Source organism: Oncorhynchus nerka, linkage group LG22 (assembly GCF_034236695.1).
Source record: "Oncorhynchus nerka isolate Pitt River linkage group LG22, Oner_Uvic_2.0, whole genome shotgun sequence".
Classification (NCBI taxonomy): Eukaryota; Metazoa; Chordata; class Actinopteri; order Salmoniformes; family Salmonidae; genus Oncorhynchus; species Oncorhynchus nerka.
The window spans coordinates 90589531-90819537 of NC_088417.1; the positions used below are offsets into that span (position 1 = coordinate 90589531).

At 45.3% G+C, this 230007-nt stretch overlaps 1 protein-coding gene across 7 annotated transcripts; it reads right to left on the bottom strand.

The window, feature by feature from the left end:
- Positions 1-14120: 14120 nt before the first annotated feature.
- On the bottom strand, positions 14121-200440 carry LOC115120192 (spermatid perinuclear RNA-binding protein-like). Of its 7 annotated transcripts, none has more exons than XM_065007564.1 (18): positions 200282-200440; positions 145501-145578; positions 82582-82829; positions 63546-63910; positions 63145-63310; positions 56304-56466; positions 50825-50919; positions 49100-49195; positions 47212-47323; positions 44691-44788; positions 42405-42591; positions 39938-40146; positions 34675-34818; positions 32941-33075; positions 28510-28656; positions 26912-27050; positions 26728-26775; positions 14121-14870 (listed from the first exon to the last, which is right to left on the bottom strand). In XM_065007564.1, exons 3-18 carry the CDS (start codon positions 82582-82584, stop codon positions 14776-14778), a joined length of 2202 nt encoding a protein of 733 aa, XP_064863636.1. In that variant the 5' UTR covers positions 82585-82829; positions 145501-145578; positions 200282-200440; the 3' UTR covers positions 14121-14775. The 7 variants fall into 7 exon arrangements, with proteins under 7 accessions (XP_064863636.1, XP_064863639.1, XP_064863635.1 ...); XM_065007567.1 differs by lacking the exon at positions 200282-200440 and adding an exon at positions 199317-199469 and having other exon boundaries at positions 56322-56466; XM_065007563.1 differs by lacking the exon at positions 200282-200440 and adding an exon at positions 199317-199468.
- Between the last annotated feature and the right edge of the window lie 29567 nt (positions 200441-230007).

Sequence of the window (230007 nt, forward strand, 5' to 3'; positions counted from 1 at the left end):
CCCTACTATCTCCAGCTCAGACCCTTTATCACCTCTGCTTAACACATGTGGCAGTCTCCAGAGTCTAAAATAGGAGAATCCTGGGCCTGGTCACGGAGCTGTTCGCACTCTGTGTGTGTGTGTGTGTGTGTATACCAAAACCCGTCCGCTGTTCCTGATTACTTTCCCAGATGGACGGTGTCTCTGATAAACAGCTCTGGCCTCCTATATCCACACTGCTGAACAAGGAGGGGGAGATATTTACCCAGAGCAGCAGCTAAATCAGCCTCTATTAGCGGCTCCTTACAGTGCAAATCAAGTTCTCTACACCTGTTCCTTCCTCATCAGTGTTCTATCTGTCAGTGTAGATGTTGGGTGGTCCTATACTTTTCCTTTTTCAATGCGTCTTTCCTTGATTCCTCATGTGCTCTCTCCTCACCTCCTTCTCAAAATTAATTGGATGAGAGGAGGGAGGCGACAGAGAAGACGAGATTAATCACAAATTGAGAATAGGCTTCAGTCCATCCAGCTAATCTGGCACTGTCCGTTAGCCTAAATTTGTTCAGAGTTGGAAGGATCTGGCCCTGTCCTTGAGCATAAGTTAGGTCAGAGTTGGAGAGATCTGGCCTTGTCTGGAGTGTTGGGTCAGAGTTGGAGGGATCTGGCCTTGTCAGGAGTGTTGGGTCAGAGTTGGAGGAATCTGCCCTTGTCAGGAGTGTTGGGTCAGAGTCAGAAGGCCTGTGAGGTGTAATCTAATCTACACTGAGTGTACACAACACCTGCTCTTTCCATGACATAGACTGACCAGGTCAATCAAGGTGAAAACTATGATCTCTTATTGATGTCACTTATTAAATCCACCAATCAATGTAGATGAAGGGGACGAGCCAGGTTAAAGAAGGATGTTTTAGCCTTGAGACAATTGAGACATGGATTGTGAATGTGTACCATTCAGAGGGTGAATGGGCAAGACAAAATGTTTACGTTCCTGTGAACGGCGTATAGTAGTAGGTGCCAGGTGCACCGGTTTGTGTCAAGAACTGCAATGCTGCTGGGTTTTTCATGCTCAACAGTTTCCCATGTGTATCAAGAATGGTCCTCCACCCAAAGGAAATCCAGCCAAATTGACACAACTGTGGGAAGCATTGGATTCAACATGGGCCAGTATGTATCCCTGTGAAACACTTTAGACACCTTGTATAGTACATGCCTTGTATAGTACCTGCCTTGTAGAGTACATACCCTGTAGAGTACATACCGATGAATTGAGGCTATTCTGAGGGCTAAAGGGGGTTCAACTCAATATTAGGAAGGTGTTCCTAATGATTTGTACACTCAGTGTATCTGCAGAATCTTGGAGGATCAGGTTGTGTCAGTTTGTTTATAATGCAACAAGCCTCAGATTACTGTGCTGATGGACTGGTGTCGTCTTACCAAACAGAAACTAATTTCAGCATGGACAGCAGACCTGGGTTCAAATACCTTTTCAAATCATGTTAAATGCTTTAGCTGGGCTTGATTGAGTTTAACAGGTGCAAGGAAACAAATAGGAGAGTTGCAATAGTATTTGAACCCGGTTCCGATGGACAAACAGGGCCTCACACACAGGGGCGAGTATCAGGAATATGTGACCGTTACTTATACAACTAATATCTTGTTAAGTAACCGCCTGATTTGTAACACAGTGCTCAAAAAAGGACAGGAGTTTTATTGGAGATGTGATAAGAGGGAGAAGAGAAAGGATAACAGACTGAGTGATCCTCAGAATACGTTTTAATTGAAGTGTATACTAACAGTCATTTGAGGTTCTAGCCATGTGTGTGTGTGCTGGAGGGTGTATGTAATGACTCAAGATGATCGTTTACAGACCCCCCTAGCGTTGAATATTGGAGATGTCATTAGAGATGTCATGTAATACGTTGACTCACTCAGAAGCTATGCAGCAATGCGTGTGATTGACAGCCGTTTTGCACAACTACCCCCTAGTTCATTACTCAGCCTTCAAATCGGTCCCCACTATCACAGCCATGGTATGACTTAAGATGTAAATTGTTTTCCTCAACTACCCCAGGCCTAATAGACCCTTTAGCCTCCTCATCCGCCCCAATTATCATCAAACTAACTGTAAAACAAGATTCAATCATTACTTCTGAGAAAAAATACCTACAATCCCTGGTATGTTGTTCAACCTTTGCCTTGGACACTATCATCGTGACTTGCATCGAACTATACTGAACTAAAAATATAAATGCAACACGCAACAATTTCATTTGAGGAAATCAGTCAATTTAAATGAATAAATTAGGCTCTAATCTAAGGATTTCACGACTGGGCAGGGGCGCCCACCCACTGGGGAGCCAGGCCCACCCACTGTGGAACCAGGCCCACCCACTGGGGAGCCAGGCCCACCCACTGTGGAACCAGGCCCAGCCAACCAGAATGAGTTTTTCCCAACAAAGGGGCTTTATTACAGACAGAAATACTCCTCAGTTTCATCAGCTGTCTGAGTGGCTGGTCTCAGACGATCCCGCAGATGAAGAAGCCAGATGTGGAGGTCCTGGGCTGCTGTGGTTACACATGGTCTGCGGTTGTGAGGCCGGTTGGACGTACTATCAAATTCTTTAAAATGACGTAGGAGGCAGCTTATGGTAGAGAAATGAACGTTCAATTCTCTGGCAACAGTTCTGGTGGACATTCCTGCCATCAGCATACCAATTGCCCGCTCCTTCAAAACTTAAGACATCTGTGGTGTTGTGTTGTGTGACAAAACTACACAAGGTGCACCTGTGTAATGATCATGCGGTTTAATCAACTTGTTGATATGCCACACCTGTCAGGTGGATGGATTATCTCGGCAAAGGAGAAATCCTCACTAACAGGGAGGTAAACAAATTCACGCACAACATTTGAGAGAAATATGTTTTTTGTGTCTATGGAACATTTCTGAGATCTTTTATTTCAGCTCATGATATATGGAACCAAGACTTTACATGTTGTGTTTATATTTTAGTTCAGTATTAGATGTAAGATCTAGCAGCCCTAGTATATTCTTCTACTCTTTTATACGGCAGGTAGCCTAGTGGTTGGAGCGTTGGGCCAGTAACCAAAAGGTTGCTGGAGCTGACAAGGTAAAAATCTGTCGTTCTGTCCCTGAACAAGGCAGTTAACTTACTGTTCCCCGGTAGACTGTCGTAGTAAATAAGAATTTGTTCTTAACTTACTTGCCTAGTTAAATGTAAAAATAAATACATTTATATACAGCCTTATATACTTAGCCTTCTATACTCGGCCTACTCAGCATATGGTCTGATATACCACGGCTGTCAGCCAATCAGCATTCATGGCTCGAACGACCCAGTTTGTAAAGTATTTTTACACACAATACCCCATAATGACAAAGCAAAAACAGGTTTTTAGATATTTTTGTAAATTATGGGGTATTGGGTGTAGATTGATTTAATTAATTTTAGAATAAGGCTGTAACGCAACAAAATGTGGAACAAGTCAAGGGGTCTGAATACTTTCTGAATGCACTGTATATAATCAGACTTTAATATACAGCCTTTTACATATACAGCCTTATATACAGCCTTTTACATACTCAGCCTTATATACAGCCTTTTATATACTCAGCCTTATATACAGCCTTTTACATACTCAGCCTTATATACAGCCTTTTACATACTCAGCCTTTTACATATACAGCCTTTTATATACTCAGCCTTATATACAGCCTTTTATATACTCAGCCTTATATATACTCAGCCTTTTATATACTCAGCCTTATATACAGCCTTTTATATACTCAGCCTTATATACAGCCTTTTACATATACAGCCTTTTATATACTCAGCCTTATATACAGCCTTTTATATACTCAGCCTTATATACAGCCTTTTACATACTCAGCCTTATATACAGCCTTTTATATACTCAGCCTTATATACAGCCTTTTATATACTCAGCCTTATATACAGCCTTTTACATAGTCAGCCTTATATACAGCCTTTTATATACTCAGCCTTATATACGGCCTTTTATATACTCAGCCTTATATACAGCCTTTTACATACTTAGCCTTAACTACAGCCTTTTATATACTCAGCCTTATATACAGCCTTTTACATACTGTTCGGTCTCCACTATCATAACTTCCATCAAACTAGCTGTAAAACATTCAATCTCTGCTTCTGAAGGAAAAGAGACAAGGATATTAAAATAATACACCACACAGCAAAAATGGTTTATAGTCTGCATTTATTTCATGGTAATGTAAAAAAGGTTTGACACTTAAAATAATATTAAGCAATTTTTATTTTTTCAAGCATAAATGATGGCAAACACAGTGACAAACATATCACCATGGTGACTACTAATAATTTAATATCACAGCTAGCAAACATCTACTGCCATCATTTCGAATGAATAGCTTCTATATTTAAGCACAGCTCGCTCACAGAGGTTTGTGCACAATCACCACTTCACATTGGATTACCTTGTTGATTATAACTTTATAGTTCAAATTTATATACTTTATTATTTTATGCCACATGATTATAATAAAAAGTATGAAACGCACAACTCTGACAAGTCGGGCTGGGCTGATTTCTATGGAGTTACTTTTGTGGCAAAAAAATCAGAAAGATGGAGGGACGAGTCCATCGCTCAGAAGACGCCACGCTCCAAAAACATTGTAAATAAATAAGAGAATAATAATTAGAAATGTAAACACAAACCAGGCAGGAAGTGCCCAAATGACTCACACAAGTAGTTTAAAAAAGGTGTGTATATATATATATATATATATATATATATATATATATATGTCTTTACAAAAATGCAATTACTGTAGCTCTGCTATGGCTATACATTCTACTCTACAACAACAGTGTACATTCCAAACCAAAGCGTTTCGATCGACAGCCAGGATATTGTAATATTGCACATGGGATGGGTTTTCTACTTGTGACAGACTATCTCCCAGACTGTGAGAGACTTTAACCCTGAACTATGTGAAGCGGCTATTTAGAGCATGGACGGACATGAAGAAAACGTTCCAGTTCAGCATTTTCATTTTGGGAAGCCTCGCTCTCATAAGCCAAAACCAGATCTGACTCATATTTCAGAACTGCTGCAGGCTGGATCACAAAATTGAATTCCCGGCATTCTACTTTGTCCTAGTCCCACACACAAGTCCCCCTCTCTCTCAGTGAATCATGATAGCTGTAGGAAGATTTCCACATATAAACAAAACATAAGTAAACCACTTTACAAGAAGTCTATACACAGCTACAGCCCATTGTAAAGCACCAAGGTACATTTAGACAAGGTTTATGGGGGGTGGAAGTCATTCCTCTGGAACAAATGGCTCCATTCCCGCAGTATATCTTCAGTAACAGCCTGTGGCTTACCCTAAATACAATCGTTGAGCTGGAGTAGTAGAGCCCCATAGGAGAAGAGTCTACACTGTGTGTTATAGTACTGAGGATGTGCGCGACGAGGAGGAGGATGATAAGGGTGGGTGATTGTGAGGTGGGCTGGAATAACTCCGGCTACAGTGTGTGTGTGTGTGTGTGTGCGTGTGTGTCCGGTGGGCCCTGAGTAGGAGGTGGTAGAATATTGCTAATGTGGTTTTGTGCTTGTTGTATCCCATGTCAGGCAGGAGGACCTATCATAGGGACAGTTTAGGGGACATCGGGAGGGACAAGGTTATATTTCAGCAATAAGGCACCTAAGGGGTTTGTGGTATATGGCCAATATATCACGGCTAATGGCTGTTCTTAAGCACGACGCAACGCGGAATGCCTGGATACAGCCCTTAGCTGGGGTATATTGGCCATATACCACAAACCCCTGAGGTGCCTTATTGCTATTATATAAACTGGTTACCAACATAATTAGAACAGTAAAAAAATGTTTTACTGATATACCACGGCTTTCAGCCAATCAGCATTCAGGGCTCTAACAACCCGGATTGTAATGTACAATCCGTCTGATATACCACGGCTTTCAGCCAATCAGCATTCAGGGCTCTAACAACCCGGATTGTAATGTACAATCCGTCACACAAATCAAACAATATCAAACAAACAAACATAATCATTGTTCATCATCAACAAGCCAATTAACCATGGCTGTGATATTCCTTATTATCCCAACTAAAAGATTGTAAGTCGCTCTGGATAAGAGCGTCTGCTAAATGACTTAAATGAATGAATGATATCCTCATTATTGCAATATACACTATTTATACAAAAGTATGTGGACAACCCTTAAAATTAGTGGATTTGGCTAATTCAGCCACACCAGTTGCTGACAGATGTATAAAATCGAGCACACCGCCATGCAATCTCCATAGACAAACATTGGCAGTAGAATAGCTCAGTGACTTTCAACGTGGCACCGTCATAGGATGCCACATTGTCAAATTTCTGCCCTGCTAGAGCTGCCACGGTCAACTGTAAGTGCTGTTATTGTGAAGTGGAAACATCTAAGAGCAACAACAGCTCAGCTGCGAAGTGGTAGGCCACACAAGCTCACAGAATGCCGAGGCTATGCTGAAGCACATAGCGGGTAAAATCACCTGTCCTCGGTTGCAACACTTACTACCGAGTTCCAAACTGCCTCTGGAATCAACGTCAGCACAATAACTGTTCATCAGGAGCTTCATAAATTGGTTTCCATGGCCGAGCAGTGGAAGCGTGTTCCCTGGAGTGATGAATCATGCTTCACCATCTGGCAGTCCAACAGTCGAATCTGGGTTTGGCGGATGCCAGGAGAACACTACCTGTCCCAATGCATAGTGCCAACTGTGGTGGAGGAAGTCTAATGGTCTGGGGCTGTTGCTCATGGTTCGGGCTAGGCCCCTTAGTTCCAGCGAAGGGAAATCGTAACGCTAGAGCCTACAATGACGTTCTAGACGTTCTGTGCTTCCAACTTTGTGGCAACAGTTTGGGGAAGGCCCTTTCCTGTTTCAGCATGACAGTGCCCCAGTGCACAAAGCGAGGTCCATACAGAAATGGTTTGTCAAGATCGGTGTGGAAGAACTTGACTAGCCTGCACAGAGTCCTGACCTTAACCCCATCGAACACCTTTGGGATGAATTGGAACACCGATTGTGAGCCAGGACTAATCGCACAACATTAGTGCCCGACCTCACTAATGCGCTTGTGGCTTAATGGAAGCAAGTCCCCAACATCTAGTGGAAAGCCTTCCCAGAAGAGTGGAGGCTGTTATAGCAGCAAAGGGGGGACCAACTCTATATTAATGCCCATGATTTTGGAACGAGATACTCGACAAGCAGGTGTCCACATACTTTTGGTCATGTAGTGTATTTCAAGCCATTTATATATTCTGCCTGGTCTTCTCATCACGTGGATCTCATAATATATGCTAGAATATAGAGCTGTGTGTGCAGTAGTACAATCTACCCATTGAAAATGCAGTAACTGAGGCTCGGCTCTCTCCACTACACTACAGGTTACAATGTACTACAAAAACTATTTGAAATATTTTTTAAATACTTTTAACTGTATCCTGTCTGGAGTGCCAGATGGGCTGGGTTTGCACTTTTGCGACTATTCCACTGGTTCCATTGCACCAGGCAAGCACAAGCCCAGTTGAAGTATGTTAAATGATGTAAAATAGTTTTGAACCCAGTGTAGGCTACTGAGAAACATTGCTTTGTATTGTGGCCCCTTAGGGAGCAGAGGCATGGGTCAAAAGACCCCGACGGTCAGAGGGAGACATTTAAAGCCAACCAACACTTAGTTGACATCCAGTAGTCTATTATTCACAAAGGCCATCTGGTCAGAGCATGTCTCAACAACACACAGCCCTCAGAGAGAGAGAGAACAGAATGTTGTGTTAATGGGGTCGCCCCCCCCATGACTTTCTGACCGTAAAGCCTGATTTTTTAAATTCTAAGACAAACATAACTTCTAGAGGTCCGAAACAATAAAGATTGAGGTAAAACCACACAACACTAAATAGGACTCAGCTCTGCTGTGAACAATCGAACCCGAGAGGAGCCTGTCCGAGTTAGCCCAGCCAGCCATCACAAGTGCTGTGCCATATGGCTTTCAGGCAGTCATGGGACTAACTAGCCTGGGAACCAGTCTGTTTAGCTAACCTCCACTCCTTTTACTCTGTGCCATATGGCTTTCAGGCAGTCATGGGACTAACTAGCCTGGGAACCAGTCTGTTTAGCTAACCTCCACTCCTTTTACTCTGTGCCATATGGCTTTCAGGCAGTCATGGGACTAACTAGCCTGGGAACCAGTCTGTTTAGCTAACCTCCACTCCTTTTACTCTGTGCCATATGGCTTTCAGGCAGTCATGGGACTAACTAGCCTGGGAACCAGTCTGTTTAGCTAACCTCCACTCCTTTTACTCTGTGCCATATGGCTTTCAGGCAGTCATGGGACTAACTAGCCTGGGAACCAGTCTGTTTAGCTAACCTCCACTCCTTTTACTCTGTGCCATATGGCTTTCAGGCAGTCATGGGACTAACTAGCCTGGGAACCAGTCTGTTTAGCTAACCTCCACTCCTTTTACTCTGTGCCATATGGCTTTCAGGCAGTCATGGGACTAACTAGCCTGGGAACCAGTCTGTTTAGCTAACCTCCACTCCTTTTACTCTGTGCCATATGGCTTTCAGGCAGTCATGGGACTAACTAGCCTGGGAACCAGTCTGTTTAGCTAACCTCCACTCCTTTTACTCTGTGCCATATGGCTTTCAGGCAGTCATGGGACTAACTAGCCTGGGAACCAGTCTGTTTAGCTAACCTCCACTCCTTTTACTCTGTGCCATATGGCTTTCAGGCAGTCATGGGACTAACTAGCCTGGGAACCAGTCTGTTTAGCTAACCTCCACTCCTTTTACTCTGTGCCATATGGCTTTCAGGCAGTCATGGGACTAACTAGCCTGGGAACCAGTCTGTTTAGCTAACCTCCACTCCTTTTACTCTGTGCCATATGGCTTTCAGGCAGTCATGGGACTAACTAGCCTGGGAACCAGTCTGTTTAGCTAACCTCCACTCCTTTTACTCTGTGCCATATGGCTTTCAGGCAGTCATGGGACTAACTAGCCTGGGAACCAGTCTGTTTAGCTAACCTCCACTCCTTTTACTCTGTGCCAACCAGTCTGTTTAGCTAACCTCCACTCCTTTTACTCTGGCTTTCAGGCAGTCATGGGACTAACTAGCCTGGGAACCAGTCTGTTTAGCTAACCTCCACTCCTTTTACTCTGTGCCATATGGCTTTCAGGCAGTCATGGGACTAACTAGCCTGGGAACCAGTCTGTTTAGCTAACCTCCACTCCTTTTACTCTGTGCCATATGGCTTTCAGGCAGTCATGGGACTAACTAGCCTGGGAACCAGTCTGTTTAGCTAACCTCCACTCCTTTTACTCTGTGCCATATGGCTTTCAGGCAGTCATGGGACTAACTAGCCTGGGAACCAGTCTGTTTAGCTAACCTCCACTCCTTTTACTCTGTGCCATATGGCTTTCAGGCAGTCATGGGACTAACTAGCCTGGGAACCAGTCTGTTTAGCTAACCTCCACTCCTTTTACTCTGTGCCATATGGCTTTCAGGCAGTCATGGGACTAACTAGCCTGGGAACCAGTCTGTTTAGCTAACCTCCACTCCTTTTACTCTGTGCCATATGGCTTTCAGGCAGTCATGGGACTAACTAGCCTGGGAACCAGTCTGTTTAGCTAACCTCCACTCCTTTTACTCTGTGCCATATGGCTTTCAGGCAGTCATGGGACTAACTAGCCTGGGAACCAGTCTGTGCCATATGGCTTTCAGGCAGTCATGGGACTAACTAGCCTGGGAACCAGTCTGTTTAGCTAACCTCCACTCCTTTTACTCTGTGTCATTGCCACTTGTTTAGTAATGACATGGAAAACAAGGAGTGAAATGTGAGATAAACAGGTTGGTACGTCGGCTTGGGACTAAACCCTCTCAGAACCATGAATTGGAATATCCCATTGGTTCTCAATGGACTATCCCTGCAGTTGTTTTTCTCCATGTGAGGCTTTGGTTGGAGATTTACTCTGCATGAGTTAGGGTTATACACATTCTCAATTAGACACTGGTACCAGGAGCCTAATCAATAGGAATGATTGGCTATCATTTAATGAATAATTGTGATTGGCTATCACTTAATCAAGCGGAGTGATTCGTTTCCAGCTGACTGATGAATTTCAATTACTGGTACACAAACACTTAGGATCAGAAAGGGGCTTGTGTGTTTGACAACCCCCGATCATTACCAAATGACGGAACATTGAAATGTAGATATAGTTTAGTTCAGTTTGATCTTTTACTTGCTGCGTATAACTGTGATGCGTCTAACGGTGATGCGTCTAACTGTGATGCGTCTAACTGTGATGCGTCTAACTGTGATGCGTCTAACTGTGATGCGTCTAACTGTGATGCGTCTAACTGTGATGCGTCTAACTGTGATGCGTCTAACTGTGATGCGTCTAACTGTGATGCGTATAACTGTGATGCGTATAACTGTGATGCGTATAACTCAACAATAACTTACCCATGATGTCATTCAGACTTAACAGGATTTCTGCCCTAAAAGATTGATTTAAGTTATTCATCTTCAAAATTACACTGAGGCTCAATAACTTTTCCCACATGATTTTAAAAAACAAAAGAAAATAAAAAACATTTAAAATGACAAACTCTGAAGATCAAACTGCCATGAAGATGCATAAGAAGAACCAAAGGTTTTGATGTAAGGTTACATTCTGTAATAGTTGATCCGTTTCCTTCCGACTGAAGTTGTATTTTTTAAAGGCTGTCATGTTGAACATCCAGAAGAGTGGCGAGGACCTAACATCAGAAGCTCTTAGCAACTGAAGCTACATACATAAATACATACCATATGTTTGTGAAGATGTGACCCACCAACCAATGCTAGAAAGCTATGCTTCAATAACGTGCATTCCTTTTGGGATGTGTATTGTCTAGGCAATAGCCAGTTGTCAGATCATTTAGTTATGGATATATTCGTATCAGCCTAGTGCATTTACTTTAAAGTGGCAATATGTACATTTTTGGGCAACCCCACCAAATTCACATAGAAATGTGAGACATAGATCTACCATTCTACTTGAAAGCAAGTCTAAGAAGCGGTAGATCTGTTCTATGTGGGCTATTTCTATGCTTCATGTTCTTAAGTTTTGTTTTTGTGTATTGTACTTTCGGTTTTGTACACCAGCTTCAAACAGCTGAAACAACAATATTGATTATGGAAAATAGATTTCACAGCAGTTCAGATGGTACAATGATTCTCTATACTATCTTATTTTGTCACATAAACTGAAATTAGGTGAACTATTAGGGTTAAATTAGGCAAAATATTAGTTTTAGCAACCAGGAAATGGAGGAGCGATTTCTGCATAGTGCAACTTTAAGGATAACAAAGTGATATTACAGAATGTACTAGCGAAATGTTGATTTGTGGTTGATTGAACATTATGTTAGCAGCTTTTATATAAATACGATTTAAAAAACAACAATATACCTTATCTGATTCTATAGTTTGTAATTCATATTGATATAGGACGAATGTAGTGATTTATCCTGTTACACAGTAGGATGTCCACTTATTCAAGACCAGGTAATATGGCCTTGAGGCTGAGTTGATAATCTTGCTGGGCACTGTAGTTCACCATCATCACCACCATACACTAACTTAACCCCACACAAACTCATATCAACTACAGTTTACTATGGTTTCACCTGATCAGTTAGATATAACATATCAATGTAGTGTAGTATACTACACAACCGGTCCAAAGTTTAAGAACACCTACCCATTCAAGGGTTTTTCTTTATTTGTACTATTTTCTACATTGTAGAATAATAGTGAAGACATCAACACTATGAAATAACATGTAGTAACCAAAAAAGTGTTAAACAAGTCAAAATATATTTTATATTTGAGATTCTTCAACTTCCACTCTTTGCCTTGATGACAGCTTGGCATTCTCTCAACCAGCTTCATGAGGTAGTTATCTGGAATGCATTTCAATTAACAGGTGTGCCTTGTTAAAAATGAATTTGCGTTTGAGCCAATCAGTTGTGTTGTGATAAGGGGGGGTATACAGAAGAGAGGCCTTTTTGGTAAAAGACCAAGTCCATATTATGGCAGGAACAGCTCAAATAAGCAAAGAGAAACGACAGTGCATCATTACTTTAAGACATGAAGGTTAGTCAATACAGAAAATTTCAAAAACGTTTAAAGTTTCTTCAAGTGCAGTCGCAAAAACCAAGTGCTATGATGAAACTGTCTCTCATGAGGACCACCACAGGAAAGGAAGAGCCAGAGTTACCTCTGCTGCAGAGGATAAGTTCATTAGAGTTACCAGCCTCAGAAATTGCAGCCCAAATAAATGCTTCACAGAGTTCAAGTAACAGACACATTTCAACATGAACTGTTCAGAGGAGACTGTGTGAAGCAGGCCTTCATGGTCAAATTGCTGCAAAGAAACCACAACTAAAGACACCAATAAGAAGAAGAGACTTGCTTGAGCTAAGAAACACGAGAAATGGACATTAGACTGGTGGAAAATTGTTATTTGGTCTAGAGTCCAAATTTGAGTTTTTTGGTTCCAACCGCAGTGTCTTTGTGAGATGCGGTATGGGTGAATGGATGATCTCCACATGTGTATTTCCCACTGTGAAGCATGGAGGAGGAGGTGTTATGGTGTGGGGGTGCTTTGCTGGTGACACTGTCTGTGATTTATTTAGAATTCAAGGCACACTTAACCAGCATGGCTACCACAGCATTCTGCAGTGATATGCCATCCCATATGGTTTGGCCTTAGTGGGAGTATCATTTGTTTTTCAACAGGACAATGACCCAACACAGCTCCAGGCTGTGTAAAGGATATTTGACCAAGAAGGAGAGTGATGGAGTGCTGCATCAGATGACCTGGCCTCCACAATCACCCAATCTCAACCAAATTGAGATGGTTTGGGATGAGTCAGACTGCAGAGTGAAGGAAAGGCAGCCAGCAAGTGCTCAGCATATGTGAGAACTCCTTCAAGACTGTTGGAAAAGCTTTCCAGGTGAAGCTGGTTGAGAGAATTCCAAGAGTGTGCAAAGCTGTCATCAAGGCAAAGGGTGGCTATTTGAATATTTTTTGAGTTGTTTAACAGTTTTTTGGTTACTACATGATTCCATATGTGTTATTTCATAGTTTTGATGTCTTCACAATTAGTCTACAATGTAGAAAATAGTACAAAAAAAGAAAAACCCTGGAATGAGAAGGTGTTCTAAAACTTTTGACCGGTAGTGTATATAGTATATAAATATATAAACTAGATATATTTATATATCTAATGTACAGTTAATGTACATAATGTCAGAGTATACATTATAATTAGATGTAGCCATTAATCAATGTGTGGTTGGACTGTTTCATAGTGACAAGGCTGGTTGGTCTGCGACTGAGTTGACAGTAATAAGCCCTGTGTGTTGGTTTGTCTGAGTAGCATGCTTTACTTAAAGTAACTGGGCCACCAATCACCTTATCAAGCAGACAAACTGTGAACTGTGCTTTTGGTCCCACGTTCATGCTGTAGGCATGAGAGAGACAGAGGACCGTGGTTGGTCCTGTCTAGGAGGGGGTTTCTGTGTTCAGTTACTCTAGCTGCCCAACACACCCAGCTTATTAACAGGACAAAGCGTACGGTGCAGTACAGGATACCCTGTGAGCAGAGAGACAGAGGACCGTGGTTGGTCCTGTCTAGGAGGGGGTTTCTGTGTTCAGTTACTCTAGCTGCCCAACACACCCAGCTTATTAACAGGACAAAGCGTACGGTGCAGTACAGGATACCCTGTGAGCAGAGAGACAGTGGCGCTGTGAGAAATGTTCCACTGAGAAAAGTGTGCTTTCTGACAGGACGTAAACAGGAGGTTGTGTGTTTGTAGTGTCACACAGGAAGTGCGTGTGTATGTGCCGTGTGTACGTGTGGGAGAGAGGGCGGTCGGTTTACAAGGTTGAGTGAGCGAGCGCCTCTCGTCTGATCAGGCCGTGCTAGTGAAAGGCTCAGACGAGAAGATTTCCAGGTGAAAGGAAGGAGAAATCACTAAGCTATTCTAGAAGCACATTAAGAAACAGGTTTATATTGCATGTCCAGTACTAGAGTAAAGTCCATTTCTCAGTGTGCATCAACCTGGAAGAAGAACAACTCTATAATGTGGGATTGTGATTACATATCACTTTCTAAAATCATTTATACCAACAATAAGTATATCATATATTTACATATGTACATCATAAATTATATCAACACATGTAATACATATTTATAGAAACGTATACCAGACATATAAATGCATATATTCCATGGTATAGGCACACATACACTCAGTGAATATACAATTGAAGTGATATATTGCAACGCTGTGCTTGTGTAAGACTCAATGGAACATTCACATCATCTCAAGTAAGCTTGAAGCCAAAACAGTTCAGGTGTCGTATTGCTATATAAGAAAAAGACCCAAAGATCAAGGTCCTCAGCTTTTAGTTTTGACGCAGCTGAGATTTTTTTAAAGTCCAATCAAATATTGCTTTCTTTAGGTTTGTTTCTATTGATTTGGGTCGTGAGGAGACAGAACAGAGTGAGAGGAGTTCAGTTTGACCACTCGCTGGCTCTGTAAATGATGGTGGGAGACAGACAGACAGACAGCCTGCTGGGTCAAAGGGCAAGCCTGGAGCAGCACTGTTGTCAGATAGTTTAGAAGCAACACAACCTGATGGTTCTAGAAGTCAGAGAAGAGATCTTGAGGACCCAACTGAATAATAAATGGTGCGATGGTCCGAGCCTGGTAAAAGGGATTGTCAATGAAAAGACCACCTACAGTGAGGAGAAGAGCAGAGACAGAGCGTGTAATTACTGTGGTGGCCCTGTAGGAGGCAGCATATCTTACTCTCGACATAGGTTGTTATCTCTGCTCTGTCTGGCTGTACGTGGGGTTTTCATTGCACCGGGGCGGGGTCAGGTTAAAAAAGACATCAACAACTTAAGTTGCAACGGTTACCACTTTCTGACAAAATCAATCCAACTAAAATTAAAACGGAAAACTATTGGACATTTAAAAACAAACAAACTCATTCATTTAAAATATTAAAGCAGAGAGATGTGATAAGACATGTAGCTGCTTTAACGTGATTTCTTTAAGACAATGTGATTAGTACATAACTCTGACAAATCAAATCCAATATTGTGATTTTGGAGAGAGTATAGTAGGATGGCTGCCATCACGACAAGAGAGGGAGAGCCCATGGGAGAGGGAGAGATGGAGGAAGATAGGGAGAGAGAGATGGAGAGCCCATGGGACAGGGAGAGAGGGAGGAAGATAGGGAGAGAGAGATGGAGAGCCCATGGGAGAGGGAGAGAAAGATGGAGAGCCCATGGGAGAGGGAGGCAGATAGGGAGAGAGAGATATGGAGAGCCCGTGGGAGAGGGAGAGCGGGAGGAAGATAGGGAGAGAGAGATGGAGAGCCCATGGGAGAGGGAGAGAGGGAGGGAGAGATGGAGAGCCCATGGGAGAGGGAGAGAAAGATGGAGAGCCCATGGGAGAGGGAGAGAGGGAGGGAGAGATGGAGAGCCCATGGAGAGGGAGAGAGAGATGGAGAGCCCATGGGAGAGGGAGAGAGGGAGAAAGATAGGGAGAGAGAGATGGAGAGCCCATGGGAGAGGGAGAGAGGGAGGAAGATAGGAAGAGAGAGATGGAGAGCCCATGGGAGAGGGAGAGAAAGATGGAGCGCCCATGGGAGAGGGAGAGAGGGAGGAAGATAGGGAGAGAGAGATGGAGAGCCCATGGGAGAGGGAGAGAGGGAGGAAGATAGGGAGAGAGAGGGAGGAAGATAGGGAGAGAGCCCATGGGAGAGAGGGAGGAAGATAGGGAGAGAGAGATGGAGAGCCCGTGGGAGAGAGAGATGGAGAGCCCGTGGGAGATGAAGCGAGAGGGGGAGCCCATGGAAGAGAGAGGGAGAGGAAGAGAGGGAAGCCCATGGGAGAGAGGGAGAGAGGAGGAGATGGAGGAGAGGGAGAGGCCATGGGAGAGGGGGGAGCCCATGGGAAAGGGAGAGAGGAGGAGAGAGAGAAGGAGAGAGCCGGAGAGAGAGAGAGACAATGGGAAAGGGAGAGAGGGGAAGCCCATCGGAAAGGAAGAGAGGAGGAGAGAGCCCATGAAAGGGAAAGGAAGGAGGAGGAGCCCATGGGAAAGGGAGAGAGGGGGAGCCAATGAGAGAGGAGAGAGAGGAAATGAGGAAGAGAGAGAGAGAAAGAGAGATGGGGAGACCATGGGAGATGAAGCGAGAGGGAGCCCATGGTAGGGGGGTTGGGATCAGACAGAATGGGCTTCCCCTGGCTGTCACTGAGCTTGGTTTCAACCAACCATTGGAGAGGACACTGGGACCTCTGGTCTATGGCTGTGCCTCAGTGATAACCATGGAGATGGGACCATAACCACCCAAGGGGCATTTCTCTCAATGGTGATGGGGACCACATCCTCTCAGCCACGGGCCAGCACGGACACACAACCTTCTCAGATTGACCCAAATATCCTCATATTAGATATATTTTAGGAGTCAATATAAGATCACTTTTAGGGTTTAACAGAAAATCTATATTTGGGTAAAAATATAGATGGATGCTGAATGAATTCCAAGTTGGACTTCACTGTGTTGTATACAGAACAGTATGTATGTTGTTGTGTAGTTAGCCATCGGGCCAGGTAGGGAGCAGCGTTGTGACTGAACTGGCTAAACTCCGGTAGCTGGCCCCCGGGGAGAGGACTGACTGGACAGCTGAGTCACACTGATGCACACACCAATAAAACAAATGAAAAAGTAAAACAACCACAGAGATGAAGCAGGGCCCGGTTTCCCAAAACCATCTGAAGGCGAAGTTCAACATCAGAATCTTCTTAGGAGCATTGTTAAATCTCAGAGCCGTTTCCCAAAACCATCGTTATTAACGTTGCACTTAAAAACACTTGTACTCTAACGCCTGCCTCAGCTAAGTGCGTAGTTAGATACGTTTTTGCCCTCCAGCGTCACTTTATACACAGAAGATCGCCTCTAAACATAGAATCACATGGTTTATCCGTCTCTCTGTGACCAAAGTCGACTACAAATACAATGTTGCCAATGTCTTTGCAATTGATACAACAAGTGACGTATAAGAAGATGGTTCAAATGAAAAACCAGATGACTGCATTAAATTGTAAACAGTAAGCTATAGACCTGTTTCAATCATATTGAAATACATTTCATGTTCAATCAACTGAGTTCTATTTCACTACTTGTAGGCTATTGTCTGTTTTTGTCTCAATATATTCCATGATGTGTAGCGTAACATGTGCACAATGATTTGCCAAATCTGTGATTTAGTGCATTTAATTGGTTAAGCATTAGAATAAGCCGGCTATATATTTGCAGCCGTAGGCGGTAAAATCTCTCTAGGAGCTGATCCGTTGTCAGTATTGTGAAATAACTTTAATGTTTAGGAGAGGTTTTCATGGAGAAAGCTGATCCGAGAGCAGCGCTCCCTTTCTTTCAATCCTATCAGTATGGACATGCTCCAACGACGCACCTAGCGACTGTTCTCTCTGCTTGGTGTTTAGGGAAATATTACATCTTCGTCTGTTGTAGGAAAGATGCATCGTTAAACACTCGTAAGCATAAATGATATCGCTATCGGGAAACCGGGCCCAGGACAAATGACATAGCAGTCTCCATTGGTTGGATAGGGTCCCTTGTTGCTGCTTTCCATTCTCCAGTGTGTAGCTGTGGTTCCATATTTCCATGTGTCCAGTGCTATGCTGTAGGTGTATTCCATAGGACTCAGGGGAACCAGCCAACTAAGCAGCCATATCAGATTGCTGTGTGAACTGTGCATGGTGTTCACGGAATGGGTTCGGGAACCCAATGTGCAATGAGAGAGTGGCGAGTGGGTTGTGAGGGTTATGAGGGTTACGAGGGGTCAGACTCAGGGTTATGAGGGTTACGAGGGGTCAGACTCAGGGGTTACGAGGGGTCAGACTCAGGGGTTACGAGGGGTCAGACTCAGGGGTTACGAGGGGTCAGACTCAGGGGTTACGAGGGGTCAGACTCAGGGGTTACGAGGGGTCAGACTCAGGGGTTAAGAGGGGTCAGACTCAGGGGTTAAGAGGGGTCAGACTCAGGGGTTACGAGGGTTATGAGGGGTCAGACTCAGGGTACTGAGGGTTATGAGGGGTCAGACTCAGGGTACTGAGGGTTATGAGGGGTCAGACTCAGGGTACTGAGGGTTATGAGGGGTCAGACTCAGGATTATGACAGGACAGAACAGGACAGGTGATGATTTCATCAAGATATCCATGACCAGGGTCAATTCCATTTCATTCAGTCAATTCAGGATTTAAACTGAAATTCTAATCGGAATTCTCCCTGAATAAACTGTAATGAAATGATAGCAGTGGGTCTGAGCTTCGATCTATTAGAATATCCATTTTCAAATACAATTTATTTTGTGGTCAATTTACAGTGTACAAATTATTAGAATTATGTTGACCTCTGGTACTGAATCACTACACTGCTAAAAACTCTGCTCCCATGCCACCACCATATTCACCTACACTCTACCTCCTATTCATAACAGCAGCATTTCCTGTTTCTTGTCAAGTCCATGCAACTTCCTATGTAACTTCCTGTTCCAACCAGGAAATAGCTTCAAATAGCTTCTCTAGCCAAATAGAGAGTGCTACAATAGTGTAGCCCATAAGGCTGTATATACTATTACTGTCCCTTGTTTCGGTTAGACAACAGGCAGTGCTCAGATTGTTGTAGGATATATAAAAGGTTTTATTTGTCCACAACAGTTCAATTATAATTCCTATGCATCCTTCACACAGCTCAGGTTTACAGAGAATGTGTTTTGTGCCAAATTGCAAGGCCTAAATCTTTCCTACTTAAGAAGAGAAACAACAAATAACAAAAAAGTATGATATAATTTAGATATAAAAAGAATGAGGTAACGATTCACGGTACAAATCCTTCAAGTTTTATTTTTTAAATCTTTATCATCAAAATACACTTCTTTTACAAATCATATTTTGCTCAAGTCCTTTTGTTCACTTCTCCCTCCATATGTAGGACAAATAAAAAGACTTGATTCTCTTCTAGTGGGGTGTTTTGGGGTCCCTGTTCTAAAAGAAGGAGTAGTGGGGGACGGGGTAGGCGGGCATTTTCATAACAGGCAACAGAAGCATTCTGTTGGGGGAGAAACCTTGAGGGGAGACATGAAAACAGAGAATACTCCACATGAGTCCACGGCAGGCAGGGCAAAAGAAAAACAAACGCTTCTGATCTACTTAGCTACTATACCCAGAGTCTAGGCCACAGAACTAGAATCAATAGAACACCAGGTTATCCATTTTTTAAATGCTATCGTCAAAGCAGCATTGCTCTATTCATTTCATTTCTATGGTCTAGGCCCTAGACAGACCCTGTGTGCAGAGCTATACAGTAGAACACAGAGAGAGGGGCAATGTGTGAGAGAGGAGGAGGAAGGAAGACCAACATGTCAATGGTGGTGAACAATGCAGGGCTGTGGTTGGTTGGCTGGTTTCTTTGTGTCTTTGTTTATAGGTACTGTAATATGGAAATGAGTGTGTGTTCTTGAGTGTGTGTTTCTCACAGTCTTGAACCCATATAGAAATCCCAAAGCAGCAACATGAGGCTGAGCGCCACACACCAGTGAGAGTCAGATAGATAGATAGATAGATAGATTGATAGATAAGATAGACATCTCAGAAGCACTGACGGGGACTGGGGGGGGTAGTGGACAGGAGATGTTCTCTGATCTCACAGCAGCCAATACCAGGACTTCCTTAATAATGCCATGACTGACACGACTGAGCGGGTACTAAAGGAACACTCGTAATGTAGCAGGCAGAGACCAGGCTGGGTCGGATCGAGCCACAAGGTTTAAGGGATAAATTGGGTATTTTAGACATTAGTTATATGGTCCTGGCCCATAGACTATCATAAGTATTCACCCACTTGGATTCCTTCACATTTTATTGTGTTACAAAGTGGGATTAAAATGGATGTAATTATAATTTTTGGTCAACGATCTACACAAAATACTCTAATGTCAAAGTGGAAGAAAAATTCTACAATTTTTAAAGATGAATGAAAAAGGAAAAATGTATATCTTGATTAGATAAGTATTCACCCCCCTGAGTCAATACATGTTAGAAACACCTTTGGCAGTGATTACAGCTGTGAGTCTTATTAGGCAAGTCTCTAAAGCCTTGTTCACATTGGCAGTTTGATGTGACTCAAGTCCAATTTTATTTGCATATCGAATCTGCTATTTTTCCTGCAGCCTGAACAGCCAAAAAGCACATGGAATCAGATATTTCAAGCCACATTTCAAACCACCTTCGTAGGTGGTTTGAAGTCCGATACAAATTTGATTCCTGGCCATGTGACTTGTGTCTAAACTGTGAAATCGGATATACTTACCCTCAAGTGGTTTTAGACTGTTACTTGGCATAACTTGTTGCTTGCTAGCTACTCTGTTGACAGTTTGACAAGAACACGTGCTTGTTTTTTTTTGTTTTTTTACAAACAAATGAGTGAATGTGCTAGAAAGCTAAATAGGTACCTAGCTAATAACTAAATAGCTACCTCACTAATAGCTAAATAGGTACCTAGCTAATAGCTAAATAGTTACCTCACTAATAGCTAAATAGTTACCTAGCTAATAGCTAAATAGGTACCTAGCTAATAGCTAAATAGTTACCTCACTAATAGCTAAATAGCTACCTAGCTAATAGCTAAATAGCTACCTAGCTAATAGCTAAATAGCTACCTAGCTAATAGCTACCTAGCAAATAGCTAAATAGCTACCTAGCTAATAGTTTAATGTTTAATTAAAGGCCTGCAGTGTGAACAAGGGCTTAAGAGCTTTGCACACCTGGATTGTGAAATATTTTCCCATTATTCATTTCAAGATGTCAAGGTGTTGGGGATCATGGCTAGGACAGCAACTTTCAAGTCTTACCATCAATCTTCAAGCAGGCTTAAATCAAAACTGTAACTTGGCCACTCAGGAACATTCACTGTCTTCTTGGTAAACAACTCCAGTGTATATTTGGCCTTGTGTTTTAGGTTATTGTCCTGCTGAAAGGTGAATTCATCCTCCAGTTACTGGTGGAAAGCAGACTGAACCAGGTTTTCCTCTAGGATTTTGCCTCTGCTTAGCTACTTTGCATTTGTTTTTATCCTGGAAAAATGACCCAGTCTTTGCCCATGTCAAGCATACCAATACCATGATGCAGCCAACACCATGTTTGAAAATAAGGAGACAGTTACTCAGTGATGTGTTGTGTTGCATTTGCCCCAAACATAAGGCTTTGCATTAAGGCCAAAACGTGTTGTCCTTGTTTTCCATGTTTTTTAAAGGTATTACTTTAGTGCCTTGTTGCATACATGATGCAGTGCAGTTCAGGACGACTGCATCTTCCATGTGTCTAGGTGGTTCATACATCATCCACAGCTTCATTATTAACTTGACCATGTGCTGAAAGAGATATTCAATGTCTGATTTGTTATTGTTACCCATCTACCAATCAGTGCCCTTCTCTATGAGGCTTTCAAAAAAAGCTCCCTGATATTTGAATCTGTGTTTGAAATGGAATACTGGCCTGAGGGACCTTAGATGTTGTATGTATGGGAGTCAGAGGAAGGGGAAGTCATTCAAAAATCACGTCAATCCCTATTATTTCAAAAAGAGAAACTGGCTTGCTCAGATCAAATTCTTGTAGTAGTAACTGGGTTCAAAAGACATATACTCAAATAAAGGGAAAAACCTGCACTCACTGAGATATTATTTTAATATACTTTTAATATATATTTTTAGCAGCAGCAGTCTTAACAAATGGACACATTTCGGCGTCCGTCCTTCGTCAGCATTTGGAGAACAAACACATTTCAGTACAGCGTCTTTCTTTATTTACAATGATTTAATGGATGTAAATAATAACAGTATGGCAATGTGTTGTCATCTATAAATGTGGGTGGATGACTATTGTTCTCCAAACGCTGACAAAAGCTGCAGTCCGTTTGTTCTGACAAAATACATGAAATCTTAAAGAATATTTCAGTGAGTGCAGGTCTGTCCTTTCTTCAAGTAAACCACTAATATTGGTGGGTCCATGTGACTTATGTGATTCACCCCCTGAAAAAAGGGGATGAATACTTTTGCAACAACAATATTTTAGTTATGAAAAAAATGTATTCATTTGTAAAAATAAATAAAAAATGTAGAATTTTCTTTTCACTTTGACATGGAGTATTTGGTGTAGATCAATGACAAAACAATCACAATTAAATCTGCTTCAATCCCACTTTGTAACGCAACACAATGTGGAAAGATCCAATGGGGTGAATGTTTATGATACCCACTGTATAACTGGATAATACCAAACGTACAGCACTCCACTTCAGTGTAAATAAAGGAGTATGGAGCCTGGAGTCCAGGCCCATATTCAGAAAGTATATCAGAGCAGGAGTGCTGGGCTCTATACGGACAGGTCCCACCTGTTCATATAATCTTATTCAAAGGCAAAACTGATCCTATATCAGCACTCCTACACTGAGACTCTTTGTGAATACAAACCCATGGTTCTCTGGCGGTTCCTTTAAGAATATGTTGTGTCCACCCTGTAACCAGCCCGGTCCAGTCTCCCATCCTGAACATAAGACTCATTCAAAGCCCCCAGAACCAGAAACAGGCAGCTCTCTCTGTGAAAGAGGGGAGGGGCCTCCCAATGCTACGCAACAACACACAAGGACCAGTTTGTTCTAAGATTAGGGTTTGTGTGATCGAGAGAGAGTGGGAGAGGTGGAGGGAGGGAGGGGAAAAGAGAGAGAGGGAAGGTAGAGAGAGGGAGAGAGGGAGGGGAAAAGAGAGAGAGGGAAGGTAGAGAGAGGGAGAGAGGGAGGGGAAAAGAGAGAGGGAGAGGTAGGGAGGGGAAAATTTGTAAGTCGCTCTGGATAAGAGCGTCTGCTAAATGACTTAAATGTAAATGTAGATGTGAAAAGAGAGAGGGAGAGGGAAGGTAGAGAGAGGGAGAGGTAGGGAGGGGAAAAGAGAGAGGGAGAGGGAAGGGAGAGAGGTAGGGAGGGGAAAAGAGAGAGGTAGAGAGAGGTAGAGAGGTAGGGAGGGAGGTAGAGAGGTAGGGAGAGAGGTAGGGAGAGAGGTAGAGAGAGAGGTAGAGAGGTAGGGAGGGAGGGAGGGAGGGAGGGAGGGAGGGAGGGAGGGAGGGAGGGAGGGAGGGAGGGAGAGGAAAGAGAGAGAGGGAGAGGTAGGGAGGGGAAAAGAGAGAGAGGGAAGGTAGAGAGAGGGAGGGGAAAGAGAGAGAGGTAGAGAGGTAGGGAGAGGAAAAGAGAGAGAGGTAGGGAGAGAGGGAGGGGAAAAGAGAGAGGGAGAGGTAGGGAGGGGAAAAGAGAGAGGGGAGAGGTAGGGAGGGGAAAAGAGAGAGGGGAAGGTAGAGAGAGGGAGGGGAAAAGAGAGAGGTAGAGAGGTAGGGAGGGGAAAAGAGAGAGAGGTAGAGAGGTAGGGAGGGGAAAAGAGAGAGAGAGGTAGAGAGGTAGGGAGGGGAAAAGAGAGAGAGGTAGAGAGGTAGGGAGGGAAAAAGAGAGAGGTAGAGAGGTAGGAGTTGGGAGGGGAAAAGAGAGAGGGTAGAGGGTAGAGAGAGGGAGGTAGAGAGGTAGGGAGGGGAAAGAGAGAGGGTAGAGAGGTAGGGAGGGAAAAGAGAGAGAGGTAGGTAGAGGAGGGAGGGGAAAAGAGAGAGAGGTAGAGAGAGAGAGGAGAAAGAGAGAGGGTAGAGAGGGAAAAGAGAGGTAGAGAGAGGAAAAGAGAGAGAGTAGGGAGAGAGAGGGGAAAAGAGAGAGGTAGGAGGTAGGGAGGGGAAAAGAGAGAGAGGTAGAGAGGTAGGGAGGGGAGAGGAAAGAGAGAGGGAGGGAGAGAGGTAGGGAGAGAGGGGAGGGGAAAAGAGAGAGTAGAGAGGTAGGGAGGGGGGGAAAGAGAGAGAGGTAGAGAGGTAGGGAGGGGAGGGGAAAAGAGAGAGAGTAGAGAGGTAGGGAGAGAGGGAGGGGAAAAGAGAGAGGGTAGAGAGGTAGGGAGGGAGGGGAAAAGAGAGAGAGGAGAGAGGTAGGGAGGGAGAGAGGGAGGGGAAAAGAGAGAGGGAGAGAGGTAGGGGAAAAGAGAGAGGTAGAGAGGTAGGGAGGGAAAAGAGAGAGGGAGAGAGGTAGGGAGAGAGGGAGGGAGAAAGAGAGGTAGGGAGGGGAAAAGGTAGGTAGAGAGGTAGGGAGGGAAAAAGAGAGAGGGAGAGAGGTAGGGAGAGAGGGAGGGGAAAAGAGAGGGTAGAGAGGTAGGGAGGGGAAAAGAGAGAGGTAGAGAGGTAGGGAGGGGAAAAGAGAGAGGTAGAGAGGTAGGGAGGGGAAAAGAGAGAGAGCATGTATATCTTTTTTTTACATGCTCATATGTTTTTGAGTGTATAAATCTGTAAGACAAAGTGGGTGTGAGTGATTGAGCATCGTGAGTGTTGCTGTCCTCAAACCAAGAAGTGCTATATTGAATTATGCTGAGAGTGAAAGGGGAGGGGAGTGGAGTGGGGGGAGTGGAGGAGAGCAGAGCACATTGAATCGGATCTAGTTTTGTAGCAATGAAAGAGACTATGGGAGATATTCAAACCCTCCAGAGATCTTAGACAAGCTACTGGCTGCCTGGCAGAGACTGAGCAGGCCACAGCTGACTGACCGACCAGCCAGTCTAACCAGAGGACCAGCCAGTCTAACCAGAGGACCAGCCAGTCTAGCCAAAGGACCAGCCAGTCTAACCAGAGGACCAGCCAGTCTAGCCAGAGGACCAGCCAGTCTAGCCAGAGGACCAGCCAGTCTAGCCAGAGGACCAGCCAGTCTAGCCAGAGGACCAGCCAGTCTAGCCAGAGGACCAGCCAGTCTAGCCAGAGGACCAGCCAGTCTAACCAGAGGAATATTTTTTTAGTCGAGCAGTAGCAAATATATATAAAATGTATGGCACACGAGACACCTGTCTGATTCACGCATGCCTCAGTAGACTAATCCATTGCGTAGGCTGCGGGATGGCACACCAGTACCACCAGTATTCCTCTATTTGTAAGTGCTCTGGTTGAGTGAGAGCACACGTGCACCTGATTATCCATAGAAGTGGGTCTAGGCTACCTGGCCAGCGTGTAGGCATATAAATGTAAATGTGCCCATCTGGGGATCTGATAGTATTTCTGATTGTCTTAACTCACCACCACCACAGCTTCTCAAAGTAATGTTTTCTTCACCTCAAACAGCAAGTAAACAAAGTCTGATTTTCCATCCTCAACGTAGTCTATTGGAAAAAAACTATTTTGACCCCTCGGTGTGAAAGGGGAATTTCTTTTCCTGCTCTTATCTGGTGGAAAATAGGCCTAATTGATCGCAGACGCTCGTTGGCGCGCGCCAGCAGTGTGGGTGCAATAACTGAACAACATGGATTTCTAAATGTATTTTGTGATGCTCGCGCACGCGACGTGTCCGGTCTGCTCAGCATGTAAGGGGATGCATTTTCACCATTTCACCACAGTAGCCTACTTGGCCACTGTTAAAACTAACTTAAAGCGGGTACAACCTCAGTGTTCACAGTAAAACTGTAACTTAAAGCGGTTACAACCTCAGTGTTCACAGTAAAACTGTAACTTAAAGCGGTTACAACCTCAGTGTTCACAGTAAAACTGTAACTTAAAGCGGTTACAACCTCAGTGTTCACAGTAAAACTGTAACTTAAAGCGGGTACAACCTCAGTGTTCACAGTAAAACTGTAACTTAAAGCGGGTACAACCTCAGTGTTCACAGTAAACACGCGCTGGAAGTTGCACAGAATTTTCACAACTTTCAAGTTTGCGCCCAGCAGACCTGAAATGTACTCAGTGCCACAAATAATTTGAGGGAACATTTGCGACGATACTCTCGGTCGACATAAACACTTTTGTTGTTGTTGTCGGGGACAGCCCTAGTGTAGAGTGAATTAAACAGTCCGCTGCTAATGTATCCATTGTTTATAAGGATTAAGTAAGGCTTTGAGATACAATTGGTTGGAAGAGGTTGTGTGTGTGTGTGTGTGTGTGTGTGCTGTACTGCATTACAGTAGAGCTAGCTTTGGTTAGAAGGTAGTCTACAGAGGTAGTGTTAGTGGGTATAACCCATATAGACGGTCTTTGTGTGTGTTGGTGGCATCGGCCTATGCCTGGGCTGGGCAGCTTTGAATGGGATATCTGGCTGTCTGGCTGTGGATAGAGAGCCTGGGGGGTTACACTGAGGAGAGAGATGTCCAGAGAGTCAGGCTGGGCAGACTGACGGACAGACAGACAAGCAGAAGGGCAGAACAAGCAGCAGTGTGGACACTCAGGCAGGTGAAGAAGCACAGCAAGGCTTGCTCCAACCACAGTAAGAACCAAAAGGTTATGATCAGTTCCATTTTTAATTTAGCTCTTAAATTCGCCCGATTCTTCAGTTTCAATTTCGACCTCTATATGTAACTCCGACTCAATGGGAATATGCAGTGTTGTTTTCCAGTAGGGCCTCCAACAGGTGTAGGAAGGAAAATAATAGTGAGGTAGATGTTAACCCTATAGACTTACCATAGGCTGGGGCGGCTGCAGCACTGTATCCATATGGGGTCCCGAAGCCTGTCACACATGTTAAAGCCATGTAGACTATTAGTATCGCTGGTTGACGGGACATAATGATAACACACACACACACACCGTTATGGCAGGGAACTGGACAGGTCAGACAGAGACAAAACACACACAAAAGATGTACCTGGTATCTGTGTGTATCCTGGTGCAGTGGCTGTGGTAATGAAGGCTCCACTGGTCAGGGCTGCCGCTCTACCTCTCCCTCTGGCCACCTGGGCTGCTACTGCTGAGGCTGCCACTGCTGCAGCTAGGGAACATTTTGTCTACAGGGACACAGAAACAGTACTGTAAACAAGCAGCATTGATGACTGATCAGACTACCCTGTAAACAGGCTGTATTGATGACTGATCAGACTACCCTGTAAACAGGCTGTATTGATGACTGATCAGACTACCCTGTAAACAGGCTGTATTGATGACTGATCAGGACGGTAACTCTCCAGGAACAGGGTTGGAGTGAAACCCTACAGGACGGTAACTCTCCAGGAACAAGGTTGGAGTGATACCCTACAGGACAGTAACTCTCCAGGAACAGGGTTGGAGTGAAACCCTACAGGACAGTAACTCTCCAGGAACAGGGTTGGAGTGAAACCCTACAGGACAGTAACTCTCCAGGAAACCCAGTAACTCTCCAGAAACAGACAGTAACTCTCCAGGAACAGGGTTGGAGTGAAACCCTACAGGACAGTAACTCTCCAGGAACAGGGTTGGAGTGAAACCCTACAGGACAGTAACTCTCCAGGAACAGGGTTGGAGTGAAACCCTACAGGACAGTAACTCTCCAGGAACAGGGTTGGAGTGAAACCCTACAGGACGGTAACTCTCCAGGAACAAGGTTGGAGTGAAACCCTACAGGACAGTAACTCTCCAGGAACAGGGTTGGAGTGAAACCCTACAGGACGGTAACTCTCCAGGAACAAGGTTGGAGTGAAACCCTACAGGACAGTAACTCTCCAGGAACAGGGTTGGAGTGAAACCCTACAGGACAGTAACTCTCCAGGAACAGGGTTGGAGTGAAACCCTACTACAGGACAGTTGGAACCCTACAGGACAGTCTTTCAGGAACAGGGTTGGAGTGAAACCCTACAGGACAGTTACTTTCCAGGAACAGGGTTGGAGTGAAACCCTACAGGACAGTAACTCTCCAGGAACAGGGTTGGAGTGAAACCTTACAGGACAGTAACTCTCCAGGAACAGGGTTGGAGTGAAACCCTACAGGACAGTAACTCTCCAGGAACAGGGTTGGAGTGAAACCCTACAGAAACCCTTGGACAGGACAGTAACTCTCCAGGAACAGGGTTGGAGTGAAACCTAACTCTCCAGGAACAGGACAGGACAGTAACTCTCCAGGAACAGGGTTGGAGTGATACCCTAACTCTCCAGGAACAGGGTTGGAACCCTCTAACTCAGGAACAGGGTTGTTGGAGTAACTCTCCAGAAACCCTACAGGATACTCTCCAGGACAGTATCTCAGGATCCAGGAACAGGGTTGGAGTGAAACCCTACAGGACAGTAACTCTCCAGGAACAGGGTTGGAGTGAACCCTACAGGATGGTAACTCTCCAGGAACAGGGTTGGAGTGAAACCCTACAGGACGGTAACTCTCCAGGAACAGGGCTGGAGAGCCCTGCTCTAAAAAATGTATATTGCTAACTGACCACTCAGACTCCTGTAAACAGAAAGTGTTGATAGCTGATCAGAGAGACAGTACTGCTAACGTACAGAGTGTTGAGGGATGATCTTCTTCTTCTTGATAGCGGTGGCGTTGGGACCAGAGAACAGTTTCTCCAGAGCAGCCAACGCAGCGGATGCCTTCGCTACCTTCTTATTAGGCCCCGCCCCACGGAACTTCTGACCATCCACCTCCACCTGGAGACCGAGGGAGACACACACACACACACACACACACACACACACACACACACACGTAAGCATGTGTTGGGTAAAGAGGAGCTGATCAGATGTGTCTGTTGAGTTTGAATCGATAAGGATTTTTATTTTATTTACTCATCTAATATGTATATAATGTATACTGTATACTTCACTATCTATTCTTCACTATCTATTGCATCTTAGCCACTCTGTCACTGCCCATCCATATATTTTATACTTATATATTCTCATCCCATTCCTTTACTAGATTGTGTCTATTAGGTTGTGTTGTGTAATTGTTAAATATTACCTGTTAGGTACTGCTGCACGGTCAGATCTAGAAGCACAAGCATTTCACTACACTCGCAATAACATCTGCTAACCACGTGTATGTGACCAATAAAATTTGATCTGATTTGATTTGAACTTCTGTTTTGCTACAGGATATCCTGTATGTCCAGTGGTATAGAGATATCCTGTATGTCCAGTGGTATAGTATAGAGATATCCTGTATGTCTGGTGGTATAGTATAGAGATATCCTGTATGTCTGGTGGTATAGAGATATCCTGTATGTCTGGTGGTATAGTATAGAGATATCCTGTATGTCTGGTGGTATAGAGATATCCTGTATGTCTGGTGGTATAGAGATATCCTGTATGTCCAGTGGTATAGAGATATCCTGTATGTCCAGTGGTATAGAGATATCCTGTATAGAGATATCCTATGTCCAGTGGTATAGAGATATCCTCTGGTGGTATAGTATCCTGTATGTCTGGTGGTATAGAGATATCCTGTATGTCTGGTGGTATAGTATAGAGATATCCTGTATGTCTGGTGGTATAGTATAGAGATATCCTGTATGTCTGGTGGTATAGAGATATCCTGTATGTCCGGTGGTATAGAGATATCCTGTATGTCTGCTGGTATAGTATCCTGTAGAGATATCCTGTATGTCTGGTGGTATAGTATCCTGTAGTCTGATATCCTGTATGTCTGGTGGTATAGTATAGAGATATCCTGTATGTCTGGTGGTAGTAGAGATATCCTGTATGTATGTCTGGTATCCTGTATGTATAGAGATATCCTGTATGTCTGGTGGTATAGTATAGAGATATCCTGTATGTCTGGTGGTATAGTATAGAGATATCCTGTATGTCTGGTGGTATAGTATAGAGATATCCTGTATGTCTGGTGGTATAGAGATATCCTGTATGTCTGGTGGTATAGAGATATCCTGTATGTCTGGTGGTATAGAGATATCCTATATGTCTGCTGGTATAGTATAGAGATATCCTATATGTCTGGTGGTATAGTATAGAGATATCCTGTATGTCTGGTGGTATAGAGATATCCTGTATGTCTGGTGGTATAGAGATATCCTATATGTCTGCTGGTATAGTATAGAGATATCCTGTATGTCTGGTGGTATAGTATAGAGATATCCTGTATGTCTGGTGGTATAGTATCCTGTATGTCCGGTGGTATAGATATCTGGTGGTATGTCTGTATGGTATAGAGATATCCTGTATGTCTGGTGGTATAGAGATATCCTGTATGTCTGGTGGTATAGAGATATCCTGTATGTCTGGTGGTATAGTATAGAGATATCCTGTATGTCCAGTGGTATAGAGATATCCTGTATGTCTGGTGGTATAGAGATATCCTGTATGTCTGGTGGTATAGAGATATCCTGTATGTCTGGTGGTATAGAGATATCCTGTATGTCTGGTGGTATAGTATAGAGATATCCTGTATGTCCAGTGGTATAGAGATATCCTGTATGTCTGGTGGTATAGAGATATCCTGTATGTCTGGTGGTATAGAGATATCCTGTATGTCTGGTGGTATAGAGATATCCTGTATGTCCAGTGGTATAGAGATATCCTGTATGTCCAGTGGTATAGTATAGAGATATCCTGTATGTCCAGTGGTATAGTATAGAGATATCCTGTATGTCTGGTGGTATAGAGATATCCTGTATGTCTGGTGGTATAGAGATATCCTGTATGTCCTGGTGGTATAGAGATATCCTGTATGTCTGGTGGTATAGAGATATCCTGTATGTCTGGTGGTATAGAGATATCCTGTATGATATCCTGTATGTCTGGTGGTATAGTATAGAGATATCCTGTATGTCTGGTGGTATAGGTCTGGTGGTATAGAGATATCCTGTCTGGTGGTATAGTATAGTATAGAGATATCCTGTATGTCTGGTGGTATAGAGATATCCTGTATGTCTGGTGGTATAGTATCCTGTAGTCTGGTGGTAGATATCCTGTATGTCTGGTGGTATAGTATAGATAGTATGTCTGGTGGTATATCCTGTATGTCTGGTGGTATAGAGATATCCTGTATGTCTGGTGGTATAGAGATATCCTGTATGTCTGGTGGTATAGTATAGAGATATCCTGTATGTCTGGTGGTATAGTATAGAGATATCCTGTATGTCTGGTGGTATAGAGATATCCTGTATGTCCAGTATGTCTGGTGGTATAGAGATATCCTGTATGTCTGGTGGTATAGTATAGAGATATCCTGTATGTCTGGTGGTATAGTATAGAGATATCCTGTATGTCTGGTGGTATAGTATAGAGATATCCTGTATGTCTGGTGGTATAGAGATATCCTGTATGTCTGGTGGTATAGAGATATCCTGTATGTCTGGTGGTATAGAGATATCCTGTATGTCAGTGGTATAGATATCCTGTATGTATAGAGATATCCTGTATGTCTGGTGGTATAGTATAGAGATATCCTGTATGTCTGGTGGTATAGAGATATCCTGTATGTCTGGTGGTATAGAGATATCCTGTATGTCTGGTGGTATAGAGATATCCTGTATGTCTGGTGGTATAGTATAGAGATATCCTGTATGTCTGGTGGTATAGATGTCTGGTGGTATAGATATCCTGTATGTCTGGTGGTATAGAGATATCCTGTATGTCCGGTGGTATAGAGATATCCTGTATGTCTGGTGGTATAGAGATATCCTGTATGTCTGGTGGTATAGAGATATCCTGTATGTCTGGTGGTATAGTATAGAGATATCCTGTATGTCTGGTGGTATAGAGATATCCTGTATGTCTGGTGGTATAGAGATATCCTGTATGTCTGGTGGTATAGAGATATCCTGTATGTCTGGTGGTATAGAGATATCCTGTATGTCTGGTGGTATAGAGATATCCTGTATGTCTGGTGGTATAGAGATATCCTGTATGTCTGGTGGTATAGAGATATCCTGTATGTCTGGTGGTATAGAGATATCCTGTATGTCCAGTGGTATAGTATAGAGATATCCTGTATGTCTGGTGGTATAGAGATATCCTGTATGTCTGGTGGTATAGAGATATCCTGTATGTCTGGTGGTATAGAGATATCCTGTATGTCTGGTGGTATAGTGGTATCCTGTATGTATAGAAATATCCTGATATCCTGTATGTCCAGAGATGGTCTGGTGGTATAGAGATATCCTGTATGTCTGGTGGTATAGAGATATCCTGTATGTCTGGTGGTATAGAGATATCCTGTATGTCTGGTGGTATAGAGATATCCTGTATGTCTGGTGGTATAGAGATATCCTGTATGTCTGGTGGTATTGTATTGCTACTGGTGCTGACTAATGACACCAGCCAGAGGAAGGATCTGTAGCTTCAACACCTGTATCCATCAGGAGAAACACTACATGTCAGGTGTGACATACTTGACCTTCGCAAAGTCACTGAGGTGTGACAGAAAACATCACAGCTGAGCAGAGGGAGGAATGACTGGATGGGACAACACTACACTGCTCTGGAGGGAGGAATGACTGGATGGGACAACACTACACTGCTCTGGAGGGAGGAATGACTGGATGGGACAACACTACACTGCTCTGGAGGGAGGGAGGAATGACTGGATGGGACAACACTACACTGCTCTGGAGGGAGGAATGACTGGATGGGACAACACTACACTGCTCTGGAGGGAGGAATGACTGGATGGGACAACACTACACTGCTCTGGAGGGAGGAATGACTGGATGGGACAACACTACACTGCTCTGGAGGGAGGAATGACTGGATGGGACAACACTACACTGGTCTGGAGGGAGGAATGACTGGATGGGACAACACTACACTGTTCTGGGAAAGACTGATGTAGTATCTGATGAGCTAGTAGTATGCACCAACCTCCATTGAGTTGTATCAAAGTTCTTAGACAGTCAGTGTGTGTGTGTGTGTGTGTGTGTGTGTGTGTGTTATATACTGTTCCAGTGGAGAAACGGCCGGTGCATTCCTCACCTCCATGGCAAAGCGTTTGTCATGGCTGCCCCCGCTCTCTGATATGAGCTCGTACTTCAGACCTCTGCGTTTCTCATTGAGCTCCATGACGGGGTTCTTACCGCTGGTCGTCAGAATAGGACCCTGAGTTCGGACCTGCGAGACCACAAGAACAGAATAAAAATATCATTACAGACAGATAACATAACCAGCAACACTGGATCAACAGAGAATCTACACTATATATACAAAAGTATGTGGACACCCCTTCAAATTAGTGGATATGGTTATTTCAGCCACACCAGTTGCTGACAGGTGTTTAAAATTGAGCACACAGCCATGCATTCTCCATAGACAAACAATGGGTTTCCATGGCCGAGCAGCCGCACACAAGCCTAAGATCACAATGCGCAATGCCAAGCGTTGGCTGGAGGGGTGTAAAGCTCGCCGCCATTGGACTCTGGAACAGTGGAAACATGTCCTCTGGACCGATGAATCATGCTTCACCATCTGGCAGTCCGATGGACGAATCTGGGTTTGGCGGATGCCGGGAGAACGCTACTTGCCCGAATGCATTGTGCCAACAGAAAAGTTTGGTGGAGGAGGAGTAATAGTCTGGCACTGTTTTTCATGGTTTGGGCTAAGCCCCTTAGTTCCAGTGAAGGGAAATCTTAACACTACAGCATACAATGACATTTCTGTGCTTCCAGTTGGAAGGCACAAAGTGCGGTCCATACAGAAATGGTTTGACTAGATCGGTGTGGAAGAACTTGACTGGCCTGCAAAAAGACCTGACCTCAACCCCATTGAACACCTATGGGATGAATTGGTATGCCGACTAAGAGCCAGGCCTAACCACCCAAACTCGGTGCCCGACCTCACTAATACTCTTGTGGCTGAATGGAAGCAAGTCCCAGCAGCAATGTTCCAACATCTAGTGGAAAGCCTTTCCAGAAGAGCGGAGGCTGTTATAGCAGCAAAGGGTGGACCAACTCCATATGAATGCCCATGATTTAGGAATGAGATGTTCCACGAGCAGGCGTCCACATACTTTTGGTCATGTAGTGTATATTGCTTCTGGTGGCCTTGCGTGCGCGTATGTGTGTGTGCGCGTGCTCGTTACGAGACAGGGACATTTTCATTGTTCATTTATTATGGATACCCACATACATGTAGGTATGTTATGCTCATCAAAAACAATGCCGACCATTCTGTCTCCATGTACCAGAATGCTGCCGTTGGTAACAACATTCTCACCTTTACTGTTGAGGCTGCAAGCTCTACCAACAAAATATGATCTAGCACTCTGGTACCCTGCAAACCATGACCCATTTTGTATTCTACATGATTCAAATGCAATGGAGTCCATTGTCCATGTTGTAAACGGCTGCTGTTCATAGAAGGATGCCAAGAAGCTGCTTAAATACCAGCCCCTCGTGGCACGCTGGGATGCCTCGGGTGTAGGTGCAAGCTGGTGGCGCTGATATTTGGCAGTCTCGGCCAGGTACACAGGCTTGCAGGGCGTGGCCTCCAGTATGCGGGCCTGACAAAAAACTAGGGCAAAGCAATTGTCTAGGTACTGCTCTGTTTCAGCTGTCGTGGGCAGCCTAGCTGTTTGGACAAGGAGATTCTTTCTGTACCCTTGAGTGCCACGCATACAGGGACCTTTGAAATGTTTGGATCCTTTTCTTGTACATTTGATTGGTGGATTCAAATAAAGTATGTAGAGTGTGTGTGTGTGTGTGTGTAGTGTACCTCCAGTGTATTTGAGCTGTCTGAGTGTGTTGTGTTATTGCTGTGTGTGGACGATTCACTCCTCCCCTCTCCGTCTGACTTCTCGTCTGCACTGCAGTCCAGGTCCGTATCAAACCCTGTAGGGTAACCCATCGCCTGAAGGACCTAGACAGAGGAGGAGAGAAGGAAGAGCGATAGAGGGAAGTGGAGCAGGATTAGAAGAGAAAGAGGAGGAATGAGAAAGTGGGGAGGAATAGATGGAGGAAGAGGAGATGAAGAGGAATGAAAGCAAGTCAGGCACAACTCCATATTCAACCACTTCTGATTCCTTCCTCTAAAACTATCCCAATGTTCATTCACTTCTTAACAATACTACTGTCGGTCCTGAATTCCGGATCTGAGTGACTGAGTTTAATCTCCAACACTGTACTACTATAATAGCAGGTGCCATTCACCAGCAGGCTAATTCACCAGCAGAAGCACAGTACAGTTGGGGCTTCTGTAGTCAGTGGACCGGTACCTTTCTCTGTATGGATGGAACAGGAACACCCTTTGTGTCTGACCCAAATTGGTGATTGTGCTGCAGCTGGACACACACACACACGCACGTAAACATGCATACACACACAGTCGTCTGAGTCTGAGTTTAGTCCATCTACAAACACTTAGCCTCTACACATTAACTCAGAGGAACCTGTTAGCAGAACATGGATTTTATTAACAAAAGGTAAACAAATATGTTTGCTTTACGGAACTTTCTTGTTGTTGCAGTTTTACAGCTAATTTCCTGCAATTCTAAACATTTTGCATGACTCATTCCATGTTAATATTGTATTTGAGTGAGAAATCAATGTGGGGCCTTGAGGTGCCCTGCGTGCTAGGTCGGTAATTCGGCCATGATTAATTACAAGTTTAGATAGCTGGCTAGACTAACTAGACTAATTTACCCCAAAAAACAAAGTAGTACTGACATGGGCTGATTTATACTAGTCATTAGCAGTCCTCTTATCCAGAGCCACTTACAGGACCAATTAGGGTTAAGTTCCTGGCTCAAGAGCACATCGTCAGAGCCTTGTGGGCTCCGGGATTCGAAACAGCAATCTTTCAGTTACTGTCCCAACGCTCTAACCGCTAGGCTACCTGCCTCCTAACTGAGTGACATGTTACAAGAGGAGAACTGCTGATGCACAACCAAGTTTCAAAACATTTTAACTCTCAACAGTTTTTCGAAAACATTACAGAGGTCCAGACCTCGGTGTCCTCAGCTACGTCCCTGCGTGTCCCTGCGCGTGCCCTGCGCGTGCGTCCCTGCGCATGCGTCCCTGCGCGTGCGTCCCTGCGCGTGCGTCTCTGTGCATCCCAGATCAAAGCAGCACAGGACCTTTTATGGCAATCGTTGGAGGATAGAGGATCATCCCAGCTCTATGCTTGGGAGAGTCTCTTTGTTCACAACGACTTTGGGATTACACGGATTTGGCCGCCTTACCCCACAGTATCCAGTAGTGGGGCGGGCGAGGAGGGGGGGTTAGAGTCATCCCTGTGTGACCACAACTGGAGCCCAACAACACAACACTGCATGACCGACACTTGCACTCCACTCCTCTCCTCACACAACAGATGTGTCTGAATCGCATACTTCTCTCCTCACACAACACAATAGATGTCTGAATTAGATGTCGGCCGATTAATTAGGGCCGATTTCAAGTTTTCATAACAATCGGAAATCGGTATTTTTGGGCACCTTTATTTAACTAGGCAAGTCAGTTAAGAACACATTCTTACTTTCAATGACGGCCTAGGAACGGTGGGTTAACTGCCTTGTTCAGGGGCAGAACGACAGATTTTCACCATGTCAGTTCGGGGGATCCAAAACGTTTTGTTTTCAAAATGATAGTTTCCGGATTCGACCATGTTAAATGACCCAAAGGCTCGTATTTCTGTGTGTTATGCTATAATTAAGTCTATGATTTGATAGAGCAGTCTGACTGAGCGATGGTAGGCAGCGGCAGGCTCGTAAGCATTCATTCAAACAACACTTTTGTGTGTTTTATGCCAGCAGCTCTTCGCAAGCAAAGTGCTGTTTATGACTTCAAGCCTATCAGCCTAATGTCTGGTGTAACCGATGTGAAATGGCTAGCTAGTTAGCGGGGTGCGTGCTAATAGCGTTTCAAACGTCACTCGCTCTGAGACTTAGAGTAGTCATTCCCCTTGCTCTGCGTGGGTAACGCTGCTTTGAGGGTGGCTGTTGTCGATGTGTTCCTGGTTCGAGCCCAGGTAGGGGCGAGGAGAGGGATGGAAGTTATACTGTTACACTGGCAATACTATAGTGCCTATAAGAACATCCAATAGTCAAAGTAATATGAAATACAAATGGTATAGAGATAAATAGTCCTATAAATACTATATTAACAACAACCTAAAACCTCTTACCTTGGAATATTGAAGACTCATGTTAAAAGGAACCACCAACTTTCATACGTTCCCATGTTCTGAGCAAGGAACTGAAACGTTAGCTTTCTTACATAGTACATATTGCACTTTTACTTCTCCAACACTTTGTTTTTGCATTATTTAAACCAAATTGAACATGTGTCATTATTTACTTGAGGCTAAATATATTTTTATTGATGTATTATATAAAGTTAAAATAAGTGATCATTCAGTATTGTTGTAATTGTCATTATTACAAATACATTTTTTTTTTTTAAATCGGTATCGCTGTTGAAAAATCATAATCAGTCGACCTCTAGTCTGAATCGCATACTTCTCTCCTCACACAATGCAACAGATGTGTCTCTGGCCTACTAACTTACTTATCTTATACAATCATATTACCTATCTGTCTGTCTAGACTGTGACCCTGTGTACAAACACTAATGCCTCAATGCTGTTGCTACTATACAACTATTAGTACTATCTAGTAGTTCTATCACACCGACCCGACCTGAACCAGATGTTTAGCTTCACAGTCCTTTCTAACAACGCTCCATCTACTATGGTGAATGTGTAAGCAGGCCGGCGAAGTACAGCTCAGCTCAGTAGTCTGAACAGCCTGCAACACTCCCACACTGTACACTGCATTGTAAAACACACTCACAAATCAATATCAAATGTTATTTGTCACATACTTCAAAAACAACAGGTGTGGACCAATAGTGAAATGCTTACATACGGGACCTTCCCGACATTACAGAGAAAGGTAGAATAATAATAACACTATGAGTAACTTAGTTATATACACTGGGTACCAGTACTGAGTCAATGTGCAGGGCTACGAGGTCATTGAGGTAGAAATGTACATATAGGTACAGTAGGGGTCAAATGACTATGCAACAGGATAGATAATAAATATTAGCAGCAGCGTTTGATGAGACAAAAGAGTTAGTGCAAAACGGGTCAATGCAGATAGTTAAATAGTTAACCAATATCTACTCTGACTAACTATTTAGCAGTCTTATGGCTTGGGGGTAGAAGCTGTTCAGGGTCCTGTTGGTTCTAGACTTGGTGCATCGGTACTACCTGCCGTGCGGTAACTGAGAGAACAGTCTATGACTTGGGTGGCTGGAATCTTTGAGAAATGTTCAGGCCTTCCTCTGACACCGCCTGGTATAGAGGACCTGGATGGTAGGGAGCTCAGCCTCAGTGATGTACTCGGTCGTACGCTCCACCCTCTGTAGTGCCTTGCGGTCGGATTCCAAGCAGTTGCCATACCAAGTGGTGATGCAGTCAAGATGCTCTCAATGGTGCAGCTGTAGAACCTTTTGAGGATCTGAGGACCCATGCCAAACCTTTTCAGCCTCCTGATTGGGAAGAGGCAGTGTCTTGACTTCTTCACGGCTGTCTTGGTGTGTCTGGACCATGTCAATTCCTTTGTGATGTGGACACAGAGGAACTTGAAGCTCTCGACCTGCTCCACTACAGCCCTGTCGATGTGGATGGGGGCGAGCTTGGCATTCTGTTTCCTGTAGTACAGGATCAGCTCCTATCTATTGCTGACCTTGAGGGGCAGGTTGTTGGGATACGTATGTACGTCCGGTCACTGTGGGGACGACGTCGTCGATGCACTTATTAATGAAGCCGGTGAATGATGTGGTAAACTCCTCAATGCCTTCGTATAAATCCCGAAACATATTCCAGTCTGTACAAGCAAAACAGTACTGTATCTTAGAATCCGCTTCATCGGACCACTGGTACTTCCAGTTAGAGTTTTTGCTTGTAAGGTGGAATCAGGAGGATGGAGTTACGGTCAGAGGACAAGGGAGAGCCTTGTATGCGTTTCTGTGAGTGGAGTAAAGGTCATCTAGATTTTCTCACCTCTAGTTGCACAGGCGACAGGCTGGTAAAAAATGTTTCCTACATTAAAATCACTGGCCACGAGAAGCGCCGCCTCTGGGTGTGGATTTTCTTGTTTGATTATGGCCCTATGCAGCTCGTTGAGTGTGGTTTTAGTTCCAGCATCAGTTTGTGGTGGTAAATAGACAGCTCTGAAAAATATAGATGAAAACTCTTGATATATAGTATGGCCTACAACTTATCATGAGGTACTCTAACTCAGGCAAGCAAAAACTCAAGACTTCCATAATATTAGAGATTATGCACCAGCTGTTGTTAACAGAGAGACACACTCCTCCCCCCTCATCTTACCCAAGGCTGCCGACTGTTCTTGACGATACATGGAAAAGCCAGCGAGATGTATATTATCCATGTCCTTGTTCAGCCACGACGCCGTCAAACATAGAATATTACAGTTCTTCAGGTCCTGTTGGTAGGATAATGTTGAACAGAACGTCAAGTTTGTTCTCTAGTGACTAAGTTTGCTAACGGGACAGAGGGTAGAGGCGGTTTATTATCTCGCCAACGTATTTTGGTCAGGATGCCGGCTCGTCTGACTCTTATGCGCGGTGGCTTCCTCTTTAAAATCACGGGCATTAGGGCCTGGTCCGGAGAAAGCAGAATGTCCATAGTTGCCGACTGGAAGTAGAAATTGTAATCCGAGGTTATTGATCGCTCTTCTGATCTCCAGAAGTGATTTTCAGTCATAGGAAATTAATGGCGGAGACATTATGTACAAAGAAAAGTTAAGATCAGCGTAATTAAAAAAAATATATAGTAGAATTGATCAGGAGCCTGTCAAACGGCTGCTATCCACTGCAGTGCCATCTCAGTTGACCAGGGGCCCTCTATTTAGCCCCTTCCCCCTCCGACCCACACGTTTTATTTACCTCCCCTTCCCAACATGTATCCACCTCTCCTCTCAGTCACCTGGCATATAGGGATCTTTTACCTTCACAGCAACATGCAGCTTGGCGGTTTTCTTGGAGGAGCCTGAGGCTTCGTGCACAGTGCTGTCTACGTCTACAGACATGGTAAAGACAGGAGCATGGACCGGGCCGGACTGGGACAGCAGCTTGTACTGCAGACCTGGACGTATCTGATTCAGACGCATCAGAGCATTCATTGGTTGGTTGGTGTCTATTGCTTTGCTGTCGAGGACTGGAGGATAGGTGGAGTAGAGAAAGAGTAAAGGAGAGACAACGAGAGAGAGAGAGAAAGGAAGACAGAGAGTGATAGAGAGAGAAAGGGAGACCGAGAGTGATAGAGAGAGAAAGGGAGACAGAGAGTGATAGAGAGAGAAAGGGAGACAGAGAGTGATAGAGAGAGAAAGGGAGACAGAGAGTGAGAGAGAGAAAGGGAGACAGAGAGTGAGAGAGAGAAAGGGAGACAGAGAGTGAGAGAGAGAGAAAGGGAGACAGAGAGTGAGAGAGAGAAAGGGAGACAGAGAGTGAGAGAGAGAGAAAGGGAGACAGAGAGTGAGAGAGAGAGAAAGGGAGACAGAGTGAGAGAGAGAGAAAGGGAGACAGAGAGTGAGAGAGAGAAAGGGAGACAGAGAGTGAGAGAGAGAAAGGGAGACAGAGAGTGAGAGAGAGAAAGGGAGACAGAGAGTGAGAGAGAGAAAGGGAGACAGAGAGTGAGAGAGAGAAAGGGAGACAGAGAGTGATAGAGAGAGAAAGGGAGACAGAGAGTGATAGAGAGAGAAAGGGAGACAGAGAGTGATAGAGAGAGAAAGGGAGACAGAGAGTGATAGAGAGAGAAAGGGAGACAGCGAGAGATACAAGAGAGGGTAAACAAAATAACAATCAACAAATGTCTTAAATACATGGTGATATTATAAATGCTTATTCACAGAACACTGTACCTGAGAAGTTGCCTTGGAGCTTTTGATTGTGTTTTTGAATATTAGAAAAGGGGACCCTTGCTTCCAAAGTAGAGCTGGGCGGTAATACCTTATTTTACTATATAACGGTATTGATGCACTGACCGGTTTGGGTTTTTACTTCACCTTCTCTAACGGTACTTGAATGTTTGGTTTGTTAAATGTGATAAGCTGTGTGTAACGTCTATTTTTATAGTTTACTCCCCTACTTGAGTCATCCCTCTCACTCTCTCATTGCCCCTTTCCACATAGTCCTAGCCCCGCCCCCCGTCACTCAAGGAGCGCATTTGTTGTTGCTTGCCCACGAGACACTTTCACTCAGTCTGCATGGTCAATGCAGCACATGCAACAATGTTGATGACAACAATGTTGTTTCCAATTTGATTTTAATATACATCCACAAGCGTTCTATAATTACAATATTAGTTTGTGTTTCTTACATCTGCAAACAGCTAGTTTGTATTTTCTTAGCAAGTTAAGCTAAATCGTGTTAGTCACTAATGCTAATCGCTAGTTAGCTGGTGAGTCAGAGCAAACGTAGCTCGCTAATACAGCCTGATACCAGTATTGGTGGAGGCCTAAATCAGCATGTTGTTTGTGCAACAGTATCTTCTAAATCAAAGAGGAATAGGCGAAGCATGAATATGTTGGCTACATGAATAAAGATTTAATGTAGCCAAAGATTATAGGGTCCCCGAGGAAACACGGAACATCACTTTGGATCCTAGCCTGTCACAATAACTCATCCATGGCATTTTCATTTGTTGTCATGTCAAACAACACTGTATTCAAAGTGCCCACTATTATATTCTAACTATAGAATTATAATAAACATTATATTTCCATGATTCCAACAGTTCTCCCAAGTGTTTTAATCTAATTCCCAATTGCAACATTTGGTTAAATATAAGGCCTAGTATTTTGCCCATATCGTGGCAGCGTGGAAATGATCTCAAATGAGTGCAGGAAATGCAGAACTTGATGAAATGCAGGAAATTATTTTTGGTTGAAGTTGAATTAAACAGTATAAAACAATCAGAATGGAGAAAGACTCATTGAAATCACTGAGAATGTATGTGTTGCCACCCTGGGATCACTCACTACTCAAAAAGCAAATTTAGAACTTGTATTAGTCAAAAGCATAAAATACCATCAAAAATGTGAAAAATACCATCTATATGATATGATATTTTGGCCATATCGCCCAGCCCTTTTCCAAAGACCATCATTTCTGCCTAATTCTAACATAGTAGCACTACCCAACCACCATCTCAAAACACAGAAACAGTTTGATCGAATCCTCAGACAACAGCTTCACATTCTGACTGTGATGTGTGGTTGTGTGCACTATTCTATTCCAGAAGCTCATTGCTAAATCGGTTTCCTTCTAACACGTTTATTATAGCCTGGTCCTAGATCTGTTTATTCTGTATAGCCAACTAGAGAAACTACTGGCCGTAATTGTAAGTAAGTTTATCTTATATTATCACATGGCCCAGGTCAAATGACTGAGCAAGGTCAGGGGAGCAGAGCTGACCTTTCCTCAGGTTCCTCTTCATTTTCTTGATGAGGTCTTTGTCGTCCGTGGGCCCGTCCTCATAAGGCCTCTTTAGCCCAGAGCCATCCCTGTCTGACCAGGGGTACTTCTGGGGTTTACTAGAGGGGAGAGGGTCCATCTCCAGCACCTTGTAGATCTGACCAAACGCCATCAGTCTCAGGGCGTGCTGAGAGAGAGAGAGTGAGTGAATGAGTGAGTGAGTGGTGAGTGAGTGAGTGAGTGAGTGAGTGAGTGAGTGAGTGAGTGAGTGAGTGAGTGAGTGAGTGAGTGAGAGAGTGAGAGAGTGAGAGAGAGAGAGAGTGAGAGAGAGTGAGAGAGAGATAGAGAGTTGAAAAAGACAGAAAGACTTAACAACAGACTAAGGAGGAAAGAGACAGGCAGGAGGACAGACACAAAGATAAAGACAGGACAACTGGAGTGTAGTCTAGTGGACCACACATCTCCAGACCACACATCTCCCCCTGGCGATGGTGGTTCAAAGCCCCTCAACTGTCTACTGTCTAAAACAGACAGTAGAAATACATTTAAATAAAACAAATGTTTTTACTGTTGTTTGTTTTTATGCCATCACAGTTGCCAGGTGTCACTGGGTTTACTTAAAAACAGTGGCTCCAGTACTAACTCCAGGTAAACAATACAAGAAGATTATTTGAGCAGCACTTTGCTGTGGCTGAGACTAGTGACATAGAGAAGCTATTGGGTCTTCATGGTTCACTGTTTCTATGACTATGTCTGCAGGGAAATATATTGTGGATATCGTGATTGGCAGTTTAACACCACCTGTTCGTCACTGAGAGAATGATGAAAGGAGAAGAAGCACAGACTTACCTAAGATAAAATAGATGCCTTTGGGGCTGCACGCACGCACGCACACACACACACACCTCCATTCTCTCTCTCTCTCTCTCCATCCTTCTTCTCTCTATCCTCTCTATATCCTCTCTCTCAAAAAAACTGTCTATATAACATCCCACAATTGACAGTGAATGTCAGAGCAAAAACCACTATGAGGTCGAAGGAATTTTCCGTAGAGCTCCGAGACAGGATTGTGTTAAGGCACAGATCTGGAGAAGGGTACCAAACAATGCTGCAGCATTGAAGGTTCTCAAAAACACAGTGGCCTCCATCGTTCTTAAATGGAAGAAGTTTTGAACCACCAAGACTCTTCCTAGAGCTGGCTGCCCGGCCAAACTGAGCAATCGGTGGAGAAGGGCCTTGGTCAGGGAGGTGACCAAGAACACGATGGTCTCTCTGACAGAGCTCCAGAGTTCCTCTGTGGATATGGGAGAACCATCTAGAAAGACAACCATCTCTGCAACACTCCACCAAGGCCTTTATGGTAGAGTGGCCAGACGGAAGTCACTCCTCAGTAATAAGCACATGACAGCAGTAAAATGACATTTAAAAAACAGATTTTAAAAAACACCTTATGGAACAGCAGGGACTGTGAAGGAACACAAACATTGGCACAGACACACAGAGATCTAACATCTCTGGAGAGACCTGAAAATAGCTGTGCAGCGATGCTCCCCATCCAACCTGACAGAGCTGGAGAGGATCTGCAGAGAAGATATATACAGGTGTTGCAGTCATACAGGTTTGCCAAGCTTGTAGCGTCATACCCAAGAAGACTCGAGGCTGTAATCACTGCCAAAGGTGCTTCAACAAAGTACTGAGTAAAGGGTCTGAATACTTATATAAATGTGATATTTCAGTTTTAATTTGATATAAATTAGCAACAATTTTTAAAAACATATTTTTGTCATTATGGGGTATTGTGTGTAGATTGGTCTGAACACTTTCCGAATGTAAATACACATAAATACGGGTTCACACACACACGTCCCAGGGGTAATGAGGCAGTGCTTTTCCATGCTCATCATTAAGGTTCAGATCCTGGGTGGGAGGCGGTGAGGCTGGATTGATAAGATGTGTATCGATGCGGTCCCACTCCACTCACCACAGCCCAGATAAGAGTAGGTAGCTGAGCAGAGCATCTTTAAGGGCTCTCCCCTGTCTGACATGAGTCTAATCTCCAGGCTACAGAAGAGATAAGTGGATGGAGTCCCCCTGGCCAGCTGCTGTCAACACGAAACACTCACTACAGAGGACTACCTGGACGCTATAGGTAATGGCCTCCAGGAATGACCGACTGGGTTGAAACCTAGGTCTCCTGCATGCCACAAGACTGTGTTAGCCCACTGAGCTAAAGCAAGGTTATATATCCCACGAGTTATAAGTGACAGGTGTGAAGTGAGGTGTTACCTGTGCATTGTAGGTGATGGCCTCAGCCTCCTCGTCTGTCATGGCCGTCAGGGTGTTGGTCAGCTTCTTCTCACATGGGTCGTGTAACCCTGGTCCTCCTGGGGGTCGGAAAGAGACTTTATTCAAAAGTGGCATCGTCAATGAGAAATCATATTCTGGTCTTTCCTTACAATATCAATACAGTATCATAACGTTCCAACCCTTCCTGTGCTTTCAAAACTACAGATCTCCCCCCTCCTCCTCATTTCCCACAGTCCTCCCCCTTCCCCCCCACCTCCTTATTTCATACAGTCCTCCCCCTCCTCCTCTTAATTTCATACAGTCCACCTCCTCCTTCCCCTTCCCCCCACCTCCTTATTTCATACAGTCCTCCCCCCTCCTCCTCTTAATTTCCCCACCTCCTTATTTCCTACAGTCCTCCCCCCCCCCCCCACCCTCCTTCCCCCCATTTCATACAGTCCTCCCCCTTCCCCCCACCTCCTCATTTCCTACAGTCCTCCCCCTTCCCCCCACCTCCTTATTTCATACAGTCCTCCACCTTCCCCCCACCTCCTTAATTTCATACAGTCCACCTCCTCATTTCCCACAGTCCTCCCCCTTCCCCCCACCTCCTTATTTCATACAGTCCTCCCCTCCTCCTCTTAATTTCATACAGTCCACCTCCTCCTTTCCCACAGTCCTCCCCCTTCCCCCCACCTCCTTATTTCATACAGTCCTCCCCCTCCTCTTAATTTCATACAGTCCACCCCCTCCTTATTTCCCACAGTCCTCCCCCTTCCCCCCACCTCCTTATTTCATACAGTCCTCCTCCTCTTAATTTCCCACAGTACAGTCCACCTCCTCCTTATTTCCTACAGTCCTCCCCTTCCCCCCACCTCCTAATTTCAGACAGACCTCCCCCTCCTCCTTATTTCCTAGAGACCCCCCTCCTCCTTATTTCCTACAGACCCCCCTCCTCCCTCCCCCCTCCTCCTCCATATTTCCTACAGTCCTCCCCCTTCCCCCCACCTCCTTATTTTATACAGTCCTCCCCCTCCTTATTTCAGACAGACCTCCCCCTCCTCCTCCTTATTTCAGACAGACCTCCCCCTCCTCCTCCTCATTTCCTACAGACCTCCCCTCCTCCTCCTGATTTCATACAGACCTCCCCTTTCCCTCCTGATTTCATACAGACCTCCCCTTACCCTCCTGATTTCATACAGACCTCCCCTTTCCCTCCTGATTTCATACAGACCTCCCCCTCATTTCATACAGTCAGCCCCTCCTCCTCCTTATGGCATACAGTCCTCCCCCCATTCTCATTTCATACAGACCTCCCCCTCCTCATTTCATACAGACCTCCCCATTTCATACAGACCTCCCCATTTCATACAGACCTCCCATTTCATACAGACCTCCTCAGACCTCCTCATTTCATACAGACCTCCTCATTTCATACAGACCTCCTCATTTAATACAGACCTCCTCATTTCATACAGACCTCCCCCTCCTCAGACCTCCCTCATTTCATACAGACCTCCTCATTTCATACAGACCTCCTCATTTCATACAGACCTCCTCATTTCATACAGACCTCCTCATTTCATACAGACCTCCTCATTTCATACAGACCTCCTCATTTCATACAGACCTCCTCATTTCATACAGACCTCCTCATTTCATACAGACCTCCTCATTTCATACAGACCTCCCCTCCTCATTTCATACAGACCTCCCCCTCCTCATTTCATACAGACCTCCCCCTCCTCATTTCATACAGACCTCCCCCTCATTTCATACAGACCTCCCCTCCTCATTTCATACAGACCTCCCCCTCCTCATTTCATACAGACCTCCCCCTCCTCATTTCATACAGACCTCCCTCCTCATTTCATTTCATACAGACCTCCCCCTCCTCATTTCATACAGACCTCCCCTCCTCATTTCATATTTCAGAGACCTCCCCTCCTCATTTCATACAGACCTCCCCTCCTCATTTCATACAGACCTCCCCTCCTCATTTCATACAGACCTCCCCCTCCTCATTTCATACAGACCTCCCCTCCTCATTTCATTTCACAGACCTCCCCCTCCTCATTTCATACAGACCTCCCCCCTCCTCATTTCATACAGACCTCCCCCTCCTCATTTCATACAGACCTCCCCCTCCTCATTTCATACAGACCTCCCCCTCCTCATTTCATACATTTCATACAGACCTCCCCCTCCTCATTTCATACAGACCTCCCCCCTCCTCCTCATTTCATACAGACCTCCCAATCCTTCTCCTTATTGACTGTTCGCTCAGGTGAACTGAATGAGCCTCTCATTCTTACATCATTCAATACTAATGAGTTAGTATTAAAATATCAATATCGTAAAATCAACCTGATCATCAGAAAGCATTAACAGGATTGTTGTTTTCCCATTTCTGGGAAGAGACAGTGAGTAGAGACAGACAGACAGAGCGAGCGAGAGAAAGAACAAGAAAAGAGAGACAGAAAACCTAGAAGAGAGAGAGCGAGACTGGTAGGTACTGTACCTGGAAGCAGGATTCCCGAGGCGAGACACTCCATGACTCTACGTAGGGCTTCCCCTGCACCCAGCGGCCGGTTACACGTGGCTATGGCCTTCTCACAAATCAGCTCCAGGGGCTTGGGATGAGAAGGAGAGAGATCAAGATTAAGTTCGGGATTAAGTTCAAGTAAGGACAGAGAGATCAGAGCAGCTGTTAGTGGCACACAACCCACTTTTGTTCGGAGAGATTGTTAATGGAAACATTGAAGAATACCTATATGCTGGAGTTTCTTTATTTTTCAAATGCAGTTTATTATTTTCTCCTTGCGACTGGGAATATGCTGGATGTGCAAACTACACCTGTACACTAGTGATGAGCGGGTTGACTAGTAACCCGCAGTCCCTACGGTTATATCATCGGGTTGACTCATAACCCGCAGTCCCTACGGTTATATCATCGGGTTTACTCATAACCCGCAGTCCCCACGGTTATATCATCGGGTTGACTCATAACCCGCAGTCCCTACGGTTATATCATCGGGTTTACTCATAACCCGCAGTCCCCACGGTTATATCATCGGGTTTACTCATAACCCGCAGTCCCCACGGTTATATAGGCGGGTTTACTCATAACCCACAGTCCCTACGGTTATATCATCGGGTTTACTCATAACCCGCAGTCCCCACGGTTATATCCACGGGTTGACTCAGGCGTCCCCACGGTTATATCATCGGGTTGACTCATAACCCGCAGTCCCTACGGTTATATCATTGGGTTTATGGAGGGGCGGGTTATATCATCGGGTTGACTCCATAACCCGCAGTCCCCACGGTTATATCATCGGGTTGACTCAATGCCTTTATATCATCGGTTTACTCATAACCCGCAGTCCCCACGGTTATATCATCGGGTTGACTCATAACCCGCAGTCCCATTGACGGTTATTCTTTCACTTATTTTACCCGGTCCCCATCTGTCATTAGTGGGTAAGCCTAAAATAGTCCCCAGGGCTATATAGGTTTACTCATAACCCGGTCCCCAAATATAGCTCATAACCCACAGTCCCCACGGTTATATAGGCGGGTTTACTCATAACTCACAGTCTCCACGGTTATATCCACGGGGCAGGCGGGTTTAGGGTCATGAAATATTGTGTGGATGGAGGGCGGGTGGGTGGCGGGTTGAATAAAGAGAAAACAATGCCTTTAAAAAACGATGTATCATTTTTGTGTTAATTGATATCTGTAGGCTACATTGAGGTTTTTCTTTCATTATTTTAGGTTATCTGTCATTAGTGGGTAAGCCTAAAATATAGGGCCTAACTGTACGGTCACCAAATAGCCTACACGCCATTCACCAAATAGCCTACACGCCAATCACCAAATAGCCTACACGCCAATCACCAAATAGCCTACACGCCAATCACCAAATAGCCTACACGCCAATCACCAAATAGCCTACACGCCAATCACCAAATAGCCTACACGCCAATCACCAAATAGCCTACACGCCAATCACCAAATAGCCTACACGCTAATCACCAAATAGCCTACACGCTAATCACCAAATAGCCTACACGCTAATCACCAAATAGCCTACACACTAATCACCAAATAGCCTACACACTAATCACCAAATAGCCTACACACTAATCACCAAATAGCCTACACACTAATCACCAAATAGCCTACACACTAATCACCAAATAGCCTACACACTATAAGCAGAAACATATCTAAATGAGACAAAAGAAAATCCTGCGTCCCCCCTTAAAAAAATTGTTCCGCCGTCTCTGACTAGCCTACAGCACATTTTCTATATTGGCTGGTTAGGGTCGGGTGCAGGCCTGTGGATGGGTTGTACCCCCTTTCAACTGTGCAGACTGTGACAGACTTTCTACAGACAGACTCACCCATCCTTTGAGTGGCTCCCAGACTGGCAGTCTATTGCTCATGTCTCTTAGGATCCTGAGGATGATGACACACGACTTCAAGCCGTTTACTCTGGCCTGAGAGGAGAGGGAGAGGAGGTAACAACGATATGAGTACAATAGGAGTACTACTGTACAATGTCAGTGAATGAAACGTTAGTAAATGGAGCTGAATAGTCCGGAACTAAGTTGTGGTTTTTGTTGCATTGTTGAGTTGAGAGTGGTAGAAAAAAGGTGTACAATTGTGACAGTCAGGCAGGTTTCAGAACAGCCAAAAGAAAGGTAAGCATTGACAATTGTGACAGTCAAGCAGGTTTCAGAACAGCCAAAAGAAAGGTAAGCATTGACAATTATGACAGTCAGGCAGGTTTCAGAACAGCCAAATGAAAGGTAAGCATTGACAATTATGACAGTCAGGCAGGTTTCAGAACAGCCAAATGAAAGGTAAGCATTGACAATTATGACAGTCAGGCAGGTTTCAGAACAGCCAAATGAAAGGTAAGCATTGACAATTATGACAGTCAGGCAGGTTTCAGAACAGCCAAATGAAAGGTAAGCATTGACAATTATGACAGTCAGGCAGGTTTCAGAACAGCCAAATGAAAGGTAAGCATTGACAATTATGACAGTCAGGCAGGTTTCAGAACAGCCAAATGAAAGGTAAGCATTGACAATTATGACAGTCAGGCAGGTTTCAGAACAGCCAAATGAAAGGTAAGCATTGACAATTATGACAGTCAGGCAGGTTTCAGAACAGCCAAATGAAAGGTAAGCATTGACAATTATGACAGTCAGGCAGGTTTCAGAACAGCCAAATGAAAGGTTTCAAGCATTGACAATTATGACAGTCAGGCAGGTTTCAGAACAGCCAAATGAAAGGTAAGCATTGACAATTATGACAGTCAGGCAGGTTTCAGAACAGCCAAATGAAAGATAAGCATTGACAATTATGACAGTCAGGCAGGTTTCAGAACAGCCAAATGAAAGGTAAGCATTGACAATTATGACAGTCAGGCAGGTTTCAGAACAGCCAAATGAAAGGTAAGCATTGACAATTATGACAGTCAGGCAGGTTTCAGAACAGCCAAATGAAAGGTAAGCATTGACAATTATGACAGTCAGGCAGGTTTCAGAACAGCCAAATGAAAGGTAAGCATTGACAATTATGACAGTCAGGCAGGTTTCAGAACAGCCAAATGAAAGGTAAGCATTGACAATTATGACAGTCAGGCAGGTTTCAGAACAGCCAAATGAAAGGTAAGCATTGACAATTATGACAGTCAGGCAGGTTTCAGAACAGCCAAATGAAAGGTAAGCATTGACAGAGCACGATTGAGAGATGAAATGAATGAGTCATTTTTGTATGAGAGAAAAGTATTGTTTGGTCATATTTTGTCAGTCAGGAAGGTTTCAGAACAGCCAAAATAAACAATTGCTTTTGTAGCCTTACAATTCTCTCGCTCTCTCTCTCTCAGCTATTGTACTACACAGAGCATGATTGAGAGATTACATGAATGAGTCATTTTTGTATGAGAGAAATTGATTATTTTATCATAAGAATGTTTTCAATTATAGTTTGCAGATAGCTGCCATTTCAAATAAATTATATATTTTGATTCATTTCATTGATTAATTTGATTCATTCATGTTCCTATGATCATAAGGCTACAATAACAATGGCGAGGTTAAGTAGAACTGAGAGCCAACCTGGAACCATTTGGCATGTCGTAGAGCCGCCAGGGCCACCAGGCATCTGTGTCTGTCCAGCATGTCTGCAGGGTCGGACAGCTCAACACCCTCCACTGGTGAAATAAGAATGGGATATATATATATATATATATATATATATATATATATATATATATATATATATACACACTGTACCGCTCAAAAGTCTGGGGTCACTTAGAAATGTCCTTGTTTTTGAAAGAAAAGCACATTTGTCCATTAAAATAACATGAAATTGATCAGAAATACAGTGTAGACATTGTTAATGTTGTAAATGACTATTGTAGATGGAAACGGCAGATTTCTTATGGAATATCTACATAGGAGTACAGAGGCCCATTATCAGCAACCATCACTCCTGTGTTACAACGGCACGTTGTGTTAGATAATCCAAGTTTATCATTTTAAAGGGATAATTGATCATTAGAAAACCCTTTTTGCAATTTTGTTAGCACAGCTGAAAACTGTTGTTCTCATTAAAGAAGCAATAAAACTGGCCTTCTTTAGACTAGATGAGTATCTGGAGCATCAGCATTTGTAGGTTCGATTACAGGCTCAAATTGGTCAGAAACAAAGAAAACTCATCAGTCTATTCTTGTTCTGAGAAATGAATAAACTTAAGATCTCGTACAACAATATGTACTACTCCCTTCACAGAACAGCTCAAACTGCCTCTAACCAGAATAGAAAGAGGAGTGGGAGGCCCCAGTGCACAACTGAGCAAGAGGACAAGTACATTAGTGTCTAGTTTGAGAAACAAATGCCTCACAATTCCTCAACTGGCAGCTTCATTAAATAGTACCCGCAAAACACCAGTCTCAACGTCAACAATGAAGAGGCAACTCCAGGATACTGGCCTTCTAGGCAGAGTTTGTCTGTCCAATGTCTGTGTTCCTTTGCTTATCTTAATCTTACATTTTTATTGGCCAGTCTGAGATATGGCGTTTTCTTTGCAACTCTGCCTAGAAGGCCAGCATGCTTCACGGTTGGGATGGTGTTCTTCGGCTTGCAAGCCTCCCCCTTTTCATCCAAACATAATGATGGTCATTATGGCCAAGCAGTTCTATTTTTGTTTCATCAGACCAGAGGACATTTCTCCAAAAAGTACGATCTTTGTCCCCATGTGCAGTTGCAAACCGTAGCCTGGCTTTTTTATGGTGGTTTTAGAGCAGTGCCTTATTCCTTGCTGAGCAGCCTTTTATGTCGATATATAGGACTCGTTTTACTGTGGATATAGATACTTTTGTACCTGTTTCCTCCAGCATCTTCACAAGGTCCTTTGCTGTTGTTCTGTGATTGATTTGCACTTTTCGCACCAAAGTACATTCATCTCTAGAAGACAGAACGCGTCTCCTTCCTGAGCGATATGACGGCTGTGTGGTCCCTTGGTGTTTATACTTGCGTACTATTGTTTGTACAGATGAACGTGGTACCTTCAGGCGTTTGGATATTGCTCCCAAGGATGAACCAGACTTGTGGAAGTCTACAATTCTTTTCTGAGGTCTTGGCTGATTTCTTTTGATTTTCCCATGATATTAAGCAAAGATGCACTGAGTTTGAAGGTAGGCCTTGAAATACATCTACAGGTACACCTCCAATTGACTCAAATTAAGTCAGAAGATTCTAAAGCCATGACATAATTTTCTGGAATTTTCCAAGCTGTTTAAAGACACAGTCAACTTAGTGTATGTAAACTTCTGACCCACTGGAATTGTGATGCAGTGAATTATAAGTGAAATAATCTGTCTGTAAACAATTGCTGGAAAAATTACTTGTGTCATGCACAAAGTAGATGTCCTAACCGACTTGCCAAAACTATTGTTTGTTAACAAGAAATTTGTGGAGTGGTTGAAAAACAAGTTTTAATGACTCCAACCTAAGTGTATGTCAACTTCTGACTTCAACTGTATCTTTTATTTTTTTTATCCACAGATTGTGAGTCAATATAACTAGTGTTATATTATTTATTGACTGACTATGGCTTTTATTTTAAGTGAATTCCTGAACCTGTGACCAGAAACAAGCTACATAGGGGCAATAGCATGAATACATGTTGCCTATCTATCTTTATAGAATTTAAAGCAGAAGTGCATTCACATCTATCATTCTATTTAAATGGCCTTGTTGAGTAACAGTCTGTCTCAGAAGAAGCCCCTCCCACTCCCTTCCCTCACCAGCCAGCCACACCAAGTGCTCACTAGTGATCTGGTGCCATATTCGGATGTAAATGGTCTGGCTCTCCCTTCCCTCACCAGCCAGCCACACCAAGTGCTCACTAGTGATCTGGGGCCACATTCGGATGTAAATGGACTGGCTCTCCCTTCCCTCACCAGCCAGCCACACCAAGTGCTCACTAGTGATCTGGGGCCACATTCGGATGTAAATGGACTGGCTCTCCTTCCCTCACCAGCCAGCCACACCAAGTGCTCACTAGTGATCTGGTGCCATATTCGGATGTAAATGGTCTGGCTCTCCCAGCCAGCCACACCAAGTTCCTAGTGATCTGGTGCACCAGATGTAAATGGACCAGCCACACCAAGTGCTCACTAGTGATCTGGTGCCATATTCGGATGTAAATGGTCTGGCTCTCCCTTCCCTCACCAGCCAGCCACACCAAGTGCTCACTAGTGATCTGGTGCCATATTCGGATGTAAATGGACTGGCTCTCCCTTCCCTCACCAGCCAGCCACACCAAGTGCTCACTAGTGATCTGGTGCCATATGCCTCTCCCTTCCCTCATGCTCACTAGTGATCTGGGGCGGATGTAAAGCCACACCAAGTGGTCTGGCCACATTCGGATGTAAATGGTCCTCTCCCTTCCCTCACCAGCCAGCCACACCAAGTGCTCACTAGTGATCAAGTGCTCACTAGTGATCTGGTGCCATATTCGGATGTAAATGGTCTGGCTCTCCTTCCTCACCAGCCAGCCACACCAAGTGCTCACTAGTGATCTGGTGCCATATTCGGATGTAAATGGTCTGGCTCTCCCTTCCTCACCAGCCAGCCACACCAAGTGCTCACTAGTGATCTGGGGCCACATGATCTGGTGCCATATTCGATGTAAATGGTCTGTAAATGGTCTCTCCCTTCCCTCACCAGCCAGCCACACCAAGTGCTCACTAGTGATCTGGTGCCATATTCGGATGTAAATGGTCTGGCTCTCCCTTCCCTCACCAGCCAGCCACACCAAGTGCTCACTAGTGATCTGGGGCCACATTCTGGATGCTAAATGGTCTGTAAATGGTCTCTCCCTTCCCTCACCAGCCAGCCACACCAAGTGCTCACTAGTGATCTGGTGCCATATTCGGATGTAAATGGTCTGGCTCTCCCTTCCCTCACCAGCCAGCCACACCAAGTGCTCACTAGTGATCTGGGGCCACATTCGGATGTAAATGGTCTGGCTCTCCCTTCCCTCACCAGCCAGCCACACCAAGTGCTCACTAGTGATCTGGTGCCATATTCGGATGTAAATGGTCTGGCTCTCCCTTCCCTCACCAGCCAGCCACACCAAGTGCTCACTAGTGATCTGGGGCCATATTCGGATGTAAATGGACTGGCTCTCAATGCAGCGTGTCATCCAGAGTGGGCAACATTAATCCCTTGAAATGGTCATGGTCTTTCAGCGGAGTACAGACAGAACTAGGACTGATGGTCGGTTCATAGACATTACCATCCAAAGTGGCAAGGCACGGCAGGCAATTTTACACCCTTAGAGCTAAATGTATGTTGAGACCAAACCAATCATATTGTTTCCATCTTCATATCAATCATGCCTCACTTTCTAATCAATGCAACGGTATTCGACCCTGGAAATGTCTGTGTTCTTTCAACTGTGTACACTGAAGACACACTGTGTACAGGCTGTGTACACTGAAGACACACTGTGTACAGCCAGCAGCCTGGGTTCAGTCTTCTGTGTAATATTGAGCCGTTCCTCACTGGGACAGGGTCCTTGACCCGTCTGTCTCTCGCTAGAAATACGTTGGGTACGAGAGGGGCTTGTCGTTCACTGTGATCTACAGCCGTACCCGTATCACCTCTTATTTAGACCTTACTGTCGAGCAGGATGGAGCGGGAACACGATGGATGGCTCCGGTATTGATTTGTCGGGTCTAGATTCCCTCCCCCCACCTCCCGTCCCTTTGAAATTAGAATTTTGTTTCCTTTCGGAATTGACTGGATTTGAACCCCATCTCTGTCTCTCATGCAATCTCATCCTGCTTAGTCAGGGTTAGTGATGGCCTGTTCAGTTAGCCCCGCAGCTGTGTTTAGTTAGCCCCGCAGATGTGTTTAGTTAGCCCCGCAGATGTGTTTCGTTAGCCCCGCAGATGTGTTTCGTTAGCCCCGCAGATGTTTCGTTAGCCCCGCAGCTGCGTTTAGTTAGCCCTCTAGCTGCGTTTAGTTAGCCCCCTAGCTGCGTTTAGTTAGCCCCCTAGCTGCGTTTAGTTAGCCCCCTAGCTGCGTTTAGTTAGCCCCCTAGCTGCGTTTAGTTAGCCCCCTAGCTGCGTTTAGTTAGCCCCCTAGCTGCGTTTAGTTAGCCCCCTAGCTGCGTTTAGTTAGCCCCCTAGCTGCGTTTAGTTAGCCCTCTAGCTGCGTTTAGTTAGCCCTCTAGCTGCGTTTAGTTAGCCCCTAGCTGCGTTTAGTTAGCCCCCTAGCTGCGTTTAGTTAGCCCCCTAGCTGCGTTTAGTTAGCCCCCTAGCTGCGTTTAGTTAGCCCCTAGCTGCGTTTAGTTAGCCCCTCTAGCTTTAGTTGGCCCTCTAGCTTTTAGTTAGCCCTCTAGCTGCGTTTAGTTAGCCCTCTAGCTGCGTTTAGTTAGCCCTCTAGCTGTGTTTAGTTAGCCCTCTAGCTGTGTTTAGTTAGCCCTCTAGCTGTGTTTAGTTAGCCCTGCAGCTGTGTTTAGTTAGCCCTGCAGCTGTGTTTAGTTAGCCCTGCAGCTGTGTTTAGTTAGCCCTGACAAAGAGGCCCAAGGATGTTTTACAGGCCAATGTAGCCAAGCTGTTGACAACATTACAAGCTACAGGGCAGCATAGTAGGGTGAAGAATCACTATGGCCGCCACTAAACATCTACCACTTTTCTTTTGGCTTGCAAGAAGACATGTTAATACCGATTTGAGACTACATGAGCCCTGAGCCTTATATGGCCCAGACTGTGTGCGTGCACCTGTCTATTTAGTTTGAACAAGAACTAGTGTCTTATGCATGTATTGTCTCCCCTAGGTGGAGAAATACAGGCACAGGGAGGAGCAGGGAACATGGATATATTCACTGATCGAGCTTACTGTGTCCCAGAGGAGCGCTGCTAACAACTACTGCTGCTGCTCGACACACACACCCTTTTTTATTCCTCTTCCCCCTACCCCCATTTCACCACCTCAGTTGGAGGGGGGAGGAAGAGACAACAGACAAACATAAACAGGAAAACAGCAGCTAGGTTTTACAAAGACGTGAGTGTGGTACCTTGTTCATCCCTGGTACCTTTTTCATCCGTGTCGCTGTCTTCTCTCATCTGTGGAGAGCTGAGGGTGACCTTCAGGGTGAGTTTGGGCTCTGTCGTGCAACACACCAAGATGGCCGCCTCTGGCACGCATCGGTGCACCTCGTACTTCTCCTCTGTTAGCTTCTATTAGGGGTCAGAGTTCAATCACAGAGGTGAAGGGTTAAAGGTCATAGCCAGAATAAACTGTACTTGAACGTTGACTGGGTCATTGCGATCTCAGCTGGTCTCAGTCCAGGCTGTGAAAGCCGTTAAGAGCAAACCCATTCACCAACACTACACAAACACTTGTGCGTGCACTCACGTACTACGTGCAGACACTTACGGGCACACACACACACATCCACTCACAGACAATGCATTTACAAAACAGATTATAAGAAGAGAGAGGGGGAGAACAAAAGATAAATAAAAAACGTGATTGATGTAGAGGCTGAAAGTTAGTTCTGCCGTGGAGGCTGAAAGCTAGTTCTGCCGTGGAGGCTGAAAGCTAGTTCTGCCGTGGAGGCTGAAAGCTAGTTCTGACGTGGAGGCTGAAAGCTAGTTCTGACGTGGAGGCTGAAAGCTAGTTCTGACGTGGAGGCTGAAAGCTAGTTCTGACGTGGAGGCTGAAAGCTAGTTCTGACGTGGAGGCTGAACGCTAGTTCTGGTGTGGAGGCTGAAAGCTAGTTCTGACGTGGAGGCTGAAAGCTAGTTCTGCCGTGGAGGCTGAAAGCTAGTTCTGCCGTGGAGGCTGAAAGCTAGTTCTGACGTGGAGGCTGAAAGCTAGTTCTGGTGTGGAGGCTGAAAGCTAGTTCTGACGTGGAGGCTGAAAGCTAGTTCTGACGTGGAGGCTGAAAGCTAGTTCTGACGTGGAGGCTGAAAGCTAGTTCTGACGTGGAGGCTGAAAGCTAGTTCTGCCGTGGAGGCTGAAAGCTAGTTCTGACGTGGAGGCTGAAAGCTAGTTCTGACGTGGAGAATGAAAGCTAGTTCTGACGTGGAAGCTGAAAGCTAGTTCTGACGTGGAAGCTGAAAGCTAGTTCTGACGTGGAGGCTGAAAGCTAGTTCTGGTGTGGAGGCTGAAAGATAGTTCTGACAAGGAGGCTGAAAGATAGTTATGGTGTGGAGGCTGAAAGCTAGTTCTGACATGGAGGCTGAAAGCTAGTTCTGACATGGAGGCTGAAAGCTAGTTCTGGTGTGGAGGCTCAAAGCTAGTTCTGGTGTGGAGGCTCAAAGCTAGTTCTGGTGTGGAGGCTCAAAGCTAGTTCTGGTGTGGAGGCTCAAAGCTAGTTCTGTCGCTATTAATTCCACACGCACAGTTACGATGCGTGTCTCCTTCTTATGCATCTTCCCTAATACACACACAGTTAAGATGTGTGTGCCAGTCCTTTATATTAAGTCTCTCCTCATATAAGGGAAATAAATTACCACTGGCACCAGTGATCCGGCTTAAAATCAGATTATGAATATTAGAGTGTCAGCAGCACTCAGACAGACACACACACACACACACACACGCACACACACACGCGCACACACTACCAACAATACATAAAAAATAACACTTACAAGGATACACAGCCAGTCTTTCTCACTCTAGGCTGTATCCTAGTATATTCAGTCTCTCTTTATGCTGTATCCTAGTGTATTCAGTCTCTCTCTAGGCTGTATCCTAGTGTATTCAGTCTCTCTCTAGGCTGTATCCTAGTGTATTCAGTCTCTCTCTAGGCTGTATCCTAGTGTATTCAGTCTCTCTCTAGGCTGTATCCTAGTGTATTCAGTCTCTCTCTAGGCTGTATCCTAGTGTATTCAGTCTCTCTCTAGGCTGTATCCTAGTGTATTCAGTCTCTCTCTCTAGGCTGTATCCGAGTGTATTCAGTCTCTCTCTCTAGGCTGTATCCTAGTGTATTCAGTCTTTCTCTAGGCTGTATCCTAGTGTATTCAGTCTCTCTCTCTAGGCTGTATCCTAGTGTATTCAGTCTCTCTCTCTAGGCTGTCTCCTAGTGTATTCAGTCTCCCTCTAGGCTGTATCCTAGTGTATTCAGTCTCTCTCTCTCTAGGCTGTATCCTAGTGTATTCAGTCTCTCCCTCTCTAGGCTGTATCCTAGTGTATTCAGTCTCCCTCTAGGCTGTATCCTAGTGTATTCAGTCTCTCTCTCTAGGCTGTCTCCTAGTGTATTCAGTCTCCCTCTAGGCTGTATCCTAGTGTATTCAGTCTCTCTCTCTCTAGGCTGTATCCTAGTGTATTCAGTCTCTCCCTCTCTAGGCTGTATCCTAGTGTATTCAGTCTCCCTCTAGGCTGTATCCTAGTGTATTCAGTCTCTCTCTCTAGGCTGTATCCTAGTGTATTCAGTCTCTCTCTAGGCTGTATCCTAGTGTATTCAGTCTCTCTCTCTCTAGGCTGTATCCTAGTGTATTCAGTCTCTCTCTCTCTAGGCTGTATCCTTGTGTATTCAGTCTCTCTCTAGGCTGTATCCTAGTGTATTCAGTCTCTCTCTCTAGGCTGTATCCTAGTGTATTCAGTCTTTCTCTCTCTAGGCTGTATCCTAGTGTATTCAGTCTCTCTCTCTCTAGGCTGTATCCTAGTGTATTCAGTCTCTCTCTCTAGGCTGTATCCTAGTGTATTCAGTCTCTCTCTAGGCTGTATCCTAGTGTATTCAGTCTCTCTCTAGGCTGTATCCTAGTGTATTCAGTCTCTCTCTAGGCTGTATCCTAGTGTATTCAGTCTCTCTCTCTCTAGGCTGTATCCTTGTGTATTCAGTCTCTCTCTAGGCTGTATCCTAGTGTATTCAGTCTCTCTCTCTCTAGGCTGTATCCTAGTGTATTCAGTCTCTCTCTCTCTAGGCTGTATCCTAGTGTATTCAGTCTCCCTCTCCAGGCTGTATCCTAGTGTATTCAGTCTCCCTCTAGGCTGTATCCTAGTGTATTCAGTCTCTCTCTCTAGGCTGTATCCTAGTGTATTCAGTCTTTCTCTAGGCTGTATCCTAGTGTATTCAGTCTCTCAGTCTCTCTCTAGTGTATTCAGTCTCTCTCTAGGCTGTATCCTAGTGTACTCAGTCTCTCTCTCTAGGCTGTATCCTAGTGTATTCAGTCTTTCTCTAGGCTGTATCCTAGTGTATTCAGTCCCTCTCTCTCTAGGCTGTATCCTAGTGTATTCAGTCTCTCTCTCTCTAGGCTGTATCCTAGTGTATTCAGTCTCTCTCTCTCTAGGCTGTATCCTAGTGTATTCAGTCTCTCTCTCTCTAGGCTGTATCCTTGTGTATTCAGTCTCTCTCTAGGCTGTATCCTAGTGTATTCAGTCTCTCTCTAGGCTGTATCCTTGTGTATTCAGTCTCTCTCTAGGCTGTATCCTAGTGTATTCAGTCTCTCTCTAGGCTGTATCCTAGTGTATTCAGTCTCTCTCTAGGCTGTCTCCTAGTGAATTCAGTCTCTATGTATGCTGTATCCTAGTGTATTCAGTTTCTCTCTAGGCTGTATCCTAGTGTATTCAGTCTCTCTCTTTATGCTGTATCCTAGTGTATTCAGTCTCTCTCTCTAGGCTGTATGCTAGTGTATTCAGTATCTCTTTATGCTGTATCCTAGTGTATTCAGTCTCTCTCTCTCTTTATGCTGTATCCTAGTGTATTCAGTCTCTCTCTAGGCTGTATCCTAGTGTATTCAGTATCTCTCTTTATGCTGTATCCTAGTGTATTCAGTCTTTCTCTAGGCTGTATCCGAGTGTATTCAGTTTCTCTCTCTTTATGCTGTATCCTAATTTAATTTTAATTTTACCTTTATTTAACCAGGCAAGTCAGTTAAGAACACATTCTTATTTTCAATGACGGCCTGGGAACAGTGGGTTAACTGCCTGTTCAGGGGCAGAACGACAGATTTGTACCTTGTCAGCTCGGGGGTTTGAACTCGCAACCTTCCGGTTACTAGTCCAACGCTCTAACCACTAGGCTACTCCCGACAAAACTGATGGCACTGTGATAGACTGCATCCAGTTTTCTGAGTAGAGTGTTGGAGGCTATTTTGTAAATGACATCGCCAAAGTCAAGGATCGGCAGGATAGTCAGTTTTACAAGGGTATGTTTAGCAGCATGAGTGAAGGAGGCTTTGTTGCGAAATAGGAAGCCGATTCTAGATTTCATTTTGGATTGGAGATGTTTAACATGAGTCTGGAAGGAGAGTTTACAGTCTTGCCAGACACCTAGGTATTTATAGTTGTCCACATATTCTAAGTCAGAACTGTCCAGAGTAGTGATGCTAAGCAGGCGGACGGGTGCGGAAAGCAATTGGTTGAAGAGCATGCATTTAGTTTTACTAGAGTTTAAGAGCAGTTGGAGGCCACGGAAGGAGTGTTGTGTGGCATCGAAGCTCGTTTGGGGGTTTGTTATTAAGACCGTGTCCAAAGAAGGGCCAGATGTATACAGAATGGTGTCGTCTGTGTAGAGGTGGATCAGCGAATCACCCGCAGCAAAAGCGATATCATTGATATATACAGAGAAAAGAGTCGGCCTGAGAATTGAACCCTGTGGCACCCCCATAGAGACTGCCAGAGGTCCGGACAACAGGCCCTCCGATTTGACACACTGAATTCTATCTGAGAAGTAGTTTGTAAACCAGGCGAGGCAGTCATTAGAGAAACCATGGATGTTGAGTCTGACGATAAGAATACAGTGATTGACCGAGTCGATGGCCAGGTCGATGAAGACGGCTGCACAGTACTGTTTTTAATCGATGGTGGTTATGATATCGTTTAGGACCTTGAGCGTGGCAGAGGTACACCCGTGACCAGCTCGGAAACCAGATTGCATAGCTGAGAAGGTACGGTGGGATTCGAGATGGTCAGTGATCTGTTTATTAACTTGGCTTTCGAAGACTTTAGAAAGGTAGTGCAGTGCGCCACAGACAGTTCCAATAAGACAGTTCCTATAAGACAGTTCCTATAAGACAGTGCCTATAAGACAGTGCCTATAAGACAGTGCCTATAAGACAGTGCCTATAAGACAGTGCCTATAAGACAGTGCCTATAAGACAGGTATACCTGTCTATGTAGCTAAGTAAGTATAACCTTAACTACATATGTGCACGTATGCGAGCGTGTGTGTTTTCTGTTCCTGCCGTGCACGTGTTTTACTAATTAGTAAATCTCCTGGCTGACACTTCTATATTAATTACACATGCTAGCAGCGTATTAATACAACAGTATCTTCCTCTCTCTGCTTCTGTTCCTGCCCTCTCCACGACGTCTTCCCCGAGCCTACTCTCTGATTCTGCCCCTAGGCTACTCTCTGATTCTGCCATTAGGCTACTCTCTGATTCTGCCATTAGGCTACTCTCTGATTCTGCCATTAGGCTACTCTCTGATTCTGCCCCTAGTCTACTCTGATTCTGCCATTAGGCTACTCTCTGATTCTGCCCCTAGCCTACTCTCTGATTCTGCCCCCAGCCTACTCTCTGATTCTGCCCCCAGCCTACTCTCTGATTCTGCCCCCAGCCTACTCTCTGATTCTGCCCCCAGCCTACTCTCTGATTCTGCCCCCAGCCTACTCTCTGATTCTGCCCCTAGGCTACTCTCTGATTCTGCCCCTAGCCTACTCTCTGATTCTGCCCCCAGCCTACTCTCTGATTCTGCCCCTAGCCTACTCTCTGATTCTGCCATTAGGCTACTCTCTGATTCTGCCATTAGGCTACTCTCTGATTCTGCCATTAGCCTACTCTCTGATTCTGCCCCTAGCCTACTCTCTGATTCTGCCATTAGCCTACTCTCTGATTCTGCCATTAGCCTACTCTCTGATTCTGCCATTAGGCTACTCTCTGATTCTGCTCCCAGCCTACTCTCTGATTCTGCTCCCAGCCTACTCTCTGATTCTGCCCCTAGCCTACTCTCTGATTCTGCCCCTAGCCTACTCTCTGATTCTGCCCCTAGCCTACTCTCTGATTCTGCCCCTAGCCTACTCTCTGATTCTGCCCCTAGCCTACTCTCTGATTCTGCCCCTAGCCTACTCTCTGATTCTGCCCCTAGCCTACTCTCTGATTCTGCCATGTCCATTGTGACTTTACAGAGCACACACTTTTACAGGATGGATGATGCTGGGATAAGGAGGACTGACTGACTTCTTACAGGATGGATGATGCTGGGATAAGGAGGACTGACTGACTTCTTACAGGATGGATGATGCTGGGATAAGGAGGACTGACTGACTTCTTACAGGATGGATGATGCTGGGATATGGAGGACTGACTGACTTCTTACAGGATGGATGATGCTGGGGTAAGGAGGACTGACTGACTTCTTACAGGATGGATGATGCTGGGGTAAGGAGGACTGACTGACTTCTTACAGGATGGATGATGCTGGGGTAAGGAGGACTGACTGACTTCTTACAGGATGGATGATGCTGGGATAAGGAGGACTGACTGACTTCTTACAGGATGGATGATGCTGGGATAAGGAGGACTGACTGACTTCTTACAGGATGGATGATGCTGGGGTAAGGAGGACTGACTGACTTCTTACAGGATGGATGATGCTGGGGTAAGGAGGACTGACTGACTTCTTACAGGATGGATGATGCTGGGATAAGGAGGACTGACTGACTTCTTACAGGATGGATGATGCTGGGATAAGGAGGACTGACTGACTTCTTACAGGATGTTGGACCAGTATTTACTACATTACAAAAGTCCATCTACCTTTTGCACACAGGTGTTGAGTGTTTATTACCAACAGAAGGAGAATACATGAGCCGAATATGCCACAGTGTGTGTGTGTGTGTGTGTGTGTGTGTGTGTGTGTGTGTGTGTGTGTGTGTGTGTGTGTGTCTCACTCTCTCTTACCTGTATCTGCAGCGGCAGGTTATCACAGACCGCACACAGCAGTGTCTCTGTTGGTTTCTCTCTACACATCAGCACCAGCTCCAGGTCCATGTCCTGTTTGATGAGCAGACCTTTAGCCACCAGGCCGATCCTCATCACGCCACACAGAACACCTCCACTGGGCTCACTGAGGATAACAGACAGATAGCCGGGTTACACTCTAAACATTTAAACCACCTATCAGACCTAGGTCAAATTTGGGGTTTGCAATTATTTAAACCCAGGTCATCCCAAAAACCTCATAAAATCAACAAGATCATAAAAATATGCCAGGACCTGAAGACCAAAAATTTTAGTCTAACCAGCAGTCACCAGACAGCCCCCTATATCCTATCATGCATCGGTTAGAACCAGATGCCCACCTGCTACCGCCGTCTGTGGAGTCATCTGGGCTGGCTCTGGGACTAAGACTGGGGTCGTCGTTAGGGTTAAGGTCATCGTCATGGTCACAGCTACCATCCTTTGGCACCGGGCTGTCTGTGGGGTTGGGCTGGCCGACTGCTGCGTCGGACTGACCGTCTGTCTGGCCGACTGCTGCGTCTGTCTGGCTGTTGCTCTGCACCGATTGAACGTTGTTCTGGTCTATCCAATCAGAGACGTGTTTGAGGGCACCCTCCACGGTGGACACCAGGGTCTGGACCGCCTCCAGCTCAGACGATGATGGGTAGACGGAGGAGTGCTTGGCCATGACGTGACGGTCATCATTACCGAACGAACGGAAGGACCTCTGTGGGGGAGGGGGAGAGTAAAGAACACAATGAACTCACACACAAAAATAACACAATAAAAGTCCAAGGCACATTCTCCCACCCTCACAATCACAATCTCCCCCCACAGGGATGGCGTGCATCTCACAGATGAGGGAAACAACCTTTTCCTTGAGAGTCTGAGAGCTGATCTCTCCTCCGTTGTAGCAAGACGCACACAGTAATTCTCACCACCACACTCACTGCCACTTGCCAGCCACGCCACGAACCCAAAGGCTCGACCTTATAAATTATAATAAGTGTGTGTGTGTGCGTGTGTCAGGAGGGGGCTGTCAAAACTAGAGGTCGACCGATTATGATTTTTCAACGCCGATACCGATTATTGGAGGACAAAAAAAAGGCCAGTACCGATTAAATCGGCCGATTTTTGCGATTTATTTGTAATAATGACAATTACAACAATACTGAATGAACACTTATTCTCACTTAATATAATACATCAATAAAATCAATTTAGCCTCAAATAAATAATGAAACATGTTCAATTTGGTTTAAATAATGCAAAAACAAAGTGTTGGAGAAGAAAGTAAAAGTGCAATATGTGCTATGTAAGAAAGCTAACGTTTCAGTTGCTTGCTCAGAACATGAGAACATATGAAAGCTGGAGGTTCCTTTTAACATGAGTCTTCAATATTCCCAGGTAAGAAGTTTTAGGTTGTAGTTATTATAGGAATTATAGGACTATTTCTCTCTATACCATTTGTATTTCATATACCTTTGACTATTGGATGTTCTTATAGGCACTTTAGTATTGCCAGTGTAACAGTATAGCTTCCGGCCCTCTCCTCGCTCCTCCCTGGGCTCGAACCAGGAACTCAACGACAACAGCCACCCTCGAAGCAGCGTTACCCATGCAGAACATGGGGAACAACTACTCCAAGTCTCAGAGCGAGTGACGTTTGAAATGCTATTAGCGCGCACCCCGCTAACTAGCTAGCCATTTCACATCACATTGTTACACCAGCCTAATCTCGGGAGTTGATAGGTTTGAAGTCATAAACAGCAGAGCTGCTGGCAAAACGCATGAAAGTGCTGTTTGAATGAATGCTTATGAACCTGCTGGTGCCTACCATCACTCAGTCAGACTGCTCTATCAAATCATAGACTTAATTATAACATAATAACACACAGAAATGCGAGCCTTAGGTCATTAATATGGTCGAATCCGGAAACTATCATCTCGAAAACAAGACGTTTATTCTTTCAGTGAAATACGGAACCGTTCCGTATTTTATCTAACGGGTGGCATTAATCAGTCTAAATATTCCTGTTACATTGCACAACCTTCAATGTTATGTCATAATTACGTAAAACTCTGGCAAATTAGTTCGCAATGAGCCAGGCTGCCCAAACTGTTGCATATACCCTGACTCTACGTGCAATGAACGCAAGAGAAGTGACACAATTTCACCTGGTTAATATTGCCTGCTAACCTGGATTTCTTTTAGCTAAATATGCAGGTTTAAAAATATATACTTCTGTGTATTGATTTTAAGAAAGGCATTGATGTTTATGGTTAGATACACATTGGAGCTACAACAGTCCTTTTTCACGAATGCACACCGCATGGATTATATGCAACGCAGGACACGCTAGATAAACTAGTAATATCATCAACCATGTGTAGTTATAACTAGTGATTATGATTGATTAAGTTTAATGCCAGCTAGCAACTTACCTTGGCTTCTTACTGCATTTGCGTAACAGGCGGGCTCCTCGTGAGGCAGGTGGTTAGAGTGTTGGACTAGTTAACCGTAAGGTTGCAAGTTTGAATCCCTGAGCTGACAAGGTAAAAATCAAGAGGCTACATACACAGTGTGGTACGGTGTACCTGTAATTACTAACATTTATTTGACTACTGTATTTAATAATTGTGAGATGAAATGGACGTGTGTACTGTGTTTTTGTGTTTACACAGCGGACTCTGCGAAGCGAGTATGTTGTTGTGTGTGTGTGTGTGTGTGTGTGTGTGTGTGTGTGCGTTCCAACTGCCAAGAGTGTTATATTTACCTTTGCTCTATGCTTGCTTTTACACCAAACCAATTACACAAGACATTCACCGCTCCACTGCGGCTGAAGCCAGTCAGCCACATTACATAAACACATTAGATGGTGTAATACATGTGGAGCTGTGCTGTGTAGTGAATGTGCAGCACTGCCCTCCAATAATAATATCTTCAGTCCAGTCACTTACTGGTCTGGTAGCACGCTAACCACTTACTGGTCTGGTAGCCCGCTAACCACTTACTGGTCTGGTAGCACGCTAACCACTTACTGGTCTGGTAGCACGCTAACCACTTACTGGTCTGGTAGCCCGCTAACCACTTACTGGTCTGGTAGCCCGCTAACCACTTACTGGTCTGGTAGCCCGCTAACCACTTACTGGTCTGGTAGCCCGCTAACCACTTACTGGTCTGGTAGCCCGCTAACCACTTACTGGTCTGGTAGCCCACTAACCACTTACTGGTCTGGTAGCACGCTAACCACTTACTGGTCTGGTAGCACGCTAACCACTTACTGGTCTGGTAGCACGCTAACCACTTACTGGTCTGGTAGCACGCTAACCACTTACTGGTCTGGTAGCATGCAAAGCCCTGTTCCTGCACACATACAGACACACACCCTCGCTATTCCCCCATAAACTGGCTGACCAGGTGTCACGGTCAAAATATTGTGTGCGGTTCGGAATGTGACAAATGGAACAATTTGATTAATGTTTAAACAGGCATTTTTTTCCTGTTAAAACCACAACAAAAAATCATAAAATTCCACATCAATGCAGAACAACGGTCCTATTATGTATGTATGACTGCTAGGGCCTGGTAATGAAGTTCTATCCACCGCAGTCATATACCCTTGAAAGCACCTCGGCTACGGCATGTGTGTCTGTCTGGAAGGGTACACTACGGCATGTGTGTCTGTCTGGAAGGGTACACTACGGCATGTGTGTCTGTCTGGAAGGGTACACTACAGCATGTGTGTCTGTCTGGAAGGGTACACTACGGCATGCGTGTCTGGAAGGGTACACTACGGCATGTCTGTGTCTGTCTGGAAGGGTACACTACGACATGTGTGTCTGTCTGTCTGGAAGGGTACACTACGACATGTGTGTCTGTCTGGAAGGGTACACTACGACATGTGTGTCTGTCTGGAAGGGTACACTACGACATGTGTGTCTGGAAGGGTACACTACGACATGTGTGTCTGGAAGGGTACACTACGACATGTGTGTCTGGAAGGGTACACTACGACATGTGTGTCTGGAAGGGTACACTACGACATGTGTGTCTGGAAGGGTACACTACGGCATGTGTGTCTGTCTGTCTGGAAGGGTACACTACGGCATGTGTGTCTGTCTGTCTGGAAGGGTACACTACGGCATGTGTGTCTGTCTGTCTGTCTGGAAGGGTACACTACGGCATGTGTGTCTGTCTGTCTGTCTGGAAGGGTACACTACGGCATGTGTGTCTGTCTGGAAGGGTACACTACGGCATGTGTGTGTGTCTGTCTGGAAGGGTACACTACGGCATGTGTGTCTGTCTGGAAGGGTACACTACGGCATGTGTGTCTGTCTGGAAGGGTACACTACGGCATGTGTGTCTGTCTGTCTGGAAGGGTACACTACGACATGTCTGTCTGTCTGGAAGGGTACACTACGGCATGTGTCTGTCTGGAAGGGTACACTACGGCATGTGTCTGTCTGGAAGGGTACACTACGGCATGTGTGTGTCTGTCTGGAAGGGTACACTACGGCATGCGTGTCTGTCTGTCTGGAAGGGTACACTACGACATGTCTGTCTGTCTGGAAGGGTACACTACGGCATGTGTGTCTGGAAGGGTACACTACGACATGTCTGTCTGTCTGGAAGGGTACACTACGGCATGTGTGTCTGTCTGGAAGGGTACACTACGGCATGTGTGTCTGGAAGGGTACACTACGGCATGTGTGTCTGTCTGGAAGGGTACACTACGGCATGTGTGTCTGTCTGGAAGGGTACACTACGGCATGTGTGTCTGTCTGGAAGGGTACACTACGACATGTCTGTGTGTCTGGAAGGGTACACTACGGCATGTCTGTGTGTCTGGAAGGGTACACTACGACATGTCTGTCTGTCTGGAAGGGTACACTACGACATGTCTGTGTGTCTGGAAGGGTACACTACGGCATGCGTGTCTGTCTGTCTGGAAGGGTACACTACGGCATGTCTGTCTGTCTGTCTGGAAGGGTACACTACGGCATGTCTGTCTGTCTGTCTGGAAGGGTACACTACGGCATGTCTGTCTGTCTGGAAGGGTACACTACGGCATGTGTGTCTGTCTGGAAGGGTACACTACGGCATGTGTGTCTGTCTGGAAGGGTACACTACGACATGTGTGTCTGTCTGTCTGGAAGGGTACACTACGGCATGTCTGTCTGTCTGTCTGGAAGGGTACACTACGGCATGTCTGTCTGGAAGGGTACACTACGGCATGCGTGTCTGTCTGTCTGGAAGGGTACACTACGGCATGTCTGTCTGTCTGTCTGTCTGGAAGGGTACACTACGGCATGTCTGTCTGTCTGGAAGGGTACACTACGACATGTGTGTCTGTCTGGAAGGGTACACTACGGCATGTGTGTCTGTCTGGAAGGGTACACTACGACATGTGTGTCTGTCTGGAAGGGTACACTACGGCATGCGTGTCTGTCTGGAAGGGTACACTACGGCATGCGTGTCTGTCTGGAAGGGTACACTACGGCATGCGTGTCTGTCTGTCTGGAAGGGTACACTACGGCATGTGTGTCTCTCTGGAAGGTTACACTACGACATGTGTGTCTGTCTAGAAGGGTACACTACGGCATGCGTGTCTGTCTGTCTGGAAGGGTACACTACGGCATGTGTCTGTCTGGAAGGGTACACTACGGCATGCGTGTCTGTCTGTCTGGAAGGGTACACTACGGCATGTGTGTCTGTCTGGAAGGGTACACTACGGCATGTGTGTCTGTCTGGAAGGGTACACTACGACATGTGTGTCTGTCTGGAAGGGTACACTACGGCATGCGTGTCTGTCTGTCTGGAAGGGTACACTACGGCATGTGTCTGTCTGGAAGGGTACACTACGGCATGTGTCTGTCTGGAAGGGTACACTACGGCATGTCTGTCTGTCTGTCTGGATGGGTACACTACGACATGTCTGTCTGGATGGGTACACTACGACATGTCTGTCTGGAAGGGTACACTACGGCATGTCTGTCTGTCTGTCTGTCTGGAAGGGTACACTACGGCATGTCTGTCTGTCTGTCTGTCTGGAAGGGTACACTACGGCATGTCTGTCTGTCTGTCTGGAAGGGTACACTACGGCATGTCTGTCTGTCTGTCTGGAAGGGTACACTACGGCATGTCTGTCTGTCTGTCTGGAAGGGTACACTACGGCATGTCTGTCTGTCTGTCTGGAAGGGTACACTACGGCATGTGTCTGTCTGGAAGGGTACACTACGGCATGTGTCTGTCTAGAAGGGTACACTACGGCATGTCTGTCTGTCTGTCTGGAAGGGTACACTACGACATGTCTGTCTGGAAGGGTACACTACGACATGTCTGTCTGTCTGTCTGGAAGGGTACACTACGACATGTCTGTCTGTCTGTCTGTCTGGAAGGGTACACTACGGCATGTCTGTCTGTCTGGAAGGGTACACTACGGCTTTTAAATGCCGACACAAAACCTTCTTTGGAGATCATTTCGAAGCGCAACTAAACTGCCATTTTACTTGTCTGTAAAGGAATGCCACTTCTGCAGTGGGACTAACGTCCATCAACAGGGGACCAGAACTGTCAATCAAATTATCTAGAGACCACTCTCTCCTAAAAAAAGTACTTTAAAGTTGGTTAAATACCGTGACTTACCAAGAGGTTTACTAGAAAGAAAACATCTTCTGCCAGGAATCGACTCCTAAGATTCAGGATTTTTGGAATGGAGAAGACTGATTATTTGAAGTACTTCTGAGAACAAACACATGTATCTTTCATAGCGAGCAAGTGAAAGACGGACAGAGAAGGCAGGGACACAGTAGAAGGCAGGGACACAGTAGAAGGCAGGGACACAGTAGAAGGCAGGGACACAGTAGAAGGCAGGGACACAGTAGAAGGCAGGGACACAGAGAAGGCAGGGACACAGAATGAAGGGACACAGTAGAAGGCAGGGACACAGTAGAAGGAAGGGACACAGTAGAAGGAAGGGACACAGTAGAAGGAAGGGACACAGTAGAAGGAAGGGACACAGTAGAAGGCAGGGACACAGTAGAAGGCAGGGACACAGTAGAAGGAAGGGACACAGTAGAAGGAAGGGACACAGTAGAAGGAAGGGACACAGTAGAAGGAAGGGACACAGAGAAGGAAGGGACACAGTAGAAGGCAGGTCACCAGGCAGATGTATTTAGCAATTTTTGCCGTGTAATGTCTCGCAACTTCTGTAAAACAGGGCCTATCATCAATGAATCGTCAATAAAACATCAGTGCCATTAATAGGCTAGGATATTCTACATGCAATAGACCGAAGACTGAACGTACTCTCGCATTATTAGCTAAGAGAAAGAGCAGGCAGGCCAGCTGCACTGTGATTTTAATATTGTGTAAAAAAAAAATACAAAAATAAAATACATTGTCCCATTAGGGATTTTCTTAACGTTAAGGAAATAACATCATGTTAACGTTTTGTATACAATAACTAATGTGCAGAGAGAGAGAGAGTTGCCCTCTCGGGAACAATGCACATACTGTTCAGTGATGTGTGTGTACCATTCCTATTGTGAGTGTAAAATGTAAAGGTATGTATCGTGTGTGCGGATTTTTTTTGTGTGTGTGTGTGTGCCATGTGGAGTGTTTCGCACACTTGTGTGTATCACATGGCCATAGTAAGTGTTGTGTGAACAGAGTGATGCTGTGTGTGATGAATGTATCCAGGCTCATGGAAGGGCAGGTCAGCAGAGTGACATGGAGGAGAGAGGAGAGGGATAGGACCAGCCCAGGGCAGATTGCATAAAAAATTCAGCCTGTGATTTATCAGCACAACGCTTGATAGCTCCTGCACAAAAGATGGCCCCGTTTTATTGTGGTTTTAACAACCTTTCAAATTACCACACACACGTGCGCAGGGCAGACACACACACACACACACACACACAGAAAGCCGGATCCTTTTCCCAATTACTTAGTCTCAGCGAGTGGGGTCAGTCAACCACTATAAATCTGGTATAGAGAGAGACAATGAGAGATCCAGTATACTGTGTGTACACACACACACACACACACACACACACACACACACACACACACACACACACACCATCAATCAGTAAGTCCTAGCTCAGTTTGAGGTCCTGACAGCAACTGCCATTTTACACACTTCTACCATAAACACTACAATACCCAGCGTGCATTGATAAGAGCATAGCTAAGGATAATATTCCATGTTCCAGAACTACAACACAAAACTAGGATCGATTTGGATCTTTTAAATCATAATGAATAACAGGCGGGACCTAATCCTAGATCACTAATGATATTCATTCTGTCCTGGCCCGAGCAGAGCTGAGGAGTATAACAAGGTCTCAACACTCTCCCTGAGAAGTCAATAGAGATATAGATGCCAGACGGATTGTGTCTGTGTGTGTGTGTGTGTGTGTCTCCATAAATTATAAAATCAAATTAAAAAACAATAAGGAAGCAGGGCTCTGTAGTGTGCTGTGGTGTCATGTGCTGTGGTATGTGCTGTGGTGTGTGGTATGGAGTGGTGTGGTATGTGCTGTGGTATGTATGTGCTGTGGTGTGCGGTATGGAGTGGTGTGGTATGTGCTGTGGTATGTATGTGCTGTGGTGTGTGGTATGGAGTGGTGTGGTATGTGCTGTGGTATGTATGTGCAGTGGTGTGTGGTATGGAGTGGTGTGGTATGTGATGTGGTATGTATGTGCTGTGGTGTGTGGTATGGAGTGGTGTGGTATGTGCTGTGGTATGTATGTGCTGTGGTGTGTGGTATGGAGTGGTGTGGTATGTGCTGTGGTATGTATGTGGTATGTATGTGCTGTGGGGTGTGGTATGTGCTGTGGTGTGTGGTATGGATTGGTGTGGTATGTATGTGCTGTGGTGTGTGGTATGGAGTGGTGTGGTATGTATGTGCTGTGGTGTGTGGCATGGAGTGGTGTGGTATGTGCGGTGGTATATATGTGCTGTGTGGTATGGAGTGGTGTGGTATGTGCTGTGGTATGTGCTGTGGTAGGCTTTGGCGGTATTCAGTATATACCGTATACCGGGATATTTGGGAAAAGCCACTGGATGGTTTTTCAATACCGTGGAAACTATTTATTTTAAAAATAGTTTTTTATAAATTTCAATATTTGTAGCAACTTTTTAAGTAAATGCCTGCAGTCAACTTGGGCATATTGCCCAAGTTGACTGCAGGCATTTACTTAAAAAGTTAGGAGATAAAGAACATTGCATTCTTCATTTCACCTGTCACATTAATATTTAGCTTACGGTAGTCCCCAGTCACGTGTCATGTGGTGTTTGTTTACAAGCACACAACGATGAGAGACCAGAGCCTTGTAGTCATGCAGCATGCGCCAGGTAATCGAAGTATGGTATGGAATTCACAACTAAATGTTTGCCAGGTAGATATCTTACAACTATTAACTTAACTGCCTAAAATCTTCTAAATGCTCTGCAGTTGTGCATTTGGTTTGCGGGTTGGAGCGAGCAGTCGCATCCGCACATCGGTCTGCACTTCGGTCTGCAGGTAGTATAACTTTTCATTACATTTCATTATAGTACAACGGTTTGATTTGTCTAATCTTAGCAATTTCTTCTTAGCTAGCTACATAGCCGTCTTTGTATCAAAGATAATTGCGTAATTATCGTATTTCGTCGTCCTAACGTATCTGCCCAGCAGCTAGCCAGCTAGCTAACGCCCACCGTCTACATAGCTAGCTACATAGCCGTCTCTGTATCAAAGATAATTGTGTAGATAATTGTGTAGTCTAGAGCGATTTTCTAGGTTACCTAGCCAGCTATTGTCGTTCTTTTAACGCAACGTAACGTAATCAACACTGCTAGCTAGCTAGCCAGCTAGCCCCTGAATCAACAACGCAGCCAGCTATTTGTCGTCCTCAACGTAGGAGACACTGCTAGCTAGCCAACAGCTAGCCAACGTCTACCGATTAGAACTCAACAACCCGGTCGCATTCCGCCTCGCTCCACAGGTAGTATCACATTTTCATTTCATTTCATTACAGTATAACGGTTTGATATGTTTGATCGTAGCTAGCTACATAGCCGTCTCTGTATCAAAGATAATTGTGTAGTCTAGAGCGATTTTCTAGGTTACCTTGCCAGCTATTGTCGTTCTTTTAACGCAAGGTAACGTAATCAACAACGCAGCCACTGCCAGCTAGCCTACAAAGTCAACAACGCAGCCACTGCCAGCTAGCCTACTTCAGCAGTACTGTATCATTTTTAATCATTTTAGTCAATAAGATTCTTGCTACGTAAGCTCAACTTTCTGAACATTCGAGACGTGTAGTCCACTTGTCATTCCAATCTCCTTTGCATTAGCGTAGCCTCTTCTGTAGCCTGTCAACTATGTGTCTGTCTATCCCTGTTCTCTCCTCTCTGCACAGACCATACAAACGCTCCACACCCGCGTGGCCGCGGCCACCTAATCTGGTGGTCCCAGCGCGCACGACCCACGTGGAGTTCCAGGTCTCCGGTAGCCTCTGGAACTGCCGATCTGCGGCCAACAAGGCAGAGTTCATCTCAGCCTATGCCTCCCTCCAGTCCCTCGACTTCTTGGCACTGACGGAAACATGGATCACCACAGATAACACTGCTACTCCTACTGCTCTCTCTTCGTCCGCCCACGTGTTCTCGCACACCCGAGAGCTTCTGGTCAGCGGGGTGGTGGCACCGGGATCCTCATCTCTCCCAAGTGGTCATTCTCTCTTTCTCCCCTTACCCATCTGTCTATCGCCTCCTTTGAATTCCATGCTGTCACAGTTACCAGCCCTTTCAAGCTTAACATCCTTATCATTTATCGCCCTCCAGGTTCCCTCGGAGAGTTCATCAATGAGCTTGATGCCTTGATAAGCTCCTTTCCTGAGGACGGCTCACCTCTCACAGTTCTGGGCGACTTTAACCTCCCCACGTCTACCTTTGACTCATTCCTCTCTGCCTCCTTCTTTCCACTCCTCTCCTCTTTTGACCTCACCCTCTCACCTTCCCCCCTACTCACAAGGCAGGCAATACGCTCGACCTCATCTTTACTAGATGCTGTTCTTCCACTAACCTCATTGCAACTCCCCTCCAAGTCTCCGACCACTACCTTGTATCCTTTTCCCTCTCGCTCTCATCCAACACTTCCCACACTGCCCCTACTCGGATGGTATCACGCCGTCCCAACCTTCGCTCTCTCTCCCCGCTACTCTCTCCTCTTCCATCCTATCATCTCTTCCCTCTGCTCAAACCTTCTCCAACCTATCTCCTGATTCTGCCTCCTCAACCCTCCTCTCCTCCTTTCTGCATCCTTTGACTCTCTATGTCCCCTATCCTCCAGGCCGGCTCGGTCCTCCTCCCCGCTCCGTGGCTCGACGACTCATTGCGAGCTCACAGAACAGGGCTCCGGGCAGCCGAGCGGAAATGGAGGAAAACTTCGCCTCCCTGCGGACCTGGCATCCTTTCACTCCCTCCTCTCTACATTTTCCTCTTCTGTCGCTGCTGCTAAAGCCACTTTCTACCACTCTAAATTCCAAGCATCTGCCTCTAACCCTTGGAAGCTCTTTGCCACCTTCTCCTCCCTCCTGAATCCCCCCCTCCTCCCTCTCTGCAGATGACTTCGTCAACCATTTTGAAAAGAAGGTCGACGACATCCGATCCTCGTTTGCTAAGTCAAACGACACCGCTGGTTCTGCTCACACTGCCCTACCCTGTGCTCTGACCTCTTTCTCCCCTCTCTCTCCAGATGAAATCTTGCGTCTTGTGACGGCCGGCCGCCCAACAACCTGCCCGCTTGACCCTATCCCCTCCTCTCTTCTCCAGACCATTTCCGGAGACCTTCTCCCTTACCTCACCTCGCTCATCAACTCATCCCTGACCGCTGGCTCGTCCCTTCCGTCTTCAAGAGAGCGAGAGTTGCACCCCTTCTGAAAAAACCTACACTCGATCCCTCCGATGTCAACAACTACAGACCAGTATCCCTTCTTTCTTTTCTCTCCAAAACTCTTGAACGTGCCGTCCTTGGCCAGCTCTCCCGCTATCTCTCTCAGAATGACCTTCTTGATCCAAATCAGTCAGGTTTCAAGACTAGTCATTCAACTGAGACTGCTCTTCTCTGTATCACGGAGCGCTCCGCACTGCTAAAGCTAACTCCCTCTCCTCTGCTCTCATCCTTCTAGACCTATCGGCTGCCTTCGATACTGTGAACCATCAGATCCTCCTCTCCACCCTCTCCGAGTTGGGCATCTCCGGCGCGGCCCACGCTTGATTGCGTCCTACCTGACAGGTCGCTCCTACCAGGTGGCGTGGCGAGAATCCGTCTCCTCACCACGTGCTCTCACCACTGGTGTCCCCAGGGCTCTGTTCTAGGCCCTCTCCCTATTCTCGCTATACACCAAGTCACTTGGCTCTGTCATAACCTCACATGGTCTCTCCTATCATTGCTATGCAGACGACACACAATTAATCTTCTCCTTTCCCCCTTCTGATGACCAGGTGGCGAATCGCATCTCTGCATGTCTGGCAGACATATCAGTGTGGATGACGGATCACCACCTCAAGCTGAACCTCGGCAAGACGGAGCTGCTCTTCCTCCCGGGGAAGGACTGCCCGTTCCATGATCTCGCCATCTCGGTTGACAACTCCACTGTGTCCTCCTCCCAGAGCGCTAAGAACCTTGGCGTGATCCTGGACAACACCCTGTCGTTCTCAACTAACATCAAGGCGGTGGCCCGTTCCTGTAGGTTCATGCTCTACAACATCCGCAGAGTACGACCCTGCCTCACACAGGAAGCGGCGCAGGTCCTAATCCAGGCACTTGTCATCTCCCGTCTGGATTACTGCAACTCGCTGTTGGCTGGGCTCCCTGCCTGTGCCATTAAACCCCTACAACTCATCCAGAACGCCGCAGCCCGTCTGGTGTTCAACCTTCCCAAGTTCTCTCACGTCACCCCGCTCCTCCGCTCTCTCCACTGGCTTCCAGTTGAAGCTCGCATCCGCTACAAGACCATGGTGCTTGCCTACGGAGCTGTGAGGGGAACGGCACCTCAGTACCTCCAGGCTCTGATCAGGCCCTACACCCAAACAAGGGCACTGCGTTCATCCACCTCTGGCCTGCTCGCCTCCCTACCACTGAGGAAGTACAGTTCCCGCTCAGCCCAGTCAAAACTGTTCGCTGCTCTGGCCCCCCAATGGTGGAACAAACTCCCTCACGACGCCAGGACAGCGGAGTCAATCACCACCTTCCGGAGACACCTGAAACCCCACCTCTTTAAGGAATACCTAGGATAGGATAAAGTAATCCTTCTCACCCCCCTTAAAAGATTTAGATGCACTATTGTAAAGTGGCTGCTCCACTGGATGTCATAAGGTGAATGCACCAATTTGTAAGTCGCTCTGGATAAGAGCGTCTGCTAAATGACTTAAATGTAAATGTAAATGTAATTTAGTATCTAGTTCGTTTCTAGCTAAGTTGTTAGCTTCTTCCAAAATGAAGCATTTGCGAGGTAACAGCAGAGAATCCTTTCCTGGATCAAGAGCCTTGCTGCCTAATATTTGTTTTGTGCTTGCAGAAAATGTGAGAAGAATTTTTTTGTTACTTTTATACTTACATAGTTTAGGTCAGAAACTGTACAAAATGTTCGCAATGTAGTCGTTAGCATTTAGTTAGCATTCTCTATGAGGACACCTTAGTACATATTTGCATTTTTTTAGCATTCTGGTTAGTGACGTGTTTTGGGCTTTGAATATTAGTACTTTTAAATAAATACCTGCAGTCAACTTGTGCACTAGGTAATAGATAAAGCAGATCGCATTCATCATTTCGTCTATTATATCATTTGCCTGTATGAAGCTTACCGGTGCTATGAAGCTTACCGGTGCTATGAAGCTTACCGGTGCTATGAAGCTTACCGGTGCTATGAAGCTTACTGGTGCTATGAAGCTTACTGGTGCTATGAAGCTTACTGGTACTATGAAGCTTACTGGTACTATGAAGCTTTTTCATTATGAAGCTTTTCTTAAATTGAACCTTTTTTAACTAGGCAAGTCAGTTAAGAACACATCACTTTTTACAATGACGGCCTACCGTGGAACAGTGGGTTAACTTTTTCAAACAGAAATTTGCATCCTGTAGCACAAACTCCAAAAAGTTCTGAGACACTGTAAAGTCCATAGAGAACAAGATCACCTCCTCTCAGCTGCCCACTGCACTGAGGCTAGGTAACACGGTCACCACCGATAAATCCATGATAATCGAAAATTTCAATAAGCATTTCTCTACGGCTGGCCATGCTTTCCTCCAGGCTACCCCAACCCCGACCAACAGCTCTGCGCTACCTGCCCGAGCCTCCCCAGCTTCTACTTCACCCAAATCCAGATAGCAGATGTTCTGAAATAGCTGCAAAACCTAGACCCGTACAAATCAGCTGGGCTAGACAATCTGGACCCTCTCTTCCTAAAACTATCCGCCGCCAATGTTGCAACCCCTATTACCAGTCTGTTCAACCTCTCGTATCGTCTGAGATACCAAAAGATTGGAAAGCTGCTGCAGTCATCCCCCTCTTCAAAGGGGGTGACACTCTAGACCCAAACTGTTACAGACCTATATCCATCCTGTCCTGCCTCTCTAAAGTCTTCGAAAGTCAAGTTAATAAACAGATCAATGACCATTTCAAATCCCACCGTTGTGCAATCCGGTTCCCGAGCTGGTCATGAGCGTGGCAGAGGTGCACCCAAGGTACTAAACGATATCATAACCGCCATCGATTAAAAGACAGTACTGTGCAGCCGTCTTCATCGACCTGGCCAATGCTTTTGACTGTGTCAATCACCATATTCTTATCGGCAGACTCAATAGCCTTGGTTTCTCAAATGACTGCCTCGCCTGGTTCACCAACTACTTCGCAGACAAAATTCAGTGTGTCAAATCGGAGGGCCTGTTGTCCGGACCTCTGGCAGTCTCTATGGGGGTACCACAGGGTTCAATTCTCGTGCTGACTATTTACTCTGTATATATCAACGATGTCGCTCTTGCTGCGGGTGATTCCCTGATCCACCTCTACACAGACAACACCATTTTGTATACATCTGGCCCTTCTTTGGACACTGTGTTAACTAACCTCCAAACAAGCTTCAATGCCATACAACACTCCTTCCGTGGCCTCCAACTGCTCTTAAACCCTTAGTAAAACCAAATGCATGCTCTTCAACCGTTTGCTGCCTGCACCAGCCCGCCCGACTAGCATCACTACTCTGGACAGTTCTGACCTAGAATAGGTGGACAACTATAAATACCTAGGTGTCTGGCTAGACTGTAAACTCTCCTTCCAGACTCATATTAAGCATCTCCAATCCAAAATCAAATTTAGAATCGGCTTCCTATTTCGCAACAAAGCCTCCTTCACTTCACTTCACTTCACGCCGCCAAACTTACCCTAGTAAAACTGACTCTCCTACCGATTCTCGACTTTGGCGATGTCATCTACAAAATAGCTTCCAATACTCTAATCAGCAAACTGGATGCAGTCTATCACAGTGCCATCTGTTTTGTTACCAAAGCCCCTTATACCACCCACCACTGCGACCTGTATGCTCTAGTCCGCTGGCCCTCGCTACATATTCGCTGCCAGACCCACTGGCTCCAGGTCATCTATAAGTCTATGCTAGGTAAAGCTCCGCCTTATCTCAGCTCACTGGTCAAGATAACAACACACACCCGTAGCATGCGCTACAGCAGGTACAGTGCCTTGCGAAAGTATTCGGCCCCCTTGAACTTTGCGACCTTTTGCCACATTTCAGGCTTCAAACATAAAGATATAAAACTGTATTTTGTTGTGAAGAATCAACAACAAGTGGGACACAATCATGAAGTGAAACGACATTTATTGGATATTTCAAACTTTTTTAACAAATCAAAAACTGAAAAATTGGGCGTGCAAAATTATGTGATCTTTAGCATTTACCTAGCATCCACTATGATAAATCCTTAGTACTTGTTAGCATTATGTTAGCATTCTGGTAAGTGGCGTTTTTGGGGGTATTTTTTCGTAATAAAAATATATATACAGCTCCTTGTGTGCACTACTGGTAATACCGTATATCATGGGATGGCACAGTATAAAGGTATCGAACTCTGGATACTGCCCAACCCTATTATGTAGTGTGGCGTGGTGTTGTATGTGTGTGTGTGTGTGTGTGTGTGTGCGCGTGCGTGCACATTTATCAGTGTGTGTGTGTGTGTTTCCTAAACAGCCTAGCTATGGTGAGCACAGCCCTCATTATCCAGGGTTATTTATGAACACCCCCTATACACCTCCTGCCCTCCCAGCACATCCACCCCTAACTCCCTTTTAATAATTAATGGTGCTGTCTGTGCTCCCCTGGGGCTCAACTTCAGAGTCAGGGGTAAGAACCATCAATCTCTCTCTCTCTTCCTCCACCTCTCCCTCTCTCTTCCTCCACCTCTCCCTCTCTCTTCCTCCACCTCTCCCTCTCTCTTCCTCCACCTCTCCCTCTCTCTTCCTCCACCTCTCCCTCTCTCTTCCTCCACCTCTCCCTCTCTCTTCCTCCACCTCTCCCTCTCTCTTCCTCCACCTCTCCCTCTCTCCCTTCTCTCCTCCACCTCTCCCTCTCTCTTCCTCCCCTCTCCTCCCACCTCTCTCTTCCTCCCCTCACCTCCCTCTCTCTCTCGTCCTCCACCTCTCTCTCTCGTCCTCCACCTCTCTCTCTCGTCCTCCACCTCTCTCTCTCGTCCTCCACCTCTCTCTCTCGTCCTCCACCTCTCTCTCTCGTCCTCCACCTCTCCCTCTCTCGTCCTCCACCTCTCTCTCTCTCGTCCTCCTCCACCTCTCTCTCTCTCGTCCTCCACCTCTCTCTCTCTCGTCCTCCACCTCTCTCTCTCGTCCTCCACCTCTCTCTCTCGTCCTCCACCTCTCCTCTCTCTCTCTCTCTCGTCCTCCACCTCTCCCTCTCTCTCCACCTCTCCCTCTCTCTCTCTCTCTCGTCCTCCACCCTCTCTCTCGTCTCCACCTCTCCCTCTCTCGTCCTCCACCCCCTCTCTCTCTCCTCCACCTCCTCTCTCTCGTCCTCCACCTCTCCCCTCTCTCGTCTCGTCCTCCACCTCCACCTCTCTCTCTCGTCCTCCACCCCTCTCTCTCTCTCGTCCTCCACCCTCTCTCTCTCTCCCTCCACCTCCCTCTCTCTCCACCTCCCTCTCCCTCCACCTCCCCTCCACCTCTCTCTCTCTCGTCCTCCCACCTCTCTCTCTCTCGTCCTCCACCTCTCTCTCTCCTCCACCTCTCTCTCTCTCGTCCTCCACCTCTCTCTCTCTCGTCCTCCACCTCTCTCTCTCTCGTCCTCCACCTCTCTCTCTCTCTTCCTCCACCTCTCTCTCTCTCGTCCTCCACCTCTCTCTCTCTCGTCCTCCACCTCTCTCTCTCTCTCGTCCTCCACCTCTCTCTCTCGTCCTCCACCTCTCTCTCTCTCTCTCGTCCTCCACCTCTCTCTCTCTCGTCCTCCACCTCTCTCTCGTCCTCCACCTCTCTCTCTCTCGTCCTCCACCTCTCTCTCTCTCCTCCACCTCCTCCACCTCTCTCTCTCTCGTCCTCCACCTCTCTCTCTCTCGTCCTCCACCTCTCTCTCTCTCTCTCGTCCTCCCACCTCTCTCTCTCTCGTCCTCCACCTCTCTCTCTCTCGTCCTCCACCTCTCTCTCTCTCGTCCTCCACCTCTCTCTCTCTCGTCCTCCACCTCTCTCTCTCTCGTCCTCCACCTCTCTCTCTCTCGTCCTCCACCTCTCTCTCTCTCGTCCTCCACCTCTCTCTCTCTCGTCCTCCACCTCTCTCTCTCCTCCACCTCTCTCTCTCTCGTCCTCCACCTCTCTCTCTCTCGTCCTCCACCTCCCTCTCTCGTCCTCCACCTCCCTCTCTCGTCCTCCACCTCTCTCTCTCTCGTCCTCCACCTCTCTCTCTCTCGTCCTCCACCTCTCTCTCTCTCGTCCTCCACCTCTCTCTCTCGTCCTCCACCTCTCTCTCTCGTCCTCCACCTCTCTCTCTCGTCCTCCACCTCTCTCTCTCGTCCTCCACCTCTCTCTCTCGTCCTCCTCTCTCTCTCTCCCTCCACCTCTCTCTCTCTCTAGTCCTCCACCTCTCTCTCTCTCCACCTCCTCCACCTCTCTCTCTCGTCCTCCACCTCTCTCTCTCGTCCTCCCCTCCTCTCTCTCTCGTCCTCCACCTCTCTCTCTCGTCCTCCACCTCTCTCTCTCTCGTCCTCCACTCTCTCTCTCGTCCTCCACCTCTCTCTCTCTCCACCTCTCTCTCTCGTCCTCCACCTCTCTCTCTCGTCCTCCACCTCTCTCTCTCGTCCTCCACCGCTCTCTCTCGTCCTCCTCCACCTCTCTCTCTCTCTCTTCCTCCACCTCTCTCTCTCTTCATCCACCTCTCTCTCTCTTCATCCACCTCTCTCTCTTCCTCCACCTCTCTCTCTTCCTCCATCTCTCTCTCTTCCTCCACCTCTCTCTCTCTCTTCCTCCACCTCTCTCTCTTCCTCCACCTCTCTCTTCCTCCACCACTCTCTCTTCCTCCACCACTCTCTCTTCCTCCACCACTCACTCTCTTCCTCCACCACTCTCTTCCTCCACTCTCTCTCCCACAACTCTGTCTCTTCTCCCACCACTCTCTCTCTCTCTCTCTTCCTCCATCTATCCCTCCACCACTCTCTCACTTCCTCCACCTATCCCTCTTCCTCCACCACTCTCTCTCACTTCCTTCACTCTCTCTTGCTCTTCCTCCACCACTCTCCGTCCCTTGTTCTCTTCCTCTCTCTCATTCTCTCTCCTTCCTCTCCCTACCTCACTCGTTTTCTCCTCTCTTGTTCTCTCCATTTTGTTCTTCCTCTCCTTTCTCCAACGTGTTCCTGAAATCCTCTCTCGCTCACTTCCTCTACTATCTCTATTTCTCCCCGTTGATAAACCAAGTCATGGCCCAAGTCTAGGTGCACTGTTGTCTGATCAGAGTAATATTACCCACCTCACCATCCACCTACTTCTGACCTAAAGCACAAAACTCTGTCTTCACACTGACATTACTAACACAATCTAGGGACCATCTATGCTGGCCTTTTGCCTCTTTCCAGGCCATTGTTGTAAATAAGACTTTGTTTTCATCTCAACTGCCCAGTAAAACATGATAAAAAGCATGGATGCTGCAGACTTCCCAGGTTAAACAAGTATCTCCACTGAGCAATAACTCAATAACTGTATTGAGCTGTATGTCTACTGTAGAAACAGAATAAATTAACATATTGATACTCCTCCATCATACACATTCTGACAAGAAGCACTTGCACAGGCAGAAACACACACTCATGCAAGCACACACACACGCACACACTACTTACCATGCCTGCAGGAGGAGTGGGGGCTCCTTGTTTGTCTCCTTTTGTGTCCCGGGTGAGTTTTCGGGTGCGTTGCCGGGTGAGTTTCCGGGTGAGTTTCCGGGTGTGTTGCCGGGTGAGTTTTCAGGTGCGTTGCCGGTGTGGCTCTGTGATATCAGGACAGATCAGGGGTATCCTCTCCTCTCTGACTCCTCATACGCTCCCCTCTGACCGAGCCCCCCAGACTACAGACCGGACTTCCTCTGGCTCACCTGGAGGGAGAGAGAGAAATGGAGAGAAAGAAGGATGGATAGATTGAGAGAGAGAAAGAGAGAGAGACAGGGAGAGAGAGAGACAGGGAGAGAAAAAGAGAGAGAGAGAAACAGGGAGAGAAAAAGAGAGAGAGAAACAGAGAGAGAGAGAAACAGAGAGAAAGAGAGAAACAGAGAGAGAGAGAAAACAGAGACAGAGAGAAACAGAGACAGAGAGAAACAGAGACAGAGAGAAACAGAGAGACAGAGAGAAACAGAGACAGAGAGAAACAGAGAGACAGAGAGAAACAGAGAGACAGACAGAGAGAGAGACAGAGACAGAGAGAAACAGAGAGACAGAGAGAGAGAGAGGGAGCGAGACAGGGAGCGAGACACGGAGAGAGACACGGAGAGAGACACGGAGAGAGACACGGAGAGAGACACGGAGAGAGACACGGAGAGAGACAGGGAGAGAGACAGGAGAGAGACAGGGAGAGAGACAGGGAGAGAGACAGGGAGAGAGACAGGGAGAGAGACAGGGAGAGAGACAGGGAGAGAGACAGGGAGAGAGACAGGGAGAGAGACAGGGAGAGAGACAGGGAGAGAGACAGGGAGAGAGACAGGGAGAGAGTGAGAAAGGAACATACTGATCAGGAAAATGTAACCAGACAATAGTATATTATCTACCAAAACCCTCCTTAATAATGATCCTACAGCTACAATACATGACCGCTCCTCCCCCCCTTTCCTACTAGTGCACACACACCTCAGCAGGGTTATGGTATAGTCTTTGTCTGCAGGTAGAGACAGGAGAACGCATTGCTAAGCTGAAGACGAGACAGTCGAGCCTTATTAACATTTCATGATCTAGGAGGAGCGCTGTGGAAAAACCACTGATCTGAAGCTTGTTTTTATCTGCTGTTACACACACACACACACACACACACACACACACACAGTTACACACACAAACTGACAGTTACACAGACATACTGACTGACAGACAGATACTCCAACACTTACACAAAGACATGCATTTTCAAAAACGGCCTGCTCCAGTTTCTGTGATTTATCTAGCCTAAATGATTCTGCTGCCCACTCGAGTCTAGCCTATCTGTCTGTCAGCTGTCCCTGTAACTCACCACTCTCTCACCTCGTCTCCCTCTCACCTCACCTGCTCCTCTCACAACTCATTTCTCTCTCACTCGTCTGCTCCTCACCTCGTCTCCCTCTCACCTCGTCTCCCTCTCACCTCGTCTCCCTCTCACTCGTCTGCTCCTCTCAACTCATTTCCCTCTCACCTCGTCTGCTCCTCTCAACTCATTTCCCTCTCACCTCGTCTGCTCCTCTCACTATGTTAATGGGAGATTTAGCCTGGCAGAATAATAACTCATAATCATCATGTATCACAGATTAACAAGGGGAGTGTCAATCGGTGGAAAGTTTGACCTGTTAATTCCGGTGGTCATCTGCATTAATCCAACCATGAGGAGAGCGGTTGTGGTTTCCCTGGAAAATAATCTCCATTCCCATGGATTAGGTCAACTGGGCAGCTATGGGCTGGCAGGTAGAAGAACCAGAGGTGGACAGGACGCAGGCAGGAACACAAACACCAGTAACATGTGTCAGAGGGCAGAGAGCACATACATTCAGGACCTCTTGTCCCAAACAGCAGCGGTATAGCTGTGATGTAACCGTACCTCTCCTTGCCTGGCTAAAGTGACAGACCTGCATCAGCCAGGCTAAACTTCTCCACCCTGTCCTGTATGGAATGTAAAGGTCCCCCACCTCTCAAAACATACGCATCAAATAAGAGGCTGACACTCTCTCCCTGAACCTGCCGTCGCTGCCCTACCAGAACCTGCCCTCTCTGACTGCAGTGTGACTGACTGGGTGCTATAGCTATATGGTCGTCCCAGTAGAGGAGGAGGTACCCCAACCAGCAGTATATCCTCCCAACTTACTCTGGTCTCTAGCTGCTCTGACTGCAGTGTGACTGACTGACTAAGTGCTGCATTGCTATAGATAAAACCACCACATACCACTGCTATGCCAGTGAGGCCACAGGGACACTTTATGGGTTTAACAAGAGCCATGTATTTAAATATATGACTCTGGGTTTAACTAGCCACCAGCCACATGCAACGCTACAACTCAACCCCATTATCATGGAACAGAACAGTAAAGCAACACCACACCGCCGAGAGCTCTACTAAAACCCCACACTGCCGAGAGCTCTACTAAAACAACATGACACCACAGAGAGCTCTACTAAAACAACACCACCAAGCACTACTAAAACACCACCACACCATTGAGAGCCCTACTAAAACACCACCACACCATTGAGAGCCCTACTAAAACAACACCACACCACCGGGAGCCCTACTAAAACACCACCGGGAGCCCTACTAAAACCACACCACCGGGAGCCCTACTAAAACCACACCACACCATCGGGAGCCCTACTAAAACACCACCACACCACCGGGAGCCCTACTAAAACAACACCACACCACCGGGAGCCCTACTAAAACAACACCACCAGGAGCTCTACTAAAACACCACCACACAACCGAGAGCCCCACTAAAACAACACCACCCACTGAGAGCTCTACTAAAACACCACCAAGCGCTACTAAAACACCACCACACCACCGGGAGCCCTACTAAAACAACACCACTCCACCAGAAGCTCTACTAAAACACCACCACACAACCGAGAGCTCTACTAAAACACCACACCACTGAGAGCTCTACTAAAACACCACCACCAAGCGCTACTAAAACAACACCACACCACCGGGAGCCCTACTAAAACAACACCACTCCACCAGGAGCTCTACTAAAACACCACCACACAACCGAGAGCTCTACTAAAACACCACACCACTGAGAGCTCTAGTAAAACACCACACCACTGAGAGCTCTACTAAAACAACACCACACCACCGAGAGATCTACTAAAACAACACCACATCACCGAGAGCTCTACTAAAACAACACCACACCACCGAGAGCTGTATGGAGGAGCTTTCCAGACTGTTGTTAAGGACTGTTGTTACACAAAACACCATTGGTTTACAGTCACACATGGTGGTTGGTTCCCAAAATGGGAGGTGCAGTTTTCTATCAACTGTAATGGCTCTAGCCTAGTCCCAGGTCTGTTTGTGCTGTATGGCCAACTCCTATGGTCGTTGTGAACAGTCATTGTGGCCATAGCAGTGTGTAAGTCAGCACAAACAGATCTGGGTCCAGGCTGGAATGGCTCTAATTTGGGAAAGATCTCACAGTGTTTACGTTCAACCCACAGTGATACTGGGCAGATATGCCATGTCACATGTCACAGTCTCACAACAGGAAGTGACCTTGCCCTCTCAGGAACCATTATGCAAAACCAAACCAGGTTGTAAACTAGTTGGCAAGTCAACAACAATGGGGGATGGGAGATGTGAGTGTGTGGTAACAACTTTCAGTTGAGAACGGAGAGGTTGGGTATCTTTACCTGGTCATTTCAAACACACTGAACCAGTATTCATAAAGGGAAATGTAGTTATATAAAGAACAGAAGTTGCCAAACAGGAAACCTACTAGTATGGCAAAACACCAAATCATCTGAAGAGAGAGAGTGAGACATTGTAACCAGTATGATGACATTTCTACATTTCAGAGAGGAACTGACTTTGCAGCGACACAAGACTAGGCCTCATATTCACTCCTGTCGAAACTGTGATTGAAAGAGAGAACGCGCTAACATTTTTCCCCAAGTCAGAAGCTAAATATTTCGACTGCAGCTACCTTTCGTCTAGCCAGCAATGAGAGTAGAGCTGTACACCACTGTGACTGAGTCCTGCCTGCCTATAACATGAGCCCCATGCAGTCTGCCCTGTCCTCCGCTGCATGTAGTCAACTTATTAGCCCTACAGAGGGGAAGAAAATGAACTGGGTCCGACAGGCACTTAACCATGGAAATGACTCCACCAAGATGGAAACCACACTGCAATCAAAGAGCCAGCAGTATGTAGCTAGCCTCTCTGTCTGACAAGAGAACAAGTCACATTGTCGTATTGACTCCCTTTCCCCTGTTTGCTCCTTCTAATTGTTTTCTTTCTTACAGACATACACGCATACACCTACTGTAAACACACACACACTTGATTGGTCTAGTTTCCAGGGTGTTTGATAACATGAGCTAAGCCTGGATAGATCAAGCCACTAGACAGGGAGAACAGTTGGATGTCAGTGAAGGTTGACTCCTAACAGTTAATAAGATAAGGACCATTTAGGGCAGCGGTCGGCAACAGACGGCCTGTGGGCCTAAACCGACCCGTAAGTCGGTTTAGGGGCTGCAGGTAGCCTAGTGGTTAGAGCGTTGGGCCAGTAACCAGCAGGTAGCCTAGTGGTTAGAGCGTTGGACTAGTAACCAGCAAGTAGCCTAGTGGTTAGAGCGTTGGGCCAGTAACCAGCAGGTAGCCTATTGGTTAGAGCGTTGGGCCAGTAACCAGCAGGTAGCCTAGTGGTTAGAGCGTTGGGCCAGTAACCAGCAGGTAGCCTAGTGGTTAGAGCGTTGGGCCAGTAACCAGCAGGTAGCCTAGTGGTTAGAGCGTTGGGCTAGTAACCAGCAGGTAGCCTAGTGGTTAGAGCGTTGGGCCAGTAACCAGCAGGTAGCCTAGTGGTTAGAGCGTTGGGCTAGTAACCAGCAGGTAGCCTAGTGGTTAGAGCGTTGGGCCAGTAACCAGCAGGTAGCCTAGTGGTTAGAGCATTGGGCCAGTAACCGAAAGGTTGCTAGATCGAATCCCTGAGCTGACAAGGTAAAAATCTGTCGTTCTGCCCCTGAACAAGGCAGTTAACCCACTGTTCCTAGGCTGTCATTGTAAATAAGAATTAGTTCTTAACCGACTTGCCTAGTTAAATAAAGTATTTTTTTTAAATGTGCTTTTTTTTGCCCCCCAAAACTGTTTTTAGGGGGTTGGGAAGGGTGGTGGGGTTGTTTTTGTTAAAATAAAATAAAAATTAAGGCAAAAGCCACTGGGATGTAGCCAAAACAATAAATAAATAGGAAATCTGTTCACCAAGTATTCCCTTGAAAAAAAAAAAAAGCAGTTTCAATGTAATCAAGGTAATGAAATTATTTTTATTTTCAAATACAATCTATTTTTGGACTTAGTTGTGGTCAATTTGCATTGTACAAATAATTATAACGATGTTCCAGCCCCCCCGACCATCCACTGACAAAAATCATCCCACAGCTGAATCCCTTCATCTGCTCTGTGTATGACAGCAGTGACCTTTCACACACACGGCAAGTTGTGTCCTCTGTAAGCATCTCTATCCATGCTGCTCCACTGTAGGCTAATCATCTACAAGTAAATGTCCAATGTTTCCAGATTTCTATGAAATATGACCTAGAATTAATTGCAATATGAGTGAAATTGTTTTCCTTCCAGAGAATTGTAATTAAGTTATTATTCTGTGTTGGAATGGTATGGGCGTACCCCAACAATAGAATGGTTTGGGTGTATACCGGTCACTAGAAATATTAATGCGAGTAGACCGCTGATTGGCCAGCATATCCTCCCTAGGAGGGATGAAATCATCATCTATGAGGAAATAGCGTTTTTTTAAACTGTCTGTTTGAGATACAACTTTGAGGTTGAGTTTTTTAAAGTATTTTATTTTTACTCCAATTTATGCTTTGGCCACAAATACGAGTATAGGAAGAGTCAACAACATTATTTGGCTATGAGTTAACAGAATATTCACTTTTAAAAGTGAGATTTTCACTGGACAGTTGCTTTAACAGACACTGTTCCACAACACACACATGCACGCCCTTGCAGCATGGGGCTAGTGTTGATCACTGACAGTCTGTTCTTTAAGCGATAACGCCTGAGAAGCCGGGGTTTGGAGGATATATTGGCACGGGTGTTGTTAAGCTGTTGACGTGTCATCTAGAGAGTTTGTGACTAGCCAATATATCCTCCAAACACCGGCTTCCAGGGCATTATCACTTTTATACAATGGGTTACCAACATATTCAAATAATCATTGACATATTTTAAATAAAAACGTTATTTTGATGAATTTATTCACACCATTTCATCCTTCCACAAGATATAGTTCTAAAACAAAATCTAGGGTTGCTTCCCAAGCAGACTGGTCGTTCGTTCTGATGGTTTGGTTGCCAGAGACGCGACCCAGTCGTTCAGTCTTACTGTTCTGTATCTATGGACTCGACCCAGTCGTTCAGTCTTACTGTTCTGTATCTATGGACTCGACCCAGTCGTTCAGTCTTACTGTTCTGCATCTATGGACTCGACCCAGTCGTTCAGTCTTACTGTTCTGCATCTATGGACTCGACCCAGTCGTTCAGTCTTACTGTTCTGCATCTATGGACTCGACCCAGTCGTTCAGTCTTACTGTTCTGTATCTATGGACTCGACCCAGTCGTTCAGTCTTCTTGTTCTGTATCTATGGACGCGACCCAGTCGTTCAGTCTTATTGTTCTGTATCTATGGACGCGACCCAGTCGTTCAGTCTTATTGTTCTGTATCTATGGACTCGACCCAGTCGTTCAGTCTTACTGTTCTGTATCTATGGACGCGACCCAGTCGTTCAGTCTTAGTTCTGTATCTATGGACTCAGTCTTAGTCTTATTGTTCTGTATCTATGGACTCGACCCAGTCGTTCAGTCTTACTGTTCTGTATCTATGGACTCGACCCAGTCGTTCAGTCTTACTGTTCTGCATCTATGGACTCGACCCAGTCGTTCAGTCTTACTGTTCTGCATCTATGGACTCGACCCAGTCGTTCAGTCTTACTGTTCTGTATCTATGGACTCGACCCAGTCGTTCAGTCTTACTGTTCTGTATCTATGGACTCGGCCCAGTCGTTCAGTCTTATTGTTCTGTATCTATGGACTCGACCCAGTCGTTCAGTCTTATTGTTCTGTATCTATGGACTCGACCCAGTCGTTCAGTCTTATTGTTCTGTATCTATGGACTCGACCCAGTCGTTCAGTCTTCTTGTTCTGTATCTATGGACGCGACCCAGTCGTTCAGTCTTATTGTTCTGTATCTATGGACGCGACCCAGTCGTTCAGTCTTATTGTTCTGTATCTATGGACTCGACCCAGTCGTTCAGTCTTACTGTTCTGTATCTATGGACGCGACCCAGTCGTTCAGTCTTACTGTTCTGTATCTATGGACGCGACCCAGTCGTTCAGTCTTATTGTTCTGTATCTATGGACTCGACCCAGTCGTTCAGTCTTATTGTTCTGTATCTATGGACGCGACCCAGTCGTTCAGTCTTATTGTTCTGTATCTATGGACGCGACCCAGTCGTTCAGTCTTATTGTTCTGTATCTATGGACTCGACCCAGTCGTTCAGTCTTATTGTTCTGTATCTATGGACGCGACCCAGTCGTTCAGTCTTATTGTTCTGTATCTATGGACGCGACCCAGTCGTTCAGTCTTACTGTTCTGTATCTATGGACGCGACCCAGTCGTTCAGTCTTACTGTTCTGTATCTATGGACGCGACCCAGTCGTTCAGTCTTACTGTTCTGTATCTATGGACGCGACCCAGTCGTTCAGTCTTACTGTTCTGTATCTATGGACGCGACCCAGTCGTTACTGGCTGGCAACATTCTCATCCTTTGCTAGCTAGCCAACTACGGCTAACTTACAGTCAAGTCAAACAGTGCAGCCAGAATAACAGCAAAGTAGCTGTATTTGCGTTTGTTTAAGCTGTTTTCTAGTGACATTTATTTGGATACATCCATAACAATGATTTCACCTGGCATAGAACATGTGCTCTCTCTTCAGGACACTGTTGTTCAGAGGAGCTAGACAACAACACAGCAAACACAATCACTTCAAACTGAAGCTGGAAAGACTGTATACAGCACTTCGTTTCGGTTGACCTTTTTTCAATTCACTCCTTTGTATATATCAATAAAAATGATGCCAGCCGATTCATGATTTCGACTGTCTGAGAAACGCTGCCTGCTTCTCTCTCTCCTCCCAACCCCGACATGTTCATTACTACGGGACAGTTGAAAATCGAATTTGAATATTGAAACAACGTTGAAAATGTCGGCGAGACAGACAGTACGTTTATACAAATCTCCCCTGTTGAAAACAAAATGTTAGTCTAAAGATAATATCTAGATGCTTTTTATAGTGGAGATGAAGTTTATAACCTCCCTGCCTGGGCTGATGAGACAGTTTTAAAGTCATAGATTTAGCCGGTGGTAACTTGTGGATTAGACACCGGCTAGAATGTGCTTTTAACCAATCAGCATTCAGGATTAGACCCACCTGATGTATAAATACATTTAGAAACCATAGAACCCATCATGTACAGTGTGCTGTATAGGATGAGTCGTTACTGATAAGGACACACCCACAGGGCAGCAAGACACCCACCCAGTGATCTAAAACAACTCAATTAACCTCACTAAACACACAACAGACAGGAGAGATAACAAATGCAGCACCTCAGAACAGTACACACACACACACAGCGTGGTTGGGTTGGTTCTGTTTCATCACATCAACACCAGTCAGTATAACTAAATAAGACAAGAAGGATTTGTTTGGCCTCACTCCCCATTAATCATCTTACAAGGCCAGGAAGCATAGAGACAGAGAAGTGTAAAGTAGAGTAGAGCAGAGTATTGTAGAGCAGAGCAGAATAGAGCAGAGTAGGCTTTGATAAGCTGGGAGAGGAAAGGACAGGAGGAGAGGAACAAGGGTGGAGTGGAACCATTAACATGAGCAGTGATATGTGAGACTGTATTTCACCTAGCACTTTCTGGTTGTGAAAACGGACACAGTAAAGTCTTGTTGTGTAGAGGAGAGGGTTTAAAAAGGGGCCGACCTTCTCCAAAAAACAAGCACTCTTGTCTATCCTCCTCTCCTCTCCTAGTTCTACCTCCCAACTCACTTATGCTTTCTTCTCCTCCATTCCATTCTCCATCCTCTCTCCACTCCGCCATCCTATTTATTCTCTCCTTAGCAAATTTATGAAAAATAAAAAACAGAAATATCTTATGTACATAAGTATTCAGACCCTTTGCTATGAGACTCGAAATTGATCTCAGGTGCATCCTGTTTTCATTGATCATTCATTGATCAAATTGATTGGAGCCCACCTGTGGTAAATTCAACTGATTGGATATGATTTTGGAAAGGCACACACCTGTCTACATAATATCCCACAGTTGACAGTGCATGTCAGAGAAAAAACCAAGCCATGAGGTTGAAGGAATTGTACGTAGAGCTCTGAGACAGGATTGTGTCGAGGCACAGATCTGGGGAAGGGTACCAAAAACTATCTGCAGCATTGAAGGTCCCCAAGAACACAGTGGCCTCCATAATTCTTCAATGGAAGAAGTTTGGAAGCACCAAGACTCTTCCTAGAGCTGGCCGCCCGGCCAAACTGAGCAATCAGGGGAGAAGGGCCTTGGTCAGGGAGGTGACAAAGAACCTGATGATCACTCTGTTAAGGCTAGGGCTGATTTCAAGGTTTTACTGCTAACCTACAAGGCATTACATGGGCTTACTCCTACCCATCTTTCTGATTTGGTCCTGCCGTACATGCCTACACGTACGCTACGGTCACAAGATGCAGGCCTCATTGTCGCTAGAAGTTCTAAGCAAACAGCTGGAGGCAGAGCTTTCTCCTATAGAGCTCCATTTTTATGGAATGGTCTGCCTATCCATGTGAGAGACGCAGACTCTGTATTAACCTTTAAGTCTTTATTGAAGACTCATCTGTCCAGTAGGTCCTATGATTGAGTGTAGTCTGGCCCAGGGGTGTGAAGGTGAACGGAAAGGCACTGGAGCGACAAACCGCCCATGCTGTCTCTGCCTGGCCGGTTCCCCTCTCTCCACTGGGATTCTCTGCCTCTAACCCTATTACAGGGGCTGAGTCACTGGCTTACTGGTGCTATTCTATGCCGTCTTTAGGAGGGGTGCTTCACTTGAGTGAGTCACTGATCTTCCTGTAGGGGTTGGCGCCCCCCTCAAGTTCATCCCGTGTGGTAGATCTTTGTGGGCTATACTTGGCCTTGTCTCAGGATGGTAAGTTGGTGGTTGAAGATATCCCTCCAGTGGTGTGGGGGCTGTGCTTTGGCAAAGTGGGTGGGGTTATATCCTGCCTGTTTGGCCCTCTCCGGGGGTATCATCGGATGGGGCCACAGTGTCTCCCGACCCCTCCTGTCTCAGCCTCCAGTATTTATGCTGCAATAGTTTGTGTCGGGGGGCTAGGTTCAGTCTGTTATATCTGGAGTATTGCTCCCGTCTCATCCAGTGTCCTGTGTGAATTTAAGTATGCTCCATCTAACTTTCTCTCTCGCTCTCTCTTTTCCCTTTTCTCTCTTCCCTCGGAGGACCTGAGCCCCAGGACTACCTGGCCTGATGACTCCTTGCTGTCCCCAGTCCACCTGCTGCTGCTGCAGTTTTAACTGTTCTGCCTGCGGCTATGGAACCCTGACCTGTTCACCGGACCTGCTGTTTTCAACTCTCTCTCCCTATCGCACTGCTGTCTCTAACTCTGAATGATCGGCTATGTAAGGCCAACTGACATTTACTCCTGAGGTGCTGACCTGTTGCACCCTCTACAACCACTGTGATTATTATTGTTTGATCCTGCTATGAACATTTGAAAATCTTGGCCATGTACTGTTATAAACTCCACCTGGCACAGCTAGAAGAGGACTGGCCACCCCTCAGAGCCTGGTTCCTCTCTAGGTTTCGTCCTAGGTTCTGGCCTTTCTAGGGAGTTTTTCCTAGCCACCGTGCTTCTACATGTGCATTGCTTGCTGTTTGGGGTTTTAGGCTGGGTTTCTGTATAACACTTTGTGACATCGGCTGATGTAAAAAGGGCTTTATAAATACATTTGATTAATTGATTGGCTCCAGAGTTCCTCTGTGAAGATGGGACAACCTTCCAGAAGGACAACCATCTCTGCAGCACTCCACAAATCAGGCCTTTATGCTAGAGTGGCCAGACAGAAGCCATTCCTCAGTAAAAATCACATGACAGCCCGCTTGGAGTTTGCCAAAAGGCAACAAAAGGGCTGATGAAACCAAGATTGACGTCTGGAGGAAACCTGGCATCATCCCTACGGTGAAGCATGGTAGTGGCATCATCATACTGTGGGGATGTTATTCAAAGGAAGGGACTGGGAGACTAGTCAGGACCGAGGGAAAGATAAACAGCGCAAAGTAGAGAGATGAAAACCTGCTCCACCATACTCAGGATCTCAGACGTCGGCGCAGGTTCACCTTCCAACGGGACAGTGGCTCGAAGCACACAACCCAGACAACACAGGAGTGGTTTGGGGACAAGTCTTTGAATGTCCTTGAGTGGCCCAGCCAGAGCCTGGACTTGAACCCAATCGAACATCTCTGGAGAGACCTGAAAATAGATGTGCAGCAACGCTCCACATCCAACCTGACAGAGCTTGAGAAGATCTGCAGAGAAGAATTGGAGAAACTCCCCAAATACAGGTGTGCCAGGCTTGTAGCGTCATACCCAAGAAGACTTGATGCTGTAATCGCTGCAAAAGGTGCTTCAACAAAGTACTGAGTAAAGGGTCTGAAAACGTATGTAAAGGTCATTGCTTTGTCATTATGGGGTACTGTGTGTAGATTGAGGGATAAAAAAATGTTAATATATTTTTTTAGAATAAGGCTGTAACGTAACTAAATGTGGAAAAAGTCCAGGGGTCTGAATACTGCCACACCACTAAGCAAGGGGCACCACCAAGCAAGCAGCACCATGAAGACCAAGGAGCTCTCCAAACAGGTCAGGGACAAAGTTGTGGAGAAGTACAGATCACGGTTGGGTTATAAAATAAATATATCACGGAGCACCATTAAATCCATTGTTAAAAAATTGAAAGAATATGGCACAATAACAAACCTGCCAAGAGAGGGCTGCCCACCAAAACTCACGGACCAGGCAAGGAGGGCATTAATCAGAGAGTCAACAAAGAGACCAAAGATAACCCTGAAGGAGTTGCTAAGCTCCACAGCAGAGATTGGGATATCTGTCCATAGGACCCACTTTAAGCCGTACACTCCACAGAGCTTGGCTTTACGGAAGAGTGGCCAGAAAAAAAGCCATTGCTTAAAGTAAAAAATAAGCAAACACATTTGGTGTTCGCCAAAAGGCATATGGGAGACTCCTCAAACATATGGAATAAGGTTCTCTGGTCAGATGAGACTCAAATTGAACTTTTTGGCCACCAAGGAAAATTATATATGTCTGGCGCAAACCCAACACCTCTCATCACCCAGAGAACACCATCCCCACATTGAAGCATGACACCCACCCCCCCAAAAAAAAATATTTTTAATTCCAGGCTAAGGCAACAAAGTAGGAAAGATGTGAATACTTTCGCAAGCCAGTAGCTAGCAACCTAGCCAGGCAGGCAAGCTGCAAAAGGACAAGTAGGCTACACTTCCCCATCGTTTATCAGTGCAATTTTGACGGCCAACTAGCTGAAGAGATTTGAGAGGAAAAGGTTTATCAAATGTTCCTTCGTCATATTTTAGCTCATCTTGCTCTGGCTAGCATTAGTTGTTGATTTTGTTCTTGATGTGCATAACTGAGGAAGAGAGAGAGCATACGTTGTTTGATCAATAAGACCGTAAAGTTCCCAAAAGTAAGAGGACTCCCGTGCTATTTACATATTTACAGAAATCCATTCAGGTGTATTTTGTGGCTTTTGGCAAATGCGTTCTAATGATGTAAAGTCGCGCTGTTGCTACTGCCTGTAAACACACAGTCCAGTTCAAAGTAAATGATGGTGAGCCTCTGTGGCAAAAGGCTTGTTTGTATGAGGGCCTACTGTGACTCTGATTGGCTATGGTGTACCAGTGTGCATAGACTACGGTCCTGGACAAGACAGATGTTTTATTTCTGAGTTTTGTAATTGTCCAAACACACGGCTACTTGCCCACTCTATATTGCTATAGAATTTTCACAAATGCCTTACTATACGTCCTTCCCAAACATTTAAAGAATTTAGTTCAGTTCCACTTTCACGTCTGTATACACTTTATCCGTCCTATGTCTTAACACAGAGCGGTACTGCTGCCAACACGTCAACAGCAGACCATCTATTCCTCTCTCCTCACCTCAGCCCCTCTCTGGCCCTCCACGAGAGGATCATTAACAAGGAATGAAGACGTGGTGGATGTGCGGCTCCCAACTGGCACTCCCCTGATTAATGACTCACATGTAAATGTAAAAGGAGAGAGAGCTTGAGAGAAAGAATAGGATCTGTCAGTCAAAGAGAAGCTGGCTCTGTGCACAGCGCCTCAGGCTGCAGTCATACCGCTGCAAACAATTACATCCTCACCTGCCACGGAGAGGAACATGCCAGCCAATTGTCCTACCTAGCTGGAGGGGGATACACATTCACTAACAGGGTACTGCCACTTAGAATGTAAACAGGGCACCACACACACCACACACACACACATACTTCTCATTGCCAGTTACAATGTCATCACTGGCACCACAAACACACACTTCCCATTGCCACTTACAATGTAATCACTGGCACCACAAACACACACTTCTCATTGCCAGTTACAATGTCATCACTGGCACCACACACACACACTTCTCATTGCCAGTTACAATGTCATCACTGGCACCACACACACACACACACACACTTCTCATTGCCAGTTACAATGTAATCACTGGCACCACAAACACACACTTCTCATTGCCACTTACAATGTCATCACTGGCACCACACACACACACTTCTCATTGCCAGTTACAATGTAATCACTGGCACCACACACACACACACTTCTCATTGCCAGTTACAATGTCATCACTGGCACCACAAACACACACTTCTCATTGCCAGTTACAATGTAATCACTGGCACCACACACACACACTTCTCATTGCCAGTTACAATGTAATCACTGGCACCACACACACACACACTTCTCATTGCCAGTTACAATGTCATCACTGGCACCACAAACACACACTTCTCATTGCCAGTTACAATGTAATCACTGGCACCACAAACACACACTTCTCATTGCCAGTTACAATGTAATCACTAGCACCACACACACACACTTCTCATTGCCAGTTACAATGTAATCACTGACACCACACACACACACTTCTCATTGCCAGTTACAATGTAATCACTGGCACCGTGGCAAGACATTTTCCTTATTAGCTCATTACAGACAAGGGTTTATTACAAACAAAAACAACAACTTTTTGTTTGACTGGAAACAAAGGTTGGGAAAAGTATTACTGGTAGTATAGTATTACTGGTAGTATAGTATTACTGGTAGTATAGTATTACTGGTAGTATAATATTACTGGTAGTATAGTATTACTGTTAGTATAGTATTACTGTTAGTATAGTATTACTGTTAGTATAGTATTACTGTTAGTATAGTATTACTGTTAGTATAGTATTACTGTTAGTATAGTATTACTGGTAGTATAGTATTACTGGTAGTATAATATTACTGTTAGTATAGTATTACTGGTAGTATAGTATTACTGGTAGTATAGTATTACTGTTAGTATAGTATTACTGGTAGTATAGTATTACTGGTAGTATAGTATTACTGGTAGTATAGTATTACTGGTAGTGTATAGTATTACTGGTAGTGTATAGTATTACTGTTAGTATAGTATTACTGTTAGTATAATATTACTGGTAGTATAGTATTACTGGTAGTATTAGAACGTGATCCAGTAGTACGGATTAGTAACATTACAAAATGATTGAGTATTAGTATTAGATTGTCTGTAATCTAGTATTACAGTGTAAGTCATATAAGAAGACATATTGTATCCTCCCACTGTGATAAGGAAGAGTAGCTAAGGAAACCGTAGGTGTTTTTCTTCCTATGTGTCTGTGTGTCATGAATACACAAGTGTCCCTCGCTACCCATGGCTCAAAGCGACTAATTACAAACACTCTCTACTTCCCCTCTATCCCTTGCTCTTCCACCCTCTCTCCTCCATCCCTCCTACACCTCTCTTCCTTTCATCAGCCAGTGGTTCTGATGTCCTCTCTGAGGTAATCACTCATTAGGTCTACAGTGAAGCCAGGACCTGCTTTCCCCACCAAGAGACTACAGCATCCCAGCACGGCCCAGCTCACTGCAGCCTTATATGAAACAAACAACTGCAGACCTAGACTCACACGCTAGGTATTCAACCTAAATAATGAGAGACTACGGCATCCCAGCACGGCCCAGCTCACCGCAGCCTGAAACACTGCAGACCTAAGCCCGCACACTAGGTATTCAACCTAAATAATGAGAGACTACAGCACACTGCCTGTTACAGACAGGGAATTTTCTGCCATTAAAATCATTGGGCAGGCCACCTAAGCGTTTTTTTCAAACAGTCTAAAAATATATATTACATACACAGTACCAGTCAAAAGTTGACACACCTACTCATTCCAGAGTTTTTCTTCGCTGTTTCTATTTTCTACATTGTAGAATAATAGTGAAGACATCAAAACTATGAAATAACACATATGGAATCATGTAGTAACCAAAAAAGTGTTTAACAAATTCTTCAAAGATTCTTCAAAGTAGCCACCCTTTGCCTCGATGAGAACTTGTTCTCAACTAGCTGGTTAAATAAAGGTGAAATAAATTAACTAAAAAATGACAGCTTTGTAGACTTTCAAACCGCCGTTTCACCTGCATTTGTCCTGGGTCTGGTTCAACCCATTAGATTCTAGACCAATCAGACACCCCCGAATGTGTTTGCAATTGATGAAGGGTCGGAGAGGTACACAGATCCAGACTCATTCCAGGGAAGAAACTAACATGTGTGGATGTAGCGTTTGCCCGGAGTCTGGGTAGCCAGGCAAAGCACTTTGGGACAAGTATTTGAAAAGATGTGGTATTATAGGTACTTTTTTGGAAATATTTTTGGGAAAAGTGTTACATCCTAATAATGTTTAATGACTGATTGTTCAGGAGAACAGAGTAGTCTAAATGATCACGAAGAGGTTCTAGTCTAAATGATCACGAAGAGGTTCTAGTCTAAATGATCACAATGAAGGGGTTCTAGTCGAAATGATCACAATGAAGGGGTTCTAGTCTAAATGATCACAATGAAGAGGTTCTAGTCTAAATTATCACAATGAAGGGGTTCTAGTCTAAATGATCACAATGAAGGGGTTCTAGTCTAAATTATCATGATGCCCTTTCATCTCTTCTTCTTCCCTCATAACATAATAATGTTGAGATTTCTCATTACTAGCTAATTGTGTGGTTCTCTCAGGAGGACAAGCATGGGCCCTGGGGCCAGCATAGACTTACACACACACACACAGTTTTCCCTGTAGAGGACAATAGCATTGGATAGTTTGCGTTCCAAATGGCACTCTAGTGCATTATGGGACCTAGTCACAAGAAGAACACTATACAGTTGTGATGGGGGGGGGGGAATGGATCAAGTTAAATATAACAGTATTATTTTTGCGCTCGTTTTTGCGCTCGTTGGCTGTACCTGCAGTATTTTCCTTCATAGCTTGTCCTCCATCTTCTTTTTAAATAGGGAGCCAATCTGTTTTCAGCACTTTTACTTCCATGACTGATCAAAAACAATTCACATGGCTCTCTCTTGTCCCTCTGCAGATGACGTCGCAATACATATAGAATCCCAATACATATCGAATCGGCACCTTAGTATCGTGATAATATCGTATCGTGAGATCCTTGGCATTCCCAGCTCTATTATAAAGGGAACAGGGCTACATATAGGATGCACACATGGAAAGAGGGGAAGGAATTAAATGGAATTTAGAGAGGATGCCCCAAGCGACCAATTTAATTCAAAGTGACCCTGATAACCATCAGCGCAAAAGAGGAAGATATTATAGAGGAACCAACCAGGTCCGTGTGTGTGTGTGTGTGTGTGTGCGATATTTCAATGCTATTTCTTGTTCACTAGACCAATGCTGCTAAGATACTGTAGCAGCTCACCTGAATGTCTGTGTGTGCCGGTCATATTAATCCTAACCTCTGTCTAGAAATTCATGTTAATGCTACTTTATTTCTGGCATCATGTGTTGACATCTAGGTCTCACCAACCATCTGTCAAAACGGATGCTGTTGCTATGTGTGCACGGTTGTGTGTGTACACGGGTGTGTACGTGTGTGTGTGTGTGTGTGTGTATATACACCACCTACTCCATTCTATCCATGCCCTGCTCTGAAGACGAGATGCATTCTCTTATGTAAACATCTGCTAGTTGATTGGACTGCTGCCTGGCTGGTCTGTGTTTCTGCTTCTCTCTCTCAAAGGATCTGTCTGAGAGTGGACACAGCACAGCCTCTCCCTGATGGAGAACAGAGAGGTGGGGGTCTATTCGTTTGAATTCAAGCTCTTTTTGACAGCACCCCTTTTGATTTGAACGAAACCTTCCATAAAAATTTGCCCATTATAGAAGAGAGAAAACATTCAAAAGATAAAGTTGCCCCATTTTGCTTACCCCACCATACCATGAGACATCCATGTCTTCATCACTGGAAATTAAATCATTTAAAAGCTTACAAACAGGGTTGTCAAACTACTTTATAATTTCTGGGAAAAATAAATTGTCATTTATTTAACATTTCACTTCAATTATATAAAAAAGCTTTTAGGCCTTACAGCTGAAACACAATGCCATCCCCTTTCACAGTCTTTCAAAATATATAGAACGATGTCTAAACATGGGTTTATAGGGACATCTGTGTGTAATTACAGAGTCTCCTGAGCCCAGAGCTGCAGCAGAGAGATGACAAGCTCACATTGTTTTAATCACTGGAGAAAGAAAGAGGAAACTAACAACTTCTCTGTCTTCAGCACGCTCCACACATAACACACACACACACACAGTATGGCTAAAACAACATCTCTCATCAACACTTGTGTGTTGACCAGAGGCAGAAAGAGAACAGTGGAAGGGCCAAGCAAGCAGACTTCAGAGCACTTCACCCTCTTCCTACATCTGCATAAAATAAGTATAGTAGACCCTAAACCACTTTGAATGCTACTGAACTGCTTGACTAATTAGGCCTACTCTACAACAGAAATACATATCATTGTTTAAGTTCAATGCCTATAGGGCTTTTCAGCAAAGATCTTCTCATTAGAACCCAGCAGGGTTCCGGAATGCAGCAGTAGAACGCGGTAGCAGAATGCAGCAGTAGAACGCGGTAGCAGAATGCAGCAGTAGAACGCGGTAGCAGAATGCAGCAGTAGAACGCGGTAGCAGAATGCCGCAGTAGAACGCGGTAGCAGAATGCCGCAGTAGAACGCGGAAGCAGAATGCATCAGTAGAACCCAGTAGCAGGATGCAGCAGTAGAACGCAGTAGCAGAATGCAGCAGTAGAACGCGGTAGCAGAATGCCGCAGTAGAACGCGGGAGAAGATTGCAGCAGTAGAACGCGGTAGAAGAATGCAACAGTAGAACGCGGTAGCAGAATGCATCAGTAGAACCCAGTAGCAGGACTCAGCAGTAGAACGCAGTAGCAGAACGCAGCAGTAGAATGCGGTAGAAGAACGCAGCAGTAGAACGCTGTAAAAGAACGCAGCAGTAGAACGCTGTAAAAGAACGCAGCAGTAGAACGCAGTAGCAGAACGCAGCAGTACAACGCGGTAGCAGAACGCAGCAGTAGAACGCGGTAGAAGAATGCAGCAATAGAACGCGGTAGAAGAATGCAGCAGTACAACGCGGTAGCAGAATGCAGCAGTACAACGCGGTAAAAGAATGCAGCAGTACAACGCGGTAGAAGAATGCAGCAGTAGAACGCGGTAGCAGAAATGCAGCAGTACAACGCGGTAAAAGAATGCAGCAGTACAACGCGGTAGCAGAATGCAGCAGTACAACGCGGTAGCAGAATGCAGCAGTACAACGCGGTAGAAGAATGCAGCAGTACAACGCGGTAGCAGAATGCAGCAGTACAACGCGCAGAATGCAGCAGAATGCAGCAGTGCAGCAGTACAACGCTGTAGCAGAATGCAGCAGTAGAACGCAGTAGCAGAATGCCGCAGTAGAACGCGGTAGCAGAATGCCGCAGTAGAACGCGGTAGCAGAACGCAGCAGTACAACGCGGTAGAAGAATGCAGCAGTAGAATGCGGTAGAAGAACGCAGCAGTAGAACACTGTAAAAGAACGCTGTAAAAGAACGCAGCAGTAGAACGCAGTAGCAGAACGCAGCAGTACAACGCGGTAGCAGAACGCAGCAGTACAACGCGGTAGAAGAATGCAGCAGTACAACGCGGTAGCAGAATGCAGCAGTACAACGCGGTAGCAGAATGCAGCAGTACAACGCGGTAGAAGAATGCAGCAGTACAACGCGGTAGCAGAATGCAGCAGTACAACGCGGTAGAAGAATGCAGCAGTACAACGCGGTAGCAGAATGCAGCAGTACAACGCGGTAGCAGAATGCAGCAGTACAACGCGGTAGAAGAATGCAGCAGTACAACGCGGTAGCAGAATGCAGCAGTACAACGCGGTAGCAGAATGCAGCAGTACAACGCTGTAGCAGAATGCAGCAGTAGAACGCAGTAGCAGAATGCCGCAGTAGAACGCGGTAGCAGAATGCCGCAGTAGAACGCGGTAGCAGAACGCAGCAGTACAACGCGGTAGAAGAATGCAGCAGTAGAATGCGGTAGAAGAACGCAGCAGTAGAACACTGTAAAAGAACGCTGTAAAAGAACGCAGCAGTAGAACGCAGTAGCAGAACGCAGCAGTACAACGCGGTAGCAGAACGCAGCAGTACAACGCGGTAGAAGAATGCAGCAATAGAACGCGGTAGAAGAATGCAGCAGTACAACGCGGTAGCAGAATGCAGCAGTACAACGCGGTAGAAGAATGCAGCAGTACAACGCGGTAGCAGAATGCAGCAGTACAACGCGGTAGAAGAATGCAGCAGTACAACGCGGTAGCAGAATGCAGCAGTACAACGCGGTAGCAGAATGCAGCAGTACAACGCGGTAGCAGAATGCAGCAGTACAACGCGGTAGCAGAATGCAGCAGTAGAACGCGGTAGCAGAATGCAGCAGTAGAACGCGGTAGCAGAATGCAGCAGTAGAACGCAGTAGCAGAATGCCGCAGTATAACGCGGTAGCAGAACGCCGCAGTAGAACGCAGTAGCAGAACGCAGCAGTACAACGCGGTAGAAGAATGCAGCAGTAGAATGCGGTAGCAGAATGCCGCAGTAGAACGCGGGAGAAGATTGCAGCAGTAGAACGCGGTAGCAGAATGCAACAGTAGAACGCGGTAGCAGAATGCAGCAGTAGAACGCAGTAGCAGAATGCCGCAGTATAACGCGGTAGCAGAATGCCGCAGTAGAACGCAGTAGCAGAACGCAGCAGTACAACGCGGTAGAAGAATGCAGCAGTAGAATGCGGTAGCAGAATGCCGCAGTAGAACGCGGGAGAAGATTGCAGCAGTAGAACGCAGTAGCAGAACGCAGCAGTAGAACGCGGTAGAAGAACGCAGCAGTAGAACGCTGTAGAAGAACGCAGCAGTAGAACGCTGTAAAAGAACGCAGCAGTAGAACGCGGTAGCAGCATGCAGCAGTAGAACGCAGTAGCAGAACGCAGCAGTACAACGCGGTAGAAGAATGCAGCAGTACAACGTGGTAGAAGAATGCAGCAGTAGAACGCGGTAGAAGAATGCAGCAGTAGAACGCGGTAGAAGAATGCAGCAGTACAACGCGGTAGCAGAATGCAGCAGTACAACGTGGTAGAAGAATGCAGCAGTACAACGTGGTAGAAGAATGCAGCAGTACAACGCGGTAAAAGAATGCAGCAGTACAACGCGGTAGCAGAATGCAGCAGTACAACGCGGTAGAAGAATGCAGCAGTACAACGCGGTAGAAGAATGCAGCAGTACAACGCGGTAGCAGAATGCAGCAGTAGAACGCAGTAGCAGAATGCCGCAGTAGAACGCAGTAGCAGAATGCCGCAGTAGAACGCGGTAGCAGAACGCAGCAGTACAACGCGGTAGCAGAGTGCAGCAGCTAGATGTACCAGTATGTTCATGAGGAGTGCTGTGTTCTATAGAACAAAGGAAGGACACCAGCGGGATAGAAGGATCATCATGATGCTGCTCTGTAGAATGGAGCCATCAGCCAGACAGTCATACTGAGCCACAGGAGGTGGGTACTGCAATATCCTGCCCAGTTTATACAGTATAGTACACAGGCTCTGGAAATCAGCCTGACATCTCTGTGCTATGCCTCCTACTCTGGGTACTGTCTATGCTAAAGCATAGTCATAAATTGAACTGTTTTACCACTCTGCATGAACAACAATCATGAACAACAATGACAATAAAGATGAAAACAACAAGGCAACATCCCATGGTGTATGAAGTGTCAGCAGACAGTATAGACCTAAAGCCTAGTGGAGCTCTGCTTTAGACTCTGACAATGACACATAGGTCAGATAGACAGCATTGATGGTCTGTTTGGAGGGACAGGCAAATGCATGACATATCAGAGGGGTATCAGCATGTGTGTGTGTGTGTGTGTGTGTCAAGGTTTCTGTTAGCCGGTAACAGTCGAATTCTGGCCCCTAAAAATATACAGTGGGGCAAAAAAGTATTTAGTCAGCCACCAATTGTGCAAGTTCCCCCACTTAAAAAGATGAGAGGCCTGTAATGTTCATCATAGGTACACTTCAACTATGACAGACAAAATGAGGGAAAAAAATCCAGAAAATCACATTGTAGGATTTTTAATGAATTTATTTGCAAATTATGGTGGAAAATAAGTATTTGAAAATCTCAAGCCGCTCCACTACAGCCCTGTCGATGTGAATGGAGATGTGTTCGGCCCTCCTTTTCCTGTAGTCCACGATCAGCTCCTTTGTCTTGCTCACATTAAGGGAGAGGTTGTTGTCCTGGCACCACACTGGCAGGTTTCTGACCTCCCTATAGGCTGTCTCATCGTTGTCGGTGATCAGGCGTCAGCAAACTTTATGATGATGTTGGAGTCATGCTTGGCCACGCAGTCGTGTGTCAACGGAGAGTACAGGAGGGGACTTGCACAATTGGTGGCTGACTAAATAGTTTTTTGCCCCACTGTAAATGAAAAGCCCCCAATTGTCTCGGAGGAAAAAAAAATCCCATTGTGAAAATGCATTCTAGCCTATTCATTGATTGAAATAGCAGTCGATGTAGCGTGAGAGCTGCTACTACAGCTCATCAAGCGCTTTCCTTGCTGCTGGAATGAAATGTGCTTTTATGAGCCCAAATCATTGCGCAACAATTCAATGCAATCGTGTGTTAAAAACTGATTGATGGCCACGATTAAAAAGAGCTACTATTTTTACTTCTCAATTGGTAATTGAATTGCACTTCCCATTCGCCATTAAAATGCGTAGGCAACTAGGCAGGCTTCAGCGCATCACACACCACTTTGAGCTGGAGGCAGTATGCTTTTTGAAAACATATACACATACCGCTCAAAAGTTTGGGGTCACTTAGAAATATCCTTGTTGTTGAAAGATTTTTTTTTTTTTGCCCATTAAAATAACAGAAATACAGTGTAGACATTATTAATGTTGTAAATGACTATTCTAGCTGGAAACGGCTGATTTTTAATGGAATATCTACATAGGTGTAGAGGCCCATTATCAGAAACCATCACTCCTGTGTTCCAATGGCACATTGTGATAGCTAATCCAAGTTTATTATTTTAAAAGGCTAATTGATCATTAGAAAAACCTTTTGCAATTATGTTAGCACAGCTGGAAACTGTTGTTCTGATTAAAGAAGCAATAAAATTGGCATTCTTTAGACTAGATGAGTATCTGGAGCATCAGCATTTGTGGGTTCGATTACAGGCTCAAAATGACCAAAACTCATCAGTCTATTCTTGTTCTGAGAAATTAAGGCTATTCCATGCGAGAAATTGCCAAGAAACTGAAGATCTCATACAACAATGTGTACTACTCCCTTCACAGAACAGCTCAAACTGCCTCTAACCTGAATAAAAAGGAGTGGGAGGCTCTTGGTGCACAACTGAGCAGGAGGACAAGTACACTAGAGTGTCTAGTTTGAGAAACAGACTAGAGGTCAACCGATTATCATTTTTCAACGCCGATACCGATTATTGGATGATCGGGGGGAAGCCGATACCGATTAATCGGACGATTAAAAAAAAAAATGTAATAATGACAATTACAACAATACTGAATGAACACTTATTTTAACTTAATATAATACATCAATAAAAATCCATTTAGCCTCAAATAAATAATGAAACATGTTCAATTTGGTTTAAATAATGCAAAAACAAAGTGTTGGAGAAGTAAAAGTGCAATATGTGCCATGTATAAAAAGCTAACGTTTGAGTTCCTTGCTCAGAACATGAGAACATATGAAAGTTGGTGGTTCCTTTTAACATGAGACTTCAATATTCCAAGGTAAGAGGTTAAAGGTTGTAGTTATTATAGAAAATATTGGACTATTTCTCTCTATACCATTTGTATTTCATATACCTTTGACTATTGGATGTTCTTATAGGCACTATAGTATTGCCAGTGTAACAGTATAGCTTCCGTCCCTCTCCTCACCCCTACCTGGGCTCGAACCAGGAACACATCGACAATAGCCATCCTCGAAGCAGCGTTACCCATCGCTTCATAAATGCCGCGGCCCTTGCAGGGCAAGGGGAACAACTACTCCAAGTCTCAGAGCAAGTGACGTTTGAAACACTATTAGCGCACACCCCGCTAACTAGCTAGCCATTTCACATCGGTTACATTTACATTTACATTTAAGTCATTTAGCAGACGCTCTTATCCAGAGCGACTTACAAATTGGTGCATTCACCTTATGACATCCAGTGGAACAGTAGTGCATCTAAATCTTTTAAGGGGGGGGGTGAGAGGGATTACTTTATCCTATCCTAGCTTGTGGAGTGCAACGAGAGGCAGGTGGTTATAGCGTTGGACTAGTTAACTGTAAGTTTGCAAGATTGGATCCCCCGAGCTGACAAGGTGAAAATCTGTCGTTCTGTCCCTGAACAAGGCCGTCATTGAAAATAAGAATGTGTTCTTAACTGACTTGCCTAGTTAACTAAAGGTATAAAAAATAAATACAAAAAATAAAAATAAAAAATATCGGCAAAACCGCGGCCCAAAAATACCGATTTCCGATTGTTGTGAAAACTTGAAATCGGTCCTAATTAAATCGGCCATTCAACGTCAACAGTGAAGAGGCGACTCCGGAATGCTGGCCTTCTAGGCAGAGTTGCAAAGAAAAAGCCATATCTCAGACTGGACAATAAAAAGAAAAGATTAAGATGGGCAAAAGAACACAGACACTGGACAGCATCCCGGAGTCCGTCCAGTGTGTGTGCTGACAGTAATATATACAGTGTTATTTGTGCCTCTCTGTTCCACAAGGACATTTCAGACAGGAAACCCACACACAATGATGTTGATTGTACGGTTAAGTTTAGTTCAATTCAAAACCCATCTGGGCTATTCAGGGTAAAGAATGTTACAAACCCCATCTGGGCTAATCAGGGTAAAGAATGTTACAAACCCCATCTGGGATAATCAGGATAATGAATGTTACAAACCCCATCTGGGCTAATCAGGGTAACGCAGAGCAGAGAAGAGCACATGTCCAGATTGTGAGTGAGTGAGCGAGCGAGCGAGCGAGCAGTCGAGCCAGTCAGTGAGTGAGTGAGTGAGTGAGTGAGTGAGTGAGTGAGTGAGTGAGTGAGTGAGCGAGTGAGCGAGTCAGTCAGTCAGTCAGTCAGTCAGTGAGTGAGTGAGTGAGTGAGTGAGTGAGTGAGCGAGTGAGCGAGTCAGTCAGTCAGTCAGTGAGTGAGTGAGTGACACACACCCCATTCCGCCCGTCTCTGGTCCAACATTCCACTGATGCTTTAGTTCTGTGAAAGCAGATGGACTATGATCTCTCTTATCTGGATGGTGCAACTATTGGATTCAGTTCCTCTACCCATCACACTCTCTCTTCATCTGCCAATCAAATGATTTGGTTGTCAAACCAGTACAGACCAGAGAGGAATAGTGTTATTAATAAAAACATATTTATTTGATGGGTGGGTGGGTGGGTTGGGGAAGTGTGTTCTATGACAGACGCAAGTACCCATTAGGGAATGAGGACACAGCTGGACACGGGACAGGAGGGCTCAAATACACACACACACACACACACACAGAGAGAGAGATAAGAAGCACACACAGAGAAGAAGCTTACACACAGGCACAGAGACAGACACACACAGGCCCATCCCAGCCAGCGGCAGCAAAAGGGATTTTAACTTAACCACAGATTAGCACAGAGAGCTTTTTATTACAGCGTTGTTGTTGTTGTTTTTATTAGTCTAGACCTATATGTACATATTTAATATCTTCCCTTTTCTCCCCCAAGCTTAAAACAACAACAATCAGAAGCATAAATGCTTTGTTTTTAGAACCGTTTCTCTGGGCGACATCTGTACATCAGTCTGTAGGAGGAAGGCCCTGAGGTTTACACTGTACACCTCAGATCATCTGTAGGAGGAAGGCCCTGAGGTTTACACTGTACATCAGTCTCTGTAGGAGGAAGGCCCTGAGGTTTACACTGTACACCTGAGATCATCTACAGGAGGAAGGCCCTGAGGTTTACACTGTACACCTGGGATCATCTACAGGAGGAAGGCCCTGAGGTTTACACTGTACACCTGGGATCATCTACAGGAGGAAGGCCCTGAGGTTTACACTGTACACCTGGGATCATCTACAGGAGGAACAGGAGGAAGGCCCTGAGGTTTATACTGGGATCATCTACAGGAGGAAGGCCCTGAGGTTTACACTGGAGGAAGGCCCTACACTGTACACCTGGGATCATCTACAGGAGGTAGGCCCACCTGGGATCATCTACAGGAGGTAGGCCCTGAGGTTTACACTATACACCTGGGATCATCTACAGGAGGAAGGCCCTGAGGTTTACACTGACACCTGGGATCATCTACAGGAGGAAGGCCCTGAGGTTTACACTGTACACCTGGGATCATCTACAGGAGGAAGGCCCTGAGGTTTACACTGTACACCTGGGATCATCTACAGGAGGAAGGCCCTGAGGTTTACACTATACACCTGGGATCATCTACAGGAGGAAGGCCCTGAGGTTTACACTGTACACCTGGGATCATCTACAGGAGGAAGGCCCTGAGGTTTACACTGTACACCTGGGATCATCTACAGGAGGAAGGCCCTGAGGTTTACACTGTACACCTGGGATCATCTACAGGAGGAAGGCCCTGAGGTTTACACTGACACCTGGGATCATCTACAGGAGGAAGGCCCTGTGTCACACACTGATCTTTTTTACATTTATTTCTTAAGTAATTTATGAACAAATTCTTATTTACAATGACGTCCTAGGAACAGTGGATTAACTGCCTTGTTCAGGGGGAAAACGACAGATGTTTACCTTGTCAGCTCGGGAATTCAATCTAGCAACCTTTCGGTTACTGGCCCAACGCTCTAACCACTAGGCTACCTGCTGGTTACTGGCACAACGCTCTAACCACTAGGCTCCCTACTGGTTACTAGTCCAATGCTCTAACCACTAGGCTACCTGCTGGTTACTGGCCCAACGCTCTAACCACTAGGCTACCTGCTGATTACTAGTCCAACGTTCTAACTACTAGGCTACCTGCTGGTTACTAGTCCAATGCTCTAACCAGTAGGCTACCTGCTGATTACTGGCCCAACGCTCTAACCACTAGGCTACCTGCTGGTTACTGGCCCAACGCTCTAACCACTAGGCTACCTGCTGGTTACTGGCCCAATGCTCTAACCACTAGGCTACCTGCTGGTTACTAGTCCAATGCTCTAACCACTAGGCTACCTACTGGTTACTAGTCCAATGCTCTAACCATTAGGCTACCTACCGCCCATCTGTTTCACATGTCGTTGTGCTCGTCTCCACCCCCCACCAAGTGGTCTCCCATCTCCCCTCATTATCCCCTGTGTATTTATACCTGTGTTCTCTGTTTGTCTGTTGCCAGTTCGTTTTGTTCGTTCAGCCTACCAGCGTTTCCCCCTGCTCCTGTCTTTTTCTAGTTCCTGTTTTCTGGTTTTCCTGGTTCTGACCGTGAGCCTGTCGTTCTGTACCTTATGGACTTTAATCTGGATTACAAGCCTCTGCCTAACCTTGACATGTCATTCTGCCTGCCCCCTGTTCTAGTAATACACTTTGTTACTTTGACACTCTCTGCATCTGGGTCTTCTCCTGAAACGTGATACCCTGAGGTTTACACTGTACACCTGGTATCATCAACTAGATTCAGCTGCGGGACTATTTTTTTCTTGAGCGGATGATCAGCGTTACTATTATAAATATAATTTTCCGGGACAATTTGGAGCAGTGTAGACAACACTAAATCAATTCTAAATAATACCAGAGAGGCTGTTCTAACAAAACAAAGTGTAAGCTCTTACTACAGCAAAGCAAATATTTAAAAAACAGGTGAATTTGGGAAATTGTTTACTTGACATGTCGTTGCGTGAAGCTGGAATCAGGAGGCTATTAAACAAACACTCAAAACAGGCAACAGTAGCAGGTTCTGTCTTATTTCTGTAGATATATATGGCTGATTTAACAGTTAGGCTGTTGATTATAGACCTAATGAAGTTGGAGTTTCCTCTCTCCTCACTCTCCCGTTTCCTCTCGTCTCCTCACTCTCCCGCTTCCTCTCGTCTCCTCACTCTCCCGCTTCCTCTCGTCTCCTCACTCTCCCGCTTCCTCTCGTCTCCTCACTCTCCCGCTTCCTCTCGTCTCCTCACTCTCCCGCTTCCTCTCGTCTCCTCACTCTCCCGCTTCCTCTCGTCTCCTCACTCTCCCGCTTCCTCTCGTCTCCTCACTCTCCCGCTTCCTCTCGTCTCCTCACTCTCCCGTTTCCTCGTCTCCTCACTCTCCCGTTTCCTCGTCTCCTCACTCTCCCGTTTCCTCGTCTCCTCACTCTCCCGTTTTCTCGTCTCCTCACTCTCCCGTTTTCTCGTCTCCTCACTCTCCCGTTTTCTCGTCTCCTCACTCTCCCGTTTTCTCGTCTCCTCACTCTCCCGTTTTCTCGTCTCCTCACTCTCCCGTTTTCTCGTCTCCTGACTCTGCTGCTGCCTCCACCATTGTTCTCAACACCAATATGCTGATTAACTTTTCTATTATGCAGATAGCAACATGGTCTCCAGGAAAAGGCGGCAATTCAACAGCGCAATGATGGGTTTCAGAGCCGCAGACAGCGACCGCTAACCAACCCACTCACTTAAATGTGCACAATGCTCCACTCACTTAAATACGCACGATGCTCCACTCACTTAAATACGCACGATGCTCCACTCACTTAAATACGCACGATGCTCCACTCACTTAAATACGCACGATGCTCCACTCACTTAAATACGCACGATGCTCCACTCACTTAAATACGCACGATGCTCCACTCACTTAAATACGCACGATGCTCCACTCACTTAAATACGCACGATGCTCCACTCACTTAAATACGCACGATGCTCCACTCACTTAAATACGCACGATGCTCCACTCACTTAAATACGCACGATGCTCCACTCACTTAAATACGCACGATGCTCCACTCACTTAAATACGCACGATGCTCCACTCCCCTAAATGTGCACGATGCTCCACTCCCCTAAATACGCACGATGCTCAAGTCCCCTAAATGTGCACGATGCTCAACTCCCCTAAATGTGCACGATGCTCAACTCCCCTAAATGTGCACGATGCTCAACTCCCCTAAATGTGCACGATGCTCAACTCCCCTAAATGTGCACGATGCTCAACTCCCCTAAATGTGCACGATGCTCAACTCCCCTAAATGTGCACGATGCTCAACTCCCCTAAATGTGCACGATGCTCAACTCCCCTAAATGTGCACGATGCTCAACTCCCCTAAATGTGCACGATGCTCAACTCCCCTAAATGTGCACGATGCTCAACTCCCCTAAATGTGCATGATGCTCAACTCCCCTAAATGTGCTCGATGAATCACAGAATTCTCTATACAAACGGATTAAGTTTGATTGCTTTTTTGGAAGCTACTCCATCTGTCCTTGTTGTGACATCACAGTAAAGTGTAGTAGTTAAACAAAGTGACCATCCAAAACAACAAAGGGACCCGGCCAAAACACCACTCTACTGTCTCTACTCTCTACTAGGATTTATCCCAAATGGCACCCTATTCCCTATATAGGGCACTACGTTTGACCAGATCCCTATGAGCCCTGGTCAAAAGTAGTGTACTAAATAGGGAATAGCGTGCCATTTGGGTCTGCATTTACCTGATGAACAGTGCAATAAACAAACTAACTGAGCTGTTTGGCCGTCCAAATAAAAATGTCCCCAGGACCCCAGCCAGAACAACGTTTGTCTCTTAGGCTGCGCCTCAAATCACACCCTACTCCCTATATTAGGGTTATAAAGGTTCACCATTCACCATACTCACGGTTCGGTATTGCGGTCACGGTTTGGTAGGTGTTGCGGTTTTGGGGCCACGGTTCAGTAGGTGTTGCGGTTTTGGGGTCACGGTTCAGTAGGTGTTGCGGTTTTGGGGTCACGGTTCAGTAGGTGTTGCGGTTTTGGGGGCACGGTTCAGTAGGTGTTGCGGTTTTGGGGCCACGGTTCAGTAGGTGTTGCGGTTTTGGGGCCACGGTTCAGTAGGTGTTGCGGTTTTGGGGCCACGGTTCAGTAGGTGTTGCGGTGTTGGGGCCACGGTTCAGTAGGTGTTGCGGTGTTGGGGCCACGGTTCAGTAGGTGTTGCGGTGTTGGGGCCACGGTTCAGTAGGTGTTGCGCTTTTGGGGCCACGGTTCAGTAGGTGTTGCGGTTTTGGGGCCACGGTTCAGTAGGTGTTGCGGTTTTGGGGCCACGGTTCAGTAGGTGTTGCGGTGTTGGGGCCACGGTTCAGTAGGTGTTGCGCTTTTGGGGCCACGGTTCAGTAGGTGTTGCGGTTTTGGGGCCACGGTTCAGTAGGTGTTGCGGTTTTGGGGCCACGGTTCAGTAGGTGTTGCGGTTTTGGGGCCACGGTTCAGTAGGTGTTGCGGTTTTGGGGCCACAGTTCAGTAGGTGTTGCGGTTTTGGGGCCACGGTTCAGTAGGTGTTGCGGTTTTGGGGTCACGGTTCGGTTCGGTTTCAGTACAGCTACTGTAGTTAATTTATGAACATACAAAGTATTGATAGGTGGCAGGTAGCCTAGCGGTTAAAGCATTGGGCCAGAAACCTTAAGGTTGCTGGTTAGAAAACCTGAGCCAACCGGATGAAAATCTACCGATGTGCTCTAATTTGCTCCAGGGGCGCAGTACTACTATGGCTGACCCTGTAAAACAACAACAACACACATTTCACTGCACCAATCCGATGTGTGTGACAATAAAACATGTTGTTTTAATCTCTAGACTCTCATAAAGGGCGTGTCTGTAATACAGTACTTGTCATTTCCCAGTCCAGGGTAGCGTGATGTAAGGTCAGTCCAGGGTAACGCGAGGTCAGTCCAGGGTAACGTGATGAGAGGTCAGTCCAGGGTAACGTGATGCGAGGTCAGTCCAGGGTAACGTGATGCGAGGTCAGTCCAGGGTAACGTGATGCGAGGTCAGTCCAGGGTAACGTGATGCGAGGTCAGTCCAGGGTAACGTGATGCGAGGTCAGTCCAGGGTAACGTGATGCGAGGTCAGTCCAGGGTAACGTGATGCGAGGTCAGTCCAGGGTAACGTGATGCGAGGTCAGTCCAGGGTAACGTGATGCGAGGTCAGTCCAGGGTAACGTGATGCGAAGTCAGTCTTAGGGTAACGTGATGCGAGGTCAGTCCAGGGTAAAGTGATGCGAGGCCAAGTCCAGGGTAATGTGATGCGAGGCCAGTCCAGGGTAATGTGATGCGAGGCCAGTCCAGGGTAACGTGATGCGAGGCCAGTCCAGGGTAACGTGATGCGAGGCCAGTCCAGGGTAACGTGAGGCCAGTCCAGGGTAACGTGAGGCCAGTCCAGGGTAACGTGAGGCCAGTCCAGGGTAACGTGAGGCCAGTCCAGGGTAACGTGAGGCCAGTCCAGGGTAACGTGATGTGAGGCCAGTCCAGGGTAACGTGATGTGAAGCCAGTCCAGGGTAACGTGATGTGAAGCCAGTCCAGGGTAACGTGATGTGAAGCCAGTCCAGGGTAACGTGATGTGAAGCCAGTCCAGGGTAACGTGATGTGAAGCCAGTCCAGGGTAACGTGATGTGAAGCCAGTCCAGGGTAACGTGATGTGAAGCCAGTCCAGGGTAACGTGATGTGAAGCCAGTCCAGGGTAACGTGATGTGAAGCCAGTCCAGGGTAACGTGGGTATGATGAAGCCAGTCCAGGGTAACGTGATGTGAAGCCAGTCCAGGGTAAAGCCAGTCCAGATGTGAAGCCAGTCCAGGGTAACCAGTGATGTGAAGCCAGTCCAGGGTAACGTGATGTGAAGCCAGTCCAGGGTAACGTGATGCGAGGCCAGTCCAGGGTAACGTGAGGCCAGTCCAGGGTAACGTGATGTGAAGCCAGTCCAGGGTAACGTGATGTGAAGCCAGTCCAGGGTAACGTGATGTGAAGCCAGTCCAGGGTAACGTGATGTGAAGCCAGTCCAGGGTAACGTGATGTGAAGCCAGTCCAGGGTAACGTGATGTGAAGCCAGTCCAGGGTAACGTGATGTGAAGCCAGTCCAGGGTAACGTGATGTGAAGCCAGTCCAGGGTAACGTGATGTGAAGCCAGTCCAGGGTAACGTGATGTGAAGCCAGTCCAGGGTAACGTGATGTGAAGCCAGTCCAGGGTAACGTGATGAAGCCAGTCCAGAGGTCCAGTCCAGGGTAACGTGATGTGAAGCCAGTCCAGCCAGTCCAGGGTAACGTGATGTGAAGCCAGTCCAGGGTAACCAGTCCAGGGTAACGTGATGTGAGGTCAGTCCAGGGTAACGTGATGTGAGGTCAGTCCAGGGTAACGTGATGTGCGGCCAGTCCAGGGTAACGTGATGTGCGGCCAGTCCAGGGTAACGTGATGTGCGGCCAGCCCAGGGTAACGTGATGTGCGGCCAGTCCAGGGTAACGTGATGTGAGGCCAGTCCAGGGTAACGTGATGTGAGGCCAGTCCAGGGTAACGTGATGCGAGTCATCCAAGATGGCATAGCAGTCCAGACGTCTTTTGTCCTCGTCTTGTCGTGTCCCGTATATATATATATATATGACTTTTTTCACATACATTTTTTAAATTTTCCATAAACTCATCTTCAAAACACTCTCCTGCAACCCGCCTCACCAATTTATATTTATAAAAAAGTATTATTTACCTCAAATCTTAATCCTCCAAGAAGCTAGCCAGGAGCTAGCCAGAAGCTAACCCAGAAGCTAACCAGAAGCTAGTTCAGAAGCAAGTTAGCTTCTTTACTGGCAAATCGTTAGTATTCAGCTAACCACGGTTTGTGGTCATCAGCTATCCTTTAGCTCGAAAATCTATCGCCAGTTTTGTACGGCGCAGCGCGGCGCGGCTCAGAACGGAACATACCGGACCAATTTTTCTCTCCATGTCCCTGGATTTCAACCGCTAACTCTGGACATTCATACCTGGATCTCACAGCTAGCTAGCTGCTATCCGTGTGACTATCGGCTTTCGTCGATTCCCGGAGCAAACATAAATTATTCCGGAGCTAGCCAGCTGAAGAGTTCCATCAATCACTCCTGGGCTACAATCACCTATCTGGACCCTTCACAACTGGACTGCCGACGTTATCTACCCGAAGGAGTTATCCGGCTGGCTCCTCCGTCGCGGCCTGCTAACCGTTAGCTGTCTTATCGGCTGCTATCTGAATAGACAATCTGACAATTTATTTATTTTTATTATTATTATTCTTGGGCCTCTATAACTATATCTATTGTTTTTATTTTTGTTGTTGTTGTGTGATTTGGATTAATCCCCTCTACCACACGGAACCCCACTAATCTACTGACGGAACGCAAGAGGTGGCTAATAACAGACCTCCATCCTATGCTAGCTTGCTACCAACCTCTCCACTCACCGGACCCTTTTGATCACTCGACTAAGCATGCCTCTCCTTAATGTCAATATGCCTTGTCCATTGCTGTTCTGGTTAGTGTTTATTGGCTTATTTCACTGTAGAGCCTCTAGTCCTGCTCACTATACCTTATCCAACCTATTAGTTCCACCACCCACACATGCAATGACATCTCCTGGTTTCAATGATGTTTCTAGAGACAATATCTCTCTCTTCATCACTCAATACCTAGGTTTACCTCCACTGTATTCACATCCTACCATACCTTTGTCTGTACATTATACCTTGATGCTATTTTATCGCCCCTAGAAACCTCCTTTTACTCTCTGTTCCAGACGTTCTAGACGACCAATTCTTATTGCTTTTAGCCGCACCCTTATTCTACTCCTCCTCTGTTCCTCTGGCGATGTAGAGGTGAATCCAGGCCCTGCAGTGCCTAGCTCCACTCCTATTTTCCAGGCGCTCTCTTTTGACGACTTCTGTAACCGTAATAGCCTTGGTTTCATGCATGTTAACATTAGAAGCCTCCTCCCTAAGTTTGTTCTATTCACTGCTTTAGCACACTCTGGCCAACCCGGATGTTCTAGCTGTGTCTGAATCCTGGCTTAGGAAGACCACCAAAAATGTTTACATTTTAATTCCAAACTACAACATTTTCAGACAAGATAGAACTGCCAAAGGGGGCGGTGTTGCAATCTACTGCAAAGATAGCCTGCAGAGTTCTGTCCTACTATCCAGGTCTGTACCCAAACAATTTGAACTTCTACTTTTAAAAATCCACCTCTCTAAAAACAAGTCTCTCACCGTTGCCGCCTGCTATAGACCACCCTCTGCCCCCAGCTGTGCTCTGGACACCATATGTGAACTGATTGCCCCCCATCTATCTTCAGAGCTCGTGCTGCTAGGTAACCTAAATTGGAACATGCTTTTAACACCCCAGCCATCCTACAATCTAAACTTGATGCCCTCAATCTCACACAAATTATCAATGAACCTACCAGGTACCACCCCAAAGCCTTAAACACGGGCACCCTCATAGATATCATCCTAACCAACTTGCCCTCTAAATACACCTCTGCTGTCTTCAACCAAGATCTCAGCAATCACTGCCTCATTGCCTGCATCCGTAATGGGTCAGCGGTCAAACGACCTCCACTTATCACTGTAAAACGCTCCCTGAAACACTTCAGCGAGCAGGCCTTTCTCATCGACCTGGCCGGGGTATCCTGGAAGGATATTGATCTCATCCCGTCAGTAGAGGATGCCTGGATATTTTTTTTAAATGCCTTCCTAACCATCTTAAATACACATGCCCCATTCAAGAAATTTAGAACCAGGAACAGATATAGCCCTTGGTTCTCCCCAGACCTGACTGCCCTTAACCAACACAAAAACATCCTATGGTGTTCTGCATTAGCATCGAACAGCCCCCGTGATATGCAGCTGTTCAGGGAAGCTAGAAACCATTATACACAGGCAGTTAGAAAAGCCAAGGCTAGCTTTTTCAAGCAGAAAATTGCTTCCTGCAACACTAACTCAAAAAAGTTCTGGGACACTGTAAAGTCCATTGAGAATAAGAACACCTCCTCCCAGCTGCCCACTGCACTGAAGATAGGAAACACTGTCACCACTGATAAATCCACCATAATTGAGAATTTCAATAAGCATTTTTCTACGGCTGGCTATGCTTTCCACCTGGCTACTCCTACCCCGGTCAACAGCACTGCACCCCCCACAGCAACTCGCCCAAGCCTTCCCCATTTCTCCTTCTCCCAAATCCGTTCAGCTGATGTTCTGAAAGAGCTGCAAAATCTGGACCCCTACAAATCAGCCGGGCTAGACAATCTGGACCCTTTCTTTCTAAAATTATCTGCCGAAATTGTTGCAACCCCTATTACTAGCCTGTTCAACCTCTCATTCGTGTCGTCTGAGATTCCCAAAGATTGGAAAGCAGCTGCGGTCATCCCCCTCTTCAAAGGGGGGGACACTCTTGACCCAAACTGCTACAGACCTATATCTATCCTACCATGCCTTTCTAAGGTCTTCGAAAGCCAAGTCAACAAACAGATTACCGACCGTTTCGAATCTCACCATACCTTCTCTGCTATGCAATCTGGTTTCAGAACTGGTCATGGGTGCACCTCAGCCACGCTCAAGGTCCTAAACGATATCTTAACCGCCATCGATAAGAAACATTACTGTGCAGCCATATTCATTGATCTGGCCAAGGCTTTCGACTCTGTCAATCACCACATCCTCATCGGCAGACTCGACAGCCTTGGTTTCTCAAATGATTGCCTCGCCTGGTTCACCAACTACTTCTCTGATAGAGTTCAGTGTGTCAAATCGGAGGGTCTGGATCTAGAATTGGCTTCCTATTTCGCAACAAAGCATCCTTCACTCATGCTGCCAAACATACCCTTGTAAAACTGACCATCCTACCAATCCTCGACTTTGGCGATGTCATTTACAAAATAGCCTCCAATACCCTACTCAACAAATTGGATGCAGTCTATCACAGTGCAATCCGTTTTGTCACCAAAGCCCCATATACTACCCACCATTGCGACCTGTACACTCTCGTTGGCCTGCCCTCGCTTCATACTCGTCGCCAAACCCACTGGCTCCATGTCATCTACAAGACCCTGCTAGGTAAAGTCCCCCCTTATCTCAGCTCGCTGGTCACCATAGCATCTCCCACCTGTAGCACACGCTCCAGCAGGTATATCTCTCTAGTCACCTCCAAAACAAATTCTTTCTTTGGCCGCCTCTCCTTCCAGTTCTCTGCTGCCAATGACTGGAACGAACTACAAAAATCTCTTAAACTGGAAACACTTATCTCCCTCACTAGCTTTAAGCACAAACTGTCAGAGCAGCTCACAGATTACTGCACCTGTACATAGCCCACCTATAATTTAGCCCAAACAACTACCTCTTTCCCTACTGTATTTAATTTATTTATTTATTTTGCTCCCCATTATTTTTATTTCTACTTTGCACATTCTTCCATTGCAAATCTACCATTCCAGTGTTTTACTTGCTATATTGTATTTACTTCGCCACCATGGCCTTTTTTGCCTTTACCTCCCTTATCTCACCTCATTTGCTCACATCGTATATAGACTTGTTTATACCGTATTATTGACTGTATGTTTGTTTTACTCCATGTGTAACTCTGTGTCGTTGTATGTGTCGAACTGCTTTGCTTTATCTTGGCCAGGTCGCAATTGTAAATGAGAACTTGTTCTCAACTTGCCTACCTGGTTAAATAAAGGTGAAATAAAAATAAAATATAGAGCAGGTTACTTTACTACCTGACCAGGGAGGGCTGAGGGGAGGCTGAGGAACAGTAGAGAAGTGGGATAAAGACCAGGGAGGGCTGAGGGAAGAATGAGGAACAGCAGAGAAGTGGGATAAAGGCCAGGGAGGGCTGAGGAGAGGCTGAGGAACAGTAGAGAAGTGGGATAAAGACCAGGGAGGGCTGAGGGAAGGCTGAGGAACAGTAGAGAAGTGGGATAAAGGCCGGGGAGGGCTGAGGAGAGGCTGAGGAACAGTAGAGAAGTGGGATAAAGATCAGGGAGGGCTGAGGAACAGTAGAGAAGTGGGATAAAGACCAGGGAGGGTTGAGGGGAGGATGAGGAACAGTAGAGAAGTGGGATAAAGACCAGGGAGGGCTGAGGGGAGGCTGAGGAACAGCAGAGAAGTGGGATAAAGACCAGGGAGGGTTGAGGGGAGGCTGAGGAACAGTAGAGAAGTGGGATAAAGACCAGGGAGGGCTGAGGGGAGGCTGAGGAACAGCAGAGAAGTGGGATAAAGACCAGGGGGGAGGCTGAGGAACAGTAGAGAAAAGGGATAAAGACCAGGGAGGGTTGAGGGGAGGCTGAGGAACAGTAGAGAAGTGGGATAAAGGCCGGGGAGGGCTGAGGAGAGGCTGAGGAACAGTAGAGAAGTGGGATAAAGACCAGGGAGGGCTGAGGGGAGGCTGAGGAACAGTAGAGAAGTGGGATAAAGACCAGGGAGGGCTGAGGGGAGGCTGAGGAACAGCAGAGAAGTGGGATAAAGACCAGGGAGGGTTGAGGGGAGGCTGAGGAACAGTAGAGAAGTGGGATAAAGACCAGGGAGGGCTGAGGGGAGGCTGAGGAACAGTAGAGAAGTGGGATAAAGACCAGGGAGGGCTGAGGGGAGGCTGAGGAACAGCAGAGAAGTGGGATAAAGACCAGGGAGGGCTGAGGAACAGTAGAGAAGTGGGATAAAGACCAGGGAGGGTTGAGGGGAGGCTGAGGAACAGTAGAGAAGTGGGATAAAGACCAGGGAGGGTTGAGGGGAGGCTGAGGAACAGTAGAGAAGTGGGATAAAGACCAGGGAGGGTTGAGGGAGGCTGAGGAACAGCAGAGAAGTGGGATAAAGTCCAGGGCTGAGGGAGGCTGAGGAACAGTAGAGAAGTGGGATAAAGACCAGGGCTGAGGGCTGAGGAACAGCAGAGAAGTGGGATAAAGACCAGGGAGGGCTGAGGGAGGCTGAGGAACAGTAGAGAAGTGGGATAAAGACCAGGGCTGAGGGCTGAGGAACAGCAGAGAAGTGGGATAAAGACCAGGGAGGGCTGAGGGGAGGCTGAGGAACAGTAGAGAAGTGGGATAAAGACCAGGGAGGGCTGAGGAGAGGCTGAGGAACAGTAGAGAAGTGGGATAAAGACCAGGGCAGGGAGGGCTGAGGGGAGGCTGAGGAACAGTGGAGAAGTGGGATAAAGACCAGGGAGGGTTGAGGGGAGGCTGAGGAACAGTAGAGAAGTGGGATAAAGACCAGGGAGGGCTGAAGGGAGACTGAGGAACAGACAGTGTAGTAACAGGAGTCAGGACAATATTACGCCTGTCTGTCTCTGTCTTTCTGTTTCCCTGCCTGGATAGTCTTTCAGTCTGTCTGTCTGTCTCCCTGCCTGGTTAGTCTCTCTGTCTGTCTGTCATTCCCTGCCTGGTAAGTCGGTTGGTCGGTCTGGTTAGTCATTCAGCTGCTCCCTCAAAGTGAAAGATCAAGCCTCTTATTAAAGGAGAGAGAGAAAGGAGGAAAGGAAGCGAGAGAGAGAGAAGGAAAGGAAGCGAGAGAGAGAAGGAAAGGAAGCGAGAGATAGGAGGAAAGGAAGAGCAGCGGCAGGAATTGTGTGTGTGTGTGTGTGTGTGTGTGTGTGTGTGTCTAGAGCTGAATAAGGCAAGTTGTGTTTTGCATCCAGGCAATGGGTAAATCAATGGGTTTCCTGGGGGGGAGTGGAGCCGATGGTTTCTAAATGCAGCGCTGCCTGAGAGCTCAGTGTGGAGAAGGCAGGATGCAGACAATCAGGTGTGGTGGGGAGAAGACTCTCTGACTCACTCAATCGCTTTCTCTCCTTAGCTCTCTTTGATTCTCTCCCTGTACTCTCCATCTCAATACACCTGGAATTGGAAGGTCTATGAGGCTGGGGGTTAAATACACCTGGAATTGGAAGGTCTGAGGCTGGGGGTTAAATACACCTGGAATTGGAAGGTCTATGAGGCTGGGGGTTAAATACACCTGGAATTGGAAGGTCTATGAGGCTGGGGGTTAAATTCACCTGGAATTGGAAGGTCTGAGGCTGGGGGTTAAATACACCTGGAATTGGAAGGTCTGAGGCTGGGGGTTAAATACACCTGGAATTGGAAGGTCTATGAGGCTGGGGTTAAATACACCTGGAATTGGAAGGTCTGAGGCTGGGGGTTAAATACACCTGGAATTGGAAGGTCTATGAGGCTGGGGGTTAAATACACCTGGAATTGGAAGGTCTATGAGGCTGGGGTTAAATACACCTGGAATTGGAAGGTCTGAGGCTGGGGTTAAATACACCTGGAATTGGAAGGTCTATGAGGCTGGGGGTTAAATACACCTGGAATTGGAAGGTCTGAGGCTGGGGGTTAAATTCACCTGGAATTGGAAGGTCTGAGGCTGGGGGTTAAATTCACCTGGAATTGGAAGGTCTGAGGCTGGGGGTTAAATACACCTGGAATTGGAAGGTCTGAGGCTGGGGGTTAAATACACCTGGAATTGGAAGGTCTGGGGCTGGGGTTAAATTCACCTGGAATTGGAAGGTCTGAGGCTGGGGGTTAAATACACCTGGAATTGGAAGGTCTGGGGCTGGGGGTTAAATTCACCTGGAATTGGAAGGTCTGAGGCTGGGGGTTAAATTCACCTGGAATTGGAAGGTCTGAGGCTGGGGGTTAAATACACCTGGAATTGGAAGGTCTGGGGCTGGGGGTTAAATACACCTGGAATTGGAAGGTCTGGGGCTGGGGGTTAAATACACCTGGAATTGGAAGGTCTGAGGCTGGGGGTTAAATACACCTGGAATTGGAAGGTCTATGAGGCTGGGGGTTAAATACACCTGGAATTGGAAGGTCTGAGGCTGGGGGGTAAAGGGGAGATTGGCAGGCATGACAGGACTCCTCCGCCTCCCCTCACACTGAAATTATAGTGGATGGATAGGCAGATTGGCATAGGCTGCTTCTCCCATTGTAACATAGAGCCCAGTACAGGCACTGCAGGCCAACCTTGTGCTGTGTTGTGCAGCAGCAGTTTCTCAGGACCTTGCAGTGCCATCTGTTCCTGCTGAAATCAGCACAGCCATCTAACGCTAGAGCCTCTACCCACTACATCTACACTGCGCAGGATCATAGCCTCTATGGACGTGAGTCAGAAAGAGAGAGAGAGGGATGAGAGAGCACGGGAAAGAGGGAGGGAGAGTAGAGAGAGAGAAGGATGAGAGAGAGAGATGAGAGAGAGAGAATGAGAGAGAGTAGAGAGAGAGAAGGATGAGAGAGAGAGAATGAGAGAGAAGGATGAGAGAGAGAAAATGAGAGAGAGAAAATGAGAGAGGGAGGGAGAGAAAGAGATGGAGAGAGCAAGAGTTAAATAGCGACTGAGAAGGTAAATGGAATTGTGTATTTGGACAAGCGATAGAAAAGGCAATTCAGAGTCAGAGAATAGATGCGGAAGCAGGTGTGTGTTTAGATTAGTGTGTGTTTGCCACTGCTGCAGCACCTCTCTCTTTCCCTCACACTCGCTGTGTCAATTTGGGCACTCGACAACAGCAATCATTAACCAAATCCTGGGGTCTCTCTCTCTTAAAACACTTATGTGCTCGGACTAGTGAGTCCAATCAATAATTGTGAATCAATTAGTAATCAAAATAAATGTCAAGAAAAATGCAGCGCCCCCCTTGGGCCAATCAGTGTAATTTTGTAAATGACGGATCTCTATGGCAAGACGCATCATTCACCCAATTTTAGTCAAAATCGCGCCAGTGTGTTAGCTAGACTCATATCCCTGAGAATGTGTGCCAAATGTCAGCCATCTGAGACAAATAGATCCAGATATATAAACATGTGCCTGTTATAGCGCCGCGGGGTCCATATGAATGTTCTCGCATAAGTTGAGGCTTGGCAGTGTTTGCAACATGTGAACCAAATTGTGTTACAATACGAATATCCTCGACTTATTTATATGCATTTATGTGGCAGACCACGCCCACATGAATGTCTATTGGTCAATAGTAGCCATGTTGTTTTAAGTACTAATCTGGAAAATAAATTGTGTTGAGAGACGTCCATAGATGCCTCATATCACGGTTCATGCAGATCGGTCATTCAGGGCCAGGGAATAATTTCATGTATGGCAGAACATCCATCATGGCAGACCTTGTGCTGCCCTACCAAGCAAAAAGGCAGAAACTTCTCATTTGGTCGAAAATGAGTTAGTCATTTTTGCTACATTAAGAACATGCTTAATCATGTATCCCGCCTCTATTGTATTGTGTTTTGGAGAAAATGGGGGTCATGTTAACAGTAACTGTATAAAGTTACTGTGAAACCAAGGGAAATAAAAGCCCTTTTTCTCAGTTCCACGCTATGAGCAGTTACTGCCTTTTTGCTTGGTAGGGCAATATGGGTCCCTGAGGTAAATTTGTTCCTCATGAGGGGACCTATGTACCAAATTTCATGACTTTAGGTCAAGTGGGGTAAGGGGAGTGACCTTTCAAAGGTTTCATTTTCAATCTTTTGTTATAGCGCCACCATCTGGCCAATCAGTGTATTTTTGTAAAGACGGATCTCTATGGCAAGACGCATCATTCAAAGAAGTTGAAACTCAATCAGGCCAGTGCTGTCTAAGAAACAAACGGGCGGACAGAGAGACCCACAGTCCCCTACCCGATTTCATTATGGGGGTCAATTAAAAAGAAACCTCTTACCTGTGTGTTTCATATGAATCCATACAATACACAGCCCTGTGTGTGTGTGTGTGTGTGTGTGTGTGTGTGTGTGTCTGTCTCCTGGGGTGAGGTTGAATAGCTGAATGGTTGAATGACTGTCATTATGACACAGTGGTAGGATTAATATTTCACAGCCAGTCAGTCCAGGGTCTCTCTCCATCCATCTCCTCCATGTACAGCTCTATTTCAGTCAGTCTAAAACAGTCCGCAGTGACAGAACCAATCCTGCTGCCGCTCCCAAATAATATGAAGAATTAATATTTCAGCAGCACCGCATCCCAAACCTTTCTGGGCCGAGCTAACCCAGGGGGAGTGATACATAGTATCCTCCAGCAGCACCGCATCCCAAACCTTTCTGGGCCGAGCTAACCCAGGTATCCTCCAGCAAAACCGCATCCCAAACCTTTCTGGGCCGAGCTAACCCAGGGGGAGTGATACATAGTATCCTCCAGTAGCACCGCTTCCCAAACCTTTCTGGGCCGAGCTAACCCATAGTATCCTCCAGCAAAACCGCATCCCAAACCTTTCTGGGCCGAGCTAACCCAGGGGGAGTGATACATAGTATCCTCCAGCAGCACCGCATCCCAAACCTTTCTGGGCCGAGCTAACCCAGGGGGAGTGATACATAGTATCCACCAGCAAAACCGCATCCCAAACCTTTCTGGGCCGAGCTAACCCAGGGGGAGTGATACATAGTATCCTCCAGCAGCACCGCTTCCCAAACCTTTCTGGGCCGAGCTAACCCATAGTATCCTCCAGCAGCATCCTTTCTGGGCAGCAAAAGTATCCTCCAGCAGCATCCCAAACCTTTCTGGGCCCTCCAGCAGCACCGCTAAACCTTTCTGGGCCGAGGGGGAGTGATACATAGTATCCTCCAGGGCAGCACCGTATCCTCCAGCAGCACCGTCCCAAACCTTTCTGGGCCGAGCTAACCCAGGGGAGTGATACATAGTATCCTCCAGCAGCACCGCATCCCAAACCTTTCTGGGCGAGCCCCAGGGGGAGTGATACATAGTATCCTCCAGCAAAACCGCAGAGCTAACCCAGGAGTTACATCCTCCAGCATTCCCAAACCCAAACCTTTCTGGGCCGAGCTAACCCAGGGGGAGTGATACATAGTATCCTCCAGCAGCACCGCATCCCAAACCTTTCTGGGCCGAGCTAACCCAGGGGGAGTGATACATAGTATCCTCCAGCAGCACCGCATCCCAAACCTTTCTGGGCCGAGCTAACCCAGGGGGAGTGATAGCCTAACACCAGGGGAGCTAGTGATACATAGTATCCTCCAGCAGTCCCAAACCTTTCTGGGCACTAACCCAGGGGAGTGATACATAGTATCCCCAAACCTTTCTGGGCCGAGCTAACCCAGGGGGAGTGATACATAGTATCCTCCAGCAGCACCGCTTCCCAAACCTTTCTGGGCAGAGCTAACCCAGGGGGAGTGATACATAGTATCCTCCAGCAGCACCGCATCCCAAACCTTTCTGGGCCGAGCTAACCCAGGGGGAGTGATACATAGTATCCTCCAGTCACAAACCTTTCTGGGCAGCTAACCCAGGGGGAGTGATACATCCTCAAAAACCTTTCTGGGCCGAGCTAACCCAGCAGCACCGCATCCCAAACCTTTCTGGGCCGTGGGGAGTACATAGTATCCTCCAGCAGCACCGCATCCCAAACCTTTCCAGCAGGGGGAGTGATACACCTCCAGCATCACAAACCAACACTTTTAACACCAGATCATCTCCTTCTTGAGACCTTTTTTTCCTCCTGGGAGAGTTGGAAGAAAATAATCACTACTTCTTATATTTTTTGTTCAAACAGGGGAAAAAGAGAGATTCTTCCAGCCAAACCAATACAGTGTTGCCGTGCCAGTGTGGTAGAATCCTACGGACTGAACAATGGCTACAGTATACTCTCTCTCTCTCTCTCTCTCTCTCAAACTCAGATAGGTTCAGCCCCAGTCTGATCTTCATCTCTCAGCTGAATGACTAAGAGAAGGGCCTTGGGGGAGTGTAGACAAAGGTGTGTTTATGTACCAAAAGGGATAGCAACACGCACAGCAGAACAAGCATTCTTTCCAGTTGATGCGGGCGGCTTCTGAGAGATGAGGAGAGATGAATATACCCTGCCGCTGTGAAAGAGAAGGGCATTCTGGTCTCTCCCTCTCTCTCTCCCCCTCCCTCCCTCCCTCCCAGAGCAGCTCCTCAGGGGTTCAGTAACACCCACTGTCACAATCCAGGACTGCAGAGATACCAAGTGGCTGAAGAGGATATTATGTTATGTTAAGCGCGTGTGTGTGTGTGTGTGTGTGTGTGTGTGTGTGTGTGCTTGCAGAAAGAGGGCAAGCCTCAGCAATGTCCTGAATTTTTAACCAGGCTACCGTTCAGGGAGCTGACCTAAGAGAGAGTGTGGATGTGACACACTCTCTCTCTCTCTCACACACACACTATCTCTCACACACACACACACACACACTTAACATATTCCTCACTGCATATTCCTCACTGCAAGATGGTGGGACAGAAAAGAGATTGAAAAGGAAGTGAAGAAGAGAGATGAATGGGAAAGGTGATTGTGTCCAGCAGGTGTTAGTGTAGTGTAAGCTAAGGGCAGTAGCTAAGTATTAAGAACAGTGTTCATAGATTGCTCTGGGTCAACACTAGAACAGCTACACTTCAAGCATTTAACACACTCCTCCTACCACTCCCTGTCTGAAGAATCACACACTCCTCCTACCACTCCCTGTCTGAAGCATCACACACTCCACCTACCATTCCCTGTCTGAAGCATCACACACTCCTCCTACCATTCCCTGTCTGAAGCATCACACTCCTCCTCCTACCACCTACCACTCCCTGTCTGAAGCATCACACACACACACTCCTCCTACCACCTACCACTCCCTGTCTGAAGCATCACACACTCCTCCTACCACCTACAATTCCCTGTCTGAAGCATCACACACACACACACACTCCTCCTACCACCTACCATTCCCTGCCTGAAGCATCACATACACACACACTCCTCCTACCACTCCCTGTCTGAAGCATCACACACACACACTCCTCCTACCACCTACCACTCCCTGTCTGAAGCATCACACACTCCTCCTACCACCTACCACTCCCTGTCTGAAGCATCACACACTCCTCCTACCACCTACAATTCCCTGTCTGAAGCATCACACACACACACTCCTCCTACCATTCCCTGCCTGAAGCATCACATACACACACACACACACACTCCTCCTCCTACCACTCCCTGTCTGAAGCATCACACACACACACACTCCTCCTCCTACCACCTACCACTCCCTGTCTGAAGCATCACACACAAACCTAGTGGAACCTGATGTGCTGCTTCGTGATAGCAGAGGGTTGATAACACGCATTTGATACGCCCCGACCTCACAGTACAAGTCAGGTCACATAGAATATGTAAGGAAGGCACACGTCATAACATTTGTGTAGTGTTGTATTAGATATGTTGTTTGTCATAGACCGAGGGAAGACATTCTCAAATTCTTCTGTAACAAAAGTATCTGCTGCGACTAGGCTGTAATTGAGGTGCTGCTGGCCTCTCGCTGGCTTCTCGGGGCAGTGCTGCTGGCCTCTCGCTGGCTTCTCGGGGCAGTGCTGCTGGCCTCTCGGGGCAGTGCTGCTGGCCTCTCGGGGCAGTGCTGCTGGCCTCTCGCTGGCTTCTCGGGGCAGTGCTGCTGGCCTCTCGCTGGCTTCTCGGGGCAGTGCTGCTGGCCTCTCGCTGGCTTCTCGGGGCAGTGCTGCTGGCCTCTCGCTGGCTTCTCGGGGCAGTGCTGCTGGCCTCTCGGGGCAGTGCTGCTGGCCTCTCGCTGGCTTCTCGGGGCAGTGCTGCTGGCCTCTCGGGGCAGTGCTGCTCACATAGACTGATAAGATCAACTTTATCATCTCATCAGGTACAAATTCATTTGGTCATGTACTTAAAAGACAAAAGTACATAAAACATAAAAACACAAAACATAATCAAATTCAAGGAAGGTATTCTCCATTTTTTTCTTCAAGAGCAAGCCAAAACCGTAGTGTACTTTGGTATCATACAAGGACATGCCGTCTGAAATCTGATTGGCCAGTCCAGTAGTGGAGAAGATTTGACGCGGACCTCGCATCGAAATGCAGTCCTGACTCCATTCTACGCACACAAACACCTGCTTCTCTTTTAAATCATGCCCACCTGACCCAGAATGCAATTTATAATGGACTGTTTTTTTGGATTGCCTAAACAACAACAGTAATTGTGTAAAGGCTGTATTCTAAACAGAACAGCTACACGTGTGTTCGCTGGAGGGAAACGTAGTGAACCACCTAGGGGGTAACAATCTTCTCCAGGGAGCTGTAGAGTACAGGTTGTATTACCTTAATAAAGCCGGGAGGAGACAAAGTCTTCAAGCATGGATAGTCCTTCTCCGTGACAGCTGAGGGGTCACAAAGGAGCAACATACAGGACACATATGGCAAAGCAACTAGCAACCTACGGACGGACACCCGATCCATCGGAAAAAAGGACGAGAGGATAGAGACTGGAAGAGTATCGTCTTACAAGTAGATAATTGACCTAGGCTCCATTCAAACTGACCAATTAATATTTTAAATTGAGTCGGTGGAAAACTGTGACAAAGCAAGCTTAACGATCGGAATCTGAAATAAGGCTAGTGATTGTGCTTTCAATGCAATGTTAATGTCCACACACACAAGGGATTTATGTGTTTTGTCTTGTCTAGGGGTTTTTGTAAGTTTATAGGGCTGTTTCCTTTCTAGGTAATTGTATGTCTATGGTTGCCTAGATTGGTTCTCAATTAGAGGCACCTGTCTATCGTTGTCTCTGATTGGGAACCATATTTAGGCAGTCATATTCTTTGGGTATTTTGTGGGTGATTGTTTCCTGTGTCAGTGTTTGTGCCACACGGGACTGTTTCGTTGCCAGTTCACTTTATTATTTTGTATATGTGTTCAGTTTCTCTTATTAAAAACCATGGACACCTACCACGCTGCATATTGATCCGATCCTTGCTACACCTCTTCAAAGGAAGAGGAGGAAATCTGCCGTGACAATTATGGGATATTGTGGAGCTGTAAGAGGGAGCTGAGCTCTGATGTTTCAATCCATGAATATCTGTATAATATCAACATTAACCCATACAGCAAGGCCTCTCAAAAATGGCACCCTATTCACTATTAAGTGCACTAGGGCCCATAGGGATCTGGTTAAAATAGTGCACTTTGCAGGGAATAGGGTGCTGCTACCTGGAGGGTGAGAGACTGACGTAAAGAGAGACTGACGTAAAGAGAGACTGACGTAAAGAGAGACTGACGTAAAGAGAGACTGACGTAAAGAGAGACTGACGTAAAGAGAGACTGACGTAAAGAGAGACTGACGTAAAGAGAGACTGACGTAAAGAGAGACTGACGTAAAGAGAGACTGACGTAAAGAGAGACTGGCGTAAAGAGAGACTGGCGGAAAGAGAGACTGACGGAAAGAGAGACTGACGGAAAGAGAGACTGACGGAAATAGAGACTGACGGAAAGAGAGACTGGCGGAAAGAGAGACTGGCGGGAAGAGAGACTGGCGGGAAGAGAGACTGGCGGGAAGAGAGACTGGCGGGAAGAGAGACTGGCGGGAAGAGAGACGGGAAGAGAGACAGAGACCGCCGAGAAGAGAGACCGACGTAAAGAGAGACCGACGTAAAGAGAGACCGACGTAAAGAGAGACCGACGTAAAGAGAGACCGACGTAAAGAGAGACCGACGTAAGAGAGACCGCCGTAAAGAGAGACCGACGGGAAGAGAGACCGACGGGAAGAGAGACTGACGGGAAGAGAGACTGACGGGAAGAGAGACTAACGGGAAGAGAGTATGACAGGAAGAGGCAGAAACAACCCACTGCCAAAGTCATTGCTTCATCATGAGGCGAGAGAGAAAGAGAGAGAGAGGCAGACAGACGGCTCAAAGGAATGAGCAGAAACTCAACTCAGACGCCAAAACGGGAGCAAGCTGCCAGAAAACCAACTGATCATGACAAGAAAAGACTGGGAAGTTATGTGCTGGTAAAGGAAGGTGGTGCAAGTTTTTAGTCATTCCCAAAACACCATGAGCAATCAATTAGACGCACACACACACACACACACACACACACACACACAGCCGATGTCCAACAGCGCACTCCAAGTTGTACTTAAGCACAAGGAGCACAGATGTTGATTGTTGGTGATCAAAACATCGTCATCAATAAACATAACAGGCACCAAAGGGAACCAGCAAACTGAGACAGAGCTACTGGACCACAGCACTATTGTGTAATATTTATCAAACATCAGACAATTCCATATCTGTAACTAACTAATAGAGTTCAGTCTGTAACTAACTAATAGAGTTCAGTCTGTAACTAACTAATAGAGTTCAGTCTGTAACTAACTAATAGAGTTCAGTCTGTAACTAACTAATAGAGTTCAGTCTGTAACTAACTAATAGAGTTCAGTCTGTAGCTAACTAATAGAGTTCAGTCTGTAACTAACTAATAGAGTTCAGTCTGTAACTAACTAATAGAGTTCAGTCTGTAACTAACTAATAGAGTTCAGTCTGTAACTAACTAATAGAGTTCAGTCTGTAACTAACTAATAGAGTTCAGTCTGTAACTAACTAATAGAGTTCAGTCTGTAACTAACTAATAGAGTTCAGTCTGTAACTAACTAATAGAGTTCAGTCTGTAGCTAACTAATAGAGTTCAGTCTGTAGCTAACTAATAGAGTTCAGTCTGTAGCTAACTAATAGAGTTCAGTCTGTAACTAATAGAGTTCAGTCTGTAACTAACTAATAGAGTTCAGTCTGTAACTAACTAATAGAGTTTAGTCTGTAACTAACTAATAGAGTTTAGTCTGTAACTAACTAATAGAGTTCAGTCTGTAACTAACTAATAGAGTTCAGTCTGTAACTAACTAGAGTTCAGTCTGTAACTAACTAATAGAGTTAGTCTGTAATAACTAATAGAATCAGCCAGCCAACTCTGAGGTAGGGAGCCAAACCTCAGGTTCAGTCTGTAGACTAACCAACCAATAGAGTTCAGTCTGTACACACCACACTGAGTTCAGTCTGTAACTAACTAAAGCATTCAGTCTGTGTCCTGGTCTAATAAGTTCAGTCTGTAACTAAAACCCTAATAAACAGTTCAGTCTGTAACACATAGAGTTCAGTCTGTAGCAGCTAGATAGAGTTCAGTCTGTAGCTAGACAGAGAGAGACAAAGACATCTAGAGACAAAGACAGCTAAACTAGATAGAGTTCAGTCTGTAGACTAACAAATAGAGTTAGACAGTCAAAGAGAGCTTAGACAAGACAATAGAGTTCAGACAGAGACAAAGAGAGCTTAGAGTTCAAAGTCTGTAGACTAACAAAGAGAGCTTCAGTCAAAGAGAGCTTAACAGAGGCAAAGAGAGCAGACAGCTAACTAACAATAGAGTTTAGTCTGTAACTAAGAGAGTTCAGTCAAAGTAACTAACTAAAAGGGAGCTCAGTCAAAGTAGACAGAGACAAAGAGAGCTTAGACAGAACAAAGAGAGCTTGCCTGAGACAAAGAGAGCTTAGACAGAGACAAAGAGAGTTAGACAGAGACAAAGAGAGCTGACAGAGACAAAGAGAGCTTAGACAGAGACAAAGAGAGCTTAGACAGAGGCAAAGAGAGCTTAGACAGAGACAAAGAGAGCTTAACAGAACAAAGAGAGCTTAGACAAGACAAAGAGAGCTTAGACAGAGGCAAAGAGAGCTCAGAGTCAAAGAGAGCTAGACAGAGACAAAGAGAGCTTAGACAGAGACAAAGAGAGCTTAGACAGAGACAAAGAGAGCTTAGACAGAGACAAAGAGAGCTTAGACAGAGACAAAGAGAGCTTAGACAGAGACAAAGAGAGCTTAGACAGAGACAAAGAGAGCTTAGACAGAGAGAGACAAAGAGAGCTAGACAGAGACAAAGAGAGCTTAGACAGAGATAAAGAGAGCTAGACAGAGACAAAGAGAGCTAGACAGAGACAAAGAGAGCTTAGACAGAGACAAGAGAGCTTAGACAGAGACAAAGAGAGCTAGACAAAGAGAGAGACAAAGAGAGCTTAGACAGAGACAAAGAGAGCTAGACAGAGACAAAGAGAGCTAGACAGAGACAAAGAGAGCTTAGACAGAGACAAAGAGAGCTTAGACAGAGACAAAGAGAGCTAGACAGAGACAAAGAGAGCTAGACAGAGACAAAGAGAGCTTAGACAGAGATAAAGAGAGCTAGACAGAGACAAAGAGAGCTAGACAGAGACAAAGAGAGCTTAGACAGAGACAAAGAGAGCTTAGACAGAGACAAAGAGAGCTTAGACAGAGGCAAAGAGAGCTTAGACAGAGGCAAAGAGAGCTAGACAGAGGCAAAGAGAGCTAGACAGAGGCAAAGAGAGCTAGACAGAGGCAAAGAGAGCTTAGACAGAGGCAAAGAGAGCTAGACAGAGACAAAGAGAGCTTAGACAGAGACAAAGAGAGCTTAGACAGAGACAAAGAGAGCTTAGACAGAGACAAAGAGAGCTTAGACAGAGACAAAGAGAGCTTAGACAGAGACAAAGAGAGCTTAGACAGAGGCAAAGAGAGCTTAGACAGAGACAAAGAGAGCTTAGACAGAGACAAAGAGAGCTAGACAGAGGCAAAGAGAGCTAGACAGAGGCAAAGAGAGCTAGACAGAGACAAAGAGAGCTAGACAGAGACAAAGAGAGCTTAGACAGAGACAAAGAGAGCTTAGACAGAGACAAAGAGAGCTTAGACAGAGACAAAGAGAGCTTAGACAGAGACAAAGAGAGCTTAGACAGAGACAAAGAGAGCTTAGACAGAGACAAAGAGAGCTTAGACAGAGACAAAGAGAGCTTAGACAGAGACAAAGAGAGCTTAGACAGAGGCAAAGAGAGCTAGACAGAGACAGAGAGAGCTAGACAGAGACAGAGAGAGCTTAGACAGAGATAAAGAGAGCTAGACAGAGGCAAAGAGAGCTAGACAGAGACAAAGAGAGCTTAGACAGAGACAAAGAGAGCTTAGACAGAGATAAAGAGAGCTAGACAGAGGCAAAGAGAGCTAGACAGAGACAAAGAGAGCTAGACAGAGACAAAGAGAGCTAGACAGAGGCAAAGAGAGCTAGACAGAGGCAAAGAGAGCTTAGACAGAGACAAAGAGAGCTAGACAGAGGCAAAGAGAGCTAGACAGAGACAAAGAGAGCAAAGAGAGCTTAGACAGAGACAAAGAGAGCTAGACAGAGACAAAAAGAGAGCTTAGACAGAGACAAAGAGAGCTTAGACAGAGGCAAAGAGAGCTAGACAGAGGCAAAGAGAGCTAGACAGAGACAAAGAGAGCTAGACAGAGGCAAAGAGAGCTTAGACAGAGGCAAAGAGAGCTAGACAGAGGCAAAGAGAGCTAGACAGAGGCAAAGAGACAGAGAGAGCTAGACAGACAGAAGAGAGCTAGAGACAAAGAGAGCTAGACAGAGACAAAGAGAGCTAGACAGAGACAAAGAGAGCTTAGACAGAGAGCAAAGAGGCAAAGATAGCTAGACAGAGACAAAGAGAGCTAGACAGAGACAAAGAGAGCTTAGACAGAGGCAAAGAGAGCTAGACAGAGGCAAAGAGAGCTAGACAGAGACAAAGAGAGCTTAGACAGAGACAAAGAGAGCTTAGACAGAGACAAAGAGAGCTAGACAGAGGCAAAGAGAGCTAGACAGAGACAAAGAGAGCTAGACAGAGACAAAGAGAGCTTAGACAGAGACAAAGAGAGCTAGACAGAGGCAAAGAGAGCAACAAAGAGAGAGCTTAGACAGAGACAAAGAGAGCTTAGACAGAGACAAAGAGAGCTTAGACAGAGACAAAGAGAGCTTAGACAGAGACAAAGAGAGCTTAGACAGAGACAAAGAGAGCTTAGACAGAGACAAAGAGAGCTTAGACAGAGACAAAGAGAGCTAGACAGAGGCAAAGAGAGCTAGACAGAGACAAAGAGAGCTAGACAGAGACAAAGAGAGCTAGACAGAGACAAAGAGAGCTTAGACAGAGGCAAAGAGAGCTAGACAGAGGCAAAGAGAGCTAGACAAAGAGAGCTAGACAGAGACAGAGAGAGCTAGACAGAGACAGAGAGAGCTTAGACAGAGAGAGCTTAGACAGAGACAAAGAGAGCTTAGACAGAGACAAAGAGAGCTAGACAGAGACAAAGAGAGCTTAGACAGAGACAAAGAGAGCTTAGACAGAGGCAAAGATAGCTAGACAGAGACAGAGAGAGCTAGACAGAGACAGAGAGAGCTTAGACAGAGGCAAAGAGAGCTAGACAGAGACAAAGAGAGCTTAGACAGAGACAAAGAGAGCTTAGACAGAGACAAAGAGAGCTTAGACAGAGGCAAAGAGAGCTAGACAGAGACAAAGAGAGCTAGACAGAGACAAAGAGAGCTAGACAGAGGCAAAGAGAGCTTAGACAGAGGCAAAGAGAGCTAGACAGAGGCAAAGAGAGCTAGACAAAGAGAGCTAGACAGAGACAAAGAGAGCTTAGACAGAGACAAAGAGAGCTTAGACAGAGACAAAGAGAGCTTAGACAGAGACAAAGAGAGCTTAGACAGAGGCAAAGAGAGCTTAGACAGAGACAGAGAGAGCTAGACAGAGGCAAAGAGAGCTAGACAAAGAGAGCTAGACAGAGACAAAGAGAGCTTAGACAGAGACAAAGAGAGCTTAGACAGAGACAAAGAGAGCTTAGACAGAGACAAAGAGAGCTTAGACAGAGACAAAGAGAGCTTAGACAGAGACAAAGAGAGCTAGACAGAGACAAAGAGAGCTTAGACAGAGACAAAGAGAGCTTAGACAGAGACAAAGAGAGCTAGACAGAGACAAAGAGAGCTTAGACAGAGACAAAGAGAGCTTAGACAGAGACAAAGAGAGCTTAGACAGAGGCAAAGAGAGCTAGACAGAGACAAAGAGAGCTAGACAGAGACAAAGAGAGCTAGACAGAGGCAAAGAGAGCTTAGACAGAGGCAAAGAGAGCTAGACAGAGGCAAAGAGAGCTAGACAGAGGCAAAGAGAGCTAGACAGAGACAGAGAGAGCTTAGACAGAGATAAAGAGAGCTAGACAGAGGCAAAGAGAGCTAGACAGAGACAAAGAGAGCTTAGACAGAGACAAAGAGAGCTTAGACAGAGACAAAGAGAGCTTAGACAGAGACAAAGCTTAGACAGAGACAAAGAGAGCTTAGACAGAGACAAAGAGAGCTAGACAGAGGCAAAGAGAGCTAGACAGAGGCAAAGAGAGCTAGACAGAGACAAAGAGAGCTAGACAGAGGCAAAGAGAGCTTAGACAGAGGCAAAGAGAGCTAGACAGAGGCAAAGAGAGCTAGACAGAGAGACAGAGAGAGCTAGAGAGACAGAGAGCTTAAAGAGAGCTTAGACAGAGACAAAGAGAGCTTAGACAGAGACAAAGAGAGCTTAGACAGAGACAAAGAGAGCTTAGACAGAGACAAAGAGAGCTTAGACAGAGGCAAAGAGAGCTAGACAGAGGCAAAGAGAGCTAGACAGAGACAGAGAGAGCTAGACAGAGATAGAGAGAGCTAGACAGAGGCAAAGAGAGCTAGACAGAGACAAAGAGAGCTAGACAGAGACAAAGAGAGCTTAGACAGAGACAAAGAGAGCTTAGACAGAGATAAAGAGAGCTAGACAGAGGCAAAGAGAGCTAGACAGAGACAAAGAGAGCTAGACAGAGACAAAGAGAGCTAGACAGAGGCAAAGAGAGCTTAGACAGAGGCAAAGAGAGCTAGACAGAGGCAAAGAGAGCTAGACAGAGGCAAAGAGAGCTAGACAGAGACAAAGAGAGCTTAGACAGAGATAAAGAGAGCTTAGACAGAGGCAAAGAGAGCTAGACAGAGACAAAGAGAGCTTAGACAGAGACAAAGAGAGCTTAGACAGAGGCAAAGAGAGCTAGACAGAGACAAAGAGAGCTAGACAGAGGCAAAGAGAGCTTAGACAGAGGCAAAGAGAGCTAGACAGAGGCAAAGAGAGCTAGACAAAGAGAGCTAGACAGAGACAGAGAGAGCTAGACAGAGACAGAGAGAGCTAGACAGAGACAAAGAGAGCTTAGACAGAGAGAGCTTAGACAGAGACAAAGAGAGCTTAGACAGAGACAAAGAGAGCTTAGACAGAGACAAAGAGAGCTTAGACAGAGACAGAGAGAGCTTAGACAGAGACAAAGAGAGCTAGACAGAGACAAAGAGAGCTAGACAGAGGCAAAGAGAGCTAGACAGAGGCAAAGAGAGCTAGACAGAGGCAAAGAGAGCTAGACAGAGGCAAAGAGAGCTAGACAGAGACAAAGAGAGCTTAGACAGAGACAAAGAGAGCTTAGACAGAGATAAAGAGAGCTAGACAGAGGCAAAGAGAGCTAGACAGAGACAAAGAGAGCTTAGACAGAGATAAAGAGAGCTAGACAGAGGCAAAGAGAGCTAGACAGAGACAAAGAGAGCTAGACAGAGACAAAGAGAGCTAGACAGAGGCAAAGAGAGCTTAGACAGAGGCAAAGAGAGCTAGACAGAGGCAAAGAGAGCTAGACAGAGGCAAAGAGAGCTAGACAGAGGCAAAGAGAGCTAGACAGAGGCAAAGAGAGCTAGACAGAGACAGAGAGAGCTTAGACAGAGATAAAGAGAGCCAGACAGAGGCAAAGAGAGCTAGACAGAGACAAAGAGAGCTTAGACAGAGACAAAGAGAGCTTAGACAGAGGCAAAGAGAGCTAGACAGAGACAAAGAGAGCTAGACAGAGGCAAAGAGAGCTTAGACAGAGAGAGCTTAGACAGAGACAAAGAGAGCTTAGACAGAGACAAAGAGAGCTTAGACAGAGACAGAGAGAGCTTAGACAGAGACAGAGAGAGCTTAGACAGAGACAGAGAGAGCTTAGACAGAGACAAAGAGAGCTAGACAGAGACAAAGAGAGCTAGACAGAGGAAAAGAGAGCTTAGACAGAGGCAAAGAGAGCTAGACAGAGGCAAAGAGAGCTAGACAGAGGCAAAGAGAGCTAGACAGAGACAAAGAGAGCTTAGAGACAAAGAGAGCTTAGACAGAGAAAGAGAGCTTAGACAGAGACAGAGAGCTTAGACAGAGACAAAGAGAGCTTAGACAGAGACAAAGAGAGCTTAGACAGAGATAAAGAGAGCTAGACAGAGAGAAAGAGCTAGACAGAGAGAGCAAAGAGACAGAGCTTAGACAGAGACAAAGAGAGCTAGACAGAGAGAAAGCTCGAGAGAGCTAGACAGAGGCAAACAGAGAGCTAGACAGAGACAGAGAGAGCTAGACAGAGACAAAGAGAGCTTAGACAGAGACAAAGAGAGCTTAGACAGAGACAAAGAGAGCTTAGACAGAGACAGAGAGAGCTTAGACAGAGACAAAGAGAGCTTAGACAGAGAGCTTAGAGACAGAGAGAGCTTAGACAGAGACAAAGAGAGCTTAGACAGAGACAGAGAGCTAGACAGAGACAAAGAGAGCTTAGACAGAGACAAAGAGAGCTTAGACAGAGATAAAGAGAGCTAGACAGAGGCAGAAAGAGCTATACAGAGGCAGAGACAAAGAGACAGAGAGTTAGACAAAGAGACAAAAGAGCTATAGACAGAGACAACAGAGAGAGCTAGAGACAGAGAGAGCTCGACGGAGACAGAGAGAGCTCGACGGAGACAGAGAGAGCTCGACGGAGACAAAGAGAGCTTAGACAGAGATAAAGAGAGCTTAGACAGAGATAAAGAGAGCTTAGACAGAGATAAAGAGAGCTAGACAGAGGCAGAAAGAGCTATACAGAGGCAGAGAGAGCTAGACAGAGGCAGAGAGAGCTAGACAGAGACAGAGAGAGCTATATAGAGACAGATAATTAGACAAAGAGAGCTAAAAAGAGCACGACGGAGACAGAGAGAGCTCGACGGAGACAGAGAGAGCTCGACGGAGACAGAGAGAGCTCAACGGAGACAGAGAGAGCTCGACAGAGACACAGAGAGCTCGACAGAGACACAGAGAGCTTAGACAGAGAGAGCTTAGACAGAGACAAAGAGAGCTTAGACAGAGACAGAGAGAGCTTAGACAGAGACAGAGAGAGCTTAGACAGAGACAAAGAGAGCTAGACAGAGACAAAGAGAGCTTAGACAGAGACAGAGAGAGCTTAGACAGAGACAGAGAGAGCTTAGACAGAGACAAAGAGAGCTAGACAGAGACAAAGAGAGCTAGACAGAGGCAAAGAGAGCTTAGACAGAGGCAAAGAGAGCTAGACAGAGGCAAAGAGAGCTAGACAGAGGCAAAGAGAGCTAGACAAAGAGAGCTAGACAGAGACAGAGAGAGCTAGACAGAGACAGAGAGAGCTAGACAGAGACAAAGACAGCTTAGACAGAGAGAGCTTAGACAGAGACAAAGAGAGCTTAGACAGAGACAGAGAGAGCTTAGACAGAGACAAAGAGAGCTTAGACAGAGACAAAGAGAGCTTAGACAGAGACAGAGAGAGCTTAGACAGAGACAGAGAGAGCTTAGACAGAGACAAAGAGAGCTTAGACAGAGGCAAAGAGAGCTTAGACAGAGACAAAGAGAGCTTAGACAGAGGCAAAGAGAGCTTAGAGACAGAGAGCTAGACAGAGACAAAGAGAGCTTAGAGACAAAGAGAGCTTAGACAGAGACAGAGAGCTAGACAGAGACAAAGAGAGCTTAGACAGAGACAAAGAGAGCTTAGACAGAGATAAAGAGAGCTAGACAGAGGCAGAAAGAGCTATACAGAGGCAGAGAGAGCTATATAGAGACAGAGAGTTAGACAAAGAGAGCTAAAAAGAGCTATACAGAGAGAGAGAGCTCGACAGAGCTATACAGAGAGAGCTCGACGGAGACAGAGAGAGCTCGACGGAGACAGAGAGAGCTCAACGGAGACAGAGAGAGCTCGACGGAGACAGAGAGAGCTCGACGGAGACAGAGAGAGCTCGACGGAGACAGAGAGAGCTAGACAGGAGACAGAGAGAGCTTAGACAGAGACAAAGAGAGCTTAGACAGAGACAAAGAGAGCTAGACAGAGACAAAGAGAGCTTAGACAGAGATAAAGAGAGCTAGACAGAGGTAAAGAGAGCTATACAGAGGCAGAGAGAGCTAGACAGAGGCAGAGAGAGCTAGACAGAGACAGAGAGAGCTATATAGAGACAGATAGTTAGACAAAGAGAGCTAAAAAGAGCTCGACGGAGACAGAGAGAGCTCGACAGAGACACAGAGAGCTAGACAGAGACACAGAGAGCTAGACAGAGACAGAGAGAGCTAGACAGAGACAGAGAGAGCTAGACAGAGACACAGAGAGCTAGACAGAGACACAGAGAGCTCGACAGAGACACAGAGAGCTAGACAGAGACAGAGAGAGCTAGACAGAGACAGAGAGAGCTAGACAGAGACAGAGAGAGCTAGACGAGAGACAGAGAGAGCTAGACAGAGACAGAGAGAGCTAGACAGAGACAGAGAGAGCTAGACAGAGACAGAGAGCTAGACAGAGACAGAGAGCTAGACGGAGACAGAGAGCTAGACGGAGACAGAGAGCTAGACGGAGACAGAGAGCTAGACGGAGACAGAGAGCTAGACGGAGACAGAGAGCTAGACGGAGACAGAGAGCTAGACGGAGACAGAGAGCTAGACGGAGACAGAGAGCTAGACGGAGACAGAGAGCTAGACGGAGACAGAGAGCTAGACGGAGACAGAGAGCTAGACGGAGACAGAGAGCTAGACGGAGACAGAGAGCTAGACGGAGACAGAGAGCTAGACGGAGACAGAGAGCTAGACGGAGACAGAGAGCTAGACAGAGACAGAGAGCTAGACAGAGACAAAGCGAGCTAGACAGAGACAAAGCGAGCTAGACAGAGACAAAGCGAGCTAGACAGAGACAAAGCGAGCTAGACAGAGACAAAGCGAGCTAGACAGAGAGAGCTAGACAGAGAAAGCTAGACAGAGAAAGCTAGACAGAGTCTGGTCTATCTTCCCTCTGCTTCAGCTCTGTCCTGGCTGAGGGAGACCAAGGTTCAAATACCAGGCCCTATTTATTTTCTTTGAAATACTTTAGCTGTGCTTGATTGGCTCTGGCACAACGGAAACAATGGAATATTCCCAAAAGCGCAAACCCTGCCCATGTGGCACTCTGACTCGAGGCAGGCTCAAGCAAACATTCAAGGTATTTGAAAGAGAACAAATACTATTTGAACCCAGCAGGACCACTCTCTGTGCTTCAGCTCTACCTTTTGCAAGAAGGCGGCCTTAAATCATGAGCAGCACCTGTTCAGTTGCCTGACGACTCAAACTGAATTATTCCGCTGCTCTTTCGTTCACTATATACAGTGCCTTCGGAAAGTATTCAGACCCCTTGACTTGAACCACATTTTGTTACATTACAGCCTTATTCTAAAATGGATTAAAATGGATTCTAAAATGGATTAAAATGGATTCTAAAATGGATTAAATAAATAAATACAGCTGTGGAGAGACCTGAAAATAGCTGTGCAGCAACACTATGGGGTCTATTGACCAGGGCCCTATGGGGTCTATTGACCAGGGCCCTATGGGGTCTATTGACCAGGGCCCTATGGGGTCTATTGACCAGGGCCCTATGGGGTCTATTGACCAGGGCCCTATGGGGTCTATTGACCAGGGCCCTATGGGGTCTATTGACCAGGGCCCTATGGGGTCTATTGACCAGGGCCCTATGGGGTCTATTGACCAGGGCCCTATGGGGTCTATTGACCAGGGGTGTCATTTGAGGTGAGATATCCAAAATGGATCCCATGCTGTTATCTTATCAAAGTTTAATACTTAGTTACACATTATTACCTACCACATTATTACCTACCACATTATTACCTACCACACTATTACCTACCACATTATTACCTACCACATTATTACCTACCACATTATTACCTACCACATTCAGGTCTTCAAACTTTTCTTTGGCTGCTGTACAAGACATGTCTCAGCCTCCAGTATTTATGCTGCAGTAGTTTATGTGTCGGGGGGCTGGGGTCAGTTTGTTATATCTGGAGTACTTCTCCTGTCCTATTCGGTGTCCTGTTTGAATCTAAGTGTGCTCTCTCTAATTCTCTCCTCTCCTTCTTTCTCTCTCTCGGAGGACCTGAGCCCTAGGACCATGCCCCAGGACTACCTGACATGATGACTCCTTGCTGTCCCCAGTCCACCTGGCCATGCTGCTGCTCCAGTTTCAACTGGCCTGGGCCCTAGGACCATGTCCCAGGACTACCTGACATGATGACTCCTTGCTGTCCCCAGTCCACCTGGCCATGCTGCTGCTCCAGTTTCAACTGTTCTGCCTTACTATTATTCAACCATGCTGGTCATTTATGAACATTTGAACATCTTGGCCACGTTCTGTTATAATCTCCACCCGGCACAGCCAGAAGAGGACTGGCCACCCCACATATGCTCTCTCATATTCTCTCTTTCTTTCTCTCTCTCGGAGGACCTGAGCCCTAGGACCGTGCCCCAGGACTACCTGACATGATGACTCCTTGCTGTCCCCAGTCCACCTGACTGTGCTGCTGCTCCAGTTTCAACTGTTCTGCCTTATTATTATTAGACCATGCTGGTCATTTATGAACATTTGAACATCTTGGTCATGTTCTGTTATAATCTCTACCCGGCACAGCCAGAAGAGGACTGGCCACCCCACATAGCCTGGTTCCTCTCTAGGTTTCTTCCTAGGTTTTGGCCTTTCTAGGAAGTTTTTCCTAGCCACCGTGCTTTTACACCTGCATTGTTTGCTGTTTGGGGTTTTAGGCTGGGTTTCTGTACAGCACTTTGAGATATCAGCTGATGTACGAAGGGCTATATAAATACATTTGATTTGATTTGATTTGAAATAAACATTTACACATTTTAGCAGACATTCTGATACAGAGTGACTTACAGGCGCAATTAGGGTTAAACAGCTTGCTCAAGGGCACAGACAGATTTTGGTGGCGGATTCAAACCAGCGACCTTCGGTTAACTGCTAGGTTATCTGCAGACACACACACACTCAAAGGCTGGTGCTCTGACTGACTGACACTGCTTGGTAAACACTAACGATGGAGAACAAAACTCATTTGTTCCTGAAAAGCATAAACATGTCACAGACCGGTGCATCATTTAATATCGAAACTGCATCCTTATTGGGAGACGACAGAAGGCTATGTTAAAACCCAATGCATTGTGGGCTACTTCTCATGAACGTGACTAATGGGCCCCGTGTAGCTCAGTTGGTAGAGCATAGCACTTGCAATGCCAGGGTTGTGGGTTCAATGCCCACAGAGGACAAGTACGAATGGAGATGTATGCTCTCACTACTGTAAACTGCTCTGGATAAGAGGATCTTCTAAATAACAAACAAATGAAAAATGTGTGTGTGTGTGTGTGTGTGTGTGTGTGTGTGTGTGTGTGTGTGTGTGTGTGTGATGTTAGGGCTCAATCGGTAGTCTAATTTTCTTGTAGAGTAAAATCTAATATGGTCAATTAAGGACCACACATATACACACGTTTGATCCACTCAGTGTGTGTGTGTGTGTGTGTGAATGTGTGTGTGTGTGTTAGGGCTCAATGACAATTTTCTTGAATGTGTATGGTCAATTAAGGACTTGAATGTTTGATCCACTCAGTGTGTGTGTGTGTGTGACACTTGAATGTGTGTGTGTGTGTGTGTGACACTTGAATGTGTGTGTGTGACTTGAATGTGTGTGTGTGTGTGTGTGTGTGTGTGTGTGACTTGAATGTGTGTGTGTGTGTGTGTGTGTGACTTGAATGTGTGTGTGTGTGTGTGTGACTTGAATGTGTGTGTGTGTGTGTGTGTGTGTGTGTGTGTGTGTGTGTGTGTGTGTGACTTGAATGTGTGTGTATATGTGACTTGAATGTGGGTGTGTGTGTGACTTGAATGTGTGTGTGTGTGACTTGAATGTGTGTGTATATGTGACTTGAATGTGGGTGTGTGTGTGTGTGTGTGTGTGTGTGTGTATATATGTGACTTGAATGTGGGTGTGTGTGTGTGACTTGAATGTGTGTATATATATGTGACTTGAATGTGGGTGTGTGTATATGTGACTTGAATGTGGGTGTGTGTATATGTGACTTGAATGTGGGTGTGTGTATATGTGACTTGAATGTGGGTGTGTGTATATGTGACTTGAATGTGGGTGTGTGTGTGTATATGTGACTTGAATGTGTGTGACTGGTGGGGTCAGAAAGGTCAGTGGCCTTGCTGCTGAGTCAGAGGTAGAACATGAGAGCTCACACACACACACACACCGGGGTGCTGCTTGTTTTCCGCATGACTCGCATTATGACAGCATTATGCACCTCACTGAGGGGACTCCCTCCTGGTTTCCCTCACCCCTCCTTACGGTCTCCCGGTCTGCCTTCTCTCAAAATGTTTTGCACAAATTAGTTTACATCCCTGTTAGTGAGCATTTCTCCTTTACCAAGATAATCCATCCACCTGACAGGTGTGGCATATCAAGAAGCTGATTAAACAGAATGATCATTACACAGGTGCACCTTGTACTGGGGACAATAAAAGGCCACTCTAAAATGTGCAGTTTTGTCACATAACACAATGCCACAGATGTCTCAAGTTTTGAGGGAGCGTGCAATTGGCATGCCGACTGCAAGAATGTCCACTAGAGCTGTTGCCAGAAAATGGAATGTTAATTTCTGTAACAAAAGCTGCCTCCAATGTCATTTTAAAGAATATGGCAATACATCTAACAGACGTCACAACCACAGGCCACGAGTAACCACGCCAGCCCAGGACCTCCACATCTAACAGACGTCACAACCACAGACCACGAGTAACCACGCCAGCCCAGGACCTCCACATCTAACAGACGTCACAACCACAGAGCACGAGTAACCACGCCAGCCCAGGACCTCCACATCTAACAGACGTCACAACCACAAGCCACGAGTAACCACGCCAGCCCAGGACCTCCACAACCACAGACCACATGTAACCACGCCAGCCCAGGACCTCCACATCTAACAGACGTCACAACCACAGACCACGAGTAACCACGCCAGCCCAGTACCTCCACATCCGGCTTCTTCACCTGCGGGATCGTCTGAGACCAGCCACCCAGACAGCTGATGAAACTGTGGGTTTGCACAACTGAATAATTTCAGCACCAGCTGTCAGACACCGTCTCAGGGAAGCTCATCTGCATGCTCGTCGTCCTCACCAGGGTCTCGACCTGACTGCAGTTCGGCGTCGTAACTGACTTCAATGGACAAATTATCACCTTCGATGGCACACTGGTGCTCCCTACTGGTGCTCCCCACTGGTGCTCCCCACTGGTACTCCCCACTGGTGCTCCCCACTGGTGCTCCCCACTGGTGCTCCCCACTGGTGCTCCCCACTGGTGCTCCCCACTGGTGCTCCCCACTGGTGCTCTCCCCACTGGTGCTCCCCACTGGTGCTCCCCACTGGTGCTCCCCACTGGTGCTCTCCACTGGTGCTCTCTACTGGTGCTCCCTACTGGTGCTCCCCACTGGTGCTCCCCACTGGTACTCTCCACTGGTGCTCTCCACTGGTGCTCCCCACTGGTGCTCCCCACTGGTGCTCCCCACTGGTGCTCTCCACTGGTGCTCCCTACTGGTGCTCCCTACTGGTGCTCCCTACTGGTGCTCTCCACTGGTGCTCTCCACTGGTGCTCTTCGTGGATGCGTCCCATCGTGTGGGCGAGCGGTTTGCTGATGTCAACGTTGTGAACAGTGGGGTTATGGGATGGGCAGGCATAAGCTACTGACAATGAACACAATTTAATGCACAGCCCCAGGCCATAATCAACAGCCTGATCAACTATGTGAAGGAGATGTGTCACGCTGCATGAGACAAATGGTGGTCACACCAGATACTGACTGGTTTGCTGATCCAGGCCCCTACCGTTTTTTAAAGGTATCTGTGACCAACAGATGAATATCTGTATTCCCAGATCATGTGAAATCCATAGATTAGGGCCTAATGAATGTATTTCAATAGACTGATTTCCTTATATTAACTGTAACTCAGCGAATTCTTTGAAATTGTTGAATGTTTTGTTTATATTTTTGTTCAGTGTAGAATATAAAAAATGACAAGAAGCCAATTCCCATTGGAAATAGGTGAAGGACATTCAGGTCATCTCCATGTAACACCGATCCTGTCCAAGACCAGCGGACTGTAGGTCCCAATGGGGTTATCCAGTGTACTGTGTTACTAGCCTAGTTACAGTAGTCAGGGAAGCATAGTGACCCTGTCACGTGATCATTACCTTGTGCTACACTGTCCTCCTGTCCCTCTGCAGCCCAGGGTCACAGGAATAGTCTCAGGATGTGTGGGGAATCTCTACCTGGAAACACAAAGAGGTCAAAGTTCAGTTATCAACACCTTCCATTGTGTTGTATATAATACTATTATAATAGCCTATTCCAACCAATAATCAAAATGTCTCATTCATGTCATTTAGTTGACAGAGCGAGAACTCTCGCACCCCAAGGCCTGAGTTGAGAAAAATGTCACTGTGGTGACACCAGTGGGCAGAACAGGCAGCATTGCCCCATAATCGCTCTGGTCTGTAAGCTCCACCCACCAACACACCCACACAACCACCCACACAACCACACAACCACCCACACACACAGCTAGCGGCTCCGTTCACAGGCGTTACAGTGAGATGGAGAAACAACCATTTACCCCATAATGTCCAGCAGGTAATCAGACAAACACAGAGACACAAGGCAGAGACACAAGGCAGAGACACAAGACAGAGACACAAGGCAGAGACACAAGGCAGAGACACAGAGACACAAGGCAGAGACACAAGGCAGAGACACAGAGACACAAGGCAGAGACACAAGGCAGAGAGTTTTCCATGGGTAAAAACTGTCAACGGCCAGTGAGACTTGGTACCAGAACATAACCGTTAGAAGTCCAACCTAAACCATTAACTTCTAATCATTCTCATGTCCCCTGCAGTCCAGCATGAGGGGGTTCAGTCACACGTTAACTGATGATAACCAGCAATGTGCCAACCAGGGTTTAGGTCTTCATTTAATTTACTGCCCTCTCCTCTACACCGCCACTCCTCTACGCCACCACGCCACCACCACCACCACTCCTCCTCGTCTACTCCACCACCACCACCACCACTCCTCCTCTCCTCTCCGCCGCCACTCCTCTACGCCGCCTCCTCTCCTCTCCGCCGCCACTCCTCTACGCCGCCACTCCTCCTCTCCGCTACGCCGCCACTCCTCCTCTCCTCTCCGCCGCCACTCCTCCTCTCCTCTCCGCCGCCACTCCTCCTCTCCTCTCCGCCGCCACTCCTCCTCTCCTCTCCGCCGCCACTCCTCTCGCCGCCACTCCTCTACGCCGCCACCCTCTACGCCGCCACTCCTCTACGCCACCACTCCTCTACGCCACCACTCCTCTACGCCACCACTCCTGATGGTAGTAGTAATGATGATGGTAATAGTAATGAGGATGGTAGTAGTAACGATGGTGGTAATAGTAATGAGGATGGTAGTAGTAACGATGGTAGTTGTAGTAGTAATGATGGTAGTGGTAGTAGAAATGATGATAGTAGTAGAAATGATGGTAATAGTAATGATGGTAGGTGTAGTAGTAATGATGATGGTAGTGGTAGTGATGATGGTAGTAGTGATGATGATGATGGTAGTGGGAGTAGTAATGATGATGGTAGTAGTAATGATGATGGTAGTAGTAATGATGATAGTAGTGGTAGTAGTAATGACGATGATGGTAGTAGTGATGATGGTAGTAGTGATGATGATGATGATGGTAGTGGGAGTAGTAATGATGATGGTAGTAGTAATGATGTTGGTAGTGGTAGTAGTAACGATGGTAGTGGTAGTAGTAATGCTGAAGGTAGTGGTAGGGGTAATGCTGATGGTAGTAGTAATGAGGGTGGTAGTGGGAGTAGTAATGCTGATGGTAGTAGTAATGCTGATGGTAGTGGTAGTAGTAATGCTGAAGGTAGTGGTAGGGGTAATGCTGATGGTAGTAGTAATGAGGGTGGTAGTGGGAGTAGTAATGCTGATGGTAGTGGTAGTAGTAATGATGATGGTAGTGGTAGTAGTAATGCTGATGGTAGTGGTAGTAGTAATGATGATGGTAGTGGTAGTAGTAATGACGATGGTAGTGGTAGTAGTAATGACGATGGTAGTAGTAGTGATGATGGTAGTAGTGATGATGGTAGTAGTGATGATGGTAGTAGTAGTAGTGATGATGGTAGTAGTAGTAGTGATGATGGTAGTAGTAGTGATGATGGTAGTAGTAGTAGTGATGATGGTAGTAGTGATGATGGTAGTAGTAGTAGTGATGATGGTGATGGTAGTGGGAGTAGTAATGATGATGGTAGTAGTAATGATGATGGTAGTTGTAGTAGTAACGATGGTAGTAGTAATGCTGATGGTAGTTGTAGTAGTAACGATGGTAGTGGTAGTAGTAATGACGATGGTAGTTGTAGTAGTAATGACGATGGTAGTAGTGATGATGGTAGTTGTAGTAGTAATGATGATGGTAGTAGTAATGACGATGGTGGTAGTAGTGGTAATGACGATGGTAGTTGTAGTAGTAAAGACGATGGTAGTTGTAGTAGTAAAGACGATGGTAGTTGTAGTAGTAAAGACGGTGGTAGTGGTAATGACGGTGGTAGTGGTAATGGTAATGACGATGGTAGTGGTAATGACGATGCTAGTGGTAATGAGGGTGGTAGTAGTAATGAGGGTGGTAGTAGTAATGAGGGTGGTAGTAGTAATGAGGGTGGTAGTAGTAATGATGGTGGTAGTAGTAATGATGGTGGTAGTGGTAATGATGGTGGTAGTGGTAATGATGGTGGTAGTAGTAATGATGGTGGTAGTAGTAATGAGGGTGGTAGTAGTAATGAGGGTGGTAGTAGTAATGATGGTGGTAGTGGTAGTAGTAATGATGGTGGTAGTAGTAATGATGGTGATGGTAGTGGGAGTAGTGATGATGGTAGTAGTGATGATGGTGATGGTAGTTGTAGTAGTAATGATGGAAGTAGTAATGCTGATGGTAGTAGTAATGATGATGGTAGTTGTAGTAGTAGTGACGATGGTAGTGGTAGTAGTGACGATGGTAGTGGTAGTAGTAACGATGGTAGTGGTAGTAGTAATGCTGGTAGTAGTAAATGCTGATGGTAGTGGTAGTAGTAATGATGATGGTAGTAGTAATGATGATGGTAGTAGTAGTAGTAATGACGATGGTAGTAGTAATGACGATGGTAGTAGTAGTGATGATGGTAGTAGTGACGATGGTAGTAGTAGTGATGATGGTAGTAGTGATGATGGTAGTAGTAATGCTGATGGTAGTAGTAGTAGTGATGATGGTAGTAGTAATGATGATGGTAGTAGTAGTAGTGATGATGGTAGTAGTAGTAGTGATGATGGTAGTAGTAGTAGTGATGATGGTAGTAGTAGTAGTGATGATGGTAGTAGTAGTAGTGATGATGGTAGTAGTAGTAGTGATGATGGTGATGGTAGTGGGAGTAGTAATGATGATGGTAGTAGTGATGATGGTAGTTGTAGTAGTAATGACGATGGTAGTAGTGATGATGGTAGTAGTAGTGATGATGGTAGTTGTAGTAGTAATGACGATGATGGTAGTAGTAATGACGATGGTGGTAGTAGTAATGACGATGGTGGTAGTAGTGGTAATGACGATGGTAGTAGTAAAGACGATGGTAGTTGTAGTAGTAAAGACGATGGTAGTTGTAGTAGTAATGACGGTGGTAGTAGTAATGACGGTGGTAGTAGTAATGACGGTGGTAGTAGTAATGACGGTGGTAGTGGTAATGACGGTGGTAGTGGTAATGACGGTGGTAGTGGTAATGACGGTGGTAGTGGTAATGACGGTGGTAGTGGTAATGACGGTGGTAATGACGGTGGTAGTGGTAGTGGTAATGACGGTGGTAGTGGTAATGACGGTGGTAGTGGTAATGACGGTGGTAGTGGTAATGACGAGGGTAGTGGTAATGACGTGGGTAGTGGTAATGACGAGGGTAGTGGTAATGAGGGTGGTAGTGGTAATGAGGGTGGTAGTGGTAATGAGGGTGGTAGTAGTAATGAGGGTGGTAGTAGTAATGACGATGGTAGTAGTAATGAGGGTGGTAGTGGTAATGAGGGTGGTAGTGGTAATGACGGTGGTAGTGGTAATGAGGGTGGTAGTAGTAATGACGGTGGTAGTAGTAATGACGATGGTAGTAGTAATGACGATGGTAGTAGTAATGACGATGGTAGTAGTAATGTGGGTGGTAGTAGTAATGAGGGTGGTAGTAGTAATGAGGGTGGTAGTAGTAATGAGGGTGGTAGTAGTAATGAGGGTGGTAGTAGTAATGAGGATGGTAGTAGTAATGATGGTGGTAGTAGTAATGATGGTGGTAGTAGTAATGAGGGTGGTAGTAGTAATGAGGGTGGTAGTAGTAATGAGGGTGGTAGTAGTAATGATGGTGGTAGTAGTAATGAGGGTGGTAGTAGTAATGATGGTGGTAGTAGTAATGAGGGTGGTAGTAGTAATGAGTAGTAAATGAGGGTGGTAGTAGTAATGAGGGTGGTAGTAGTAATGAGGGTGGTAGTAGTAATGAGGGTGGTAGTAGTAATGAGGGTGGTAGTAGTAATGATGGTGGTAGTAGTAATGATGGTGGTAGTAGTAATGATGGTGGTAGTAGTAATGATGGTGGTAGTAGTAATGATGGTGGTAGTAGTAATGATGGTGGTAGTGGTAATGATGGTGGTAGTAGTGGTAATGATGGTGGTAGTAGTAATGATGGTGGTAGTAGTGGTAATGATGGTGGTAGTAGTAATGATGGTAGTAGTGGTAATGATGGTGGTAGTAGTAATGATGGTAGTAGTGGTAATGATGGTAGTAGTGGTAATGATGGTAGTAGTATGTAATGGTGAAGATTACTGTTATTTAGTTATAAGTTAGTTAAAGTTTCATTTTACATGTTTAAATGTTATATTTCTACTATTGACTGTTAACATTTTATTGTTATTATTTAAATGTTGTACATGCCAATAAAGCAGCTTGAACTTGAATTTGAGAGAGAAAGAAAGAGAGACAGAGACCGAGAGGGAGAAGGGGAGAGAGAGACAGAGAAAGACAGACAGAGAGAGACACACTGACAGAGAAGGAGAGAGGAGAGAGAGAGAGACAGAGAGACAGAGACAGGCTGAGAGAGAAAGAGACAGGCAGAGAGAGACAGAGAGAGATACATAAGGAGAGAAACGAGAGAGAGATACATAAGGAGAGAAACGAGAGAGAGATACATAAGGAGAGAAACGAGAGAGAGACAGAGACAGAGAGAGATACATAAGGAGAGAAACGAGAGAGAGATACATAAGGAGAGAAACGAGAGAGAGACAGAGACAGAGAGAGATACATAAGGAGAGAAACGAGAGAGAGATACATAAGGAGAGAAACGAGAGAGAGACAGAGACAGAGAGAGAGATACATAAGGAGAGAAACGAGAGAGAGATACATAAGGAGAGAAACGAGAGAGAGATACATAAGGAGAGAAACGAGAGAGAGACGGAGAGAGACACACTGACAGAAGGAGAGAGAGGAGAGAGAGAGACAGAGAGCAAATTAGGCCAAATCCTGCTAATTATCAAAATCCAGAAAAGAGCTGTTCAATTCTACAACCACTTAAAAGGAAGAAATCTTTCATAACAAAACCATCACCTACAGAGAGATGAACCTGGAGAAGAGTCCCCTGAGCAAGCTGGTCCTGGGGCTCTGTTCACAAACAAACACACCGCCCCAGGACAGCAACACAATTAGACCCAACCAAATCATGAGAAAACAAAAGATAATTACTTGAAACGTAGACAAATTTACCAAAAAAACAGAGCAAACTAGAATGCTATTTGGCCCTAAACAGAGAGTACACAGTGGCAGAATACCTGACCACTGTGACTGACCCAAACTTAAGGAAAGCTTCGACTTTGTACAGACTCAGTGAGCATAGCCTTGCTATTGAGAAAGGCCGCCGTAGGAAGACATGGCTCTCAAGAGAAGACAGGCTATGTGCACACTGCCCACAAAATGAGTTGGAAACTGAGCTGCACTTCCTAACCTCCTGCCAAATGTATGAGCATATTAGAGACAGATATTTCCCTCAGATTCACAAAGAATTCAAAAACAAATCAAATTTGATAAACTCCCATATCTATTGGGTGAAATACCACAGTGTGCCATCACAGAGGATATATGCCTCACCTGTTGCCATACGAAAAGGGCAACCAGTGAAAAACAAACACTGTTGTAAATATATATTTTTTTAATGGTTTATTTAACTTTTGTTTATTGTCTATTTCACAATATAAACATGTTTCCCATGCCAATAAAGCCCTTTGAATTGTGAGCGAGAGCGAGAAATAGAGAAAGAGAGAAAGAGAGAGAGAGAGAGAGAGAGAGAGAGAGAGAGAAAGAAATAGAGAGAGAAAGAGAGCGAGAAAGAGAGAGAGAGAGAGAAGAAATAGAGAGAGAAAGAGAGCGAGAAAGAGAGAGAGAGAGAGAGAGAGAGAAAGAGAGAGAGAAATAGAGAGAGTCTGCCTGGGGTGTGGGCATTTCAAAACAGAGCTTTATGAAGCACACAGAGGAGTCTGGTAGAAACACTGTTAACACTGAGAACCACAAGCAGCTTTGTATGGTTTTAATTCAATAGCAACACAAGCAGGATAACTACAAACTGCTTCCACAACTTTTTACAAGGGATCTGAGCAATGGGAAGTTTATGAATTAGTAAAAGATTGACCAGTCTTCTGACTGGCTTCTGCCGCATAAATGCAACGTCAGGTTTCTGTGTGTGCAGACTAGAGTATTAACTAGTCTTATATGACTTGTCAACATGGCTCAAACAGGAATAGCCCTGGCTGTCTACAGAATGCATATCAAAATAACTAGATCCTATTAACACCACACTGCTGATTCCCCCATTAAGATTACTCACATGATTGGAATGTGTTCCATTCATAAATGGCACAGAGAGAGATAGCATTCTGAGATTCTAAGATAGATTCTAACTTGGTGTGAGGTCATAGAAATATTCATTTCCAGAAGGGTCATTCTCACTCAAGTCAATGTTTCGTGACAGGTGGGCCAGGCCGGCGGCCATGTTGAATGTACTTCTAGGCTATTTCTATAGTGTAGTCTAGCAAAGCTACTTACTAGATGATGAAAAGGGACTTTAAAGGTGTGTGCTGTATCAGCTAAAAGGCTCGTAGAGCTGCTGCTACGTTGGCATTGATTGGTCAGGCTCTAGCAGGACTCTCATTACAAACTGTAGATATGTTAATTGTGACTAGATCAATGTCCTGAAGAAACCTTGATTACACTGCAAAGCAAGGAGACCTAATAGATTACACAACAGTCAAGTTTCCTAAAATACTCATTCTGGCCTTGTATTGCACTTTGACCCTTTTTAAGGACGCATGTGGGTAAAGAAATAGCCTACCGGTAGATATGATACATTGGAAAAGATTGTGACCAAAATGTTGAGAAACTAGGTATCTAATTTAGACTAAAACAGTGTGTATACCATGCTTCCAGAATCACCGCTGTACTGTAGGAGGCTACATTCATTCTGTGATGTGTCCAATAGGGAAATAAGTGACACATTGTGTTGACACATTGCGTTTCATTGTGTTGACATATTGAGTTTCATTGTGTTGACATATTGCGTTTCATTGTGTTGACACATTGCGTTTCATTGCGTTTCATTGTGTTGACAAATTGCGTTTCATTGCGTTGACACATTGCGTTTCATTGCGTTGACACATTGCGTTTCGTTTCGTTGCGTTGACACATTGCGTTTCGTTGCGTTGACACATTGCGTTTCATTGCGTTGACACATTGCGTTTCATTGCGTTGACACATTGCGTTTCATTGCGTTGACACATTGCGTTTCATTGCGTTGACACATTGCGTTTCATTGCGTTGACACATTGCGTTTCATTGCGTTGACACATTGCGTTTCATTGCGTTGACACATTGCGTTGACATTGCGTTGACACATTGAGTTTCATTGCGTTGACACATTCCGTTTCATTGCGTTGACACATTGCGTTTCATTGCGTTGACACATTGCGTTTCATTGTGTTGACACATTGCGTTTCATTGCGTTGACACATTGCATTACTGAGGTGGGTGGAGGCAGCAGGGATCGATCTGAGCCTATGTGGCCACACAGGATGAACCTGTTCACTCTTCACCCAAAGTTGTGTCATACATATCACCCTATTCCCTATATAGTGCACTACTTTAGACCAGGCTCTGGACAATTCTGAGAAATATCACCGTGTTTTAAATACAGGAACAGGAAACGGTGTCATTTGGGAAACCCTCCTACCACCACCGTCACTAAACTATAGCGCCTTCCTGTAGCCCTACTTTCTTGTAAAACAGGAAATGGGCATTTGTTCCATACTAAAAAGTGAGTTAGCAGGGAATGACATAGCTTTAGGTTAGGCCTATGTCAGGATGAGTCCTCATAATAACTCAATCTATGCAGAGACTGCAAAGTTGTCCCTAGATAAAGGCAAAAATAAAGCACATTTTGAATTGATACACCAAATGAACCCAAATCGTTGCTTGACAGACACAGACAATATGATTGAGGCATTCAAATCCACTGAAGCATCACATGTTACCCAGCCCTAGTTTTCACACCACCGTCAGGCACATCATCACTTGGGGAGAAGAACCCAGAAAAGAATGAGACACACAGATACAGTTCAACTGTACAACATTGAACACAGACCGAAACACCGGTTAACCGCCAGCAAATATGGATTTAATTTAGCAGATGTAGGTCTATAACATATAGGCCTAACAAGACAGGACAAGAGTAGAGAGCAGACTTCTGATTGGTTATGCTGTGACCTCTAAACCCAGAGGAGTCTGAAAAACAATGACCAGTGATGATGAATATGAGATGAAAAATGGTTAACAAATAGGCCTCCCGCTGTGTGCATACTGTGGGCCTCCCGCTGTGTGCATACTGTGGGCCTCCCGCTGTGCGCATACTGTGGGCCTCCCGCTGTGCGCATACTGTGGGCCTCCCGCTGTGCGCATACTGTGGGCCCCCCGCTGTGCGTATACTGTGGGCCCCCCGCTGTGCGTATACTGTGGGCCCCCCGCTGTGCGTATACTGTGGGCCCCCCGCTGTGCGTATACTGTGGGCCCCCCGCTGTGTATACTGTGGGCCCCCCGCTGAGTATACTGTGGGCCCCCCGCTGAGTATACTGTGGGCCCCCCGCTGAGTATACTGTGGGCCCCCCGCTGAGTATACTGTGGGCCCCCCGCTGAGTATACTGTGGGCCTCCCGCTGAGTATACTGTGGGCCTCCCGCTGAGTATACTGTGGGCCTCCCGCTGAGTATACTGTGGGCCTCCCGCTGTGTATACTGTGGGCCTCCCGCTGTGTATACTGTGGGCCTCCCGCTGAGTATACTGTGGGCCTCCCGCTGTGTATACTGTGGGCCTCCCGCTGTGCGCATACTGTGGGCCTCCCGCTGTGTGCATACTGTGGGCCCCCCGCTGTGCGTATACTGTGGGCCCCCAGCTGTGCGTATACTGTGGGCCCCCCGCTGTGCGTATACTGTGGGCCCCCGCTGTGCGTATACCCCCCGCTGTGTATACTGTGGGCCCCCGCTGTGTATACTGTGGGCCCCCGCTGAGTATACTGTGGGCCCCCCGCTGAGTATACTGTGGGCCCCCCGCTGAGTATACTGTGGGCCCCCCGCTGAGTATACTGTGGGCCCCCCGCTGAGTATACTGTGGGCCCCCCGCTGAGTATACTGTGGGCCTCCCGCTGAGTATACTGTGGGCCTCCCGCTGAGTATACTGTGGGCCTCCCGCTGTGTATACTGTGGGCCTCCCGCTGTGTATACTGTGGGCCTCCCGCTGTGTATACTGTGGGCCTCCCGCTGTGTATACTGTGGGCCTCCCGCTGAGTATACTGTGGGCCTCCCGCTGAGTATACTGTGGGCCTCCCGCTGAGTATACTGTGGGCCTCCCGCTGAGTATACTGTGGGCCTCCCGCTGTGTATACTGTGGGCCTCCCGCTGTGTATACTGTGGGCAACCCGCTGTGTATACTGTGGGCCTCCCGCTGTAAGCTACAAGAGGCATAAAACCTTGATTCAGATCAATTGTTACCCTTGACAGAATTAGCAAATTGGCAGTACTTATCCCTTAGCCTTGTCCTTTCTCTCAACATTTAAGCTAAGAAACTCTACTAAGAAAAAATTGTTCAAAAGTTTCCACAGCTCACAGGACCCAGCAGGTCTCCAAAATGTTAAAGCATGGCTTCTAGAAGCCTTAGGTGCTGTAATACAATACACCACAACTCACCAAGCAGCTAACAATGATCAACTGCACCTTAATGCAGCCCAGGCACAGTGACATCATACAGCAGCCCCGAAGTGGTGCAATGAGGTCATTGTCTTCAGCAATTAGGCTATGACATTTGAACCCGTTTCTTGTTAGGATGGCTCGATCTCTAAATAGCCTATTGGAACAAAAGTTCTTGCCCTAATATTTTGTCATTTGAACCTAGCCCCACTAGAGATGCAGAGCACAGATACCAATTAGCTAGTGGTATCAGAGAGATGTCTACTTTCCTTGTCTGGCGCAGCGGTCTAAGGCACTGCAGTGCTAGACGCGTCACTAGAGATCCGGGTTCAACCCCTGTGACCTGGAGACCCATGAGGTGGTGCACAATTGGCCCAGCATTGTCCATGTTAGGGGAGGGTTTGGCCGGCTGGGACGTCCTTGTCCCATCATGCCCTAGCAACTCCTTGTGGCGGCCGGGCCAATTCACGCGGTTAACTCCTACTGCAGATTTCAACTTTAAAGGTGCAAATGGGCACTGTCACACCTATCACTTTGTATGTCCGTCTGTCCGTAGGTCCAGTCAGTCAGTCCATCACTAAAGGTCAGAGTGGTGCTGTCTGGCCTCAGACATAACAGCAGCAGTCTCGGTACTAATGACGAAAACAGATTCTGCTCCTCTGAGAATAAAACAAAACTTCACTATCCTCTGAAGTCTAGAACCATCTATCCTGTCGTGCCTAGGGGACCAGACAGAGTTCGTCCCAAATGTCACCATACTCTTTAAATAGGGCACTACTCTGACCAGAGCCCTTTGTTTAATACCCTATGAGCCCTGGTCAAAAGTAGTGCACTATAAAGGGAATAGGTTGCCATTTGGGACAGCCAGACACTGAGACAGACGCATCACACAGCGATGCCGCCCACTCCCCTCGTCTCATCCCTGCAGCTAAAAGTATCAGAGAGAAGTCACTCAACTTACTTTGAGGGTGCAAATAGGCACTGCCTTTCATCCCTTCACAGTCAAAGTTAGCCTATAGAGTTCTTAAGAGGACAGGTGGTTTGTTTAATCACAGTGGCTGTCGAGAGGACAGGTGGGTTTGTTTAAAAACCTCTTAAGGATCTGCCCCTTTCTTTCAAATTTTTGTCTAAAATGACATACCCAAATCTAACTGCCTGTAGCTCAGGACCTGAAGCAAGGATATGCATATTCTTGATACCATTTGAAAGGAAACACTTTGAAGTTTGTGGAAATGTGAAATTAATGTAGGAGAATATAACACATTAGATCTGGTAAAAGATCATTAAAAAAGGAAAAAATATATATTTTCTTTTAACCGTCATCTTTGGAATGCAAGAGAAAGGCCATAATGTATTATTCCAGACCAGGCACAATATAGATTGCACATTTACTGCTGCCATCTAGTGGCCAAAGTTTTAGACTGATCCAATGAACCATTGCATTTATGTTCAAATTGTTGTATCAAGACCACCTAAATGTGCCTAATATGTTTATTAATAACTTTTCAAGTTCATAACTGTGCACTCTCCTCAAACAATAGCATGGTATTATTTCACTGTAATAGCTACTGTAAATAGGACAGTGCAGTTAGATTAATAAGAATGTAAGCTTTCTGCCCATATCAGACATGTCTATGTCGTGGGAAATGTTATTTTTACTTACAACCTTATGCTAATCACATTAGCTCAACCTCATGAAAATCACATTAGCTCAACCGCACATTAGCTCAACCGTCCCGTGGGTGGGACACCGATCTGTAGAGATCCTTAACCTCTTAAGTCGACCCTCTACATTTTTGAACATTCTGTTAAAAATCGCGCAACATTTCAGCGCCCTGCTACTCATGCCAGGAATATAGTATATGCATTTGCTTAGTCTGTGTGGATAGAAAACACTCAGACGTTTAAAAAAACTGGTTAAATCACTGCTGTGGCTTTACCAGAACGGCATTTACATCGAAAAGCACAGGAAAAACTGATCACTGAAAATGGGAAAATATATCCATGCGCTACTTGAACCCATTGATAAACGTGAACCACAATTAATTGACTGAGGTTGCAGTACCTACAGCTTCCACACGGTGTCTAGAGTCTTGTCATTTCCCTTCGAGTTTTTTCTTGGTCAAACACATACAGGACACCGTATCTCCTCCGGTCTAGGACCGGATATTTTCGTTGAGTTTCTAGCCGGACATTTTTCCAGACGGACAGCTAATGATCTTTACATCGCCTCCTGATGAATTTTATCGCTTATTAACGTTTACTAATACCTAAAGTTGCATTACAAACGTATTTCGAAGTGTTTTGTGAAAGTTTATCGTCGACTTTTTGAATTTAAAAAAATGACGTTACGTTTTGAAACAATGTTTTTTTCGTTTATCACACAGTCTACATATAACGATATCTAGGCTTTATATGGACCGATTTAATCGAAATAAAGACCCAAATAGTGTTTATGGGACATCTAGGAGTGCCAACAAAGAAGATGGTGAAAGGTAATGAATGTTTTCTATTTTATTGTGCGGTTTGTGTAACGCCGAAATGCTAATTATTTTGTTTACGTCCCCTGTGGGTCTTTTGGGGTGTTGCATGCTATCAGATAATAGCTTCTCATGCTTTCGCCGAAAAGCATTTTAAAAATCTGACTTGTTGCCTGGATTCACAACGAGTGTAGCTTTAATTCGATACCCTGCATGTGTATTTTAATGAACTTTTGAGTTTTAACTAATACTATTAGCATTTAGCGTAGCGCATTTGCATTTCCAGAGCTCTAGTTGGGACGCAAGCGTCCCGAGTAGAAGCAACAGGTTAAGAGGTTTTTAATGACAGTGACTGTTGCAGGTGACCACATGATAATGGACCCTTGTGGTTCTCACAGAAGAGTTTTGAAAGGTAATGAAGCAGAGAGTAGAATAGAATGATGGTCTACATACCTGACAGATATGAGAAGACCCTAACCCAGATATGTCAGGATACAAATGATCACAGTGTTCTTTGGGCTTATAGTCCTATGTAAAGTAGCCTAGTTACAGTCCAGAAGTGTCCATTTGAATTCAAAAACCTTTTGACCGCACCCCTTTTGTATTTTTAACAACACTTTCTATACATATTTACCCCTGGTAGAAGTGGTCAGAAAGCAATGGTTTTTTGGACCTGAATGCCACAAAATGAAGGAGATAGATGTACTCAAAGTTGACCCATTTTACATAGCCCACCCTATCATGAGACATCCATGACTATCACAACGGTTGAGTTTGATATCATTTAAAAACAAAGATGAGACAAATTCTCTCTGCTGGGTTTTTGCTAACGTTAGCTTCTTGGTAACAGCAGCAGAGACAAACCCTCCTGGATGAAGATCCTTGCTGTGTAATATTTATTTTGTGCTGCAAACTGCGTTTTTTAGATACTTGCATAACTTTATGAGCCGAGTTGTCTGTCTTAGTAGTAAATGTTTGCATGCATTTGTTAGCATCCACTATGAGGATTCTTTCGTACTTGTTAGCATTTACCTAGCATCCACTATGAGGATTCTTTAGTACTTGTTAGCATTTACCTAGCATCCACTATGAGGATTATTTAGTACTTGTTAGCATTTACCTAGCATCCACTATGAGGATTCTTTAGTGCCCCTTGTGTGCACTACCAGTAATAACGTATATCCCGGCATTGCACAGTCACGATATGATCTGGATACCGCCCACCCATACACACAAATGAAAATGACAGCACGTGACTGTGGAACATCAACAGTGTTTATCGTGAAGTCTCTGCTGCAGCGACCACCACAGAACATCAACAGTGTTTATCGTGAAGTCTCTGCTGCAGCGACCACCACAGAACATCAACAGTGTTTATCGTGAGGTCTCTGCTGCAGCAACCACCACAGAACATCAACAGTGTTTATCGTGAAGTCTCTGCTGCAGCGACCACCACAGAACATCCACAGTGTTTATCGTGAGGTCTCTGCTGCAGCGACCACCACAGAACATCAACAGTGTTTATCGTGAGGTCTCTGCTGCAGCGACCACCACAGAACATCAACAGTGTTTATCATGCAGTGTCTGCTGCAGCAACCACCACAGAACATCAACAGTGTTTATCGTGAGGTCTCTGCTGCAGCGACCACCACAGAACATCAACAGTGTTTATCGTGAGGTCTCTGCTGCAGCGACCACCACAGAACATCAACAGTGTTTATCATGCAGTGTCTGCTGCAGCAACCACCACAGAACATCAACAGTGTTTATCGTGAGGTCTCTGCTGCAGCGACCACCACAGAACATCAACAGTGTTTATCGTGAGGTCTCTGCTGCAGCAACCACCACAGAACATCAACAGTGTTTATCATGCAGTGTCTGCTGCAGCAACCACCACAGAACATCAACAGTGTTTATCGTGAGGTCTCTGCTGCAGCAACCACCACAGAACATCAACAGTGTTTATCATGCAGTCTCTGCTGCAGCGACCACCACAGAACATCAACAGTGTTTATCGTGAGGTCTCTGCTGCAGCGACCACCACAGAACATCAACAGTGTTTATCGTGAGGTCTCTGCTGCAGCAACCACCACAGAACATCAACAGTGTTTATCATGCAGTGTCTGCTGCAGCGACCACCACAGAACATCAACAGTGTTTATCGTGAGGTCTCTGCTGCAGCGACCACCACAGAACATCAACAGTGTTTATCATGCAGTGTCTGCTGCAGCAACCACCACAGAACATCAACAGTGTTTATCGTGAGGTCTCTGCTGCAGCGACCACCACAGAACATCAACAGTGTTTATCATGCAGTGTCTGCTGCAGCGACCACCACAGAACATCAACAGTGTTTATCATGCAGTCTCTGCTGCAGCGACCACCACAGAACATCAACAGTGTTTATCATGAGGTCTCTGCTGCAGCGACCACCACAGAACATCAACAGTGTTTATCATGCAGTCTCTGCTGCAGCGACCACCACAGAACATCAACAGTGTTTATCGTGAGGTCTCTGCTGCAGCGACCACCACAGAACATCAACAGTGTTTATCATGCAGGTCTCTGCTGCAGCGACCACCACAGAACATCAACAGTGTTTATCGTGAGGTCTCTGCTGCAGCGACCACCACAGAACATCAACAGTGTTTATCATGCAGTGTCTGCTGCAGCAACCACCACAGAACATCAACAGTGTTTATCATGCAGTGTCTGCTGCAGCAACCACCACAGAACATCAACAGTGTTTATCATGCAGTGTCTGCTGCAGCAACCACCACAGAACATCAACAGTGTTTATCATGCAGTGTCTGCTGCAGCGACCACCACAGAACATCAACAGTGTTTATCATGCAGTCTCTGCTGCAGCGACCACCACAGAACATCAACAGTGTTTATCATGCAGTCTCTGCTGCAGCGACCACCACAGAACATCAACAGTGTTTATCATGCAGTGTCTGCTGCAGCGACCACCACAGAACATCCACAGTGTTTATCATGCAGTCTAAATGAATAATATAATGATACCGGAGAAACATGGTGAAGCCTTTATTACAGCATAGAAAATATCAAAAACTGACCAATGTGAATTTCTTTATACGACATGGTCGGGTTACGTGAAGCTTGATGCTCACAGAATCAGGAGGCTATTAAACAAACACTCAAAACAGGCAACAGTAGCAGGTTCTGTCTTATTTCTGTAGATACAGTGGGGCAAAAAAGTATTTAGTCAGCCAAAAATCAATTTTTGCTAAAAATCCTACAATGTGATTTTCTGGATTTTTTTTCTCATTTTGTCTGTCATAGTTGATGTGTACCTATGATGAAAATTACAGGCCTCATCTTTTTAAGTGGGAGAACTTGCACAATTGATGGCTGACTAAATATTTTTTTGCCCCACTGTATATGGCTGATTTATAAAGCCATCACATTTAACAGTTAGGCGGTTGATTATAGACCTAATTAAGTTGGAGTTTCCGCTCTCCTCACTCTCCTGTTTTCTCGTATCCTGACTCTGCTGCTGCCTCCACCACATTGTTCTCAACACCAATATGCTGATTAACTTTACTATTATGCACATAGCAACATGGTCTCTAGGAAAAGGCGGCAATTCAATAGCGCACTGATGGGTTTCAGAAGCGCAGACAGATACCGCTATCCAATGCGGGAGAATTTTTTTTTAAATAATGTTATAAAATAATATAATTTTTATTAGTGTTGCACCATTGTTCTTACATAATATAACCATATCCAATTTCAGTAGCACATGTCTTAGTGATGGACTGTGCCATCCCAACGGCCTCCACAATGGATCAGTCCACACAGACAGGAGCCAATCAGACAGGTGTCTTGTACACCATGATTATTATAAAAAAATGTGCTACTAAAGAAATCTCGGTCAACAAACAGCCTATCGACCAAAGAATGGACCAGTCGACTAAATGGGGTCGGCCCTAAGTTTGAAGTTAGCAATTGTGCTAATGCCAGTTAACAACTAACTGGTGTTAACGTAATGACTGGAAGTCTATGGTAAATGCTAGCATGCTAGTAGATACCAGAGACTTCTAGTCTTTGTGCCAACACTAGTTAGCATTGGATCGTAAAACTAAATCCAACTTCCTTCATACTGGATGCAGAGACATAAACATGGTTTCCATGAGTTCTTCTGACTCTGGGAAAGTAGATAAAGGGCTTCCAAAATCCCAAAGTATCCCTTTAAATCGAAACATAAGATCACTGACAATATAGTCGTCAAACACTGACGCTTAATCTCAGAGCTTTCAGGAGCCTCTTTAGGATAAGTAGCTGTCAACATGGATATTGTTGGAGAGGAATTGTAGAAAATGCCGTACGTACAACCCAGAGACCACAAGATGTACGAGACTCTCTGAATTCCTGAGCAGCATTCTGAATGACATAGTGCACAAACAGAGAGAGAGAGAGAGGAGCAGACGGGCTTCATAGATCCTTCAGCTCGATCCTCTAACCCTGCTCCAGACAAAATGTGAACTTCACCAGATCCCTCTAGAGATCTTTGACTTCCACACAATTCCAATCAGGAAACGGGTGACGTGGGATGGTTCAAGGAGTTTCCGAGCATCGCTGCTATTCGCTAGTCATTGGTATGAGTCACAGAAGCGGCCCTTTAAAATGACATTCAACTGAATTATTCACACTCCACAGCAGGCAACAAGCACCATGCCTGCCAATGTTTGGCTTGTATTGTGCAACCAATTAAATGTACTCTGCATAATATAGCTGTTAATGGAAGGCATGGGCTGTTACTCAAAATTAAAATCACCTTGTATACAGCTGTATTCTGGCTTGACCATCTGTAATGTTAGGTTAAATCTCTGAACGTGATCATTCAGGAAGTTTCTCAACTCTCTCTAACACAGCAGAAGACAGATCAAAATATCAATAAGTAAAGTTAATCTGGCATAAACAAAAACAAACAATTGACTTGAAGTTAACATTCCCAGGAACCCAGCCACCTCAGCAGTAAACCGATTATCCAAATAAAAGGTAAGGGTTTAGTTTTGGGGCTGAGAAATGGGCCTACTGCAGGGAGCCAGTGATACACACACACACACACACACACTGCTGCAGTCTTTGGATAGGAGGAGTGTGAACTGTCATCCCCCCACAAAGACTCCTCTGTGTTGGTCTGGAGAAAACCAACACGACCCCTTTGCTCCCCATAAAGTACCAGAGCTAGAGGACTGGAGGTGGGCCGGGGGGTCATACAGAGAGGTGGACCCTGCTCATAAATTACCCCTTGACCCCTTCACTTTTTCCACATTTTGTTACCTTACAGCCTTATTCTAAAATGTATTATATGATTTTTTTTCCACATCTACACACAATACCCCATAATGGCAAAGTGAAAACAGGTTCAGACATTTTTGCTAATTTATTACAAATATGAAGCAGAAATACCTTTTTTACATAAGTATTCACTCTTTGCTATGAGACTTGAAATTGAGCTCAGGTGCATCCTGTGTCCGTTGATCATCCTTGAGATGTTTCTATAACTTGATTAGAATCCACCTATGGTAAATTCAAATGATTGGACATGATTTGGAAAGGCACACACCTTTCTATATTAGAGGTTGACCAATTATGATTTTTCAACGCCGATACCGATTATTGGAGGACCAAAAAAAGCCGATACCGATTCAATCGGATGATTTTTATATATATTTGTATTAATGACAATTACAACAATACTGAATGAACAATGAACCCTTTTATTTTTCCTTAATATAATACATAAATAAAAATAATTTAGTCTCAAAAAAATAATGAAACATGTTCAATTTGGTTTAAATAATGCAAAAACAGTGTTGGAGATGAAAGTAAAAGTGCAATATGTGCCATGTAAAAAAGCCAACGTTTAAGTTACTTGCTCAGAACAAGAGAACATATGAAAGCTGGTGGTTCAATATTCCCAGTTCTTCAATATTCCCAGTTAAGTTTTAGGTTGCAGTTATTATAGGAATTATGATGTGACAATCGACTATTTCTCTCTATACCATTTGCATTTCATATACCTTTGACTATTGGATGTTCTTTCGGCACTTTAGTATTGCCAGCTTAATCTCGGGAGAATCAAGCATTGCTAAGAGCTGCTCGCAAACGCAGTAAAGTGCTGTTTGAATGAATGCTTACGAGCCTGCTGCTGCCTACCAGTCAGACTGCTCTATCAAATCATAGACTTAATTATAATAAACACACAGAAATACGAGCCTTTGGTCATTAATATGGTCAAATCCGGAAACTATCATTTCAAAAACAAAACATTTATTCTTTCAGTGAAATGTTTTATTTATTTTATTTTATTTCACCTTTATTTAACCAGGTAGGCTAGTTGAGAACAAGTTCTCATTTGCAACTGCGACCTGGCCAAGATAAAGCATAGCAGTGTGAACAGACAACACAGAGTTACACATGGAGTAAACAATTAACAAGTCAATAACACAGTAGAAAAAAATGGGCAGTCTATATACAATGTGTGCAAAAGGCATGAGGAGGTAGGCGAATAATAAAATTTTGCAGATTTTGCAGAACACTGGAGTGATAAATGATCAGATGGTCATGTACAGGTAGAGATATTGGTGTGCAAAAGAGCAGAAAAGTAAATAAATAAAAAAACAGTATAAAAACAGTATGGGAATGAGGTAGGTGAAAATGGGTGGGCTATTTACCAATAGACTATGTACAGCTGCAGCGATCGGTTAGCTGCTCGGATAGCTGATGTTTGAAGTTGGTGAGGGAGATAAAAGTCTCCAACTTCAGCGATTTTTGCAGTTCGTTCCAGTCACAGGCAGCAGAGTACTGGAACGAAAGGCGGCCAAATGAGGTGTTGGCTTTAGGGATGATCAGTGAGATACACCTGCTGGAGCGCGTGCTACGGATGGGTGTTGCCATCGTGACCAGTGAACTGAGATAAGGCGGAGCTTTACCTAGCATGGACTTGTAGATGACCTGGAGCCAGTGGGTCTGGCGACGAATATGTAGCGAGGGCCAGCCGACTAGAGCATACAAGTCGCAGTGGTGGGTGGTATAAGGTGCTTTGGTGACAAAACGGATGGCACTGTGATAGACTGCATCCAGTTTGCTGAGTAGAGTGTTGGAAGCCATTTTGTAGATGACATCGCCGAAGTCAAGGATCGGTAGGATAGTCAGTTTTACTAGGGTAAGCTTGGCGGCGTGAGTGAAGGAGGCTTTGTTGCGGAATAGAAAGCAGACTCTTGATTTGATTTTCGATTGGAGATGTTTGGTGTGAGTCTGGAATGAGAGTTTGCAGTCTAGCCAGACACCTAGTTACTTATAGGTGTCCACATATTCAAGGTCGGAACCATCCAGGGTGGTGATGCTAGTCGGGCATGCGGGTGCAGGCAGCGATCGGTTGAAAAGCATGCATTTGGTTTTACTCGCGTTTAACCTGTTGCTTCTACCCTCTAATTTTTTGAACATTCTGTTAAAAATCGCGCAACATTTCAGCGCCCTGCTACTCATGCCAGGAATATAGTATATGCATTTGCTTAATCTGTGTGGATAGAAAACACTCAGACGTTTATAAAACTGGTTAAATCACTGCTGTGGCTTTACCAGAACGGCATTTACATCGAAAAGCACAGGAAAAACTGATCACTGAAAATGGGAAAATATATCCATGCGCTACTTGAACCCATTGATAAAGGTGAACCACAATTAATTGACTGAGGTTGCAGTACCTACAGCTTCCACACGGTGTCTACATTTACATTTACATTTAAGTCATTTAGCAGACGCTCTTATCCAGAGCGACTTACAAATTGGTGCATTCACCTTATGACATCCAGTGGAACAGTAGTGCATCTAAATCTTTTAAGGGGGGGGAGGAGGTGAGAGGGATTACTTTATCCTATCCTAGGTATTCCTTAAAGAGGTGGGGTTTCAGGTGTCTCCGGAAGGTGGTGATTGACTCCGCTGTCCTGGCGTCGTGAGGGAGTTTGTTCCACCATTGGGGGCCAGAGCAGCGAACAGTTTTGACTGGGCTGAGCGGGAACTGTACTTCCTCAGTGGTAGGGAGGCGAGCAGGCCAGAGGTGGATGAACGCAGTGCCCTTGTTTGGGTGTAGGGCCTGATCAGAGCCTGGAGGTACTGAGGTGCCGTACCCCTCACAGCTCCGTAGGCAAGCACCATGGTCTTGTAGCGGATGCGAGCTTCAACTGGAAGCCAGTGGAGAGAGCGGAGGAGCGGGGTGACGTGAGAGAACTTGGGAAGGTTGAACACCAGACGGGCTGCGGCGTTCTGGATGAGTTGTAGGGGTTTAATGGCACAGGCAGGGAGCCCAGCCAACAGCGAGTTGCAGTAATCCAGACGGGAGATGACGAGTGCCTGGATTAGGACCTGCGCCGCTTCCTGTGTGAGGCAGGGTCGTACTCTGCGGATGTTGTAGAGCATGAACCTACAGGAACGGGCCACCGCCTTGATGTTAGTTGAGAACGACAGGGTGTTAGAGTCTTGTCATTTCCCTTCGAGTTTTTTCTTGGTCAAACACATGCAGGGCACCGTATTTCTTCAGGTCTAGGACCGGATATTTTCGTTGAGTTTCTAGCCGGACATTTTTCCAGACGGACAGCTAATGATCTTTACATCGCCTCCTGATGAATTTTATCGCTTATTAACGTTTACTAATACCTAAAGTTGCATTACAAACGTATTTCGAAGTGTTTTGTGAAAGTTTATCGTCGACTTTTTGAATTTTAAAAAATGACGTAACGTTTTGAAAACGCTGTTTTTTTCGTTTATCACACAGTCTACATATAACGATATCTTGGCTTTATATGGACCGATTTAATCGAAATAAAGACCCAATAGTGTTTATGGGACATCTAGGAGTGCCAACAAAGAAGATGGTGAAAGGTAATGACTGTTTTCTATTTTATTGTGCGGTTTGTGTAACGCCGAAATGCTAATTATTTTGTTTACGTCCCCTGCGTGGCTTTTGTGTTGTAGTGTATTGGTGCATGCTATCAGATAATAGCTTCTCATGCTTTCGCCGAAAAGCATTTTAAAAATCTGACTTGTTGCCTGGATTCACAACGAGTGTAGCTTTAATTCGATACCCTGCATGTGTATTTTAATGAACGTTTGAGTTTTAACTAATACTATTAGCATTTAGCGTAGTGCATTTGCATTTCCAGAGCTCTAGTTGGGACGCAAGCGTCTCAGGTAGAAGCAAGAGGTTAAGAGCAGTTGGAGGCCACGGAAGGAGTGCTGTATGGCATTGAAGCTCGTTTGGAGGTTAGATAGCACAGTGTCCAATGACGGGCCGAAAGTATATAGAATGGTGTCGTCTGCGTAGAGGTGGATCAGGGAATCGCCCGCAGCAAGAGCAACATCATTGATATATACAGAGAAAAGAGTCGGCCCGAGAATTGAACCCTGTGGCACCCCCATAGAGACTGCCAGAGGACCGGACAGTATGCCCTCCGATTTGACACACTGAACTCTGTCTGCAAAGTAATTGGTGAACCAGGCAAGGCAGTCATCCGAAAAACCGAGGCTATTGAGTCTGCCGATAAGAATATGGTGATTGACAGAGTCGAAAGCCTTGGCGAGGTCGATGAAGACGGCTGCACAGTACTGTCTTTTATCGATGGCGGTTATGATATCGTTTAGTACCTTGAGTGTGGCTGAGGTGCACCCGTGACCGGCTCGGAAACCAGATTGCACAGCGGAGAAGGTACGGTGGGATTCGAGATGGTCAGTGACCTGTTTGTTGACTTGGCTTTCGAAGACCTTAGATAGGCAGGGCAGGATGGATATAGGTCTATAGCAGTTTGGGTCCAGGGTGTCTCCGCCTTTGAAGAGGGGGATGACTGCGGCAGCTTTCCAATCCTTGGGGATCTCAGACGATATGAAAGAGAGGTTGAACAGGCTGGTAATAGGGGTTGCGACAATGGCGGCAGATAGTTTCAGAAATAGAGGGTCCAGATTGTCAAGCCCAGCTGATTTGTACGGGTCCAGGTTTTGCAGCTCTTTCAGAACATCTGCTATCTGGATTTGGGTAAAGGAGAACCTGGAGAGGCTTGGGCGAGGAGCTGCGGGGGGGGCGGAGCTGTTGGCCGAGGTTGGAGTAGCCAGGCGGAAGGCATGGCCAGCCGTTGAGAAGTGCTTATTGAAGTTTTCGATAATCGTGGATTTATCGGTGGAGACCGTGTTACCTAGCCTCAGTGCAGTGGGCAGCTGGGAGGAGGTGCGCTTGTTCTCCATGGACTTCACAGTGTCCCATAACTTTTTGGAGTTGGAGCTACAGGATGCAAACTTCTGCCTGAAGAAGCTGGCCTTAGCTTTCCTGACTGACTGCGTGTATTGGTTCCTGACTTCCCTGAACAGTTGCATATCACGGGGGCTATTCGATGCTAATGCAGTCCGCCACAGGATGTTTTTGTGCTGGTCGAGGGCAGTCAGGTCTGGAGTGAACCAAGGGCTGTATCTGTTCTTGGTTCTGCATTTTTTGAACGGAGCATGCTTATCTAAAATGGTGAGGAAGTTACTTTTAAAGAATGACCAGGCATCCTCAACTGACGGGATGAGGTCAATGTCCTTCCAGGATACCCGGGCCAGGTTGATTAGAAAGGCCTGCTCACAGAAGTGTTTTAGGGAGCGTTTGACAGTGATGAGGGGTGGTCGTTTGACTGCGGCTCCGTGGCGGATACAGGCAATGAGGCAGTGATCGCTGAGATCCTGGTTGAAGACAGCGGAGGTGTATTTGGAGGGCCAGTTGGTCAGGATGACGTCTATGAGGGTGCCCTTGTTTACAGAGTTAGGGTTGTACCTGGTGGGTTCCTTGATGATTTGAGTGAGATTGAGGGCATCTAGCTTACATTGTAGGACTGCCGGGGTGTTAAGCATGCGGAACCATTCTGTATTTTGTCGAACGGGAGGCAACACTAAGTCTAAATATGGCTTTTACATTGCACAACCTTCACTATTATGTCATAATTATGTACAATTTTGGCAAATTAATTACTGTCTTTGTTAGGAAGAAATGGTCTTCACACAGTTCACACGCAACGAGCCAGGCGGCCCAAACTGTTGCATATACCCTGACTCTGCTTGCACTGAACACAAGAGAAGTGACACAAACAATCCCTAGATAATTTTGCCTGCTAACATGCATTTATTTTGACTAAATATGCAGGTTTAAAAATATATACTTCTCTGTATTGATTTTAAGAAAGACTGATGTTTATGGTTAGGTACATTTGTGCAACGACAGTACTTTTTTTGCGAATGCGCTTTTGTTAGATCATCACCCATTTGGCAAAGATGAAGTAGGCTGTGATTCGCTGATAAATTAATATGCAACGCAGGACAAGCTAGTTAACCTAGTAATATCATCAACCATGTGTAGTTAACTAGTGATTATGTGAAGATTGATTGTTTTTTATAAGATGAGTTTAATGCTAGCTAGCAACTTACCTTGGCTCCTTGCAGCCACAAGGTCCTGTTGACGCTGCACTCACGTAACAGGTGGACAGTCTGCCACACAGCTTCCTCATGGATTGCAATGTAATCGGAGTCCGAAAAGGCTGATTACTGATTGTTATGAAAACTTGAAAATCGGCCCTAATTAATCGACCATGCCGATTAATCGGTCGACCTCTAGTCTATATAAAGGTCCCACAGTTGACAGTGCATGTCCGAACAAAAGCCAAGCCATGAGGCCGAAGAAATTGTCCGTAGAGCTCAGAGACAGGATTGTGTCGAAGCACAGATTTGGGGAAGGGTACCAGAAAATGTCTGCAGCATTAAAGGTCCCCAAGAACACAATGGCCTCCATTATTCTTAGATGGGAAGAAGTTTGAAACCACCAAGACTCTTCTTAGAGCTGGCCGTCCAGCCAAACTGAGCAATCGGGGGAGAAGGGCCTTGGTCAGGGAGGTGACTCTGACAGAGCTCTAGAGTTCCTCTGTGGAGATGGGAAAACCTTCAAGAAGGACAACCATCTCTGCAGCACTCCAGCAATCAGGCCTTTATGGTAGAGTGGCAAGATGGAAGCCACTCGTCAGTAAAAGGCACATGACAGCCCACTTGTAGTTTGCCAAAAGGCACCTAAAGGACTCAGATCATGAGAAGCAAGATTCTCTGGTCTGATGAAACCAAGATTGAACTATTTGGCCTGAATGCCAAGTGTCACGTCTGGAGGGAACCTGGCACCATCCCTACGGTGAAGCATGGTGGTGTCAGCATCATGATGTGGGGATGTTTTTCGGTGGCAGGGACTGGGAGACAAGTCAGGATTGAGGGAAAGATGAACGGAGCAAAGTACAAAGAGATCCGTGATGAAAACCTGCTCCAGAATGCTCAGGACCTCAGACTGGGGCGAAGGTTTACCTTCCAACAGGACAACGACCTGTTTTTGCTTTGTAATTATGGTGTATTGTGTGTAGGGGTGTCTGAATACTTTCCGAAGGTATCATATCATGCCATTCTGTGATCTGTACTAAAAGCACTCTGTTAGATGGCAAAGAGAAAGGCAGGCAACGTAACACCAGAGATTAAGAGGGGGATTTATTTCAAGTACTTCGTTCATTTCCATTATTGTCCCAAAATGTTCATCATAATATAATCACTAGGCCTAAATCTGAACAATGGAATAGTAACTCAGGTGTCTGTCTGTCTGGAGAGATTTAAAATCAGTAATCTAGAGATCTGGTTAAATATATATAAATTTGTTTTCATCCAAAATCATTTCTGTGCTTGACTGAATGGAATAGTCACAAAAGTGCAAATTTCACCCATCTGATTCTCCATACACGCTCAGTAATATGCTAAACGATTTCGTAAAAGGACAAATAGGCCACTATGTGAACCCACCAGGTCTGTAATCCAGGTATGTAGGACACTTTGAGGACTGTAACTGGCCACTCATCCATCATCCTGACCTAGCTAGTACCAACAACCCAGACAGCTCAAGCCAGCACAGAAGACACTGTTAAACAAGGCCAAGGTTTGGGAACAACAACAACAACGAAGAAGAAGGTTTAATCTTTCTACCACCTTTTTTAACACGATCTGGGCCAGCCCAGACCCAATTATTTCACTTAGTCTCCGGGTTGCCATGGTTACAGCCTGCACCGCTTGTGCCTTCACCATCTTGTGTTTTAGAAACTGTGAAATTCACCGCCCTAGCCAGCCAGGCATGTGGTGGAGGAGGAAGCTTCTCTCAGTCTCATCCCCCTCCATGCTGCTGGGCTGGGATTTAGGCACCTGGGTCTCTGCACTGTCTGTCTGCCTGTCTAAATCGCTCTAAAAAAGATCAGAACTAAAGTTTCCAAAACAAACAACAACTTGGCTATTCCCATTATGCCATCAAGATCAATCTATTCAGCTCTAACATTTGGAACACTGGACGGTACACTGGGAAAGCAGACTCTGGGCTCTAGATGGAGCCAGTTTTGGTAAGGCGGAGGGGCAAATCAAAAAAGGGACCATCACACTCTCCCAGAAGCTTGGCTGGCTTGTAAAACCTGTGAATTCAAACAAACAAAAGGTGTGATGGGGCCACACTCAAAAAGATGTTGCATAAAGCTTACTTCATTTCCCATTTTTCTATTCATTTCACTGCATCAGGGACAGGTTACACAGACATTTTGGCTTTGCAGCCTTCTTCAGCGTGTAGCTACAAATCGTTTTAATTCAAAACAGCATCTATAGGGAACACAGGTGAGCAACCGATGAGTAGCAGGTGCTTCTAATTAGGGTTGCCACTCATCTGCCAATCAGAGATGTGGCTTCTCTGGTCTACCTTTATACAATTTAGTCACAAAGAAATACATAATTATATCATTCATTCATGTCATCACACAGCATATGAGTCATTCATGATTTGAATTGCAATCAAGCGTCTTAGTTTTAAAATAAAACAACAAAGCAGCACTTCAGAAATAGAGAATTATAGGTTATGGGAGTATCAGCCCTGAACCATTCATGAATCAATTCCCTTCGGTGTCTGCTCACTTGGATACATTATCTCAATTCATGAGACAGATTACCACAAAGCACGTCAGGCTCAGCAGTTGATAAATATGTGAGGCTAACTCATAAATGATATGCAAACTGATATGGACAGTGCTGTTGTAGAAGTCTAAATTTGGCCAATAGGAAGGAGGTGAAAACCGTGTGGGGATATAGAATTTAATTTATATATCCACGTCTTCTCTTAGGAGTCATTTGTTGGCAGAATTTTTCCAACGCATCTCAATTCAATAATAGAATGATTTTGTTCTAAAAAAAGTGTCTCACAACTAACGAGGAGATATCTTCACGTCTGATAGTGGATTTATTTTCTCCAAGGCGTACTTTCAAGACACGGGATGCTTTTCCAATAGAAATCTTATTACAACACTGTAGCATATAAATAAGTCCTTTAGTAGAGCAAGTTCTACATGAATAATACATGAATTTAATTTAGAACATTTCCGTATAGTGCTACATGATCTGCATCAATCTATGAAGGCCTCCTTTCTCTCTCTCTGACATCTGATTTAACCAATATGTGTGATGGAACTTTCTGGATTGTTTATAGGTGAATAAAGGTGGATTCTGGGAGGCATAATTTAAAGAGGAGTCTGATGATAGTATATGCCAGTGTTTATTGACAATAGACTTGATGCCATTACAGCTATCATTGAAATTAAGTATATAGTTAACAGAAAACGGTTTCTTCTTAAGTAACTGGCTTCTGTTCACGGATTTAACCTGTTCTTTAGCTTTATCAAGACAGGAATCCTCTCTAGCGGGAAACACTCTAGGAGATCATTTGATTGTCTATCATATGTGTCACAGATGCAACGCGGTCTATGAAGTTGGCTGACTGGTAAACTATTTGTACGGGGAGAGGGTGATAACTATCAGATGTCAGTATTTTTATCTGTAGGTTTTCTGTGAACTGTAGTAGTTAAGTGATTGTCCCATCTTTGTAACAGGTACATCTAAGAAATACAATGGTGTAAAGTACTTAAGTAAAAAATACTTTAAAGTACTGCTTTTTTGGGGAATCTGTACTTTACTATTTATATTTGACTACTTTTACATCACTGCATTCCTAAAGAAAATAATGTACTTGTTACTCCAAACATTTTCCATGAAACCTGAAAGTACTCGTTGCATTTTAAATGCTCAGCAGGACAGATAATGGTTAACTTCACGCACTTATCAGGAGAACATCCCTGGTCATCCCTACTGCCTCTGATCTGACGGACTCGCTAAACACAAATTCTTTGTTTGTAAAAGACGTCTTAGTGTTGGAGTGTGCCCCTGGTCATCAGTAAGTAATCACCTCTTAAGTCTACCCCTGATTACTGCCCCTTCTGGAGGAATTCGGTACCCATATAAAACATGATACATTTTTGTCAAAAGTTGCTAATATATGCATATAAAAATATTATCGAATAGAAAACACTCTAAAGCTTCTAAAACCATTTAAATGTTGTCTCTATGTAAAGCAGAAGTGTCAGGGCATGCATTCTCCCAAAGTCTCTCTTGCAATGAAAAAAGTTGGCACCACTTTGACGTCATCGTATACGCACTTACCAAGCAGTTACAGCTCTGGGAACAGTTTCTACATCTTCAGCGCGAAGCCTGCTTTGAATGAGGCGTGTCACTGTGAGAATCGCGCGCTCACGAGACGTTCAGCGTGCCGAAAGGTCTCGGTCACGCCAAAAAAAAGTGTACCCTATGCGCGCTCTGCAGTTTCTCTCTTTTCCTCAGGATCGATTGAACAACGTGTGTGTGTCTGTTCGCCCTCACGATTGCTGTAGACCTTTATAACATGTTAAGGCTTAATTATGAACATAGTTTGACAAGTTTACTCGACATATAATATATACTTTCGACGTTTTGGTGCGCATCCACTTGAAATTTGCCTACATTTCGACCGAAATGTGGCTAGTTTGAGAACCGAAAGACACAGACTTGAAAACTGAACGCTAATTTGGTGAGTATTAACCCTTCCAGGTCTTCTGATGGAAGAACAGCAACGGTAAGGGAATATTTATGTGTTAATTTTGGGTTTCTGTCGACTCCAAGATAGAGGAGTCATTATGCTAATATGGGAGCGCCGGACTCCCTATTATAGCCTAGTGAACGCAAAATGTAACGTTAAAAATAAATGTAACACAGCGATTGCATTTAGAAGAAGTGTATCTTGCTATACATATGTAAAACATGCATATTTAGTCAAAGTTTATGATGTGTATTCCTTGTTAGCTGACGTTATCTGCCGGAGCTATTTCATTTCTCCTGACATTGCAGTAGCATTTTTTGAACGATGCATAATTGTAAACAGAGATTTATGGATATATATTGCAGATTATTGAAAAAAAAATGAATGTACTGTGTAACATGTTATATTACTGTCATCTGATGAAGATTTCAAAAAGGTTAGTGAAATGATTTTTCTTTTAATCCTGCGTTTGTTGATTGCATATTTTTTCCTACTTGGCTATGCTAATGAGGTATGTCTGCGGTGGTGGTTGGACATAAATATGTGCTATGTTTTCGCCGTAAAACATTTTAGAAATCTGACTTGCTGGGTAGATAAACAACTTGTTTATCTTTCATTTGAGCTATTTTTCTTGTTAATGTGTGGAGGTTAAATATTTTTAGAAATATTTTTTCGCATTGTGCGTTATGCTAATGAGCTTGAGCCCTAGTCACAAACCCGCATACGGTATTGGTGGACTATGAGGTTAAAAAAAATCTAGAAAATTGTGGCGTCTGGTTTGGAATGTGGCGTCTGGTTTGCTTAATATAAAGAATGTTTTATTATTGGTACTTTTACTTGTCATACTTAAATCGAGACGAGACAGAGAGACAGGCAGGCAGGCAGGCAGGCAGACAGGCAGCGTTTCTCAGCTAGTCAAAATCATGATTCAGCATAATTTTTATTGATATATACAAAATATATATATAATGAAGGTAAAACGAAACATAGCTAATTTGCAGTCTTTCCTTTCCAGCTTCAGTTTGAAGTGATTGTGTTAGCGGTGTTGTTGGCTAGCTCCTCTGAACAACAGTGTCCTGACGAGAGAGCACATTTTCTATGCCAGGTGAAATCGCGCCTCATTATCTCATTGTTATGGATATGTCCAAATAAATGTCACCTGGTCTGATGAAACCAAGATTGAACACTTTAGCCTGAATGCCAGGGCACCTGGCACCATCCCTACGGTGAAGCATGGTGGTGGCAGCATCATGCTGTGGGGGTGTTTTTCAGTGGCAGGGACTGGGAGACAAGCCAGGATCGAGAGAAAGATGAACGGGGCAAAGTACAGAGAGATCCTTGATGAAAACCTACTCCAGAATACTCAGGACCTCAGACTGGGGCGATGGTTCACCTTCCAGCAGGACAACAACCCTAAGCACACAGCCAAGACAACGCAGGAGGTGCTTCAGGACAAGCCTCTGAATGTCCTTCAGTGGCCCAGCCAGAGCCCGGACTTGAACCCGATTGAATGTCTGGAGACACCTGAAAATGGCTGTGCAGAGACGATCCTAATCCAACCTGACAGAGCTTGAGAGGATCTGCAGAGAAGAATAGGAGAAACTCAACAAATACAGGTCTGACATGCTTGTAGCGTCATACCCAAGAAGACTTGATGTTGTAAGCGCTGCCAAAGGTGCTTCAACAAAGTACTGAGTAAAAGGGTCTGAATACTGATGTAAATTTAATATCAGTTGGGGTTTTTTCATGACCGGGCATTCGATCAGCAGACAGCACTCTGACTGGTGGCCGACAGGAAGAGGTTACTTTTCTCTTGTGGTTTTAGCAAGTTAAAATGCAATATTAACTTCAAGCAAAACATTAGGACATGTAGCTGGTTACATTATTTTTATGGTAAAAAATTCCTTGCGCTTTCATTGTAAGCCAATTTACTGATGTATGGCTGCTAGCCAATTAGCACTGCACTTCCGTTGTCATCTGAAGAAAACAAATATATTTTATGGCGAATGTTTTTGCATTAACAAAGCATTAATTTATTTTGTGTGATTAAAAACTAGAGTTGCAAGCACATTATCACTTTACTGAAGCAAAAAAACATTGTTGCCTTTCAATATAAAAACACAGATGAAATTGTTTAAAATGCTAATTTTGTGGATGTCAGTGTTTTGACAATGAAGATTTCAGAAAGCTAACGAGACCCCTTACATTACTGAACCAGTCAGACTCAAACATTTACTGTTCTGTTTAAATCATCTAATGTGTATCCAATTGTGACTTACCCTAAGACAAGAGAAAATACATGTTTGTTTTAAAAAATGTATCTTAAATAGCTTAATATTAAAACGGATGCATTTTGGTGGATAGTCTAACTTACTATAATTTTTTCCCCTCTACTTGGTTTAATTTATTTATTTACCATCTGGACTAACCTGCTCAGGTCAGGTTCAGATGTCATGGTAGTCTTAAATAGGCAGCAGGCAGGGTTCTGGAGGTCAGACATAGTAGGAGCTGACTACGGCATAACCTGACCATCTGGTCCTGGAGAAATTCAACCCAGAGAGAGCGAGAGGTAAGAGACACCAAGAGAGAGAGAGAGAAAATACCAGTGTGCCATCACAGCAGATATATTTCTGACCTGTTGCCACAAGGGCAACCAGTAAAGAAAAAACACCATTGTAAATACAACCCATATTTTTGTTTATTTATTTTCCCTTTTGTACTTTAATTTAACTATTTGCACATCCTTACAACACTGTACATAGCCAAAATATGACGACATCTGAAATGTCTTTATTCTACTGAAACTTTCGTTGAGTGTAATGTTTACTGTTCATTTTTATTGTTCATTTCACTTTTGTTTATTATCCATTCCACTTGCTTTGGCAACATTAACATATGTTCCCCATGCCAATCTCAGCTTCCCTATCAATGTAAACATGTTCCCCATGCCAATCTCAGCTTCCCCATCAATGTAAACATGTTCCCCATGCCAATCTCAGCTTCCCTATCAATGTAAACATGTTCCCCATGCCAATCTCAGCTTCCCTATCAATGTAAACATATCTTCCCCATGCCAATCTCAGCTTCCCTATCAATGTAAACATATGTTCCCCATGCCAATCTCAGCTTCCCTATCAATGTAAACATATGTTCCCCATGCCAATCTCAGCTTCCCTATCAATGTAAACATATGTTCCCCATGCCAATCTCAGCTTCCCTATCAATGTAAACATATGTTCCCCATGCCAATCTCAGCTTCCCTATCAATGTAAACATGTTTTCCCATGCCAATCTCAGCTTCCCTATCAATGTAAACATGTTTCCCATGCCAATCTCAGCTTCCCTATCAATGTAAACATGTTTCCCATGCCAATCTCAGCTTCCCTATCAATGTAAACATGTTTCCCCTGCCAATCTCAGCTTCCCTATCAATGTAAACATATGTTCCATGCCAATCTCAGCTTCCCTATCAATGTAAACATGTTTTCCCATGCCAATCTCAGCTTCCCTATCAATGTAAACATGTTTCCCCTGCCAATCTCAGCTTCCCTATCAATGTAAACATATCTTTCCCATGCCAATCTCAGATTCCCTATCAATGTAAACATATCTTTCCCATGCCAATCTCAGCTTCCCTATCAATGTAAACATATCTTCCCCATGCCAATCTCAACTTCCCTATCAAATCAAAAAATGTCATGCAGACAATCTCGTCTCTCAGATTGTTCACAGCTATGTGGAAATTAGCTGTGGCGCTGATGTTTAGGCCGAGGTACGTATAGTTTTTAGTGTGCTCTAGAGCAACGGTGTCTAGATGGAATTTGTATGTGGGGCTTGACAGCTTTGCAAACTCCTTGCTGAGAATGGAGACTAACAGATAATCACAACATTGCCCTAATCAGGCAGCTCTATTCGCAGAACCTGGCCTGCAGAACCTGGCCTGCAGAACCTGGCCTGCAGAACCTGGCCTGCAGAACCTGGCCCGCAGAACCTGGCCTGCAGAACCTGGCCCCATAAGGCATCTCAGTGTAGCAGTGTTGATCTACGATCAGGTCCCCTCTGTCCATATAATCGTAATCATTATGATCTAAACTGATTCTACACCAGCACTCCTACTCTGAGACACCTTGGAATGGAGGGTTAATTCAGTTTTTGTTCTGAGATGACCCTACTCTATATTAAAAAACAAGTTCCATTTCAGATAGAGATAATAAAATAAACTCTACATGAGGAACGGGAGACAGGTAAATGTTGCAGTTGTTTTCCTATGGTAAGTAGAACTGACAAGAGAACATCTAAATGATGAGAGTTAAATGTCTCCTTCATGATAACATCCCTGTTTTCCAGTAGTCTAGATAGGACTACAATCCCCTGGAGACTAAGTGCATGATATAATACCGGTGCCACAGGAGACACAGAAGCAGGCTTTGCCAATTCAACTCTGATCGGCTGTATTAAGGTGGGTGAAGCCAGAGCCAAGGAAACAGATACACTACATGGCCATACGGACACCTGCTCCTCGAACATTTCATTCCAAAATAATGGGCATTAATATGGAGTTGATCGCTCTTTGCTGCTATAACAGCCTCCACTCTTCTAGGAAGGCTTTCCACTAGATGTCAGAACATTGCTGCAGGGACTTCAGACACTTCAGACACAAGCGCATTAGTGAGGTCGGATACTGATGTTGGGCGATTAGGCCTGGCTCACAGTCGGCGTTCCAATCCACCCCCAAAGGTGTTCAATGGGATTGAGGTCAGGGCTCTGTGCAGGCCAGTCAAGTTCTTCCACACCGATCTCAACAAACCATTTCTGCATGGACCTTGCCTTGTGCACAGGGGCATTGTCATGGAAACAGGAAAGGGCCTTCCCCAAACTGCTACCACTAAGGTCGAAGCACAGAATTGTCTAGAATATAATTGTATGCTGTAGTGTTAAGATTTCCCTTCACTTGAACTAAGGGGCCAAGACCGAACCATGAAAAACAACCACAGACCATTATTCCTCCTTCACCAAACTTTACAGTTGGCACTATGCATTCAGGCGGGTAGCGTTGTCCTGGCATCCGCCAATCCCAGATTCATTCGTCGGACTGCCAGATGGTGAAGCGTGATTCATCATTCCAGAGAGCGCGTTTCCACTGCGCCAGAGTCCAATGGCAGTGAGCTTTACACCACAACAGCCAACGCATGGCATTGAGCATGGTGATCTTAGGCTTGTGTGTGGCTGCTCGGCCATGGAAAACCATTTCATGAAGCTCCTGACAAACAGTTCTTGTGCTGACGTTGCTTCCAGGGGCAGTTTGGAACTTGGTAGTGAGTGTTAAAACCAAAGACAGACGATTTTAACACACAACGCTCTTCAGCACTTGGTGATCCTATGACGGTGCCACGTTGAAAGTCACTGAGCTCTTCAGTAAGGCCATTCTACTACTAAATATAGTACCAAACATTCGATTTGGACCAAACATATTCCTACCAATCCCCAAAAAGTTTCAAAAGACACACACAGACCCCCCACACCAATCCAACCAGTATATAATATCAGTTCCCTATGACAAACAGTAAGAAGCTGCGGCTTGGAGTATTGCGTTTCCATACTATGTAATGCATTCACTGTGAATCTGGTAATGTTTTGTTTCCCCGGTTCAGAGAAATTAGTAATGACATCACTTGCATTATTCACCATGAAGTAGTACGAAAGTACCTGTTTTTGACCACTAGATGCCGCTGTTCCTGCTATACCGCCACACTCTTTTATCCATTTTGCTGGTCTCTTGTGTTTCTTATATAAATCACAACAATTCCTTTGCAACTTTGGGTAGAAAAACAATACATTCGGCTCATGATGAAAATACATCCTCACAATTTAAGCCAGTCTTCCATGAAAGTAATTCAGTTGGTCCTTTTACGCTTAATCTGTGGGTGAACAAGCAAACCACCAGCATGTCACACACCACTTTGAGCTGGAAGCAGTATGCATTTTGAAAACATACTTCATTGTTTGAAACCAAAACGTTTTACTGCATGTTTTTCTTACCTTCCTTCAATGGAGCCTAAGCCAAAATCTGACCATATCCATGGAGGCAATTATCCATTTTCTTGCCCAGTAGCTAAAGGCATAATCCTAGTCATATTAGCAACCCATGCTAGTTGTTGCATATTAGATCTCCCATCTTTATACATTTCTAAGGGATATTTTCAACTCTGTCACATGAAACAGCTCACATGTACGGTGCGTTTTTGACTACAGTGTTTTCCATCGAATTGCATTACGGAACTAATGTTCACACGTAGCCTACTGCCTTGTGCACATTGCTGCGCTTATAAGGTGAAGAAATAATACTTTATCAACATTTTAAGATAAAATGTTCTGATCCGTTGCATCAGACTCATTCATTTTTCAAGATTTGTTTATGTAGCCTAGGCCAACTTGGCATGAATTTGGGATATATCGTCTCACAACTGTCACAGAGTCTGTTTGGAATAGACTTTCTTTTCTCAACAAGCTGACCAATCAACTTTTTAACTATGGGGGATAGTAGATTGACATAGGCTAGTGATTTAGCTGTTCGTTACTCATCTTGTTGGCCGTACACACCTCCCCTGACCCCCCCCCCGTCATGGCATTAAGCCTAATTCCAACCTTACAAAATACACAACAAAAGAACTACAATTAGCGACGGAAATTTGATGATCCTGCATTTCGTTCTCAATGTATAAATTGGTCTATACTTGCTCCAGGGGGAAAGAGGGAGGGAGGGTGCTCTGTTGGCTGGCACAGGGTCAAATCCTGAGGATTTATGGAAGTGAGAAATGAGGGATGGATATGCAGCTGGAGGTTTCCTCAGAAGAGCCTGGGATACTTCCAATTACACACCAGCCTTAAGGGCTTATAGTGCTGCTGTGCTGTGAGGAATGGCCCCTGGAAGGAATGGGGTTAGGGGTTAGGGAAAATACGATTTTGAATGGAAATCAATTGTTTGGTCCCCACAAGGATAGTAAAACAAATGTGTGTGTGTGTGTGTTTGTGTACCAGGAGGGCTTATTTTTTCACTATCTGAATCACATTTCAAAGCCAAAACATGTATACTGAACAAAACAAAAAAATATATATATAACAATTTCAAAGATTTTACTGAGTTACAGTTCATCGAAGAACCCCCCCCCCTTCTTAAATTATCCCACAGGTGAAGAAGTCGGATGTGGGGGTCCTGGACTCACATGGTCTGCGGTTGTTGGGCCAGTTGGACGTACTACCAAATTCTCTAAAACGACGTTGGAGGTCGGCTTATGGTAGAGAAATTAACATTCAGTTCTCTGGCAACAGCTCTGTTGGACATTCCTGCAGTCAGCATGCCAATTTGGACACACAAAACTTTTAGACATCTGTGGCATTGTGTTGTGTGGCAAAACTGCACATTTTAGAGGAGCCATTTACTGTCCCCAGCACAAGGTGCACCTGTGTAATGAGCATGCTGTTTAATCAGCTTCTTGATATGCCACACCTGTCACGTAGATGGATTATCTTGGTAAAGGAGAAATGCTCACTAACAGGGATGTAAACTAAATTTGTGCACAAACAAAGCTTTTTGTGCGTATGGAACATTACTGGGATCTTTTATTTCGGGGGGGCAACAATTTAAATGTTGCATTTATATTTGTGTTCTGTATAGTGACACCAGGCCAAATAGCCAAATACATTGTGCGGTAACACAGGTCATTAACCAGACCTAAATGCTCTGCCACACGTGACCATATTTACCCTGTTCACCTGTGGACTTGGGGATGTTAGACATGGAGGCAAGACTATAATACTAAATTCACACAGCTCTCATTTGATAGACATTGGTGGTGATGCAGCACGCAAGGCAAGAGAGAGACGACTCCATATGTCCATCTGCCTTCATTACTTCCACACTTTGCAAAACGATTTGAATAGATCCTAATTGTCTCGCGTGTACACGCACACGTACGCGCACATATGCACAGACACAGTTCAATTTACAGCCCAGACAAAAGAGCTGCCTGCTTCAGTCTGTTTATACAGTAGCTTACAGTTGACACACAAAAAAAGACAAATAATCTTACAACGAGACGGAGAAAACATGAAATAATTCCCTGACGAGACGTTAAGTAGGCAGAGAGAGCCGAGCGGCGGCCGGTCGGCTGGTACTCGTCTTCTCAGGGTAAGCGTGAGGGATGCTGCCTGTCAGTCACGTGTCTACTGGAGCGACACTGACAGCTAGGCTGTTTCTCCACCTGAGATCTCTAGAGAAATGTGACTGACTTGCCAGCTGCTGTTGAGCCCAGAGGTTCTGGCTAGACTAGAACCCTGTCTATCCTATTTGCCTTTGACATACACATCAACATGTTCAGAACAACAAGTGTCAGGTTCTGATAGGGGTGCAAAAGCCTCTGGGTTGGCAGAATGTAAAGCTTAGGGCCGGGAATTACCAGGGACCTCAGAATACAATATTATCACAATATCGGAGTGCCAATACAATATGCAGTACGTTTCGATGCTGTGATTTTATTGCGATGTTTCAAACATATATTTCTCACTATACATGTCTGCTGCAGAGGGACAAGAGAGAGCCATGACAAAACGAGTTTTGATCAGTCATGGAAATAAATAAAAAAGTGCTGAAACAAATTGGCTCCCTACTTAAAACGTAGATGGAGAACAAGCTATGAAGAGTTTTGGTGCAGGTACAGCCAAAATGTTACGATATGTGACCGACCACCTCGATTCAGTCTTATGTAGCACAATTTGAAATTGTGTTTTTTTTTTTACACTGAATAAAAGTAGTGTCTCAGATCTAAAGGGGTCAATTATACACTGCAGTTGAGGAACAATTGGAAAGTAATTCTGCTTTGAAAGTTAATAAACTTTTCAGAAAATGGCCCTTGAATGTTTTGGCACACTTACTGGAGAGCTCTTCTTTGTCTACACCCACTCAGCATCGTTCACATCCTCTTAAGCCTTAGCCTTGACCATCTCTTTAAGGATTCACATGTGATGCCATGTGCTAAACATAATGAGTAAGGTAGTGAAGTAAACAACAAACTTTCCAAACTAAAATTGGTGAAAGTAGTAGCCTACAATCAGGAAAAGTCCAGGTAAAAATACACTTTCTCTCGTCCTTGGCCTATATGCTAATCTGATTTGGTGCAGGTCATGTTGTTCTTCACATGACCATCTCTGGTAAACACACACTATATCATATCAAATGTAAGTTTATTTGTCACATGCACAGGTACAATGAATTAGTTCCGTGCATATTTGCATAGTAGCAATATCAAAAATAAAAAGTGTCCATAATAAATATGTTATAATCAGACACACTTGTCTAAATTGATGGGTTATGTGAAAGAAATGATATAACCACCCTCCAGCCACATCTAGCGAAGTGGAGGGCTCTTTATTGTCTTGTACAATAGATGACTTTAATCACTCCCAGACACACCTGGCTAACTTGATGGGTCATGTAATCATCTGACGAAGTGGAGTCTTTTGTTTAGACATGTAGCTAGCTACTAGCTAAACAATGAACCATAATACCAACCCATACAGTACTAGCAATATAAACAGATTGACATAGCTAGTCACCATGCATGAAATGCTGTAGTATGAATCTGCAGGTGGCTAAAGCTAACCAACTAGGTTCAATGTTAGATAGCTAGCTAACATTAGGCTATAACTATCAATGGATAATGGACTTCTGAGATTCTAATAATATTACTACACAGATCATACACGTAACGTTAGCTAGAGAGCCAGCAAGCTAACGTTCACTAGCTAGCTAACAGTATGCTTTAACTTGCAATGAAAACGACTGACAAAATTAGAAATGTAGAATATCTGAAAATGTAGCTAGACTCTTACCCATATACATGGATGAATGCTTCACGGCAGACTGGAACCATTTTAACTAAATAAGATGTCCTGTGTCATTTTTCGTTTTGTTTGTAGCTACAGCTTGTTTGTCCCGTTGTGTCAAGTTACTCTAGTTCACGCTGACCATGTGCATACTGATCTTTGTCAATAGCACCTGCTTAATTCAGGGCAGCAATGTTGTTGAGAGCAGTAGCAACACTTTTGCAGTTCTCCATGGCTAACATATCTTTCAAAAAAGCGGCGTGAGAAAGGATTAACTACACATACTTCCCCTAGCTACGCCCCGCGTCCTTCCCCTAGCTACGCCCCGCGTCCTTCCCCTAGCTACGCCCCGCGTCCTTCCCCTAGCTACGCCCAGCGTCCTTCCCCTAGCTACGCCCAGCGTCCTTCCCCTAGCTACGCCCAGCGTCCTTCCCCTAGCTACGCCCAGCGTCCTTCCCCTAGCTACGCCCAGCGTTCTTCCCCTAGCAACGCCCAGCGTTCTTCCCCTAGCTACGCCCAGCGTTCTTCCCCTAGCTACACTGTGTGATCATTGATACAGTGTACCTACAGAGAACATGGAACAAACCAGCCTGTCTTTGGTAATATTCACAATGCTCTTTTAATAGAGCTCTCCTAGTCCCGGCCATACAGACGTCTGTCTCCTAGTCCCGGCCATACAGACGTCTGTCTCCTAGTCCCGGCCATACAGACGTCTGTCTCCTAGTCCCGCCATACAGACGTCTGTCTCCTCCCGGCCAGACGTCTGTCTCCTAGTCCCGGCCATACAGACGTCTGTCTCCTAGTCCCGGCCATACAGACGTCTGTCTCCTAGTCCCGGCCATACAGACGTCTGTCTCCTAGTCCCGGCCATACAGACGTCTGTCTCCTAGTCCCGGCCATACAGACATCTGTCTCCTAGTCCTGACCATACAGCTGTAATAGTTCAACCGCTGAACGAGCTGCAATCAGAAACTCATGCTCTAATTGGTTCATTCTCTTAGGGGGTGGCTAATATTCAGTCAATCAAAACGAACCCCCCTTATATCTCTCCCATCTCTCTTCTAAATCAACCATAACCATATCCGAGCGGGCCAAACAGATGCAGCTCTTTATTAAATAAAGCTAGTGTAATCAGATAGAGCACTAAAACACCACAGCATCTAACCGATTATCTACTGCAGTGATTATGATATGCTACCGTTTAACATAAAAAAAACACCAATTCATATTTTATAATGGTCAACGGGGCTAACGTACTTCATTAAACAACACTCACATCAAAATGGATAGTCAGGTAGCGATTTCATCGTTTACATTTAGAAATATTTTCAGCACAGGTTAATAGCTTACATATTTTGAATCCTTTCTCTAACAAAAGGAGAACTAGAACTAGAATATGTGTTTAAGAGTTATTTTCCTCTTGCATGTTAGCCTGAAAGGTACTGGTACATTATCTAACATGCTTTATTTGGTTGAAATAAGATAAAAAGAGATAGCGAGGGACTAAGATAGCAACAACAGAGGCAGAGACAGAGAGAGAGAGAGGGAGAGACAGAGAGGGAGAGAGAGGAGGAATGGCCAGTGTGACCTGAAAGCAAGTGAAGCTCCACACTTCATCCATGGTAAAAGGTGGAAGTGGCACTGAAAGAATAGATGACACCAGCCAGTGATCCACGGAGGACCAGCTATGGGTTTCACTGTCACACTATTTCAATGATGGAGGATGAGGCTCAGGCTCAGTGTAGCGTCATACCCAAGAAGACTAGATGCTGTAAAAGCTGCCAAAGGTGCTTCAACAAAGTACTTCGTAAAGGGTCTGAATACTTATGTAAATGTAATATTGCATTTTATATATACATACACATTTTATATATATATATATATACCTGTTTTTGCCTTATGATTATGGGGTATTGTGTGTAGATTCAGGAGGGGAAAAAACGATTTAATACATTATAGAATAAGGCTGTAATGTATCAAAATGTGGAAAAAGTGAAGAGGTCTGAATACTTTCGAAATGCACTGCAGGTGTTTATCATCCCAGCCTGGTCTCAGACTAGACATAACATAGTAAATGTAAATACGGAACCCTCAAATTACTATGATATGTTATGTCTACCAACCCAAAGGTTGCGAATTCGAATCTCATCGTGGACAACTTCAGCATATTAGCAACATTTCAACTACTTACTACTTTTTTGATACTTTGCATCTACTTAGCATGTTCAACTACTCTGATTTATACTATACTGAACAAAAAAATAAATGCAACATGTAAAGTGTTGCTCCCATGTTTCATGAGCTGAAATAAAAGATCCCAGTAATTTTCCATACGCACAAAAAGCCTACTTCTTTCAAATTTCGTGCAGAAATTGGTTTACATCCGAGTCATACTAATAATGCTACAAATTAAGTCACTCGGTGACTTTGCTAAAACACTTTATTAACTTCCATTCAAGGACAACACTTTTAATTGGTCAAGTTTAGTAAGCTAGAGACAGATAGCAGTGTTTGCTTTGTTTTCCCCTTTATCTCCCATATGTGTGTGTGTGTGCGTGTGTGCGTTTGCATGTGTGTGTGCGTGTACGTGTGTTATGACCTCCCATCTTCTCCACTCTACCTTGTACAGGATGCCTTACATGGCCATTCCTATCCATGCCTCACTCTGCCTGGTTAAGCTCCAGTTTCTGACTGCTGTAGCATATCTCTGTCCCAAATGGCAACCTATCCGACACATAGTGCACTACACTTGCCCAGGTCCATGTCCAAAGTAGTGCACTATATCGGGAGCCATTTGGGAAGAACATGTGTATATATTTTTTGTTTATTTAACCAGGTAAGTTGACTGAGAACACGTTCTCATTTACAGCAACGACCTGGGGAACAGTTACAGGGGGATGAATGAGTCAATTGGAAGTTGGGGATGATTAGGTGACCGTGATGGTTTGATGGCCAGAATGGGAATTTAGCCAGGACACCGGGGTTAACAACCCTACTCTTATGATAAGTACCATGGGATATTTAGTGACCACAGAGAGTCAGGACACCAGGGTTAACAACCCTACTCTTATGATAAGTGCCATGGGATCTTTTAGTGACCACAGAGAGTCAGGACACCCGTTTAACATCCCATCTGAAAGACAGCACCCTACCCAGGGCAATGTCCCCATTCACTGCCCTGGGGAATTGGGAGAAAAAAATTAGACCAAAGGAAAGAGTGCCTCCTACTGGCCCTCCAACACAACTTCCAGCAGCATCTGGCCTCTCATCCAGTATATACTGTTGGCAGGGTGGTATACTGCTGGCAGGGTGGTATACTACTGGCAGGGTGGTATGCTGTTGGCAGGGTGGTATGCTGTTGGCAGGGTGGTATGCTACTGGCAGGGTGGTATACTGCTGGCAGGGTGGTATGCTGTTGGCAGGGTGGTATGCTGTTGGCAGGGTGGTATACTGCTGGCAGGGTGGTATGCTGCTGGCAGGGTGGTATACTGCTGGCAGGGTGGTATACTGCTGGCAGGGTGGTATACTGCTGGCAGGGTGGTATACTGCTGGCAGGGTGGTATGCTGTTGGCAGGGTGGTATGCTGCTGGCAGGGTGGTATGCTGCTGGCAGGGTGGTATGCTGCTGGCAGGGTGGTATGCTGTTGGCAGGGTGGTATACTGTTGGCAGGGTGTTATGCTGTTGGCAGGGTGTTATGCTGTTGGCAGGGTGGTATACTGCTGGCAGGGTGGTATGCTGTTGGCAGGGTGGTATACTGCTGGCAGGGTGGTATGCTGTTGGCAGGGTGGTATGCTGCTGGCAGGGTGGTATGCTGTTGGCAGGGGTGGTATGCTGTTGGCAGGGTGGTATACTGCTGGCAGGGTGGTATACTGCTGGCAGGGTGGTATGCTGTTGACAGGGTGGTATGCTGTTGGCAGGGTGGTATACTGCTGGCAGGGTGGTATGCTGTTGGCAGGGTGGTATACTGCTGGCAGGGTGGTATGCTGTTGGCAGGGTGGTATACTACTGGCAGGGTGGTATACTGTTGGCAGGGTGGTATACTGCTGGCAGGGTGGTATACTGCTGGCAGGGTGGTATGCTGTTGGCAGGGTGGTATGCTGTTGGCAGGGTGGTATACTGCTGGCAGGGTGGTATGCTGTTGGCAGGGTGGTATACTGCTAGCAGGGTGGTATGCTGTTGGCAGGGTGGTATGCTGTTGGCAGGGTGGTATACTGCTGGCAGGGTGGTATGCTGCTGGCAGGGTGGTATTCTGTTGGCAGGGTGGTATGCTGTTGGCAGGGTGGTATACTGTTGGCAGGGTGGTATACTGCTGGCAGGGTGGTATGCTGTTGGCAGGGTGGTATGCTGTTGGCAGGGTGGTATACTGCTGGCAGGGTGGTATGCTGTTGGCAGGGTGGTATACTGCTGGCAGGGTGGTATGCTGCTGGCATGGTGGTATACTGCTGGCAGGGTGGTAGACTGCTGGCAGGGTGGTAGACTGCTGGCAGGGTGGTAGACTGCTGGCAGGGTGGTAGACTGCTGGCAGGGTGGTAGACTGCTGGCAGGGTGGTATACTACTGGCAACTCCGTTTCCGCTGCCTTACTGCGTGGCTCTGCTCAGCACTCTGCTCACTACTGTCAGCTTCTCCCACTATTATACAACCCATTTACAGCATCACAGAACAGAAGCTTTGTTTCCACTGGCCTCACACAGACATAGGCATGCATGGGCAAAAACACACACACACACACAGTATGCAAATGTGTGTTAGTGCTACAGAGATAGGTGAAGGCTATCAGCTGATGTCTGTTACCATGTCCTTACCTACTTATTAATGTAAAGGGTTTTATTGATTTACGCAGATCCCAACAGCACACATGAATTTAATATTTCTCTAAATCCAGTTGGCTGGACCACTGGAGGTTTAGTAAAATACCCTAGAATTGGCCCAAACCCTGCTGGCTACCAACTGTCCAATAAACAGAATATGAAAATGTGCAGAAAGCAGAATTCACGTCGGAGATTCTTCAGGCACGTGCGCACAAACACACACCAGGGTTTCTTTTACCCAGTAATTGCAGACTTTTGATGGAAAAGACGATAAATAAAATTGTCCGGGAGAAGAAAAAGATCCCATTTCAAAATAAATGTCACAACTTCCGCCGAAGTTGGTGCCTCTCCTTGTTCGGGCGGCGTTCGACGTCACCGGTTTTCTAGCCGCCGTTTCATTGTCTATTTGTTTTGTCTTTACTGTACACACCTGGTTTCCATTACATTATTATTTATTCCCTATTTAACCCTCTGGTTCCCACATGGTTTTGTGCGTGTTTGTTCTGTGTTTAGCAGTCAATACTATTTTGTGAGCTGGATTGTTTTCCCTGCGTGGAATTTATTTTGTCGTCGTCTTGAGTAAAAGTCCGTTATTACTCATCCTCTGTGTCCTGCGCCTGACTCCGTCCCACCTCCTGCACATCGACCCTTTACAATAAAACTGTTTTGCCCATTCATTGATACCAGTATATGGTTGATGTATACTGCCCCCAGGTCTGCTCCCAGATGGTGAAGGTAGGAATCACCTCCACTTTGCTGATCCTCAACACAGGGGCCCCACAAGGATGTGTGCTCAGCCCCCTCCTGTGCTCCATGACTGCGTGGCCACGCACGCCTCCAACTCAATCATCAAGTTTGCAGACGACACAACAGTAGTAGGCTTGATGACCAACAAGACAGCCTACAGAGAGGAGGCAAGGGCCCTGGTGCCCGGAAAATAACCTCTCCCTCAATGTCAACAAAATGAATGAGATGATGGTGGACTTCAGGAAACAGCAGAGGGAGCATACCCCTATCCACAGACGGGACTGCAGTGGAGAAGGCGAAAGATTAGTTCCTCAGTGTACACATCACTGACAATCTGAAATGGTCCACCCACACATACAGTGTGGTGAAGAAGGCGCAACAGCACCTCTTCAACCTCAGGAGGCTGAAGAAATTTGGCTCTGTCCCTAACACGGAACCAAAACAGTCTGCGCACGTGCTCCATCGTGCACAAATGTATTTTGTCCCCCCACACCAAACACGACACGCAGGTTAAAATATCAAAACAAACTCTGAACCAACTACATTAATTCGGGAGCAGGTTGAAAAGCATTAAGCATGTATGGCAATGTAGCTAGCTAGCTTGCACATGCTTGCTAATTTGTCATATTTAGCTAGCTTGCTGTTGCGAGCTAATTTGTCCTGGGATATAAACATTGAGTTGTTATTTTACCTGAAATGCACAAGGTCCTCTACTCCGACAATTAATCCACACATAAAACGGTCAACCGAATCGTTTCTAGTCATCTCTCCTCCTTCCAGGCTTTTTCATCTTTGAACTTATATGGTGATTGGCATCTAAACTTTCATAGTATTACCACGGCGACCGGCAAAACAGTTAAGTCTTTCTATCACCCACGTAGGTATAACCAATGAGGAGATGGCACGTGGGTACCTGCTTCTATAAACCAATGAGGAGATGGGAGAGGCAGGACTTGCAGCGTGATCTGTGTCAGAAATAGGAATGACTTCTATTTTAGCCCTTGGCAACGCAGATGCTCGTTGGCGCGCGCCAGCAGTGTGGGTGCAATAATTGAACAACAACTAAATGTATTTTGCAACACTTGCGCACGCGACGTGTCCGTTTTGGTCAGCATGTAAGACCCTCACAAACTTTTACAGATGCACAAATGAGAGCATCCTGACGGGCTGTATCACTGTCTGGTATGGCAACTGCACCCCCGGCAACCGCAGGGCTCTCCAGAGGGTGGTGCAGTCTGCCCAATGCATCACCGGGGGCACACCTAGAGACTGAAAAAACGCTTCTATCTCAAGGCCATCAGACTGTTAAATAGCCATGACTAGCCAGCTACCACACAGTTACTCAACCCTGCACCTTAGAGGCAGCTGCCTTATATACATTGACATGGAATCACTGTCCACTTTAGCAACCCATGCTAGTTGTCGACAATCCTAGTCATATTAGCAACCCATGCTAGTTGTCGACAATCCTAGTCATATTAGCAACCCATGTTGCATCTTTAGATCTCCCATCTTTCAAAATTTCAAATTGGTATTTTCATCTGTCACATGAACCAGCTCACGTGTGCGGTGTAAGAGAAAAAAAACATTAAAGAAGAAAGAGCTAAACTATGATATCGTCACATTATAAGCGCAGCAATGCGCACAAGGCAGTAGGCTACGCGCAAATGTTCGTTCCGTAATGCAATTTGCGGGAAAACACTGTTGTCTAAAGGGCACTGCACATGTGAGCTGTTTCATGTGACAGAGATGAAAATATCAGTTAGAAATTTAGGAGAGGAGATATAATAGGCTACTTTATGTATTTATGTATTAAAAAGTTTAGGTTTAAAACAATTACGTTTATGTTTTCAAAATGAATATGGCCTCCAGTTCATTGCAAAGTGGTGTGTGACGTGCTGATGAAGCCTGTTTTCAGTTGTCGTTTGATGGGAACTCGGAACACTGAATTATGCAAATGAACCTATAGACCAATAAGCATGACCAGTCAAATACATTTACATCGACTGGTATTTCCATCAAAGAAAAGACTAAAATGCATTATTTCACAATATGACTTTTTTGTTGTTGTTCTTTTTACTTATTGGATTCTTTGGGGGGGGGGGGGGGCAATTACCGGTTAACGGGGTCCTGTAAATTAAAATGCTGCTGGTCAAATGTCTGGCGCCACATTTTCCTAACGGAAACCCTGACACACAAGCGCACACACACAGCCTCAGGGAGGATACTGACCTGGCCTTCAGCTCTTAAAAGAGCTGTTTAGAATCTTCCTGCTCTTAGCAATAAAAAGGGCCAACCTGGCTAAAACCTGCTGACTCAGTGATGCTCTCTCTCTTAACCTCACAAACAGACACACCTATTCTCCAGCCTTCACTTCACTCTTCTCCATCTGACTGCATCCATACACAAGAGAAGAAAAAATGTTTGTGTCATGCAAAAAAAATACAACAAAAAATATAACGTCTGATCTTCCCGACTGGCCAGAGAACAATGGCTACGATGCTTTTCAGTTTCAGACAGTTTCTGCTGACCAACCTCAGGAGAGAAAGAAGAAGCAGACAGACCTTAACTGCCATGGCCTGGACACTGACAGAGGGGAAAGCTCATTCACTCCCACCGTTCACATTTCCTATCACCTCTGCATGGAATGCAGGAATAGATCCAATCAGTAGGAAGGAGAAGACACGGAGCAAGTGTGAGAGATGCAGAGAGAGAGGGAAGGAAAAGGGAGAAAGAGAAGAGAGGGGGGGAGATTGAGAGAAGAGGGAGAGAGAGAAAGGAGAGAGAGAAATAGTAGGGAGAGAGATACTAGGGAGAGAGAAAGAGATGCAGAGAAAGAGGGAGAGAGACGCAGAGAGAGAGAGATGGGTGAGAGAGTAGGGAGAAGGAGAAGAGAGAGAAAGAGAGTGAAGGTAGGAGAGAGTAGAGAGAATGACAGAAGGGAGAGAGAGCGAGCGAGCGAGACAGAAGTATATCCAATGTATGACCACATTAGAGATAATTGCCACAGATCTGCAAGCACAGCAGCTAAATTTGTGGGCCGTTGTCATGAGAAAAGGGCAGCAAGTGGAGCACAGACAACATTGTAAATACAACATATTAGTGATGCACTGATGACATTTTTGGCCGATACCGATATTTTCCTTGACAAAAAAACCGATACCGATAACCAATATCTAGCATTCTAGTACAAGTAAATATTTAACACACACACATAGACGCAGCGGTCTAATGCACAGCATCTCAGTGCAAGCGGCGTCACTACAGTCCCTGGTTCGAATCCAGGCTGTATCACATCCGGCCATGATTGGGAGTCCCATAGGACGGCGCACAATTGGCCCAGCGTTGTCCGGGCCGTCATTGTAAATAAGAATTTGTTCTTAACGGGCTTGCCTAGTTAAAAAAAAGTTATATACACACACTGACCAAAAAGTTGTTTTGTTGGCATTTACGTATGTCCCTATTACCAGTAAAACATCATCAAAACCTATTTCTTTCCAAACCCACTTACTTGCTGTGCTGTTTCGTTGTTCAGTCGCTTCATTCTCAACCAGGACTTCTATGGAACGCCGGCTGGGTCTTTGTGTGTCAAAAAAGATACGTCAAATAACACTATTAGACGCGTCAAATAACATCATCTGTTCCAGTAGCTACAGTTAGCTAGGTGTCATCATCTAAAATAACCCTCATTTATAAGACAGTTCTTATTTGATTAATGGTGGTCGGGACTATCTATGTGAAGCTAACCACAATAAGGATTGGCCACAATTGTGGACTTTGCAGTTAGCCTTCAAAATAAAAGTATGGAATAATTCTACTATTTGTATTAATTTGCATCACTGTCAATGACACTTTTATTTTGATGGAAAACTGCAAATTCCACTATTGTGCCTAATTCTTATTGTGGCTAGCGTCACAACACATAACCCTCTTCGGTCGAGCCTCAGTAGCCAGATGAAGCTAGCTGGCTGCTTATAACATTAGCTTTGGGCAACAGGGTTAAGTAGCTATTTATTTTCTTGAACTGAAGTTCAATTTCAATAGGAGAACAACAAGTGGCAACCTAGCTAATACTTACTCACAATGATTCCTATATCATTGCTAAGAATAATGAAAATGACTGCAGTTTCTACTGGTCATTGTTTTCAGGCTGGTTGTATTGGTGCTAGCTAGATACTAAATTAAAGCTAACTACCCCAGAAGTTGCGGTCGAACAAAGGATGCTTTATTACCTACGTGGTATTGTAAACACATCGTTCGTGTCCAGGGTTTGCTTGTTTGCAGAATTTTATGTACAGTTTTGACAGTGTTACTGTATCTTTTAGGACACGCAAAGACCCAAACGGCATTACATAGTATGTATGTTGTGAAGCTAATAGCAGTGATGCTATTAATGTGTAACTCCGGCAGGGCAACATCTGAAAAATAGCGCACTTGGTAGTGTGTACCGGTGCTCGACCAGTCGGTGAAAGCCAACATCACCCACGACAGACAATGGTTGATTGTCAAGGGCAATGAATTCCATTATCTTGGTGTTAATGGATTTTGCCTTTGAGTTGTCTCGCTGAAATGTCTTACTCTTTCAAATGACTGCTGGACGTGTTGACTGCTCGATCCACACAGCAGACATTGTGGGCTAGGTGAGGAATGCTGTGTTACACGTGTAGCGCAATATTTGAAGTGCCGTTATTACGTCACGTACCTACATTATATAGGTATGCACAGCAGCTTTGACATCTGTTTTTAACATCGCCGTTAAACTAGACATCGGTCGATACCGATGTTGGCATTTTTAGCTAATATTGTCCGATTCCGATATGTTCACCAATATATCGTGCATATCCTACACCTATATTTATCTGTTTATTTATTTTCCCATTTATACTTCAACTATTTGCACACTGTACATAGAAAATAATATAACATTTGAAATGTATATATTCTTTGAAAACTTTTGTGAGTGTAATGTTTACTGATGGTTTATTTCCCTTTTGTTTATTGTCTATATTCCATCTGTTTTGGCAATGTAAAAAAAATGTCCCATGCCAATAAAGCCCTTTGAATTGAATTGAGAGACAGAAGGAAGAGAGAATTGAGAAAGGCCGCCGTAGACAGACATGGCTCTCAAGAGAAGACAGGCTATGTGCACACTGCCCACAAAATGAGATGGAAATTGAGCTGCACTTTCTAACCTCCTGACAAATGTATGAGCATATTAGAGACACATATTTCCCTCCAATTGCACAGACCCAATTTTGATAAAATCCCATATCTTTTGGATGAAATACCAGCGTGCCGTCACAACAGCAAGATTTGTGACCTGTTCCCACAAGAAAAGGGCAACCAGTGAAGAACAAACACCATTGTAAATTCAACCCATATTTATGTTTATTTACTATCCCTTTTGTAATTGAACTATTTGCAAATTATAAGACATTTGAAATGTCTTTATTCTTTTGGAACGTTTGTAAGTGTAATGTTTGCTGTTAATTTCACTTTTGTTTATTATCTATTTCACTTGCTTCGGTAATGTAAACATATGTTTCCCATGCCCATAAAGCCCTTAAAATGAAATTGAATTGAGAAAGAGAAAAGAGAGAGACTCACATACAGTGGGGCAAAAAAGTATTTAGTCAGCCACCAATTGTGCAAGTTCTCCCACTTAAAAAGACGAGGCCTGTAATTTTCATCATAGGTACACTTCAACTATGACAGACAAAATGAGTGGGAAAAAAATCCAGAAAATCACATTGTAGGATTTTTAATTTATTTATTTGCAAATTATGGTGGAAAATAAGTATTTGGTCACCTACAAACAAGCAAGATTTCTGGCTTTCACAGAATCTGCAATAGGTAAGCAGCTTGGTTTGAAGAAATCAACTGTGGGAGTAATTACTAGGAAATGTAAGACATACAAGACCACTGATAATCTCGCTATATCTGGGGCTCCACGCAAGATCTCACCCCGTGGGGTCAAAATGATCACAAGAACGGTGAGCAAAAATCCCAGAACCACACGGGGGGACCGAGTGAATGACCTGCAGAGAGCTGGGACCAAAGTAACAAAGCCTACCATCAGTAACACACTACGCCGCCAGGGACTCAAATCCTGCAGTGCCAGACGTGTCCCCCTGCTTAAGCCAGTACATGTCCAGGCCCGTCTGAAGTTTGCTAGAGAGCATTTGGATTCATTGGGAGAATGTCGTATGGTCAGATGAAACCAAAATAGAACTTTTGGGTAAAAACTCAACTCGTCGTGTTTGGAGGAGAAAGAATGCTGAGTTGCATCCAAAGAACACCATACCTACTGTGAAGCATGGGGGTGGAAACATCATGCTTTGGGGCTGTTTTTCTGCAAAGGGACCAGGACGACTGATCCGTGTAAAGGAAAGAATGAATGGGGCCATGTATCGTGAGATTTTGAGTGAAAACCTCCTTCCATCAGCAAGGGCATTGAAGATGAAACGTGGCTGGGTCTTTCAGCATGACAATGATCCCGAACACACCACCCGGGCAACGAAGGAGTGGCTTCGTAAGAAGCATTTCAAGGTCCTGGAGTGGCCTAGCCAGTCTCCAGATCTCAACCCCATAGAAAATCTTTGGAGGGAGTTGAAAGTCCGTGTTGCCCAGCAACAGCCCCAAAACATCACTGCTCTAGAGGAGATATGCATGGAGGAATGGGCCAAAATACCAGCAACAGTGTGTGAAAACCTTGTGAAGACTTACAGAAAAGGTTTGACCTCTGTCATTGCCAACAAAGGGTATATGTCCCAGGACTACCTGATATGATGACTCCTTGCTGTCCCCAGTCCACCTGGCCATGCTGCTGCTCCAGTTTCAACTGTTCTGCCTTACTATTATTCGACCATGCTGGTCATTTATGAACATTTGAACATCTTGGCCATGTTCTGTTATAATCTCCACCCGGCACAGCCAGAAGAGGACTGGCCACCCCACATAGCCTGGTTCCTCTCTAGGTTTCTTCCTAGGTTTTGGCCTTTCTAGGGAGTTTTTCCTAGCCACCGTGCTTCTACACCTGCATTGCTTGCTGTTTGGGGTTTTAGGCTGGGTTTCTGTACAGCACTTTAAGATATCAGCTGATGTACGAAGGGCTATATAAATCAATTTGATTTGATTTGTATATAACAAAGTATTGAGATAAACTTTTGTTATTGACCAAATACTTTATTTTCCACCATAATTTGCAAATTCATTAAAAATCCTACAATGTGATTTTCTGGAGAAAAAACATCTCATTGTCTGTCATAGTTGAAGTATACCTATGATGAAAATTACAGGCCTCTCATCTTTTTAAGTGGGAAAACTTGCACAATTGGTGGCTGACTAAATACTTTTTTCCCCCACTGTACATCTCAGTCACATCAAGAGTGACTGAGGAAAATGATCCCTTTCCATCTATTAGGCAAACCTGCATACAGAACACATACAGTATGCCTACAAACAAACACAAGGCTGAGTTCTCCATAGTAAAAACTGATTTTAAAGTCTAAATGTGTGTGTGTGTGTCCCATAAATCACATTGACTCCAACATCTAGTCCAGGGTCATCATAAATTATATTAATGGAAGATAAGCCAATACCAAGAGTCATCCAATCACCTCTCTGTATCCACGGCAATGACAACTGAAACTGTATGGTGCTGTACTCCCCTTTTAATAATGACAACTGAAACTGTATGGTGCTGTACTCCCCTTTTAATAATGACAACTGAAACTGTATGGTGCTGTACTCCCCTTTTAATAATGACAACTGAAACTGTATGGTGCTGTACTCCCCTTTTAATAATGACAACTGAAACTGTATGGTGCTGTATACGAGAGGAGGGCTGCTGTATATGAGAGGAGTGCTGCTGTACTCCCCTTTTAATAATGACAACTGAAACTGTATGGTGCTGTATACGAGAGGAGGGCTGCTGTATATGAGAGGAGTGCTGCTGTACTCCCCTTTTAATAATGACAACTGCTGGCCATTTATTGAGCTCATAGGATGGGTAAACAGTTACACACTGTATATCTAAATTCTATGAGTGTCTTCACATTTTCTCTGACTCCGTTTATCAAGCCCACGGGAGTCCATAGTGGAGTACAGTTACATTATGTGCTGATTGTGAACTGGAAAACAGGGTGTTCTCTATTCTAACTGTGCAGTGAATTCACACATTTTTCTGACCACAGCTTCCTCTTCACCAACAGAAATAACATAAAAACTTGGTTGCATTAAAGATAAAGGTATTTTTATGCGTCTGGTCACTGTAATTTTCTCTCGTAAACATAACATTCCCCAAGTGAGAACCACTTGGCCAGAAATCTCTGCAGTGTATGAACTAAGCATCATACACACATCCCACGGGGCACTCAATAGGAGAAAACAACAAGGCCATGGAGTCATCCGAGTGGCAGTAAATGTGACAGAGGGTCTTTCTAAAGTGACAAAGCTCTGAACTTTAACCTTCACCCCATGGGAACACCACCATCTCTCGCTCTATTCAGATGGCCATTGGAGTCCACTCCAGCACCAAAACCTGCTCATTTGTGACACTTGAAAAAGCAGGTAGGTTGGAAGAAGCTACATGTAAGCATATTGCCCAATATTTCAAATCTGTCATTCTGTACCTTTACATAACAAATGCAATCAGATTCAAAAAATGTTTTTAACATTTTGGCACCACACATCTATGCCCACAAACTATTTGCTATTTCTGCCAGCAAAAAGAGCCATTTCGAGCCATATGCAGAGCATTACGCTAAACTCACACTCGCTTGCTTGCACACACAGACACACACAGCAATGAGGAAGAGATGAGAGGGACACAAACCTCAATGAGGAAATAAGCCCCAGTGTTTTTCTCTTTGTTCCCAGACACTCATGTTGGAGTTTCACAGAGAACATGGCAATGAAACTGTGAAACCATGACAATAAAGCAACATACTAGTTTGTTTACTTTAGACCATGATTTGTTTACTCGAGTATTGCTTAGACATCAGAAAGAGCGCAGAGCACAGTCAAAACAGCAAAACCAGAAGTAAAACATTTCAAATACATTTCCCAAGACACGCCACAAACACAATGCATTCATTTGAACCATTTCTAGTACTAATTTTGATAACGATTCATTTAAAATTGTTATATGTTATGAAGCAATTGGTGACAGTTTAGTGTTGATATGATTTAGCCATAGTAGTACTAGCTACTAGCCTAAACACTCCTCTTAACAGCCTATTCACTGCGGAAGTACTGACACCTGCTCCAGTAGGTGATGTTATAACACCGTCTATTGATGGCTGCTTTTGTGAGCAAACAAATATTCACATGTATATGAAGTTACTAGTGTCAAAAAGGTGACAAATGGATTAGTCGGTCCTATAGAAATACTCGTCCAAACAGCACAGGTGGTGAAAACACCGACGTATAGCGAGTGAGTATATCATTTGCTTTGGCTAGTTTGCTTGATAGTCAAAAAAGTTATTTGTTCGTTATTTACATTTACCATTCGAGTTGATTAAATTAGCAACAATGTACCAATTCACAAAACAGTATATTTTCCTTAGTTGTCTAGAACAATTACACAGTTGTTACAAAGTTAGCTAGCTACAACAGATACACCGACACAGGTCCCGGTGACCCTACACGCCACTCCGTCGAGAGTTCGAGCTTGCTACAGACCGGAGCCCACAACAGCCGCAAGCTGAATGACTACTTTATCCCCCAACAAAACGGGTTCGATGTCAAATATATTTTGACTACTTACGGTTGAAGTGTTACTGAAGTGGGAAAAGATATCCAAACACACGTTGGTTGATAACAGGCACCGTTCTGATCGCTGGTAGGACCAAAAACCAAGTGCCGACGTTCAGCGACAGAGCTCGCACGTTTGACACCAGCACGACCCGCCTGCTCGTTTCTTTCTTGCACGAAATTCAAAGATGAATGGTAACTGCGCATGCGTGGACAGGATCAGTTGCTTATGAGCGCTGAGAGAGCGCCAGCACTGGGTATACTGACAGGATGGGTAGACAGTGGCATGGTGCACGGAGATCAAAACATCAAGCTGAACTATATCACAGCCATATAAACTACTAGAAATAACATGTCTATACATTTACTTGGTAAATGTGTAGTAAGAGCTGCACTATTCACATTAACACATAGGATATTGATTAAGACAAACTTAATACGGGGACTTCAATTACTGCCCTGTGGCATTTGTATGGGAACATTCTTTTTTGATAAATAAAAAGTTTATTTTGTGCAAGAAATGTCTCATTTCAGGCTATTTGTGTCTCCATTCAAAATGAGCATTGATTTCTTCCAGCCACACAGTCCAATAAATAATTTAAGTAGGTTATAGCAGCCTGCCTCGCTGCACCAACAAATAGACTATTCTCACAATAGCAGGGGCGTCAAATTAAATGATAGGATAAAGTTCAATTAGCATACTTGAATTCAATGGTTCGGAGAGGGCTCAGAGGTGGGATTACGAGGCTGTGTTAACTATCAATACTTTATGACGCTTGATTGAGGAGCATAGCAAATCCCACGGTACCGTTGCCTAATAGCCTACAATGCCTGTGCTAGCGATGTTCGTTCTTTGGATCGGAATTCACTATGCCCGCTTGTAGCCAAACACAAATCACAGCGACAACAACCAACCGCTGACCATTCCGACCGCATCCACAAAACGGCAGCATAAATGTGTGATGATAAATCAATTACCGTAATAGCTTGGTTTCAGTCCCCGCCCGGTACCTTTAGCCTACTTCCAGTTAAATGTGCGTTCCCCTGCTCCTCGAGCTGCCTGTCCCCATATCACTCAGACAGCGGCTTTGTTCACGTGGTAATGTGTGCTTTTCCTAATTGGAGGACCAGGACTCGCTGAAACTGCCATTGCCCCCTTTCTCTCCGCACCTGTTCAGCCTAGCAGGACGATTGACGGATGGAAACAGCAAACTCGGTAATAATACCGTTACCAGCTGAGCCCACTGTATAGGAGCCGCTCTATATGAAGGGCTACAGTGAATAGTATGTAACTTGACTTTAGCGCATTGCCTGGTGAAGGAGGAAGCTTGGTGAGGGGGCGAATCGTTTGGGACGCTATAAAAAAATGTCTCACTATCCATGTATATTACTGCGACACTATGCCAGAGAACCCTGCTGTGAGGCCAGGACAAAAGGGATGCTACAGCAACGCTTTTTATGTATAAGGAAACCTATTATGCTCCCACACAAGCACCACTTTTCAAGGTTCATATTACATCAGATATTACACTATATAATATAATGAAATAAACAACCCATAAAAATGACCCCCACACACACACACACACATACACAGGAGACAGGAAGGCTCTTTAAACAGGCTTCTGAGGGACATTTGAGTGTACAGTTGCAGGAGTAGTTACAGGAACCGTTTCACAGCGGGGTGTGACTCTTCAGGCCCCACTTCAGGCATGCAGCACAGCACTCTGGTCTGTCTGGTCTGGTCTCTCCTGTGGAACAGCATACCTAAGATATACACACAGTAGTCTACACACACCCACACACAGGCACAGTGCACACTGTGTCCTTTCTCTTTTACAAAAACATTTAACACGCAATAATTGCACTTTTATTACACAGTAGGCTACACACAAACACACACAGGCCTACACACACGGACGAGCGCACACACACACCGGACGAGCGCGCGCACACACACTCAGGCCTACACACACGGACGAGTGCACACACACACACGGACGAGCGCACACACACACACCCACACGGACGAGGACACACACACGGACGAGGGCACACACACAGACGAGCAAACACACACCCACGCACACTCACACAAACGAGCGCACACACACATTTTTTTTTAATACTTTGCATTCATGTACTTTCTCTTTTACAAAAACATAATTTGCATGCATACCCTTTCCCCTTTCTCTTTTACAAAATCATACTACACAGAGGCATGTATACTAGTCTAGAACAAAATCATACTACATACTCATATCACACTAACCCTAACCCTAATCATACTTCACAGAGGCATATATACAGAGGCATATATACTAGTCTAGAACACTGTCACATTTTACACTCAATAATTGCTCTTATACTATCCTCTAATACATATTAACCCACTACTTGTGACCACAATGTGTTAACATTTGTTTTTAAATTGTAATTTTATTTGGGTACCTTTTCATTTGCCATCTGCAGTACCTGTGGTTCCTAGCCCACGCTGTGGTTGACACGTAGGTCGGTTGGTTAGTCTATTAAAAGCACCAGACGCCAGTAACACTCCTCACCACTCTCCTGCTCCTCTGTCCACCTCCTGTTCACATAGGATGTGTGTTTCCAAAATAGCACCCAACCCTACGCAGTACACTACTTCTGACCAGGGACCATAGGTTGTGCATTATATAGGGAATAATGTGCCATAGAGGACGCAGCCATAGAGACCACAGCCATAGAGACCACAGCCATAGAGGACACAGCCATAGAGGACGCAGCCATAGAGGACACAGCCATAGAGGACACAGCCATAGAGGACACAGCCATAGAGGACACAGCCATAGAGGACACAGCCATAGAGGACGCAGCCATAGAGGACGCAGCCATAGAGACCACAGCCATAGAGGACACAGCCATAGAGACCGCAGCCATAGAGACCGCAGCCATAGAGACCGCAGCCATAGAGACCGCAGCCATAGAGGACACAGCCATAGAGGACACAGCCATAGAGGACGCAGCCATAGAGGATGCAGCCATAGAGGACACAGCCATAGAGACTACAGCCATAGAGACTACAGCCATAGAGGACACAGCCATAGAGGACGCAGCCATAGAGGATGCAGCCATAGAGGACGCAGCCAACGCAGCCATAGAGACTACAGCCATAGAGACTACAGCCATAGAGACTACAGCCATAGAGGACACAGCCATAGAGGACCCAGCCATAGAGGACCCAGCCATAGAGGACGCAGCCATAGAGGACGCAGCCATAGAGGACGCAGCCATAGAGGACGCAACCATAGAGACCGCAGCCATAGAGATTGCAGCCATAGAGGACCCAGTCATAGAGGACCCAGCCATAGAGGACCCAGCCATAGAGGACCCAGCCATAGAGACCGCAGCCATAGAGACAGCAGCATAGAGACCGCAGCCATAGAGACTGCAGCCATAGAGACTGCAACCATAGAGACCGCAGCCATAGAGACCTCAGCCATAGAGGATGCAGCCATAGAGACTACAGCCATAGAGGACGCAGCCATAGAGACCGCAGCCATAGAGACCACAGCCATAGAGACCGCAGCCATAGAGACTACAGCCATAGAGGACGCAGCCATAGAGACCGCAGCCATAGAGACCACAGCCATAGAGACCGCAGCCATAGAGGACGCAGCCATAGAGGACGCAGCCATAGAGACCGCAGCCATAGAGACCACAGCCATAGAGACCGCAGCCATAGAGGACGCAGCCATAGAGGACGCAGCCATAGAGACCGCAGCCATAGAGACCTCAGCCATAGAGACCGCAGCCATAGAGACCGCAGCCATAGAGGACCCAGCCATAGAGGACGCAGCCATAGAGACCTCAGCCATAGAGACCGCAGCCATAGAGACCACAGCGGAGCTACAGTCAATGGCTGCTGTACTGTCGGCTGCTGGAAGTATAATTTTAGATTGCATGTGGGCTGCAGATGCTGATCTCAGAGAACCAGGTCTCAGTGAAGAATACTGCTGTCACTGTCTATTCACTACTGTAAATCTATTTCATTTTTGTGTTATTTAAGCTAGAGTTTGTGATACATAGGGCCGTGTAGTTTTGGCATAAACAGACCCTTTTCCTCCTCAGATTTGGACAGAATGAGAAGCACATTGAGGAAGGTCTGGCAGTTTTACACAATCAGCTAAACCTTTAGTTTAAGAGAGGAAATAACGTTGCATAAAGAGGCAACAGCTGTGAATGAAAATGACATGTGTTCACTGAGACAGATATAACATTTAGGTATCTTGAAACCATGGCTTTTTCTGCTCCCCATTTCTGTATGTTTACATGACACAGACAGTATTAACATGTAAGTACATTTTGTTTGTATGCCGAAGCATGTTTGGCAGTCAGCTTATGTTTATTTAAGTCTTTTTTTGTCCAAATCAAATTTATTTATATAGCCCTTCGTACATCAGCTGATATCTCAAAGTGCTGTACAGAAACACAGCCTAAAACCCCAAACAGCAAGCAATGCAGGTGTAGAAGCACGGTGGCTAGGAAAAACTCCCTAGAAAAGCAAAAACCTAGGAAGAAACCTAGAGAGGAACCAGGCTATGTGGGGTGGCCAGTCCTCTTCTGGCTGTGCCGGGTGGAGATTATAACAGAACATGGCCAAGATGTTCAAATGTTCATAAATGACCAGCATGGTCGAATAATAGTAAGGCAGAACAGTTGAAACTGGAGCAGTAGCACGGCCAGGTGGACTGGGGACAGCAAGGAGTCATGTCAGGTAGTCCTGAGGCATGGTCCTAGGGCTCAGGTCCTCCGAGAGAGAGAAAGAAAGAGAGAATTAGAGAGAGTATACTTAAATTCACACAGGACACCGGATAGGACAGGAGAAGTACTCCAGATATAACAAACTGACCCTAGCCCCCCGACACAAACTACTGCAGCATAAATACTGGAGGCTGAGACAGGAGGGGTCAGGAGACAGTGTGGCTCCATCCGAGGACACCCCAGGACAGGGCCAAACAGGAAGGATATAACCCCACCCACTTTGCCAAAGCACAGCCCCCACACCACTAGAGGGATATCTTCAACCACCAACTTACCATCCTGAGTCAAGGCCGAGTATAGCCCACAAAGTTCTCCGCCACGGCACAACCCAAGGGGGGGGCGCCAACCCAGACAGGAAGATCACATCAGTGACTCAACCCAGTCAAGTGACGCACCCCTCCTAGGGACGGTATGAAAGAGCCCTAGTAAGCCAGTAACTCAGCCCCTGTAATAGGGTTAGAAGCAGAGAATCCCAGTGGAAAGAGGGGAACCGGCCAGGCAGAGACAGCAAGGGCGGTTCGTTGCTCCGGAGCCTTTCCGTTCACCTTCACACTCCTGGGCCAGACTACACTCAATCATATGACCCACTGAAGAGATGAGTCTTCAGTCAAGACTTAAAGGTTGAGACCGAGTTTGTGTCTCTCACATGGGTAGGTAGACCATTCCATAAAAATGGAGCTCTATAACAGCCTCCAGCTGTTTGCTTAGAAATTCTAGGGACAATTAGGGGGTTCTTGTGACCGTAGCGTACGTGTAGGTATGTACGGCAGGACCAAATCAGAGCGATAGGTAGGAGCAACCCCATGTAATGCTTTGTAGGTTAGCAGTAAAACCTTGAAATCAGCCCTTGCCTTGACAGGAAGCCAGTGTAGGGAGGCTAGCACTGGAGTAATATGATCACATTTTTTGGTTCTAGTCAGGATTCTAGCAGCTGTATTTAGCACTAACTGAAGTTTATTTAGTGCCTTATCCGGGTAACCGGAAAGTAGAGCATTGCAGTAGTCGCATTTCGCTACACTCGCATTAACATCTGCTAACCATGTGTATGTGACAAATAAAATTTGATTTGAGTCTAATCTAGAAGTGACAAAAGCATGGATACATTTTTCTGCATAATTTTTGGACAGAAAGTTTCTGATTTTTGCAATGTTACGTAGATGGAAAAAAGCTGTCCTTGAAACAGTCTTGATATGTTCTTCAAAAGAGAGATCAGGGTCCAGAGTAACGCCGAGGTCCTTCACAGTTTTATTTGAGACGACTGTACAACCATTAAGATTAATTGTCAGATTCAACAGAAGATCTCTTTGTTTCTTGGGACCTAGAACAAGTATCTCTGTTTTGTCCGAGTTTAAAAGTAGAAAGTTTGCAGCCATCCACTTCCTTATGTCTGAAACACATGCTTCTAGGGAAGGCAATTTTGGGGCTTCACCATGTTTCATTGAAATGTACAGCTGTGTGTCATCCGCATAGCAGTGAAAGTTAACATTATGTTTTCGAATGACATCCCCAAGAGGTAAAATATATATTGAAAACAATAGTGGTCCCAAAACGGAACCTTGAGGAACACCGAAATTTACAGTTGATTTGTCAGAGAACAAACCATTCACAGAGACAAACTGATATCTTTCCGACAGATAAGATCTAAACCAGGCCAGAACTTGTCCGTGTAGACCAATTTGGGTTTCCAATCTCTCCAAAAGAATGTGGTGATCGATGGTATCAAAAGCAGCACTAAGGTCTAGGAGAACGAGGACAGATGCAGAGCCTCGGTCTGATGCCATTAAAAGGTAATTTACCACCTTCACAAGTGCAGTCTCAGTGCTATGATGGGGTCTAAAACCAGACTGAAGCATTTCGTACACATTGTTTGTCTTCAGGAAGGCAGTGAGTTGCTGCGCAACAGCCTTTTCTAAAATTTTTGAGAGGAATGGAAGATTCGATATAGGCCGATAGTTTTTTATATTTTCTGGGTCAAGGTTTGGCTTTTTCACTGCCACTTTTAGTGAGTTTGGTACACATCCGGTGGATAGAGAGCCGTTTATTATGTTCAACATAGGAGGGCCAAGCACAGGAAGCAGCTCTTTCAGTAGTTTAGTTGGAATAGGGTCCAGTATGCAGCTTGAAGGTTTAGAGGCCATGATTATTTTCATCAGTGTCAAAAGATATAGTACTAAAACACTCTCTTGATCCTAGGTCCTGGCAGAGTTGTGCAGACTCAGGACAACTGAGCTTTGAAGGAATACGCAGATTTAAAGAGGAGTCCGTAATTTGCTTTCTAATAATCATGATCTTTTCCTCAAAGAAGTTCATGAATTTATCACTGCTGAAGTGAAAGCCATCCTCTCTTGGGGAATGCTGCTTTTTAGTTAGCTTTGCGACAGTATCAAAAAGGAATTTCGGATTGTTCTTATTTTCCTCAATTAAGTTGGAAAAATAGGATGATCGAGCAGCAGTAAGGGCTCTTCGATACTGCACGGTACTGTCTTTCCGAGCTAGTCGGAAGACTTCCAGTTTGGTGTGGCGCCATTTCCGTTCCAATTTTCTGGAAGCTTGCTTCAGAGCTCGGGTATTTTCTGTGTACCAGGGAGCTAGTTTCTTATGAGAAATGTTTTTAGTTTTTAGGGGTGCAACTGCATCTAGGGTATTGCGCAAGGTTAAATTGAGTTCCTCAGTTAGGTGGTTAACTGATTTTTGTCCTCTGGCGTCCTTGGGTAGACAGAGGGAATCTGGAAGGACATCAAGGAATCTTTGTGTTGTCTGTGAATTTATAGCACAACTTTTGATGTTCCTTGGTTGGGGTCTGAGCAGATGATTTATAACAGTGTTTATAACATGTGATAGGATGTGTTATATACAGTATACTGTATGTATGGCAACTGGACATGTATGTTAACTAGGGCTGTCAAACAATTAAAACTCTTCAAGTTAATCACAGGATTTGCTGTGACTAATCACAATTAATCACAAATTCAGAATTTGCTCAAATTGAGCTGTAATTTAGGCCTCCCGGGTGGCGCAGTGGTTAAGGGCGCTGTACTGCAGCGCCAGCTGTGCCATCAGAGACTCTGGGATTGCGCCCAGGCTCTGTCGTAACCGGCCGCGACGTCCATGGGGCGACGCACAATTGGCCTAGCGTCGTCCGGATTAGGGGGGGCTTGATCAGTAGGGATGTCCTTGTCTCAACGCGCACCAGCGACTCCTGTGGCGGGCCGGGCGCAGTGCACGCTAACCAAGGTTGCCAGGTGCACGGTGTTTCCTCCGACACATTGGTGCGGCTGGCTTCCGGGTTGGATGCGCGCTGTGTTAAGAAGCAGTGCGGCTAGGTTGGGTTGTGTATCGGAGGACGAATAACTTTCAACCTTAGTCTCTCCCGAGCCCGTACGGGAGTTGTAGCGATGAGACAAGATAGTAGCTACTACAACAATTGGACACCATGAAATTGGGGAGAAAAAGGGGTAAAAATTCCACACAAAAAAAATACAAATTGAGCTGTAATTTAATTGTTTTTATTGTCACGAACCGGCTCAAAGCCCGTAACAAAAGGGAGACAATGTGGAGATAAGGCGTAACAAAATATATATTTATTAACTAAAGCAACTAAGGAAAATATACAATGGTGTGTGTAATCAGTAATCAGTAGTGTAAGTGAGTGTTTTGCATGCATGAATGTGATAATGCAGGGTGTTGAAAGATGCTGTCGCAAACAACCCAAAAACCACCAAGAAACACAACAAAATCCATAAAGGTGTCTGCATGGAGAGAGTCTCCTCCATGAATGGGGAAGTGGTGTATTTATCCTTGGAGACACCGGGCCCAGGTGTTTCCCATGTAGCTGACGACCCTCCCAACTCCGCCCACCAGCATCCTAATAAGGAAATAACAGAGAGAGAATACGGCAGACAGAGTGGGAGGGTCGTCACATTCCCCCCCATAAAACCGGGGACCAACAAGGACCCCGGAACAAATACCAGCCTCTAAGTTCCAAATTGACACAGCTTCTGCGCCACAAATTGATGAGGGTTTACGTGTTCACACTTACAATTTGCCCCAGCCAACCTCCTCCCCAGACCTCAGCGACCTTCGCACAGGAAGCAACATTTAAGAGGAAAGAAGAAAACAAGACCAGGAGGGAGCAGACAGGACAGAGAGAACATGACAATACGAAACAATGGTCAGTCACGTAAACATTTAGGAACAGGGCGCACGAGAGAGCGCATCAGCAATCACGTTTTCAGTCCCCCGGATGTGCCTCACATCGAGATGGAATGATTGTAAAAATAAACACCATCGCATTATCCTCTGGTTTGGACACATCATGGACCTCAAAAAAGTGAGGGGGTTATGGTCGGTGTAGACCACAATGGGTACTACCCCCGACCCGACATACATTTCGAAGTGTTGTAGCGCCCAAATGAGTGCTAGCGCTTCCTTTTCAATAACTGAATAGTTCAACTGATAATTGTTAAACATTTAGGAAAAGAAACTAACAGGCCTCTCAATCCCAGACACATCTGCTTGCAGCAAAACTGCACCTGCCCCCACATGACTAGCATCCATCTGCAAGGTAAATGACAAATCCACTCGAGGAGCTGCCAGCACCGGAGTTGAGGTAAGCAACCTCTTTGCCTCTTCAAAAGCGTGTTGACAACGAGTAGACCAAACGTAAACAGCCTTAGCTTTCAGCATATCTGTCAAGGGAGCGACCACAGTAGAGAAGTTATTACAAAAACTATGGTAATAACCAATCATGCCCAAGAAACGCATCAGCTCCTTTTTAGTAGTTGGTGGTGGAAAAGCATCAATAGCCACCACTTTAGCCCGAACAGGACGCACTTCACCCTGCCCAACCACTTTTCCAAGGTACGTAACGATCGCCTGAGCAAACTCACATTTAGCCAGATTGATTGTGAGGCGACCCGCAGCCAGACGTTCGAACAAGGCTTGAATACGGGACAGATGTTCTTCCCAAGTATCTGCATATATCACTACATCGTCCAGATAAACAGCGTTCAGACCGGCGACAACCCTGTTCATAAGTCGCTGATTCAACCATGCTGGTCATTTATGAACATTTGAACATCTTGGCCACGTTCTGTTATAATCTCCACCCGGCACAGCCAGAAGAGGACTGGCCACCCCACATATGCTCTCTCTAATTCTCTCTTTCTTTCTCTCTCTCGGAGGACCTGAGCCCTAGGACCGTGCCCCAGGACTACCTGACATGATGACTCCTTGCTGTCCCCAGTCCACCTGACTGTGCTGCTGCTCCAGTTTCAACTGTTCTGTCTTATTATTATTCGACCATGCTGGTCATTTATGAACATTTGAACATCTTGGTCATGTTCTGTTATAATCTCTACCCGGCACAGCCAGAAGAGGACTGGCCACCCCACATAGCCTGGTTCCTCTCTAGGTTTCTTCCTAGGTTTTGGCCTTTCTAGGGAGTTTTTCCTAGCCACCGTGCTTTTACACCTGCATTGTTTGCTGTTTGGGGTTTTAGGCTGGGTTTCTGTACAGCACTTTGAGATATCAGCTGATGTACGAAGGGCTATATACATAAATTTGATTTGATTTGATTTGATTTGAAAAGTGGCAGGTGCATTGCGCAGACCGAAACTCATAACCGAATACGAGTACAGACCAAAGGGTGTAATAAAGGCAGAGATTTCACGTGCCCTACTCGTCAGTGGCACCTGCCAATAGCCTTTTAACAGGTCAAATTTGCTCACAAACTTAGCTGCACCGACTTGATCAACACAGTCCTCCATCCGAGGAAGAGGAAATGAATCTGGCTTTGTGACACTGTTTACCTTACGGTAGTCCGTACAAAAACGGTTTGTTCCATCTGGTTTACTGACCAAGATACAGGGAGAAGCCCAACTGGAGAAAGAAGGCTCTGCTATCTTACTCTCCAGCATGTACTTGACCTCAGCATCCAGACAACGTAGTTTCTCTGAAGAAACTCTATAGAACCGCTGACGAATGGGGTCAGCATCTCCAATGTCAATATCATGTTCTATTAAGTTTGTACGTGTAGGTGTATCAGAAAACAAACCTGGAAATCTCTGAATCAGACCAACCATCTCTTTCCGCCCATCAACAGGTAGGTGAGTGAGAAGACTGTCTAAAATATCCAGTGTTTCTGAATTTTTCAATCTACCCTGCAATATACAATCATCAGGACCAGGAACATCTTCCTCCTCATGCACAGATCTAGCACGACAAGAACCCAAGGAAACAACGGTATCAGCCAAAAGAACAGGTTTACCGTCCTCTGTAGAATCCCACTGTTCAGTATCAGAGGAACGTGCATAATAGGGTTTTAACAGATTTACATGGCACAGCTGGTGTGCTTTCCTCCGTTCTGGAGTGGCAACTAGATAATTTTGCTCAGTGTACTGGCGCACCACTGTATATGGACCTTGAAACTTGGCTTGAAAAGGAGAACCAACAATTTGCAGCAGAGCAAGAACCTGGTCACCTGGACTAAAGTGACGAGGCTCAGTTCGGCGATCAAATATGCCCTTCATTCTGTCCTGTGAAGATGATAACTTCTCTTTAGCCATTTCACCAGCGGTGTACAGCCGTCGCCGGAAATCACACACATACGATAATAGGGACTGAGGAGGCTCGGGAGACTTCCAGTCATCCTGGAGAACAGATAAAAGTCCACGCACCCTATGTCCAAACACAAGGTCATTTGGACTGAAACCTGTGCTCTCCTGTGAAACTTCCCTAGCGGCTAACAGTAACCAAGGCAACCCCTCCTCCCAATCCTTATCCATCTCAGTACAATAAGCTCTCAACAAAGACTTAAGTGTTTGATGGAAACGTTCCAGTGCTCCTTGACTTTGAGCGTGATAGGCGCTAGACAAATTGTGTTTAATATGGAGCTGTTGAAGAACCTGACTAAACAGATTAGAGGTAAAATTAAATCCTTGATCACTCTGAATGACCTTAGGGATTCCAAACAATGAGAGAAACTGAGTCAAAGCTTTTAACACCGATTTAGTCGTGATAGATCGGAGAGGATAGGCAGCAGGAAACCTAGTGGTCTGACATCACAGTGAACAGGTAACTGCTACCCTTTTTAGAACGAGGCAGAGGACCCACACAGTCAATAATCAGATACTCAAAAGGTTGGCTGAGTACAGGAATAGGAAACAATGGTACTGGTTTAATAGCTTGATTAGGCTTACCAGTTAATTGACAGGTGTGACAAGTTTTGATAAAATCAGAAACATCCCTCTTTAATCTAGGCCAAAAGAAATGTCTTAATATGCGATTGTAGGTTTTCCTCACCCCCATATGTCCAGCAACTTCACTGTGAGAAGTTTCCAACACCAACTCACGAAGCTTAACTGGTACAACAACCTGACTAATTGCCTCCCCCAGAAAACAACTATCATGAGAAACCCACTTTCTCATCAGGACATCCTCTTGGAGAAAATAGCCATGGGCGACATCTCCCAACTGTTCTACAGGCACAATTTGATCACGCAACTCTTCCAACGTGGGGTCATCCCGTTGCGCATTGATTAGATCTGACCGGGTTACAGATAACGGGATAACAGGGAAAATAGTGACATACTTTGTATTATTATCATTAGTCGGCGCAGTGACCAGTTCGCCACGGCTCATAGAACGTGTCACTGCACACGCAGGAATCCCAACAAATGACGGCTTAGTGGAAACCACTAGAGATGGAAACACGACTGGCCATACACGTTCACCAGCCAAGTTATTCCCAAGGATAACGTCGATACCCTCAATAGGCAACGAAGGACGCACCCCCACAACAACTTCACCCTTCACCAGCCCACAATCATCAGTTTATGCAATGGAACTGACAGAGTGTTCCAACCTATTCCCCGAATCAGTCTCAGCAGAAAAGGGTAACACAGACTTCAACACAAATGATTCAGAGGCACCGGTGTCTCTCAGGATCTTCACTGGCACTAGGTCTTTACTTCCTAACATAGACACAAAACCTTCCGTAATGAAAGGTAAATAGTCTGGATCAATATGGACTTTCACATTCTCCTGGGCCTGAGGAAATGAGTCATGAATGAACTGATGTGGAACAGGCGCAGCTAACGCGGTAGGCTTAGATTTAGCATAAGCACCCTTTGACCTGAGAAGTGGACATTCGTTTTTCCAATGACCTGAACCTTGACAGTAGTGACACTCCTGCCCAAAGTCAGCTTTACCATGGGAGTCAGGTTCAACCCTAGTTGAATAGAACTCTGCCCGTGAACCAAAGTATCTCGATGAGCGAAGCCCAAATCTATCCGAACGCCCCCACTCTTTCCGAATACGGGGCTCTGCAAAGACACTTTTGTGAGTCAACACATACTCGTCCGCCAAAACCGCAGCTTCAGCAACATTCTATACTTTCTGTTCGTTAATATACATGGCAATACGATCAGGAATTGGGTCCTTAAATTGCTCTAACAATCAGATCACACAGTCCTTGGAAAGTCACAACTGCAGAGGCGGAACACCAGCGATTAAACTGTAAAGATAACTGTCGCGCAAACTCAACATGAGTCTGCTTATCATCCCTTTTTAAAGTTCTAAATCGTTGGCGGTAAGCCTCAGGGACCAATTCATAAATCTGTAACACAGCGGTTTTAACTTTATCATAACTGGCACTGTCGTGTACACTAAGAGCTGAATATGCTTCCTGCGCTTTACCAGTCAGCACACACTGCAACATTAAAGTGCGGTCAGAATCAGGCCAACTCCTAGCGTCAGCAACCCGCTCAAACAACGAAAAGAATGTCTCGGGGTCCGTTTCTTTAAACCGAGGCAATAACTGTAAGTTCCCAACAATATCAAATGTCTCTGGGGCACGACCAAAAGCGGAACTACCCCTAGGTAAATCTGGGTCACCTTCCCAAAACAAACTCTCCCCTGAGATCTTTCCTTCCCTAACCAACTCTATACGTTTTTGTTGCAACTTGATTTTAGCACGCTCCATATCTTGTTTAAATGCCAATTCCTTTTCATATTTTACACGATCATGCTCTAGCTTCTCACGACCATGCTCCAGCTGTAACAAAAGCAGTTCTTTCTGCTGTTCAAAAAGAAGGCTACTAGGACTAACCGATGGAATGGCCATTGTAACGTTATGGGGAGACAACAAATCCTCAGCAGAGGCTGGCCCGGTGGTAACTTCAAGAATACCACTCTCCATCAGATTGGCCTTCAATATCAACCTAATAGAATTCTTTAGACGTTTATCACTAATCTCAACCTTGTAGTGTTCCGCGACCTTCAACAGCTGTTCTTTAGTACCTAAATCGAACAATTCCTCTGATGGAGAGTGAATGAACTTATCTACATAAGACGCCATAATCACACAAAAAAAAAATCTCGCTCTTCCCTTCTGCTGAGCACACCAGACCACAACCCGAGAATTGACAATCACCCTGAGCACCACAGAAGAGAGATGAGATACGGAGCTTCCCCAAAACCTACGATAACTCAACCCTAGTCTTCGTGCAGATTTGCGGTGGGAATTTACGCACTGTAGCCCGCTGGCAAGGAAAAACTCCCCACCAAGCCACGGATGTGCCCCGAGACAACTGCTCAGTCCACAGACACCACACAAAAATAACAAACATTAACCATGCCCAACATATTCCCCCCAAAATTAAACACGTCGCTAAACCGATCAGGGGAAAAAGGCTATAGCTCCGGGTAGCAAGTTCCACTACCCTACCCAAAACTCCCACCGAGGTACACAGCCGAGATTACTCACCTCAGACTGATGTCCCAACAGAAAGTAGAACAAGAGTTCAGGCTAGGCAGGGCCTGGAAACTAACCATTATAGTCTCTCCAACACAGCACACAAACCAAACAACAAAGGCAACCAATACTGGGTCTATCAAACTCAAACAAAATATGCAAACCAAACACGTACCTCCACGGTCTCCCAAACCAATAGTTCAAAGATCCCGGATGAGCCCCCACTTGTCACTAACCGGCTCAAAGCCCGTAACAAAAGGGAGACAACGTGGAGATAAGGCGTAACAAAAGATATATTTATTAACTAAAGCAACTAAGGAAAATATACAATGGTGTGTGTAATCAGTAATCAGTAGTGTAAGTGAGTGTTTTGCATGCATGAATGAATGTGATAATGCAGGTTGTTGAAAGATGCTGTCGCAAACAACCCCAAAACCACCAAGAAACACAACAAAATCCATAAAGGTGTCTGCATGGAGAGAGTCTCCTCCATGAATGGGGAAGTGGTGTATTTATCCTGGGAGACACCGGGCCCAGTTGTTTCCCATGTAGCTGACGACCCTCCCAACTCCGCCCACCAGCATCCTAATAAGGAAATAACAGAGAGAGAATACGGCAGACAGAGTGGGAGGGTCGTCACATTATACAAAAAGCATAACAAGAATATTGATGTGTTGATTTTGTCCAAAGTAACAGTTAGTAAAATCAGGTATAGATTATGTATTTTGGATGTTTCCAGTGTATTTTGAATGCTTTCAGACAATAAAACAATGTGTGTTAACTGATTAACTCTGGCAGCCCTAATGTTAATGTATGCAATGTAAATATATCTGCCTTAGTTCCCCATCCCACTCTGACAAGAAGAGGAGCCTGACCCAAAGCTCTTCTCGATATCTTCCATACCGACCACTTATCACAGGCATTTTGCTGATTTTGTACATTACGATTAGCTCCACAATACTCTCTGTCTCTCTCTCTGTCTCTCTCCCCCCTCTCTCGGTCTCTAACACTCTCCATCTCTAACACTCTCCGTCTCTAACACTCTCCGTCTCTAACACTCTCCGTCTCTAACACTCTCCGTCTCTAACACTCTCCGTCTCCAACACTCTCCGTCTCCAACACTCTCCGTCTCCAACACTCTCCGTCTCGCTCTCTTTGTCTCTCTCCCACCTCTCTTCCCCCTCTAGCTCTGTCTCTCTCCCCCCACTCTCTCTGTCTCTAACACTCTCTGTCTCTAACACTCTCTGTCTCTTTGTCTCTCCCTCTCTCTCCCCCTCTAGCTCTGTCTCTCTCCCCCCACTCTCTCTCTGTCTCTCTCCCCCCACTCTCTCGGTCTGTCTCTCTCCCCCCACTCTCTCGGTCTGTCTCTCTCCCCCACTCTCTCGGTCTGTCTCTCTCCCCCCACTCTCTCGGTCTGTCTCTCTCCCCCTCTCTCGGTCTGTCTCTCTCCCCCCACTCTCTCGGTCTGTCTCTCTCCCCCCACTCTCTCGGTCTGTCTCTCTCCCCCCACTCTCTCGGTCTGTCTCTCTCCCCCCACTCTCTCGGTCGGTCTGTCTGTCTCTCTCTCTCTGTCGGTCTCTCCCCCTCTCTCTCTGTCTCTCCCCCTCTCTCTCTTTGTCTCTCTTACACTCTCTCGCTCTCTGTGTGTCTCTCTCACTGTCTCTCTCATGCTCTGTCTCTCTCAGAGATAGAAGAGAGGAACTGGAGTCTTCAGACAGTACAGAATAAAGATGAGAATAAAGGCCAGACACTCTTCCTGAATTATTCAGTCTAAAAAAAGAATCTGACCTCTCCTGTCCTGTCCTCTCCATTCCTGTCCTGCCCTCCTCTCTCAGGTTGTCGTGTGTTCAGTGGTCCAGGTTGCCAGCACCACACACAGTCACACCGGTCCCTCTACTACAGTGTGCTCTGTCTGCTTGAGTAAACCTGACTAGTGAACATCTGTCACCAGTAATGAGTGACAGTAAGGTGGGAGCACTCTGTCACATCCTCCCACTCAGTCTCACATACACACTCACGCACACAATTATGTGTGTGTAGCTCACTTTCTCGGTTGTCGGGTTTAGTCTTCTCCTGACGCTATGATGCCCTCTGTCCACTGACACCATCAAACACACACATCGCCCTAGTCTTTTCAACAGCATGTCACACACGGAGATGTCATTGGTCTTGACATCTATCCCATTATGAGTCCACAGACATGTCCATCACCACCACAGTACAGTAGCATCTAATGCTAAGACTTGACATTGTCAGTCAATCCTCCTCCACTAAGCAGTCTAACACAGACGACACAGGCCTGCTCTGAAAGAGTGAAACCATATTATGCCTGGTATTACCACTTTCTCCAAAACCCCTACAGTAAGAGGAAACAGAGTAAAGAACATGATTGCACCACTTTCTCCAGATCCCCTACAGTAAGAGGAAACAGAGTAAAGAACATGATTGCACCACTTTCTCCAGATCCCCTACAGTAAGAGGAAACAGAGTAAAGAACATGATTGCACCACTTTCTCCAGATCCCCTACAGTAAGAGGAAACAGAGTAAAGAACATGATTGCACCACTTTCTCCAGATCCCCTACAGTAAGAGGAAACAGAGTAAAGAACATGATTGCACCACTTTCTCAGATCCCCTACAGTAAGAGGAAACAGAGTAAAGAACATGATTGCACCACTTTCTCCAGATCCCCTACAGTAAGAGGAAACTAAAGAACATTCACCACTTTCTCCAGATCCCTAGGAAACAGAGTAAAGAACATGATTGCACCACTTTCTCCAGATCCCCTACAGTAAGAGGAAACAGAATAAGAACATGATTGCACCACTTTCTCCAGATCCCCTACAGTAAGAGGAAACAGAGTAAAGAACATGATTGCACCACTTTCTCCAGATCCCCTACAGTAAGAGGAAACAGAGTAAAGAACATGATTGCACCACTTTCTCCAGATCCCCTACAGATCCACCACTTTCTACAGATCCCCTACAGTAAGAGGAAACAGAGTAAAGAACATGATTGCACCACTTTCTCCAGATCCCCTACAGTAAGAGGAAACAGAGTAAAGAACATGATTGCACCACTTTCTCCAGATCCCCTACAGTAAGAGGAAACAGAGTAAAGAACATGATTGCACCACTTTCTCCAGATCCCCTACAGTAAGAGGAAACAGAGTAAAGAACATGATTGCACCACTTTCTCCAGATCCCCTACAGTAAGAGGAAACAGAGTAAAGAACATGATTGCACCACTTTCTCCAGATCCCCTACAGTAAGAGGAAACAGAGTAAAGAACATGATTGCACCACTTTCTCCAGATCCCCTACAGTAAGAGGAAACAGAGTAAAGAACATGATTGCACCACTTTCTCCAGATCCCCTACAGTAAGAGGAAACAGAGTAAAGAACATGATTGCACCACTTTCTCCAGATCCCCTACAGTAAGAGGAAACAGAGTAAAGAACATGATTGCACCACTTTCTCCAGATCCCCTACAGTAAGAGGAAACAGAGTAAAGAACATGATTGCACCACTTTCTCCAGATCCCCTACAGTAAGAGGAAACAGAATAAGAACATGATTGCACCACTTTCTCCAGATCCCCTACAGTAAGAGGAAACAGAGTAAAGAACATGATTGCACCACTTTCTCCAGATCCCCTACAGTAAGAGGAAACAGAGTAAAGAACATGATTGCACCACTTTCTCCAGATCCCCTACAGTAAGAGGAAACAGAGTAAAGAACATGATTGCACCACTTTCTCCAGATCCCCTACAGTAAGAGGAAACAGAGTAAAGAACATGATTGCACCACTTTCTCCAGATCCCCTACAGTAAGAGGAAACAGAGTAAAGAACATGATTGCACCACTTTCTCCAGATCCCCTACAGTAAGAGGAAACAGAGTAAAGAACATGATTGCACCACTTTCTCCAGATCCCCTACAGTAAGAGGAAACAGAGTAAAGAACATGATTGCACCACTTTCTCCAGATCCCCTACAGTAAGAGGAAACAGAGTAAAGAACATGATTGCACCACTTTCTCCAGATCCCCTACAGTAAGAGGAAACAGAGTAAAGAACATGATTGCATGATTGCACACTTTCTCCAGATCCCCTACAGTAAGAGGAAACAGAGTAAAGAACTTTGCACCACTTTCTCAGATCCCCTACAGTAAGAGGAAACAGAGTAAAGAACATGATTGCACCACTTTCTCCAGATCCCCTACAGTAAGAGGAAACAGAGTAAAGAACATGATTGCACCACTTTCTCCAGATCCCCTACAGTAAGAGGAAACAGAGTAAAGAACATGATTGCACCACTTTCTCCAGATCCCCTACAGTAAGAGGAAACAGAGTAAAGAACATGATTGCACCACTTTCTCCAGATCCCCTACAGTAAGAGGAAACAGAGTAAAGAACATGATTGCACCACTTTCTCCAGATCCCCTACAGTAAGAGGAAACAGAATAAGAACATGATTGCACCACTTTCTCCAGATCCCCTACAGTAAGAGGAAACAGAGTAAAGAACATGATTGCACCACTTTCTCCAGATCCCCTACAGTAAGAGGAAACAGAATAAGAACATGATTGCACCACTTTCTCCAGATCCCCTACAGTAAGAGGAAACAGTAAGAACATGAAACAGATCCCCCTACAGTAAAGAACATGATTTGCACCACTTTCTCCAGATCCCCTACAGTAAGAGGAAACAGAGTAAAGAACATGATTGCACCACTTTCTCCAGATCCCCTACAGTAAGAGGAAACAGAGTAAAGAACATGATTGCACCACTTTCTCCAGATCCCCTACAGTAAGAGGAAACAGAGTAAAGAACATGATTGCACCACTTTCTCCAGATCCCCTACAGTAAGAGGAAACAGAGTAAAGAACATGATGATATAAAGCAGTGAAATCAGTGCCTCATGTTTTAATATTTGTGTTGGAGTTACTTATGACAGTTACTACACACCTAAAGGAGTGTGGACACGCTTTACTATACCTGTGAGTACCAAACGTCCAAAAGAATAGTAAACTCAAACTCAGAGAAGTTAGGACTTCACTTGTAAAAAGGCTATTTTAGGTTTAGGGTTAAAGTTAGGGGTTAAGGTTAAAGTTAGGAGTTAGGGTTAAAGTTAGGAGTTAGGAGTTAGCGTTAAAGTTGGGAGTTAGGGTTAAGGTTGGGGTTAAAGTTAGGAGTTAGGGTTAAGGTTGGGGTTAAAGTTAGGAGTTAGGGTTGGGGTTAAAGTTAGGAGTTAGGGTTAAAGTTAGGAGTTAGGGTTAAGGTTGGGGTTAAAGTTAGGAGTTAGGGTTAAGGTTGGGGTTAAAGTTAGGAGTTAAGGTTGGGGTTAAAGTTAGGAGTTAGGGTTAAGGTTAAAGTTAGGAGTTAGGGTTAAAGTTAGGAGTTAGGGTTAAGGTTGGGGTTAAAGTTAGGAGTTAGGGTTAAGGTTGGGGTTAAAGTTAAGGTTGGGGTTAAAGTTAGGAGTTAGGGTTAAGGTTAAAGTTAGGAGTTAGGGTTAAGGTTAAAGTTAGGAGTTAGGGTTAAGGTTAAAGTTAGGAGTTAGGGTTAAGGTTAAAGTTAGGAGTTAGGGTTAAGGTTGGGGTTAAAGTTAGGAGTTAGGGTTAAGGTTGGGGTTAAAGTTAGGAGTTAGGGTTAAGGTTGGGGTTAAAGTTAGGAGTTAGGGTTAAGGTTGGGGTTAAAGTTAGGAGTTATGGTTAAAGTTAGGACAATATGCATCCGGCCCGACCTCCCCCGCTGAGGGTGGTGTATGTGTGTGTTACTATAATCCTAGAATCGCTTTTGATGAAATGGTTCCCCCAGGTGCCAAATGAGTTCTACCAAATAGACTGGTTTGACAGACTCTCCAAGTACATGTCAGCCTACTTTGAAAGTCCAGCCAAAAACCAAAAGAGTACTACTGTTTTTTGGTAACGCTGAATGTGGTACGAGAGAGAGCCGGCCTCACCCTACTAGAATCTGAAGTCAAATGTCTACTGTTTACCTGATGATCTGGTGCTTCTGTCCCCAACCTAAGAGGGCCTACAGCAGCACCTAGATCATCTGCACAGGTTCGGTCAGACCTGGGCCCTGACAGTAACTCTCAGTAAGACCAAAATAATGGTGTTCCAAAAAAGGTCCAGTAGCCAGAAACACAAATACGAATTCCATCTAGACACCGTTGCCCTAGAGCACACAAAAAAACTATACATACCTCAGCCTAAACATTAGTGCCACAGGTAACTTCCACAAGGCAAGAAGGGCCTTCTATACCAAAAAAAAGGAACATAAAATTCAACATACCAATTAGGATCTGGCTAAAAATACTTGAATCAGTTATAGAACCCATTGTCCTTTATGGTTGTCTGGGATACACTCACCTATCAAGAATTCACAAAATGGGACAAATTGAAACTCTGCATGCAGAATTCTTCAAAAATATCCTCTCCGTAAAACACCAAATAATGCGTGCAGAGCCGATACCCTCTAATTATCAACCACCTAAAAGGAAGCGATTCCCAAACCTTCCATAACAAAACCATCACCTACAAAGAGATGAACCTGGAGAAGAGTCCCCTAAGCAAGCTGGTCCTGGGGCTCTGTTCAAACACAAACACACCGCATAGAGCCCCAGGACAGCAGCACAATTAGACCCAAGCAAATCATGAGAAAACAAAAAGATAATTACTTGACACATTGGAAAGAATTAGCAAAAAAACTGAGCAAACTAGAATGCTATTTGTCCCTAAACAGAGAGTACATAGTGGCAGAATACCTGACCACTGTGACTGACCAAACTTAAGGAAAACGTTGACTATGTACAGACTCAGTGAGCATAGCCTTGCTATTGAGAAAGGCCGCCGCAGGCAGACCTGGCTCTCAAGCAAAGACAGGCTATGTGCTCACTGCCCACAAAATGAGGTGGAAACTGAGCTGCACTTCCTAACCTGCCAAATGTATGAGCATATTAGAGACACATATTTCCCTCAGATTACACAGACACACACAGAGAGAGAGAGAGAAAAAGAGAGAGAGAGAAAAAGAGAGAGAGAGAAAGAGAGAGAGAGAGAAAAAGAGAGAGAGAGAGAAAAAGAGAAAAAGAGAGAGAGAGAGAAAAAGAGAGAGAGAGAGAGAAAAAGAGAGAAAAAGAGAGAGAGAGAGAAAAAGAGAGAGAGAGAAAAAGAGAGAGCGAGAAAAAGAGAGAGAGAGAAAAAGAGAGAGCGAGAAAAAGAGAGAGAGAGAGAGAAAAAGAGAAAAAGAGAGAGAGAGAGAGAAAAAGAGAAAAAGAGAGAGAAAAAGAGAGAAAAAGAGAGAGAGAGAGAAAAAGAGAGAGAGAGAAAAAGAGAGAGCGAGAAAAAGAGAGAGAGAGAAAAAGAGAGAGCGAGAAAAAGAGAGAGAGAGAGAGAGAGAAAAGAGAAAAAGAGAGAGAGAGAGAGAGAAAAAGAGAAAAAGAGAGAGAGAGAGAGAAAAAGAGAAAAAGAGAGAAAAAGAGAGAGAGAGAGAAAAAGAGAGCGAGAAAAAGAGAGAGAGAGAGATAGTCTGTGTGTTATCTTTTGATCTCAGTCTGCTAGTTCAGGACAGACCGGTTAAAACAAAGAGGCATGGATTAGAAACGTTTGATTGGAGCGTTGATATGACCTTGAACCCCGTTGGTTACCCTCGGCAGAGGATGGGATGTGAGACTGAAGCAAGCACTACCCCATCCCTCTCTTCTATTGTCCCCCCTCCCCTTTTTCACTGAATCCTTTGGTCCTTTCATCTTCCACATCTCCTCCTCTCTCCTTCCATCTCCTTCTCTACCCCCTATATCTCTCTAGAGACTCTCTATGCCCCTCTACTCTCCATCACTTCAAAGCAACACACTAGAAAATGCAGGAGAATAGAGGAAAACAAATGCTTGGAACATGTCAATTGCAGAGAATTCTGGGAAACCAGGATGTGATGTTGTGATGTACAAAAAAAGAAGTTGCCCTGAGTAGTACAGGAACATCAGAAAGGTGACCTCACTAGTATGATATATAAATTCAGAAAAATACTACAGGGAACATTGTCTGTCCGATAGCTCACAGAAGAGGACAGAGCCCAAATGGATTTACAGTATATGAACTATGACCATATGAAAAACGAAATACATGCTAGATGCTGTTTGAAAGGTCTCCAGTACAAGGTTTCTGGTGGTACTGTAGTTAGATGAACGACTAAGACACGGTGGCCTGTATTTAAAGCAGGCTGAGGTTGAATACGTATTTCAAATATTCATATACACATGAGGTGCGCTTGATATACAGTAGCTTGTCAGGCACAATGGAACCAATAAAATATTCCCAGAAGTGCAACCTCCTCATTCCAGGCAAGCTAAATCAAGCGCACCTCAATATATTTCATATTTCAAATATTTTAAATACGTATTCGACCCAACAGGTCTGTGTCACAGGCTGATGAGGTTGTAAGTCGCTCTGGATAAGAGCGTCTGCTAAATGACTTAAATGTAAATGTAAATGTAAGAGGTTAGCTAGAGTACGTCCGAAATGGCACCTTATTCCCTATATTGCATCACTTTACTACTAGCCTATGGGATCTGGTCAAAAGTACTACACTATAGGGAATAGGGTGCCATTTCAGGAGCAGCCTGGATAGACTGTGGCATTTGTCTATAGATGAAATGCAGGGTTGGGCTCAATTCGAATTTAAGTCAGTCAATTAAGGAAATAAACAGAAAATGGCATCCATTTTGATCGATTTCTCAATCAACTAAAAAGGAGAAGATATTTATTTCAAAAGCGTTTCCTTTTTTGAACTTCCTGAATTGAGTGACTTCAACTGTAATTTACCCCTGCTGTAGATGTGGTAGATAACATGGTTATGCTGCACTGTGTGTGTGTGTGGGGGGGGTCCACACAAAGCCATAGTAAAGCCCTCCATCTGTGATCCACCATCTCCTTATTGATGATGGTGATGATAGTGATGATGGTGGTGATGATAGTGATGATATTGATGGTGGTAGTAATGGTGGTGATGGTGATGGTGATAATGATGATGGTGATAATGATGGTGGTGGTGGTGGTGGTATTGATGATGTGGTAATGATGGTGGTGATGATGATGCTGGTATTGATGGTGGTAGTAATTGTGATGGTGGTGATGATAATGATGGTGATGGTCATGATGGTGGTGATGGAATTGATTGTGGTGGTCATGATGGTGATGGTGGTAATGATGAAGGTGTGATGATGGTGGTGATGGTGATGATGATAAAAATGTGATGGTGGTGATGAAGATGTGATGGTGGTGGTGATGAAGATGTGATGGTGGTGGTGATGATGGTGATGAAGGTGAATGTGGTGATGATGAAAGTGATGGTGGTGATGGAATTGATTGTGGTGGTGATGGTGGTGGTGACTAAATAACTAAATAACTAAATAACTTTTTTGCCCGCTTTGAGGACAATACAGTGCCACTGACACGGCCTGCAACGAAAACATGCGGTCTCTCCTTCACTGCAGCCGAGGTGAGTAAGACATTTAAACGTGTTAACCCTCGCAAGGCTGCAGGCCCAGACGGCATCCCCAGCCGCGCCCTCAGAGCATGCGCAGACCAGCTGGCCGGTGTGTTTACGGACATATTCAATCAATCCCTATACCAGTCTGCTGTTCCCACATGCTTCAAGAGGGCTACCATTGTTCCTGTTCCCAAGAAAGCTAAGGTAACTGAGCTAAACGACTACCGCCCCGTAGCACTCACTTCCGTCATCATGAAGTGCTTTGAGAGACTAGTCAAGGACCATATCACCTCCACCCTACCTGACACCCTAGACCCACTCCAATTTGCTTACCGGCCAAATAGGTCCACAGACGATGCAATCTCAACCACACTGCACACTGCCCTAACCCATCTGGACAAGAGGAATACCTATGTGAGAATGCTGTTCATCGACTACAGCTCGGGATTCAACACCATAGTACCCTCCAAGCTCGTCATCAAGCTTGAGACCCTGGGTCTCGACCCCGCCCTGTGCAACTGGGTACTGGACTTCCTGACGGGCCGCCCCCAGGTGGTGAGGGTAGGCAACAACATCTCCTCCCCGCTGATCCTCAACACGGGGGCCCCACAAGGGTGCGTTCTGAGCCCTCTCCTGTACTCCCTGTTCACCCACGACTGCGTGGCCACGCACGCCTCCAACTCAATCATCAAGTTTGCGGACGACACAACAGTGGTAGGCTTGATTACCAACAACGACGAGACGGCCTACAGGGAGGAGGTGAGGGCCCTCGGAGTGTGGTGTCAGGAAAATAACCTCACACTCAACGTCAACAAAACTAAGGAGATGATTGTGGACTTCAGGAAACAGCAGAGGGAACACCCCCCTATCCACATCGATGGAACAGTAGTGGAGAGGGTAGCAAGTTTTAAGTTCCTCGGCATACACATCACAGACAGACTGAATTGGTCCACTCACACAGACAGCGTCGTGAAGAAGGCGCAGCAGCGCCTCTTCAACCTCAGGAGGCTGAAGAAATTCGGCTTGTCACCAAAAGCACTTACAAACTTCTACAGATGCACAATGGAGAGCATCCTGGCGGGCTGTATCACCGCCTGGTACGGCAACTGCTCCGCCCTCAACCGTAAGGCTCTCCAGAGGGTAGTGAGGTCTGCACAACGCATCACCGGGGGCAAACTACCTGCCCTCCAGGACACCTACACCACCCGATGTTACAGGAAGGCCATAAAGATCATCAAGGATATCAACCACCCGAGCCACTGCCTGTTCACCCCGCTATCATCCAGAAGGCGAGGTCAGTACAGGTGCATCAAAGCTGGGACCGAGAGACTGAAAAACAGCTTCTATCTCAAGGCCATCAGACTGTTAAACAGCCACCACTAACATTGAGTGGCTGCTGCCAACACACTGACATTGACACTGACCCAACTCCAGCCACTTTAATAATGGGAATTGATGGGAAATTATGTAAATATATCACTAGCCACTTTAAACAATGCTACCTTATATAATGTTACTTACCCTACATTATTCATCTCATATGCATACGTATATACTGTACTCTATATCATCGACTGCATCCTTATGTAATACATGTATCACTAGCCACTTTAACTATGCCACTTTGTTTACTTTGTCTACATACTCATCTCATATGTATATACTGTACTCGATACCATCTACTGTATGCTGCCCTGTACCATCACTCATTCATATATCCTTATGTACATATTCTTTATCCCCTTACACTGTGTATAAGACAGTAGTTTTGGAATTGTTAGTTAGATTACTTGTTGGTTATTACTGCATTGTCGGAACTAGAAGCACAAGCATTTCGCTACACTCGCATTAACATCTGCTAACCATGTGTATGTGACAAATCAAATATGATTTGATTTGATTGGATGATAATGATGATGGTCATGATGGTCTAGATGGTGATGAAGGTGTGATGGTGGTGATGAAAGTGTGATGATGTTGATGGTGGTGATGAAGGTGTGATGGTGGTGAAGGTAATTGTGGTGATGACGGTGATGGTGGTGATGAAAGTGTGATGGTGGTGATGAAGGTGTGATGGTGGTGAAGGTAATTGTGGTGATGACGGTGATGGTGGTGATGAAAGTGTGATGGTGGTGATGAAGGTGTGATGGTGGTGATGAAGGTGTGATGTGATGGTGAAGGTGTGATGTGATGGTGGTGATGAAGGTATGATGATGGTGGTGATGAAGGTGTGATGGTGGTGGTGATGAAGATGTGTTGGTGGTGGTGATGAAGGTGAGATGGTGGTGGTGATGAAGGTGATGAAGGTATGGTGATGAAGGTGATGATGGTAATGATGATGGTGATGATGGTCGTGAAGATGGTGATGATGGTGATGAAGGTGTGATGGTGGTGATGAAGGTGTGATGGTGATGATGAAGGTGTGATGGTGATGGTGTGATGGTGGTGATGAAAGTGAGATGGTGGTGATGAAAATGTGATGGTGGTGGTGATGAAGGTGATGGTGGTGATGATGAAGGTGATGTGATGGTGGTGATGGTGGTTATGACGGTGATGGTGGTGATGATGAAACGGATGGTGATGATGTGATGGTGGTGGTGATGAAGGTGATGGTGGTGATGAAGGTGAGATGGTGGTGATGGTGGTAATGATGAAGCTGTGATGGTAATGAAGGTGGGATGGTGGTGATGGTGGTAATGATGGTGTGATGGTGATGAAGGTGAGGGTGGTGGTGTGATGGAGGTGATGGTAATGATGATGGTAATGATGGTGGTGTTGGTGATGGTGGTAATGGTAGTGATGATGATGGTGATGATAATGGTGTTGGTGATGGCGGTCATGCTGATGGTCTTGATGGTGGTGATAATGGAGGTGATAATGTTGATGGTGGTCATGATGTTGATGATAATGATAAACCTTTTAACGTAATACTGTAGCCTATGTAAAATACAAATACGTGTTGTATTGTGTTTTTTTGTTGTTGATAAAGACAGATATGCTATATGATTGGCATACAGTGTCCACAATATATAAAAAGGAGGATGTGTAGGCTTGTGCAATATCCATGCACCAGTCCAAGTTGTGATCGGTTTGTAGCAGATGGCAAATGGATTGAAAAAAGACACACATTTGGAACGAAGGGCAGAGTATGAAATAATGCTCTCACATTATCAAGGTGAAAGCAGTCTTATTATTCATGTCCAAATCCATCTTCGCTCTGAATCACTCCATCTAGCCTTGAAGGTTACACTATCATACTGTATCTCATCTGTCCTTCCTGATTCTGTCTCAGTGCATAGAGTTATACTGTTCTATTCTAAGCACACCCAGAATACAGTCGTTCCCCAGTGAAAAGCATGATATTACTGCCAAACATAAATTGTATTTGACCACAAAGATGTTGCACAGATTTTTCCTGGTGACTGCACTGCAGAGACATTCTACACATGATTCTGTCTGTACTATGATGTGTTCCAGTTCTGGCCTACAGTGTGTGCACACTATGAAAACAATAGTGACTATTGTGGGGCAAAAAAAAATGTGCATTTAGATTAATTTACATTTTAAATATAGTATAAAAAAAATAAAAATATTTGAGATAGATTCCATATTCAGAAAAAAGGGAATGTGGTTCTCCAGGGCACTAGTAGAAGCTGTGTCTGATAACAGAATGCTAAAGACTCACATCATTCTGAAAGACAATGAATAACACAAAACGGTGTAAAAGGCTGAGACAGGAAAGGAAGCAGGAAGAACTGTAACGATTTATAGTGTACAGCAATTAAGATCGTATTTTCTTCAATCGGCGCTCAGTGTATTTTATATCCCATTTACTGTCTGTCAGATTGATTATAGCGAATGCTAAGCCAGGTTGGGATCTTTCAAAAGTTGGCACCGAGCACCAGAGCAGCTGGTTTTGCATGCCCTTGCATAAAAGTCCCTTAAAGCGACTATTATTGAACTGTGTTTGTTATTTATCTTGTACCGACAACCTAACAACTCAAAGTATCTGGAAAGTGAGGTTTCAGGAAGTGATCAAATTAAAGCATCAGGAATTATAGTAAATTAAAATACAACACTTGTATTTGTGTGTTGCTCTCAAGATACAGGTTTTATTGGTGAATTCCATGCAGGAGGATTCCAACCCTAATTTAGAGAAAGAGTGGGGTGTAGAATGTGACAGAGGGGTGAGTGAGGAGCCTGTCACTGCACTGTAACTCCACAGAGGAATTCAACAGTATGTGTATACAGTATGTAGAAACAGGAATGTATACTAAGTGGATCGTAGACCATGTTGTCGTTGTGTGTGTGTGTGCTTTTGTCCATTAGTTTATGCATGTTACCTACAATATCCCCCTTATACGTCCTCCTCTCCCCGCTCCTTGGCACCTAACCCTGTCTCCCCCTCCACAACCACCCCCTCACATTCTTCCTCTCCATCCACCTCACCCACATCCCTCCACCTTTCTCACCTCCCCTGTCTCCCTCCACCTCCCCTGTCTCCCTCCACCTTTCTCACCTCCCCTGTCTTCCTCCACCTCTCCTGTCTCCCTCCACCTCTCGTGCTTCTGAGCCCAGCTCTGGAATGACAGCTCAGGCATTAGTCTAGCTCTGGAATGACAGCTCAGGCATTAGTCTAGCTCTGGAATGACAGCTCAGGCATTAGTCTAGCTCTGGAATGACAGCTCAGGCATTAGTCTAGCTCTGGAATGACAGCTCAGGCATTAGTCTAGCTCTGGAATGACAGCTCAGGCATTAGTCTAGCTCTGGAATGACAGCTCAGGCATTAGTCTAGCTCTGGAATGACAGCTCAGGCATTAGTCTAGCTCTGGAATGACAGCTCAGGCATTAGTCTAGCTCTGGAATGACAGCTCAGGCATTAGTCTAGCTCTGGAATGACAGCTCAGGCATTAGTCTAGCTCTGGAATGACAGCTCAGGCATTAGCTCTGGAATGACAGCTCAGGCACTAGCTCTGGAATGACAGCTCAGGCATTAGTCTAGCTCTGGAATGACAGCTCAGGCATTAGTCTAGCTCGGGAATGACAGCTCAGGCATTAGTCTAGCTCGGGAATGACAGCTCAGGCATTAGTCTAGCTCTGGAATGACAGCTCAGGCATTAGTCTAGCTCTGGAATGACAGCTCAGGCATTAGTCTAGCTCTGGAATGACAGCTCAGGCATTAGTCTAGCTCTGGAATGACAGCTCAGGCATTAGTCTAGCTCTGGAATGACAGCTCAGGCATTAGTCTAGCTCTGGAATGACAGCTCAGGCATTAGTCTAGCTCTGGAATGACAGCTCAGGCATTAGTCTAGCTCTGGAATGACAGCTCAGGCATTAGTCTAGCTCTGGAATGACAGCTCAGGCATTAGTCTAGCTCTGGAATGACAGCTCAGGCATTAGTCTAGCTCTGGAATGACAGCTCAGGCATTAGTCTAGCTCTGGAATGACAGCTCAGGCATTAGTCTAGCTCTGGAATGACAGCTCAGGCATTAGTCTAGCTCTGGAATGACAGCTCAGGCATTAGTCTAGCTCTGGAATGACAGCTCAGGCATTAGTCTAGCTCTGGAATGACAGCTCAGGCACTAGCTCTGGAATGACAGCTCAGGCATTAGTCTAGCTCTGGAATGACAGCTCAGGCATTAGTCTAGCTCTGGAATGACAGCTCAGGCATTAGTCTAGCTCTGGAATGACAGCTCAGGCATTAGTCTAGCTCTGGAATGACAGCTCAGGCATTAGCTCTGGAATGACAGCTCAGGCATTAGTCTAGCTCTGTAATGACAGCTCAGGCATTAGTCTAGCTCTGGAATGACAGCTCAGGCATTAGTCTAGCTCTGGAATGACAGCTCAGGCATTAGTCTAGCTCGGGAATGACAGCTCAGGCATTAGTCTAGCTCGGGAATGACAGCTCAGGCATTAGTCTAGCTCGGGAATGACAGCTCAGGCATTAGTCTAGCTCGGGAATGACAGCTCAGGCATTAGTCTAGCTCGGGAATGACAGCTCAGGCATTAGTCTAGCTCTGGAATGACAGCTCAGGCATTAGTCTAGCTCTGGAATGACAGCTCAGGCATTAGTCTAGCTCTGGAATGACAGCTCAGGCATTAGCTCTGGAATGACAGCTCAGGCATTAGTCTAGCTCTGTAATGACAGCTCAGGCATTAGTCTAGCTCTGGAATGACAGCTCAGGCATTAGTCTAGCTCTGGAATGACAGCTCAGGCATTAGTCTAGCTCGGGAATGACAGCTCAGGCATTAGTCTAGCTCGGGAATGACAGCTCAGGCATTAGTCTAGCTCGGGAATGACAGCTCAGGCATTAGTCTAGCTCGGGAATGACAGCTCAGGCATTAGTCTAGCTCGGGAATGACAGCTCAGGCATTAGTCTAGCTCTGGAATGACAGCTCAGGCATTAGTCTAGCTCTGGAATGACAGCTCAGGCATTAGTCTAGCTCTGGAATGACAGCTCAGGCATTAGTCTAGCTCTGGAATGACAGCTCAGGCATTAGTCTAGCTCGGGAATGACAGCTCAGGCATTAGTCTAGCTCGGGAATGACAGCTCAGGCATTAGTCTAGCTCGGGAATGACAGCTCAGGCATTAGTCTAGCTCGGGAATGACAGCTCAGGCATTAGTCTAGCTCTGGAATGACAGCTCAGGCATTAGTC

Bases quoted from the DNA above. Each gene is read 5' to 3' on its own strand.
- LOC115120192 (XM_065007564.1), bottom strand. The intron at 50,920-56,303 runs GTACCACACTCA...TTATTTCACCAG, and splicing joins AGGTACCAGGGATGAACAAG to TGGAGGGTGTTGAGCTGTCC. The intron at 44,789-47,211 runs GTACAGTACCTA...TCCGACCCCCAG, and splicing joins CTCGGGAATCCTGCTTCCAG to GAGGACCAGGGTTACACGAC.